This window comes from Ictidomys tridecemlineatus, chromosome 10, assembly GCF_052094955.1.
Source record: "Ictidomys tridecemlineatus isolate mIctTri1 chromosome 10, mIctTri1.hap1, whole genome shotgun sequence".
NCBI classification, from domain to species: domain Eukaryota; kingdom Metazoa; phylum Chordata; class Mammalia; order Rodentia; family Sciuridae; genus Ictidomys; species Ictidomys tridecemlineatus.
The window spans coordinates 59,688,738-59,947,455 of NC_135486.1; the positions used below are offsets into that span (position 1 = coordinate 59,688,738).

At 53.5% G+C, this 258,718-nt stretch overlaps 2 protein-coding genes, 1 long non-coding RNA gene and 1 pseudogene across 3 annotated transcripts; 2 read left to right on the plus strand and 2 right to left on the minus strand.

Annotated features, from left to right (window-relative positions):
* Positions 1-26,884: 26,884 nt before the first annotated feature.
* Galnt2 (polypeptide N-acetylgalactosaminyltransferase 2) lies at positions 26,885-122,316 on the plus strand. The gene is made up of 16 exons (XM_005320383.3): positions 26,885-27,096; positions 68,407-68,500; positions 88,899-89,052; positions 97,604-97,702; positions 97,889-97,956; positions 98,095-98,160; positions 102,243-102,364; positions 104,184-104,271; positions 105,965-106,052; positions 106,506-106,609; positions 109,769-109,895; positions 111,486-111,578; positions 111,783-111,866; positions 113,514-113,640; positions 117,290-117,409; positions 120,006-122,316. Exons 1-16 carry the CDS (start codon positions 26,980-26,982, stop codon positions 120,159-120,161), a joined length of 1,707 nt encoding a protein of 568 aa, XP_005320440.1. The 5' UTR covers positions 26,885-26,979; the 3' UTR covers positions 120,162-122,316.
* On the plus strand, positions 106,617-109,762 carry LOC120887214 (small ribosomal subunit protein uS14 pseudogene; annotated as a pseudogene).
* An 8,000-nt stretch (positions 122,317-130,316) lies between the features above and the next one.
* Positions 130,317-180,700, minus strand: Pgbd5 (piggyBac transposable element derived 5). Its single transcript, XM_078023025.1, has 7 exons — positions 180,356-180,700; positions 149,375-149,802; positions 144,567-144,701; positions 138,090-138,270; positions 136,356-136,553; positions 132,554-132,659; positions 130,317-131,746 (listed from the first exon to the last, which is right to left on the minus strand). The coding sequence occupies exons 1-7, from the start codon at positions 180,681-180,683 to the stop codon at positions 131,551-131,553; spliced, it is 1,572 nt and encodes a 523-aa protein (XP_077879151.1). The 5' UTR covers positions 180,684-180,700; the 3' UTR covers positions 130,317-131,550.
* Positions 180,701-199,968: 19,268 nt separating this feature from the next.
* LOC144367286 (uncharacterized) lies at positions 199,969-203,164 on the minus strand. Its single transcript, XR_013426606.1, has 2 exons — positions 201,699-203,164; positions 199,969-200,903 (listed from the first exon to the last, which is right to left on the minus strand). It is a non-coding gene; the product is annotated as an uncharacterized LOC144367286 (long non-coding RNA).
* Positions 203,165-258,718: the final 55,554 nt, after the last annotated feature.

The window sequence follows — 258,718 nt, forward strand, 5'->3', positions numbered from 1 at the left end:
AGGGAGTACTGAAGCACAGTGAGCAGGGAGTACTGAACGAAGCGCTGCCCTGAGAAGACAAGAGGCCACGTTCCTGTAAATCTCTGGCCATAATACTCTCAGCGGGTCAGCACAAGCCCTGTTTTGTGCGTCCCTGATAGAGGGTGCTGTATTTTGTACCACTATTGGTCCACCCTACTGTGCTCATAGCCGCGGCTCAGCGACCCATGCCTAACAGAGCGTCTCTAGCAGGCATTTTCTCCCTAAGACCCTTCTCAGCCTCCTGCCCTTGGAAGCACTAAACAGCACTAGCATGGTGCCTGGGGCCTTTTGAACAGGGAAATCTCCAACAAGAAGCATGGAAATGGAGATCACTACTGACACGGAGGGCGAAGGGAGGTGTGTTTGCAGAGTGCTGCCGGCTGGACCTCAGCACAGGGCAGTCTGGCCTTGTCCCCTGCAGGGCCTGGGAATGGCCCTAGCAGCAGGTCTGGTCTTGGGGTCAGGTGAACACTGCCCATCAGCTGGTGCAGGTCTGACGAGGATTGACTGTGCCGTTTGCTCTGGCCTCTGGGAGTGTCCTGTCTGAGCGCTGGCCTGTGGGTTTGAGCAGCCCCTGCCCTCTCTTGGGCATTACTGACAGGTTCTGTAAGCAGAAAGGCTCAGGCTGCCTGGTCCAGGCTGTTGCCCAAAGGTCACCACTGGTGGGGGAAGAATGAGTGAGTGTGGCCTTGGACCAGGGCTGAGGTCCCAACACTGTCTCAATAAGCATCACAGGAATATCAGCTCGATAGGTGGGCAGGTGCAGCGTCCAGTCACTCCTCCCCCAGGCATCTGTGAGACAGTTCAGCCCCTGTGACGCATCCATGCTGAGCTCTGGACTAGGAAACAGGCAGAGAGAAGTGCTCCACACGGGTGTCCTCTGGCCCTCTGCAGACTCCCCCAGTCAGGGGTGGACACATTCCCCACGGATGCACAGTGAGCTGCTCATTTGGGAGAAGGGGAGGCTCCTGGGGCTGTGGTGTTTGAACTTGGTGTGCAGGACTGGCTTTGTGCCAGGGACCCCAGGCCTGGGACCATTGCTAAACCACGCAGGTGTGTCCTGCCTCAGATGGGCTGGACCAGCAGGGCCAGCAGGTGCGACCCATGAGCAAGTGCTGTGGCAGAGCTTGCTTGCACCTGGCCATAGCCAGTGCCTCCTATCTAGACATGCATTTGAGGCTGCAGTCCTGGGATGGCCTGGCTCTCTATTCTTCCAGCCAGTGCCCCAAGAGGGTGTCTTGGTTTCTACTTCCAGTCTTTCCTCACGTGGCCACCACAGTGGTCTTTCGATAGGCCTCCACATGGCCAGAGAATAGCCCAGACCTCGAAGGACAAGGGACTGGCCCCTGCTTTCAGGCTGTGCCTGGGCGCTGATAGGGAGCAACCCCTCCTGGGCTGCATGGGGGGCAAGTGGCATCTGAGGAGTGGCCATCAGGGTCTCCTGAGAGCTCCAGGAGAGACGGCTGCAAAGCAGCACATCTCTGTGCACAGGACTGTCCATCCCAACTCAGACCAACGCTGGCCTGGTCTCCTTGCCCTGGTTTGCTCTCTGGAGAACGATAATTTCAAGAAGATAATTACAACTTACAATGAGTCCTTTGAAGGAAATCACAGGAAAGGCCTTCTCTGACAGGCTTCTCTACAGGGGCCATGGAGGCTGGGTCCTGGAGGACAGGGGTGTTGCCTAGGCTAGCACTGAGGTCAGCTCCAGGCTCAAGGCTCCAGGACTCAGAGGGAAGAGTGAACTCCCAGAGCCAGGGGAGGAGGCAGGGATGGAGGCATCCAGTCTTGGGGTCTCCGCAAGGGAAGGGTGAGATAGCCCAGTCAGGGCCTCCTGCCCTGGGTCCCTCTGCACTGCATTGGGGCCTCCCTGGCCTGTCCTTATGTCCCCAGAACTCTGGGCCCTGGGGTGGTGAGATGAATGGATATATGGATGAATAGATAGATGGACAGATGGATGGATGGATGGAGTTTATGGTGGGCATGGCCATGTTACCCCAGGAGGTCCCTATAGCAACCAGGTCCCTACAGCAACCAGGGCAGGTCAGGATCCAGCTCTCATTGGCCAGAGAAGAAAACTAAAGGCCCTCACAAGGAGTTGTTGTGAGATAGAACTCCCACGGTTCTCTCACCACCCCAGGGCCCAGGCTGCCTGTCAAGAACAGATGGGCATGTGATTAATTGTGTGTCAACTGGCCTGAGCCTGAGGAGGCAGAAGAGATAGCCTGAAATGCTGGGCTGAGTGCAGGGACCACCCTCACTGATGTGGGCCCCAGTAGATGGCAAGGCTGCAGAAGGGCCAACCTGCTCTCTGCTGGAGCAGGGACATCTTCTTCCTGCCCCAGACCTTGTACTCCATTGGCCTGGCTCCATTGGCGGCTAGTTTTTGGGTCCTCGCTCAGACTGTACCACAGGCTGCGGAGCTTGTGCCCTGCACACAGGGGCTTCTGGGCCTCCAGAGTCGAGGGAACCAATCCCTTAAGGCAAGTCCCTCCCAGAGCAATCCCTCTGTCCTGCTGATCTGCTTCCCTGCAAAAGCTGGCCAGGACCACATTTGGCCCTGGGATCTGACCTCTCGCAGGCCTCTCCTCCCACCTGAAGCTTCTGCCAAGCTGGTGGACTCCTGGTGGTCAAGCATAGTCTTGGTGGGCCCTGAGTGAGTGAAACTTTCCTTTCTGTAAGCTTTTGCTCTGGCAGGGAGCATCATTGAGCACCTTTACCAGTAGGTGTAATAGTAAATATGTTCTGTTCCTACCTGCATGTCCACACTATTTTGATTGCTTGCCCTGATGGCATTTAAAACTAAACTAGGCAGATGGAAGCAAAAAGAAATTGATGGGCTTTGCACACATGTGCTTAGGTTGCTCAGGTATGGAGATAGCTGGAAGCAGGAATGAAAAGATCTAAAAACAGCATTCTAAAAGAATATAAATATATAAATATGTAACTAAGATATAGCATTTTTTATATTGGCATTAGAGACTCACTCAGAAAAAAGGCTCTCTGTCCCATTCGTCTACAGACCTCTGGCCCCAGGGAGCCTAGTGCCCACATGCAAGGCTTTTCTCAGTTTGACGTTTAGACCTGTGGAGCCCACCTTCCTCTGCTAAGGGCAGCACCCCAAGACCTAAAGACCACCCAAGGGCCTCTCCTAAAGGCTCTTCACCTGCAAGGCCCTACCGGGGGCCACTCCAGATTCAGACCACGGCAAGATCCAGTTGACGCTGTTCATGGTTCATGCATAGACAGCATCCCACCTAAGCTGGAAGGCCCTCGCAGGCGCAGGGCAGGCAGCTTGTGTAAGGCGGCTCTATCGGGAACCAGGAAATAGCAGGTGTCTAGCGGCCTTCCAATGGGTGCTGGAGAGAGAGCCCCTTGTCATGTGGGTCTTTTCTGGTTGAATTTCCAAGTTTTCTCTTTAAACGGTCCTGTTTGGGGACTGTCCTCATTGCTGACATTTTGGTTTGATTATATGGCACTTGACTCCAGTGACTGCACTTGGCTGGGTCTGCTTGGGCCTTGTGCAGAGCAGTCCCCACACGTCTCACCTCCTGACCTTCCCTGGCTGGGTGCCAGATGTGTGCCAGGTGGGGCAGGTGGGAATACCAGCACCTGAGCAGTGCTGTGGGTCCCAGGCTCCAGAGAAACCTGAGTGCTGCTGGCACCTGCAGCTTCCCTGCCCAGTGCCCCACCCCCGTGGCCACTGCCTTTGGAGCCCAGCGATCCTTCTGGGGCCCCAGATACCTCTTCGAGCTGGGGGAGGAAGCTGGCATCAGAGGAGGGCGGTGTGTGGATGGCTGGGCTCCTGGAGACCCCAGGACTGAGGGGAAGGCCATGCTGGCAACCTACCCGGGCACCTTGGCCAGCCTGCTTTGTGCCATCCAGCAGTGGTTCAAGGCTGCTGCTGGAGGCTATCTTATCCTACTTCTCTGAGGTTTCCCTGCGTCTGCACTTCTGACCAGAGACAGAGCTCAGGAGTCCCCAGCAGTACTCTGGCCCTGTCGCCACCTTGAGCCACAAGACAGAGAAAACATTCCTGATGACACCAAGGAACATCCAGTGCTTGGGAAGCTTCACGTGCAGATGTGGGGCAGTTCAGATTGCACCCCAGTCATGCCCACTGTGCAGTAACGGGTGTGTACTAAGCAGGTTCTGTGCTCCAGACACACGCCCAAGCACATCCAGCCATTGTGCCTTCCATCGGCCCGACAGCCCCAGGTCCTACTGTGATGTCCACTATGTAAATGGAAACAACCAGGCCACAGAGGCGTCCAGTAACTTGCCTGAGGTGGAACAGGGGTCCTTGCAGGACAGACCTGGGCCCTAAACAGACTCCGACTCCACCCTGGGGATCTTCATCAGGGGACAGCTCCTCAGTGTAGCCTCCCTGAGCCTCTGGTGACTTGGGAGTAAGCGGGAGCACCCACAGCTCCACAGCAAGGCAGACAGGGCAGGAAGCAGACGGAACCACCAGGGGCATCAGAGAAAGGAGAGGCCGAGCCATGATAGGGAAGGAGGGTCCCTTCTCCAGCTCTATCAATAGACACCAGCCACACGGTGGGCCCCCCCAACAAGCAGGGACAAACACATCCAAAGGAACAGGCCCAGCAGCCAAGTCCTTCCAGGAGTGGGCAATGGGGGCCCAGGGTCAGTGATGGCAGAGGGAGGATAGGAGGTGACAGGCTCTGGCCCAGGACCCAGGTCCACACCAGGCTTCCTCTCTCTCTGTCCAGTTGCACAGAACATCAGTGAGAGACGGATTCAGGTGCTGCTGCCCAGGACGTGAGCACATCATGAACCCTCCGACATCAACGCCCAAGCTTATAAAACATGGTTGGCACCATGTGCCTTGGGGCACTGGGAGGACTGGAGATGGTGGGTCCAGAACCCAATGCAACGTGGTGTCCATCACACAGGCCAAGAGTGAGTGCCTGAGAGCTCTGGAGAGGGCAGGATTGCAGTTGGACTAGAAGCTCTCCATGGGGCCGAGACCCAATGAGTGTCCCGTCCTGGGCCCAGCACATGAGAACTGCAGGGCCCCATCTAGTGCTTCTCCAAGGAAAGCAGAGACGAACAAAAATGGGCATCCACCAGCATGAGTGGTTGATAAGCAAATAGAAGCCACCAGGCTTGTTAAAGATGGGATCTGGCTACATACACAGGCCACAGGTGTTGGACAGAATGCGGTACAGACACTGGCGACACCATCTGTCCCCATGATGATGGAATGCTCCCCGTGAGTATTCAGAGCAGGAGAGGAAGGCACCCACCAGTGCTCTTGGCACACACTGGGGCCTGTGTGCACAGCAGCAGGAAGCTGCAGCCGGAACAGTAAGTCCTGTGGATTCACGGTGGCCTTCATCTCCTTGGCTTCCATTTTCCAGATTTGCAGAGAGCGCCTGTGCTGCATTTCACCCAAGAACACATTTAGAATGTTCAGCTCTATTTCTGGATCTCTATTTACGTAGCTTCAACTGGTAAACATCTGGCCACAATGATAAAGCCACCAGAGTGACAGGATTTGGACACCCCTGGTCAGTGTGGCAGGTGACAAGGGTTCTATCTTGTTTTGTTTTTGCATTGTTCAATATTAGCTGAATCTTTCTTTTTTTTAGTTTTATTGATTTTATTTTTTAAAATACACGACAGTGGAATGCATTACAATTCTTATTACACATATAGAGTACGATTTTTCATATCTTTGTATATAGAGTATGTTCACGCCAATTCATGCCTTTTTACATGCACTTAGTTTTTTTGTTTTTTGGATTACAATTCTTATTACACATATATACCACAATTTTTCATATCTCTGTTTATATATAAAGTATGTTGACACCAATTCGAGTCTTCATACATGTACTTTGGATAATGATGTCCATCACATTCCACTGCCCTTATCTGGTTTTTCTTTAGAGTAAGAATTTCAGGATTTAAACAACCTGAAGTGAGTCAGATATGATGGAAATACTGAATGCTTTCCCTTGGCTGAACTTAAGAGTTGGGCTTTGGTACCTGTGGGCAGGAGGATGTGGGCATCCGGGCCATCCCTGGTGTAGGAAGTCTCCAGAAGCCTGGGTTCTGCTGCCTGGAATCTGGCAGGTAGGCTGTGCCTCCCCTCTGTGCAGAGGATCCTGGTGTTTGGGGGAAGCATAGGCCATTAAGATCCATGCCCAGGAGGCTGAGGAGAGGTGAACGCCACTACAGCCATGGGGCCCCTCTGCTCTGGGCTGCAAGGTGGGTTCACAATGTCACGCTGCTTTGACATGCAGGCAGCAGGCATGCTGCTGCTGTAGGAGGTGGTTTTTCAGGGTATGCGGGAGAAGCAAACAAAGGGAGACCCTGGAGAGAGGCCAGGGAGAAAAGAGGCCTCCAAGAACGGTCCTAAAGGGTGCGGTGGTATCAGGACTGTTTAGGAAGGGCCAGGATGGCAGATTCATGTTGTGCATTTGTGTGTATGGTGCTGGGTAAACCCAGGACCTTGAGAACGCTGGGCAAGGGTCATGCCCATTATGTACACTTTTTATTTTTTTGGTACTAGGGATTGAACCTAGAGGCGCCCTACCACTAAACGATACCTAAGCCCTTTTTATTTTTTTATTTTGAGACAGGGTCTTACTAAGTTGCTTAGGATCTCATTGAGAAGCTGAGGCTGACCTCAAACTTCGGATTCTCCAGCCTCAGCTTCCCGAGTCACTGGGATTACAGCCCTGCCACTGTGCCCAGCTGTCATGTACATTTTAACACAAAATAGTTCTTTTAATGTGGGTTCAAGTACTTCATCAGATGCATGTTTTATTGTTCCTTTTCCAGGCTGCAGCTTGCTGATCTTATCAGTGTGTTTAAACACCAACAGCTTTCCTTTTGATCAAATCCAATTCATAAAAAACATCTAAGACAGAGTCTCGCTCTGTTGCCCAGGCTGGACTTGAACCCTGGGCTCAAGCGATCCTCCTGCCTCAGACTCCTGATTAGCTGGGACTACAGATATGTGCCACCAAGTCTTCTAGAAGTTTCTTTTGTAGTTTTAGATTTAGGTTGAGGTCTAGATTGAGCTGAGTTGATTTTGTAATGGTCAGTTTATGGTACCGTGTTCCAGCTCATTTGCCAAGCAGACTGAATTCCTTGATGGCTGTCCACAAAACCAATCTACCTACACGTGTGGTCTATTTCAGGCTCTCCATTTTGGCTCTTTGGTCTAATTATTGATGCATGCAATTGTCTTTTTATAAAAAAAAATCTACTAGTGGTTTTTGTTATATCTTTTTTGTTCTTTTTATGTATACATGATAGTATACATATATTTTCATTTGTTCTAATTAGTTACACATGACAGTAGACTTCATTTTGTCACATTGTACACAAATAGAGCACAATTTCTCATTCCTCTGGCTGTACCTGGTGCAGAGTCACACCAGTCATGTAGTCATACAGGGTAATAATGTCTACTGCATTTTACCTTCCTTTCCATTCCCACTGCCCCACTCCTCCCATCACTCCCCTCTGCACAATCCAAAGTTCCTTCATTCTTCCCTACCTGCACCCCCACCACTGTGGATCAGCATCTTCTTATCAGAGAAAATATTCGGCCTTTGTTTTGGGGAGATTGGCTTATTTCACTTAGCATGATATTCTCTAGTTCCACCCATTTACCTGCAAATGTCATAATTTCATTCTTCTTTAAGGCTGAGTAATATTCTACTGTGTATATGGAATATTAGAGAGCAGAGAGGACTCACTGAGGCCACATTTTCTTTATGCATTCATCTGTTGAAGGGCATCTAGGTTGGTTCCATAATTTAGCTACTGTGAATTGAGCTGCTATAAACATTGATGTGGCTGCATCCAGTAGAGTGTATTTTGACATATCATACATACATGGAGCATAACTTCCCATTCTTGTGGTTTGTACATGATGTGGAGTTTCACTGGTCATGTATTCATATATGAACATAGGAAAGTTATGTCTGAGTTATTCTACTCTCTTTCCTATTCCCATCCTTTTCCCCATTTCCCTTTGTCTAATCCAATGAACATCTATTCTTTCCTTTCCCCCTTATAGTGAGTTAGCATCTGCATATCAGACAGAACATCTGGGCTTTGGTTTTTTGCAACTGACTTATTTCACTTAGCATAATATTCTCCAATTTCATCCATTTAAGGGCAAATGCCATAATTTCATTTTTCTTTATGGCTGAGTAATACTCCATTGTGCAACTGTGTTTTAAATTCGATGAAATAGAAAAGGATTTCAGAGAGAAGCCCTGCCTTTTGCCTGTATGTGTGCTGCCCTGGCTGTGCGCCTTTCTGCATTCCAGGAGCTCAGGCTTCTCTGCTGTGCTCCCTGTAGCCTGAAGCACTCCCTTCAGCATTTCCTGTGGGACAGGCAAGGTGGAAACAAATTCTCCTCTTTATCTGGGCATGTCTGCATTTCTCTTCCATGTCTGGAGGAGCACATTCTGGACTGCGGCCTTCCGTCCAGGTCTGAGACTTTATGCCTGCCCTTGCCCAGCTGCCGCAAGTCCTGGCCATGGTGCAGAATTCCTGGGCCCCGGGGTGCCCGCCTACTGCCTCTCTCAAGGTTTACCTTTGGTCTGACTTTCTACAGTTCGATCTTTCTCTCTGGATTAGGCTTCTTGGAATTGGTGAACTGCTTAGGCGTGTGGATAAAAGTGTTACGTCACATTTGGGGAGTCCACAGCCATGATTTCTTCAGACGTTCCTGTGGCCATTTCTCTCCTCTCTACATGGGACCCCACCATATGTGTTTGCAAACCCGAGGGTCCCAACCTGTCTCTGGGGCTCGGCCTATTTTTCCTTCTGTTCCTCAGATTGGACCATCTCAGACCACTTCCAGGCTTCCGGGCTCTCTTGCTTGCTGGAATCTGCCGTCAGGCCCTTCCAGGGATCCCAGGTCAGCTCTTTCTCTTCTCAATCCCACAGTTCACAGTTGCTTCTTTTGCTAGTAATTCCTGTCTGTTTATTGATATTTCCTCTTCTGCACGTTCTTGCCCATCTTAGCATAGTTTCCTTCAGCTGACCATATTCAGTCATGATTGACAGGCTGCTGCAGGCCAGCTGGCCTGCTGAGCCTCCCCAGGGGTCCGTCAGAGCTGCTTTCTGATCCACACATCACAGCTCCCTGAATCTGTCCACCCTTAGTTTTTACCTCTGCATCTGCCCTTGATCCCTTTCTCCTGCAAGGGTCTCCAGGACAATCTGAAGTGGGGAAGCCTGTCCCAGTCCTCAAGGGTGAGACTCTGGCCTTCCTGCTCAGTGCAGCTCAGGGGGAGGAATCCCCTCCTACCCCTGTTTCCTGGGTGTTTGGTCATAAGGGGGAGATACATTTTGTCCAACACCTTTTCTGTATCTATTGAAGCGACGGCATGGTTTTCCTTTCTAGACCTGTTAATATGGATGAACTACCTTGAGTTTTCAAGCTAGGCCAAGCTCAGGTTCCTGGTATAAATTCTATAGGGATGTATCATGGGTGGTATTGCTAGGACTGATTTGCTATTTTTTGACTAAGAATTTTATCTATATTTTGAAAGACATTGGTGTGAAATTTCTCTAATGTCTTTTTCTCTAATGGCTTTTAGGTTAAATTGGAAAAGGTCCCTCCTCTTTAGTTTCCTGAGCAGCTGGTGTAGGGTTCTTGCCTGTCTTGTCTGGTAGAGCCCATCTTGGATGCCCCCTCTGCAGGAGCTTTCTCCAGGAGGGTGGCTCTTCCAAGAAGCTTCCACCTCGGGGTGGCTTTAAAGTTGCACAGTCCAGGCTGCCCAGGTGCCACACTTGGTGCCAATGCCCCTCACCAGAGTCTTTGTTGAAATGGACACTGGGCACAACTCTGACCTGAATGGAGCCTGCTGTCCTTTCCCAGGTCCCTCTCCCCTGTCCTTCTCAGATCGAAGCCCAGGAGCTATGCTGCCTTGGCCTCTGCTCTTTTTGAGGGTCCCTTGGCTGTGCCAGGTCTCTGGTGCTCTCTGCTTTCAAAGGCCTTGACTGTTTCAAGGTGTCCTGGTCAGGTATGCAGATTGACTGCCCACTGAGTGCGCTGGACATTCCCTCAGCTCACCCTCGCATGATGGGAACTGGGGGCACGACAGAGAGAAAAGGCTGCTATGGCCATGCGTGTCCAACCGCCTGGCCTGGGCCTCGGTGCTGACCTGGGAGGTGTGGTTGCTGGTGTCTGCACTGTGGGGTTCTGGCTTTCTGCTTAGGGGCTACCTTTCCCCCATCCAGATGGGGCCTGTGGCCCTCTCAGGTGAGGTCTGTCTCTCCAGGACTTTGCCCATTCTAGGCAGATGTGGACTCAATACACCTGTCACGTTGCCCTCTGTTCTCCTTCTACATGGCCCCAGGCAGCCCTTCCCTCATCCAACCATAGCCACTGTTCCTCTGATTTTGCATTTGCCTCCTGTGATTTGCTGGACCATCTGCTGGGTGGGGTGTGTGACGTGGCCACCGACAAGGGCAGTCATGGTATCCTAGCGGTTGTCCCCGTGGTCTCCTCTTCCTCCTGACGTCACTTACCCTTTTCAGCCTGCACGTGAAGCCTGTCTTGGCCGTCAGAGCCACCTCCGCAGGGAAGGATGCCCCACACTGAGGATTCCGCCAGAGGAAATTGCTGTCTGTTTGCAACCAACGAAGTTTTGTGTGCATCTCCACCCCCACTCTCCCCACGGAAACCTTCTTGCTTTTGTTGCATCTATTTAAGGAGAAAATGTTTCACTGTTCATTACTTCCAAGATTTTCTGATTTCCTTTGTAAATTCTCCTTTGACCCATGGGAGAATTAGAAGGGTGTCATTTCATTTCCAAATATTTGGGGTAATTTTCCAGATATTTCTGGGTAATGACTCCCAGTTTAACTCTCTCTGGTCCCAGCACATCTTCTGTCTGACTTAAATCCTGCTGCGTCCACAGGGACCGGGGCTGTGATCTGGGAGGCAGTCTATTTGGCAAGCGGCTCACAGACATGTGAACTCAGTGTCTACTCTGAAGCCCAAGCTCGTGTGGCAACTTAATTACCAAGACGAGGTGTGAGGGGCTGGCCTGACGGGACCAGGAGGACGTGAGTTGTGTGCCAGGGAAGGGACGATGGACAGTCTTGAAGGGCTCTGCTCTGAACCAGCTTGCCAGGACCCTGCAGGCTCCTGATCTCCCCCGGCAAAGGTCCCTGTCTCACCTAAAACACCTCAGGACCCTTGCAGCAGGACAGCCATCACCACATGTGGCACCTCAACCTTGGATTAGGACATGGGCCAAAATGAACCTCTTTCTTCTGTCCCTTTCCAGTCTGCAGAATTGCAATCAGCACAGTTAGAAAAGCCATGCAGTGTCTGCCTGTCCAGGGGGCCACATAGTGCCCAGGCTGGGTTGCTTGGACCTCTGTTCAGTGACTGTGTATCCTCTGGTGCTCTTAGTCATGGGGAGGACTCCCACGGCCCAGGTAAGTGGTGGCAGACAGGGCAGGGGGGACTCAGTGTAACCTGAGTAGTGATGACCTGTAATACTGCCCCTGCGTAGATGGCCCATGATGCATGCCTGGGCTCCAGCACAAGGTGGAATACAGGTTGGGGTTTTGTATGGGCCTCTGCTCAGCCAGCCCCTCTGTACCCTGGGCCCCTTAGTCCTCTCCTGTGAAGCAGGTTAGGGTAGCTTTGAGTCCTGGGCAGGGCCTGGCCTCTGAGTTTGCATTCTTGCTGTAGTCAGGCCTCCTGTCCCCATGTGTCTAAGTGCAGCTGCTGGTGCTCTGCTCTACACTGCAGGCCCTGAGCCAGTGTAGGTGTGGACAGCAGCTTTTAGGAGGAACTTTCTTTCCACAGAGTCCTGGACCCTCAGGGACCTGGGTTCTCTTCCATGCAGGAGATGAGCTGGGGTCTCCTAATCCCCCTGGGGGTCGTGTCTAGAGGCCCAGCAGACCCCACGACCTCCAGCTCCTACTGGCCACTGCCTCTGCAGAAGAGCTCGGTCAGCCCTGGTGCACTGACGGCCTGCAGTTTTGCTCCCGCCCCGGGTGCCTCCTCCCCTCCACAGGGCCTTCATGCAGGTTCAGCGCTGGGCACTGTGGGAGGTGCTGGGTGTGGCTGTCCAGCAGGGGACCCTCAGCACGGCTCCTAGAGTGTGGGCAGCATCACACATGGAATCAGAAAAACCCAGTATGGAACTCAGTGTGGTGGTCCTCCAGAAGGTCTGGATAGAAGAGTCTAAAACTGGGGGTGGCTATGAGGCCTGCCGACAGGAGTCTAGTTCCACAGGGTGCTCCATGGGGGGAATGTGTCAGCCAAGTGTGTCTGAGAATCCCGGAGTCAGAGGCCTTCTCAGGGCGTTCAGTGTCCTGTAATGTTCCTGCCAGGGGATTTTGAGTCTGAAACATTTCCAGACAGATCTGATGACCAAGGCGTCACGACAGTGCTCAGGAGGTGCTCCTTGGGAGAGGCTGGTGTGTGCCTCGCCTCCCAACTCCCTGAGATTTGCAGGAAGAGCCGTGGGTGCCCCCTCCCTTCGGCTCTGCATGCCCGCTCAGGTAAGGAGGTTGCCTGGCTCTGTGCCACCCTGTCAGCTGCATGTGAGAAAGTCCAGGGAAGCATCTGGTGATGGTGGCTCTGGAACGTGCCCGCTGCCAGGCCTAGCGCTCTGTCTGACTCAAGGCACAAACTCCTCTACTCCGCCTTCTCCAGGCGGCTGGGAAACACTGTTCCTGAGCCGTGCTCGTGACTCCCTCTGAGTCCACTGGCCCACTCACTTTAAAGTGACAGCTTTCTCCTCCAATCCTTCAGCTGAGCTCTCTTTGATTAAATGTCTTAAGAAGAAAATATTCTCGATTCCCTATCAATGACCAAAGAGCGGTGCTGGTTTGGAACCCAGGGCCTCACACATGCTAGGCAAATGCTCTACCATGAGCTGTAATTCCAGCCCTTTACAGTCTTTACTTTGAGACAGGGTTTCACTATGTGGCTGAGGCTGGCCTTGAACTTTCAATCCTCCTGCCTCAGCCTCTCAAGTGGCTGGGATCACAGGTGTGCACCTAGCATCTGATAAGGTTTTCAGTAAGGAGCCTCCACCTGTTTTGACCTGCACACTCACTGACTGGAGTGCAGAGCCCCTGTCCCCCAGAGCCAGGCCTTAAGGCCCCTGCATGACCACACTCAGCGATTACCACGCAGCTCAGGAACGTGCTTCCGGGAATTGCGGTGCTAGTGGGCACTGATCCCGGACAGAAAGATCAGGGGCGGGAGAGCTGAAAACAGGGTGGTAAATATTTGGAGAAAGCTGAGACTTGGATCCTCAGCACCATGTAATCAAGTTATAAGTTCCCAGAGTTCCTGAGGAGTCCAGGCTTTGGGCACCTGGTGATGATGAGACCAGGCACTCTGAGAGGTGAGGCTATTGTCTGAAGTGTGCATGCCTCTTAGCTCTGAACTGCTGAAGGACACTGAAGTATGAGGGTGGGGCCAGGCCCTGCAAGAGCCCAGAAGCTGGGGCCAGGTGACCAGGCTGGGGTTAGTGGCCACGTGATAATACACCACCCATGTGAGCAGGCGGGCCTAACAGGAGGCCCGAGCCCAAGGCTTGGGAGCACCAGGTGTTGGTCATCACCCCCCAGTGTCTGCTTCCTCCAGCTTTTCTGCCCAAAGCCACTGTCCATCTCTTGCCAGCCCAGTCCATCTCTTGCCAGCCCAGAAACGCTGGGCTCTGAGGAAGCCAGTCACACTGCCCATCCCCTGGCCACCACACTTCATGAGAACATTCTATTAGCTCTGTTTTCTTTATGCTCGATGCTCAGACATCCAGGCCTCATGGACTGCAGAGAGATGGCCCCTCCCAGGGAGCTGAGGCCTGCCCAAGAGCTGGCCTTCCCTGTGCAAATAATGAGTCCAACACTCACAGAGTCACCTGCTCTGCCTGGCTCTAGCCAGCAGACACAACATCCTGCCTGGTCACCCCATGCCAGGCAGACAGCCAGGGAAGCCCCATCCCCACAGCCCAGAACCATCCGTGCTGGCCAGCACAAGCCTTCTGGCCTGCCAGCCTAACCCACAGGAGCCACAACAAAGGCCCAGGCTCTCCTTCTCCCCTGCTAGAGACCACCCTGGTACTCCCCTTGCCTTGAGAGCTGTGAGTGACAGACCAACTTTCTGGGCTGTCGACTCAGGATCTGTGCCCCCTCCCCACTTTTAAACAGGCGGGACCCGGGGATGAAGGAGAAGGGGGAGATGGTGGGATGAGATGGACATTGTTACCCCACGTACGGGTATGACTGCACAAGTGGTGTGACTCTACATCATGTACAACCAGAGAAATAAAAAGTTGTGCTCCATTTGTGTAAAAAATAAAATAAATTTTTTTTAAAAACCAAGCAGGACCCAAGTCAGGCATCCGATCAATCAGGAACATTCCTGGAGTCTTGCTTGGAATTACAACTGGGCTCTCTCCCTCATGTCCTGCTGAGAGCCACAGCGGAGCCTGTACGGCCCAGGGAGTGTCCCAGGGAAGAAGGCTTGTGGACCTGACCGCAGGCCTGTCCCCCGCCAGGCTAAAGGAAGTGACAGGCCTGGAATGGTCTCTGGGACAGCCCTCAGCACTTCTCTCAGAGCTGGTGAGAAAGGGGGCTGTTCCAAGCATTGACTGTGCTACCTCTGCCCAGGCCAGCAGAGTGGACATGGGCCAGCTAATCCTCACAAAGGGGACCTTAAGCCAAATGTGCACTGAGCTCAGGTGACTCAGGACTTGACGGATTTTACTACCCAGAGTCCCAAAGGCCAAGACCCACCTGGTGCCCTTCGTCTGGGAGGGTTGGTTGACCTACGTGGGCAGCTGGGTATCAGAACCTGGGGCTCTGGCAGCAGAAGAGACTGGGTCTCCACAGTGACAAAGTGGGGCTCAGACGGCAGAGGAGCAGAACGTGAGAGGCCACCAAGGAGAATCAATGACACCACCTCCAAACCAAGGCTCTTCAGCAGGGCTCTGTGGGTCCACAGGCAGCACAAGCTCCTGTTACCTGGGCAGCAAATAGCCCTCCAGGTCAGAGGCAGCACTGGACAGGAGTAAGCACCTGAAGTCCATCCTGGGATGTCCAGCTCCTCTCCCAGGACATGAGAGCTGCCACATCCCATGTTGTAGGCCTGAGACCACAGAGACCTCTGTAAATGAGGCAAAGACAGTGGGCCACACTGGCCATGGCCATTGTAGCCAGGTTGCAGGCCACTGGCTCCACTCTACCCAGTGCACATAACCATGATATTGAACTTGGTTCCTGGCGCAAAACCACAGTGAGAGAGATGCTCTGTGTAGGTGATGGGCTTCCCTCCCAACCTGCCATGGGAAGGGGAGGAAACCCTTTGTGTAGGTGAGAGGGCTTCCCTCCCAACCTGCCGTGGGAAGTGGAGCAGACCCTCTGTGTAGGTGAGAGGGCTTCCCTCCCAACCTGTCCTTGGAAGAAGAGGAGACCCTCTGTGTAGGTGAGGGGGAGTCCCTCCCATCCTGCCTTGGGAATTGGAGGAGATTCTCTCTGTAGGTGAGGAAGGGGAGGAGATCCTCTGTGTAGGTGAGGGGGCTTCGCTCCCAACCTGCTCTGGGAAGGGGAGGAGATCCTCTGTGTAGGTGAGGGGGCTTCCCTCCCACCTGCCCTGTTAAGGGGAGGAGACACTCTGTGTAAGTGAGGAGGGTTCTCTCCCAACGTGCTGTGGGAAGGGGCACTCAATGCTCTTTGTCGGTGAGGAGGGCATGAGTCCCCAGAGCTTGCTGAAAGGCCCTCTGCAACTAGACCCAGCAGCCAACATGGGTGATGCCTCCTCTTCAGTGTCCCCAACTTAGAGCTGAGTCCTCTGGCAGCTCTCGGGACCCTGCACTTTTGACTCTCTGAGTCCCTCTGACCCACCTCTAATGACTTCCTTGCAACACTGGACACGTGGGCTCACTTTCACAGGCCCCAGGCACCTGTGCTGGGCAGCTCTCTCCTTCTGAGAACCCCCTTCTGCCAGGTCCCTGCTCAGCTACTGCTCTCCACCCCTGGCTGAGCTCCATGTAACTCCTTGCTGTGGGCCGCTTGCGCACCGCACTCCTCCAGCCTCCCTTCCCACTCTGCCCCTCCTACCCAGTGCAGCTCATCTGTAAACTGCAGTTCTCTGCATAAAGCCTCCATATGCTGGAAGGAAACCCAGCAGAACAGGAACCCAGGTCTGTCTAGTACCTGTGGAACCCAAGGTCTAAGAACACAAAGTGAGTCCCTAGGAGGCACCAGCTAGATACAGAACATGTCTTGTCATGGACATCATCCCGCCATGTCCCCCACTACCTGAGTCCCTTATCTGGAGGTGTCTTAAACTGGGAGTCTCCTCACCCTGTGTGACTGCAGGTGTGTCTCCCTGCTCTCCCAGGATCCCCCGTTCAGCCCTGTTCCACCCCATACTACGGCTTGAAGCCTGGGGCTGGGTTGCCCCCTGAGAGCTGGCTCCACCTGCACAAACCCTGGCCTGGGCTTCCCAGATGGCTGTGGGCACCGACTCCCTTTGACCAAGACTTATGCTCCAGGATCTGCTCAGTCCCTACCCTGACCCTTCTCACACCCACTCCAGCCACACACCTGTGTCCCTTCTCCATGCCCCCAGTGGTATCTGACTTAAAAGCCTGACATAGTAGCGGCTTGGGACAGGAAACCTTTCTCCATTTGGAAATCCAGAAGAGATCTGGATGCCACCTGACCTGCTCTCTATCCTTGAAATCTCATTTTAAATGTGCCGTTGGCTTCGCACTATGCCTGCCTGGCTCTGCCCCTCGTGTACTGTCTTACTGTCCTTCACTGCTCATACTCTGGCTGCCACAGGGCCATCAGTCCCTCCAGAAGAAAGGCTGTTTATAAAGCGACATCCTGAAGAGAATTCCTCAGAAGTGAGGCTCGTCTTTTTAAAGTCAACAAAACATCTCCTGTGTGGAGCTGCCGGCTCACCATGGCCGTCGGAGTGCTTCAGCCTGCAGCTTCTGCCTATGCTGAGGTCAGCGGGCTCCTAGGGGAAGCTGAAGTCTGAAGTTCCACCACAGCTCCTGAGCCTCCTCAAGCTCCGTCTCCAGCCCTAGACTGTCAGGGTCCTGTGCGTCCCCTGGAGAGACGCCATCTCCAACTCCCACCTGCAGAGCTCCTGCAGATGGGTGGATATGGGGACTCTCCTTTCTCTTTTCTGATGAGTTGCAATGTTCCCCTGTGCTCTCAGACCAGGCTAGAAGGCAGAGTCTGCCCTTTGCTCTTGGCAGAGGCAGGCCCGCAAGCCAGAGAGGTGCTTGGTACAGGGGGCACTGGGTAACTACTTGTGGAAGGGTGACTCATCTTTACACTCTAGAACCTTGATCCTGCAGGGTGTGGTGGCTCCCTCCTGAAGTCCCAGGCCTGGGAAAGCTGATGGAGTAGGACGTCCTGCACCCAAGAGTTCAAGCTGGCCTGAGCAACACAGTGAGACTCCAGCCCAAAGAAACTTACCACAGAAAGGAGCCATTCCAGGCCTTTCAGGCAGATGTGCTCAGAACCCCACTAGGTCCTGGGGCTGACCTCATAGGGCCTCCCAGGCCTGCAGAATGTTCCCCAAGACCTCCTGAGAGCCTCACTCACTGCCTGTCCTGGGAGGGGCACGAGCAGAGGCAGCCCTTCTCCTGGTTCTTGCTCACCAAGCCCTGAAGCCCCTTCTTCCCAGGGCGCTCACTCTGTGCCCTCAACACTGATCTGCCTGCTGTCCTGCCCAGCTTAGGTGTCCAGCCACCATCTCATGCTGGCCCTATTGACTTCTGATGCAAGACTTTCCTCCATAAAAGCCCCTTCTTCTGGCCTTTGGGGATATGCTGGATCACTTTTCCTCCTGCCTAAGCACTTTCTTCTTGGGAATGAAGCCCACTTGGTGAAAGAGGTACAACTTTGGTTTTCTGGACTCTCCCAGGGAATCATAACCAGAACAAAAGATCTCACAGATCTGAATTAACCACCCACGGCTCAAGGACAGGCATCCCACAGTGTGCACCTCTACTTCCTTTTCACTATTTATGGAAGTTCTAGTCTCACTGCAGACTTACAATACCTGTTCAATAATTGAATGATAGGCAAACAGTGGACATGCCGGATGTTTCTGTCCAGCTACAGTGTCTGGATTTTTTTTCACTAATTTTTTTCATGAGAGTTTCCTCATTTGTCTTTTCTCTCCCAACTGTTTATTTGAAATGTTTAGCCATAGACAAAGTTGAACAAGTAGAACAAGGATCACCCATCATGCTCTCCCCAACCAGCCTCAACAATAATGTTTTTCATATTTGTTTTATATCTTTCTATATCTTGTCTACTGTATTTATAACTTTCTCTAGGAAAAGTCTTTCTGGGTCATTTGAAAGTAAGATGCAGAAATTCAACATCTCACCCATAAATACCCCAGCACACAGTCCCTAAGAATGAGGACATTCCCTCATACCCACGACAGCTCAAGAACTGATAACCATTGCAAAATGTAATGGAATCACTCTCCCTTCATTTCTTCTGCAGTTGGAGGAGTTTGCCTTTTGGTCAGACAAGAACCTTACTTCCCTAAATTGGACTCCAGGTTGGAGCCCTATGGACCCATCAGGATTTGTGAATAAGGCCAAGACCTATAGTTCAGGTGAGGTGGTTGCTCTGGTTCTGGGGTGTCACCATCTTTCAGACCCCACAGGTGGTTGCTTCTAGAACAGACCTGCTGGTCCTCCCATAAGCCTCAGAGGTTCTGCTTGGAGGCTGCTGTGGGCCCCTCCTGGAATCTGACTCAGCAAGTCTGGGATGGGAATCTCACAAACTTACGTTTTTACAAAAGCTCTCCAGAATTAGAAATGGGCAGGGGTCAGTGTGGAAAGTCCTAGTGGGCTACAGAGCTTGTGCTGCTCTTCAGCCTGTGGTCAGTGGGACACTATGTGATGCTCTAATTAGCTATGGAAGTGAGTGGTGTGGAGCATGTAGAAGGCTTTCTCAGGGCATCTGTGTGCTGCCGCCACCTGGGACTCTGCTGCTAGGGTGGGGGTCCCTGAAGCTGACTGCACCAGCTTCTCTGAACCTCAGACCCTTTTCCTCCAAGGGGCCAGTGAGGTCTCCTTCTGAGGACTCTGGGAGGGTGTGGCCATGAAGGCGCCTTGTGAACCAAACCAGGGTCTACTCAGCCCAGGCCTGGAGCCAGCTGGGGACCCTAGGGAGGGCTCACAGGAGCTGGCTACTGCAGGGCTCAGGTCCTCCTGGGAAGAAGCCCATCCTACCTGAGGGAGGTACCTATGTGCAGGAGGGGAAGACGGGGAAGGGTTTGCTGAGGTTGGGGAAGCTTCTGTCAGTGGTCAGGAGGGACCTGGGGAGAAGAGACTATAAGCCAAGAGTGTCCACAAGCCCCAGTACTGGTTGGTTTTCCTCTCTGTGGAGTGTGGACAGGGCAAGGTGCCTGCAGTCATCAATACTCCTGAGCCGGGCATCTGACTCCCAGTCCAGCTCCCAGGCTCACTCCAGCCAACCCAGGGCAGCCCAGGCCTCAGGGCCTCAGCAGCAGGCAAGTAAATGCAGGACATAGTGACTGCTGGACAGGGTCTCCAGGATCCCTGGGAGAGAGGGTGGACATGATGACAGTGGGAGGGGACAGCTCACAGCCAATATTTCCCTAGGGAGGTCAGTAGTCCTCAGTGAGGACTTGGAGGGGGCCACCACCCTCCTCAGAGCCACTGTTGGAGCTCAGAACATGATATACCAAAATGTGGTGCTTTGGATCTGGAACAGGACACAGAAGAACCTGGAAGCAAGATCTCTGGCCATCTGCTGTCCTTCCCTGCCCTGCTCCCCTAGGTGGCTAGAGAAATCCAGATTCCTCTACCCACAGTGGGTCCTAGAAATTGGAAGCCCTCCCCACAGCCAGCCACGCCACCTGGAAACCTCAGCCCAGCCCCCTTCGTGTGGGTGCTGGACATGAAGAGCCTCTGCCCCCTGGCCTCGTGGTGGATCATGAGACCCCCTCCCAGGGGCACCTGCCACACTCCAGGAGGAAGGAGCGCTGAGAGAGGTCAGGAAGAGTCCAAGCCCTCAGGCCTTGCCAGGCCCCCTGGGCCTGTGCCCACCAGGTCAGATGTTGCTGTGCAGTCCCGTCCACAGCACGGCCTGCTACATCCCATCTGAGCATGAAAACCATCTTCCTGGGTCTTTGGAGCTTCATTTCTGAAGGCGCCTGTGCCTCGTGGAGCTTTAGTGAGCAAGACCTGAGCCCTTCTCTTGCCGACCTGGCTGGGTTAGAAGGTCTTCCCTGCCCTCTTGATGGGCAAGTAGGGGTCTCTCCTCTCACCTTAGCAAAGAGCACTCCTCCACAGCTAGTGGGATATTCTCCTCCTACCAGGCCTGTGTGGCCTGTGGCACGGGATTTCAGTGGAAAACAACTCTGCAGAGAGAACCAGGGACGGCCCATCCAGCTCCCACAGAGCCTCCCATCAGCTCTGACCCAGGGAGACTCCAGAAAGGCCACAGGCAGAGTGACCAGGGGACAAAAGCCTGCTGGTCACCCTGATAGCCCAACATGCCCCTTGAATGAGGCAACGGCTACTTCCACACACCCAGAGGTTGCAGGGACCTTGCCAGCGAGGACATTCCTGGCCACCTGGTTCCAGCCACAGGGTAACTGGCCCTGGGGCACATACAGCAGGGGACGGGAGACACTGCTGCTGCAGTGGCAGGTTTCCACAGATGAATGTGGGGAACTTTTCTGGAAGCCTTAAAGTAAAAGGGCATGACAACCTTCTGTGTGTCACCAAGGAGATATGCACATGGAAAATGAGTGCGGCCCAACTGCAGAGCACACGGAGCCTACCTTCACCAACAGCCCACGTGCACACCCAGCACCAGTTCCAGCAGCAGAACGTCTCCACAGCTACACAGCCTGGCACTGAGCCTCGTTACCCAGCCCCTCCAAGGACGCACTGCAGGGGGCCTAGAGCTCACAGACAGCTCACACTCCCTGGCTCTTCCTTCCATGGAGCTGCCTTGGCAAGTGACTCCGTATCCTGTGCCTTACCATAAAACCAGAATGGCGTTCACTCCATCTGACTGTGGTGAAGCTCTCATGGATCATGGCAGAGGAGTACTGCGACGGGTGCCTGGTGGACGGCATGCTGATGAAGCAAAGTTGCCACGTGCAGGGTGGCCGAGTCCTTTCCCGCGGGTCCCACTGCCAAACATTTCCCAGTCACACCTCACATCAGGATGTCCCTGGGAAGGCTGTGGTGGGGGTCAGCACTATCCATTGCCACCAAAATTTTGAGTTGATGCCACTAACAGCTGCTTGCTGTTGTATGCCAAAATGCCCCCTCCCAGGAAAGCAGCCCACAGCAAGTCCCAAGAATGACAGAACCTGGGCAGGACTTTTCCAAATCTCCTTCTTGTAAAGTCCTTTGTACAGAAGTGTTTAGAGTTTGGGGAAGAGTTCTGATGATCGGAATCTGGTGTTTAATATCTGGCCCGATTTAAGCAGTTGTAACTTTGTTATTTAACTATCCTGACTGGGAACTTTCCCCCACTAAAATATTTTAGGAAAAGGAAACTCAGACAACCGGGCTGTGAAAAGGCCCCTCTGTAAGGACACATTGTCATCGGACTGCACAGGGCCTCTGCCATCTCCGGCACCTCTGAGGCTGATTCATGTGTTGCTACAAGCAGGGATCCTGCCACATGAACATGACATTGACATATGACAGCCACAGTGCTGTGCAGTACCCTGTGCTGACACAGGGAAAGGTGACGAGGCTCAGAGTACTCGGCCCCCAACTTCTGAAAACCATGGGGCCTGTGCATAAGCTACAGGCGTGTGTGGCTGTGTCAGGAAGTAAACATGCAGAGGGAGAGCTGGGTGCCCGCCAGCTGCTGGGGAAGCAGGACGAGCCCAGAGGCCAGGGCTGTACAGAGTGAAGAGATGATTCAGATCCTGCCTCTTTTCTACTTTACAAACTGAAACTAAACCCTAAGAGCCTACTACACCTCTTAAATACACACCGTCAAACTTGGGAAAAGTTGTAATGAACAAAACAGAGAATTCACACCTTTCACCCCGGTCCACCAATTTTTAATGTTTTGCCACACCCATTTTATCATCCTGCCTATATTCTCTCCGAGTCTTTCAGGAGAGGCTAGTTATCAGCTGGTTATCCTGGGTCTGTGGACACTCGAGTTCATGTTTCTTGAGAACAACATGGTCCTATGTAGGTCAGCACACCAGGGAGTCTTGCATTCCTGATTCACGATGCTGTGAGAGTACTGCAGACAGGGTATTTCACAGAGCACAAGAGAGTACTGCAGACAGGGTATTTCACAGAGCACAAGCTGGACGTCCAAGGCCCCAATCCAAGGTGGCGCCTCGAAGGCTGCATCCTGCTGAGGGGAGGAGGCTGTGTTTACCCTTGCGGGAGGGTGAAGGGAGAGCTGACTTGCAAACTCTCGGGGCAGTGCCTACCCCTCTGCTGGCAGAGCCCTCGTGACCTGAGCAGGTCTCGTTGGGCTCACTTCCCAGTGCTGGGCAACTGAAAGTTGAGTTTCAGCATAGGTTTGGGGGACACATTGAATCGTGGCAACAGCACACGGTCACCTGATTTTACAGTCTTCCCCTGCCCCTGCCCTGCTCATGTCCTCCATGACATTTGTACACCTGGTGTGGGAGCTTGCACTGCATTCGGTCAGGTGCCTCTTGAGGCCGCTCGTCTGAGACAGCTCTTCCCTATTTTTCACCACACTTCTGAAGAATACACACCAGTTACCTCACGAAACGTTCCTGGCTTTTTTTTTCTCCCATACATATTCATGATTAGATTCAGGTTGACACCAAGTCATGACGTCACATCCTTCTGGGGTCTCTGTAGATGCAGGATGTCCATCACTCCTCACCAGCAATGTTGGCTTTGGATGTCTTGCCAACCTGTGATCATTTCCCCACCAGTTACAAACCTCCCTGCCTCTCATAAGGATCCTGTTAAAAGGCCCTTAAAGACTGCCAATCCAGCCCTCCCCTAGTGTCACTGACCTGGTGTCTCCAGCCTCTGCTGTGGCTTTTGGCAATGGCAACCCACACTGCTACCAGCTGGCATCCATGGGAAGAAAGACTGCTGCCCCCCAACCTGGCACCTGTGCTCCCCCACCTGTGCTCAGATTGGACTCATAGGTTCCTACTGGATTAGGTTTGTTTTGAGGTGCACGTTGTCCGAGGTTTTGCAGGTCAGGGGCGTGCTTCATGAAGGCTGCTGTCGCTCTAGAGCTGCACAGGATCACTCTTTCTTCTGTCCTTCTTTACTTTCTATCGTAAGATGCTGTGGGATCATCTAGTACCTTCCAGGCCCCAGTTATGGAATCAATCATGTCTTCAGGAAATGTTCTTATGGTAGATGCGGAGTGGTCTTCAGCAAGCAGGCTCTGGGCGCAAGGTGGGCTCCCGGCTGCCTGATGTCACCATGTGGGCCCCCCCGTGGACAGATCTAGGAAATACGCACATGTGGTCTGGCCCCTGAGCCATGTGTGCACAAGCATGTGAGCATGCGTGTGTGTGTGTGTGTGTGAAATGAGTTCTGACTGTCCTCTCCAGCCCCAGGTCCAGGTAGAGATCTTGCTGGCCTTTCCCCAGTTCATGCTGTATCTGCCTCCTTCCATGGTGGAAATTCCAGTTCCCCAAAACCTTGCTCCTCTGCTTGAGTGCTCAGGACCCATTGAGTAGTTTAATTGCTATATCCATAACACTATATATATACACTGGGGAGCGGGCAGGGGAGAATTAAAAAAACCTGGGGATGAATGGCTGAAGTATTTTGATTGAAAGCACTATTTTCTTATGTTATTCATTTGCAACATGGTTGGGTTCAAGTATTTCTGTTTGGATTTGTCTTATTCCCCACCCCCACCTGTTATTTTTCTTTTTCTTTTTGAATATGTAGAACATTACATATTTGCAAAACTCAAATCCAGAAAAAAGGTTCCTCCTCCTCTTCCTATCCCTCTCTCCACCCCTGCTGGTCACCAATTATATTGTTTTCTGGTTTATCAGTACTTTGTGTGGTTCTGTGTATGTTTTTGCCCAAACAAGCAAACCCTATCAAGCATACAGACCATGTGTGCATATTGTCTTTCTGATATAAGAACAGCTTTTGATACCTGCCACAGTACTTTGCTTTCATAACTTGTGTGTTTTTTAACTCTCAGAGCATGTCCTGGAACACTCCACACTGCTCACAGAGCCGGCCTGGTCTTCACATTCTCACCCACAGTACTGGCCAAGCCTTTGGCTTTTTGCTTATTTTGGGGTGGGGTGTGTGTGGGGGGTAATCATTATCTTTTTATCTACAATGGATCCAATTAAGGCTGAATACTAAATTCTGAAGATGGACCATTGAACTTCCTATTCCTCACGACAGTCCCTTCATTCTGCAGCTGCCACTGCTGTCCACCTCCAGAGCCTTGTCCTCTTCCACCTGAAACTGTCCCCATCACATGGATTCCCCCTCCCATCCTCCAGCACCCACTCTGCTTTCTGCCTGTGAGGAGGCTGCCCGGGCACCTCACATCAGGGACATGGTGGCGTGCATCCCTATGTGTGACACAGATGCTAAGGGGGTGCATGTGCGCTGCAGCGTCAGTACACTTCCTTCTTTTCCAGGGCAGTGGCACTTACCTGGAGAACAGGGTTGTGCTGTTTACCCACCTGTCTAAGATGGTGTACAATACTACAAGGTATCTGGTTTCCTGTTTCCAATTACTTTAGCTCCCTGCTCAGCAGTGGAGTTGCTGCATCTCGTGGCAATTCCACCTTTGATTATGAGGAGCTGCCACTGGGCTATGGTCGGTGAGCACAGGGGCTGCTCTGCACCACGCTTGACTGGTTCTTCCCAATGGCTCCCTAGGAATCCTTGGAAAGCCCGTGTGTGGCACCCTCTGAATCCTGTACTGGTTCTCGCCTATTGGTCTGTGGCCTCAGTGCTTTGGGAAAGCAACTTTGGCTGGAGCCCTGCTGCTGGGCCATCCTGCTACACTGTTGCCTCATTTCCACATTGCTCTCTGATGCCAGCCTAATTTCTTATCTTCATGATCTTTCTTGCCTTTAAGGTTTAAAAGTTTCACTAAGATATGTTTTGAAGTTGATTATTCCTGACTGTTTTCCCACAATCCATGGAAGGCACTTTGGGTTTATAGATTTAAATTTTCCCCTGTTCCTGCATGATTTCCCCAGTTAATGATTCCAGTACCCACTCACTCTCAGCCTTGTGTGCCCACTTTAAGGACTCCAGTTATGTGTATCTTGGTCCTTCTTTCCTGACTTTCATTTCAACAACTTCCCTCGAATCTTTTTACTTCTTTATCTTATTTTCAATTTCTTGATTTTCTTGCCATTCTTCAAAATCCTTTTAACTATTTTCATTGAAATATATTCTCCCTTAAGTAGCTGGTAGTTATTCTTTCTTCCTGGGATAGATTTTGTCTTTATTTCCAATTTCTTTTCTGAATTTGGTCAACTCTCATGATTTCCTTCCTAGTGTTTGTCCAGTCTGTCCCTGGTTTGGAGCTCTTGTTCCGAGCTGTGTACACACAGCCACCAGTTTGGTGGGTGGAACTACCATTGCTTCCACTTCATGATTCTTGTGTGTGTGTGTGGGGGGATTTTTATCAGGCCAACCATCATGGTTCCTTTTGTCGGCATTAGAAACAGAATTAATTTTCTGTTTTCTTCTTGAGTAGCTTTTTGCCCTTGACTTGAGTTTTCCTGTTCCTGGGCATTTGGGGCAGGGTTTCCAGGTGGGGAGTGTTTTCTCCCACCTGCATACAGAAGTGCAGATTTCACACATGATGCTGGCAGCTGGGGAGGGGCAGGCTGTCTTATTTCTGCAGGGTCTTCTCACTTCCTTCTTCTCATTCACCTCCAGGCCTCCAAAGGGCCTCAGCTATGACTTTTCCTTTTCCTATGACTCTTGCAAGAAGCAAGGTTTTCTCACAGCGTCCACTTCTTGTCTCCTCTCCTTTTTTTTTTTCCTCCTGCAAACTCTCTTCCTATGATCAATAAAGTATAGACCTGTAGTGTTTCCCCTAAGTCTTTGGCTATAGTGGAGGAGCTCTGTTGGAATTTGTCTTTTCTTCCTTCTTCCATAATCTGAATCTTCCTGCTTTTGTGGAGGATGTGGGTAAATACCATCAGCAGCTGCCATTATCCTGGGACTCTGATGCTCTTGAAAAACTGGTAATGTGTCAAGTGCTGGTAACATTTCTTCCTTTCTCAGGAGCACTGGCAACGTTGGCGCTACGAGGGCATGCCAAGGTTACAGTGACGCTGTTAGGTCAGAGCTGTATCTTACTCGTCTGGAGATGCTTCCTGCAGACTGCGCTCTTCTTTCAAGAAAAAACACCATGGAAAAGAAAAGAGTTAAGAAATTCTGCCTTTTTTCCTCTCAATTTCAAGTTTGCTTAACACGACCACCTCCTAGCTATTAAGACGGTTCCACCCAGAAACGCGTCTTTGAAAACCACCTTCCCAGGCTCTGCCTTAACGCCCCACCTCTTCTTAAACAAAAAAGTGAACCTGACACTGGGGATGAGGGCGTTTTGCTGCTAGCTGAGAACGGAAGCCGAAGCGAACCGCTAGGTCTGGCCCAGGGCCGTGCCTCGCGCTCCGCCCCGCCGGCAGCCACCTGCCATTCACGCCGTGCGGCGCTCGGGGGCGGGGCGCCGCAGCCCCGGAGATACGGCCCCGCCCCGGCTCCGCCTCCCCGCGCCGATTGGTCGCCCTTTGCTCCCTGACCTCGCCGCCGGGCCGCGCTTCCTGCCGGGCGCCGAGCGCCGCCCGCCCGCGTCCCCGCGTCCCCGCGTCCCTCGCGCCGGGTCCCGCCCCGCGCCCGGTCCCGCCCCGGCCCGCCCGCGCCCTCCGCCGCCGCTGCCGGCCAGGCTGCAGTCGGCGCCGCGCCGAGTGGGAGGATGCGGCGGCGCTCGCGGATGCTGCTGTGCTTCGCCCTGCTGTGGGTGCTGGGCATCGCCTACTACATGTACTCGGGGGGCGGCTCCGCGCTGGCCGCGGGCGGCGCGGGCAGGAAGGTGAGTGGCACCGGAGGCCCGCAGATGCCTGGCCCCTGCCTATCTGGTCCCCACCCTCGGCCCCTGTCCGCTTGGTCCCCACCCCTGGCCTCTGTCCACCTGGTCCCCCTCCCCGGCCCCTGTCCACCTGGTTCCCCTCCCCGGCCTCTGTCCAACTGGTCTCCACCCCTCCCCGCCTCTGTCCACCTGGCTCTCCCCCCCCCCCGGCCCCCGCCCACTTTGTGCCCCACCTGGCTCCTGTTAACCTGGTCTCTCCGGGCCTCTGTTCTTATGCACCATCCCGACCTCTGTCCGTTTGTTTCCCCCACAGTCCCCTGTTCACCTGATTTCCCCCCACCCCCTGCACCCCTGCCCACCTGACTGGAGTCCTGTCCCCGCGCAGCTTGCGCTGCGCGGAGTGTAGGGGAGGGTGCTGGGAGCACAAAGGGGTGCGCAGCGAGCAGAAGGAGAGGCCGCCCTTCCTGCGCGGCGTGGACACTAGGAGTCAGGAGTCCAAGTTTCTTCTTGGCCCCTTGGTACAGGCGGCGGCAAACCCTCGCGCCTGCCTCTGGCCACCCTGCAGGCTGTGGTCGCTTGTCTGGCCCCCATCTGCCCTTTGGCGCGCAGGGCACAGATACTCGGAGCCACACATGCAACCGCCCCGCCCAGGCTGGCCTCCGCGGGCTCCACAACCCTGCTGTGCGGGCCCAGGTTCTCTCTGCCTAGCGTGGCAGAGTAGCCCTTGGCCTCCCGCGGCAATTGGGTCTCCTGCACTTGTATTTCCCAGCCCCACTCCCGGTCCATCTGGATGGGTGTTTTCTGCCAGCGCCAAGGGCCAAGCCATGAAGCTATGGGAAATACAGGGGCCACTGTGCGGCCAGTGGGATTTTGATATCCGAGGACTCAAAGCGCCAGAAGCCGTAAGGCCATCCTGTACCTGGCCAGCCTCTGTGCTGTTGAGCTGCCCTACTTGTCAGAGGGGTTTTTGGAGTTTTACTACCGGCTTTGAAAGCAATCTTATCTTTTCCAAAATACTGTAAACCTCATTAGTGACACCAGGAACCCAAGATAGAGGTGGAACTCCTCTGGGTAAGAGTGAGGAAATGAACTTATAGCCATTCCATGGGGACTAATGTGGCTTGAGCAGACATCTGGGGAAATCTGAGCCACCATGTTCACACAGGACTTGGTGGTCTCTAGCCATCCCTTTTAGCTTGCATTCATTCATTCCCAGCTGCAGTTCTCGACTGAGGCAGGTGGAGTGTCTGGTTTAGCTCTTGGTGAATCTCATGGGTAGCTTTATTCATAGGGGCAGTATGGGGTGGATGTCTCCATGTAAGGATGGTCAGGCTTTCAGGAGCTGACCTGGGCTCTCAGCCCTGCCTTTAAGCTGAATCTCTGCTGATTCTTGAATCCAGAGCAGGCGGCTTTGGAAGCAGTTTGGTCCTTTGAAAACCATAGAGTATTAAACTGGAATGATTTTTACAAGCTTGGCTTCCCAGTGAACTGCTCTGGCCAGTGGTATAGCCTGGCCTGCTGGTGAGACCCCTTGGCCTTGCCACTGCCATAATACAGGGGACTAGAAGGGCAGGTTGTGGGGTCAGCTTCCCAGGGCTGCTTCCTTAGCCAGGGGCTGTAGCTGGTGGGCAGGGCCTTCTTGTCCAAGCCTTGAGACACCCCTCACCTCACACCCTTCACCTGTGATTTTTAGCTTAGAGGAAAGTCCAAGGAATCTTTATGGCCAGATGAAGATCAGGGAGAAGAGTAGGGAGGTGACTTACATGTGGATTGGGGTGCTTTGGGATGCTGTTCTACCAACCAGAAAATTAAAGCCTACCCCCAGAGGGGGAGGAAGTAAATAAATGCCAGAGCTTTTGCAATTGCAGAAGACTCTTTGGCCCAGTTGGGTGGACCCTGTCATAAAGAAGGGAGGACCAAAGCTGGTTTCTGGAGACCCGACAGGACCCTGCTGTCTTGGATTCCTGACCTACAGGAGAACTGTCTTCTGTGGATTGTTTCCCTGGGTTTAAACATGGATGTCTCTTCATGATGAAAGGAAATATGTGTTTTTTTCAGCTTGTGGACATAAATAAGATAGTGGCGTATGCATGTAATAGCAGAATTTAAATACTGTACTTTTTTTTAAAGAGATAATTGGATTTATATTTTTTCTTTGTTTTCTACTGTTCATGTCTGGGATCTGATTCCACATTCATCCAATTTCTCCACATCCTGAGGTTTTTCATGGGGCACTGGGCTTCAGGATTATACCTCGGGGCTTGTCTGTGGGACATGTACGAGGGTTTCTGCTCTTTCAGCAGTGTGGCCTGGGCTCTTCACTGCGTATCCTGCCTGTTAAATAACTCATCACAGAACTATTATTCTGCATTCCGAAAACCCAGAAAGTCAGCTCATTTGGATTGCAGACTTAACAAACCAGGCAGGAGTGAGAGCTGAGAACCGACCCCCTTGCACTTGCTGTGAAACTCAGGACTCTGTGCTGAGGCTTAGGATGTGTGTTAAAGCAATCTATGTGCAGTTTCACTTAACATTTCACATGTTTGTGGTGGCCTCCCTGCCCCATATTTTGCTTTTCCCCCTACATTTATGATTTGCACTCATGAGGCCACTCCTTTGAGCATCTCAAATGCTTTAAAATTTTAATCATGTTAAATCTCCCCAGGGTCCTGGGTTGTTTGGCAGTGGGTAGAGCTGCAGAAGAGAGGAAGGCATTTCTGTTTAAATGAAGTGGCCTCTGGGTGAAGTGTGGCTGCCTTGGTGGAAAGGACAGGGCTTCCAGTGGGAGAACCATGTGCTGTGCTGGGAGAGGGCTGGGCATGTGCCTTGTCCTCTTGCTCCCATCCTTGGGGGGCCCAGGGCCTGCAGAATCACCCCTCCTGGGAGCTGGTGTGGGAGCTAAGCCTTTGTTCTGGGGGTCCCTGGGTGGAGGACTGGAGCAGCCTCTTGCAGGTGTTGTTGGGGGGAGGGGTTCCTGGCATGGGGAGGGACCTCCAGGGACTGGAGTGTGGTACTAATTAGAGGAACTTTAGGTGTGCAATTGGGAAAGGAATTCAGGGCTAAGTTGTGGAGGCTTCAGACTTGTTGGTTCTTGACTTGGCTGATTTAGGGAACCAGCAACTTTTTTGAGAGGCTAGTAGACACCCATGTGAAGGGAAAGGACACAGTCCCCACTTGTTGTCACTGAGTGAGACTTACTTTCTTCCTCTTTCTACTTAGTGTCCTTCACTAATTTACTGAAGCTGTCTGACCCTCAGTTTCTCGACTTTGCATTAGGGATAGCATTCATATCCTGTGGCCTTTTTTGAGGAGTGCATGCTATTCATGATGTGTGTTAAATAGTGAGTGGTAAATAGTGAGTGCTGAATGACTGATATCTAAAAAAAGAGACTAGAAAAAGGAAACCTTCAAAACCTCTGGAAATGGTGTAGCCAGGGTCCTAAGTCATCTGTATAAATGGGTCTCTTTATCCCTTGTCTGTGTCTCTGGAACCAATCTGGTTGGTTCCTTGACTACCATTAATGATGCCAGCTCTCACCCAGTGTGGAGCCCAGGCCAGCTCTCTACTCAGTGTGGTATCACAGAGGGTTCCCATTGGTGGGCAGTCATCAAGAACGTGGGCCCAGGTGCAGCTTGCCTTGGGCTTGCTTCTGTAGTAGGACACTGGTGGATGTTCCCTGAGTAGTGAGTCCTGGGTAGGAGGCTGACCATGCTCTCCCAGGCTCCTGCCCTGTCCCTCCTGTTGGGAGTGACAGTGGGCACAGAAGTGTGCTTGGTTTGCACTGACATGAGGCCCGCAGTTTCGCAGGTGTTTGCAGGTCCCTGGTGAGCCTGTGGGTAGATGTTGGGGACACGCACTCCCTGCTGCCTCCCCTCAGTTTGCAGTTCAGAGGCCATTCCACAGAGTTGCAGTTGGGAGGATGGCAGGGAAAGCTCTGTGGGGCAGTCCACAGAGGGCACTGTAAGATGAACTTCCTAAGGAGAGTAAGGCTCCTAGGTGAGGAGTTGTGGCTCCCTCGGAGCTGCATTCAAGCTCAGTGGAAACAGATCGAGACTGATAAAGACTGTGGAGATGCTGAGCCCTGTTCTGGGCCCTCCAGCAAGGGGGGTGCTCAGAGAGGTCAGCTTGCTCAGACTTCAGGTTGCTGTCAGGCTCTGCAGCCCGCTCCTGCTAGGTGGGCTCCTCTGCACTGTGCAATAGGAATAGGTGACCGGGAAGTGTTCAGAATAGTGGGCAGTAAGTACCTTCCTCATTGCTGCCGGTCTCAGGCCTTCTGGCACAAGAGTCACTTGGGGAAGGTGCCAATTCTGGGATCAAGTGGTGAGGCTGCTGCTCTGCTTGCCCAGAAGCAAGGTGGTAGGTACTGAGGCTGCCTGGGCAACATTGGGAACTGCTGGCTGAGGTGTGGGCAGTGGCAGGATGTTCTGAGAAAGGTCCCAGAGGCTCCTGATGGACCAGCAGCCTGCACATAGAACGTGTGGATTTGGCCAGACTCACTCCCCTGTGGCTCTGGTCCTTCCTGGTGAAACCTGTTTGGGGAGCTGTGTGTGCAAGGTGATCTGAGAAACGCAGGTCAGATGGAAACTCCGTTCAGTCAGGCCACACAGTGACCGCGAGGTCCTTCTGTGGGGTGTAAATGTGCCACCCAGCAAGCTGCCTTCCCTCTTCAGCAGTTGAGTGACTTCTGCCATGACGAGGGAGGGCTGCTGTACCCTGGTGCCCGAGATGATGGCAGGCTGAGGCCTGTACTCACAGGCCTGCTCTTGGCCTCAGGGTTGCCTTCCTCCTGCGTGGTGGCTGGTGGTCTTGGGCTCCTGAGTGGTTCTGGGATGGGCTGGGCCTGGGCATTTCCTCGGCACATGTGGGTGTGGCTCACCAGGACAATCTTTCTTCTTCTCTACGGTGCCAAGACTTCCTGACCTCTGGCCTTGCAGGTGGCTTCAGGTTTAACTCAGTGTGCAGGTGCCAGCCATGTGTAACTTGGTAAAGAAAGCCTCTTCCGCTTTCTCTCTGTAGACCATGTGCCACTTCCAAGGATACAGACCAGGCCTTGGCGCTGAGCAGTCCTTCCTGTGGGCCTACCCTTTAGCCACTGCGCCTATCTGGCTCCCTCCTCCTGTGGCTCAGGGTGACTGAGACACTGGCTTTGCACTTTCCCACTTCCACAGTGGGCCTGGGAAGCATGTGTCATTTGTACAGATGGGTTTCTTAACATGCCAAAGCGAAGACAGCAAGCAGTGATTCATCAGGGCCGGATCTGAAAAACCAACCCTGCTGCAGGGGCCTCGATCCTGGGCATGCAATGGAAGAGTGCCCAGCTGGTAGCCCTGGGAGCCCCTGTGCATGCAGGCTGGCCCTGCCTGGGGCTGGGCAGTGGTTGATCACTCCTGGCCCTGCAGGCTGCCTGCCCTTGTGAACTGCCCCTTCCTCTTCTGCTCCCAGGAGTGCTCTGTAGAGCAGGCCCTCCTCTTGGTGACCTGGCCCTATCCAAAGCAACAGTTTCCTGTCCCTAACTCTCAGGGAGGCAGAATGGTCAAAAAGGATGGGATAGAGTCCTTGGGCTTCTAGAGTCCAAACTGGGATGCACCTTTTGGTTGGGACCAGGGGGCAGTGACCGCCCTGGTTCAGGGTTCTTACCATGGTATGGTTGGTGTTGGGCTGGAGGGTGCTTTGAGAGGGGGCTGCCCTCTGTTGTAAGACATGGACAGCATCCCAGCCTCTGCCCACATTGTGCCAGAGCCCCCTCCCTACTGGCTGTGGCCGCTGGTGCCAGGTGTGTATGTGTCCAGGGGCAGAAGTGGCCATCGGTGCCAGGCATACAGTGTCCAGAGGCAGAGTGGCTGTCAGTACCAGGCATACATGTGTCTAGGGGCCAAAGTGGCCACAGGTGCCAGGCGTGCATGTGTCCAGGGGCAGAAATGATTGCCGGTTCCAGGTGTACATGTGTCCAGAGGTGGAGGTGGCTATAGTTGTGGATGTTGGTGGCCTTTTTCCCTGTGCCTTGTGCTTGGGCCTTCCAGGGAGTTTACTGGGGGTCTGGGCTGCATCCCTGCCAGGAGGACACGTAGACACACTTGGTTGGCACTCCTGTGTGCAGTGCATTCTAGGGGTTTCACACATTGAGCTCTCCTCAGAACAGCTGTCGGGCATCTCCCTTCATGCTGAAGAAGACCTGGAGTGGGGAGAGGGCAGAGACTTTCCCACAATCTCAGGGCTGGTGGGGCTCTTGGGCTCCCAGGCCCTTCCTCCCTTCTTCTTCCTAGCTTTGGCAGTGCCCGTCCTGGTGCACCTGTGCATCTGTGCCTGCTGAAGGCCTCCTGGGCCAAGCCCCCCACAGTGCTCAGAAGGCAGTGTCAATTCCTTCATTAATCTTTTGCTCCACCAAATCTGCGTGCCCCAGTGCCTGGGCAGGGCCTGGGGTGACCACAGGCTTCATTCCTTTCACTCTCTTACTGAGAATCTTTGAGACCTATTGTGTGCAGGCATGGCTTGGTGCTGAGGATATGAGAGGAGCATAGTGGGTGCAGGGTCCTTGTGCTTGGAGTGTTGGGGAACAGTGCAACCAGGTCACCTTCCCTGTGGACACACTAGGTGCAGTGGGCACAGAGTAGTACGAGAGGCTTGGGTGTCAGTGGGGCCGGTTCCTGCGTGTGTGGGTTCATGGACAGGTGGTCCTGGTCTCAGCTGTGCCCAGCCTCTTTCTAGGGTCTCTGCTCCTTGGCTTCTTTTTTTTTTTTTTTAAATATTTATTCTTCAGTTATAAGTGGACACAATATCTTTACTTTGCTTCATGTGGTGATGAGGAGCGAAGTCAGTGCCCCATGTATGCGAGGGGAGCGCTCCACCACTGAGCTACAACCCCAGCCCCTCCTTGGCTTCTTGTGCTCACTAAAAGAGCCAGTTCCCAAGGGTTGTGTCTCCTCCACCATATGGTGTGGGGATTTCTGCTTTTGCTCCGCTGGCTCTTGGCACACGTGGCTGCTCACTACCCGCCATGGCCCTTCTGGACCTGTGTAGGCCTTTGTGGCCTGTATTTTGAGCTTTTTGAATTCTAAGCTGACCTCTGCACAGGGCCAGGTGAGCTGGGTTGTGACTCAGGGTGCAAGGACAGGGCACATATGCAGACTCCACACATCAGCCTCATGAGCTGCAGCCCAGATTCTCCACTGCCACGTAGTTGCCAGAGTGGTGTGGGTGGGGTCACCCATGCATGTTATCAGGAAGCCAGAGGCAGCCCTGCCCAGTGTCCCCAGCTTTGGGGAGGCTTTTGCAGTGTGAATGACATCAAGGTCCTGTGATCTATAGTATTGTGGAGAATAAAGTGGAAATGTGACTTCATTGCCTATGGCTACTTAGGGAGTGGGCCTCCGGTGGCGTATCCAGCTGCTGTTCCCAGAGGCTGTCTGCTTGTTCCAGGAGTCATCATGGGCTTTGTGGGGCAGTGTGCTTCTGGAGGAGGTGGCCGGGAGCGCTGGGAGGGTCCCTGCCTCTGCCTCCAAGACCAGCTCCTTCAAGATGCTGCTCTGTAAAATGGACAGCTTTGGTTTGAAGGGCCTCTTTCTCAGCTAAATGACCCTATGGCAGCCTGAGAAGCTGATGCAGATTGAAGGCCTGATTTTGGAGCTGCCCAGAAATGCACTGTTATCAGTAAGTGCAGGTGAGTGTCAGGGCACAGTGTGGCCATCTTGGATGCCTCCTGCTCCCTGCTTCCCGTTGTTCTGGGACCTCCCAGGGTAGCCTCACCCCGCTCTCACTTGGTCTGTCCCCTGTGCCAGTGCTCGTCCCCTGGTCCTTTTTTGGTCACCACTGGTTTCTCTGGTCTAGAATGTTCCCTTTTCGCCACCTCTGAGATGCTGTTATTTGTAAAATACTCTGTTACCTTATGTAGCCCTGGGAGAGAAAAACTGCCCACTGAGCAGGGTCTCAGAGCTTCCTGTCAGCCAAGATTTTTATTTCCCACTTATTGAAAAAGCCTGTCTGACTTCATTAGAAACCAGTCTCCCAGGTATGGCTCATGCATCTGGACACAGAAATGTGAGTAGGAGGGGATGGGAATGGTGTTCCCAAACTCGGATCTAGCCACCTCTGTTGGTCACCTTGCTGTGCCACCAAGAATGTGGGCCTTTTCCCAGAGAGCCCCCTGAAGCACTGAGTGTCCCCGCTCTGGGCCTGAGGCTCTTATGGCAGTCGTGCAGGGCTGGCCAGCCTTCGCTCTTCGGGGAACTTTGCTGGACTCCAGCCTCCTGTCCATCTCTGCCCCACCCTGATGTGGCTCCTAGGAACACTGGTCCTGGGTTTTCTTCTAAGATGTCAACATGTTCTTCGCCAGTTTTGAGGTTTGAGCTGGTGATGATGTGACTTGACCGCTTCTTGGTCCACGGTATTTCCAGATGTCACCATGGGGACAGGAGTCCTGGCTTCAGGTGCTGAGCTGGGGAGGGCATCTGGCATGACCCAGGTATGGCCTTTCTTTTGCTTGCCCTCAGGAGAACTTGGCTGCTGTGTGTTCTGATGGAGGAAGCTGGGCCCTGTCTGACTGCACCTCTGCCTCCGTCCACTCCTGCTCCTAGCACACAGACAGAAACACTTCTGCTTTTCATTTCTGAGAGCAGCTGGCGAGCACCTGCCCACTGAGAAACCGTGTGGGCACAGCCCAGTACCCACAGGTCTTGTGGACCAGTAGAGTCCTCCCTTCTTTCAGAGGGTCACAGTCATTAAGATGAACCCACTGTGTGAAAAACAGAGGGTGGGTTGGGTAATGACCGGGGAGCAGATAAAGTCCAGCCTGGCTGCAGTGCATCCAGTGGCAGCAACTCTGGGGTCGAGCTGCTGCCTGGCTGTGGAGTGTCCAGGGGCAGCAACACTGGAGTCCAGGCCTGGCTGTGTGTGTCTAGGGGCAGCGGCTTTGGAATTAGAATTTTTATACATCCGTATCTTTTGGAGAGTAAAATCCAGTTTGTGGACACAGTGGTAGCCTACCTGGGGGAAATTTTGGGACAATTAGATTAGCCAGATGTGTTGTGGATGTTGACCGCTGGGTATGGTGTTCATTGTATTATTTCATTTTTTGTGTGTTTTTGAAAATTTCACTCAAAATATTAGAGGTGATGTTCCTGGTAGCGTGCAGCCTCAGTTGTCACGGGCATCGGGCGTGGCTGCTGGGCTGGTGTCAGGTCTGTTGCTCGACCTCCTGGAGCTCTGGCAAGTTTTCTTTAGGGAACCTGGAGGACATGCAGGACCCTATAGGGAAACCTTTCTTGTGGTTTCCATTGTTCCTGTGGGGAGGACTCGCCGCTTTGTAAATCACCCCCCTAGAGGCTATGGGGAGGTGAGGTGGCCCTGTGGTCCCTGACACCTCAGGGACTGCTTGCCACCCAGAAACGCTTGCTCTCCTCCTCTCCTGGGCGGTGGCTGCCCGGCACCCTGACGATACCTTCTCGATGGTCAGGTGCTTGTCCTTCGGCACCCCAGGTTTCCTGTGTCCTAGGTGGCTTTGCTTGCTGTTCCAACTGCCCCTTGGGAAGTGCAGGTGGAACGAGTTTAGTAAGTATGTGCTGTTCTCTTTCTGTTCCCCAGCAGGACGTGCAGGATTACCTGGGAGCCCTTGCTCCACGCTCCATTGTCAATGAGAGGCTTTGGCAGTACCTGGTGGTATGTGTTTTCTGTAAGGGAAGCTCCTGAGCCTTGTCCGTGCAACGCCTGGAGGCTATGATTGTCAGGCCCCTCTGCAAGCCTGGAAGGGAGCCCAGAGGGTGGTCTGTCTTCACAGTGCAGTTTCTGGAAGACAACCCACCTCCCTTGCCAGGCCCCCCAGGTGATGCAGTCAGTAGCAAAGCTGGGTAGAGTTGTGTTTGTCCAGGCTGCCTGGCAGTGGCTTTGGCCAGCACCAGTGCTGGCTGTCCTGGTCTTGGGGGCCGTGTCCCTGAACCATCTAGGTGCAGAGCGCAGATTCCCCTCCTGTGGTGCAGAGTGCAGCTCCAGGCTGGAAGGTGCTGATTAGAGGCCGGTGATCACCTGCCTAACCTTCTGGAAACCGCTGATGTGGAGAAGCCAGAAGCCTGGAGCCAGGAGGGGTAGTCTGGTCCGTGGGTGGTCTGAGCTCCAGGCCTGAGTGTCACTGTGGCCACCCAAGCCTCACTGACAGGCTTATGGGCAGGTGGGGCTCTGGGGGAGTGTCCCTGTGCAGAGGGGACATGCGTTCATTCGAGCTTGGTGGCTTAGAAGTTTGCATGTCTGCCTGCATCAAAGAGAAATGCAGGCCACCAGGCATTTGCCAGGAGAAACATGAATTAGGTGTGCTGTACTTGAGTTGAATCTTAGTTTTTTTGTTGTTTTTTTTCTTTTTTGGCACTGGGGATGGAACCCAGGGGCATTTTACCACTGAGATGCTGCATTTCCAGCCTTTTGTTGTTTGTTTGTTAATTTAGAGACAGGGCCTCGTTAAGTGCTTAGGGCCTTGCTAAGTTGCCTAGGCTGACCTTGAACTTGTGGTCCTCCTGCCCCAGTCTCCCCAGTTGTTAGGTTATATGCTTGGCCCATGTGCCTTACATGACTCACCTGATGTTGCTGAGTTCTACTTTAAAGAATTTTCTTCCTTAACTGGTGATGGAGAGCTCGTGGCATGTGTGCCCAGATGGCCCTGAAGCAGTGTCTCTAGTTATCTTGTTTTTCTGTTCAGCATTGGAAAACACCCGAATTGCTGCCAGGTGCGCCATAGCTGTTGGAAGCAAAGCCTGGTCCCTGAAGGTAGGTGGCCTGGGGCTGCTTTTTGGGCAGAGACTGAACGGTCAGGTCCTGAGATCCATAGATGCAGCTCTTTAATAGCGTCACTATGCCCACTTGGCTGCCAAGTCCTGGTGCCTTGGGTGAAGGCCTAGTGTCCTAGGTCAGGTCGCTCCCTGAGGCCACCACAGGGATTTGGAACCAGTTGTGCCTGTTTCCGATAGCAGGCGCTCAGAGCAAACAGGTACGGAGCCCCTAGTAATCTGCTGGCCTGGGTGTCTCTGGTCTGGAGCTGGCAGAGAAGTCGGAGTACAGGGGCCTCAGCCTGGGCCTGGAGCCAGGTGTCGGGCTGAGTTCTGGCTCTCTGGAGTCCTTGGCCTCAAGCATGCTAAGCTCTCATGCTGTGCTTCACCTTTCTGCCTCTATAGAGGCTCAGGGAGGCCCTGCATGCACACTAGGTCCTTGGTGTTGACAGTTGTGTGATGGGGGCTGATGCACCCTGCAGGCCTCAAGCCCTGTGGAGCAGCCGCCAGTCCCCTTTTGTCCTCTCCCATCCCATGCAAGGGGGTTGTTTGGGAAGGAGCTGGGGAAGGGACTCTTGAAGCCCTCACTCCTCCTGCAGGTGAGGAAACAGCCCAGAGTTGGGAGGCTGGTCAGGGTCCTGGGCAGCTATGTGGCCCAGAAGACCCTATCTGGAGCCGCTTCCCACTCTATGCTGGGTTATAAATCATTTCCCAGTTGCACCCCTTCATTGCTTGTAGCTTTCTTGGAAAATTATACCAGGATGTGGTTTTTTAGATATGTGGCTACGTAATTTGTATATATAAATTAATATATAGATTTATATTTATATTTTGGCACTGGGGATTGAACTTGAAGGCACTTGACCACTGAGCCACATCCTCAGCCCTATTTTGTATTTTATTAGAGACAAGGTCTCATTTAGCTGCTAGCACCTCACCATTACAGACGCTGGCTTTGAACTTGAGATCCTCCTGCCTTAGCCCCCTGAATCTGCGGGGATTGCAGGTGTGGCCACCACACCTGGCTGTAATTGATTTTTAAACTAATTGGTAATTGTTTTTTTTCATCCTCTTGAGCTGTTATCTGAACATGGTGTGTTATTTGAAACTCTCCCCAGGTTTTTATTGGTAAATGTTCTTTTAGTTTCAGTTGTTCAGTTTCTGGCTTACTTTGGAAACTGTTGGTGAGAAGTTGAAAACAGGTCAGTGGTAACATGTGCACAGACCCCCCTGCGTGGGCCGAGGACAAGGTCTGTGGGCCAGCCAGGTGTTGGAGTGGTTTCTGATACCGCCAATTAAGATAGCTTACAACTGCTGGAGACTCACAGATTCGCCACCCGGCCTGTGATGGCAAATGTTCTGAGGAAGCGTGTTGCTTCCAGGCAGGGCCTGGCCGTTCCTAGGCCCTCTGTCATTTTGGCAGCTCCAGGACCTGCTTGAGGAGGGCCTGTGTGAGGCAGTGAGTGGAGTTGAGGGCCCCTTTTACTTGTGTGCTCACGTGCTCAGGTTCCCTTCCTGGAGGCCTTGGGCCAGCTGAGCCAGGCTCCCCTGGCCTGGGGGAGGCGCACAGAGCAGGTGTGTTTCTGGGCTGAGGATGTAAGTCAGGTGCAGAGGCCCCAGGAGGGCAACCTCTTCCCTGTCCCCTGTCTGCCCTCCACCTGCCTAGAATCACCCTGGACCTGGGAAGGCCCCCTCCTTGTTGGAGCAGAAGTTTAGAGGTGTATGTCTGGAGGGCCATGTGGTTTCCTTCTAAGGTCCTCTAATGGGTCAGAGCCCAGTGGACATTCCTGGGCACTGCAGGGCAGAGTAGGCTTGTGGATTAACTGTGGCTTGGCTGGAGTGAACTGGGAATGGGTGCTGCGGGGTGCCCACCTTGCCATTGGGTTCCGCACAGTGGGGCCTGCCCAGGACCTCCCTGTGGGGTGCTGGTGACTGTTCTTGACCTTGGCTTCTATATGCTGAGTCTCTGAAGCCCCTCTTCCCCTGAGCAGCAGGGATTGCCCAGGGTTGCTGGGCTGGGTGGGGCCAGGCCCAGGCTCCAGGCTGTTCAGGTGGTCCCCTCCCGGCAGCCGTTTTCTGAGTGTTCCATAGAGCCTTCTCTGGCCAATTCTCTCCACGGAACCATAGTCTGGATGCACACCTGTGGGGCTGCCTTCAAGGGGTGCACTGGGTACAGGGTTGGGCCTGAGGGTCATTCCTTTGTTGCTCCAGGGGACTGTTGGAGTTCTCTCTGGTTATTTCAGTGCTACAGTCTCAGCTCATTGTTTAGAGAGCTCTATTGAAACATTGTTGACTTCTGGCTTAGACCTATAGGGCAGAGGTGGGCTATATTTGTGGAATGCCTCCAAGTTTGAGGCATACTTGGAGTCCACTGGGGTCACCCTGCATCATTGCCTTGAGGGAACTGGACCTGCTTGCAGAGGGAGCAGTGTAGTGTCAGCAGTCTGCAGAGGTGTTGCAGCTGGCCCACATGTTGAGGTGCAAGGATGTGCTGAAGCTTCTGAGTGGGACTTGAATTGGGCTTTGATGGTCTTAGGACTCTGGAGGAGGAACCAATATAGTCTTATCTTTAGTGGCCCAGGGAATTTGTGGGAGAACAGCTGCATGAGCCCTGGGGAGAGGGTGTATGGGGAGGGTGGGTGGCACACTGGATTTTGGGGCTGGCTCAGTGTTCATGCTGTGGCCAGCTGGCAGGGCAAGGAGGTGTGCGGTGGAGATGCTGGAGTCTGGGCAGAGGCAGGCCCCGTGGGGAGGATTTACTGTAGCAGGACCAACCCAGTGTCGGAGACTAGGACTTCCTGTTACTGGGGTTCTTGTGGGCCCGGCTGTGAAAGGAGCACTTTCCTTCTTGCTCTTCGTCACTTCTTGGGTACACCCCTTTAGGACATACCTTTTGCAAAAGTGGAGAGTCGGTACAGATTGACCCCAGGGTGAGGTCTCTTGGAGCAGCTGATGGCTTGTGAAAGCATCAGACCCCTGCACTCCTGCTCAGCACTGTGACTGCCTCTGTGCCTTTGGGAGCGCCCTGGGGAGGTAGGTGGGCAGCCTGGAGCTGCCTGGCTCAGGTGTCAGCCCTGCCACTCACTGTGTGTCCCAGACAGGTACCCTTCTAGGTCTCAGCTGTGCCCTTGGTTAAATGTGGGTCATCTGGGGTTACTGTGTGGAGTTGCTGGGAGGATTCATGGGATCAGGTGAGCACCTGCCCTGAGCCCAGACTCCTAGGGGGAGAGTGCCTAGTAAGCGTGTGAGGTCTCTCTTCTGGGGTGATGTCTTTCACCTGGAAGTTGCCTGCAGGGGAGACGGAGGTCCCGGCCAGAGCTGACTCCTGACCCTTCTCCATGCAGCAGGCACTAGCCCAGCGTCCGCCCGGCTTGCCCAGACCAGTGTACTCCTCAGAGGGAACAGGCAGCCTGCTGGGGCATGCCAGGTGTGCGTGTTTTAGGAGCTGCCTCATCCAGTGCCCAGTACTAATTATCAAGTTCCACAAATGAAATACGTTCAGGGTGAAGTTGCTGCATTAGAACTAACCCTCAGGCCTGGGGAGCCTGCGGCCCCTTCCTGCTGCCTCTAGCCCCTTCCTGCTTCCTCTAACCTGCCTCTCCTCTTGAGTTCGTTTCCTTGCTTCCACATCTCTGCCCTTTGCCTTCTGCTGCAGCCTGCTGTGGTTCCACCTTAGGGACGCTGGGCAGATACAGAAGCCAGGACCCACCCCACCCAGTTCAGGGCAGGCTTCGGGGCCCACGTGTAGGCTTCTCACCACCCAGGCAGGGGCTGGCTGGTGGGAGACACTGTCGAGGTTCCACCTTTGGGTGGCAGTGCTCAGGATTGTGGGGCCATCTCCTTGACCTCCAGCTTGGGTCATCTCTATTTTGGAAGACTCAGTGTTGGCATTTACACTCAGGGAAACGTGGACGGTCTTTGGCAAGGTTCTGCTGGCTTGCTGCTGACGACTTGGCTGATGAGGAAGGCCTAGGCCTATTGTTTGCCATGAAGGCCGTGCGGAGGCCATGCGGAAGCCCTGTGGAAGCCGTGCGAAGGCCATGCAGAGGCCATGTGGAGGCCACACGGAGGCCATGTGGAGGAAGGCCATGCTGTCTGCCACATGGGAGCAGGACAGGGTGGGGTCTCTCAGCCGTCGGCTGTGTTTCCATATCATTGCTCCCTGTGGTTTTGCCAGAGGTGCTTTAACTGTGTTGAACAAGTTTTTGTGGGAGAAAAACAGCAGTTTGTGGCTTGCTGATGTAGGTGTGAGGTTCTAGCGTCCTGTGTATTCTCACCAGAGTTTGGTGAACTGGTCTATCTAGCAGATCTGCAGCCATTAAGCAGTGGTGCTTCTCCCTCCCCACTGTGCTTGTGCTCCCATGCCTTAGGGAGCATCCTGGGGAGGTAGGTGGGCGGCTTGGAGCTATCTGGCTCCAGCTGACTTTTCTGTAGGCTTATATCTTTCTGAACTCACCATGTGGGTCCCTTGGGGACATGAGCTCGAAGCATCCCTGACTTTTGTGTCTCCCAGCACAGTGTCTGAGTGGCTTGCAGACGTGTTGTGATGGGACTCTCCGCTGCAGGCTGAATGCACCTGATGGGTGTCCTGGCGTGGCGGGAGCAGCACATTGAACATGTGTGGAGCCTATCAGGATGCTGTGCTTCATTCTCAGGTCTGTGGCCAGTGGCTGCTGACCCTGGTGCCCGTTTCTGCCACCTGAGGAGCGCCCGCTGTCCCCACACAGGCTGCCACAGCAGACAGGCTCCCACCTCTTTGCCAGCTCTCGTGCTGCCTGAGTTTCTCGGCAGCCATCCCTGTGAGTGTGAAGCCATGGCTCATCATGTTTTCCCAGTTTTTCTCTGGATTTTCCTGGGAGGGTTTGGTCCCACATGCTGGGGTCTGTTGTCAGGATGTGTGGGTTTGAATACCTCCCAGGTCCTCCTCAGGGGTACCTGCCTGCTGAGTGGAGGAACGGGAGCCGCCTTGTGATCCAGGACACTGACGTCGGGGTCCCCATGCTGAGTGGTCTCCCTTCCGTGCCATGTGCAGAGCGTGGGCCTGCAGGGAGGCTGTGGCAAAGCTGGCATTTGCACCCCTGCCACCCTTGGTGGTGGGAAGAGCAGGGATGTACATGTGGAGCTTCTGAGGGCCCTGAGGTTCTTGGCCCAGGATGCCCCTTGGCTGGGAACAGGCCAGAACTTAGGAGGTAGGAGATGAAATTCTGTGTCCCTGTCCCTCTTCCCTGCTATGAGTGGCATGCTGGCAGAGTTAGTGGGGGCTCAGAAGACCTGCTCTCTCTCCAGTGTGTCTGCCACGTGTGACCAGACGTGCAGTCAAGCCAGGTGACATCTCACTGCCTCAGGCTGAGCCTGGAGACATAGACCCGTGTTTGGGGTCTTAGTTGAATAGGCTTGGAAACTCAGCTATCACTTCTCCTTGGGTTGTCAGCCAGGACTGGGGTTTGCATGTTGGTGTCTGAGACTGGAAGTCTGATGGGGTGAGAACGTGCCCAAGGGGCTGTCTGCTGGTGTATGTCCTCAGCTGACTTTTCTGTAGGTTATGTCCTTCTGTCTGTCTGGAGGCTCTATGGCAGTTCTGTAGCCTGGGGAGTTTGTGCGTGTAGAAGCAGCGCCTCCTCTCTGGATGAAGGGTTGGTCCTCTATTGGCCTCCCATGGCCTTGGAGGTGCCAGCACCAGCCCAGCAGTGCCCACCTCGGGGCACGGCCTGGACTATAGAGGCACTGTAAGTCCAGCCTCCTCCTTTTGTTCCCTAGTTTACAGGGAGTCGCCTGCTGCAGCTGCTGCTCCCCAAAGTCTTACCCAGCTACCGAGGCTACTAGGTAACCACGCACGTTATAGCCCCTCCTTGGAAAGCGTGGGAGCTTTGTGTCCCAGGGGTCTTGCTGGAGCCCTCAGTCCGTGGTTAGCAAAACAGCCTTATGGTTAATTGGCTCTTGTTCCCTGGTGCCTGTGGGGTGTGCTCAGGCGCCTGCCAGGGCCAGCTGGTTTCCCTCTGGGATGATCTCATCAGCTCCGTCCCTAAGGTGTCAGCAAGGTTGAGTCCTTCCTCAGGAGGCCCTGCACATGGCTACTGCTGTTGGTTCTGTTGATTCTTTGGCTGTTTTTAGAGGGTAAGGTTTCTGGCCTCTCCTGTCCCTGCTTGGGGAGACTCTGGGACGCCTCTGTGGATGGTGTTGTGTTTGAGCTGCATTTCTCAGAGGCTGCTCACAGCTCACTAGAAAAAGCAGCCTAGTGTGAACCAAGTTCCACGGATGAAAGCTTGGCAGTGTGGGGCCACATCAGTGGGGTTAGGCAGAGGACAGGATGGGGAAGCAGAGCGGAGGAGGTCAGCATCTCCTGGCTGACCCTGCTCAGGGCTTTCCCCTGTGCAAGAGCCACCCACATGTCTCAGGAACCCATGGGGTCCAGGCCCACTTGCTTCCACATGTCAGCCGACGCTGGCTGAGGTGGCTCCTCTGGAGTGCACAGTGGGGCCCTGGGAGTAGCAGCAGGAAGGGGCATATTGGTCACCACGGTTCTCATTTTCTGAGAAGAGATTGTCACAGCCTCCAAGATGATTAGAGGCTGTTGGTGCCAACTCAGAGGTCACGGAACACAGTGGTGGCTGCACGGTGGATGACCTCAGCTGAGCGGGCAGCACAGGGCATCTGTTCGAACCTCTGCCTGGAACTTATACAGTGCGTACCCTGCATGGGGTGGGGCACAGAGGCTCTGGGCTAGCACTCCTTGTGCTGCAGAACAGGGCTGGATGGCAGGACTTGGCGAGGGCTGTGAACCTGCCCTGGACTCTGCCAGCCTGTGAACTCGGGAAAGCTGCCGCCTGTGTCTCAGTCTCAAGGTTGGGGGTTATAAGGTAAGGGCAATGACGTTTGGTGACTCTGCACTTGGATGTGTGTGCTTGCCTGACAAACCTGGGTGGCTGGCGTTGGAAGGCCTATTGCAGCAGAGGTTTAAGGAAGAACAGTGGGATGGACAGCCCTGGGAGGCAGGCACTGCAGATGGGGGTGGTGGGGGTGAGCTCTGACCTCATGGCAGGTCTGCTGGGCCAGTGCCACCCCCTCCACAGACGGGATGCACTTTCTGGTCTTCACCTGCCATGTCAGGAGTGCTTGCGACTCCTTGTGCATAGCGGGATCAGGAGTAGAGCTGGGGGGCTATGGTGCAGGGAGCTCATGGCCTTGGCTGCCCCTGGCAGTGCAGGCTGGCCCTTCTGCCCGGCGGAGAACACAGCCTCACACTGTTGCTACCCGTCCCTTACCATGTCGGTTGAGCTGGACTGACTGCCATCAGGGGTCAGGGAGCCCAGAGACTAGTATCCTTCACACACTAGGTGAGTGAGAACTGGCACGGAATTGGGCAGTGGTCGCCCACCATGGGTCTGTGCCTCTGTCCTTTCTGGGCTTAGGGGGACTTCCTGTGGCCCTTTGAATGTGTGAACCCTATTAAAGCCCCTAGGAGGCATGCTTAGTAACCCCATTTACAGCTGAAGAAACTGCCTCAGGCCACAGCAGAGTGGTGAGTGGGGCCAGACCCACCGCTGCTGCTTTCTCTGCACACCACCTTGGAGTCAGCGCCTTGCATGAGTCGAGGGACCTGGAGGGTGGTGACCCCAATGTCCTGAATTACTCCTTGCTGTCCCCACCTGTGAGTCTGGGCTAAACAGCTGATGTAGATGTGGCCTGGGGGCCTCCAGCCTGGCATCCCTGCTTCCTCCTGGAGCCCAGCTGCTCTGCTGTGGGGTGTCTAGGCTGTTCTGGAGAAGGAAGCCCTGTGAAGGTCCCTGGAGGCAGCATGGAGGAGGGAGAGGCCACATGCAAAAGACCAGGGCCTCAGGGCCAGACACTTGTGTTCTCCATGGTGTGGCCTTGAGGGTCCCTAGTGGAGAGAGCTTAAGACTTGAGACTCGTGGTTTCGTGGCCAGTGCTGTGGGCCAGACTATAAGGCGAGCAGCTTGCCTGGCCATCTGTCTGCAGGAATGGGCCACAAGTCCTCCCCCCGAACTGGCCAGCCAGCCTTGCCTGGGGCTTTTGGTTCTAAGAAGGCTGAAACCCAGGGCTGTCTTTCTAGTACCTGCCAGATTGGTTGAGCCCTGAGAGGAACTTTTCCCTTCTAAGAAGACTCTAGCACTGAGCTGGAGACCCAGGTGCGTGTCTGTCCCTCGCCTGGGTGACCTGGATGTGCATGGGTCCTGAGGGAAGCAGCAGAGGCTACCTCTGCCTGTGGCTGCTGTGTCTTCAGCACCCCTGCCAGCACCTCTAGGGCTCTGTCTTTCTGGAGGGGTTCCTTTTCGGTTGGTCCGGCTGGTTCCTCGTTTATGATCACTTTGGGTTTCCCATCCCCCCAGCCTTGGCAGCTGGATGCCGGTGGGAACTGCTGTCCTCGTTGGATCTCCTTGATGTCTTTCCATCCATCTCTCTTCAAAGGCAGGACAAGTTCAGTGGTTTGATGTGGTTGACTTTCATACAACCAGAGGACCCGAGACCTGCAACCTGCGGGTCACACTTTCTTTTTAGGCTTAATTTGTGGGAGGTTAACCCGCCCAGCTAGCACACCAGCACACAGGAATGGCTCCTGGAGTGAGCAGTCTCTGAGCTCATGGGGACGCAGGTGGGTGGGAGAGAAAGGAGCTTGTTTGCAGAGTTCCAGGCCAGGGCCTGGAGGGCCTGGGCAGGCCATGGGCCAACCCCTAGGGATAGCTGTGGTCTAGCCATTGAGCCACTGTGCTGTGCACAGGAGAACCTCTCTTGCCGCCCTGAGATTAGCAACTGGTGGCTTCCCTCTGTTCTTTTGTGTGCAATCTGGTTATGTGGTGGCATTCACAAATGTTCATTCTCCTTTATGTAAAATACATTTGTATGTATTAACTCATTTTGGTCCCTGAAGCTGAAGGGGAGCTAGCTGTAGAAACATCCCCAAGTTGTGGCCCAACATGGGGAACATAGAATCTGTCTTCTTAACTGTGCCTAAGTGTGCAGTCTGAGCGTTGAGTGTGTGTCTGTAGAGCATCCGTTTACCTACTCCAAAACCCTCTCCTCCTCCAGGCTGGCTGTCCCGACAGTGACTCCCCGTGGCCCCAGAGGCTTCTACTCTGCTGTCGTGCTCAGCTTGTGTACCTGGAGTCACACAGGTCCCTGGTGCTGGTCCTCAGGATCTGTGCATGGCAGGGGCCTGAGTGCTCCTCCTCCTGAGGCTGAGCTGCTCTGTGTCTTGTGCATGGATGGCGTCGTGTTTGGTCCTCGCCCAGAGCAAGTGCTTGGGTCTTGCACTGTTCTTCCTTACATTTTAACATTAAAACAAAGCTTCGCACCTTGTCCTCCACATCCTGGGAGAAGAGGGTGCCCTCTCGTGGTGGAGCGCTGTAGGACCTGCCCTGTCCCCCTTCCAGCTACAGAGTCTTCAGGTTATCCTCTGCCAGGCCACAGCTGGTTCTGCTTCGGTTTCAGCAGCCAAAAGAGTCAACGTGTAGGAGCACACTCTGGAAGGAGTGCAAGTGCTCTAGTCGGAGCCCGACAGCCAGTTAGTTCTGAGTGTTCATACCAGATGGTAAGTTCTCCAGTAGCGACTTGGCAGGACTTGATTCTAGAAGCTTCAGATTCGTTATCCTTACTCTTCTTGGCCAGAATTACGCTAGATAGGGCTGTGTGTAGCTCTTTGGTCAAAGCCTGGCCTGGGGCCGCCAGATTCCCTGGCCTGGGTGGAGGAGGGGAGCCATGGACTCTGCTGCCTTGGACACTTCCTCCTCCTCCTTGGGCTCTCTTGTGAAGTGAGAGGTCCATCTTGAGGGACAACATTATTTTTAGGCCACATGCTCCTGAGTCGCAGCATGTAGGTTTGTCTGTCTGTTCCCAGGGTATACTTGCTAAGGCCTGACAGTATGTCTGGGGTTCACCAAGATGTGTGCTGGTCACGAGGTGGTTTACCTGAGGTGGACCTGATGGGCCAACAGACTCAAGCAGGCCAGACCGTGTCTGGTAGAGGTGCTCCCGCTCTTGAGTCCCTGAGAGGAGGAGACTGGAGCGCCAGCAGCCTAGTGTGGCCATGGCTTTCACCTTCTGAGCAGAGGCCTTCAGCTCCTGTAGCTCCTGCTCCTCCCTGGGGCTCCAGCCCCTGCCCATGTATCTGCTGGCTAAAGTGCCTCGTCTGCCTGCACAGGCCTGCTTCCTCAAGGGCCACCATCTTGCCCGTAGCCACTCAAGGACATGAGCCACTCTGCTTCTTCCTTCATGGTCTGGGACTCCAGACCCTGACATGAAGGCATGGGATGGCAGGAGCACACTGGGGTCAGCAGAGTCTGGCACATGCTGTGCTGCAGTGTCTTGAGACCTTCATTTGCTGGTGAAGTGCTTCCCCAGGCCCTGGCATCCACAGCCCTGCTGCTCTGCCTGCAGACCTCCACTCCGGGAAGCCCTCCACACATCTAGGTTGGTTCCTAAGAGTCCTGCGGGGATTTGGCCTCTCAGTGTTTTGCCTGAGAAGGTCCATTTTGCATCAGCTGTGATCACTTCAGTTCCTAGAGGGGTATCTTCCACGTGGTGATGCCTGCCAGGCATGCTGTCAGTCATGTTAGGGGCTGACATGGGCAGTGTCCCTCTCTGCAACAGTCTACTGAACCCAGAGGGTTCAGGGCCCTTTGAGCCTGGAGCCCTCAGGAAGGGTCAGCCTCTTCCCATGACAGCCTGTGGGATATCCTGGGGCCTAGGGTCAGGTCTGCCCAGGAGAGTACTTGGTTACTGGCACCCTGTCCACCACCGTCCTGGCCCCTCCACACTGCATTACCAGTTCCTCGCCATGTGCAGCATGAAACCGGAGTCAATAGATTGTCCAGTGAGTGAGTGATGAAGGACCAGGTCCTATGGCGATGTTAATTTTCTGTGACTCCAGGGAACTTGCCCAAATACTGTTTTCTGAATTTGAAGGCATGTTTAGGGATTTCTCAAATGGGTATAAAGGCCATGGGTGACTGCACTGGCCACAAACCTGGCCCTATGGACATGAGGACATCAGGGTGGCGCTCCATCCTCTCGGCAGTCCTGGAGGTATGGGTGTCTTTCAGCTGATGCTGCAGAAGAGCAGGCATCAAGAGAATCCATGAGTCACAGAGACCTCAGGTTAGAGCAGCATACTGGAAATGCAGGGCGTCCATCCAGAGCTTGTGTGTGTGCATGTGCACGCATTTATGTTCACGCCAGTGCACACGCGTGTGCAGACATGTGTGCCTTTGTAGGGAGTGTGGGAGGCATGCTCATGCACACACCTGTGTTGTGCTCACTCCTAAAGTTGGGGCGAGCAGGATTGTGAAACTCCTCTGCAGGTGATGCAGACAGACTGTCCATCAGAGGAACTGATCTTGGGCCAGTGGGCTTTAGGGACTGAGAAGACTCAAAAGAAGCACTATTTCCTTGAAACACAGGCTGAATCTTCCTTCTGAAGGTGGGAAAGAGGATGCTGGATGAAGTCCCTGAGAGCAGGTGGACATGCTTACTGTGGGGTCTCCAGCGCCACCTGGCTGCCCAGGATTCCCAGGCTGGAGAGGAGCAGCCCAGGAAGTGCCTGCCCAAAACAGCTGCAGCTTCCAACAAATGCAGCTGTTAAGCCTCAGGAGTGAAGCTGTGTATTGGAAATGTTTTGCCTCCCAGCCTTAGCACTGGGCTTATTTCCTGGGAGAGCTCTCAATGGAAGGCTCGCTCCTCAGGGTTCCATCTCGGAGTCCTTGAAGGACCATTGTTTGCTAAGGTAGATGGACATCGAGCCTACACCTCCAGGGGCTACACAGGCCTACTGGGACAGGTGTGGCCTTGGCATGGCAATTCATCAGAGGGAATTGGGCTTTCATGGTTGTTGAAGGGCACAGACTCTGGGGAGTGACAACATTGGTGGTGGACAGTGCAGCTGCTTAGGGGCAGTGAGTGATTGGGCCAGAGGATGAGTCGGGTATCCTCAGAAGATAGCTTGGAAAAGGTGGCCTCACTCTCCTGGCCTGGGAGGAGTGACGTTTTTCCCTGTTGTGGCAGTGATAGTAGGAGGTGGTGATTTCCTGAGACTGTTTAGAGCAGCGCTGTGGAACAGGCTTCACCATCTCATCGGGCTGCACCTGGAGGCCGGTGCCTCCTCTTCCTGCTTTGCAAGGCTGCCCAGGAAAACCTTAGGAGGAACTGTTTGCAGAGGGGAGCCAACTGCGTCCTTCTTTGATTTGGTAATCACTCCTTGGATTGCAGAGGCTGGATGGAGTCTCCTTGTAGATCTCAGTCACACTCTGGGTCTTACCTTGCACATCAGAGGACCTTTGTGCCTTTCCATCCCCAGGCACCCCAGCACAGTGGGGACAGTGCCCGGCTTCCCATCCAGGGAAATTGGCCATGAGCTTCAGCATCCTGCCTTCCCTTCCTGTAGCGTCCCTTTAATCCCTAGGAAAGGTGACCTTGAGCTGGTTTCCATCTTCAGACTCAGACTGGGGAGAAAAACCAATCACCTGCCTGGTTGACTGTGGACAGACATGGGCAGCTGCAGAGTGGCTGCAGCGGCGCTGTGGGTGGGGGTCTTCTCCCACGAGTTAGCTCTATGCAGTTTTGTGTGTGGCTGTGAGGAGTTGCTGCTGGCCAGGCAGGAGCAGCTCTGGAGTGATGAGTGGAGCAGGGATCAGAGGCACCTCACCTCCAGTAGGCCATCTGAACCTGCCCCAGCGTGCTCTCTGATTGAGGCTAACTGCACTTGGACATGATGATAATTGTGGGCTTTTTCTTTTCTTTTTTTTTTTTAATGCCATCTACAAGCCTTCCTGTAGCTACACACAAACCCTATAGGAGTTGGTTCCCTCTGGGGTATGGTGACAGGTGAGCTTCCTTTGGAGGTCGTGTGAGTGGAGGGCCTGGCCTTTCTCTACTTAGGGTCTGGGCCTGCCTGCACCCATGTGGCCATGGCAGGTCTAAGTCCCCATGGTATGTGCAGGTGCCGACAGAGGAATACTGAAAGGTGTGGCTGAGTGTGCCATAGATGGCGTGCTGGTCCTGGAAGCGCAGAGGAGGAGGCGGCTGCCACCAGGAGCACAGACCCTGTGGAGTGATGAGACAGGTGTGTCTTGGTAGTGGAGTGAGAAGGATGTCTCCAGGGGAGAGGCCAGGGTGCAGTGCTGTGTGCAGCCTGCCTGTGCAGAGCCGAGACGCTTCTCTGCCCTGCTCCACTGCTGCAGACCCCATGACCTTCCTGGCTAGGTGTTCACTGCTTATTCTCTACCTTGGCCATCTGTGAGGCGAGGGCAGTCCTCTTTCTTTAGTGAATTGGCGAAGGTGGGTGTTTGAAGGTGCAGCTTTTCAGGATGGGCATCACGCCCACTTGCTTTGCCCAGGCCCCTGCCCTCTCTGGCTCCTCCTGCTCTTTACTATACTTCACACTTGGCAGGGAGCGGACTCCTTGGATTCTCTCTGGGCGTAGACAGACCTCTTGCTTCATATTTTTGTCCACAGCTTGGGCCCCTCTGCACAGTCTGACAGGCCCTGCAGCCAGGTAGGCGGTGTCGCTGATCTGAACCCTTGGCTGCAGTGGGGCTATGGGGAGGTTGGTGGGGGCTGGCTCCTCACAGCCTTCCTCTGCAGACAGTGGTCCTCCTGCTTGGTGGCTGGACGTGGGAGTCTGACCTGCCTGGCTTCCAGCTGGGTACCTCTCTAGTGGGCACCCTTGCAGCTGAGCCTCAGTCTTGTTTGGGAAGAGAAGTGACAGGTGGGCCATGTGGGGTGCCCCTGAGGCTGTGCCTGGTGCCTGTGCTGGCACCGTGAGTGCAAGTTGCTCTTCTTGTCACCACATGGACCTGCAACCCCCAGAATCCTGGGCCCTGAGAGCCCAGGGGACAGCTGGAGGACCCTGCTTGCAGGTGACCTCCTGTCCCAGATCATGCTGTCATGCAGAGGTTGTAGTTCACGCTAGGTGCATTTGATGTGTGTCCGGGGCTGCATGAATGTGCTAGGCTGGGTCCTGCCCTACTCCTTACTGTGGGTAGGGGCCAGGCTCACTGTGGGAAGCCTTCAGACTCTGCCTGTCCCCACTGGCCCACCCGCCTCATCCTTTCTGCCGCTGGCCTGTGATTGTCTCCACAGGGCTGGCTTTTCCTGCAGCATAGCCCAGAACCTGCTATGTTTACTGGTGGCCGTTCAGGCCTGGTCCTCATGGTGGCAGTCAGTTAGGGTTGCTGTGACTTTGTACCTCAGGAACAACTGTCTCCTTAGTGCTGCCTGATGGCCTGCTATGGGTCGCTCTCCTGCTGGGGGGCTTCTGTCGGGGGCCGTGTGGGCTGTCCCAAGTCTGGGCAGCATAGCCATGGTCCCTTCAGTGTCACTTGCAGCATCCGAGTCACGGTGAGCCAGTCTCTTTTGCCAGAGCCTGAGGGCCTAGTGTAGTGACCCTGCGTAGTGACATGGTACTGGCCTTGCCACTCTAGCCTTGGCCCTCCAATGTTTCAAGATCTAAACTGAAGGTCTCACCTCCCAGGGTCACTCTGAGGATCAAGCAACAGACCTGGAAAGTCGGCACGGTTCCTGGCATGAGGCTGGTGGCAGCTGCGTGACAGCTTGGCCTTGCACCTAGGGATAGGTGAACAGCAGACGCATGTAGAGGGACAGTCATCATCATCTAGAGGACCAGTGGACACAGTGTCACATCTGCTATCCCAACAACTCAGGAGTCTAAGGCAGCAGGATCCCAAGTTTGAGGACAATGTGAAAAAACTAAAATAAAAAATTTGAACAATATTTCACAACATTAGAGCCCTCATTTATTGCTTTTTAAGTATGATTTATGGTACTACAGGTTAAGAGATACACACAAAAATATTTACAGATAAAATAACAGGATTTCTGGGTCCACAGATGGCAAGACAGCCTTAGGCTAATGGGGCTGGAGCATGCTGCAGGGTGTGGGTCACACCACCACGTGGCTTGCTTGGAACTTCTCCACCAGGGTATCTCTATTGGCCAGCCCTCCCAGAACCACATCTGTGGTGAGGCCCAGGAGGAGTGCCACCAGCCCACAGTGGTGTGGAAGGAGAGTGAGCTGTGGGTGGCCACCCAATGGGCAGAGGGCAGCAGGGCTGTGGTGGGAACACGGTTATCCTGATCCCAGGGCTGCCCTTAGCTCCCGAGTGAGTGGTGGACTCTGAAAGCAGGTGCACCTCCTGGGCGTGTTAGTGGGCGAGGGGCCAGCTGCCCGCCCTTCCCCTAGGAAGGCTTTCTCCTTGGATTGAGGCTAAGGACGAACCCCAGGTCCGAGGCCTGCCTCTCTTGGCTGGTCTCTCTGCCACATGAAGGGACGAATTTCAGGAAGTCTGGTGCTTTTCCTGATTCTTAGCTGTGCCTTTTAACAGTTCTCCTCTGCAGTGTGGGGTCAACCCAGGTACCCGTTGGTGTGCAGGAGCGTGTAAGGGCACCTATGGGTGTCCTTGCAGAGCGTTGGAAGGCCCTGGCAACACTGATTCTGTCATCTGGACATGGTGGTTGGGGATGAGCTGTGGATTTGGTATGTGTGTTTGCACATGTGTGTAGTCCATACCACTGTCTGCACATACCCCTGGCATTGGAATCCGCCAAGGCTGGCTGGCATCTTGGTGAGGGTTGTGGCTCATTGAACTCTTGGTGGGCTGTGAAAAGGCCTGTGTCTCCTCGTTGGTAACTCCTTTGGGCTCAGGTGGAGGTGGACTGTGCGGTGGCTACTTGTGGGGAGGTGGCTGTGAGGGTGTGCGTTTCTGCAGAGATGGCGCCCTCCCATGGCTGTTGGTTTTGGCGGGAGCTGCAGGGTGTGCAGTGTGCCCAGAACCCTGCTGCCTGGCCGTGCTGCTCGGAGCCTCTGCGTTTCTAACCAAGGATGAAGTCACCAAGCACGGCCACCTGCAATGTCCATGCTTTAGGCTGAGACTGGTTGCTGCCCATTTTCAAAAACAGGAGCTCGCCGATCAGCCCAGTGCCTTGGGGCCTGTTGTGGAGGCCCCTGCAGCCACTCGGCGACAGCTTCACAGTAGGCAACTCCCAGGACTGGGTGGCAGCAGCATATGCTGATTGCTTGCGTCTTTGCGAGAGTCTGGAGTTCAAAGGTTCTGACCTCTACCATTGGTCTGCATGTGTGGCCAGTGCAGTGTGGTCATCCATCCAGTTCTGCCTCCCGTCTCCCCGCAGTCCTGTCTTAGCCGTCTTGCCAAGGCCACGTCAAGGCAGGCCTTCACTGCGCTCCTGGAGGTTTGTTCCACTTGCAGGCTGTCTGCATTGTTAACTGAGGCCCCACTGGGGTCTGGGGTGGGTGTTGGTGTCTGGGCTTGTTTGTGGTCCTGAGCTAGAGAAGGGCCTTATTAGAGGACCCTGGAGGTCATCCTTTCTCTCCAGTATGTGCCCCAAAGTGTCAGAGGAGCCCAAGTCATGATGGGTGGAAGCCTCTTTCTTCCTGGCCCTTTGTCCCCAGCCTCTTTGCTCTGGAAGTCCCTTTTTTCTCTCAGAATGGCCATCCTGAGCCTCAGTCTTCCACACCTGGGCCAGTTCCCTCAGCCCCAGCAGGGACCACATATGCCTCAGAGTTGGTCAGAGTTGTCTGGCCTGCTCTGGACACTGGGTCGACGGAGAGCTCTGGTGTCAGTGGTGTTCCTCAGCCCCTCCCACAGGTGCTGTTCTTAGTCCCTCAGGTCCCCTGTGGGTGCTGGTCTCAATTGGGTTTCCTGTCAACTTGTTCTGGGTTCATGTGGCTAGTTGTGACACCTTTTTTGGAGGGATGGGGTACCAGGGATTGAACTCAGGGGCACTTGACCACTGAGCCACATCCCCAACCCTATTTTGTATTTTATTAGAGATAGGGTCTCACTGAGTTGCTTAGCTCCTTGCTTTTGCTGAGGCTGGCTTTGAACCCGTGATCTCTTGTCTCAGCCTCCCGAGCCACTGGGGTTTCAGGTGTGCACCACCACACCCAGCTAGTTGTGACACTTTTGCTGATGTTTCCACCAGACTTGTTTAAGCAGGGAGTGTGAACTCACATGGTCAGATACCCACAGTTCCTGAGTTTTCCATCGCCTCATGGCTAGGAGAGCCCTCCCCACGTGGAGGTCAGATGGTAGTGAGTGTTCATGTGTCCTTGTGGGCTTAGCTGGCTTGCCCTTCATCCTCCTGAATTTGTTTGGCATTTGGAGTGGAGATCACCATTGTCCCCCTTCTGTGCTGGTCCAGGCACAACGGCTATTTGAAGGCTTTGAGCGGCCAACCCGGTGCTGGGCTGGGGGGATGGCGGTCGGGGTGGGACTGGCTCCTCTTGAGGCTGAGGACTGGCTCTTTCCAGACCTTCTCCCCTGTGGTGCTTAGGACGTCTCACTTGTCTTCCCTGCCCTGTGACAGAAAGCATCTCTGCTGGTGGCCTGCACTTCAGTACTGGGCTCTTCCCACAGGTCCAGTGCTGGAGGGCCCAGGTCTGGTCCAGACTCCTGGACACACCTCTGGCTTTGTTTGCACTGGAGTGTGAGCCCTGGGAGCTGGGACTGCCCACCTCCCTATTGTGGGGGTCACATGGGCCAGCTCTCTGAGGATGTTGAATGTCTTCTTGAGGGCGGTTCCAAAGCCAGGGGATGTCACTGTGCACCCAAGTGCTCAGAGCTGAAAGATGAGCTGTCATTTTACCTCCAGGGAGAATCAGTGGCAGCCTGTCCTGCGCTGATACTAGGGTTCCTGCGCCTCTCTGAGCAATTGACAGGGGCCAGCACCTTGGCTTACTGGCACTGGCGTCTGGTCCTGATGCTCGTGTGGGTGTGCCATGGGGCACAGGCTCTGGGGTGTGGAGGACAGTCCCTAACACCCACGTTCTGTTCTCTGATGCATGGTGTCTTCATATTGCAGACTCCTGAGCTGCGCTGTCTCTGTGACTGCTCTGGGCCCATCGCAGGCAGGACCTGTGCTCCCTCTTCTGTCTCCACTCTTCTTGTGCAGGAGTGTAGACCCTGCTGAGCAGGTTCTTGGGCCAGAGCCACGGAAGCTGCCATACCTGGTTTCCAGGTGGAGCTTGTTCCAGGGGCTGGAGGCTCAAAGCCCTGTGGTCCATGCTTCTGCCCCCGGGACAGATGGGGCTCTTGCCTGTGGCAGGCTTGGCTGTATTGCTGCAGACCTGAGGCTCAGCCTTGGTGTCCTCTTCTGTCAGTCAGAGTGAGAAGACACCCCACTGTCATGTGTTCACTTCCTCTTGCCTTCAGTAAGCCCAGCTGTCCTGTGCCCCGAAAGTGCTGGACGGCTGGCCCAGGCAGGGGGCTACAGGAGTGTGGCTGAGCCTCACTGGAGCTGTGGACTTGTGCTCCTAGGCATGGAACCTGGTGTTTCAGAATTCCTTGGTCCAGAAGATTGTCTGCCATCAGCTCCTGATGGGAGCTCCAGCAGGCATGTGACCACCGCCTCCTAGACCCACAGCCTTCACCTTAGAGGTCACACCACTGCCTTGCCAATGAGCTGTGTTCTGGAGCCTTCGGAACTAGGGTGTGGCAGCCCCTTGAGGCGTGTGTGGGCACAGTCACTACCCACAGTCACCATCATGGCCTCCACAGCAGAGTGAGTGGCACTCGCTGGACCAAGGCCATTGGCAAGAGCCGCTGACCTGCTTCACAGAGCAAGAGAAGACAGGCCGCACCTCCACCTGCGTCACACCCTCTGCTCGGGGAGCCCGATGGCGCTCAGTGAGAATCAGCAGGCCTCAGCCTTGCCTGCCTTGCTCCCCTGTGTTCTGTCACAGGCCTCAGGAAGGCTGTATCTGCTCTGCAGGGCAGGGAGCCACCAGAGGGCAGACACTCACTGTGGGCAGGCCAGCAGCCCTGGCTGGCGGAGGGCCTGCCACAGGATGCAGCTGGGGGTTGTTGGCAGGGTGACCTCCAGGGCGGCAAATCACTGGATGGTGCGGGAGCCACTGCCTTCTCTTGGATTCTCCTGGCTCCTCCCACAGAGCAGCAGGACCCCATGTGGACAGACCCCTGGGGTCTCGCCTGGGCCTGGGCCTGGGCTGGATCTGCATCGCAGTGAATCAGATCATGTACTGAGATGAAGGAAGTGGGGAGAAGAGCTCAGTTTTCCTTTCCCTTCATTAATAAAAATCGATTCTCCTCTGGCTTCTGTATTGTCTGTAGCCCAGGAGGAAGTCCTTGCTGCTGCTCCCTAGAGCCTTAGTTTTGATCTGGCAGCAGTTAACATCTCATACTGATGCCTCCTGAGTCCTTTCTCCCTTTATCTGCTGGATTGATTTGGTGATCATGTAGGAGGGCAACACCCCATTTTTGTATGCCGTACTCTGCTTGCATGCCTTGTCCTGCTGGGGATACTGGGTGCAGAGCCCAGCTGCATGTCTCCTGAGACCTGCAGCACTCACTGGCCACACCCCACTTCTGGAGCAGGTGGAGGACCCTGTCTTGGAGTCACATATTCAGGTGAGCAGGTTTGGGTGAGAACTAGGGTCAATGCCAGCTGAAGGTCTCAATCTAGGTGCTGAAGTAGTTGCCCTCCATGTGTGTCCCTTGTGACGAAGTGTTCACCTGTCTGGTTCACTACCAGCCTCTGCCACTCAGGCCATGCTGTGACTGCGTGGCGTGGCCTGGACTTGCGAGTCCTGACCTCCCTGTTGACAGCCTTGAGTCATGCTGGCCCTGGGCCTGGTGGTGTGGACACAGGTGTGGAGGCCTTTCTTTCCCAAGTGTGGCAAACTGGGGCAAAGCAGAACTGAACAGCCCAGATCCAGTGTGTGGGGACCCCTCTTGTCAAGCCTGGTGCCTGAGTGACAGCAGCTGCAGGTGATGTGCTCTTGAGTGTGGGCAGAGGGTGGTTGTGGAGGCCAGCCCCTGAGGGCCCATGGATACAGCCCAGGTGTGTTGGCAGCTCTTCCTCCTCCTCAGATTCCCAGTTTCTTGGGAATGGCATGGTGCTGGGCACCTCTGCTGGGACTGGTCCTGTGACTGGTGCTGCACTCACCCACCGTGGGCTGCTGCCTGGTATGGCTGAGGCTGGCTCAGCCTTTGCTTTCTGTTCTATGCTGCTGGACTCTCGGTTGCTTGTACTGCCACCAACAGTGAAGTGGCATTGGCCTTCCACCAACAGTGAAGTGGCAGGATTGTGGCTAGTGCAGAGGGCAAGGGAGACAGGGCTTTTCCTGTGCGTAGCATTCCAGGGGCTACACACAGGGCAGCGAGCCTGAAGGTGGGCAGTGTAGGGCCTGTTAAGGGAGGCCAGTCTCCATCTTCTTGCCTCTGCCTTGTGACCTGACAACCACGGCCTTCTGGAGATGTGCTTGTTGGGTTGCTGTGGAAATGCCTGCTGGCATGAGGTTGGTGATGGCTGTGGCCTCCCAGGTCCACAGAGCTGCAGAGTGCTGCAGTGCCCAGAAGATGAAGTGGTCCACCTGAATTTAGGCACCGGGCAGCCACCCAGGCCAGAGTTGGTGCCCAGCTGCCATGTCCACACAGCCAGACAAGAATCTTCTGCTGGTCATGCTGCCTGCAGCTTCTCTGCTCCCCAGTCTCCCTTTCCTTGCCCAGGGGCGAGCTTCCTAACTGCCAGCTCATCTCTGTCCCCAAGGAGCGGGGCTGGCCTCTGGTCTGCAGCAGGCAGGGGCAGTGTGAAGGGGCGGCTGGTGCTCAGGAGATAGGTCATCCTGCCAACTGTGCTTCCTAGTTGGATGGTCTCTGCTGGGGTGTGTGTGTAAACGAACAGTAATGTGGCTGGGAGGTCTGGCCAGGGACTTGTCCTGCCTGGCTGTACTCCTGTGTGCACCACCCCCTGCCTCTGAACAGAGTGTCCTGATGGCCATGACTGCCCTCCAGAGGGGATGGGACCCAGTGGCTGTGACCGCCTGTGTGAAGCTGCCACCTGTTGCTCTGGAAATTCAGCACCAGGTCTGGAAGTGCATGAGTGTGCCTGGGAGAAGCCCCGCTCCTCTGCCTGGATCTGCTGAGTGGCATGCTTCTGCAGGTGTGCCGGGCATTCTGTCTCCTGTGTCCTGCTGCTCTCCTGCCTGAGGACAGGGAGGGACCTGTCTGCCCAGTGTCAGTGAGTGCTTGAAGTTCAGCAGGAAAGCAATTCCAATGTGGGTGCCTCTCCATGCCAGTCACTAGGGGTAAGCGTGTGTGAAAGGTCCCTTGCTCATCACCCAGCGATGCTGTTGAAAGCAGACTCTGTTTTCCTGGCCCTTCCTGGTGGCTCTGAAGAGCTGCATCCTTCCAGCTCTGGATTGGTGCTAGTGTTGAGAACATCTCACAGCCATGGTGAATGCATGTGTTGGAGCAGCCCACAGAGACCTGGAGCACGCGAGATTGCTGGTGGTGACTCCAGGGTATGCGCACCCTCGCTGTGCTCCTTTCTTTCTTACAATGGTGAGGTGCACGGACTGTAACATTTGCCACTAGGCTCTCTGAGGGCTGCTGCAGCTTGCACAGCCAAAGCCTATGGCCCCATCACTTTCCATAGGTGGGGCGGGTCCTGTGCCTTCACTTCCTTCCTGAGACACTATTCACCATTTTGCTTCCTCCTCCTGTCCTTGCTGGTCAGCTGCTGCTTGTCCTCCTGCCTCTCCTGGGGCCTACAGGGAAGGCCAGGTTTCCCTGACTGCCCACGAATGGTGTAGTTTGTGTTCATCTTAGCACCAGCGTTCTCTTCCAAGTGGCTGTGCACCAGGAGAAAGTGCCCTCCAGTGGAGTTCAGGCCTGCCCAGGAGACCCTAGTTCCTTGCCCCAGCTGCTCTTGGAGCAGCAGCCTATCTCAAGTAGCTGGTGAAGAGCACACTGCTAGCTTGGCTTGGCTTCCAGGGCCTTGGGACCCTGAGTCTGAAACCAGAGCCTACTTGTCCCTTCCTGGCAGAGGCCTCTGGGTGCTGGGGGACAGGCACTGTCTCCCCATCCGTGACGAGCAAGGCTTGGGCCTTCCTATCTCTGGCTTTGTCTCTGCATCTGAAAAATGAGGACAGAGAACCTGTGGTTTCCCTGGATAAGCATTATTACTTGGAGTATTGCAGGGGACAGATGAAGCAAGACACCAAGTAAGAACAGGAAGCAGGTTTGTTTGGCTATAGCCAGGTTCAGAGGGCAAAGCTTTCACTGTAATCATTCAATCCCCCTGAACCTGGAGTTCAGGGAGTTTCAGAACTTTATACCCAGCATGTAAGGGGAGGGGCTCAGAAGTTCACAGTCTGCAGAAGTTCACATAAAAGCAGCTTTTCTTTCATTGTTCTAGGCAAGTTAACCCTTCAAGGACAACATCTGAGAAGGGGAGAGCTGCTTCTTCCCTTCCCTTCATCTCCCTGCCAGCTGTTACCATGGAGCCCAGTTGGTAACTTCTCTTAGAAATGTAGACATCTCTGTGAAGCCCAGCTCAAGGCCAGAGGATCTTTTTTTTTTTTTTTTTTTTTTTAAATCACACTTTTCATTTGCAAACACACTCTGAGACCTATACTGGATAAATGTTTGTGAAAATCTAGTCAAGGGGTGGTTAGCTCATGGAGTGCTAATCTCTTCCAGGCTAGTGGCCAAGTAATAGAGCAACAGGAAAATAGGAAGTTTACCTACATTGAGCTCTTTTGTAGAGACTCTTTTGCTGATAGTCCTAAAATCAATTATGGTAAAGGTTTGTGGAGAAGCTTGGTCAAGATTTTCCATGGAGGAAGGGGTGCTACTACAGGAGAAACTGGTTGTGTAGCAGCGTCAGGAAGCAGCTCAGGATGGCCACCTGCAGTAGCAGCAGGCATGGTGTGTGCAGCTGTCCCGTCCCCATGTCCCATATCTGGTTTCTTTACAGAGGCAGGTGCTGTGGGCTGAGGAGAAGGTGTTGGTTTCCAGCACTGGCTCCTCTGGGCTTGGGCAGCACATTGTCCTCACAGCCTTCTAAGTGTCCGCCCCATACACTGTTGATGGGTGTGGCCTCCCCAGACCCCAATTGTTGCTCTGCTCACCCCAAGTATTTGTGCCACACATGAGAGTGATGCTGGAATGTCCTGCTGTGCCCAGCACCACTGCTATTTCAGGACTCGCCTGCAGAAGGCTATTCTTCATCCTGGGCTATTCTTCATCCAGTGTGTGAGTTGAACTTTACTTTCAGTGACGCCATTGCCAACCTTGAATCTGCTCCTTTAAACAGCCCCTTGTGAGAGGCAGAGCTGCACCTCAATGTCTGGAGGGTGCTCATCCATTGGTGCAGTGGGTGGTTAGGACTGGGCAGGCCACAGGAGCGAGTGTGGACAGGGTCAGCACTTCTCCACCTTGGGGCTGCTGGAGTAAGGTTGGGGAGGAACTGCTGCCTTGTGCTGGTTTCTGAGAGCTGGACCTGATGGCTCCTTCCTTGTACCTAGAGTAACTGTGACTTATGGTTCAGGAAAGGCTGTTTTTGAAAGCAGAAGAAGGTGTCCTGATGGTCCATGGGGATGGTAGTTACCACAGCTGGGTCTTGGCTCATCCCTGTGAACAAAACTGGAGGACACAACTCCTCTCACCAGTGTATACAGATGCAGTGCGACCTGTATACTTGTGGCCAAAGCTGAGGATGGTCGGCTTCTGAGTGGGTGACTCTGGTCCTCGCTACATGGGGGTGTATGTGTGTCATGCTGCAGAGGTGCCCCTGGGAGTGTGTTCTGCCATTCCAGTGCTATGCAGGTCCTTTGCCCAGCATGCTTTTCTGGGAGGGGGCTGGCATACTTTAAAGCAAACCCAGGCGTCGTTTTCTTGCTTTGCCTCAAAGAGAGTGCCACTAGCCTGTGTGGTATTCCCGTGCAGGGCAGGGAGAAGGCAGCAGTCAGACAGGGGGCTTAGGGCACTGTCCTGAGGAGCAGGGGAGCTTGGGAGCAGCCAGCTAACATGCTGGGGGCGTGGGGTTAGTGGGAGGAGGGGCTGGTGTCACCAGGGCATTTCCTCTAGAGGAGGGTTCCTGAGGGTGTTGGGGTTTGTAGCAGGTGGTGGCATCCCAGGGCCATGGGATTCCCAAAGTGGGGGTCCTGAGGGCAGCCTCTGAACCTGCTGTGGGTTCTGAACCTTTGGCCTGCAAGCATGTCCTTGACAGCCGATGATCTTCCTAGGTCTCGAGGGAGATGGCCTAGTGCTGTCGTCCCCGTGTGCGTGTAGGCCCAGGCCCAGGCAAGATGTGCTTGTGGACAGGGCCTGAGCATGTGGCCATCTGTCCTGCTGCCATCTGCACTGCCTCCTGTTGCACCTGGAGCACCCCCACCTTGTCCTCCCATTCTGGGACAGCACCCTTGCACTGTCTCAGGTCCCTGGGGCAGATCACATCTTCCCTGGTCCAGGCCACTGCAATGCCTAGTGGTTGCTGCTGACCTGTGGGCTGTGGCTCGGTACTCCCGCGGGGCTGTTTTTCTCTGCCACTCTGCAAGCTTATGTTCTGTCTGGGCTGGAAATGGCATTTTCTCTTCCTCCTCCTGACCAGGAGGCAAAAGGGGTCTTTGTGCTTCTTATGTGTGGAGGTGGGTGGAAAGCTAGGGGTTGCTTCCCAAGCAGGGGACCTGCCTCCTTGTGGGCAGAGCACGTGCAGCTTCCCCCTCTAGGACTTTTTGTCAGCTGACCTCATGTTTCCAGCGTCCCCTTAGTGTCCACAGCATTTTTGTCTCCTGAGGAGGTGTCGTGGGAGGCTGTTGCGCTCTCCATGACTAGGCTGGGCCAGGGTGTACATGGCCTCCCCACGCTCAGCCAGCCTCCTAAGCACACGTCACAAGGGTCCTCGCGGACACCGGCACCCTGCTGCCAGAGAGCTGCCGGGTTCCAGGAGAGGAAAGGCGCAGAACATGCGCTGTGTGGCGTGTGGCCAGGACCTGCCCCCAGTGGCCTGTGTTCCTTGGTGGTGACGTGTAGCCTGTTTTTGTTGGAGGTGATGCCTGGCCCATGTTCCTTGGAGAGGACGTGTGACAGGTGTTGTGGGTCACAAGTGGCTCTGGCCCTGTCTGAAGCAGTGCTGTCTCCTTAAGGAGCAGGAAGGCCCTGCACACCTTTCCCCGAGGTGCCCCTGGAAGACCCTGCTTCTCCCATACTCGCCTCATGGCCTGTGGGAGGGACAAGAAGCCCTGTTTGGTGCTGCTGAGGCTCTTTGCTTCTCTAGGTCAAGTGCCAGATGCCAAAGCCAAGCCAGGGGAAGTTCTTCAAGTTCTGAGTCATGACCCAGTTTTAAGCAGAGCCAAAAACCAATTTTGGAGGTTGGTATCAGTATTCAAACAAACAAACAAAAATTCCAGAGCACATCACATTTGTAAAAGCCTTGGGAACTTATGCCGTGCACTTGGGTCATGTGACTGTGTCTGTGTCAGACTCGCCTTCCACTGTGAGTTTTGGCAAAATGTCCGGAAGCTGTTGGGTCTCCCGCATAGCTGGGAGGGGACTGGTACTCATGTCTGACCAGTGAGGGTGGCCCTAAGCCCCCTTTCCCATCATGGGCAGCTGCTATCTCTCCCTCTCTTGGACTCTGAGGTACTCCTGTGGTGGTGACGGCAGAGTGTGAGCACCTCTGGTCTTCCTACGCCTAGGTGAGGGACATGACTCAGGGACAAAGTGTCCCTGGGTTCAATCCTTAGCGCCTGCTCCCTCCCTGAGGCTTCCTGCCCGGGCAGAAGAGCCTCCGGAACCTCAGGAGGCCCATTCCCCTGTGTTGGAGAAGGAACCCACCTGGGCTGCTTCCTACCAGAGGCGGGCCCTGGGCACTTGGGTGTCCTTTTGAGTCAACAGCTTCATCTGAGGACACAGTCTGAGCTCCAGGCCTCCCAACCCTGCTTGCTTTCAGACTCCAGCTGGGATCTCTGCTGTGGGGATCCTTTGTCAAACTTAAGTGAGCTCAGTCTGGTGGAACTGATAAGGGTGGCTGGTGCCCATCCCTCTGAGACCTGCAGGGGCACCACATGGGACTGCCGCCAGGTGGCTCCAGAGTGGTTTCTCCACCACCCATTGTTTGGGGAGATTAACAGGCTCTTCTGTCAGAGAGCTGCTGGGAACTCTGAGGCCAAGAGTGCACCCTGTCCTGCTGCCGTGGACGCGCTGTGCTTTTGAGTCCTTGGTTTTGTTTTGTTTGGTGCTAAGGATTGAACCCAGGAACACTTTGTTCCTGAGCCGTGTCCCCAGTTACGTGGTCCTGTTGAAATGAGGTGTATTGCCCAGTGTGTGGAACAGCAACTTCAGTCATGCACCCTGTCCTCCATGTGGGACCTCCATGTCCACCAGTGCCTCAGGTTTCCTGGAGGGATGGCTGGGAACAGAGGGGAGCTTTGCCCAGGTTTCCTGGTCCTCGTTTGGATCCTGCTTTGCGTCTCCATGGTCTAGAGACGCTGAGGACCAAAGGCCAGTCAGTTCCAGGAGGGCTCCGCTCTTCTCGGGGGACAAGGTTGCTTTGAAGACCACACCCAGCATTGGGAGGTGTGGGGGCAAGTATGACCTCAGGGTGCCACACTGCCTCGCGCCAGGCAGGCTGCCTGTGGTGAGGGTCAAGGGGGCAAGTGTGTGTCTATGGAGGAGACCCAGTCCACCTGCCACCTGTGGATAGGCTGACTTCTTCTAAAGGATTTCTCATTCTGCCTCCTGTGTCTGCATCTCCTTTTGTGGGCGGAGCCATTCTGCGACTTGGGAAGGCCAGGCGGGATCATGGGTGGGACTGACAGGAGCTTCTGGCCTCACTCAACCCACCATAGTCCTACTTCTCTGGCCTTGCCACACCTTCTGTTGGAGGAGCACCCACCTGCTGGGGCTCAGCTGGTGCTGCTGAGGCCCTGGCTCCAGCCTCCTCAGCCACCTGCACTTGGTCCATTCCCTGTTCAGACAGCAGCTGCTGGTGGTCTGGAGTCTCGGGAGGGCTGGGACGAGGGCAAAGCCGTGAAGCCACAGCAGGTAGGCCGGGCATGTTTAGCTGTGTTTGTCACTGAGCAGCATCCGAGCTGCCAGCCGCAGGTGGTGCCAGTTATGCAGGAGGAGGAGATGGCCCTTGGGCCATAGAGGCCATCTATGGGTGAAGAGGCACCAACTGTGAAAGGTTACCAGTACAAGCCGCACTCACCTCCCACTGGGAGGGCTGGGCAGAGGCCCGGGTGCCAGCCCAGTACTAGTTTGGGGTCAGGTGGTGCCCTGAGGCCTGGCTGGAGCAGGTTCCTCCTGCACCATGTATGCAGCCTCTGCTTGACCCAGCAATGGCCTCCTGTGCCCTGCTCATGCCCCTCCTGCTGCCTTGGGCTGTACCTGGGCACCTCCAGTGTAGAATCTGAAGCCTGGGCCCTGTCCCTGGCCCTCCTCCTTCCTAGCAGCCAACCTGCTCCTCTGCCTTGGTCTTGGCCCAGCTGGTCTCCTCCCTGTACCATGTGCCACCTGGCTGCCTGGAGTCTCCCCCATGCCCTCTGGCTTGTTCCCACCCTGAAGGCAAAGTGACGTTTCTGGATCACAACCTCAGACTGCCTAGCTGTGACCCGACTGCCTGCCTCTGCCTGTGCACCCAGCCGCGCCTGTGCACCCAGCCGCGCCTGTGCCCTGTTCTGCCTCCCACAAGGGCCCGCCTGCAGAAGCTGATGTGGCCACACCATGCCCCTAGACAGGCAGTCAGTGGTCACTTCCCCTTAGCCTGGCTCTTCAGGAGGGAGAGGGAGCTCCCACGTAGAGGCCGTTGGCTCCAGCTCAGCGACACCCAGGGCCTCAGCTCTCTTCTGTGAAGTGAGGCTGTGGTAGTGATGCCGGAAGAGGAGGCTTAGGGTGCTCTTGGATAGGTCTGTGTGTGTGTGTGTGTGTGTGTGTGTGTGTGTGTGTGTGTGTGTGTGTGTGCAGCAGCCCCGTGGGGTCACTCCTCCTCCTCCTACAGGGCTGATGGGAATGGTTCTGACTGCGAGGCAGGATCAGACAGTCCTTGGGGAACGCTCCCTTAGAAATGTAGTCTTAGATTTTTTTTCCTTTTTCTTTTGTATCAGAGGATACCCAGTGGCTCTTAACCACTGAGCCACATCCCCAGCCCTTTTATTTTTATTATGAGACAAGGTCTTGCTAAGTTGCTTAGGGCTTTGTCAAGTTGCTGAGGCTATCCTTGAACTTGCAGGCTTCCTGCTTTAGCCTCCTGAGTCACTGCAATTACACATGTATGCCAACGTGCCAAGCTATTCTTGGGTTTTTGTGACATGTTCAGAATCTGTATCCTGTGACTTGGCTTCACTTGAGCACTGCATCATCCCATTCTGACTTAAGAGGGGCCTAGCTTCAGCTTATCACCAGCTGTGCAACCTGGACAGATTGCCTGACCTCTCTGGTTTCACAAATTCTCACTACAAGACCAGAACTGTGCTACCGCTGGGTCTGTCAGAAGAGAGACTCCCACGTGGGGAAGAAGAAAATGTTTACTGTTTGAGGAAACAGAGATGGTTGAAGTAAAAATGTTGATTTGGAGATTGCCACAGATAATGACTTAATTCTAGAGTGACAGAGCAGTGTTGACTTTAGATTTTATTCCATACAAGGTTAGGTGGTTTGATCCAGTAGCCAGTGTTAGAGAAGGACTGATGGGGGGGGGCATTATTAGCCACAAAATGCTACAAGCAACCACAAAATAAAAATGAGCACTTGATTACAAGTTTGTAGAGGACCCTGGCAGCGCTACACCTGGCAGATTGAGTGTTGCAAAGCCCACAGGGACCAGTGTTCACTGCTGAGGGTGTTGGCTCCTGTGTGTTTGCCTACATTGTTGCAAAATCATTGCCAGGAGTCAGTTTCAAGCTTATAACCAAATCTCACTAGTATTATTTTCTGGAATCTTTGCAGCAAGGAAAAAAAATTTCAGTTGTAACACAGACACATTTTAACATGTTTGTTACCACCTGGGAAGACCACCTAACTGCTAGGCACCTGGGGACTGAAAGGCTGTGTGCAGGAGGGGACACCCCACCCTGTGTGCTCCACCCGCCTTCCCAGGGCTGGGCAGTGAGAGACTTTATGCTTTGCTCAGCTTTGGAAGCCAGGGAAGGATAGGCTACCTGAGGTGGGGGGCTGCAGTCAGCTTCCCTTCAGTCACTGCACCCCTCAAGCAGGAAGCAGGTTATCAGCAGGGAAGTTGCACTTGGAGTTGGAGTCTGCTGGCCCAGACCCCAGGAATTACCCTTCTTGCCGATCTCCCTGTATACCATGAAAAGCCAGCAGTCTGTGCTGGCCCATGGTGCCCGAAGCAGGGCAGGAGTGGCTGGGCCGCAGGGATGGGTCCTGCCACACAGCATCCTCTGTGTGGACAGCAGGGGCTCAGGGGCTTCTGCCTGGGTCGCGTGAGACCCTTCTCCCTTGGTGCACAGAAGTCAGGTTGAAGAGTTATGTGGTCATGGAGCTCTCCCTTGGCGTGACTCAGTGCTGACCAGTGACAGCATGTTGTTGGCCCAGATGAGTGGGATAAGTCTGCTGGAACTGAGTCCTGCTCAGCCTTCACACTCGGTGTTTAACCTCAGCTCTACTCCATAGTTGTCCCTAGATAGGCCCAGGCCCTTCCATAGCTACAACCCAGCCAGCCCCAGGTTTCTGCTACATTGTTGTCCCCAGCAAACCCCCGGTCCCTACTCCATGACCATAGCCCAGCCAACCTCAGGGCCCTGCTCTGTGGCTGTCCTCTGGCAAGCCCCAGGGCTCTGCTCCCTGGTAATGGCCTGGCCAGCCTAGGCCCCTACTCCATGGCCATGGCCATGCTCCGTGGCTCTCCCCTGGCCAGAACCAGACTCCTGCTCCATGGCCTGGCCAGCTTCAGGCCCCTGCTACATGGCTGTCCCCAGCCAGTCCCAGACCCCTGCCCCATGGCCATGCCCCAGGCAGCCCCAGACCCTTGCCCCATGGCCATGGCCCAGCCAGCCCCAGACTCCTGCCCCATGGCCATTCCCAGCCAGCCCCAGACCCCTGCCCCATGGCCATGGCCCAGCCAGCCCCAGGCCCCTGCTCCATGGCCATCCCCAGCCAGCCCCAGACCCCTGCCCCATGGCCATCCCCAGCAAGTTACAAGACCCTGCTACATGGTCATCTGCAGCATGCCCTAAGCCCCTACTCCGTGGCCATCCCCCAGCCAGGCCTAGGCTTCTGTCCGTGGCCATGCCTCAGCCAACCCCAGGCCCCTGCTCCATGGCTGTCCCCAGCAAGCTCCAGGCCCATGCTACATGGCCATCCCCAGAAAGTCAGGCCTCTGCTTTATGGCCATGCCCCAGCCAACCCTAGCCCCCTGCTCTATGGCCATGCCCGGACAGCCCCAGGCCCCTGCCCCATGGCTGTCCCCTGGCCAGCCCTAGGACCTTTCCCAGGCGTCAGTAGGGTTAACATGGGTCGTGTGACTGCTGGAAGGGTTCCAGGCCCTTCAGGGAGGTGCCCACAAATTACTGGGATGTCTGAGCCACCTTCGCCTCGTGGCCGTGATCCTCTGCCTGTCCCATGCACCCTCAGAGTTGTCCTGTGGGGTGTGACCAGGTGCGGGCCTCCCTGGCCTTGGGCCATCCGCAGGCTGTCAGAAGGGCCCTTAGAGCTCTCCTTGCTGACCGCTGTGACCTGGGTTCTGCGGGTGTCACAAGGCATGGCATGGGGAACGGACGGCCGGAGGCATGCTCACTTGGTGTCTTTGTTCCCTTAGGAGGACTGGAATGAAATCGACCCCATTAAAAAGAAAGACCTTCACCACATCAATGGCGAGGAGAAAGCACAGAGCGCGGAGACCCTCCCTCCAGGTACTGTGCCAGGCCAGGCTGAGGGCTGGGCTTTGTCACTGGGGTGGGGAGTGGAGCTCCTGAGCCAGCTGGACCCTGCCCAGAGCTCTGCTTTCCTGCTCCAGCCAGGCCACTGGCAGGGCCCCCAGCAGGGCCACAGCAGCTGGTTTCATTGGAAGTTTACCAGGGGTGACTGAAATTTCCTGAAAGAGAAAGTGGAATGAAGTAGAAAATGCGATGGTGTGTGTCAATTCGTGGAAGTTTAGAAAGTAGGCTTTTTAGAGTATTTTTAGTGCGCCCACACAGGGCGCAGTACAGAGCTCCTGTGTGCTTGAGCCCCATGCACACACACTTCCCTGTGTGCTGGCCGGGCTGGAGTGGGCGTCTGTGCCACCATGATCTGCGTGAACCTCTCTCTGGCCTCCGCCTGCCATTGGGCCTTCTGTGGGTTTGACCCGCCTAGTGGCATGCCACCATCTCTGTAATCTTGAAGACCAGCCTCACTGCCTGAGAGTCCCCTGTGCTTTGCCTGTTCCTCCTCCCTGGAGCCCAACTCTGCTGCTCTCTCCCCAGTTCTGCCTTTCCCAGGGCGTCACAGCTGGGGTTGCACAGGCTGCAGGGGCTTCTTGCACTGGTGCTGTGTGTGAGGTCCCTCCGTGCCTCTCCTAGCTCAGTGCAGGCTGAGGACTCCTGGTGGCAGTTATTAGGAAGCTGCTGTAGATGTCCTGAGACTGGTTCTGTGCAGCATAAGCTTTAGCTCGCTTCAGCCCTGCTGCTCAGACATGTGGGAGGAACATGTCCTGTCTTGTGAAAAACTGCCAGACTGTCCTTCATGGTGCCTGGGGAAGGACAGCTGTTGCCGTGTGTCAGGGCCTCAGCAGCATTTGCATCAGTGTTCAGGAATCTGGCTCCTAGCAGGTGTGCAGTGGTGCTCCCCTGTTCTAAGTCGTGGTTCCCTAATGTCGGACAGTGGGGAGCGCCTTTCCATGTGTATTTATCATCTGTGAATCTTCTTTGGTAAGGTGTTCTTGTCTTGTGCTCACTTTCAAATTTTTTTCATTTTCTTCCTACACTTTAAGAGTGCTTTGTGTATGCTTTCTCCTGTTTTCCCTAACCGTTGGTCTCCCTGTCTGTGGCTTACCTTCTCACCCTCTGAAGGTCTTTCCCAGAGCACAGTTTGGGGGAGTCTCTCTCTACCAGATTCCCTCTGCACCTCATCCAGGACCTTTGGCTGCATTTGCCTGTGCATTGCCTGCTGCCTGCTCAGTAAAGCTCAGGTGCTGTCTGTTCTCTTGCTAGCACCACACTGTCTTAGCCACGGTGACTTTAGTCCTCTTTTTGATCTGTGTTTTTTGCTGTTCCATGTGAACTTTTAAACCTGTATGTTGATATTCACAAAATAACTTGCTGAGATCTTGATTGAGGCTGCATTGAACTATAGGTGAAGCTGGGAAAAACAGACATCTAACAATATTGTGTCTTTAAATCCGTGAGAATGGGGTATTTCTGCATTTATTTAGTTCTGTCTTACCTCAGAGTTTTATAGTTTTCTTCTTACATATTTTATTAGACTTAAGCCTAAGTATTTGATTTCTTGAGGTGCTAATATAAATGGCATTGTGTGTTTAATTTCAACGTCTGCTTGCTCATTGCTGATATAAAGTGATAAACTTTGGCTTTTCACTTAGTGTCTCACAATCTTGGTGTGATCACTTACACGAGGTTTTTTGATTCAGACTTTCTGCATAGACAACCATGTCATCTGTTGGCAAAGACAGTTTTATTTCTTCCTTCTCAGTCTTTACACCCTGTATTTTTCCTGCCTTATTGACTAGAACTGCAGTACCATGCTGAAAAGGAGCGGTCAGAGCAGACACACCCTCGTTCATGCACTTGCCGTCCAGGAAAAGCTGGCAGCTGCGAGTTGGCTGTAGGTGTTCTTTATCAAGCTGTGGAAGTTCCTTCTCCATTCTTAGTTTTCCCAGAGTTTCTGTCATGAATGATGTTGGGTTTTGTCGAATGCTTTTTTTTGTATCTGCTGATATGATCATGGGATTGTATTTTTAGCTATTTGATATGGTGGATTACATTAATGCATTTCATTTGTCCAGCCAACCTTGCATGACTAGGGTAAATTCCATTAGACTGTGGTACACAGTTGTTTCCATACATTGTTGGGTTTGATTCAGTAGAATTTAATGAAAGATTTTTGCTTATGTTTGTGAAAGATGTTATTCTGTAGTTTTCTTGTAATGTCTTCCTCTGCTTTTGGTATTAGAGACATTTTGGCCTCATGGGATGAGTTGGGGCATATTCTCTTCTGCTTCCATCTTTTGAAGATCATTGTAGCAAATTGCTAGAATTTCTTCATTGAATGTTTTGTGGAATACACCAGTGAAAATGGTGCTGTTCTGGAAAGTCGTTGAGGATGGGTCCAATCTCTGTAACAGACACAGGCCTCTTCAGATTGCCTGTTTCTTATCCGAATTGTGATAATTTGTCTTTCAGAGATTGGTCAGTTTCATGTAGGTTATCAGATTTGTGGGCAGTAAATTATTTGGACTATTCCTTTCATTGTCTGTGGGACCTGTGCTGATGTCCCTCTTCCATTTCAGATGTGGACCATTGCATCTTCTGTCTTTTTCCCTTAGTTTGGCGAGATTTTTGATTCATTGATTTTTCTCTTGTCAATTTCCTCAGATCGCTTGAATTGATTTCTGTACTAATTCTTATTATTTCTTTTCTTCTGCTTATCTTGGACTTAAACTTCATCTTCTTGTTCCAGTTTTTGAAGGTGAAATCTTGGGTTTTGACTATTTCTTTTCTAATACAGGAGTCAATGCTGTCGTTTTTGCCAACGTTTCTTTCATTGCACCCAAAAAATATGGATAAGTGGAATTTTCATTTTCATTTGAAAAAGTCTTTAATTTTTTTCTCAATTTTCTTCAATGTACATGTTATTTATGTATGTATTGTTTAATCTCATTAGTGTTTGGGAATTTTCCAACTGTCTTTTTGCTGTTGATTCCTAGTTTAGTTTCTCTGTGATCTGAGACCTGACATTTGGTAGTTTCTGTCCTCAACTTGTTAAGGTGAGTTCCATGTCCCAGAGCATCTCCTGTTTTGGAGAAGTTTGCATGTGAGCCTGAGGAGTGTACTCTTTGGTGTTGCATGAAGCAGGCTGGGGGTGTCAGCTGTACCCTGCTAGTGTTGCTGCTGTTGCCAGCTGCTGGGCCTGCCATGTGTGCTGGAGGTTTTTCAGGTTCCCAGAGATCACATGAACTCTTCCCCGCTGCTTCCAGGTTGTGGGTGTTGGCTCACATCTGAAGCTCTGTTGCTGGTACTGCTATGTCCTGGAGTATTGGCCCCTTTGATATAGGACATCTCTCTTTGTCCCTGACCTCTCCTGTCTCTAAAGTCTGTGTGCCATTGCAGTGGTGCACACCCTCTTCAGTTGTGACGTGGCAGATTCTGCTCCCTCTTGGTATTCTCTATCTCAGGTGTCTTCGTATTTAAAGTGGGTTTCTCTTCATGTCAGTTAGGCTTGGTGGAAACACCAGCAAGCCGCCACTGATCAGTTTCTCCTGAGGCAGCATGTTAAGGGCAGTGCTGTAGCATACGTCACAGTGGCTCCTCCTTTCCCTGCCAGAGCACAAGGGCTTTTGCTCCCACTCTTACTATCAGGAACTACGAGGGTTTCTGTACCGCAGTCTGGCTGGGCACAAATCATGAGCCACTCAAGCAGGAACAAACTTTATTTCCGAACTCCCCCGAACACCACCCATGCAGGCCTTCCAGGGACACCACACCAACCAGAACTCCCTCCACCAGAACTTCACCAACCAACACGAAATCCCCAGGAATCCCTACAAGAACTCCAAAGTAGCGGGCGCCCGAGGCGGACAGCAGGGGTCTATATACAACTGAATACACAGCTTAACTTAACCATCATCATTTCAATGGCTCGCTGGTATCACCACTCAACCACTCTCTTCTGGCAAAATGCATGCATGATTCCGACTCGGCTGTGGCTCTCAGCATCTCCCCCCTTCTGTTTAATTAAACACCAAGCTTGTGGCTTTGGGACTGTGCCTGTCTTAGATTGTCCAGTACTACATATGATCCTTACCCATCATCGGATGAACTGACTTCAAGGCGTCAGCCTCCTGTCTTAGGTTGGTACCATTGCAGTTGGATCTTACCCATCATTGACTACCGGTCCAGCATACAGCCATACTTGTGGATAGGCCTTTGCACCAGTGGGGGGGTGAGGTTTTTTGCCTCACCTCTGTTGGCCCCCAAATTTTAGCTAACGACATCACAAGCAGAAGGTAGGAGAATACAGAAATGCCACGACACCAAGCCAATTGACAGCTCCTTTGGAAAAATTGTACCACCGATGACACCATCAGCAAAGATACTCCAGCACTACCACAATTCGCTGCACCAACCGATCGATAGTTCACAATGCATATAAGTAATGCATAGTCCAGGCAAGTTCTGTAAGCAGTTCAAAGCAGAGGAATCTATTAATATGTTCATTTCCTCCCAAAGTAAATTGACTCCTTGATTGAGCATCACTTTTTGAGTTATGTTATTCATTGATGCATCAGTTTATATAGTTTGTTGTGATAGCTATCGCAGAAGCTGTAGTTTGGTTTTATCTTTGTCTTCACTGGCACTAGGATGAAGATAGGAATTCTGGCAATGATGGCTAAAAGAAAATTATGTAACATTCCAGCAGGCACTAAAAAAACAATTTTCTGAACAATTTACATTATCCTGAACAGAATTATTAAATATAATGAAAAGGAAAGGTGAAAGTAAACAAACAGATCTGTTAACCTTCTTTTTTGTTCACATATTAAAACAATCCTCAACAGCTGTTTACCCAATTTAAATTAAACCATTTAAATGACGTGAATAAAAAAAAATTTGGATACATTTTTTCATGAGCGCCCCTCATATATGATATATGGACATACGCACATACAGACATACAACACAAAACACAAGTGTGCACATATAACATACAACACGTAAGACAATAGTAAAGGCCTTGTAGCTTTTCACAGGTGAAATCTCCATTGCGGTGTTTAAATACTCCACAGTCAAAAAATAGAACTTATCAGAAAAACATTAACCTAGGTCTGTATGAGCTCAAAAAATAAAATAGAACTTCATGATGTGGGAAAGGGCAATAATAAAATAGATATTGAAAAAAGGCATCCTGGTTACCACCTAGGTTTGACTCTTCTTTTGATATTCCATCCTTCTTTCTGTAACTTGCATAATGGGTCTGAAGGTATTCCCACAAGCAAACCCCAAGGTTTTTTTACATTTGAAATAGGCTTTAATGGTGTTCATTATTCATCAGCTTCCAGGTGTGGGAGAACCACTATTGCAGATGTAAGGATATCAGCTGTAATGGATTTGAGCCAAGTCATCTTCTTTTTGGTCTGTAGAAATTGCTTTAGTTAATTTCTCTGGAATCCAAATCGGCTGCTATTCTCCCTGTGGAAACACACAGACCTCCAACTCCAGACAATCACTGGGTCAGGACCTTTCCATTGTCCTGTTAGAATATCCTTCCAAAGTACCTTAGGCTTATGTACATTTTTTGGACACATATGTCTTTCCACAGCACTAAGCCCTGATGAATCCAAATTTTAAAAGTTTAGAGTAAAAAGGGTTATTTTAAGTTTATCTTTGGGGGATATATACCCCTTCCCAATTCCGTCTTTTTGCTTTAATAAGTACATTTTAATAGTTTGATGAGCTCTTTCAACTATGCCTTGTCCCTGTGGATTGTATGGGATTCCTGTTATATGAGTAATGCCAAATGATGAGCAAAATTGTTTAAAAGAGGTAGAAGTATAACCAGGACTATTATCTGTTTTTAACTGTTTTGGAATACCCACAGTGGCAAAATTTTGTAAGCAATGAACTATAATATCTTTAGTTTTTTCTCCAGCATGAAGGGAATCCATCAAAAATCTGGAAGAATTATCAACTGTAACATGCAAATATTTTAATTTTCCAAATTCTGGCAAGTGTGTGACATCCATCTGCCAAATATGGTTAGGTATCAGTCCTCTAGGATTGACTCCAGGATTAACTTGTGGTAAAAAGGTCACACAATTTTGACATTGTTCTATTATTTGTCTAGCTTATTCCTTAGTTATTTTAAAATGCTTTTGTAAAGTATTAGCATTGACATTGAACCTTTTATGAAAATTTGTAGCTTCTTCTAGTGTAGAGAAAATGTGTATGTCATGTGTAGTTTTATCTGCTAAATCATTGCCCAAAGTAAGGGCTCCAGGCAATCCTGTATGTGTCCTGATATGTCCTATAAAGAATGGATCTTTTCTGTCCCAGATTAGACTTTGTATAGTGGAAAGCAAAGAGAAAACAGTAGAGGAAGGGGAAATCCTACCAGCATCTTCAAGGGATACTATAGCATTAACTATATACTGACTATCAGAAATAAATTAAATACAGAATCTTTAAACATCACAAAAGCTTGTAATACTGCATTAAGCTCTATCTTTTGAACTGATTGTTTGGGTACTAAAAATGTAAAAGTTTGATCAGGGTAACTACTGCTGCTGTACCATTATTTGACCTATCAGTGAATATATTTGGAGCATTCATGATAGGTGTTTTTCTTGTCATTTTTGGAAAAACTACAGGATGCTTAGACCAAAAAGACAACAAAGGATTAGATGGTAAATGATTATCAAATGAAACATTAGATTTACACATGATTATTGCCCAAGTATTTAATTAGCTAACCCATCAATTTGATCCATTGTATATGGAGTAATAATTTTACTGGGAGAAATTCCAAACACTCCCTTTGCTGCTTTTATTCCTTTGAGTATCAATTGTCCTACAGCCTCAGGATACCTAGTAAGAATAGTGTTAGGAGAATAAGATATATGTATCCACAATAATGGACCTTCTTGCCAAAATACTCCTGTAGGAATATTTTTTGTTGGTAGTACAATAAATAATAAAGGCAAACTTATATCAATTCTATCCAAATGCATATTTTCCATATATGTTTCAATGATTTTTAATGTCTTTCTTCCTTCAGGCATTAACATGCGGGGTGAATTTGGATCTGATGGGCCTTTTAGGATATCAAATAAAGGTCCCAACTCTCCTGTTGGTAGGCCTAGATAAGGCCTTATCCAATTTATGTCTCCTAATAACTTTTGAAAGTCGTTAAGTGATTTGAGTTGATCTACTCGTATTTGAATTTTTGGTGGACGGACCATGGTTGAGGATAATAGAACTCCTAAATAATTAATTGGAAACTTAATTTTACTTTATCTGTTGCTATCTCTAGATTGTAATTTTTTAATAAGTTTGTAAGTGTGGCATAACATTCTAGCAATGTGTTTTTATCTTTGTGTGCTAATAATACATCATCCATATAGTGAAATATTTGTAGTTCAGGATTTTGATTTCTAAGTGACTGGATTGCTTTGTTAACATAAATTTGACACATAGTTGGGCTGTTAGCCATCCCTTGAGGGAGTACTTTCCATTCATATCTCTGATCAGGACCTTCATGATTCAGTGCAGGTATAGTAAATGCAAAACATGGATTGATGAATTGGATGAATTGGAATTGAAAAAAAAATCTTTAATATCTATAGCTAAAACATACAGGTTTTTGGCAAAGCAGCAATTGGGGAATCCCTGATTGAGCATGTCCCATAATAACTATCTCATTATTAATGGCCCTTAAATCTTGCAATAATCTCCATTTACCAGATTTCTTTTTGATGACAAAAATGTGAGTATTATGGGGAGATATGGAAGGTTGTATATGTCCCTCCGCTAATTGTTGTTTGACCAGGTCATGGGCTGCTTGTATCTCTTCTTTTAGTCAGGGGCCACTGAGGAACCCATACTGGACTTTCTGATTTCCAAGTAATTTTTATTGTCTCAGTGACCCCTTCTGAAAATCCAACCCATGTCTGTCTGTTCCTTGATGTATTTGTATTGGTGCTTCTATACCTTGTTCTTGTTCTCCTAATCTTTCCTTTCCTAAAACCTCGTTTAGCTATAATAGTGGGCACATTTGGATTGATGTTATTTGTTAATGTCAAACCTAATTGATCTAGGACATCTCATCCCCATAAATTTATAGGAAGATGATCCAATACACATGGCTGTATAGTTCCTTCACATCCTTCAGGATCCTTCCAATCTAATACCATTGCACTCCTATGGGGATTAGTTGCCATTTCTAGGCCTCGAAGTGTTTGAGTGGCTTGTTGAAATGGCCAATGTTTTGGACATTCTTGATGAGAGATGATGCTAAGGTGTGCACCTGTGTCCAGTAGCCCAATAAATTCATGTCCTTGAATATTTAGTTTTAGCATTGCGTGAGAATCTAAATTTAAAGAAAGCATGGCCCAATCTACACCTGTGGAGCCTAATCCCCTGGAACCTCTTGTACTACTGGAAAATTTATCATGCAGGCTGGGTATTATTAATAACTGTGCTATTCTATCTCCTGGTGAAATTACTGATGTACCCCTTGGAGAACTGGCTATAATTTTTTTTTCACCTTCATAATTGGGATCAATTACCCCAGGACTTATCATAAGTCCTTTTAGAGTAGAAGAACTGCATCCCAATAATAAGCCTACTGTTCCTTGGGGAAGAGGTCCTTTTACCCCTGTGGGAATGATTTGAACTCCCATCTCTGGAGTTAGTACTGCTCTGGTGGAGGCACAGATGTCCAACCCTGCGCTCCCTGTTATTTGTCTGATGAGGGATCTAATGGATAATATGTCCTGGGCACTACCTTGATGGTATTGCTAGGTTCCTCCATTGCCCCGTATATTTGTGGTTGTGGGTCCTGGAGCATTGGGCCCCCCTGTCCGTTTTTTGGCAATGGAGCCTGATGCTTTTCTCCATGATATCGTGGGTAAACATCTGGTCTTTGTCCGTTTTTTGATAATGGAGTACCCTCTATGGTGGTTTGAGAATGGCATTCATTAGCCCAATGTCTCCCTCTATGGCACTGTGGGCAAATACCCGGTATTCTACCCCTTTGATACCTAGTTTTGTTAAACCCTCCTCCTATGGGGCAACGCCTTTTAAAACGTCTTGTTTGTTCACAGTTGTAGCATGTTTTTGGCCTGGCATCTAAAGCCTGTTGTACTGCAGCTGCCAAGACTTGCCCTTGTTCATTAATGTCTCTACGTAATTTAATATATGTGTTTAAATCTTCATGTTTCCATGGTCTAATGGTCTCCTTGCACCAACAATTTGCTTGTTCAAAGGCTAGCTGTTTAATTAATGGCATTGCTTGTTCTGTATCCCCAAAAACTCTGGTAGCTGTTTGAATAAGTCTATCTACAAATTCAGCGTAAGGTTCTTTAGCTCCTTGTATTACCTTAGATAATTGACCTTGTAAATCTCCATGTCCTTGTAAAGTCTTCCATGCCCTAACTGCATCTGCAGCAATTTGTGAGTATATAGTAGGATCATATGCAATTTGTTGCCGCTGACCCTCATAAGGTCCTTTTTCTAACAACATATCTAGATTTCTCTGAGGATAACCGGCTGCTGCATTTCGCCTAGCCATCTCCATGCAAAATTCCTCATTGGCAACCTTCCATAACAGGTATTGTCCTCCATTTAGCACAGCTTTACACATACTTGTCCAATCTGCTGGCATCATGTTCAAGTTGGTAATGGATTTGACCATGCTTATAGTGAAGGGTGCTTGAGGACCATAGGTTGTTACAGCCTCTTTTAGCTGCTTCACTGTTTTGAAATCTATAACATGGTGATTTCGCTGCCCTCCTGCCGCCTCAAATACAGGGCATGCTAATCTTTGAGATTCTGTCTCAGGATCCCATCTATCAACTATGGGGTGGAGCTGTTGGTTGGACAGATACTAACACCTGGTGATAGAAAGGTGGTAGTAGCAGCCTCCTGTTGTAACTTTTCCCCTGATAGCCTTCCTCCTCTAAACCTTTTTCCTTTGTCTGACTAACTCGAGAGACTTCCTTTTTTACTTGATGTAAGATGTCTTCTCCTAGACTAAGCACATAAGATTGTACCAAGGTCCATAATGGTAATGTGCCAACTGGCAGAGTTCCTGGGCTTTCCTTTTGTAGCTTTTTTAGATCTTCACCATTGTGGTTCCATTGTGATATATTTAACAACCCCTCTTTAATGAACCATGGGCTACACTTTTGTATCGTCTTAACGTATGCCCTAACTGTTCTTGATTTTACTGAGATGCCTCCTTCCTCTAGCACTTTACTTAACGCCCTTTCGGTTTTGTTCTTATTAATTTTTAATTGCATATTTCCATGACGAAGATACCCCTCACTAAGATAATGCAAAACAAAACCGAGACAAAATGAAACAAAAATGGAACAAAAATTCATTATATCAGCCTTTCTATCCTCCTGAAATGTCCATCCGTCCCTTCTCCCTGTCTGTTCCTCAGATGCAAATAGTTTTTCCTCAAAACGAAGAATCTTTAAATGTTTACCCATCCTCTCGCACTGCCCTCAGGAGCTAGCAGTTTACCTTATCACTTACCCTCAGGCATTCCCCACACGGGCCACCAATTGCCGAAGTCTAGCTGGGCACAAATCACGAGCCATTCAAGCAGGAACAAACTTTATTTCCGAACTCCCCCAAATGCCACTAAGCGGGCCTTCCAGGGACACCACACCAACCGGAACTCCTTCCACTGAAACTTCACCAACCAACTCGAACTCCCCAGGAATCCCCGGGAGAACTTCAAAGTAGTGGTCAGCAGGGGTCTATATACAACTGAATACACAGCTTAACTTAACCACTATCATCTCAATGGCTTGCTGGCAGGCCCCTCTCAACCACTCCCTTCTGGCAAAATGCCATGCATCATTCCGACTGGGCTGTGGCTCTCAGCATTTCTGAGTGACCCTGGCTGGGTTCCCTGGGGTTCCCATGTCTATAGATGGTTCACACTGAGCTTTCAGTACCTCATCAGGTGTGGGGCAGGTTCCTGTTAATGGGTGTGTGCTCCTGTCTGTTCTCACTCTAGCCTTGCGATCTCCCTGTGCTGTCCCAGAAGCCCAGTGTCTTCATGGGGGGGATTTATGTGGTGAATTCATATTCCCTTCTGTGGTGGGGAAAGCACCACCCTAAGAATACAGGCCCTTCCTTTATGTGCCCTCCTCATTCATTATCCCAGCCACAGCACACATAAGGACTGTCACCACCTCCTTCCAGGCTCTGGGTGCCCCTGCTCACCAGACACAGGAGCCTCACCATGGATTTCCAGGGCTCCCCTGCACCTGTGCACCAGACACAGGCACTTCACCATGGATTTCCAGGGCTCCCCTGCACCTGTGCGCCAGGTGCCTCACTGTAGATTTCCAGGCTCCAGGTGCCCCTGCTCACCAGACACAGGCACCTCACCATGGATTTCCAGGGCTCCCCTGCACCTGTGCACCAGGTGCCTCATTGTGGATTTCCAGAGCTCCCCCGCACCTGTGTACTAAGTGCCTCACTGTGGATTTCCAGGCTCCGGGTACCCCTCTTCACCAGGCACAAGCACCTCACTGTGGATTTCCAGGGCTCCCCTGCACCTTTGCAACAGGCATCTCACCGTGGATTTCCAGGCCCCAGGTGCAACTGCTCACCAGACACAGGTGCCTCACTGTGGATTTCCAGGGCTCCCTTGCACCTGCGCACCAGGTGCCTCACCATGGATTTCTAGGCTCCAGATGCACCTGCTCACCAGACACAGTTGCCTCACTGTGGATTTCCAGGCTCCCTTGCACCTGCTCACCAGACACAGGTACTTCACCATGGATATCCAGGCTCCAGGTTCACCTGCTCACCAGACACAGGTGCCTCACCATGGATTTCCAGGCTCCCCTGCATCTGTGCACCAGGTGCCTCATTGTGGATTTCCAGGGCTCCCCTGTACCTGTGCACCAGACACAGGCACCTCACCATGGATTTCCAGAGCTTGCCTGCACCTGTGCATCAGGTGCCTCACCATGGATTTCCAAGCTCTGGGTGCACCTTCTCACCAGACACAGGTGCCTCACCATGGATTCCAGGCTCCTGTGCACCTGTGCACCAGGTGTCTCACTGGATTTCCAGGGCTCCCCTACACCTGTGCACCAGGTGCCTCACTGTGGATTTCTAGGTTCTGGGTGCCCCTGCTCACCAGATGCAGGAGCCTCACATTGGATTTCCAGGAATCCCCTGCACCTGTGCACCAGGTGCTCACTATGGATTTCCAGGGCTCCGGTGCACGTGCACACCACATAGGAATGCCACCTTCTTCTTCTGCTCTGTGAGTGCTGGTGCTCAGGTCCTCCCTGCCCTCCTCTACATGTGCAGGGTCAGGAGGCCTGTGCCAGAGCTCCTTCACAGGTAGAACAGGCGTCACTTGCACAGGGTAGCACGGGGTTGAACAGTTAGCTGTGAGTACCTCTTTGGTTACAGCGCAAGGCTGTGCTATGCTTTTGCAGGAGCGATGAGAGCCTAGGGGCAGGGGTTGCTCTCAACTCAGAAAACCCTGCTCCTGTGGGTCTTGAGGCAGATGGAGGAGGAGAGAGCACCTACAGGGCACATTCCAGGTATGACACTGGGTCCTACTCTGTTACAGTCAGTTCAGAATGTGCTTCGACATAATTTCATAATCCCAGTTGTTGTTGTTTGTTTGTTTGAAAATATTTATTACTTTTTAGTTGTAGTTGGACACAATACCTTTATTTCACTTATTTATTTTTATGTGGTGCTGAGGATCGAATCCAGGGTCTCGCATGTGAGCGCTCTACCGAGCCACAACTCCAGCCCTTTCCCAGTTGTTGTTGATGGTGGCTTTCTTTCCAAGAGACAGGAGGCTCTGGTCTGCCTCTTTGGCTGGTTAGCAGTGGTTTTGATGAGTGCACTCTGTCCTCTTTGCAAAAGGGTTTTATTTTCCCTTTTTTGTTGAAGGAGTTTTTTTTTTTTTTTTAAATTAGCACACATAGTTTTTTTTTCTTTAGAAGTTATTGTATGATTAAGAAACCCATTTTCCCCAGGACAGTGGACATGGTCAGCACCTTGTGGTCTTTGGGGACTGTTGGTGACTTGGGCTTGGAGGGCGCTGCTCGTGAGGCTCAGTGGCCTCCCTGTGCTGAGCTGAGGGTACTGTGTCCATGAAACCCACAACAGCCTTAGGAGCCAGGTGTCACAGGACAGGGGCTCCAGCTTCTTATACCCCAGTGGGCAGACGTGGCTGTGGACCCCACCCCACACATTTGTGCTCATTCATGAATTGTCACATGCACCTGCCTATGTGTTCTAAATGTCATTGGAAGTAAGCTGCTGTAAGGGCAGGGAGAATTCTCAAACATGTCCTCGTCCCTCTATGCTCTTTGAGACTCTGATGTGGCCCCAGTTTGGAAACTGCACACCCCCAGGGCTTCCATGGCTACAGCCTGGGTTATTGTTCTCACTGTATTTCTTTTCCCTGTGTGCCCAGTTTTGGGGTGGAATTTGAAATTGGGGACCAGTATGCCAGCAATTGGCCATTCCTGCTGGGAATCAGGGACTCCTGGGGATAGGAGTGATGGTCTGGAAGCCAGGAGTCAAGCAGATCCTGGAGCCACACTGCAGACCCTTGGCCTTGGCACAGGAGAGAGGTCCCAGGACTAAGTCCATTGTCTGTGGCTCTCCACCTCTCTCCCTCCCTCTGGTCCTGGATTAATGGCCCCTCCCCATTCCTGGTCCACTGCCCAGGGCCAGTGTTCAGCCCTGCAGTGGTAGTACTCCCCTTGAGCCCCCCGTTGCCTGGAGCACCTCCTCAGCTGCCTCAGCCCAGCGTCCAGGTGTGGTCTTAGCAACCTTCTGCAGCCCGGTGACAGAGAGGAATCTCATCTTTTTTCATTGGTGTGGAAAAGGTTCTTTGATGGGAAACAAGTTGCCCCCAGGATGGTCCCTCTTCTGCGCCTCTGAGTCTGACCTTGCCACCAGCCCAGGCTCTGCCGATGCCAAGAAGGCGGGCAGGGAAGGCTGTGGAGAGGCCGCGTCCTCTGGAGGCCTGGGGTTGAGGTTCTCCTTGGGGCTCTTATCCTTCGTCAGCATGGCCCTTTGGAGCAAGCTTTCTTTTGGCCCTTAGGAAGCTATACTGCCAGACCAGGGTTCACTGCTGGTTGAGGGCGAGGAGCAGGGGATGGTGTGTAGTTGAGTCTTAGGCCCCCACTGCTGGTGCCCAGGTGAGGGTGGGGGTTTGGGTGGTGTAGCGGCAAGGGGCCGAAGCCAGAGTGTGTCACCTCCCATCTTATTGGATACGGTCAGCTCTTCTGCCTCCCGCCTGCCAAAGGAGTGGATCCCAGTGAACCGAGTATCTGTTTATTCAGCATGGCTGCGTCTCTTCCTGGGGGTTCACAGGCTCTGGGTGGTGTCTTCAGAACTGTGGCACAACAGGCATGCAAAAAAGTATCACTGCAGTCACTGTTGAGCTGCGGCTTGACACCCACACGTGAAGGCACGTTCCAGCCATGGAAGAGGCAGCTCCTGTGGTGCAGCCTTGCCCTGTGGGCCTCCCGAGCAGCATCTCCCACGCTCCCTGCGCCCATACCCTCTGTGGGTCTGACTGCTGTTGGAGCCCCACGCTCCCTGTGCCTGGGCCCTCTGAGTCTGAGGTTCTGAGGGCCTCACACCAGCAGGGCCATTCACTGCTTGGACCTCCGCACCCAGCTGTTTCACCAAGTGCCATCCTCAGTTCCCTGTGTCATCCCTCCTGTCTCTGAACCTTGTCCTGTGAGGTAAGCTGTGAGCAGAGTGGGAGAGCACATAGCTCTGATATCCTCAGGGTCATGTGACCAGGCAAGTAGTGTTAGGACATGGGGACACTGAAGAAGCTGGGACAAACAGAAATTAGTACAGCATTCACACAACTGCTGCCAGGCCTGTGGCATCCACAGCAGGTCCCGGAGGATGAGGTTGCATGCCCCCTGGGACAGTGAGTCCCAGGTGCCTGTGGCCTCTGGATCTGTGGGCAGTTTCTGGAAGCAGCTTCTGGGGCTTTGGCCCCACTGCCCACAGGTTCTGGTCCTCCCTTACATTTGGAGTTCAGGCTTGCCATGGATTCCTACAGGACTTGTCATTTCTAGAACTCTTGGGTTACCTGTGCCGGCCCTAGGACCTCAGGGCAGCCTCCAGCTCTGGCTTCCTGGGGAGGAGCCTTGCCCTCCCCTCGAAGGCTCTTCTGCAGCAACCCCACCAACCACCAGGCTTTCAGACTCACCTGTGGTGCCCTGCATTCCTCCACCCAGCGTGGGCCTCAGGGCTTCTTTGTGGCCACAGACACCTCCTGTGTTGACACACCTCTGTGGTGACAGCAAGCAGTATCAGCTGCCCACTGCTCCTGTGCTTAGGACGTGGCGTTCCAGCATTGGGGCCTAGGGGATGCACCTCTGCTGTACTTGCTGATTGTGTGCCTCACAGGGCAGTTATAGGGCAGTCGCAGGGCAGTTGCTGTGTGTGTGTTGTCATGTCGTCGGTCACTGACGTTTTGTCTTCCCTGGGGCCTGCTCCTTTGACCCTGCCAGCATTAGGAAAAACAGACCTCCATGGCCCTCCCTGCCAGCAGGTCAGAGAACGGAGACTGAGGCTCAGACCAGCAGCCAGAGTGTGGTGAGGCTGTTGAGGACCAGCCTTTAGTTGTCAATGGACTTTTATTTTATTTACTTATATGCAGTGCAGAGAATGGAACCCAGTGCTTCGCACATGCTAGGCAGGCGGTCTGCCACAGAGCAACCACCCCAGCCCTCATTTTTTTTTTTTTTTAAGAAAGAATGAGAGAGAGGGAGAGAGAGAGAATTTTTTAATATTTATTTTTTTTTAGTATTTGGCGGACACAACATCTTTGTATGTGGTGCTGAGGATCGAACTTGGGCCGCATGCATGCCAGGAGAGCGTGCTACCGCTTGAGCCACATCCCCAGCCCCCCAGCCCTCATTTTTAATGGTGGACACAGTGCACTCTCTGCAGGGAGGTCCTCCCCCGAGGGGTGGCTGACACCTGAGGTGTCTCCTCTGGCAAGTTGGTTTTGGTCCAGTGACAGTGACACAGATGGCAAGGGCTGGGAGCAGAGTCTAGGCAGGTACTTATGAAATCGAATTGTGGCGTCCAGATGCCAAAAGGCCACGGTACCCAAGTGGCAGGAGCTTTTCCCAGACCCCAGCGGGTAGAAGTGGTAGGGATAAGCTGTGCTGGCCGGAGGCGTCTGGGGAAGGCACCCAGGAGCGAGGCCTCACAGGTGGAGCCTTGGCTGGACTTCGCTCCAGCAGTTGCAGGAGGTTCCAGCCATGGAGGCATGTGCCCAGGCCTTCTGCCTCGAACTGCAGAGGGGAGCACGTGCGCTCGGCAGCTCAGGGCCCGGAGGCCAGGCCAGGAAGGGTGCTGGGCACTGTCCTGCCAGGTGTGGTGCTCTTGGTGCTTCACTTTGATATTGCTCAAAATGAGTGTCAGGCAGGGCTGAAGGCGCAGGGAGACCTGGGCATGAGGTCCGTCCAAGTCTAACAGCTCGCGTCCTGCTGTGTGGGTTTGATTTCTGGGACTCGTCCTCCTATTCTGAACCGGAAGCAGCCCTCAGGCTGTGAGTCTGGGTAGCAGTGGGTGTGAATTCTCTGCGGCAGACGCCCTTCCACACCTGGAGCACTGTGGAGTGAAGGTGCAGTTGGCAGAATGTGGACAGGAAGCTGCTCAGAGGAAGTGAATCCTATCAGGACAGTCAAGGAGAGTCGGCATGCTGGCTTCTGTCCTCGCTGGGCATGAGGACTGTTTCAGGGTGTTAGGCTTTAGCTCTTGTATGGACGCTGATAATTTAAAATTGATGAAGAATTGATCCTATCAAGTCTGATATTTTCTTTGGTTTACTTTTTATAAATATTTTTAAAATATTTGTTTTAATTGTAGGTGGACACAGTAACCTTTATTTTATCTCTATATAGTGCTGAGGATCAAACCCAGTGCCTCATGCATGCTGGGCGAGCACTCTACCACTGAGCCACAGCCCCACCGCTGTTAACTTTTCATCACTTCTTTGAATGTCTTGTTTTCATCCTTAAAACAATGAATAGTTTAGGATCCTATTTCAGGAGATGGTTTTCCATGGTGAAGGAAATTCCCTTTCTTGCCAGGAGTCCATTTGGGGCCTTTGTCATTGAAATAGATTGTTGTCTGCAGCCAGCCTTGCCTGGTCTTCCCTTTTGTGGTGTGGCCTTAGGACCTAGGAAGAACTGTACTTTCTACCTTTAAAGTGAATAAAATGGCATTGGTGTGCCTTGCCTAGGAGAGTACCTCAAGCCTGGGGACCTGGGGCATGGCCATCTCCAGGAGGAGGGCTCTGTTGGGGGTGGGCCCCGCCTTTACCAGGCTCCCTCCAGGAGGGTGGTGCACACCAGCTGTGTATGCCCAGCATGTAGCACCCCCCTGTGTCTTCTGCTGGGCTTCTCCTGGCACCCCTGGGACATACCTGTCCCATTTTGGTGTGGTGATTCAGCCCGTGGATTTTGACCTGTCACTAGATTGAGAGCCAGTTAGGTCCCCCCACATAAGAGAGCAGACCACCTCCAGCCCTTCCAATGGTGGGATGTGGTATGTGGCGCATGTGTGGTGACATCCAGAGTGTTACGTGGAGTATCCTAGATGTGCCTGCCAGGGTCCCAGCACACTGCCAGCTCTCATGGAGAAAAGGTCCATCTCAGATCTGTCTCTGGTGCCGCAGTTTGTGCCCTGGGAGGCCCTTTGTTGGCCCACCAGAGTCCAGCTGGAAGTGTCCCTGGGTCAGAGGGCTTGTGGGACACCGTGGGGTGGGCTCCTCAGTCTTGGCAGCCACAGAGGCATCTCCTGGCTCACTGAGGAGTGTCCAGACCTTAGCTAAAATGGCCATCTCTGCTCTTGTTGGACTCCACATCACCTTCTGCACCAGGCTTGTGGGTACAGCTGTTTAAGTGAGCACTAAGGGCGCGTCTTATGGGCCTTTGCTGGCTGGTGCCTGTTGGGTCCAGCCTGAGGCCCACCCCACTGCTTGGTCTAGTTCCCCTGCTGTCACCTGGGGTCAGATGTCTCACAGACCCTGCTGCAGTCCTGCCTGACTCCAGAGGGGTTCCAGCCAGCAAAAAGGTGGACGCATAAAGAACCCTACGGAGGCTGAAGAGATCCATCCTGTCCTCAGCAGACCCTCCCAGCTGAGTGCTCAGAGCCAGTGGTTACCTGAGGGCACATCGAGTGGCATCTCTTCCTGGGCAGGCCTGACCCTCATGAGTCCATAGTCTCTTTATGGGTAAGAGTACCTTGACACAAGGACTAGCTCAGGCCCCTCCATGGTTCAAGCCAGCTTATTTGTCATCAGCCACTGGTGCTTGACTGGACAGTGGTCAGAGGACTAGGGGGTCCCTGTGCTCTCTGGCACAGAGGGTAAAAACGTTTGAGGGTAAATTGGCGAGATGGAGAGGGTGGATGGGCAGCATCTCTAGGGCACTCTGTGTGGAAGACACTTCCCTGAATGTCACAGAAGTGCTGTGTTTAGGGGAAGAAAGTTCTAGTGCTGGCCAGGCCACAACCACGGCTACGAGGCTCGTGGGCAAGAGGCCAGGCCTCTGATGCCCAGTGTCACGAGCCTGTGGCCATAAGAGCCAGCTGCAGAAGAAGCAGTGGGCTTTGAGGGGGACGACTCACCTTCTGCCCTGAGCCAGCTGCGGACCCCCGTCCACTGTGGAGCAGAGCAGCACCACACTCTGCAGCACCTGGGCTGGGTACCCGTGAACCCCTGCTGTCCTGTTGCCCCACACTGGTGTGTGGCTGGTGCACCCCTGCTTTCCTGTTGCCCCTGGTGGCTCCGAGGCCAGCATCTGGCTGTCGTCACAGGCCCCCACTCCTTGGAAGTATGTGCCACCCCAGGACCCTCCTTGCCCTCTGCAGATGTCGCTGGGTCGTGCTGCTGGGATGGTGTGGGGCTGTGCGGGAACGCCTGCCTGAGCAGCTGGGCTTCCCCCCTGTCCTCCTGTCTTTCTGCGCAATGCCGGGCTCTAACCAGCTCCTTGTGTGGCTGTGCCCGGACAGCTTTGCTTCTCCACAACCTCACAGCCTCCGTGGGTTCTGTGGAGTCCACTGGGTAAGGCCATTGTCCCCACTGCCCCCTACCTTCCTCCCCTGCAGAGCTGGACCACGGTCCCCCATGGAGTCCTTATGAAACACGAGTTTTTGTTGCTGGCTAGGCTGATGTGTAGGGATATATGGTTTCTAAGCCAGTGCTGCATTCCTGCCTGGCAGGTGGCAATGTGGCAGTGCTGCGTTCCTGGCCTGGCAGGTGGCTGTGCAGCAGAGATTGCAGACAGGGTTGCCCAGGCCAGTTCTCTGCTTCTGTGCCCTCCTCCCCTCCTGCTCACCCTGCTCTGCTTGGTTGGGCCTGCGACCAGCAAAGGCTTGCCCAGGAGCCCTTGTCCCTAGCACCAGCCCTGCCCCAAGCTTCCGAAGAACCTCGTCCAGTGCTGGCTTCTGATACATGGTCAGTGTCCAGGTGGGCCACTTTGGCTTCCTCACAGAAAGAGACCTAGGTGGGAATAGAGGTCCCCACCGTGCCTGTGGGCATCTGGGAATTGCACCCTGTGCTTTCTCCATGGGGTCAGTTGGGCCACACTACAAGGGTGTCCCCAAGGAGTCCTAGGGTCTTGGATATTCAGTTCTTGGAGTGAGATATTTCTGTATCACAGGGACAGAGGAAGAGTCCATCCCCCCACCTGGCGTTCAGCCAAGGAGTCTCCTGAAACAAGCTGAGAGTGGACATGTAAACAGGAGAAAGGTGGACAGTTGTGTCCTGGGCACTGAGGAGGGAAGGGGGCACCCTGGTGCATGTGCACTGCCAGTGCTGGTCTCCCTGCGCAGTCACCACCTCTGGTTGGCTGGGTGCCTGGGGATGGGACCCACGGTGGATGGCTATCTCCGGGAGGACTACTGCAGACATGGGCCCTTCTGAGCCCACCTGCCCGGACCCACTCTCCCTGCACAGCACTGGAGAGTCATCTTGAGCCCACAGCACCATCCTTGCCTTTGTTGCCTGGGCCATGGGACAAGAGGCTGACTGGCTGGACCTGGAAAGGTGGGCAAGCAGGTCTCTGCCTCTGGAGCAGGGTGCCACCCTGACACTGTCCTGGCCCTTGGCTTCCCTCTGCTGTCCCGAGGGATCCTGAGGTGCAGGCCTGGCCTTCACCCTGTGGACTGTGGGCATGTGATCTCCTGCCGCCATCTGCTCCTGGCCCACGGCTCTGGCCCTGCTGGGTGCTGATGGAGAGTGTCGCCTGGGGCTGGGGTCTGGTAGGAGTCAGCCCTGCCTGGAGCCTGAGTGAGCCTCACCACGCTTCTGCTCTGCTCTTTCCAGGGAAAGTGCGGTGGCCAGACTTCAACCAGGAGGCCTACGTGGGCGGGACGATGGTGCGCTCTGGGCAGGACCCCTACGCCCGCAACAAGTTCAACCAGGTGGAGAGCGACAGGCTACGCATGGACAGAGCCATCCCAGACACGCGGCACGACCAGTGAGTCCCCAGCTGGCACCCGTGGCAGGCTCGCCCTGCTGTGCCATGGGGTCTCCCCTCCCAGTGACGTCAGGCTAGGAGAAGCCAGGACTGCCCTGCGGCAGCGTGCAGAGGCAGAGTCAGAGGGAGAAGTGGAGGAATTGACTCTGTGGCTGAGCACTTGTTATTTTGAGGATCCAGTCACAAAACACATTTTCCACTATTGTCAACCTTAGAGGGAAGAAACTTTAGATCCTCGATTACTGGGATGGCTTAAGTCAAAATGTGGAAACTTGGAGGAGGAAGTCGGCCTCCCAGCAGGGTCAATGCTAAATGGAGCAGAAACATGGGCACAGGAGGGGTGTGTCATCTTGTTACCCAAAGTTTGATCCTTGTCCCAATGCCAGTCCAGTAATGAGCACATTTTTTTTGAGAAAGGAAAAAGAAGGCTTATTGCTTTGCTAGCAGAAGAGAAGCCAGGGGACTCCTGTCCCAGAGGCTGTGCTTCTGCCTATCAGCAGGAGCAGGGGCTGTTTAAAGAGGTGGCTCAAAGGCAATGCTCCAGGTGTTCTCTGTTGCAGCTGTAATTCACTTGTTAATTTGGGAGGTCTTTTGCTGCCACCCCCAGAGTCTGGATTACCCCATTCCTGTGGTGGTTGTGTGCTCCGGGACAGATAGCTCTGCCTGCATGGGGGAAAGGTCATCCTGTGATTAGGGAGGGACAGGTTAGGGAGGAGCAGGGAGGGAGGAAAGAAAGAATCAGGTCCACTTTTAAACTCAATCGCTGTGACCGACAGCGAGGGCTAATTTCAGAACACAAATGGACCCTGCTGCGACCACTCTGTGCACCTGGATCCTGGCTTTACTTCTTCGGGGGCCTGGGGTGGGTGTCCGGGCACCCAGGCTCCAGCTTCGTGCAGGGTACCCCCTGTATGGTCCAGCTGTTGTCACCCTGCCTGGTAAGCCTTGCTGTGAGAACACATGGACAAGGGCACTCGGAGTCCCTAAGGCACTGGTCTTGGTTTGGATCACCCAGGAACTGTAGCCCCACCCCAAGGCCACTTGCTTCCTTGAGGGTCGGTGGGCCCTCTCGCCTGTGCAGTTGTGTTTGGAGTTCTGGGTGGTGTCGGTAGCCTGGGGAGGATCACACGTCTACCATGTTGGGCCCTCTGCAGGGACACGGGAGTGCCTGTTGGAGGCCCAACCGTGCACATGGGTTGCAGCCTGGGGCTTTGTCATCGTCACCCAATGTGTCTCTTAGACTGAGACTTCCAGGATAAGAGATAGAGCTGGGCTGGGCTTTCAGGGACTGCAGAGGAAAGCAGTGTGGGAGGCCAAGTCCCTTCCCTGCCCTGGGGACTTCGGATGGTAGGGACCGGTCACCTCAGGGCTGCCCTTAGCTTGGTGTCCCAGGCAGCTCTGAGCACCACAATGGTGTGCGCGTGACGTGCTGTATAACACGTGTCACGTCACCGACCTCGCCACTCATGTCCCACCCCAGATCGCTGCCACGCAGGGTTCCTATCCCCACGGGTCCTTCTCGAGGCCTTGCACTGGGCCCCAGTGCTATGCTGCTGGCTACATCGGCTTGGTCAACTCTTGAACACTCAGTGGACCTGTTTGCAGTAGGGGCCCTGGCCTGGGGTCGGACCCAGGGAGTCGCGTTTGAAGCTGTATGTGTCCGTCGCAGGCGTAGACATGCACGTCTCCAGGGAGTCCGTGGCACTTTCCAGATGGCCCCAGGGGTTCGTCTCCACTGCCTGGCTTGCAGGCTCCCCCAGGCCACTTGGGATCCTCATGTGCTGTGATGCAGACGTGGGTGGTCTCCTGGTGCAGGGAGGAAGCCACAGCACCCAGGTTGTTGGAAACTTGCCCAGTGACTTAGAGCTTTGAAGAGGGCTTGGCCTGAGCCAGGGCTCTAGCAGAGCCTCACGTGGACAGCCTGGGGTACCATCTGCACAGGAGATGGGCCTCCAATCACGGTGGCTTCAGAGCTGGTTTTCCCAAGACTCGTGTACCTTTCCCTTGGGCTGAGGGTGGCCCTTCCTGGCGCCCATCTGTAAAGTTCTGGCAATACGTCGGAGAGGGAGACCACCCAAGAGACTGACTCCATGCAATTGGCAAAAGGGGATATTTATTGGGGATCCATTCTAGCGCGCTGGGGCTCCGTGCTCACTCAAGAAGGGAGAGCAGCCCAGAGCCCAGAGCAGAGTTCAAGCGGAGCTTAAGTATACTTTTCGGAGAGGGTGGGGGGCTTTGCATACATCAGAACAAATCATCATGAGGCGCGGGAAAATTGAACAACAACCCTGATTCAGGATTAGTGTATACATTGGCGGGTACAATCAGGGCAGGAGTGATTGGTGCTCCTAGGTGGGGTACACATTCAAACTGATTGGTTTGGACCCTGAATATCTACGTGACAAACTGCACAGGGTCTTGAATGCTTACGTGAGGAGTTGCACAGGACCCCAGTCCATAAATCACTAAATGGCCAGTAGGGCCTTGTCCTAACTGCCTCAGGAATTTAACCCATGCTTTGCAGTTTTAGAATCAGGTTTACAAGCCTGGTCCTTTACACTTTAACTCAGGCTCTGCGGCTTAGAATCAGCTTGGAAATTTTACCTTTACACATCCACACACAGGCCAAGCTCCTCTGCTGCCCACTGCAGGGTCCTTCCGCAGCCTCCATGTATGTGCACTTGTGTCGCCAACATATCCGGAGTGGGAGCTTGCCAAGCGGGTGTACAGGTGTCACCGTGTGGGCGTTCTCAGGTTGCTTTCCGTTCTGGCCACTGGATGTGTCAGGTGCATGTTAGAGCAGCAGCTAGGAGCCTTCCACCATCACTGGACTTTGGCTGAATTAAGTTCTGTTCAGAGCCAACCTGGAGCCTGATCTGGAGGCAGCTCGATATCCTCAGAGTGAGGTCTGGGAGGACTGAGCTTGTGGGCGCTACCTGGGAAGGCCGGCCTCTCTTCCTTCACATGACCACCGGAGCATGTTGAAGAAGGTGGCCTCTGAGAACGAACTTGGTGCCCTACAAACCTGGCATGAATCCCAGACCTCCCATTCTTCTGTGGCCTTTGTCCCCTATGACGTGGCACACGGCCCCGTCTGACCTGTGAGGGTCAGGCAGTGTTGGCAAGGCCGTCCCTCCTTAGGACATAGCTCTGGAGCCACTGTGGCAGCCCCTGCTCTCCCAGAGCCCACCTGCTGCCCAAGGGCTCCCCGCAGGTCTGTCACCACTGACGTGCCGGCCTTTGCCTTTATTCTCTTCCTGCCTTGGCTCTTTGGAATGGTGGCTTGTTACCTGAACACGTCCTGGCATCAGGACGCCCAGTGGTATTGAGAGGGACACTTGGCATAACCTGCCCACCTGTTAAATTCTGTGGATCATTGATGGCATCAGGAGTCACAGAAGCATGGCCAGCAAGAGGCAGGAGCATGGGCAGCCAGGAGAAGTCTCACTGACCCCTCACAGCCTCCAGGGCAGGCACAATGAGCCAGGGTCCCGAGGGCAGCAGACAGGCAGCCCCACGCCAGGTTTTGTTCAGCTCCACAAGTGCATAAAAACAGTGCTAGAGAGCTTGTCTGGGATCGGCACGCCCAGCTGGGCGAGTGCACAGAAGTGCCCAGGACACGAGGCTCCTGACAGGCGGAAGGCCACGCCACCACCTGCCTCGCCTAGGTTGACCATGGAGACCTGGAAGCACTTGCTGTCCAGAAAGGCTGCTGCTGCTGTCCAGGTGGGCTGCTGAGGGAGGTGGCCCTGGAGGCAGCTGACCCTGGAGGCACCAAGACTGGTGTGGACTGGAGCTGGCTGCGAGGTTTGTGGAGAGCAGAGGCAGCTCAAGGCTGTGGCTGTGCCCTCCCCTCCCTGGCTTTGGCCTGTGGTTTGCAGACAGTTGAGATGGACTCAAGACCCTGCCAGAGCTGGCATCTAGCAGACTCCTGCCTGGGTGCAGGAGAGCTGGCCAGCTGCCCTCCCCATTTGCTGCTGGGAAGCAGTCCTGTGGGATTCCACCTGGAGTCGGGAGTGACCGTCAGAGCCACGTCTTAGCAATCTCTGGGTCCAGTTCTGGCCTCCCAGCCCTGTGAAGGGTTTGGCTTGATTCTGGCCTGCAAGGCCTTCCCTCTGCTCAGCTCAGTCAGCCTCTCTGACCCTGGCTCAAGGGCTATGCCATGTGCTGGCCCAGCTCTCCAGGTACTGTCCTCCTCTGGGTCACCAGCCCACCCCAAACCTGGCCACCTCTCAGTCCTTCCAGGAGATTCTTTGAGGCATCTTATCTAAAATGGCCTAATAATTAGTAGCAGCATGATGATGTGTTTTGTAAACCTCTCCATCATGGCTACTTCCCTGATTTTCTAAAAAATTTGATATAAAATCTGCAACAAGTATGCACTAAAATGTGGTTTTAAAGAAAAATGTAATTGCAAATTTTTTAAATGATATAAATATAAATTTTTCTCAATAATATAAATAAATAAATAAAATATAAATAATAAGAATAAATACCATCAAAAGAAACTTCTCCACTAAAAAATTTGCCTTCTCGAAATTCCCTGCTCACCTAGGTCTGCAGGAGATGCTGTTTCCCTCTGTGCACCCTCGTGCGGAGCTGGAGGAGGTCGTCACACCTGGCGTTGTGCGTCCAGGAGACCTGGCCAGCTGCTGGCCCAGCACAGCACTGTGTCTCAACTAGGGCCACCAGGTGTATCCTAGGAGTACAGGGTGGCAAATGCCAGTGACTCCCGAGGAACAGCACACGCACGTCAGGACCGTAATCATGGTTGGCTCAAAGGGGAGAGCTGATGGATGTAGGAAGGGACAGTTGCGCTCAGTGTCCTGACCTATGCTCAAGGGCACGTGAGGAGCCCAGCAAGTGCCAAGCTCAGTGGTGACCAGTGTGCTCACAAAAGGTGAGGCCCTCTGCTGCTCATGCAGTTGCATGCCATGTGTGGCATCGTTGGCACAAGCTGACACAGGACTGTCCCGGTGTTAGGGGAGAGGCAGGCAGATGGCTAGCTGGAGGAAACCTATTGCCCACTGGCAGGGCTGTGGGGCTCCTGGAGGCCTCTGCAGACAGCACCTCACAATCCAGCAGTGATGATAGCCTGAGAGGAAGGGCAGCCACAGAGCCCTTGCTGGGCTCCAGGCCCTGTGGGAGGAGGGCTGTACGAGACGCAGGGCCTCCCGGGAAACAGCAGGGCGCAGTCCAAGGATGTTTAAAGCTCTGTTACTAAGACAGTGAGTGTCATCTTCAGACCAGGCTGTGGTGTCCAAGCAGTGTCAGGAACCCACCTGAAGCTCATGAGGAAAACCCAGAGGCCCAGGTGGCCACGTGCCTGAGGAGCACACCGGGGAAGCTGCCCCTCTGACCCACCGCAGGCCTGCGGCCATGCGAGTCTTGCAGTAGGAGGCAGCAGAGGCAGACGCGCACCTGGCTCCAGCAACCTTGGAGACCAAGGAGCCTGGCCTGCTGTCTTGCTCTGGGCTGTCCAGCAGAAGAGGTGGGCAGTGTGTACCCACAGGGCAGCATGCAAGGGGTGTGGCCCGAGTTGGGCTCTGTCAGAGGTAAAGCTGGACAGAGTGTACGCCACATGGATGACCTTGGGCACAGAGCCACTTTCTCACCTCCTCTGGGTCCAGAGTTGAAGAACCAGAACTTGAGGGTCAGTATGTTCAACCAGCTGAGAGTGTGTACCGCCATCTCAGGGCTTTCCCGTATGTGTCGCTGGTGCCCGTGCCCACACTTGCCCTTCTGCCACACTGGTACAGTATACAACACAAAGCCCTCACCTGCTGCTGCCCTGCGCTGGGACTTCCAGACTCCGTGCCCCCATGAACGCCTGGTCTGCAGTCTTGGACAAGGCACTGCCCACGGAGACCACTTGGCCTTGCCCTTGCAGACCTGAGTTCTACCGGCATTTCAGGAGGATGGAGCCTTTCCCATCTCCTCTGCCATTTCAGAGCAGGTGCGGTCTTGCAGCTGGCCATGCCCCTCCCCAGCCTCTTGGTGTCCTGAGCCCACATGCACACTCCTGGGGTCTCTGGCCACCCTGCCTCCCCCACCCTAAGCTCTTCCTGCAGGCTGGGTGCCCTCCTCCCTGTGGCTAGGCGCACCTCCCCCAGGCCCTGCTGGGCCTCAGCCCGTCTCCTGACTCCATCCTGGCCTCTGTACACAGGTAGCCTCCACCCACACACGCTGCCCGTGTGACTGTCCCCTGTTCCTGACAGTGGCCTTCTGGTTCTCGATGTCCACTCTCATGGCTATATTCCTTCAATAACCTGAAGGCTGGTGCAGAGGAGTGAAGCACATGCCTCAGCACACAGCTGGTGTCCAGGGCTAGCAGGAGCAAAGCACTAGCCCAGCGGAGCACCAGGGGCCATGAGTCAGGTGGGGCGAGGAGATGCTTCAGCCCCTTCCCACTGCAGACCTGGCCCTCCCTGGTGCGGCACAGAAGCCTTTAGTTTTCCCATCAGAGTCATTGCCACCCAGAGTCACCTGCATCACAAGCCAGAGCTCATCTGTTTGCAGCCACTTGAGTTCCAGATACTGATTCCAGCAGCTCTGAGCCATGTGAGCCCAGATTGGTGTTTTTCAAGTCTTTGTGAGTCTGGTTTCCAAGTCTCCATTTTACTGGACCAGAAGATTCCGGAACCCTGGGAGCAAGTGAACCGGGACCCAGAGTCGCCCAAGGCCCTGCCTCTTCTCAGCACCGTCCTGCTTCTAGAGGACAATTCTCTGCTCTTCCTGCTGCTGACCTCAGACCAGCTCTGCTGGCTCCTGGATACAACCAGCCCTGCCATGGCTGTTGGAGAGCTGGCAGAGAGACGGCCCTCAGACAGAACGCATTCCATTACTCCTGACTTCTGTAGCTCCTGCTCCCGTGGTTTCAGCATGGACCCGGGCACACGCCTGCACATTCTGCCCTTAGGGCAGGAGGGCTCGCAGACTGGTTGCTCCTGCTTCTGCCTGGAGGTTGGCAGCCCTAGTCAGCCCCGTGCCTCACATTGAGGTGGAGGCATGGGAGGTGCCACCCCCGACCCTGGCCTTCATTGGCACCACTTGCCAGTAGCCATCTTGGGACTGGTGCTGTCCAGCAAAGCATTCCCAGTTGAAGCTTTGCACGTGTCTCAGTTCCTTGATCTGACCAGCTGCCAATTCTAGATACCAGTCTGCTTATCAGTAAAGGCTCAGAGGTAACGAGGTTCCGTGTCAGTCACAGAATGCATTTGCCTCAAACAGCAGGGACTGTTTTGTGGTTCTTTCATGACTAATTAAAACAGACCAACTGTGATGACTCAAGTGAAGCAGGGAAGTCCCTCTTGTGATCCCACCTGACTGCTCTGTGGTTGTACTGTTTCTCACTCGTGTTTGAGATTGTCTTCCCATCTGACAGGAAAAGGTGGCGAGGCTGCCAAGTCCCTCAGCCCACACCATGCACTGTGTGTAGTTGTCCAGCAGCTGCCAGGGTCCACATGCATCTCACTGATGGATGTTTTGGCCACAGCCACCTCTGCCCAGTGCGGGCTGTCTCAGCTTGGCGGGGACCACACTAGCTGAGGAGTGAGCCTGACCTCACGGCCTGCAGGTTCCTGGGGGTGTTGCCTGTTGGCTGTAGTGGCAGAGTGCTTGATTCCAGGGTCGCAGGACAACCTTGCAGGTGACAGTGACAGCGTGGAAGAGCTTGTGGGCAAACCATTGGCCCAGCCAGCTGAGGGCCAGGCCTCGCCCTCACCACTGCCTGGTTGGTATGACTGTTCAGAACTGATTCTGAGCCAGGCTTGCAGCATGAGCAGCTCTATTCACACTCAGGGACTCTGACTCTGGCTCCTGGCGCAGGCCTGGCACCACACTTGAGCCTCCTGCAGCCACGTAGGCAGTGCCCTCCTGGGTACTGTTCCCTCAGGATGTGCAGCCCTGCCCCGAGCAGCACCAGGAGTCCACAGGCCTGCCTGGCTCTCTGTTCTGCGATGCTTGGGCATTTTAGCCTGGAGCTGAGGACTCTTGTCATGTAGGTAGCACTTGGTACCCCTGCAGTTCTATCTCTGGAGTACACACACTCAGAAAGTGCTGTGTGGAATCTGCCCACCTCTGGAGGCCTGGTCTCAGGTTCTGCTGAGAAGTGGCCCCAGAGCTCTGCTAACTGCTCAGGAGAAGCAGTGCCCTTGTGCTCCATTCCACCGGCTGCAGGCACCACCCTCACTCTGGTTGCTTGGAAACGGCCTCACTCTGGTTGCTTAGACACAGTTGTGGGGCACCTGACATCCAGGTGGAGGGGAGTTGCCATGGGCCCTGGCTGCTCGTGCCGAGTAGAGGGGAAAGTACAGGTAGGGCAGTGGGCACAGTGGCCTGCCCTGGGAACTGCAGTTGCTGTTAGAGTGCCAGAGCTACGTCTGCAGCAGGCTGGGGTGGCCCTAGGCGGTCCTAGTCCGGTGTGTTCTCAATGTGCTGGTCCCTGTGGTCACGTCCTGAGGGAGCTTTGTCTCCCAGCAGGCCAGTGGCTCCCAGCTGCACAGTGCAGCAGCCATGCCACACTGTACAAACGGACCTTCTCTTCCCTCAGGTGTCAGCGGAAGCAGTGGCGTGTGGACCTGCCAGCCACTAGCGTGGTGATCACGTTCCACAACGAAGCCAGGTCGGCCCTGCTGAGGACCGTGGTCAGGTGAGGCCAGGACACCAGCTGTGGCCCAGTTAGCCGGGTCAACATGGCCAGCGGGGCCGTGGATGGGCCACCTGGTAGCTCTGTCCCTGGGCAGCTGATAGCCCCTCCAGCCTAGGCAGGGCCAAGAGAGGACACCCGCCCGGTTGCCTGCACCTGGCCACGGCCTTGTCCTCTGTTTCTCCTCAGTGTGCTTAAGAGAAGCCCTCCGCACCTCATCAAAGAGATCATCCTGGTCGACGACTACAGCAATGACCGTGAGTGCTGGTCCTTCCCCAGCAGGCTGTGGGCGAGGGTGCCGGGCAGGCCACGGCCAGAGGGAAGGGCTTCTCCCGGCCCAGGGGCAGCGCCCACCTAGCCACAGGGACTCATGCTCCCTCTCCTCTCTCCCTAAGCTGAGGACGGGGCCCTCTTGGGGAAGATCGAGAAAGTGCGGGTCCTCAGGAACGATCGGCGGGAAGGTAAGTCTCTCTCCCCAGCCTGGTGGCGACTGGGCAGTGCTCTGGCTATGAAAGTGGGCAGTGCTCTGGCTACAAAAGCAGTCAGGTCTCTGGTCCCTCTCTGTGCCCTGTCCTGTCCCAGAACACACAGGGAGGACGTCAGACACCTAATCCATCAGAGCTGTGTGTCCTGGGTCTGTTCACACATGAGAAGCTCTGTTCACACTTAGGGACTCTGACCCATCCCTGAAGAGCTTCAGTGCTCCTGGCTGCAATGTCTGACCAAAGAGCAGATCCACGGCCGGCAGCTACCGCAGGGGGCTATCCAGGACGGTGACACGCTGCCCTCGGTGCTCACACCCCTGCTAGTCTATCTCCCCATGGGCTTCCTGTCACTGGACAGGGCTGAGCCCCAGGAGCAGGCCGTGGCAGGAGGGCTTCCCAGGGATGTGCGTGTTGGGGAGCTCAGGTTGGTGTGGCTGGTGTCCTGGTACCAGAGTGTGGAGAGAGGCCCCTCTTGGGGTCGGAGTCTCTCAGTTTCTCCAACTGCAGAGCCATGGCACCCGTGCTGCTCCCAGGGATTCAGGAGTAGCAATGCTTCCCAGCCAGGGCACAGCCCTCCTCCTTGTCCTCACATGGCCACTGTGCTGGAGGAAGAGGGTGTCTGAGCAGGAAACTGCCCCGTCAGCCCAGCAGCCCTCGGATGGGAGCAGTGCCTTGGGCACCTGTCCTCACCAGTGCAGCCGGTAGCCTGCTCTTCAAGGCGCTCCCCTGGCCTATCTTCAAGTCCACAGTGCCTGTCTTCAAGGCACTGTGGCCTTGCTGGGCTGGTACCATCCCCAGACCTGACCACCTGCTGCATTCCTTATGTCCCCTGAGTGACAAGGCAACGGTGAAGTCTCTACTGAGTGTCCTCACTCCCTTGCCTAAGAAAGGGGAAGCTGGCCCAGGACACAGGAGGGGAGGAGAGAGGTGGGGAGAGGGAGAGGAAGCAAGTGGCTGTTGTGTCGCAGTTTGTAACTGGCCTGTCCCTTGCTGGCCTTATGGGGGGTGCCCATGAGCTGCTTATAAACTGGCCATGTGTCTGCATATTGACTCTGGACCTCTGGACTTGGTGCTCATGTGGGGGAGGAACTGTGTCACTGCTAGGTTTAGCAGGGGTGAGGGGCATCCTGTGGGAGCAACTGGCAGGCAGGCCTGGACAGCTCGAGTGGGCAGCAGCTGTGAGATGCGGCCATACCTGTCTTGAACCCTAGGCAGGTGCTCCTGCAGTGCTGTCCAGCTGCAGGGAGCAAGGTGGGCCAAGAAGGAGCCTGGCTGGCTGCTCAGGCACAGCTAAAGACAAGGCAGAGGAGGTGGGCAAAAAGCCCCTGTCCACAGCTCAGCCGCCTGTCCCAGGGCCACTGCGGCACTGTCTCCTCTGCCTGCCTCTCAACCCCACAGTGAGGTTGCCTCGCTTCAGGGATTGAGAACCTCCTCAGGAGGTCGGCAGGGAGTAGGAAGGCCCTGGACCTGCCTCCTCTTCAATTCCAGAGCCTCTAGCTCTTCCTGCCCAGAGTCCTCCGCTGGGGCCGTCTCCTCCACCCCAGGCGCTCTCTTGATTTTCCCTCACCAGTGGCAGCATCTGGGCCTCTGTCCTGAAGAACCTCCTCCTTGTCCCAGAGGGAATTTCTGACTGGAATTCTGAGCTGGCCTTGGATGCTTTTCAGCATGTTAGAAGTGTTGCTGCGGGTTGTCCTTGCCTGGCCTGCGCTTTTCTGCCAGGACCACAGGCCTGCTTGTGCCGTCCCTTGGGCCTCGGCACCTCCTGGCTGCACATAGCCCTCATCACAGGTGTCCTGGTTCACTGCCCTGGGCCTGAGTCCCCTTTACATTTAGGCTGCTTTGCTTCCGGGAGGTGTGAAGTGTCATTTTCCACCAGACTTGGGAATTGCTGGCCGTTTGCATCTCCAGCGCTGTCCTGCTTTCCCCTCGACGTCTTTCCTCTCTGTTTTTCAGGAGGGCCTGTGTCCCTGGCCTATCTTCAAGTCCACAGGTCCCTCTGCCAGCTCCATTCTGTGATTCAGACAGGTCAGGGAGCTGCTCGTCTCCCATCACTTCCTTTTCCCAGCTCTCGAGTATCCCCCTGCATCTGCCGGACAGGCTCCAGTGCTCTGATGAGGTCCCTGTCTGTTCACTTCCCATGAGCTCTTGAACATAGTCATAAAAGCCATTCTAAATCCTTCTGCTGATCCAGTGTCTGAGTCATCTTGGGATGATGAGTTTTTCTTGTTGAGTTTTTCTTGTGGAGACGGACCATACTCTGCAATTTCTCAAGTCTAGTTAGTTTTTATTTTACAATAGATGTTGTGGATGGTGGAGACACTAGGTTATATTCTCTCTCTGAAGGATCTTGATCTCTTTTAAGCAAGACAGTGAAGTGACTGGTGGTGACTCTGCTCTGGTAGGCGGACAGGTGCTTGGCTGGGATGGGGATGACCTGGATGAGTCTCTTGTTTCTGAGATAGTAGTCTGCATTTCTGAATGTGATCCTTTGGGTTTCCATAGAACTGAAGTGTTCTCCAAACTTCTCTAACTTGACAAGACTTGAATTCCAAACCTTGTGTCCACAGGGATTGATAGCAGCTGAATTTTCAGCTGTGTCCACTACAACAGGAAGCAGATGAACTCAGCTTTCTGGTTGGTCTTCCAGGGCTTCTTGGAGTACAGGCCTGGGAAGTTAGCTCAGCAGTTAGCCAGGCATGATCACTGGCCCTTTTCAGGGTCTCCTCCTCTAGTACCAGCCAATCTACAAGTCCTACACTTTCTCCTCTGGCACCTTAAACTAGAAGGGCAACATTGCAGGGTGGGGTGCCTTGGGAAGCATCCCCTGAATGTAGCCTTGGGCCAGGTGGGCCTACTCTCAGGAGTTGATACCCTGTCTTCTGTTCCTCTGGCTCTGCCACACAATTGGCTTTATATCTTACTTGGAGTTCATACCAGATTTCCAGGCTGGGTTTTGCCCAGTCACAGCGGCTCTGCAGTCAACCGGTCACTCTGTCCTTTGCCCCTGGGGGCAGGCAATTACGTAGGGTCACCATTGGCTCTCCTCAAACTGCATAAAGAGGAACGTAGAGCCCTCATCTTCCCTGGGTATGAGCCTCTCGTCCAGTCCATACACAGAGCCCCCAAGCACAGCATCTGTCGCATTCCTCACGACTAAGACACTCAGGGTCACCCAGGGGAACTAGGCTGCATAAAATAACCACACAGAGACAGAGATACCTTTTTCTTTGGGTCCTGACGCCTCCTCTGACCTTAGGGGTCCTCTGACCTTAGAGGTCCGTGGAAAGAGAGTGAGCAGGTGCTGAATCCTTTTATTGTGGAGAAGCCATTCAAATGAGGCAAGGGGTCAGGTTTCAAGGCATTGAGTCTAGCTTTGTGATGTCTGCTGTCAGCAGGTTGACTGATAGCTAGGACGGCCACACTCAAGGGCAGAGCAAGAGAAGGGGACACACAAAGGGAGCTTCCATGGAACATTCTATCCCAAACAGGGCAAAGGGGTAGGGTTACAAAAGAACAGGGAGTGTAGCTCAACCCCAATGTAGCTCAACACCTGAAAACACACCTTCGATTTCCTGTGCTGGGACAATGCCCAAGTCACCACAAAATGTAGTGATAGGTCACAGCCTCTCGCTTCAGGATGGAAGGCATGGGTCATCCAGAGTGGCTCCCCACAAGCATCCAAGACAGTCAGATCTGTGTCTCGAAGAGCAAGTGTGTGTGGCCAGCAGGTTGCAGGCATTGAAGCTGGCCCAGCAGCACCACTGGGTCTCTGGCTCTGATAGGTCTCAGAAGATAGAGACATCTGCAGCAGGCTGGGGGGTTATGACCAGGTCCCAAGGTATGGAGCTGACGTCTTCCAGGGTCCAGCCAGTCGGGAAGCTGTGGCTGAGCCAGAGAGAAGTCCTTCTGAAGGTCTAGCTTCCCTGCTAGATACAGGCTTTGTTATGCCAAGGTCTTTCTGGTCGGGTGGCTCTAGGGGGTGGCCTTCCCAGGCAACAGTTAACTGCAGAGAAGCTTGGGTTCTCACTTCCCTGATGCACTTCTGCCTTCCTTTTCAGGCCTGATGCGCTCCAGGGTCCGGGGTGCCGATGCTGCCCAGGCCAAGGTCCTGACCTTCCTGGACAGCCACTGCGAGTGTAACGAGCACTGGCTGGAGCCGCTGCTGGAGCGGGTGGCTGAGGTGAGGCCCAGGGCCAGGGCGGGGCACATGGGCGCAAGGCCTGTGGTTGTGGGCTGGCCATGGGTGCCCCTGGTGCGGGGAGGAAGTCAGTGCCTCTAGGGGTTCATTCATAGTGCTTTGGGCTGTTGGGGTCCCTGTGCAAGGAGGCGGCAGGCTCGGCAGAGGCTGGGAGGTGGCTGGTGAAGGCAGCTTTGGCTCAAGCTGCTTCCTCGCCTTAGCTCTGAGGGCGTGAAGGGACCTGGGACTTCAGGCTGGGGCAGTGCCAGCCTCGGCTCCCACTGAGGACCAGCCCATCATGCCAGGCTCAGGGAGAAGCACATGCTGGTTGTCACTCAGTGCCTGGGGCCCCCTCGGGCACCACCTCCTGCGAGGGGCATCATCATAGAGCTGGGTGACCTCCTTAGTTCTGGCCGCCTTCATTGACTTTCTGTCCTTCCTGCTGTGACTCTTCATTTGACAGGGAGGGCAAACATGACGAGAGGAGGTAGAAAAAGGTAGAAGTGCTGGCTCCAGCATGGAGGGGAAGCTGGGCTAGGAAGACGCAGACACAGACATCCCAGGCCGTAGTGTGGAGGGTCAGCTGGGCCCAGGGAGACGCAGACATCCCAGGCTGCAGCATAGACAGCTGGGCTCAGGGAGATGCAAATGGCTTATGCTGTAGTACAGAGGAACAGATGAGAGCCAGTTACTTGTGAAATATTGCATGGCCAAAGCTGGTAATAGTCATGACACTTCACTGCCTGCTTTGGGTTTGTTGAACGACATGGTAGATGCTGCTTATGTACTGTCTCTAATGCAGGTTTTGCCTCCTCCTAGATTTTTGAGGAAATGGTATAAGGGTTGTTGGCCGTCGTTGATGGGCAAAATGGCAGGTAGCAGGATTTCAAAGCAGATTCTGCTGAGCCCCAGGGTTTGTCCCGGAGCCCTCACCTGCCTACTGCTGTCCGCTCTGCCAGGCCATCTCCTGAAAAGCCAGGCCAGAATCAACTTGTGTTGGCCAGTGCACAGGCCTCTGCCTCGTGGCAGGACCAGCAGAGCTGCCTCATGCCCATTCGAGTTAAGGCAAGAAGCACTGAGGTGATGAGTTTTCACACGTCCTCATCTTTCCAAAAGAAACAGAGGTGTCCTGTTGACTTCCACAGCCAGAGGGGAGGGAGCCAGGCTGGGGCCACCGCACTTGGTCTTCCATTTGCACATGGTGGCGCTGGAGGCCCCTGGTGCTCTGTGGCCTGTCTTTCCTTAGCTCCTTTGATTCCCTTGTCTGATGGTTTTCCCCTCTTTCCTGGCCAATAGGGCTGCACGAGCCTTTGTCCCAGTCTCTGACCAGAGTCTGACAGTGGACACAAGGAGGGGCACAGCCAGAGCTTTGCTGTGGGAGCATGGGGAGGCCCTGCGGACCCCTTGCTTTCTGCTGGTGGGACCTGGGCGTGCTCCTCACCCTTCACACCCCCTTGTCCAGAGAAGCCCAGCCCAGTCTGAAGTCTGCTTTGCCTTAGGGTGCAGGGCCAACTTGCTGCACATCGAGCTAGGACTCACCAGAATCCTGTGGCGAGACTGTGAGGTGGACCAGCCCCTGTCATGGTCCTTACCTTAGCTGGGTGAACAGATGGCCAGAGCGTCCCAGGCCTCCACTGACCCCCTCTCATGCAGGCAGCCCCTCTGCCTGCCCCATTGCAATTGGGTCCCGAGTTGGGGGAGGTCCTAAGGGCCCAAGTAGAGGGGTAAAAGCAGTTAAGGCTGCCTGGTGACCCCAACAGGGCTCTGGGAGCTGTGTGCTGGTTTGGGATGTTGACAGCTTCTCTGTTATCTGCATATGCAGGACAGGACCCGGGTCGTCTCACCTATCATCGATGTCATTAACATGGATAATTTCCAGTACGTGGGGGCCTCCGCAGACCTGAAGGGCGGTAGGTGTTCATCCTTGCGCATCTGCCTACTCATCCTGTGCCTAGTGTCTGAGGGGCAGTGACACGGTCCACGCTGCTGTGTGTGCCCATAGGAAGCCCTCTGCATACTACCAGGGCTGTCAGGAAGGGGCCATGGCCCTGCTTCCCACCCCTCCTCTTCCAGCCATGTGGCTCAGTGTGGCTATGTTGTCATTTCTAACCAGAGGTGCCAGGCCCCCGCTGACCAGCAGGGCTACAGCTCCTTAGAACTGAGGTTTTGTGGAGCTGGGGGCCATGGCCTCTCTGCACTGCTCATGCCCAGGGATCACCATGTCCTGCTGACCCTGCCTCTTGCATGTATCTTGGTCACTGATCCCTCTGCCTTGGCCCAGCCACCTTGTCCTGCTCCCTGCCAGGCAGCATTTGTCTGGGGGACCATACTGGCTCTTATAAGCCTGACAGCACAAGTGACCTGCAAGTCCATCCCCCGCGTACCAGCCACAACATATGTAAGACCCTCCTGAGAATGAGCAAAGGCCTGGAGCTTCCACTGCCAGGGGCTGGCTTAGATCTTGAAGCCAGGGTATAACTAAGCCTGGGGTGAAGCAGGACATGGGCCTGGTTGCCCGTCAGCCTCTGGCCACTGAATTCCCCCTTCACTTCTGAGGTCTGGATCAGAGGCATAGTGCCCACACCGAAGGGCCTTGTGGGTATAGCCCCGTAAGGGAGCATTGCTTGGGCGTTCATGTAGGAACTCAGCTGGGATCCTGAGGGGAGGGGCTACCCGGTGGCTGGAGAGCTGTCAGTGTCCTCTGGTGCTCTTCTCATTGGCTTGTCAGGAAGCCCATGGGCCCACCCCAGGGCAGCCCTGTGCAGCTGGTCAGCCTCTACATTCCCACGTGGAATTGAACATCTGTCCTACCACCTAATGTTTTTAGCAGATTGGAAGAAAATATCCTATTCCAGACAATCCACGGGCCAAGGGTCCACTACTGTTAGGACCTCCAGAGAGAAGACAGTGCAGTAGAGGACCAGGCCCCAGCCTCTGATGGATGGCAGGCACTAGGAGGCCCCAGTACCTTGCCCTCCTGCGGGGCATTGACTTTGCCCCCACCCCACGGGCCCACTGCCCTGGGTGGGCTGGTTGCCTCTGCCCTCAGCATCCTCATCCAAGATGCAGGTGGCCACCTTCCTCTAGTTCACTCTCAGGTGGCAGTTTTCACGTCCCCACCCTGTCCCCACTGCTGAATAGCCTCAGGTGGAATCAGAGACACCAAGGGGGCCTAGTTGGTAGGCCCAGGAGCATGCCCCTCCCCTGTGTCCCTGTCCCAGGGGGCACGGAGCAGTGGCCAGGGTGCTTGATCTTCCCTCCTCGCCTCTCGTGGCTCTTGGATGTGCAGACCCAGTGTGCCTCAGGTTCCACACTCTCACCAGCTCGCCTCTCAGTGCTGGGAGCAGGACCCCCACTGGGCTGCACCGCCCTCCTGCTCACTGCAGTGTTGGGAAGCCTGGCCTGAGTGTCTTTCTGGGTCAGGGCCGCAGTGCTGCTCCTGCCCTCCCTGCTAGCGCTACCGCCCCCAGTCGCTCCTTCCATGCACGCCTTTGGTCTGGCTTGGTTTTATGTGAGTCAGTCCACAGGCCAGCTGTCTCTCTGCTGGAGTCGGGCCAGAGCGCGTGCATACGCATCCCAGCACTGCTCACTTTCTCGCCACAGGCTTTGATTGGAACCTGGTGTTCAAGTGGGATTACATGACACCGGAGCAGAGAAGGTCCCGGCAGGGGAACCCAGTTGCCCCCATAAAGTAAGTGCAGAGTATCCTGCAGGCCAGAGCCCAGCCCCTGCAGGCCGCCCTGCGCCTCCTCCCCTCCCCACAGCTCCCTCCCACGGGTACTCGTGAGGCCACTCCACGAGTCCTGGGCTGCCTGTCTGCAGCATGGCGCTGCCATGAGCAGAGTGGGAGCCTTAGGCCATGGCTCCGTGTCACTCTGAACCTTACGACAACTCTGTAAGGAGAGCAGGGCCCAGAAGGGCCAAGGACCTCAACCAGTCAGCGAGTGTCCACCAGCAATCTGTCCCTCGCAGGGAGGCTCGGCACAGCCTGGGCAGGGGCTGGGGAGGCATCTGGAGGCAGCGGTGGGACATGAGATCAGGAGGACCGTACTGCTTGAAGGCCAGTGTGTGGCCAGGGAGCCTAGGCAGGGTGTGACAGGGGTGCCGGCAGCTCACCTTGACCTTGGCCTCTCCACCTCTGCAGGACCCCCATGATTGCTGGTGGGCTGTTTGTGATGGACAAGCTCTACTTTGAAGAGCTGGGGAAGTATGACATGATGATGGACGTGTGGGGCGGAGAGAACCTGGGTATGTATGAGACTTATGGGGCGATGCGCTTGCCAAGGCAGGGGCCTCCTTGATGGTTCAGCCCCACCAGCCCTGAGCCCACCTCGTACCCCCCACCCCCGACTGCTCAGGGTGCTGGGGAACACATCCTGTTAGAGCTGAGGCCAGAATTCAGGGGTCCTTGAATGGAAGCATAGGCTCCATTTGCTGTTTGGCCGGGGGTTTGGAAGCCACCTTCCAAAAGGGGAAGCAGCCCCTCCCTACCCTGCGGGTGGGCCCCCTGCACTGTCCTGGAAGCGGGGCCCTCTGATCCCTCTGAGAGCCAGGCCGTGGTCTGGCTGCTCTGAGGGTGTTGTGAGCGGCCGTGGGAGCTGTTGGTACTTGGGCAGGGCAGCCAGGCCCTGGGTGCTGGTTGCCGTGGTCACCAGCAAGACTGCGCATGCTCACCTGGGCTTTGGTGCTCTCCTCGCTGGCCTCACCCAGCCCGTCCTCAGGGCTGCTGCATGTCAGGTCCCGCTGGTGCTTGGACAGGTATGCCCAGGAGGACAGCCAGGGACTGGCACTGCTCTGCTGAGGGTTTTACTCTGACAGATTCAGGTGGTTTTTGTTAGTTTGAAAGCCCAGTCTCGCTTATCTTTTCCCATCACGTTAATGTGTCATTGGTGAAAACGCCTCATCTCTGAGGACCTTTTGTGCTTTAATGTTGAAAGCTGCTCTTTCTCAGCCTGTGCTGCACGGAGAGGGACGGAAGGGCCTCAAGTTGGTCTCCATTCCTGGAATTTTAAGGATACCTTGACCTTAGATGGGGCTCCGGTAGAGTCTTGGGGCCGAAGGCTCCAGTCACTGACCTCTGAAGAGGATCCAGAGTCTCGCTTGCTCCCCAGGCTCCCGTGGCAGGGCCCCCGATGGAGCAGTGTGGGGCTCAGGTGGCTCCTTCTGGGCATGTACGGGTGGCACACATGGTGATGGGTGCCAGCCGGGCTCCTATCTGAGGAGGCTGAAACTTAGTCTTCGTCCCTGATGCCAATCCATTAACGAGAACGTGGTTTTGAGAAAAAAGGAAAAGAAGGTTCATTGCTTTGCTAGCAAAGGATAAACACAGGGGACTCCTGTCCCAGAGGCTGTGATTCTGCCCATTGGCAGGAATAGGGGTTTTCATAGAGGTGACTCAGAGAAAATGAGATTAGGGAGAAGGTTAGGGAAAAGAAAAGAAGCCTTTTGTCTCGTTGCACCTTTGAAATCAAGATGGGTCACCAACAACTCTATTGGAGCCAACTGCAAAAATTTGGCCAGGGTTCTTCCTCTTGCCACCTGTATTCAAACCGGCACGGTGTGATCCAGAAACACGGCCTCAACTTGTGCCAGCAGTGTGTCTGTCAGTAGGCAGAGAAAATGGGCTTCATTAGGTTGGACTAAGTGATTTTCCCCGAGTGGATTGCCCAAGACAGCCACCCAATGGCAGAGAACATGCTAGTGCTTCGTACATAAAATAAACTTCTAAAAAACTTAAAAATAAATAAATAAATAAATAAAGATTAGAAAAAGAAAAAACATGTGCATTTCAAAGCCACAAGGCATATAGAGCGTAGGGTGAACCCTCAATTAGGAGCAGGTGTGCTGTCACTGTCACCAGCTTTCACCTTGTATCTGGGTAGGGCCCTGGGGTCAGCTAGGTCCCCAAGTCCTGGGATTCTTCCCCTCCCTGGCTGGCTCTGCAGGACCCTTGGCCACAAGCTGAGCTGCACAGTGTCTGCGGAGAGACTGCCCTGAGCATGGCTCCGACTTCTTATTCTGGGCACTGAGTACCTTGCCCACAGTCATCACCCAGTGGCCTTTGTGGGTGGGGGGAAGTGGGGTGCAGATGTGCCCAAGGAGAGTCCAGCCCCCATGGTCCTGGTCAGCGGTGAGTCCTTATGTAGTCAGAACTCCCGCTAAGGAAGAGGATAGGGGCCTTGAGCCCCGACAAGCTGAGGCCTCGTCCTGAAGGAAGGACTCTTCTAGGCCCTCCAGGGCCCAGGGGCAGACACCAAGGGCCTCGCTCTCCAGGTGGGAGGCAGCTGCAGGGTTCAGCCATAACCTGCCCCAGGCCTCCCTGCAACCCTCCCAGCTCAGCACACCCCAGGCAAAAGCTTAAGTTCAGATCTCCAGTGAAGCAAAGGGATATTTAGATTTTACCTCCTGAAATTCTGGGCACTTCCTGCTCGGGTCTGTGGGACACTTGAAGGGTAGGAGAGCTTTCGCTGAGGTGGCTGGGGTGGGGTCAGCCCAGGGCCTGGCATGGCCAGTATTTCTCCACTGAGTCCCATCCCAGCCCTGATAACCCAGGGACAATTATCAGGGTCCCACTCTGCTGGTGAGTGACCATCTTCCCACGACCTGGCTTTACCAGGCAGTCTGTGCTGCTACATGGTGGGGTGCTCAGCTGGAGGGCTCCAGCAGGTAGCAGTGCTGGCTCGGGTCACCTGCCCGCATTCTCAGGGCCCTTACGCAGCCTCTCCAGGACTCTCTGAAAGGATATCCTGACCTTTCAGAATGGTTCATCTGAATTTCTATCCAACCTGGGTCCCTTGCTTTTGGGGTGCTGGTTAGAAGAGGTGCCTGGCTGATGTCCCCTGGTACAGAAGACTGTGCTGAGCAGTTGTGTTCCACAGCCCTGCAGGATGAGCTCCCAGGACCATGTAGTGCCTGGCCCTGCCGTCTGACTCTCAGGCTGACTCTCTGGATGTGGCCTTCATGGGGATCATCCTGCCTGGGCAGTGGGTACTGTGATGTGCCATGGGTCTCTCCACTGTCCTCAGCCACTGCCGTGGGTGGTCTGAGAGGCCAGTATAGTTCGAGGCCTGAGAACACGGTGTTTGTGGTTTGGAGAAGGGTCTCTTTGTGGGGCCCAGCTGCATGAAGAGCCCGTGGCACGCACGGTCACCAGCCAAGAACCACCCTCGTCTCCAGATTTTTAGTCCAAATCTGAGCTGTTCCCCACAAGTGTGCCCTCTTGAGGGCCCTGCAGAGTCTGACTGTCCAGGGTGTGTTATATGTGTCCACTTGGAATGTTCTGGACTGTCCTAAAGGAAGGCGCTGCTCCTTGGGGCTCCTTCAGCGGGTAGAACAGGCTGGGGATGGACGTGGGCAACTGTGCACCTGGGGTGTCTCTGTTGGTCACCGAGTCTCATTCCCACCCAGAGATCTCCTTCCGCGTGTGGCAGTGTGGCGGCAGCCTGGAGATCATCCCCTGCAGTCGCGTGGGACATGTGTTCCGGAAGCAGCACCCTTACACCTTCCCAGGCGGCAGTGGCACTGTCTTTGCCCGGTAAGTACTGGAAGATGGAGGCTGAGGGGGCCAGCATGCCACTGTCCACTGTGGAGCTGGGTGTAGCCCTGAGGGCCAGGGTCTTTAAGGTGGGCATGGCCCTGGGGCCCCTCTCAATGGGCTTCCTGCAGCTCCAGGTTCTTGGCTTCCTGTGACGCACAACACTGACATGCGAGCGCTTACTGTCTGAGTGCGCTAAACCATGCAGGGCTGGGTCACAGTGGCCTCCCTGGACCTGATGCCGGGAAGACTTGGGCATGGTAGGTTCCAGATAAACGTCTGAGCAGCTGGATGAATGGACAAAATTGGTGCAGTTGCGGTAAGGCTCATCCCGTGGGCTCCCCAGATGTCATGGAGTAGACTGAGAGGGCAGCTTTGCTTTCAGGAATTGAATGACTTAGTCTCTTAAGAACTCAAGGGAGCTGAGCACCCTATAGAGCCACTAGGGCAGAAAGGGTCAGGGCATCGTGAATCTGATCCTGTCAGGCCCACTGGGGGTGCGCATTGCGTTGCAGATGCCTGTGCAGAGGGGAGGTGGGCAGCACCATCTCCTCACCTGCGAGCTCTGCCACACTCACACCTGCTGTGTGGGCCTCGGCCGTCTCCCCTCTGCCATGCCCCTTCTCCTTCCCCACACACCTTGTGACCCCTCCAGCTCCTGCCCACAGGCGAGGTGCCCCCAGGGCCTCCTGGCATCTCCCATGCTCTGCCCTCTGCGCACCTTCTCCCTGCCTTCTCAGTCCTGGTGATCTCCTGGTATGGAGCAGGCCAGGTGGATGCCTTCTCGTCCTGTGTCCCTCAGTGGTGTTGCTGGCTCCTGATGGTGGCTTGTTCTCCCTGCACTCAGGGAAGACAGACGCAGGTAGTTTAAGTGGCAACGTTGCCTCCCTGCTGAGCAGGATGCTGTCCAAGGTACCTAGTGAGAGTTAGCTGCCACTGTAGCTGGAGCTCGAGGAAGAGTCCAAGATATGGGGGCTGAGAGGGTGCCATGCCACCCCTGGGAGTGAACATGCTGCCAGGCTGCACTCAAGTGGGCTTTGTATACCACACAGCCAAGAGCAGCTTGTCCCAGGACCTTCTCTGCCACGAAGCACGGCTCACTCCATGGTGGAGTCCCGCCTGCAGCTTCCCCTTCCTGAGAACCTGTGAGCCCAAGCACGGGCCAGCCGGGACCCCAACATGGCCCACACTGCATCTCCACGTGACGGTCTCTCTGTCAGGCCTGTGGAGGCGGTGACACTGACTGCTGCTCCTGCCCACCTTTGCTTTCCCCAGAGCTGTAGAGGCGGGAACCCCTCCTGGTCCCTGGCCCTGCCTTCTTTGTAGGACATGTGGGATGCATGAGGGTCATGCTGGTCTGTCCTTGGTACATCACAGGCCCTTCTTTAAAAATAGATGCCTCCTCTGCTCCCACGGTGGCCTCTGCTCTGGAAGACCTGTGCCCTCTGTAAGACCAGGGGGAGCTCCATGGGCCTGGCCGGCCAGAGCTGCCCCACACCCAGGGAGCTCACCCAGCCACATGCCTGGCAGAGGGGCACAGCGTTGTGGTGCCAATAGAAGCACCCTCAGGAAAGTCGATTTTGTTTCTAGCAACACCCGCCGGGCGGCCGAGGTCTGGATGGACGAGTACAAGAACTTCTACTATGCAGCAGTGCCTTCTGCCAGGAACGTCCCCTATGGCAAGTGAGTGTTCCTCACCTCCTGTGTGGCTGGGGGTCCTAAGGGATACCTGTCCACAGGAGCCTTTGCTCAGGGCCTACAGGCCTGGTGGAGGCAGGTGGGGCTGCACCCAGAGCCTAGACAGCCCGGCTCGCTGGCAGGTGTCTGTTCTATGCAGATAGCTATCCTCCTGCGGTGTGTGAAGGGGTCTGTTTCTCTCTCCTCCAGTATCCAGAGCAGACTGGAGCTCAGGAACAAACTGAACTGCAGACCCTTCAAGTGGTACCTCGAAAACGTCTACCCAGAGCTGAGGTGAGTGCCCAGGGCCTGTGTTTCTCTGTGAGGTCTCGGTAGCAAAGATAGTCAGGAAGGCTGCAGGAGGTGACAGTCACACTGAGCAAGAGACCAGAGGCAGGGATGTCCTCTGTGCTCAAGCTGCCTGCTGCAGCCTCACGTCTCCTGCGGAGTTATCCCCACTCTGCGTAGACCTGGAGCAGTCCCAAGGTGTCACCTCATTCTGACATGCGGCCTATGGGCAGCAGACGGGTCAGTGGTGAGAGGGCCCTGTCTCTTCAGAGCAGCAGCTGGGGCTGCACACAGGGCTATTGCTCCCTTCCCATCGCAGCTTCTCCTGCCCTCAGCCCTGTAGGCTGGAGAGGAGAGGTGAAGCCAGCCAGCAAGGGATGGCACCACAGTGACTCAGACAGCGGCCTGCCTCACTCCTGGGAACAGCAGTCCTGTGCCCTGCGTCCTGTCGGGTGGCCAGTGAAGGCAGAGTACTCTTCTGAGCTTCATTTTCACCTCTGGCCTCTGTCTGTGCTGAGCTCCAGAAACTCTTCAGGTTCCGGGAGCCACTGCACTTGAGATGGAAGGGTTTGTCAGGCCATGGCAGTGTGGACCTTCCTATCTTCCTTATTCCCAAACAGCAGCTCACAGACCCCGGCACAGGGACGAGGAGCACTGGCTCCACTTTTTGTGGCTGGGACGGCTTCTCCAGAGTCTCCTGCTACAGGTGACTCTCGGGAGCTTTTGCTCTGCATTTAGGTGGCACTGGAGTTGGCAGGTGGAGAAGGGGAGAGGACCCAGTGTCATCCATGGATGCCGCTACCAAGGACCATCTGGCTGCTCACAGGCTGTGCCAGCAGGGCCCCAGTCCTTATCTCTCACCACCACAGGGTTTCACAGCAGGGACTTTGCCCAAGTGGCACGTGCTGCCCTTGTTGTCCTGGTGGCCTATGATGTGTGGGTGACGATGCCATGAGGTGACACGAGAAATGCTGTTTTTTGCTAGGGTTACTTGTGGCTGGGGGACATGGGCCCTGTGTGCCCTGCAGATCTGGTTCAGGCGTTGGGTGCCTTACCAGCTGGTGGGCCTGGAGGCACCGACTACCTGTTGTGACTTGTCTGTGATGTTGCCGCCATGCCCTGCTTCCCGTGGCAGGTGCTGGGCCCAGGCCAGTGGCAGATCTCCATCACATTGCAGTGGAAACCCATCTAGTTGGTTCTGAATGGGATATGAGCTGAGGCTTGGAGAGCATGGTCTTCACTGACAGCCTCGCAGCCAACACAGCCATGCAGTGGGGCTGACATCCAGTCTCATTCCAGAGCTAGTGGCCCTTGCCTATGGGGCCCTCCCACACTGTGGGGGTTGACCACTGGCAGATCCCAGGTCCCCTGCTAGGCTCAGGTCCCAGCCTCTGGAAGGTCCAACCAGCCAACTTGTTTATGTGGCATCCACAGGCCAACTTCAGTGTGGGGATGTTTCCTTCCCAGAAGGACTTCCAGTACAGAGGAAAAGGGGATATTGCTCCCACTCACCGCCTGATGGCGCTGGAGCCTAGAGCAAAGATTGGCCATGGGAATGCGGACCAGCCTAGTGGCCTCCCTCTTGTACCTGCTGCTGTGCTGAGGTCACTGGTGGTCCTAAAGGACTGATCAGCTTCTCATGTTGCATTTCAGGGTCCCAGACCACCAGGACATAGCTTTTGGGGCTTTGCAGCAGGGAACCAACTGCCTTGACACTTTGGGACATTTTGCTGATGGCGTCGTTGGAATTTATGAGTGTCACAATGCTGGGGGAAATCAGGTAGGTGTGTGGGTGAGCTGGACTGTGCCAGCCTGGAAGGAACGGGCTGGGGTCCTGGGTTAGCAGACCTGGTTGCAACCTTCCCTATGTGGACACTACTGTTCCTACAGGGCACAGCCTCTGTGGCAGCCAGATCAGGGTCAGGTGGCTGTGCAGGCCTTGGTGGACCTCCAGGTGCCTAACAGGTATGCTGCCAGCCATTAGGTGGCTATAGCATAAAATGCAAAATACAAACCATTGCTGCTTTGGTGTGAGCCTGTGCGCCTTTCCCCTAGCGACATAACACCCACCACTGTGAGAGAAACGTGCAAAGGCTGCTGGGTCCAGCACGTGTGCAGTTGGAGCAGTGCCGGGCGCCCTTAACTCCTCAAACAGCTGCCTGACTCTGTGGGCCCAAGAGCTAAGGAGGGCAGTTAGTTCACTTCACACGTCATGGACGTGTCAATCTCAGGCCCTCGTTAGATGAAACACTCTTGAGGGCGGGTGGTGTTTCATGTGTCCCACTTGGAATGCAGTCTCAGAGGCTGCTTGGCATGGCCTGGACATCTTGAATAAGATGGGCGTAGCACAGGGTCTCTCCTGGCCATTGCAGTCCCCATCAATTAGGGCAGGCGTTGGAGCTGGCCCAGCCTCTCCCTTGCACACTCAGGCCATTCCCAGGCCTCTGGACCCTGAGGATGCTCCAGGACAAGGCTCCCCACTCCAGGCTTTGGGCGTGGCTGCATCTCTCAGTTTCAGGTGTCTATCTCTGTGGCAGGTGGTTCCCATTTGTACTCTTGTCTCAGGTTCCTCTAGTATTGAGAGTTCCTGGAAGGAGGCAGAGGGGAGAGGGGCGGAGGTGGAGGAGGAGAAGAGCAGCTGTACTCTCTGTGGGCAGGGCGGAGGAAGGGGCCGCGCTCACCATGGGCCGTGTCCTGGCGGCTCTGCAGCCCTGGTGCTGATGTAGATTGGCTCTTGCTGTGGCCTCCAGGCTGGAGCCACCTGTGGAATCTGCTGTGAGTGGCAAAGCTGGGCCCCAGCATGGGTTGGCCGCTGTCCTTCTGGTTCAAGCCTGGCGGCCCTGTCCCCCACTGCAGCCCCGTGTTGATGGGGGATGGCAGCAGCACAGGTGCTTATGTTTCCATGTGCACGTTAGGGCCCTGAGGAGGCCCACACGGCCACGCTGGGAGCCAGGGCAGTCCAAGGCAGAGAGGCCCAGTAGTCCCTCAGACCTCGCCAGCCTGGCTCAGGGCAGCTGAGGCTCCCCTGTGGCCTGTGGCCTGCACGGCTATGCCTGAGGCTGAGTTGCCCTCAGCTAAAAAGCACCGAGGGCCAATCCTTGCATCCCGGAGGCCCTCTGGGAGGTGCTTCCTGACCGGGCTTTCCAGGCAGCAGGCATCGAGGCCTTCCTGGCCCTGTGTTGGCCGTCACTACCCTCCCGTGCTCTGAGTCCAGTCCCAGCCTCCCAGACCTGTACAACATGGCTCCCTGGGCAGCAACATCCCCTTCTCCCAGGCCCTCACCAACGCATGGCCGTCACCAGATCTTATTATAACTGCTCCTCCTCAGTCCCAAAGGCGATGGCTTGGGCAGTATACTGCATTCGCTGTGGCCAGGTGTGGAGCCCTCTGCTAACAGGCTTGGTGATGCCTGTCCATGGTCAGAGCACCTGGAGCCTGAGGCTCCTGGCTGGTAGTAAACAGGTGGCAAGGTAGAAGGGCCTGCAGCGGACACAGGCTGGGGCGGCACCACGAGGACCTGCCATGGATGTGCGGGGTTTAGCAACAAGACACCGCACACCCGACCCCACCTTGGGACTGTCTGCTGCAGAGGCCACCTGCCTGTCAACATTGCCGTGGGGTCAGGTCTGCACTGGCACCTTGGCCGCCGCACGTGGATGTAGCTCATGCGTATGAAGTTTGTGTGGCCTTACTGAACTGAAATCTAGAGCGCAAATCTGGAGACACTGCCACTGCCCATGTGCCCCCTTGAAGACCCACCACCACGAGTCCTCTGAACTGATGGTAAAGTGCCACACAAGAGAGGAGGGGCACACGGGAGCTGAGGACCTCTTGGTGTGCTCCTCAGTGGCAGCGCAGGGAGCATGGCCTACACTCCCAGGTCACTGAAGGGCAGGACAGAGCTGCCCACACTGCTCACACCAGGTTGGTTTTGCTGGAACCGTTGTGATGTCGGGGAGGATGCAGGTTTTTTCACTGACCGGCTGCAAGCCCAAGGCCTCCAGGTGCCTGCTGGCAGGACAGTGTGAGCCCCAACAGGACCTAGTCATTCCCAAAGATTGGAGGTATAAGGGGCACCCACCATGAAGGCCTCCGGAGATGTCTGTGCAGACAGGAGGACTTCCCAGAGCCACGAGGGCCCTGTAGGAATTTTCTGCAGGACAACGTGGCAGGGATACCTTTGCAAACCTGCTTGACCTCGATCTTGTTTTTCATAGAATTCCTGACAGTAAGGTTGAGGAAACATCAATCAAAAGCAGACAGGATTGAGGCCCAGCGTGCAGGACACATGCCCTATCTCACACCATGCAGAGGCCCAGGTGTCCACTGTCCCTGGCTGCCCCGCACGCCCTCTCCAAGGGAGAGGAGACGGACACTGTTCCCACATGGTGGTTGGGCAGCAGGCGTGAGGCTCCGGCAGTCCTGGCCGTGCTCATGGACCGAAGAAGGACAAGCTATGCCGCAGCCCTTGACCCTCCTAACAGCATGCCTGCGCCTCATCCACCTTCCCACAAGGAGGCTGTCCTGGCACTGACAGAGCTCTGAGTCAGACGGGTGCAAGGGATGTGGCACTGTCACATGGGAGTGGAGGACTGTGAGGGAGGAACTTGTCGCAAGAGCCTGCTGGGCTCAGGGGAAGGGGAGAAGGGGCCAGGGCAGCGAGGGCGTCCCTACACACTCGGCCAGGAGCCTCACCGTTCAGTTCAGAAGGATCCCCTTGACAGGATTCCTACCATCAGAGACTTGGGAAGCCCACCTTGCCGCCCAGCATGGCCCTGCCTAGGGTGGCATGTCACTGCTCCTAGTGGTAGCTCGCCTGGCCGTCTTAGCCCTGACTTGCGTGGCAGTGTTCTGAAGCTCAGGCAAGGATATTTAAACATCTCAGGCTCAGTTTTCTTGTCTGTGAGAAGAATAGCAGCCCCCGAGGATTTTGGGCACAGAAGACACACCATAGAGCTGGGCACCTAGTGGCAGATCGGCCATGCATACATGCAGTACATGAACTGTCCTTTGGTGTCTAAGGACTCTAGGAGCTTGGGTGGATCAGGCAGCCTCTATCTTGAGGACACTCGTTCCTGCCTAAACTTGCAGGAACTCACACTTGCTTTTTCAGTGTTCAGTCCGGTGCCCCAGCCTGTCTTCAGACCAACCCTGTGTGGGCAGGACCATTGGCGAGCGCCTGCCAAGGGCCCAGGCCAAGGCCACAGGCTTTGCAGCTCATGGTACCTACAGCAACAGTGACAGGTGCCTGGCTGATGCCATCAGCCTTGGCAACCGTGCTGCATGGAGCAGTTTTTGCCCAGCAGCAGATAAGTCAGGCCAGCACAGCACCACCCAGCCGCTGGTTGGTCTTGAGCGGGTCCCCAGCTGACGCTGGCCCCTTCTGGTCTCACCTGGACTCCTGCCTCTGACTGGGCCTTATTTTCCAGGAGTGGGCCTTGACGAAGGAGAAGTCGGTGAAACACATGGACCTCTGCCTCACCGTGGTGGACCGGGCACCCGGCTCGCTCATCAAGCTGCAGGGCTGCCGAGAGAATGACAGCAGACAGGTAGGCCCTTGGGCACTGCGGTGCCATGCAGGTAGCAGCATGTGCTCGCAGGTGACTGCACCACACTGGTGACATTGGCCGCCTGCCGGAGCTCAGCAGAGCAGTGACGTGGCACAGAGCATTTTACCGAGAGACTACTTTGGTTTATTCGTTATTTTTTCCTGTTGAAATTTGCACCTATTCTGGATGGCTCACGTTCACACGGCGGGGACTGGATGCATGGCCCATGTCCAGCTGGGGATGAAACAGCCATGCCAAAGCCACACTCCAGTGTCACTGTGGATCTTTCCCCGGGCTGGCTAGCAGGGACTAGCAGGGCTCCTTGGGATGTGGCCACCAGGTCACTGCATGCTGCGCTCCCTGGGAGCTGGGCTTGTCTGACATGTTCCCTGGTAGAAGCTTAGAAGGCCTGAGGTACAGCTCCGGGATAATAGGAACGTGGCCCAGGGCACCTCCCAGGGTGCCGCGTGTAGAATGCCGCCTGTCCTCCTGTAGGTACAGGTGAGGTGTTGAGAGAGTGAGGCACAGAACCTATTGTGGCCAAGGCCAGGGGCTGGCGCCCCTCCCAGCATCACCTGGGAGGACTGAGGCCCACACAGGACTCAGCTGGATTCCCGGGGTTGGCAAGTACTTGCAAAGGGCCTCTCTCGGCTCCTTGACCCAGTCTGGGTGCTCTACCCTCCTGTCCTCTGCTGAACCCTGCCCATCTTGGCAGTGGGTCCCTCTCTGGGGCTCTGCTTGCTGCCTGATTTGCTGTTGGTGCAGTTTCAGGACCTGTGTGGACCCCCAGTAAGAAAGTGGCTATCAAACTTGGGAAGGGGCCACCAGCATGACCCAGCCACAGAATTCAACCAGGCTGCCAGAGGGGATGGCCCCCGATCAGGCCAAAGTGGCATTTCCTTTAGGAACTGGCAGGCAGGGTGTTTTTTATATAAAGCTGTGGTAAAGTGATGTTCTTGGCTAGTCCTCAAAGCCTTTTTAAAACAAAGGGCTGCTATAATCTCTCGATTGAAGTTGCTAGTTGTTCTCTCCAGTCCTGTTCTCAGGCCGTAACTGATGTCCTCAAAGGCTCTGTGGTCTCCAGAGGGCACTTAGTGAGTGGGATCTGCAAGGTTATAGCTGAACCCAGATTTGGGAGAGGGTGCCCACACCACCGTGGTCATCAGAAGGGCAGAGACCACTGGCCGACCAGCACCCCTCCTAGGGCAAGATTGTTGTCTTCCCCTTGCTTGAGGAACAGCTGTCCTGCTGCAGCCAGTGCCGGATGACCAGGCACCTCCCACATTCCTGTTTTGTGAGCCTTGAAGAAGGAGATGGCACTGGGGAAGTCGGAACACCCGATTCTGGGGGACCATAGAAGCACCTCCAGGAGGTCCCTGGTGCACTGCATGACGGGCAGAAGCGCCTCCAGGGGTCCCTGGAGCACTACTTGAGGGGCAGAGGTACCTCAGGGTCCCTGGTGAACTGAATGAGGAAGAAAGCTTCCCCTGGTGCACTGCATGGGGGCCAGAGGTGCCTCAGGGGTCCCTGGTGAACTGAGTGAGGGGATAGAGGTGCCCCAGAGCTCTCTGGTGCACTGCGTGGGGGGGCAGAGGTGCCCCAGGGGTCTCTGGTACACTGAGTGAGGGGATAGAGGTGCCCCAGAGCTCCCTGGTGCACTATGTGGGGGAGAGGCACCCCCAGGGGTCCCTGGTGCACTGCATGAGAGGCAGAGGTGCCCCCCAGGGGTCCCTGGTGACTGAGTGAGGGACAGAGGTGCCCCCAGGGGTCTCTGGTACACTGCATGGGGGAGGCAGAGGCACCCCAGGGGTCCCTGGTGACTGAGTGAGGGACAGAGGTGCCCCCAGGGGTCTCTGGTACACTGCCTGGGGGGCAGAGGCACCCCCAGGGGTCCCTGGTGCACTGAGTGAGGGACAGAGGTGCCCCCAGGGGTCTCTGGTGCACTGCGTGGGGGGCATCAGGGCTCAGCCTCTGCTAATGGGGAGAAATGTTGGGGAGTAGAGTCAGAACTGCAGAGATTTTTAAACGGGGCTGTTTCTGGCACTGGCTCAGCAGCAGGCCAGGCTGATCCTCAGATGCCCTGCAGACTCTCATAGACCCTGGCTTCTGCTGTGGGTTGCAGGCCACCTGGCTGTAGTGTGGAGGCCTGTTGTGAGCCCGAGTACCCTGGTGGCTCCCTGTGCCCTGGGGCAAGCCTGGAGCTCCACAGAGGGCAAAAAGGCGCAAGGTGGGATGGCTACCTGTACCCGTGTCCTTCCTCACCAGGTCTCCTGACTGCTAGTTGGCCTGAGTAGGTCTTTAGCAGGGGCTCCACAGCTAGGTGCCTGTGGCCTCACTGGACACTGGCCAATCCCTGTGTTCAAGTGTTGTTTTGATGCTGGGGCCTCAGGAAGGCAAGGGGAAGATGGGCCACTGGTCAAGCTGTGGGTTTCAGCAGGGCGGAGGTGTATTGCCTGCCACCCTCACCAGCACAGGCACCTCTGGTCCTTGAGGCCAGGGAGGGAGCCCGTTTGCCCACGGGGGTTACCCTTGAGGGTTGCCACTGGAAGACCTCTGGGCTGCTGTGCTCACGCCTTCTCATGCTCTTCTCTTGCAGAAGTGGGAGCAGATCGAGGGCAATTCCAAGCTACGGCACGTAGGCAGCAATCTGTGCCTGGACAGCCGCACAGCCAAGAACGGGGGCCTGAGCGTGGAGGTGTGCGGCCCGGCCCTCTCGCAGCAGTGGAAGTTCTCGCTCAACCTGCAGCCGTAGGGCCAGCGCTGCCATCCTGCCTCCTGCACCACCGGCCAAGTTTGGTGATCACATTATTGATTATGTTTCTTAAACTTTCCACGAAACTATATACCTCAGTATTCCATCATGGTCTGAAAGTCGGAGGACCCAGCAAGGTGTGGGCCGTGCCCACGTGGCAGCAGGAAAGGAGAGCTGTGTCCCCCGGGGCCAGCCGCCCACTCCCGCCCAACGTGCTCCCCACTTGCTGGGCAGCTGAGGAAAACAGCTGAGGCTGAGGACAGGAGGAGCAGTTGATTGGTGTGCTCTCTGAGGACAGGAAGGGAGGGTGCAATGCGCGGGGAGGACTCTGCATTGGCACCTGTCCCACCGGCCGCATGGTGTCCGCAGAGCCGACTCCAGCGGCAGGCTTTGTGGCCGTGCCCACCCCGCCTCCCTTCTTCACTGACGTGCTTGCTGTATCTGAACATGAACTTTCCGTGGTGGGACACTAAATATAACATACATGAGAAAGAGTGTGCGGCCGGCTCCCTGTAGTCTCCCTGGGTCGTCATCTGGTCACCCACAGGAGGGCCGACGCTCCTGGAAGGAGCAGGTGGCCGCCTTTGTCCCCTGGAACTTCATCAGCTCATAGGTGCTCTGGTGGCCCACGGAGCTCCCAGTTCCTATCCTAGGGCCCCTCGGGTGGCCTCCAGTTGGGGACTCAGCGTGTTGGGAACCTGCTTTTCATCTGTCGGTGTCTGTGAATCTGGACAGGTTACTTATTTTGGCAAGTATGCTTTGGGTTTTTTTAATTAAATTTTTTTTTTCTTTAAGGGGAAAAACAGCCCAATTCCGTGTCTCCCAGTGTGAGCCAGCAGTATCCCCTCCACATGGCAGGCAGGTCAGAGACGCTGGACAGCTCTGTGCACCAGCTCTGGGTTCCTACTGACTCGAGGCCTCAGGGCTTCCTGAGCTGCACCCTCAGCCTGCAGATGAACCTGGAGCCCTGGTGTGCCCGCTGCACCCAGTGCCCCACACGTTCCCCGCAGCATGGCTGCCTCGGGCCCTTGGGTGGGGTTGGGTGGACTCAAAACCAAGCCACGCTACACACTTGGGAGGCTTGGGTAAGTGGCAGGGGCTTGTGTCCTGTGCGGTCTCCAAGGCTGGTGCCATAGTGGGGAGGGGAGAACACCGGGCCTCTGCCTCTCACTCAGAAACACTGCCTGGAGCCCCGCTGCCTCCTGTGCCCCAGTTTTGACAGCCCGTCCCCTGTGGGTATGGCCACTGCCTGTCTCCCCTGCCCTCCCACACGGGTACCTTGGCTCCTTTTGCCTCATGTGCACATATCAGGCCCCTCTGGGGCCCGTGGAGGCCGAGAGCTGAGGTGCTAAAGGCTGCCAGTGCACACCCGAGCTGTAGGAAAGGAAGCCCTGCTGGGCGCCGCCTCAGGAGCCTGCAGTGTGCACGGTGCCCAGGCTTCATGAGGGCTGGGCCAAGTGGCTGCTGCGTCTCCTTCCCTCCAGGTAGATGGTGTCCATGTGCCAGGTGACTCTGCACCTCTCAATCCTTTGGTGTAGGGCTGAGGGGAGCCGTTCCTAGGCGCAGATGTGAGGCTGCTGAGCAGAACCCCAGCAGAGTCCAGGACCCAGCCTGCCCGGCACCGCCTTCCTCACCAGGTTCTGCTCTCACCCTGTTGCTGCAGCCCCTTTGGTCAGAGGACAGGCCATGGATGTGGGATAGATTGGGTTTGTCAGAGATGCCTGCACCCACGCCATGCTGATCACCTGTGCACCATGCTGCCTGGCCCATCTGGGCCACTAGGAGCAGAGGCGGCTGAGCCGGCCCTCCAGAGGAGCCGTGTTTACATGACGCAGTGTGCCAAAGTGACTTCCTGGGCGCGCCCTCTTCCCACTCCTCTTTATCCACCACCCCCATCCCCCCCCCACCCCCCCACCCCCCCACCCCCGCCCTTAGGAAGGGCGAGGCGGCGTCTCCGCTGCGGTGGTCCTTGTGCCATGCTGAAGCGATGGTGTCTGTGAGTCTGTTTTGCAAATTCAGAATATAGTTTGGTAATTTTTTTCCAGTTGATTTTTAAAAAGAACTGCTGTACAGAGCTTGTACTTTGTCCATTTTATAGATGGAAACCATCCTTGAGATTGTTTAACTTAAATAAAGAGAAGATACTTTATAGATACCGCTGTCTGTGGCGTCGCCATCTCTGGCCTTGCCAGGGCACGTATGTGGTGTGAGGGCAGTGCTGTGGCTTTTGCTATCATAGTCGCACACCCAGCATTAGCTGCTGTGCCCTTCTGCTGTTGAGCCACCTGCTCCTGGGACCCAGCTGCTCAGGCCTCTGTGGGGTGCACCTGGGGCCTGGTGCTGAGTGCCCACAGGGTGGCAGCCAGCTGGGGCCCCACCAAGGTTCCCTGGGTGTCTTCAAGCTGCTTGGGCTGAGTGCACCCCACAGGCTCTTCGGGGCACCCGAGGCTGGCCACTTGTTTAGCAGCTGGGTTGAAGGTGTGGGGGACCCTGGAGGGATGCCTGTCATGCACACAATGTGTCTTTCTTCCCACTGTGGAGACCAGATGTTGGCCCTGCTCCCGCCCAAGGGACAGAAGCCTTCACTGTGTCTGGGGTATGCTCTAGGCCCTCCGTGACTGCGTGCATGTCCTGCTCAGGCAGTACAAGAGGCTGTGCATTATGCATGGGACCCGGAGGCTGTGGGCCCAGAGCCACTCAGCAGCCTGCTGCGTGGACAGGCGGTGGTGCTGTGCACATGGGCACCCACCCTTGGGACACAGAGAAAGCCATCTGATGGGACAGGAGAGGCAGGGCAGGAGGGGGTCAGAGGAGGCACTGGGGAGCCCAGGAACAGTGGGTTCTGGGACTGTGGGCAGGGAGCAGTGGGAGCTGGTGCCTGGACCATAGGCCAGATCTACTTCTAGCCAAACTCAGCTATTTGCTATTGACTTCGCATTTCAGAAAATAATGAACCAGAAAAATAAAATCTCCATCTCCTGTCTATGGACGTGCCTTAAAAAGACAATTCTTCCTGATCAGTGTGTCTGTCCCAGCTTGCTCCCCAGCAGGTGGCCCTTCTGGGAGGTGGTGGGTTCTCTGGGTACTTGTCACGGTGATGATGTCAAATACTCACTCCATGTATGTATATTCAACAGTATTGTACGTGTCATGTTTCTAAAGATCTTGCATCCCTCAGGTCCAGAAGGAAAGAGGAATCTGCTACTTGAGCATCCAGGCTAGGGTGCTAGAGTTGGAGGCTGCGGCAAAGCACCCCTAGTCCTCACCTGCTCAAAAAGGCCCTGTAGGAGAGTTGGATGTAAGCCTTTAACTGCAGTCCCAGCAGCTCTGTGCAGCGTCCCTACAGGGCGAGTCCCACTCAGAGTGAAGACTGAGTTTCAGAAAGGCACTGGTTTGCAGAAGGTCATGTCAAGACCCTGAGGGTCTCCGTCAGTGGCATGATACACAATCCAGCAGTGGCTGAGGTAGTTCCTGGGCGTTGACTTTCAGCGCTGGGGCTTCTGTCTGAGCCTTCAGTTCTGCTTGCCAAGAAAGCCCCCAGCCATAGCTCAAGTGAGAGACGTCCATTCTCTCAGACGACAAGATCTGAAGACAACAGGATTCCAGGGGCGAGACACCTGAAGCATGCTTCCTGCCTGGCCCTGTGACCCCTCCCACCATGGCACAGGAGCAGGGGCACTCCTGAAAGTGGGCCACCTCCTGTACTTTCCCAGTGCTGACCATCACACCTGAGGCTTCCCAGGTCCTGGGGCTCAGATACTTGGGAAGCTGAGAAGCCACAACTTCCATGTGGTCCCTGCCAGGGACTGGGTTCTTTTGGCCAGGAGGACAGGGGAGGGGTGACTGCTCTCCACCACATAGGCCGGCCCCACTTGCCATCACTGGGAGGACTCCAGCAGCACTGATGAGCAGCCAGAAGTGTACTTCCCACAATGCCAGGGCCGTGGGGCCCTTGCCCTGCTCAGGGACTTCTCTTGAGGTCTGCTGGTGGCTCAGCCTGTCCTTAAGGAGGCTGCAAGTGAATAAGACACTGCCTGAGTTTACGAAGACCACCAGTCATACCAAGATACCATCGTCCCCTTTGCCGTGCATGCCCAGGCTGCCACCTCAGCTGCAAGAACTATGCACTTACATGACACTTTGAAACACCTGCAGAGTAATTAATGTGACAAGGATGCCATGGCTGGGCTGGGCTCAGTGGCAGAGCGTGTGCCTAGCATGTGAGAGGTATTGGGCTCCCTCCCCAGCACCACATGAAGAGTTAAAGATATGGTGCCCGTCTACAACTAAAAATACTTTTTAAAAAATGCCCATGATGGTTTCATCAAGGACAACTCCCAAAGTGTCGGCCACGTTCATAGTAGCAGGGATGCCAGGCATCAGAGGGCCATGGTATAGGGTCATCATTGCCCTGGAAGCACCTGGACCCAAGTTTGCCCTCACCACAGGTGAGTGTGGCTTCCTGGAGCTTCAGTGACGTGTTGGTTAGTTGTGGATGTCACTGGGAGGCCCAGGGTTGCCTAGAACAGTGTCCAAGCTGTGTCCCAAGGAGGCTGGTCTATTGGGTAGCATGGTGAAGGGGATGTGTGGGCAGCACCATCCAGTGTACCAGGACCCCTGGGAGGACAAAAGACCATATCCTTTCCTGGAGCTGAGGGCTACTCACTCTCTTGCCCCTGAACATCAGAACTCTAGGCCTCTGACCTCTGGATGCCAGGACTTACCAGCAGCCCAGTTCCCAGGCCTTTGGACTTGGACAGAGCCACAGCCAGCATCCTGGGGTCTCTGACTTACAGACTGGGCCTCCAAAGTCAGGTGACCAGTTCTCCTGTCCCCACTATTTATCTGTGGGTCAGTCTCTGCTGAACCCTGACTAACATGAGTGGTTTTGTCTTCCTTCTGCTACAATGTCAAGTGAAAGGGCCAAGACAATGCCAGAGACAGGTGTCCTTGGGGCACAGCCAGGAGACTGCTCAGGATCCAGCTGCTGTGACACTGCTCCTGAGCTCTAACACTGACTCTGAGGAAGAACAGATCACCCTTGAGGCTCAAGCAGGCACTTGACGGACATCACTGGGAAGAGCAGCTGGCGGGGGCCTGGGCATGTGGAAGCCAAGCCGAAGGGGCTTCTGGGAGGCTCCTGCGTGGAGCACTGGTTGATGTGGCCCGAGGTGGCTGGCCACCTCCTCTTTACGATGAGCTGCCTGGGAGGTAAAATGGGCAGACTATCGGGTCCCCAGAAGAAAGGCAAGGGCCTCCCAAATGCACCTCCTCACCCAGAGGGCTGGGATGTGTCTGACTGCTGGGAATGTTAGCTTATCCATGGAGCAACCATCTTGGAGTCAACTTGGCCTGGACCCAGCTCTGGATACACAGGGCACAAGCTGCCTGCTGCTTCCGAACTCCCTCGGTGTGTGCAAGGCCTCTAAGAGGCTGAAGGGAGGGAAGGACCTGGTCTCGGGCAGAATCAGCAAACTAGGGCCCACCTCCAGCAGGGAGGAACCCTGAGCGGAAGGGGCAAGTGGAGGGCCCCCTGGGGAGGTGGCTGGCAGACTGCCTGCTACCCCCATGGACACAAGGGAGCTTGGGGAGAGGTGCTAGTTTTGGAGATGTGGGACTTGGATGCTGTGGGGCTGAGACTGGGCTTGCTGAGGTGTGTTGTGCTTGTAGGATGAGTCAGGGTGCACTCTGGCAGGCTGTGGACAGCCCACCCAGAGGGGGCTGGGCAGGTAGAGGCCGAGCCAAGGGGCCTAGTTCCTGGAGCACCTAAGTGTAGTGGCCAGCAGAGGGAGGCTCAGTGGTCCCATGGTGGGCTCCAGGGGTGGACCCTGACGACAGGGTCCCCTCCACCCCACGCACGGCCTGGAGAACACTGCTATGGGTGCTTGCCAGTGCCTCCCTGTGACCTCTGAAAAAGCAGGTCTTCCTCAGGAGACCAGGAGCCCGGACTCCATGCTTCCGTGATTGCTGGAGCTCGCGCATGCACCATGACGTCCTGGGTATGTGGCCGTGGGTCTGCCCTACTCCTTCAATTGCAGGAGAGCACTGGAACCTTCTGCGGGCCTCCTTGAATCCCTCTACATAGACACACACACCTGAATAGGACACTTACAGGCTATGTTTTTGCACAGGTCAATTGTGGGGGGCCCTGCACACCCCTTCAGGCGCTCAGCCCTTCGTGACCCCATCCTGAGCTCCCTGGCATCTCTTGTTGGAGGCAGTGAGGGTCCATGTGGGGAACACCTGTGTGACAGGCTGTTCTGCTGCCTCTGTAGCCCGCAGTGCCTGCAGGCAGAGGAGGTGAGCCCTCCGAGGTCCAGCTGCACCTTGCCCCCCAGCTGCTTTCTGCCACTTAGGTAACTCCCAGGCTCTCAGCCAGCAGCAGGGGGCTCTGTGGCTGGTGGGTTTTCCAGGTGAGGGAGTGACTGCTGGCCTGGGCAGGGGCTGCTGCTGCCGCTGAGCACTTGATCTTGCATTGGAGCAGCCCTGAGGGGCGCTCACCAGCCACCTGTCTGACACCACCCTTCCTGTGGACAGAGGGTGGTGTGGGCACCCTCAGGAGGTGGTGACGACCACAACCTGACTGCAGACTCAGATCCTGCATGGGCTGGAGCACTGTTGCTCTGCGTCACAGCAGGGCGGGCCAGCCTGCCGTGCCCTGGCTGCTGGCCGGCTCCTCCCTACTTGCTCCCATGCATCCCTGGACTGACTTGCCGTGTTGCCACCCACTTCCCAGTGGCATGCCCACCCTCCTGGCTGGTCATGTGTTCCTCTCCACTGCCAGATGTGTGTTTCTGGGGCAGCAACCACTGGGGAATGTCCACAGAGGTGCCCCAAGACGAGTATGGAGTTCTGCAGCCCCTTTCCACAGCCCTGCCGCTGGCCCCATGGCTCGATGGCTTGCCCTGGGACCCTCAGCCGGGCCCTACCTGCCTCCCTGTCTCCATCTTGACAGCAGCTGGAGACATGCATGGCTGCCCTCTGCTGGCCAGGCTGGGCAAGGCCTCTCTCCAAGGAGGGGCAGCATTGATTGGGAAGCGCTACAGGTGAGGCCAGCTGTGAATGCCTATGTGGCAGGCTGTCCTGCTGCCTCTGTGGCCTGTGGTGCCTGCAGGCGGAGAAGTTGAGCCCTCCAAGGTCCGGCTGCACCTTGCCCCCCAGCTGCCTTCTGCCACTTAGGTGACTCCCAGGCTCTCGGCCAGCAGCAGGGGGGCCCTGTGGCCAGTGGGTTTTCCAGGTGAGGGAGGAACTGCTGGCCTAGGCAGGGGCTACTGCTGCAGCTGAGCACTTGGCCTTGCATCTGAGCAGCCCTAAGGGGCGCTCACTTGTTCCAACTCCGCAGGAATGCTGCCCGGCCCACCCTGCCCCCTCAGCCCCACTGTTGCTCCTGGAGCATGGTTACCTTGTTTGGTTCCTGCTGTGGCCAGGGCTTGCCTCCTCTTGGGCTCCCCTAGACACACCTGGATGGACATAGCCAGGGGTAGGCGACCAGTGGGGTTCTGGAGACGGAATGTGTCTTTCTAGTCCTTTTGGGGGGCTGGTGGAGAGGGATGCCGCCCCGAAGCCACGACCTCCTGGCCAGCAGTGCTGTCGGTCACCTCTGCCTCCCGAGGCCAGAACCTGCCTATCCTGACATCTCTCCTGTAGGCAGAAGTGTGGACCCTGCCTTCCCTCCCTGCAACCTCCAGGCAGGATTACTGGGCTCCTGCCCCGTGACCCTAGTGGCAGATGTTCACCAGCAGTGTCATGGGTTCCCTCCAGCACACATCCTTGTCCAGGAAACCTCACCCCCACTTTCCGGGCCATGTGGGTCCCACGGCAGCTCCCTGAAGTGTCTATCCAGAGGCAGGGCCTGGCTCAGCCAGTCCCACATGTGGCTTTGCTGTTAGTGCTTTGGCCACGTGAGACACTGGATTCTGCTGTATAGGGGAAGGTCCCCAGGCTTGAGCACCTGCCTTCGGTAAAAGTTGCTGTGGTGTGTGGGAGGGAGGGTGCCCAGAGGGAAGGTCTGGGGATGTGGGGAGCAGGGAGGGTCCTCCAGGAGGTGAAGGCAACTGTGCAGAGGACAGTGGGTGGGGCAGTCTTGGCTCACAGGAGGGCCTAGAGCACCTCATGTCTTGCTAAGGCAGAGAAGCACGTGTCCCAACCCCTGTTCCCCACAAGGAGGGGGGCAGCCTGGGGAAGAGGTCAGCCACCTCACTTTACACAGGAATCCTTGGGTCACAGAAGATGGCTACACAGTCTTACCTCTGAGGACTCTTCCTGGGCTGAGAGGACAGCTGTGGCCACAGCGGTGCTCCCAGCAAGGGCGTTGGCTCCTGCATCAGTGTCCCCCTGGCCCTCACCCCTCGCCCACCCCGCCTGCCCCTTCATTTGCCAAGAGCCCTGAGGATTCCCAGGTGTGGCCATCTCAGACCCCGGTGCTTCCCTTGGGTACCCTTCCCCACATTGCTACCACAAAGGACCACAAGAGGCCACAGCAACGTCCTCGACGGCACCTCAGAGTTGAGACCAACCCAACCTGGTTGTGACCAACCTGGCTGGAGCAACAGCCACACAGTGAGGTGCCTGGCTGCATCACAGCCGGCAGGAGCCACGCTCCGCACGCGGCTCAAGCACACCAAGTTTGTGAGGTCTGTGGCCAGAGTGGCCAGCATGAGAGCCCAGATGTGCTGAGATGCACAGCCCAGGGAGGTGGATGTTTCCCAAGGGTATCAGCTGGGCTTTGGAGGGCAACCTGGGGAAAAGAAGCAGCAGTGCAGGTGGGAGCCCCAGAGGAGCGCTGTCCAAGTCCTGGCCTGGCCCTTAGTTAGTGGGACCCTCCCCTAAGGAGGGAAGGGGGCCTGGGGCAGGGTCACTGGAGAGTCCTGTGCTCCTAGAGTCCCACCTCCCCTGAGGAGGGAATTCGGGCCTGGGGCGAAGTTCCTGGAGGGTCCTGGGCTCCTGATGTCCCACCTCCCCTGAGGGGGAAAGGGGGCCTGGGGGCGGGGTCCCTGAAGGTCCCTGTGCTCCTGGTGTCCCACCTCCCCTGAGGAGGGAAGGGGGCCTAGGGCAGGGTCCCTGGAGGGTCCTGGGCTCCTGGTGTCCCACCTCCCCTGAGGAGGGAATGCGGGCCTAGGGCAGGGTCCCTGGATGGTCCCTGCTCTCCTGGTGTCCCACCTCCCCTGAGGAGGGAAGGGGGCCTAGGGCAGGGTCCCTGGAAGGTCCTGTGCTTCTGGTGTCCCACCTCCCCTGAAGAGGGAAGGGGGGTCTGGGGGCGGGGTCCCTGGAGGGTCCTGAGCTCCTGGTGTTGCACCTCTCCTGAGGAGGGAAGGGGGGCCTGGGGCAGGGTCCCTGGAGGGTCTTGGGCTCCTGGTGTCCCACTTCCCCTGAGGAGGGAAAGAGGGCCTGGGGCAGGGTCCCTGAGACCCTGGTGTCCCACCTCCCCTGAGGAGGGAAGGGGGTCCTGAGGCGGGGTCCCTGGAGGGTCCTGTGCTCCTGGTGTGCAATCTGCCAGGAGCTGAGTCAGGACTCAGCTTCATCCCCTGGGGAGTTGAGGTCTCCCCAAGGAGAGGATAGGCAGTAGCCAGGCAGGCCATCCTCCGACCCAGAGCCTCTGCTTACACTAGAGGGGCACATGCTCTTTCTGACAGGGTCCCCAGGGAGGTGCTAGGTGAGGTCAGAAAGCAGGTCTGGACGAGAGTCTGGAAACCTACCTCTGTGGGTCTCAGGAGGAACAGACACAGGACCTGCCCACACCAGACCACTGTAGGCCACGGCCACTGGCCCCTCATCCAGTGCTATGCTCCAGGACCCCAGTGGATACCTGGTAGCACGTGGCACAGTCCCTGTGCCCCTGTGGTGAGTGCATTCATGCTGGACACAGTTGGGGCTGGCAAGACGCAGCAGCTGCCCAGCGATGGTCTAGAGCTCAGGAACTGATCTTCATGGAATTTTCTACCTAGTGCCTTGGGATGGTGCTTGATCACAGGTAGTGGGACATCAGGCGAGGGACCCCTGCACTTAGGGGCCACAGACATCTGTAGCAGTTGAAACTCAGCTGGATTTCATCCATGAGCTGCTCAGGGGTCCAGGATACCAGGACACAGGCCAGTCCATACAGTGGGCAAGCTGTGTATCCTGACCTTTGAAACAAATCCATGTATTTACAAAGAATCAACATCTAAATAGACTTTATTTTTTTTTTTTACTTGTTTGGACAGAAAAGGAAATTCATCGCTTTCATCCGTCTCCCTAAGTGTCGGAAACACGTCAACTCGAAACAGTGGGCCCCGTAGAAAAGCAACACAGATTAAAAATATATTTCTCCACGTGGTAAAAGTGCTTCCAGTCCACCCCAAGGGCAGGCAGAGGTGTCGGAGATGGTCTAGGATTTGGCCTACGGTCCGTGGCATCGAATTCAAACCACAGGTGAGGTGGCCACCGCAACTAGGGTGCAGAGGTGACGTGGGCTTAGAGCATGCTGGGGCACGCCTGCTCACCTGGGTGAAGGAGGCGGAGTGTCCCCAGCCTGAAAAGCTCTGCTGGATAGAGGGCCACCTGTCCCCGGGTGAGGCCACCCTGGAGAAGCCCCAGATCTTGAGCATGGCCAGGAAGGCAGCCCTGTGTCAAATCACGCCCCACCCAGCTTGTCCCCATGGTCCCAGTCAGGGATCACCAGAGCAGCGAACATCATGACCAGGAGGAAGGGCAGCCAGCAAGGATCCGCGTGGCAAGCAAGGATCCACAGCAGGGCATTTGCCTCACTGGCATTACACTTCTTTACAGAATAAGTAATTCTGTCAGTGACGGTGACAGACTCTGCAGCCACAGGCTGCCTGACCCTTGTTGGCCTGCAGCCAGTGTCCTGGGAGCCAGCGGCCTTCCCGCCTGTCACGGGCACAGACACAGAACTGATCATGCAAGGGGGTGCATGGGAACGAAGGGCACCCCTTTACAGTAGACCTTAAGCAACAGTAAGAAAATAACCTGAAGAGAGATTTAAATAAAAACAGCATCACGCTCGGCTGCAGCCTCTGGGGGCACCGTGGCCCAGCCCCACGGGGCCTGGGCAGCAACACCACCCTGCTCTGCGTCTGGTGGCATCACGCTGCTCACAGAAGGCAGACGCTGGGATGCCCACCTGCTCAGGCCTCGACTAGGCTCCCGTACTGACCAGGCCGATGCCCGTGCTTGCTGTTGCCACTGTCCTCTCTGCCTGTCAGGCTCCTGATCAGCCCACGAGCAACAGGCACTGTGCACACAGCCTCACAGGCTCCAGGGCATCAGGAGGACAGGACAGCCAAGATTGTGGCGCCACCCTGGGGGGACTCGCGCCTCTCTGGATGCTAACCTCACCAGGGTCCCTGAAGGGCAGGCTCCCCTCCTCCTGCCATGCCTGGGGCTGGCCTCAGTGGGCGGGCGACATGTCCTCCAGGCCCAGCAGCTCCCTCACCAGTCTCTCTCCAAACTGCGCCCGGCTGTACCTCTTCACGTGGTAGGCGTCGGACATCTTGTACAGGATGTAGGCGTTGTTGACGGCGATGCTGATGGCAAACCAGAACACCTGCTGCCAGGTCTTGCTGGGCTTGTGGGAGATGAAGTACCTGAGGCAGAGAGCGAGCAGGCTGAGTGGGGCCAGGCGCCGAGCCCCAAGCCCGGCCGGCCCGCTGCCACTCCACAGGACACTAGTGCCTGCAGCCAGCCGCTGCCCACACCAGCAGGCCCCACCTTGCTGCCCTCAGGGAAGCCACTGGCCCTGGGCTCACCCTGAGGACACGACTCCTCCCAGCCACCTCTGCTCCCACCCTGCTGTCCTGTGTGTTCCACCTGTGAGAGCGCAGGGAAGATGCGCTTAAGATGCTGGCCACAATCTCCTGTGCAGAGTGCCCAGCTCCCTGCAGCCCAGGACTGGCCTGGTTCTGAGGTTTCTGCACCTGGTTCTGAGGTATCTGAGCCTGGTGTTGGGCAGGCAGCCTCGGCTGGACGAACGTCAACATCACACACAGGCGAGGAGCACAGCCTAGCGCCAGGTGTGCAGCCTGGGAGCCACAGTCCTTCTGAGGACTGTGGGGGTGGGCAGACTCCTCAGATGGCAGGGTTGGAGAACAAGGCCACGAAGATGGGAGCTGCCCCAGGAGGGCTCAGCAGATGTCCACCACCAGCCTGGCCAGTCGAGCCTATTCTGGGTTGTAGGTCCACCCTGGGGCTAAAGACCATATGCAGGCCCAGCAGCTGCCCTTTCTGGATCTCGGGACACTCAAGGTGTCACACACGAGCATCCCATCTCTGGCTTGCGTCCCAACGGGCACCCTCACCAGTGACCTCAGGCTGCCTGTGCAGGGGCGCAGGAGGACAGGCCGGCCTCTGACGGGTGGAGGAGGCTCTCGCCCGCTGCTGCTCCTCACACTCACCGGCTGTACTTGTCGTCGTATCTGCAGATGTAGCTGAGGTGAGCAGCGAAGGCCTCCACGGCCAGGGGGCAGGGCACCTCCCCACTCCTCCTCTTGATGATGACCCCTGCAGGGAGGATGCGCTCAGTGCCAGCCACAAACCTCCTGGGCAGGATGCCCAGCTCCCTCCAGCTCAGGCCTGACCACTGAGCTGCCCAGGACTCCAAGGGCCTGGAGAAGGGATGGAGTGGCGGCCGCTGCTGCTCAGATATGGCCACACACGCCCCCCACACTCTCCTGTGTGGATGCAGCTGGGATACACCAGGCTATTGACACATCACCGCAGGATCACAGGCCCCACCAGCAAGGCCTGAGACCCACCGAGGCCCACTTCTTCCTCATCTTGCTGCCCAAGACGCTGCCAGACTACCCACGCCCCAGGTCTGCTGGTGGCCAAGCCGCACCCAGGCCTCCAGGCAGGCTTCCTGGCAGCGCCAGGCTTCCCGGCAGCACAGGAGGTCCTGGCATGAGGGGGTCACAGCACGGAGGGTCACGGCATGGGGGTCATGGCACAGGCCCTTTCTAGTGGCTGTTTAAGGACTGAGTTCAGAGGACTGAAATCGCAGCAGCATGGAGCAGACCAAGTCCTAGCGAAAGTGGCGTGTTCCTGTGGGACGATGGGCTCCAACTGAGCCAGCAGCTCCTGCCCAGTGGGGAGAAGAGGCGCATGGCTGGGCTAGGCTCTCCTCCCAGCACCGGTGCTCAAGGAAGGACACCGGGAGCCCTGGGAGGACGTGGGAGCATGGCCCTGTCTCCCTGCTGCATGTCTGTCTCTGCAGGTCCACATGGCCCTGCAAGAGCCCATGTCCTCTGCCCAGGGCCGAGGGACTGGCAGATGTGGCTCCCTCACTGGCCTTGATAAAGCTTGGTCTCAAATGGGAACCGACACTCATGGGGAGCAGGAGACACGAAGCAAGAGGCTGGGAGGGTCCAGGGCTCCTAGAGCCAGGAGGAAAGGATTCCTGGAATGCTCGGGCCGAGATGCATCTTCTGAAGCCAGAACGAGAAGGCTGAGAAGCAGCCTCAGCACACGGGAGGCTTCAGCTCCCCATCTGGGCCACCAAGAGAACAGGAAGGGGGCCTTCTCCAGTGCTCCATGGCCACATGACCCCATGCAGCCACCCCAGCCTGCACAAAGGTAAAGCCTCTGAGGCTCGCCTCAGCAGAGGGGGCGACCACCATCCGGGGTGGGCAGCTGGCAGCAGGTCTGCCTCTGAGAAATAAAAACCCTTTAGAGCACGAGATAAAAAAACCAAAGGGGAAAGTGCAGAGAGAGATTCTGCTTTCAGGTCAATGAGAAAGAGGCAAACTTGTCACCAGAAACATTCATAGGAAGAGTCTGCAGGCCGCCGAGAGTTGTGGAGACACGCGGCCTTACCGGCAGCCCTGGCGCCGTGCAGATTAAAAAGAAGAGGTGCAAGAGAAGCTGGAAGAACATGGGTCCCTGTGGGGTCCCTGTGGCTCAGCCAGTGATCAAGTCCAGCCTGTGGCCACTGTCATCAGGGCCAGGGAGGCACTTCTGTCCCAGCACTCAGCAGCTGGGAGGGACATTGGGAGCCCAGAGTGAAGGCCCCACACAAGCTTCCAGATCTTCCTGAGGAAATGATCCCAGAGTGTGGGAGCCACATCGAGTGACCACATCTTCCAGTCCTGATTCACCAGGGGATCTGAAAGACCACTATGGTCTGGCGCAGTAGTGCCATGACTCGGGACTCAGTCTTTTCCCCGCTTGGATAGCAAGGCCAGTCTTCTGAGTGGGCATATCCCTGGAGTTGAGCTACACTCAACCCCATTTTGCCCTGTTTGGGATAGAATGTTCCATGGAATGCCCTTTGTATGTCCCCTTCTCTTGCTCTGCTCCTGCATGAGGCCTTCCTAGCTGTCAGTCAACCTGCTGACAGCAGACATCATGAAGCCAGACTCAATCCCCAAAACCTGACCCCTGCCTCATTTGAATGGCTTCTCTCCAATAAAAGGGTTCAGCACCTGCTCTCTCTCTCTCTCTTTCCACAGACCCCTAAGGTCAGAGGAGCTGCCACAGGACCCAAAGAAAAAGGCATCTCTTGTCTCTGTGTGGTTATTTCGTGCAGCCCAGTCCCCCTGGAGTGACCCTGCGTGTTTTAGTCATGGAACACAACACCAGAGGACCAAAGGCTCTGTCTGAAGCCCCTGACCTCACTGTCACACACAGCCCGAGTGGCTCAGGGACTGACACGTTGCACAGGGCATGGGAGGACTGGAGGATGGGCACTTTTAAAATTGTTTTTAAGTAGACCAAGAAAACCTCCTGTTCCTTAAACAAAAGTACCCTAAGGTGTGGACAGAACACCACTCCCAGCCACCTAGCCCACCTGCCCTTTCTTCTCGGGGCCTTCAGGGCCTGGAGCCTGGCCTGCCCACAGTGGCGGCAGCCCTATACCTTGGTATGCTACAGCACGTTGAGGCTTAGGGACTGGATGTCAAAACAGCTGAGAACTGTCACCAGGCTGCACACAAACATTTCATCCCAACTCTTAGAGTCGCCTACCGGCTCCTCCTGCCCCACACCCCTGTGCTCCCACTAGGCCCTCTGTCTGATGAGAGGGTCCCTCCCCAGGTTGCCCCCAGGCTCCTAGAGCATGCTCTCCTGAGCACCCTTGGGGACAGTGGAAGCAGCTGCCAGGCTCCACCCCAAGCCCAGTGCCTCCCTCCAATGCCAGACGCAGCCTGGAGCAGCTTCCTGCGCCCCTGTACCACAGGGAACAAAGCCCCTGCGCTGAGTCCCCAGACCACCGTCCCCACCCAGGGTGCAGTGGAGGGCAGGGACATGAATGGCACATAGACCACGTGAGGAGCGCCTCACCGGTGCATAGTGCCCTTCCTGTGAAGGGCCTGCTCTTCCCCAGGCTCTTCCCAGGAGCTTCGCAGTGACACCATGCAGCCTCTGGCCAGCAGAGGCCCTTGCTAGAGGTAGACAGACTCCCAAGGGGACACCTGGAAGGCCGAGCAGTCACAAATGCCAATGACACAATGATCCTGTAAATGCCTCACAGATGTGGCTAGCCACACGTCCTGTGCACAGTGGGGTGAAACCCGTGTCCCAGCTGGCCAGGCTGAGCTCATGCTCAGGAAGCGCCCTCCATGCCCGCCTCCTGACACCACAGCCGCAGTTAGGCCCGTGGCCCAGCCCTGCATCCTGGGGCCACACGATGGGCGGCAGAGCCACTGAGGGCTATCTGGGTGCACTCCACACATCACTGCTGCCACCACCAGGTACCCCACCACAAAGACCCACCCCAATCAAGCTTCTCCAGGGATCCCCACCATAATTAAGCTTCTTGTCAGCAAGATTTTACAAAGAGTGTCAACAGGACTTCACAGGGTTTCTGTAGAGAGCTCAATGTGGTCTGAAGCTTCCTCTTAATGCCAGGTTTTCTGACAAAAGGTGTCATGGGCTCTGTCTCCAGAGAGCTCGATGTGCAAAAGTTATTGCTTGTTTTCTTGGAAGAACTTGTGAAACCTCTCTCTGACCTAAGAGTATAGGACAAAGAGTGACGGCTCTATGACCAGTGCCTGGTGTAAGCCCCCACTGAGCATGAGCCGAACCCATTCCAGACCAGGGGCCCAAGGATGTTAGGCATCAGACCCTCTGGACCACTGCAGAAATAAATAAGCCTGCTTCCTGGAAATTCCTCTGGTGGCCAGCCTCATCTGTCCTACACCACCAAGACCTGCAGAGGGCCAGCCACGCCCTCGCCCCCAGCACCCGCATGGCTGGGCTCACCTTGCTGCACTGGGGAGTAGGCATTGGTCAAGAATCGAAAGTGCCCCTTGTTGTACCAGCAGATCAGGGACATGTTCCCCTTCATCTTGATCTGGTGCTGGCCGCGGGCTGGCGGTGTGGCTGGGTTAGTCAGCATGGATGGCGGGAGTCCCGTGCAGTCACTCTTCCGGGAGCTGAGCAGGCCACAGCAGTAGATCTCTGGTGGGAGAGACGCAGGTCACATAGGCACCCACTTGCTGAGACCAGCTGGGGCCTTGCCCTCTGGGGCCTTCCCGAAGCCTCTGGAGGACATCTGCTAGACTGCAGGGAAGGCCTGCATGCACTGGACAGTGCCTTTGTCCACGGAGCTCTGGGGCCTGGCACAGTGCCAAGCATGTGCCCTGTCTGCCTCCAGAAGCTTCTGCACTTGTGTTACCCCAGTGTGTCAGGACAGAAGGCGCCACCCGGCCTCCAGACCAAGGCCCCTGTCACAGCTGGTAGGGCAAAGATGGGTGTGACCCATGGGGATGGGTGTGACCCATGGGGAGGGGTGCGGCCCAGAATACTGCAGCCAGGTCTGGGGCTGACACCACCCGGCAACCCCAGTGTGCACCTGGCCCCAGTGTGCAGCACTGCCCCTGCTGTAGAGAACACACACGGCAGCCCCTGCAAAGTGCTTCTAAGGGGGCAGTGAGATCCAAGTACGCGTCGCCTAGCCTCCTGCACACCTCCCAACTCCACATCTACTCTCCTACAGCTGGGAGGTTTCCATCCATCCTGCTGCCTTCCTGAGCTGGGAGCACTCTGGGACTCCCAGGAGGGCACACCCAGCTCCTGAAGCAGCAGCCCAATGGCCAGGGATACGCTCCACACCCCAGACTGCCTGCAGAGTCTCCCTCTGCCCAGCACCAGTTCCACCCCAGCACACAGGCCACGCTGTCTGAGCCAGCCCCACATCTCTCAGCGCAGGCAGAGGTGAGCCAGGGAGTGGCACTGTCACTCACATGCTGAGGGCTACACCACCACTCATGGATACTTGGAGGACATGTAGGGTAGCACCAGCTGTGGCCCTCCCTGAACAGTAGCACCACACTCTCCCAAAGTGGCTGCCTCTCAGGGCCAATCTCCTGCCACTCTCCCCTTCTCCATGGCACTCATACTTACAATGGAGCCCAGCAGAGTGGCCAGCCTGTGAGGAGCAGAGGCCTGGCAGCTCCTGCACCTCACTGGCAGCAGAAGCCCAGGATGCAAGCTGTCTGCCCACCAGACTCACAGGGTCCAGTTTTAAAGCCAGACATCTGTGCTGTGGCTGAGCCACAGTGATTGTAGGAGCCACTATGCACAGGTGGGCACCTTTCATGCTTCCCCTGAGCTACCTGGGTCCACCCTCCACCCTACCCTGGTCCAGTTTTCCTCTTCCTGCAGTCCTGCCTCTGCCTGAGCCAGGGTAGCCTGGCCCAGTCTGTGTAGGGGCCTAGGACACAGAGGCCCAGCGGATGTCCCATCTGCACAGTGCTCATCTGTCTGCCGGGAAGGGCCACCTAGAGACGGTGGGTGAGCTCAAGAATCTCCAGACCCCACACCCAGGACACATACACCTGGAGGTCATCAGTGCCCCCACAGGGTCCAGGCTCACAGGGCGGAGAGAGGAACGGATTCCCCCCACCTGGCAGCCTGTGGTCTGCACCCTCCACCCGACCCACGCATCTGCCTGGAAGGGAGGTGGGTCTTGCTGGGACCACCCGCTGAACAAACCTTGCTTCTCGAACTCTTCAAACAGGGTGAGGCTGGTGATGCTGGGCCCCGTGAAGATGATGTAGTTCTTGCCGGCCGCGCTGCGGCACAGGCTCCTGGCCACCATGCCGTGTAGCTGAGGCTTGTTCTTCAGGGCGTCCAGGCTATCTGGACCTCCGCCTTCCTTCAGGTGGACGTAAATCTGTAACAGACACCAGAGGCCCATGCGTTCAGGGTGCCGTCAGGAGAGACCCCAAAGCTGCAGGAAAAGTGGGTCTCCTCTGGGCTGGAGCTGGGGGCAACCCCTACCCCAAGTCTTCTCCACCACGGTGGCCCTGTGTCACTCAAGGTTGCCTGCAGCCCCAGCGGCTGGTGACTCAGCCTAATGTTTCAGGTAGGGGCCAGGGTGGCAAAGGTCCAGCAGTTACAGCTCTGACCCTGAGGCTAAGGTAGACACAAGCACTATCCCATCCTGAAGCATGGGTTGGCCAGTGTTTACCAGGAACGAGAGTAAAGGCCACCTCTTTGGTCAGGAGATGGGACGGGGCCTGCCAAGGCCCAGGACCAGCAGAGAGGACAAGCAGGTGGAGGGTGAAATCAGCAGTGTCCATGCTCCTTCCACGTGCAGCCCGAAGGATCAGCTCGGGGAAGAGCAGCTTGGAGAACCTCCCGTCCTGCCCATAGCATAGCCAGGAGAGGCTCCCCAGAGGGCTGGCAGCATCCTCACCAGGAGCTTGGGTGTCTCTGGAGCTTCCCAGGGCCTCTGGGCAGCTGTTTACCAGTCCCTACCACTGCCCTGTGCCTGCCCACCCCCGGGGGTACACTGACCTCCAACCACGGAGGGAGTGGGTGCATCAGGCAGAATCCAACCATGCCCAGAGACAGAGGGCCCAGGCAGAGCCCAGCGCCCTCTCAGGACCGACCTGTCCAGTAGCTCTGGGGCATCCCTCGCAGAATGCACGAGCCTGAGGTCCTAACAGGGGGGCAAATGAAGGTCTGATCCGCATCTGGGATGGGACGCAGGGCCCTGGCTCAGCAAGAGCATCTCAGAAAACAGTCACCACCACAACGGGAAGCGTGATGCTGGGTGAGTTAATCTCGGGATGCCACGCAGCCCAGAGGTCTTCACCTGCTGCAGGTGACCTCCACCTACGCCACAGCTGGGCACTGTTTGTCCGTCTACACTGAAGGTCAAGATGCTCTGCTGGTCCCTTTTCTTGCTGCACCAAGTTGGTGGCTGCAGATGCCAGTCTATCAGCTCACGGCTCGCAGGCCGAGGTCTGAGCCTGGTGTGGTGCCTTTCTGCTCCAGATCACATGGGGCTGAAGTCAAGGTGTCACTGGCATGTCCCATTTACAAGGTGCATTTCTGTTTTCTGTGGCTGCAGGATAGAGGCCCTGGTCCTACTGGCCATGAGGGACTGGGCTGCGTCCCCACCAACGGCAGCTCCACCCTCAGAGCCAGCAGCAGAGCCCCTTCCTCAGGTGAAGGCCTCTGGGACATCCCATTTTCTCCAGGAAAAACCTGGCCTGGCTCTGATGCCGAGTGGTTGAGGCTTCCCAGACACATGCCCTTGAGCTAGTTTAAACCTTCACAGGGGAACACCAAAGCCCTTGGCAGGGCTGCCGCAGGCCCATTGGCGTGAACGGCCAGGAGGCATGTGCGCGGGGGAAGCTCCTGTGCCTGGGAGGAGCTGGGACGCGAGGGCCTCCTGAGGCAGAGAAGAGGCTCCACACTGCTGGCTGGAGATGGCAGCAAAGCACGTCCAGGCAGATGTGAAACAAGCCTGCTGGCCCCAGCACCTCATGTGGTGAGGCCTGGACCTCAGAGCAGCCACCAAGAGGGGTCAGCAGCAGGTGAGATGACCCTGTGGTGTGTGGGTGGCAGGTGGCTTAGTCATGTGCAGAACATGCAGTAACAGAAGTGGCACCATGTCCCATAGGGGCAGCAGTGACTCGAGAGATGACTCAAGCGTGTGCACGCCTACACTGGCCACGTCCTTGGGCCACTTCTATATGACGACGTGTTTGTTGTATTCACAGACATCCGGGACTTGTGCTTGATCCTCAATAGCCAACACTTTTAACCAGAAAAAGACACTTCAGACAATGGCAGAAGAACCTGCGTGGGAGCGTTGACCACAGCATACGTGGAACGTGCAGCACCTGCAGGGCCTGCGCTGTGGCTGTGGTGAACGGCCTCCTGTGGCCTGCAGACGATGAGGCCGCAGAGTCAGGCTGGCCTCCTGCTCCATTTTGCTGAGCACCCCTGATGTGTGCCGAGGGCCTTGACCCTGGGGCAGGCGGGGCGAGGGCGTCCAGCTGCAGGAGGCTGATGGATCCCCCAGGGCAGCCCTTCTCTGCCCAAGGTTGTGGCAGAGGCCTCCTGTCTCACCAGGAAACCAGGAAGCAGCCTGCAGCCAGAGGTAGACAGCTAAACCCCAGGATGCCAGTCTGGACAGTGGTGCACACAGTGGGGTCTTCAATTAACCAGTGAGAAGCTCTGGCAGCCTCACAGGCCCTGCCCAGCACAGGACCCAGGACCTGGCATCAGTGGTGCTGGGAAGTCTGGCTACTCCATGCCCCTGCCAGACTGCGGGGCCTGGCCGTCCCGGTGGCCTCGACTGAGAATTCCAGAAGGCCCCTCAGCTGAGGAGCAGCTCCAGTGGAGTCTCATCCCCAGGACACACGCTGTGTTGGTCATATCCAGACTGGAGTCTCCTGAAGAACATGTCAGCCTCTGAGACCACAGTGTCCTTGAGGCCACACACCTTCTTCCTTGGGTGCTCTTTAAGGCAGTGAACGATGCAGCAGCAAAGCCTACAGCCTCAGGACAAGCATCTGCTGGCCTGCTTTTAAAAGAAGTGGGATCTTGCTAGGCACAGTGGTACACACCTGTGATCCCAGAACTGGGGAGGCTGAGGCAGGAGGATTGCACGTTGAAGGCTGGCTAGGTAATTGCCAATCACAGTCTGCAAGGATATTTTCCTGCCTGTGTAGAGAGTGGGCTGGAAACCTCTTCAGGGCAGGACATGTCCCTTTTGGATGTCGAGCTTTTCACTTTTCCTAGAAAAAGTTTTTCTTGCTTCTATGTCTTGTCACATGCATGCACATGGTTCTGAGAAATGAAGCCAGGATGCTCTAGCACAGAGCCTTGTCCCTAGTCCTTTTTATTTTTAAGACAGGGCTTTGCTAAGTTGCTGAGGCTGGCCTTAAACTTGTGATCCTCCTGCCTCAGCCTCCAGAGTTGCTGAGATACAGCACGGCCACCATATGGTTTAACTTTTGAAAAAATGGAATTAAAGGTGGGAAGGCTGTTATGGCTACACTGTGCCCAAGATGTTGTTGCTGATGCTGCCCATTCTATACTGACCCTGTGACAGAAGAATTGAGAGAACAAAGGCTGGGGTTTCAGCACTTCAGGGGCCACTTATGAGATGGCATTTACCTGGCCCTACTTACAAAGTGCCCCAGACCTGAGAAGCAGGACCGAGTCCTCTCTCCCTGGGGCTACAGGGAGCATTAGGGCTAGCTGCAGCTCCTGCCAGACCCCAAGGTCCAGACGCATTGGCCAACATGGCTCTGCTGTGGCTGTGGTGCCCGGGCGGCCAGGAGAGTGCCAGGGAAACCCTGCTGGCTACCTAGTCTTAACCCTGCCCTGCTTCCTGTCTTCAGAGCGGGTCAGGATCCTCCACTGTGAGTGCACAGCACATCTGGGGACACAAAACTGGTGACTCTTTCATTGCTGATGGGGCAAGGAGAAGGGGATGGCATGGGAAACCCAGCAGTGGGCAGACGGCACAACATGCACACCTCTGTCCCCTGGAAGGGCAAGGGCAGATGGAGGTGTCAGGTCACCTGGCTGCCCCTGTGACAGCCACATGAGTTCAACCAGTTTGCTGGTGGGAGAAGCTGGGGACCGCAGGCGGGACGTTGGGCCAGGCCAGGGAGCTGTCGCTGGGTCGGGTGATTGCCTGGCCGAGGCGCTTGGCTGCCGGGAGCCCTGCCTCCTTGTCTGTTGGCACACCTTGCCAGGCCATGGTCCTGCAGCAAAAGCTGGGCACGTGGGAGGGGTGCTGTGCTCAGGCACCCCTGGTCCTCAGATTCACTCCAAGACCCCCGTGGGTGCCCGAAGCCACAGGTGGTACTGCCCTGGATTTGGTCACATGCTGTAGCCATAACTTTTGCAGTTTGAGGCACAACAGCAAAACTAGAGAGCGTCGGTTCCCTTCACAATTCCACAGGCAGATTTGTTCTTACTGACGATCTCAACATGTGGGGTTTTTGTTTTTTTTTTAATTTCTTACTATGTCAAGAACTTTCCTCTTTCATTTAGAAGAAGCAGCTTCTCTGGGCAAACCTGAGCAGTCAGCACCATTACCTCACCATTATGAGGTGACTTTGGACACAGAGCTGCAACAGTCTACCTGGTGACTGAGACGACTCCTAGGGACCCACTGGTGGGTAACACATTCAGGGTGGATTCGCTGGGAAAGGGATGAGTCAGGTCTCGGGCAGCACAGACAGTGAGCTTCCTTCACATTCTCGGAACAGTGCACAAAGTCCAAAACGTGTGTTGACCATTTCTGAAATTTCCCATCTGGTGTTTTCAGACTGCAGCTGACAGCGGATGACATCCTCAGAACATGAGACAGTGCATGGGGGCCACTGGGTGGAGCTCGGCAAGGGTACTGCTCAGCCACTGCCTCTGGACATGGCACTCTTAAGCCTCTGCTCCCAGGGGCCAAGGCTCAGCCTGCAGCCTGTACATGCCTCAGGACTGCACCATGTGCTGTGAATCAGTATGCAGTCTGTCCTGCTGGAGAAGCCCCAGGCTCTACCCGTCCCTGGTGTTCAGGGTGAGCACAATGCAAACAGAAGGTGTGCGTGATCCACAAGCTGGTAGACTCCCTGCAGGAAGGAGTGGCTGTCCCTACAGAATGCACCCAGTACACCAGGCCCAGCCCACCTGAGGGTCCTTCAGCCTGCAGGAGAAAGACGGGACCCAGCCACTGATGGAGGAGATCCCCAGAGCTGGTGCCCTCCTGGGTGAGGCTCTGGAGCCGAGGTGGCCAGGAGACACCAGGCAACTCTTCCTACCAGTCCTAGCTCAGGACAGAGGGGTGAGCAGCCACCCTGCAGCTGGGCCCAGGTCTGCAGCCACGAGGCCAGCAGCCTAGTGGGAGCACACAGGCGGAACTGTTCTGGTCACCAGGGACTTAACCTTAGAGTTGCCCTCTGGTCTCCAGGCTGTTGCCCTCTCTCCGACACCACCTCCTCTGGGACAGGAACCATGTCTGCCATCAGTCCTGAAGGGCCAATAGCACGTGTGCCCCCAGTGAAGGCCAATTTCACTGGTGGGTTGGTGGCCTGTTGTGAAGATGGCCTGAGGCCCTAGTCTAAGCAAGTCCATCTTAAAACTCCACTTGGAAACCTGCAATCTTTCTAGGTGCCTATGGAGCCCTCCAATATGGCCCTCAGGCACAGCCTGAGGGAAACAAGTCACTTATCCCCACCCTGACAAACTCAGAGTGAAGTCTCTGTCATGTTGTCCTTGCCCGATAAGGGGGAGAGGCAAGAAAACCAGGGTGAGGGCCACCAGTCCAGATGCTTTAACCCCAGGGCAAATGACGTCACTGAGAAACCCAGTGGCCGCTGATAAGGATAGAAAAGGTGGTCAGAAGCCCCCGAATTTAGTATAAGTGATGGAGCAGATGAACAGATGTTCAGCCAGCCAACACTGATGCCCTCACACTGAAAGCCTGATGAGGACCTGGGCTGACATCCTAACTCTTCTCATCGTTTGCTGATCCTCTGCATCTTCCTCACTGCTCTCAAACTCTGCAGCCACATCTTGACCCTGGTGGGGCCTCTATCAGTTCCTGACCTGATCACTTTGGTCTGAGTGGGCATCTGCTGGACTTAAAGCCTAGGGCTTGAGACTTTAGACCTGGCACTTTTTTTTTTTCATTTATTTTTTAGTTTTCGGCGGACACAAAATCTTTATTTGTATGTGGTGCTGAGGATGGAACCCAGAGCCACGGGCATGCCAGGCAAGCGCACTACCACTTGAGCCACATCCCCAGCCCAAGACCTGGCACTTTAACTCAGCATGCAGAGGGAATGTCTGTCATGAGCCTGTCATGATGAAGTGTGTTTGCAGTGCTTAGGATTAACCTAGAATTGTTTGCTGTGGATTGATTATGTCTATTGCAGTGCCCAGCATTAAAGATTGTCATTTTCTCAATTAAGAACCTATATATTGAAACTGTACTGAGTGATCTGAGTGGATAAAGCATTGAAAAGGCAGAAGCATGTGGACATCTTTATTTCTCCCCCTGGACTGCACAAGTCGCACCTTTGCCCACCATGACACCTGTGCCGATGGCCAACTAGGGACTGGCAGGCATTTTTGGGGACAGTTCAGGGGGATGTGGGCGCCTCTAGAGGCTGAATGTTGAGGGAGCTGGTCCCCAGGTGGCAGGGGCCCTGTGAGCACCTGGACAATGAAGCCGGTGGACGAGCACTGCCGGACCCAGAGGCTGAACTTCCGCTTCTTCCTCTTTCGCAGCTCACGCTCTGTGCACGTGGCGACAAACACGGGGTCCTCGTCAATCAGGGGTTCGTGTAGCACCTGCCAGGGAAAAGCAGAAGTTCCCATGGAAGGCAGCGTGAGCTCGGCTCCCGTTTGCCTCTGGCTGGCTGTGTGGCCTCAGCCAGGTACCTGACTTGTCTGATGCAGTGTCCTTATCCACAAGCTGAAGCATCAGTATTTACAGTTTCCCAGGGAAGATGCAGCAAGAAAGGGGCCCTGAGCACAAACCCTGAGAGCAAACGCCATCCATGGAACTGCTATATGGGCCTGGCGTTCCCAGTCCTGACTGCTGGGGAGAGGGATCCCAGCAGTAATCCTATTGTCTCTGGCTGGACATATCCAGTGGAAGGTGCCCACCTCTGTGCCAGGACACCCTGTCCACAGTGGACAGCTCCAAGGCTGAGGAGTTCTCTCTTGCAGAGTCAAAAATGCACGAACACTTATCTTAAACCCTTGGGTCCCACTTCCACTCGTGAGAAACAAAGGAGATACAGGCTCTCTTTGTCTTTTTCATGATGAGGTGGGCAGGGGTCTCACGAGGGCTAAGCTGGGGGGTCTGCCACCTCCCTCATTAGGGTCCCAGGTCAGCTCTCCTGTCACCCGCAGCCTCCTCTGCCCAGGCCGACTGTCCCCTCTCAGCAAGCACCTCAGGTGGCCCAGTTCCCTGCCAACCCATTACAAAGTTATGTGGCTTTTCCAATAAGAGGTCAACGAAGCTGCTCCGAGGAGTCCAAGGGCCGCTTCTCCTAGCAGAAGTGTCTTGGAGGCTGCCGGTGGGTTTTAAGAACGAGCTACCCCCCAGTCGTGTTCCAAAGCTAACTGTGAACCAGAATACGTGTCTGTTCAATCTAAAGGGAGTCAGCACCGACACAGCTCCAGGAATAGTCACAGTGCTTTGGTCAGGGTCAGCAGGCCCAGCCCTGGCTGGCCCTCCCCCTGCTTTGTAAATGAAGTCCTACTGGAACTGGCTCAGCGCTTTCCTTCATGTGTCGTCTGTGGCTGTGTCTGGGCCACAGCAGCAGACCTGACCAGTCCAGTCTGAAGTACTCTGTGCCATTATAAGAACACTGTCAACAAAGGAGTCACCCAGGAAACCTGCCCACATGTGGCTCTGACCCAGCAGGTCTGAGGCAGCAACTGACACTGTTTCCCTGGGTCCCTAGTGCCGTCAGAGCACTGTCTGACCAGGAATGGAAGTGCTCACCATTGGGAACCGCATGGCGCCCTCTCCTCTCCCATCACCTGGAATTCCATTTTAATGTCTGCAGGGTCTGAGTTGGGGACGTGCCCGCTGTGCTTGCTGTGGGAAACACGGGGACATTGAGCCTGGTCCCGGCCTCTCTCAGGGTCTCATGCCTGACTGCAGCCTCCCTGGCCCTCACACCTGGCTCCTGGCATCACTGGGATGCGAGTCGTGAGGTGTTCACAGCCTGTGTGGACCCACTCAGACACGATGGGCAATGGCATGGACACGGAACTGCCCTCCTGCTCAGCAGGCCAGCAGGCACACTCCACAGCACCCGCAGCACATACCCCTTGGGCACAAATGTGTGCGACACCCTGCAGGCCCTGCAGGGGCCCCAGGCCTGACCCTCCTTTCTGTCAACAAGGGAACATGGGTCAGTATGAAGCTCGGCAGGTGCACAGGTGCCCAGCTCTGGAAATACTCATGCCACAAGTCCCCTCTCCCCCAGGGGAGGCTGCTGCCTTTGTCACAGGTGCGACTTCCAGGGCCCCTGGGCATGATGGCCTACTCTGAGTATGCTAGATGGCATATGGTGCGTAAGAATAGGACGTCCATTTGTCTATTTGCACAACCCTGAGGCATCTCTGATCACGGGCTCTGGTCTTGAAAAAGGCAGCGTGTCCCATTTTGTACTTGTCTGGATGCCACACAGGCAGGGGCACACACCCACCTGGCTACGACAGGAGGTCCTCTGGGGCTCTGCAAGCCTTCCAAAGGCTGTGGTGGGCTGGGCCTGCGGTGCTTAGGGTGGCAAGAGGGAGCAGGCACAGCACCTCCCGGGAACCGGAGCAAATCCGTCCTCATGCCTGAGCAGAGGGACAGAGTGTCCCATTTCAAAACCCGCCCTGCAGCCGCCATCCAGCTGCTGCCTGCTCAGGGCTCTGAAGGGCTACAGGGCCTCCCTCCAGCTCCCAGGCCCAGAGCTGCCTAGGGACATGTCCGTGGATCTCAGGTCCCCTCAGGGCCCTGAGGCATACCAGAGGGCATGGTGAACATCCTGAACCAGGGCACAGAGAACTGAGTCTGCAGACAGGGGTGCTCAGGCAGTCCAGGACTAGCGCACAGTAAGTATGCAACAGACATGAGCACCACCATGGCTCACCTAGACGGGGAGCCAGAGGGTCCCCAGCAACTCTGCCCTTAGACTCTGAATATCAATCAACCAACATGCTGGATGTGGGACTCCTGAGAACTGCAGGGACATGGCAGGTCTGCAATCCCCAAGATGTCTGACCCAGGATGGTCAGAGGTGGTTGTTTCTGTTCCCTGTGTGCAGCTAACACATCTCCCACCTGGGTCATTCCCAACCACACAAGTTATTCAACAACATAAAAACCACTTCCAAGCCCTGCAGGCCGAGGATGAGGCAGTGCTGTCCCCCCCAGAGACAGCACCTGTTCTTATTGGTAGGCTGGTGGAACTCGGCTGCCCTACCCATCATGGGAGGGACTCAGCATCAGGATCTGGGGAATGCAGGCACCATGGGGCCTGGACAATGGACACATTTGCCCAGCAGAGGACAGAAAGCCATCCCAAACACCTGGCCATCACGAGAGGGCCTGTCCAGCAGTTCCAGAAAGCAGGGGAGCTACTCAAGGGGTCTTCAGATCCCCACAGACCTGAAACCTGGTGACGTCTTCCCTACAAAGCCCGTGGCATCCGGTGGGGTTAGGGTGGAACAGTAGAGCTGAGAAGGGGCTCCAGAAGAGAACATCAGGGGTGGGTCAGAAGCCCGTCAAGGAAGGCACACAACACGGTCAGTAAGCCTCTGGATGCAGAAGGGAAGGAGGCGTCTTTCCACACAAAACGGCCCAAGGCAATAGGCTCATATGGGTGAGCCACACTCCACAGCCAGGCTACACCTCCCAGATGAGATGTACCCTGCTCCACCTACAGCCTTCCAATCTGCCAGACCAGGAAAGCTACTCCAAGGAGGATTCCAGAGTCTGTCTCACTGCAGATGTGATGGTCCTGGGCACAGGTGCACACCAGGTGGAGAGGTTCTGGGCCATGGGCACAGGCGCACACCAGGCAGGGAGGTTCTGAGCCATGGGCACAAGTGCACACCACGAGGGGAGGTTCTGGGCCATGGGCACAGGTGCACACTAGAAGGGGAGGTTCTGGGCCATGGGCACAGGTGCACACCAGGAGGGGAGGTTCTGGGTCAAGGGCACAGGTGCACACCAGGCAGGGAGGTTCTGAGCCATGGGCACAGGTGCACACCAGGAGGGGAGGTTCTGGGCCTCAGGCACAGGTACACACCAGGCAGGGAAGTTCTGGGGGCCACAGGCACAGGTGAACACCAGGCAGGGAGGCTGGGGGCCACAGGCACAGGTATACACCTGTGCACATCTGGGGTTTTGGGGGCCACAGGCACAGTTGTGCACCAGGCAGGGAGGTTCTGAGCCACAGGCACAGGTGCACACCTGGTGGGGAGGTTGTGGACCACACATAGGTGCCTACAAGTGGGGATATTCTGGGGGCCACGGGCACAGGTGCACACCAGGAGGGGAGGTTCTGGGCCACAGGCACAGGTGCGCATCAGGTGGGGAGGTTCTGGGGGCCACGGGCACAAGTGCACACTAGGTGGGGAGGTTCTGGGCCACGGGCACAGGTGCACACCAGGCGGGGATGTTCTGGGGGCCACAGACACAGGTGCACACCAGGAGGGGAGGTTCTGGGCCAGGGGCACAGTTGCACACCAGGTGGGAAGGCTGGGGCCACAGGCACAGGTGCTCACCAGGTGGTGAGGTTCTGGGCCATGGGCACAGGTGCTCACCAGGCAGGGAGGTTCTGGGCCATGGGCACAGGTGCACACCAGGCAGGGAGGCTAGGGGCCACGGGCACAGGTGTTCACCTGGTGGCGAGGTTCTGGGCCACGGGCACAGGTGCATACCAGGTGGGGAAGTTCTGGGCCACGGGCACAGGTGTGCACCAGTCGAGGAGGCTTGGGAGTTAAGGTTAGCCAGTGCTACCATCTCCTGCGAACGTGGGAAAGGTGACAGGGAGACACACCAGAGGGGTCCTGGGCTCTACAAAACCTTGTGCAGAGACTGGTCTCTGCAGAGTGTCCTGGCAGGCTGTTGGCACCTAAGCTGCCCCTGGGACCTGAAGGTCTACAGCTGTCCCTACTCATTTCCTGTGCTACCCAGGTGTCCAGCCCCTTTGCACCACCAGCAGGCTCGTGTCCAGAGGACATGAGGAGAAGGTGCCAGCTTGCAGAACACACTTTGTGGGAGGAAAGTTGGAAAGGTGACAGTGGCCCCTCAGGAGCAAGCCACAATTCTGGTGAGAGCTCTCCTCCCGTCATCCTCACCAATCAACACTGGCGTAGGGGTCAGCAGAACAAGGAACAGCAGAAGTGACCTGAAGGGACCTTGGGTGAGCAGGGCAGGACAGAACCCAAGTCCCACCACCAGCCAGGCACAGACGGGCACTGGGACAGCTGGCAGAAGCCCCGGCTCACCTGGGTTTGGGACGGCCTGAAGGCGGCCTCAAAGCTGCCCTGCAGGGAATCGAGAAAGGGCTGCACCTTGTAGAGCCCGTGCGTGGCCTGGCTGGAGCGGAAGGCCACAACGTGGAAGTACTTGAGGATCTTCTCAAAGCGGGCCTGGCTCATGGCCAGAGCCAGGCTGCGGTTACTGTAGAAGCCACTGCTCCAGATGCTGAGGACAGACTCACAGTGGGAGACACTGGTGGAGATCACGTAGCCCAGGAAGGCCTTCATCTCGGCCAGCGTCACCTCCACCCAGGCACCGTCGCTGCCAAATCTCTCCTGGAACTTCTTGGCATACATGTTGGTCTGTACCACCATGCTCTTGAGCACATTGTCGGGGACAAACAGCTGGAAGAAGTCCATGGCACTGGCACTGGGAGGCATCTTCCGCGTGGGACCTAAAACCCAAAGACAGGCCACGTGCTCATCCTGTGACCCCAAATGCAGGAAGAACATGCTGTTGCCCAGCCCTGGCTCTCCTCCCTCCTGGAGGAGCTGGAATTCAGTGCCCTGGGGAGGCAACGGCCCTGCTGCACCTCCTGTCCAGCCTCCAGCCCCACGGCAGCACCCATGCAGCTCCTTCCCTGAACACAGCAGCACCAGTAGCAACAGGCCCATACCCCAGGGAGGACAAAGGGGCAGGGGCGTGGCTAAGTGGCTGTCTGGCTTCCACTGTCTTGTACTTTAGGGTGGCTCTGTGGGTAAGCCACTTCCACCAAGGACCAGCTCCCTCCAGGAAAGGGCACCCTCACCAGACATGCCCAACACGGCAGCCTGAGCCCACCAGTGAGTGATCTGAGAGGACTGGTCTACAAGACGTCGCCAGTGTGCTGAGACTCCGTGACTCACAACAGGGTCAAATGCCAATAGCCCCTTCCAGGATCAAAAGCTGACCTGTAGTCCTGGGAGCAGCCGCATATAGCCCAGGCTCATGAGCTGCAACCCACGAGCTGCAGCCCAGACCTCAGGAGAAACCCACCCCACCTCACCAGCCCTGGAGAGGAGCGAGACCCACAGGTTGCTTTCCACCCAAAGACGTGACCAGCATTGCTCCATCATGAGTGGAAAAATCACAGGAGTTGAATGGCCTTCAGGGGCGTGTGTGTGCGCGCGCGCGCGCGCGCCAGCAGAGCGCAGATTTGGAAAACCCAAGCCTGGCTTCCTTCTCATGGCAGCAACTTCTAATAAAAGCTGGTGCCCATCAGAATCCTGGTCCCTCACATCTGCCCTTCCTTTACCACCAGCTTACACGTCTCCGAAAGACAAGGTCTCCACAGCACAACTAAGGTGATGCGGACAAGACGGTCGACTGCAGAGTGGGTGGGCAAGTGCAGGCAGCCACCCGCACGGTGGGGCGTTCTCGATCGTTCTTTGCCCTAGCTTTTGCACTGTACGACGGGCACCAGAGTCCCTGCTGCGAAATGCTGTCATGCAGAGTGAAGTAAGAGCTGACAGTGACAGGCCAGCACAACACACATGCCCTGGGCCAGGTGCTGGAGGTGGGTGACTCTGCGATGGCACCGCAGAAGCCCACCGATGGCCAGGGCAGCACTGTCCTAGGCAGACTCCAACTGTCCTTGCCTACAGAGGAGCAGATGTCCGCAGAGCCACGTGGCCACCTCGCTGACTCCACCCACCACAGCTTGGACAGGCAGCCGCAGGCCAGTGCCCCAGCACCACGTGACAAGGGGAGGCAGCCAGGGCATGGAGGGCCTGGCTCAGGAGCCCCAACCCCAGGGAGCCAGCATCCTCCTGTGGGAGCTATGACTCCTACACAGCAGCTGGAGGAGGAACGCTGGCCGACGGGATCACTGCATCACACCGACTCTGCACCAGACTGAACCTGCACAGTGGGGTTCTCTCTTCCTACAGCCCTGTTTAAAGGGACCCTGGTTCCCGGACACTTGATGATGAATCCACACCACTGCCCCAGCCCTGCAGCAGCGGCATAAAGCGGCTCCTGTCTGTTCTCCTGGCTTGTGAGCAGCCCCCACAGCCTCATAAGGCAGCCACTGGAAGATGTGCCCTGGGGGGCTGCGAGGCCAGCACACCTGACCGCAGAGCCTCTCCAGGTGTCCCTGAGAGCCATCACCCACTTGGCGGGACAGGAAACAGCTCAGACACAACCCAAGGCTTTCCTGAGTGGCCTCAGTCCCCCGGGGCCACAGCCAGTCACCTGCTGGCCCCCACCTCCTGCCTTCTGACCTCTGCACTGCCAGACCATGAGGCCTGAAGCAGGATAGAACCTGCAGCCACCAAACTCCAGGGAAAGGACAGCATCCATGGCGGGAGACCTGGAAGGGGTGGTGCCACCTAAGCCCAGGTCTGGCAGACAGTGAGCACTAGGCAGAAGTCCAGCCCTCTGCACCCATCAGGTCCCAGGTCTGGACCTCCACCTGTTCCCCAAGGCTCACGATGCACAGTCCCCACCAGGGTCCTTCCTCCCTCTCCTCTTTTCACATAGCTACAGGGGCTCTGCTTAAAGAGGGGCTTAACACAGGGCAGTCAGGGAGCCACCACCTGGACGTATGCGCAGGACAGATGCTGGAAAGAAGGAAGAGGAAGACCACATCCTCTCCCCCAGGGTGGACTGCATAGTAAGAGGAGAAGGCAGCAGATGAGGACTTGGGCTTGGAGGGGTGCTGTGTCCACAAAAGTGACCAGAATTCAAACCTCAGGAGATGGCTCCATGGAAGGCCGTCTGAGATGGGCTCCAGAGGGGACCTGAGAAAGGTGTCAATCCTGAGGAACTGAGGCATTTCAGGCAAGAAGAACATCATATGCAAAGGCCCTGGAGCCAGAGAGCACACACTATATTTACTGCCTCTGTGAAAGGGAGAGAGGCTTTGGGACAGGGACTGGACACTGTCATGGACATGGACCAGCCTGAGCGTGTTAGGAGTCAGGGGAGGACGAGGACAAGCTGGCACACACATGCTACAGAGGGTGGCGTCTGCACCAGGTGCAGAGGATCTGGAGGCTGTGGCGGAGGTTGGGTGAGACCGGAAGGAACTGGGCCAGCTCCCTCTGCAGGCTCCCTACGGGTGTGTGGCTTGGAGTGTTCATGGCTGAGCTGTCTGAGCAGGACAGGAGGGGCACCCCATCCAGCACCCCAGAGCCCCCAACCTCTGCTCCCTTTGGGTCACCTATGGGCAGCACTGCCCTCAACCCACAGCCACCCATAAGTACATCTTTCCACCTCTCCCTCAGAATCACACCACCCACCCACTGCAGCCTCAGGGAGGCCAGATAGTGCCAGTTGCCCCAAGGGTATTGACCACTGACCACCCCAATGGCTTACAGCAAGAATGATGCTCAAACCTAACCACACACACCAACCCCTGCAGCCCACTCAAGATCCCACATGCTCCCCCAGCATCCCTCAGGAGGCCCCAGGGCCAGCGTGACCCAAGCCTGCCCCTTGGCCTGGGCCTGGGCCACTCTCTGTGGGTGTGCAGGAAGCACTGGCCGAGCCTGGCCTGAGCCCCACCTGAGCCACGGGAAGGAAGGAAACCCCTGGGCTCCAGTCCACTCAGCCCTGCCCTTTGGCTTTCCTGACTCTCAGCCATGACTAGACTCCAAAGCCAGCCTCCCATCATGGCCCTCCTGGTCATCCTCCTCGTATTCTTCCTAGTTCATGCATGGTTTGGGGTTCTGTGTGCTGGGAGGGGACCCAGGGCCCACACTTCAGGCAAGGGCTCCACCACTGAGCTGCACTCCAGCCCTTTTTATTTATTTACATATTTCTTGAGACAGGGTTTCACCAAGTTGCCCATGCTACCCTCAAAACTGTGAGCCTCCTGCCTCAGCCTCCTGCGTCACTGGGATCACAGATTATGGGTGAGCACCAGTGCACCTGGCTTCCATGCACATTTTATGATCTGCCAGAGCTTGCTGTTGACCGGCCTCTGCTGCCGCCCTGACCCCAACAGAGCATGAGTGAGGCTGAGAGCAAGGCTGTGGCGCCATCTGTGTGTCCTCACAGCCCACAGAAGGCATGCTCCTTTACAGGATGGAGATCACTGAAGAGAGGATAGCGCCTCCCCCAACAGGATCCTTCCTCAGCTCAGCAGGAATAGCTGGGTCTCTGCCTGCTGACAGCCAGGGCAGCCAGAAGACCTGCACCCTGGGAGGCCTGTGCAGAGTGTGGGACAGGACTGACAGCCTAGGCCAGTCTTGCTAGCCTGCCAGGTGCACTGGGGACCTCCTGTAAATTCAGGCCACTTCTGATAGGCAGATGTGGGAGGGTGTGCAGCCAACCTAGGGCAGCGCCGGGTCCTGCTGGTCTCTCCTCCCCACTCCCCTCCTCTCCCCTCCCAGCTGGGGAACCACTCTTGGTCCTTCTCCCTTCCCATACCCTCCCCCTTGCTGTGCTACAAGCTGCTAGCCCTGTGACCTTGGGGAGGCCACTGGCACCTCTGCGTCTCAGTTTCCTTATCTACCAAGGGGAACAGGCAGCACCAGGGTGTGAGTCATGGGACCTCACACATGGCAGCTGCTGGGCCTCCCTCACAGTGCTCGCTCAACCTCAGCCCTGGAGGCCATCTGGCACCCGAGGGGCCACCTTCACCGTGGAGAGAAGCTGCTGGTGCATCTTTAAGCTGAGGCCATTCGGAGGCTCCACACTCATTTTGGCTGAGAATGGCTTCCAGATGAGCTGGTGCTTTTTGGTAGAATGTGTCTGCAGGTTTGGGATGCAGGAAAGCATCAGTATTCTAGGTCAGGGGTTTAGGAGAACAGAATCATTCACCTCCAGGCTGCATCAAGCCAGGATGAAGCAGCTGCACCTGCATCACAACCTCTGCTTTGCAGCACTGACGACTGCACACCAGGAAGACGCCAGGAAGGCACCAGGCAGGACTGGCTGACGCCCCACCCTCCCTGGTAGCAGCAGGTCCCAGTCTGCAGCTAAGGTGACCCCACTCCCCTGCAGGCTTGCGTCTGCCCCAATGTGGGACAAGCCTGATCTGTTTGCAAGCACCTGGGTACTTGCTCACTGACAGAATTTGACTGCTGGCCACCCAGCGCCCAGATGCCCCTCCTAGTTCAACCTCTGCATGCACAACTCAGTGACTGGTTCCAAACCAACCCTGAGCTGGCTCAGGGGCTCCCAGGGGCAAGGCCCTCACTAGGCCCTGGCAGCCTGAGGGCAGCCAAAGAGCTTGGTGTGTAGTCTGACCTGCGCACACCCAGGTACCAAAACCAAGTTCAGATTATTAGTGTTGGTTCCCCAAGCAGTGTCCTCTATTGGAGGTCACAGGGCTCTGCTGACCCTGGAAAACATGCAGGGATCTTCCAAGAAGCTTCATAAGCAGCTCCAGCCTCATACACACAGCACCCTGGCTCCCGTGAGGAGCACAGCGGTTTACTGTGGGCATGTGGGTGCACACATGCACATGGAGCACTCTGTAAAGGCGCTGGCCACTAGGGAGAGCACAGCACCAGGCAGCTGAGCAGGACTAGGGCAGATGTGCACAGCACTGGGCAGCAGAGCGGGACCAGGGCAGGTGAGCGCAGCACCTGCAGGCTGGAGGGAAGCCAGTCTGTTGCCCACCAACAGGGAGCCCTAGCTTGATCAGGCTTCATGGGTCAGGCACTGGTGCGCAGAGGAAGATGTGCCCAAGTGTCCAGTGCTTAGAGTCTCACTTGGGACCCATTCCTACATGAAGCACGTGTATGCGTGTAGGGGTTTGACTTCGGTGTGATGGCCGACGCAGGCGCCTGCCCCTGCAGGTGGCCTGCTGGAAAGAATTCCGAAGGAGTGCTCTGTAGGGGAGGGCCCTGGCCATCACCAAGGGCACCATGCTGCGGTGGGGCAGCCAGAAAGCAAAGCCTGCACTGACCACCCCAGGTTGGCACCACATGGATGTGCCTGGGCAGCACCCCTGCCATGGTGTGCCACTGGCCTCCCCTGCTGCAGGTCCCACCTGTCTGCACATTGGCGCCCACGTTCCAGATCATGTGTACACATAGGCTCTGGATTTTGTCAGGGGACAGGGACCAAGTCTTGTGTGATTGTGAGGCCTTTGGGGCAGATCTGGGCCTCAGTGTGACAGTAGGATGACAAAGCAGGAGGGTTGTGAACCTCGGCCCTCACGCCACTTGGATGGGTGAGGCACTCGTCAGGTCCAGCTCCACTAGCAGGTGCTTGCACAGGGCCGGGGCTGCTGCCCCAGACTGAGTCCCCACCCAGAAGGCCAAGCTGCCCAGAGCACTCGTCCTCCCCTGCCCTGGACCAGGCCCCAGAGGCAGAGGCTTAAAAAGGTACCTCATGTAAGAAATGGAGGCAGCGTCCAAGCAAACCAACCTGGGCCAGGCTGTTGTAGTCAAAGCCACCTGGGAGTCAGGGAGGGCATGTGGGTGGGCGTGCAAGTAGACCCTTTACCGGGTCACTAGAGATGGGCTCCATGAGGCACCTACCTCATCCCACTTGACCCTCTCCCGCTCTGGAGTTGATGCCCCTGGCCCTTCCCATTACCAAGCAGGGACTGAGACTCAGAGGGCATTGGATGGCAGAGCGTTTGCCACTTCTGCAGAAACCAACGGGGGGGGGGGACGCAGTTGTGAAGAGCCTGATCCTCATGGGAGGCCCTGTCCCATGGAGACCAGTGCAACAGGCCACCAGACACTGGCCATCTCCTCCAAGATGTCACAGCTGCCCATTCCCCTACTTCCCACAGCTCCTAAAAGGGGCCCACTGTGCTTTCCATTCAGGGGAAGCTGCCTCTGCCACAGGTTCCTTCCTAGCCCCACCACCTCCTGTGACGAGCCCCAGATGAGGTCATAGCTGTCCCCAACTTGCCTAACCATATTCCACAGCAGAGCACCCTGGACTACCCTGGTCTCTCTGCCAAGAGACGCAGCAACAGAGGGGGCTGCTGGCACCCGGGGGAGCACGTGAGCCCGGATGCCATCACCGGGCTTCAGGGAGGACCTCCAAGAGCCGACTCATTCTGGGGATGCAGCTGGGCCCTGGCTGGGCTGCCAGCCTCAGTACCTGCAGACCCTCACAGAGCTGTGCCTTGCTCTGCTGGCACCAGGGAGGCTCTCCCGAGGCAGGGCTCAGGGCCACACAGGCCGGGGACAGCGTGGGGTCCACCCACCACTCATCCCAGGTGCCACAGCTCTGCGGCCACCTGAGTCTCCACACACATACTCTCTACCATGAGGACAGCTGTCAAGAAGAGGCTGAGGAGACGGCATAGGAGAGAAGGGGTTTGGGGGGAGCAGGAAAGCCAAAGCTGACCAGGAACCTGTGTGAGAGCAACATGAGCTCCTGGAAAGAAAGAGCTCTGAGGCGAAATGGCTCCTCCCTGAAGGTGACCAGCACAGTGCGAGGCCAGCAGAGCCAGGGCTCTGGCTGAGGCACGCACAGGAAATCAGGGGCATTTTTAGAGACCACTTATGGCGACTCTCAGGGAGTGCTGTGGGTGTACCTAGCCCTGGGGTGGGGACAGCCTCCACTTGCTCCTGGCACATCTGCAGGCTTCCAACTGCCTGGGCCACAGGAGGCACTCGGATGCCAGGCTGAGCATGAACTAATGGACTTGAAGGGACGGTGACAACTCTTGTGGGTCTGAAGAAGGTCAGTAGCATCCCCACTGCCCAGAGGTCAGGAGCACCATGGTTGTCACTGGGAAATGAGGAGGGGACAGGCCCCTGTGCCTGGTGAGACCAGGGCTGGGGGCGCCGCTGGGCAGCCATAGCTCAGGCAAGACCCACACGGGGTCACTAGAGATGGGGCCAGGAGCATGTGTACACACATGTGTGCAAGACATCCTGCGCACCTGGCCCAGCCCAGGATCCTGAGGCCAGATTCAGACCTTCACACTCACACACAATGAGTTGTTGAATGGCTGCGAGTGGGACATACAAAATGTGCTGTCATAACCCATCTCAGCATTTGGAAAGGAGAGCCCAAGCAGCCAACAGGTAAGGTCCATGGCAATGTGAAGCCCCTGAAGGGCAGACCTGGAGACCTGCACCAGGACCACAGCGGCCCCTTTGCAGCAAGGTCGAGGCTGCATGCTGACTTACAACCCTGAGGAGGGCAGAGATGACACAGATGAGAACAGGTTTGCAAAGGTGAGGGTCAGCATGTCCTCTGTAGCCTCCACGGGGAGGGAGAGGTGGGGGGAGAGGAAGGAGAGGGAGAGGTGGGGGGAGAGGAAGGAGAGGAAGAGGTGGGAGAGAGGAAGGAGAGGAAGAGGTGGGGGGAGAGGAAGGAGAGGGAGAGGGAGGAGAGAGGAAGGAGAGGTAGAGGTGGGGGGAGAGGAAGGAGAGGAAGAGGTGGGGGGAGAGGAAGGAGAGGGAGAGGAAGGAGAGGAAGAGGTGGGGGAGAGGAAGGAGAGGAAGAGGGAGGAGAGGAAGAGGTGGGGAGAGGAAGGAGAGGGAGAGGGAGGAGAGAGGAAGGAGAGGTAGAGGTGGGGGGAGAGGAAGGAGAGGGAGAGGTGGGGGGAGAGGAAGGAGAGGGAGAGAAAGGAGAGGGAGAGGTGGGGGAGAGGAGGGAGAAGGAGAGGGAGGAGAGAGGAAGGAGAGGTAGAGGTGGGGGGAGGAAGGAGAGGAAGAGGGAAGGGAGAGAAAGGAGAGGTAGAGGGCTGGGAGAGAAAGGAGAGGTAGAGGGCTGGGGATGTGGCTCAAGCGATAGCACGCTCGCCTGGCATGCGTGCGGCCAGGGTTCGATCCTCAGCACCACATACAAACAAAGATGTTGTGACTGCCGAGAACTAAAAAATAAACAAATATTAAAATATTCTCTCTCTCTCTCTCTCTCACTTAAAAAAAATAAAAAAATAAATGGTTAAAAAAAAGAAAGGAGAGAAAGAGGTGGGGGGAGGAAGGAGAGAAAGAGGTGGGGGAGAGGAAAGAGAGGAAGAGGTGAGGGGAGAGGTAGAGGTGGGGGAGAGATAGGAGAGGGAGAGGGAGGGGAGAGGAAGGAGAGGTAGAGGTGGGGGAGGAAGGAGAGGGAGAAGTGGGAGAGAGGAAAGAGAGGGAGAGGTGGGGGTAGAGGAAGGAGAGGGAGAGGTGAGGGGAGAGGGAAAGGTGGGGGAGAGGTAGGAGAGGGAAAGGTGGGGGAGAGGTAGGAGAGGGAGAGGTGGGGGAGAGGAAAGAGAGGGAGAGGGAGGGGAGAGGAAGGAAAGGGAGAGGTGAAGGGTGAGGGAGAGGGAGGGGAGAGGTGAAGGAAGAGGGAGAGGTGAGGGAAGAGGAAGGAGAGGAGTGTTGAGGGGTGGGGAACTTCTTCCCAGGAGGTGCAGACCTCCACGCAGCACCTGAGGTCCAATAGAGGTCCAGGGGACAGGAGGCTGCCCTGCCCAGCCATGTCACAGTGGCCTGATACCTTGTGTCACAAGCGTGACAGAGGACACACAAGGCAGACATATCCCAGTGCTGTAAGCAACAAAGAGAAAGCTGAGCTTAGTGGCAGAGGGCAGAGGACACTATTTCTCTCCAAATACCGGCCTGCTTGAGTGGCATTCCAGTGCTGTTCGGAGCTGAAGAGCAGGCTCTCTGCCTGTGGGAAGTGTCAAAGGCACAGAGTCTCTGAGACTACCACTGGCAGAATGTCAACAAGCTGCGAGGGATGAAGGCATAGCCAGAGGTGCATACGTGCTCTGTGACAGAACAGGGTCCACTGATGGAGTGTCCCCACACAGGGAGCCCATGGGACAAAGCCCGGGGTGGTCAAGGCATGCAGCTCTGGAGGTGAGGAGGGACCCTGAGAGGCACTTCCTACAGGTTGGGCTGTGGCCTGGTGGCAGCGTCTCCTGCGGGAGTTGTCATTCCAATTGTCCTTCAGAGCCAGAGTGGGATTGGGGATCTCCCTCCCAGGGCTGATGTCCTAGGCTTCCCAGCTGCCTGCCTCCGCAGAGCCTTACTCCCTGAACTGGAGGCCACAGAGTCCGCGGTCGAGAGCAGGCAGGAAGCCCCCAGCAGCCCTCTGCATTCCTGGTCTGTGTCTTCTCACAAGTTCCCAAAGGTTTCCAAAGCCTTCCTCCTTACACTCTCCCCTGCCGCGACTGAAGTTTCCAAGGAGGAGTAAGAGCACACACAAAACACCCAAACAAGTGGGGACGGAGGAGAGCACAGAGAACTCTGGAGACATTTCTAAGGAGGCTGGAAAAAAACAAAAGAATCCTAAAAATGTTGATATGGTGGTTATAAATAGTCCTATTGTCCGTCAGACAAGGGAAGGACAACAGCTGTTAGATGGTACTGAAAGGCAAGCAGGGCCAGTGGTGACCGGCAGATGTCAGGAGGGGCAGCACATGCCCAAGCCACCCACAGGCCCAGGTCTCATCGAGCTGCACTTGCTCCTGGACCCAGAACAGGCTGCCCGAGACGCTTCAAACAAACAGGGGAAATGAGCAACTCTGCCCTCCTGGTCCCTGATGCAGGTAGAAGGTCAGACAGGACTCGGGTCTTCAAGGCCTGCGCTCCCTCAGGAGGACAGTGGCCTGGCATCTCTCCTCCAGGGTCCACCCATGGTCAGCAACTACCAGCATACTTCCACAGACCACTTCCTTTTAAATCCACATTGTCCCAAAGCACGGGAGCAGCTGGAGTGCAGATCCAGTGGCCCAGTGTGAGTCAATGCCTGTCAGCTGTGTGAGGCGGGGTGTGACCTCAGTCCACCTCCCTGCAGAGCTGCCCGGGAGGTGAAGCGGAGAGGCCCGGTGGGGCCCCCTTAGGTTGTGCAGGCTGCTCATGCTGCCATCAGGACATCCCAGCTTCCAGGAGCCAGTGGGGAGTACAGCATGGGCAGGGCATCCACCCGGGGATGTACCACAGCACCTACTCTCTGAGAAGGTCGTCTCCAAGGACAGCGTTAGAGGAGGGACACCACCTGGGAGAGGACTCCAAGCAGCCAGGAGGCGGGTCCCAACCCAAAGCTGGTCTCAAGGGCCTCACAGGCCCCCTTTCAGGCCAGCACACCTTCCTGGTCTCTCCAGGGCCCAGTGTCCTACACACCAAGGTCCACCGGAAGTAGAATCACCCACATGGGCTCTGGACTCTTGTGGATGGCCTGTTCTCCGTAGCACTGCCCCTGGGGCTGTCATGGTCACCATGTGGAGGTTGTATTCAGACCACTGCAGAATTCTCATTCTGATTCAAGGATCCCTGGCACAGGCTAAAGCCTGAGCACTGTGTCTAGGGCCTGTGGACTGTGAAGGAGAGTATGGCAGGGCTGAGGGGACAAGGACAGACGAGCTCAAGTCCATATCACTGCTGATGAGCCCTGAGACGCCAGGCAAATGACTCAGTTTCCTCCTCCACAGAATAAAGTGGTTGGGCTATAATGTGGAAGGCACTCCTGGCTCCTGGACAAGCCTTACTGCCCTCTGCTGTCTATCACTGGGCCTTAGTGCTCAAGAGACTGGACCTGCAGAGTGCCCAGCACAGGGGGCAGGAAGCCATGGCCCACCTGTGCAGGAGGCTCTCACCAAGGGCACAGCTCACGCCTCCTGTGCAGTGTACATGGCCAGTCCTGTGGGTGCAAGAAGCCTCCTGATGCCTTTGCACCCATCTCTCTGATGCTGGGGTCCCGCACACGCAGGGCAAAGGGCTGTGTTTGGCTCCTTGGAAGCAAATTCTTCAAGATAAGGGGGAGGGTGGTTTCAGCCTGTACACACCTATCTCAACTCCAGTGCTTTGTGCAGTTACAGGCCAATCCCTAGGTGCCAGGCACCTGAGGACCCCACCCCAGAAGTCAGCAGGAGACCTGGATCCCACAGCCACAGCTCTGCCCACAAGTGGGTCACTCAACAGAGGAGCAATAGGCTCAGGCCCCACAGTGCCTCCAGGATACCTCTGCATGACGAGGGCATAGGTTCTTAGGCCCGATTGACCGCCTCACAGGGGCCTCAGACAGGCCATGTGGTTCCACAGGCTTCCCCATCTGTAAAGTAAGAGCTCCCACCTCCAAGAGTGGTCACAAGATAAAAACCAAACAGCTTGCTACACAGCTCAGCCCTGGCTCACACTCACCCTGGTCAGACGCCCACTCTGCTATGCCAGTGCCATCTGCCCAGCACTGGCGCCGTGGGCCCTGTCTCCCGATTCAGGCCTGGCAGCTTGAGTTGAAGAACCCTGGAGACCACCAAGGCCAGTCAAGGACACACCTCGGGCTTGACTGAGTCTGAGAAGGGGACATGACATTTACAGACCAGCAATAAGACCTGTGCTCCCCTTGAGGCCTCTTCCTGGCTTCTCCAAGGAGAGAAGGGGCTGAGCCAGAGGTGACACCAGCATTCTCGCCCTGATGTGGACAGCCAGCCACAGAGGGCACAAGGGGGACACTGTCCATGGGGGAAGTGGCAGTGGGCCACCTCTGCCCCACCTCCCTTTTACCTCTTTTGCAGGGTCCAGCACAGCTCAGGGGAAATAGCACAGCCTCTGCAGGGTCCTGATGAAGGGTCACCAGCTGGCCCCTTCATCAATAGGCTTTGCTGTCCTGAGCTGATGCCTATCCTGCTTATTCATGTCTCCCAGTACCTGAGCCATGTGGCTGTTGCCTAAGTCACCTACGTGCTGCTGGCACCCATGCTCTGGGACCCTGGAGAGGGTGCTCCAGAATGGGCAGCTGGGTATCCCCAAACATGTGGCTCTTTAGGGACCATGTCTGTGCTGTCTGCTCCACATGACACTGAAGGACAAGTACCCCTCAAAGCTCTCGGCCTGAGTACTACAAAGCCCGTCAGGATAGCCCCCAGACTGCACACCACATGGAGCTCTCTCCGCCGGGCCTTCACCTTCGTCAGGTGGGCCAACCCCAACAGCTGCCACCCAAGGTCCCCAGGTGGCATACACAAGATTGGGAGTCACCCGCCTAGAGGAACGCACTACCAGGGGAGATTTTTCCAGCCCAGAGCCCTCCTCAGGGACCAGTGGCCTTGAAGGACTCCTTGCCCACCATAGCCTGCCCTCCTGTGACTTTGACGCCCACCCTAGACCAGCTCTGTACTGAGTCAACCCCAAAACAGGATGGATCTCACTTCCCACCCCCCACTACCTGCCCGTGACCAGCTCCCCATCACCAAGCCTCCCTTCCACCACTGTCCTGGCTGCTCTGCACCAGCCTCAGCATCCCCTCGGGGACACGGCAAGGGGGATCCACCTCCCGTCCCAACCACTGACCCTGCTCCACTGCCCCCCCTGCCCTCACTGCCCAGGCAGAGAGGCAAAGCCATGTTGCATGGGCACTGCAGGGCCGTTCTACTACCCTGACAGCCACTCAGGGTCTCTCCAAGAGCCTTCCCTGCAGACTGGTCTCATGGCAGAAACAGCTGCCACCGCTGCCACCTCAGGCAGAAGTCCACACAGCAGCAGTGCCTCCCTGCTCTCCTATCTCCATGGCAAGGAAGGTGCAGCCATGTTCTCCCTGCCACGGGGCCATGGCTTCCACTCCGGGGAAAATCTTACAAGAAAATGCACACCCTGGCAAGAGGGGAGCCGCCACCCAGACCCACTCCTGAACCCAGCCACCAGGAAGCAGGCTCTGCCTCTGGGATCCCGGGTCTGAGAGCAATGGCAGGCTCGCAGGACTCTACCAGGGACTGAGCTGTGAAGAGCAAAAGCCCTGGACAGGGCGAGGGGTGCCATGCCCAGGCAGAGCCCACACAGGCCAGGATGACTTTCACACAGAGCTTGGCCTTTGCAAATGGCCACCACGGCTGCCACCATTCTGACCACCCACCTTTGACACCTATCACCTTGCCCACGCTGCCAACAAGGACACCGAGTGCTGCGAGAGCTGAGGAATCGTCAGCACCAGCTCATTTTCTGCGCCAAACCTGCTTCCTTGGCCTTGCAGGAGGTTGTGGCTCACCCGCAGGGTAGAGTCCTGGCGGCAGACGGGGCCAGCAGACTGGGCTGCCAGCAGATGCCACAAGCCTCCGCAGGGTCTGGGCAGGGCATGCCCTGTTCCTACCTGGACCTAGGGCCCTCCATGGCTAGTGGACAGCCTGCCCTGGGGGCAGCACTTCTCACACAGTCTCTGCATCTTGGTGGGGGGCAGTACTGCGTCAACCCCACACTGAGCAGCAGCCTGACCCCCTGCCACCCTCCTGCCCACTGCCTGAGCAGGCTCCCTGGCCAGTCTGCTGCGGGGCACCTAGCAGCGGAGGATGAGTCCACCACCCAATCTGCACCATCAGGGTCCTTGCTATAGGAGCAGGGGTGCCTGGGCACCCAACCCAAGCCCATCTGCTCCCAAGCCCAGGGCTCATGGCACTTCCTAAGCACTCAGGAAGCAGCAGAGCTGCTGCCCCATGGTCCCCTTGTTCCACCCTTCCTTTCATCCTCAGGGGCCGTGGATGCTGATGACCACTTGGACCACACTGAGCCTCGGGCTGAGCGTCCACACCTGCCCCCCCATGACACATGCCCAACCTCTGTAGAGCTCATGACGCTTCTCCACATCCCCTTCTTCACAGTCACCTCTTCCTTGATTCCTGAGTGTTTGCCGTCTTTCTCAGTCCACTTCCAACCATGACCTGCGCTGCGTACTTGATCACTCTGAGCCACCCATGCCCACCACACTGCAGGTTCCCAACCGGCAGGAGCCAAGCTCTCTGCACGACAGCCCTGTTCCACTGAGGAATCACCTGTGACTTTCCACCTGAGCATCTTGAGGTACTACATTTCTGAACAGGACACAGGAGCCTTGAAGCCAAGGAAGGAAATACCAGTGAACGAGTTTCAGGAACATCCATTAGAGGGCATTTCCACAGCCACATACAGGGAGTCCTGTGAATGTCAGGCCTCGTCCTGATAGGACCGACGGGCCACGCTGGCAGTGGGCTGGGGACTCTGGGCAGAGGACTCCGGGCAGGGAGCTTCTTCGGCTTTCCCACTCTGCACAGTCTGGTCATAGGAACCACTTCATCACTGCCGAGAGTCATGGAGTGACAGTGTCCAGGTCTGCACAGGACCAAGGGGCTCTTTTCTAGGACCAAGGGCCCTGTGGCTCTCACATCAGGACAACCCTGGGCAATCTGGGATGGTGGTCACAGCACGAGGAGTGTGGCCTGAGCCGGTGTCAGGGCTGTGGTCCGTGCTGCACCAGATGTCATGCTGCTCAGTGTGGGCATGGCCAAGGGCAGTAATGTCCCTCCAACTTCCCTTCCTGAGCATGACGTGGGCAGCGTGGGGACCCATGGGCAAATCTCAGCTCTGTGGTGTCCAGCCTGGTCTCTGGCCTGGCATTGACTGGCTGTGTGTGGTCTATGCTCCACCTCTATCTTCCCAAGATGAACCTACAGACGCAAGGCCACACAGGCCAGCAGAGTGGGCAGAGAAGGAGACAGAGTCCAGGGCAGGGAAACCCAGGCAACATAGACAGAGGAGGCTCGGCCTCCCCATGCTTCAGGATGAGCATGGGTGGTAGGAACCTCAGACAGAGAGCCAGGCAGTCATCTGTGCCCATGACCACAGTGAAGGGCTTCTGGTGGAAGCGAGCTGGTGTGCAGCATGGACAGGTCTAGACTTCTTTGGGTGATATTTTTTGGAAACAGGGGTCAAGGACACTGGAGAATTACTGGATCACATTTGCATTCAATCTAATATCACCAAGAATTCTGGGAGTGGTGGCGCACACTTGTTATCCTAGCTACTCGGGAGGCTGAGGCAGGAGGATCCCAAGTTCAAGGCCAGAGTCAGCAACTTAGCCAGGCCCCATCTTAAACTACAAGTAAACAGGGTTGGGGGTATAGCTGAGTGATAGAGCATGCACGAGGCCCTGGGCCTGATCCCCAATAACACAGGCATGCCCGTGTGCATGCACACATACATGTGCATGCGCGCGCACACACACACACTCTCTCTCTCTCTCTCTCTCTCTCATTGAGGAACACAAGCCTCCAGCGCAGTGGGAAGAGGAAACCCGCTCGTACCTCCTAGACTCTGATCACAGGCTTGGCTGCACTGTGGAGCAGGTCAGGGATGGCTCTCAAGGGACCTGCTTGGAAACTCAGCCAGGTGTACAGCATGGGACACTGAGGGATGTGGCCAGGTTCAAGTCCTGCAATGGCACATGGGGCCAGTGTCCTTGGCAGACATCCTCCCTGACCGCCTTCCATCTGTGACACCCACGCTGCCCGAGCGCCCCACAGACTGTGCAGCAGGCACCCTCCCCCGGCTGCCTCAGTACAGCAGGTTGTTCTGACCTCCATCTGAGAGGGAATCATCCTGGGACACTTGGGGACCCATGCTGGCCCTCGCTCGGGCGTCTGCACAGTGGCGTGGCTGCCACGACTGTAAGGAAGGGCAGGGGAGCAGCCATCTGGCTCCCTGTCCACCCTGCCTCCTCGGGCTTGCCGCTGCTCCACAGGGCCGCAGGCCACCTGGGGCTGCAGCAAGGCCCCTGGCCAAAGGACTGCCACTAAGCAAATGTTTTCAGGCACTGAATTCAACTCTGCCTCTAGCACAGGTGACCGGTGATGGTCAGCCTTGAATTCCTCCCATCTACAGCCCCATGCAACCAGCAGCTCTTTCCTCTCACACCAAACTCTGGGGTCTTGGCCCCCACACCCACAGTCCTCCAGGACCCGGAGGAGAAGCTGGACCTCTGTCCTCCTATATGCTGAGTCACGGTCTCTGGGCTCTGGGCCTTGCCGGGAACTGAGAGGTGGACACTGGGTGATGGGGAGCCTCCCTTCCTACAGCAGGGCGTTGGCATATAATCACCTTGTTTTTAAGAAGGAAATTGAAGCAGCATTTTAAAGAGTCCTGTGTGCGGTTTTCAGGTGACAGGAAGAGTGAAACTAGTGCTTCCCGCCTTCCTTCCTGATGCGCAGGGACTGGGGGCAGGAATCAGGGCTGTGACTCCTCGGGAGCACCTGGCAGGCCCCCTCCTAACAGGCCCCCACGGAGCCTCAACACCAGCAGCCAGCTGACCAGCGCGGCCCTGCACTTGCTCACCTCTCACAGGTCTGGCCCTATCTCCACTGCAGTCCGCTGGGGACTCTTCCCTTGAGGTGACTGCCATTCTGCTTCTTGATTTGGTTAAGAAACCTTTATTTATTCAGGCATCGTATCTTTGAGATGTGATACAGACAGTCCCAAGTTCAAGCATGGGCTTTGCCCAGCTCTGGACCACATTCCCAAGGTGGGAGGGACTTAAAAAGGAAGGCTGGCCGTGAGGACAGGTTCACCTACACTCCAGAACCTCACCTGAAACCCAAGCACAGGTGGGGAGCCCAGGGCGCGGACCTGCTGGCCCCAGCCACCTTGGCCCGGAGGCTACGCCACACTTGGAGGAGCCCTCCGGTGCCCGTGTCTTCAGGGCGCACAGTAGGGAGCACTTACTCTTCAACAAGCCGCAGACTAGCAGAGGCAGACAGCAGTGACGTGACGTCATTCCCTGGGTCCACACATTCTCGCCAGCAGGCAGGGACAGACAAGAGGCACCGTCCAGAACTCTCTCTACACAGCCTGACTCGCACCTTCATCTCAAAGACCCATTATTTCTAAGCCAGCGATCAATCAGGCTTCCTGAGAGAACTTTTCCTCTTGACCCTGACTCAGGGCCTCATGATGGAGTCGTTGTGGTTTAGATTTACAGTTAGAACAAAGGGCAGAATGGATGGAATAAAGACAGCCCTTGCCCCAACTTCTCATGTGCTCGCCACCTGCAGAGGGCCTGCGAGGAGGCCTTGGGTCGGCAGGCTGGACCAGGGCTGTCGGGAAGAGGCCCTTCCTTCCAGCAGGCGCCTGGCCAGTCTGCCCTTGGCAGCACTCTTGCTGGCTGCGGACTATCGGTAAGCGCAGCCCACAGGGACGACCAGGGCCAGGCAGGTCCACAGCCTGGGCCAGGTGGTCCAAGGCCCTGGGAGAGAAGTGGACATCACAGGGTCAGGTCAACTGCTCACTGTGGCAAATGAGGCTGGGCTGTCCAGCAACCTCAGCTGGGCTCCAGGTAGGCTCCAGCCTATGACTGCAGAACAGAGAGGTGAGGCCACAGCTCAAAGAATGTAGCACTCCCAAGAAGTGGCGGCACTGGGACCCTGGAAAAGAAGCTATGAGCAGGGATCTGGCACAGGGAGGGGACCGCAGCCCTTGACTTTATCCCATAGTCCAGAGAGCCAACATGAGCCACAAAGGCCATGGCTCCCTCCTGCCCACCCATAGGAGGTGACTAGTTATGGTGCCCTTTCTGTAGAGCCAGAGGCCTTGCCTGGCAGTGAGCACCAGTAATGGGCCAGCATCCCTGCCTGACCTTGGCAGAGAGCCACCAAGGGCCTGGGGAGGGACGTGCCGGAGGACACGTCTGCATCTGTGGGTCACAGATGCCAGAGGCTGCAGCATGGAGAATACCTTGGCCCAAGTGAGAGTGGACAGAGTACGCTGTTGGGAAATGAGCCACATCAGGGTCAGCTCATCCAGCACAGATGATGGCGGGGACACCAGGCCCTGCCCCTGGACACCTTTCCACCAACTCACAACAAGGACTCATTTCTTGTGTAGCGGTTTCCAGAACCCAGCCACGAAGCTGGGAGGACAGAGTCGCCTCTGGACATCCACAGCGCAGCCCTGCCCTACTGGGGTGCACAGGGGAGAAAGTGCCACTCCAGACAAGTCAGCCTCTGCCACGTAACAGCCCAGAAACATCAGAGGCTCACAGCCATCACAGCTCTAGACCCACAGTCCCCCTCCATGCTCAGCAGCACCCAGGAGGGGTGCGCAGCTGCCCAATTGGATATGCACGTGACAGTCTTACTCCTTGGATTGCCTTGCCAAGTGTCTGCCCTCTGGCACCAGCTCCCGGCCATCCCCATGCCCCAAGCTGAGGCAGAGGCGAAGGGAGCCAGCAACCACCCGGGGTAGCCTCAGCTTCTGCCTCTCAGCATCTCCTGCCTCCAACCCACAGAGTGGGAAAGAAGCTCAGAACACAGGCTCTAAGCCCAGGCCACCACCAGAGCCTGCTCTACAGAGGCTTGAATGTCACCCAATTCCAGGCAGCTCCATCCCCCTCCACAGCTCAGGTCAGAACATCCAGGGCCTTTATCTCTGGCTCTCAGGAGCCTGCCCAAGGGCAGGTGACTTTGCAACCTCAGGCTCTGCCCTCCATGCCTGCCCCACCTCCAGTGGAGCTCCCTGGAGTACCATCTACATCTCCTCCCTCCAAAACCTTTGCATTGGCAGAGTACTCTCTACATCTCCTCCCTCCAAAACCTTCGCTCCCCTGGTCTATAGGTCCACAGGTCCAGGTGTGGCCCCTGTGCCCAGCATGCGAAAGGCTCCTCCCAGCTTCTGCCCTCCCCAGGCTCCTGGGAAACACCCGAGGGTCAGCCCCCAGCCTGGGAAGCAGGGCAGAGCTGCAGAGAAGTGGGCTCATCCCAAAACAACAGCAGGAGGGGAGGCACAGGAACTGGGAACAGGAAGCCACCAGGCAGGAGGGGGAGGAAAATGCAGGGGGCCCATCTGGGTCACCGCCTCCGGCCCCTCGTGGGGTGCAGGAAGGCCTGTCACCCCAGAACATGGGGTGCTGCTCCCAGAAGTTCCAACCCACTGGGCATCTGCCACCGGGGCTTCCACATGGCTCAGGGAAAAAGACCTGTTCCTGAGGCCACCTGAGCACTCCAGGGTCCCTGCCTGACTCCACCTAATCCTGGGGTTTCTGCCTCCCTCCTGATCTCTCCTGGACCAGGCCTCAGGAAGCTGGGCTTCTGCTCTCTCCTGGAGATCATCCCACACCGCTCACCCTGGGTTTCCACAGAACATACTGTTTACCTCGGGGCCCCAAGCCTTGGTCAGCACGGAGGGCCTCTGCCCAATCACCTCCAGGACACCACTAGCTCCCAATTAAGCGACCATGGGGGCCCACCCTGGTCCGGCCCTTCCATTGCTCCAGGCTGACATGAGACCCAGCACAGGCTGCTGCCTGCAGCGTCCACTGTCCTGAGTAAACACCACGGGACACCGTGGGGAGATACCCTGCCACAGGGTAACAAATCTGTTCATAATCGCATATAAACCAAAGGACTACAACCCTCACGCACCTGAGGACTCTCTCCAGGGGTCGGAAGCCCCATGCTGGAGAGCCTGTAAGGACAGCTGGGAGGCACACGGGGGCAACTGGGGACGACTTCCACTCTGGTTTACACTCAATCCTCAACTGCCTGGTCCAGTCCTGGGGATCCCACTCCACCGAGGTCCACCCAGCCCGTTTGCACATACGTGTGCACTTGAGCACACACAGCACACACTCACCCTGCCTCCAGCTGGCCACTGGCCAAAACCTCTTCCTGCTGTCCAGCCCAGGTATCAGGGGTGCCCGCCTGGCCAGCTGAAGCAACGGAGAACCAGCTGGCTCTGCCAGCCTCCCTGTCTACACCCCGACAGAAGGCCACCAGGTGACAGGGAACAGGACTCCAAAATGGCATCTGGTGAGGAAAGCAAGCTGCATGGTCTCAAGTCCCCAGACAAGGACACTGCAGTCCAGAATCAAGCTTCCACCCTTTCCCCAGCTCACCCTGACCTCTGATCTTTGAGGTGTGATGGATACTATCATGAGGAAGGCCACATCTCTAAATGGCAAACTGATCCTAGCAACAGGGGGAGGGGTAAGAGTAGTTGTCAAGTTCATTCCCAAGAACAATGATATAAAAATAATTTTAATTACTCCAAGATGTCGCTGCCACAAAAATAGGTCTAGAATAATATTTTCTCCCCAGGAACACGTGGTGCTCAGGTATGCAGATGGGGGATGGGGCAGGCGAGCTCAGCCCTGAAGACACGGAGGTCGGACCCTTGAGCAGGAGCAGGCTTGCAGCTCTGAGCAGGGGCACACCCTCACGAGAACTGCCTCCACAGAGCTGGACCCCGGGTGCTGCCAGGAGGACCAGCTCCAGGCTGTGACCAAGCACCAGCACAGGGCAGCACCGTCTCCTTCAGCAGGCTGCTCCTCAGGAGTCACACAGTCAGCAGCACCCACAGGCCAGCTGTAATGGACTTCCTGCAAGTCCGAGGGGAAGGCAGGCACAACTGGTCTCAGCACCGCCACAGGCCCTGGAAACTGCCCCAGGGGGCAGAAGGCTGAGACCTGCCACCTGATCCCCAAAAGCATAGCAAGCAGTGTGATGACCGTCTCACCAGGTGGGGCGTCCGCTTGTTAAGGTAGCCTAACAAAGTACCACAGACTCAGAGGCTTAAACAACAGAAATTTACGTCTCCCAGTGTGCAGGCTGAGTCCAGGGTTGAGGTGCCGCAGGGCCAGGTCCTCTGAGCCCTCTCCTTGGTTTGCAGATGCTGTCATTTCCCTGTGTTTCACATAGTGGCCCCAAGGATATCTGTGTCCTGATCTCTCCCTAGAAGGACCCTAGGCAGACTGCACCCGGACCCACTGTAAGGACCTCACCTGGCCCTAATACCCTTTCCAAGGACCTGTCTCCAAGGCTATGTTCTGAGAATGGGGTTAGGACTCCACGTGTGTTCTGCCAACTCATGGCAGTGGGAAGGTGACGTTCGGTACAGTGAATGCTCAGTTTGGAACTAGAAACGGGGTATCAGGCAGAGCCTTCTCCCTGCAGGGCCCACCCTGGCCTCTGTGCTCCAAGCACTGTCCTCCTCACCTGCCAGGACTGTGTGTACAGGCTGAGGACCTTGGGCCACGGTGTACGGCTCTCTGGGCTCAGCACCACCTCCTGAGGCCTGTGTGGCCACATCCAACAGGTCCTGCCCAGCCCTGGACCAGCACGCACGCCCCAGGGCAGCCCACCCACATGAAGGCAGGGAGCATGGAGCGCTCTGCAGACGCTCAGGGCAGGCTCTGCCTTGCAGCCCAGACAGCAAGGAAAGCAGACCCAGGAGCCCACAGAACCAGCCAAATTAAACGGCTCTTTCAAAGTCAAGTTGTTACTTAGCAACCCTGACAGGTTGCCGCGGTGGCCACTGGGCTAGGCCTCAGGTGCAGCCTCCAAGAGCGCGCCAAGGCAGGACAGCTGGGCCTCCCAGTCACAACGTGGGGTGCCTTGTTGAGGTGATCCCCATGCAGGATCGGCAGTGTCTTCACAGATACGTGTGTCCATGGTGCTACCTGCCCTAAGAGACCTTTTATCTCAATCCAGATCTAACTGGGGCATCATGTTCCACTGCAGACCTCGCCCACAGGCCTCGCTGCTCACTGGCACAGCTGGCACCATCTGGGGGCAACCCCACAGCAGGCAGCTCTCCCACAGAGGGCCCAGCAGGGGGGGTTCCACAAGGAGGGTCCCTGGGAGGGAACCTGATCCTGTGCCCTGGCCCTCAGGAGCCCGCCACAGTCCAGGGCCGACATCTGCTGGCTTTGCAGGGAAATGTGTGACGCCCACCCCCATGACCCACCCCAGCCATCCTGGGCAATGCACACCAGCCCCTCTGGCCCAGTCCCAGACCGACACCTGCCACGACACCTCTAACAGGGATGCGAACAGGGACATGTGGTAGGAGAAGCAGTAGGTGACCCAAGGCTCCAGGTGGCACTGCTGCTGGCCTCCTCACTGCCCCCAGCCTCCTCACTGCCGCTGGCCACTCAATGAAGACTTGGCTGAGATGAAGCCTGCTCCCCTGCATGTGCAGCTGGAGCCCCTCCAACACAGGTCAGGTTGCGCCATCCCTCAGGGCACCCACTGGCCCTGGCCTCACAGTGTCCAGAAGCCAAACACCTCCAGCCACCTCCCCCCGCTTCTGGCTCACACCCCAGCACTCCTCTGAGGGTCCCACTAGTGCCACAGCACCTCCAGAAGCTCCATCGGGCACGAGACTCTTTGCTAAATGTGCCACATCACACTCATAGTACGAGCCACGTCCTTCCAACAGCTTCCGAGGCCCCCACACCCGCCACTGCCCTCAGCCCCTGACGTTCCTCCAGCTCCAGGGCTGCCCCTCACCTCCTGTGGGCACACAGCACAAGCTGTGCCTTGTCCAAGTGCAGGTGCCCGCCTCCTCTGGGAGCAAGTGGTCAGCTCCTCGCCTCCTGGAAGCCCTGCTTCTCAGTGAGGCCTGTGCATGCTGATCCTACAAGGGACCCTCCCTGCTCCATTGCGCCAGAGCCCCTCACTTGCTGCCTCCCATGCTGTGAGCTTCTACCCCGCCACCTCTGCCTGGTGAGCAGCGCTTGTCCACCCCAGGTCTGCATCAGGGAAACCGCATCACCAGGGCACCCCAGTCCTTAGGTCTGGGTGAAAAAAAGCCACCTTCAGGGAGCCCAGCAGGGGCTGGCCAGGAAGGACGGGCTGAGGGGGTGTACCTCCCGGAACAGCGGCGGGGAAAACCACACCACTGCCAGTGGAGACGCTGCCCGCCCTGCACAGCGCCACCCGCCCTCAATCTCTGGCCTGAACACTTCCGGGCTGTTTCCTAAGTACAGCTGCAGATGGTATTCTTAACCTGGAGGTTCATTCGGCGATTGGTGCCGGTCCTGACTTAAGCAGACTCGGAGCCATTTGGACAAAAGGCAGATTTGGGTATCTGGTGTATGGGGGTGACGGGAGCATCAGAGGACCATGCCAAATCCTGGCACTGTGGAGGCAGAGGCTCCCGGTGGAAAGCCTTGTCTGCGGAGTCCTAGCTGGGGACTTGCTTTCCAATGATCACAGAGAAACATGCATTTAATTATGAGGGAAGAAGGGAAGGGGCAAAATGTTAAAATGGGAAATAGAACACAGTAGGTGGACTTTGAACAGGGATGGAATGAAACCCAAGGGAAAAAGAATGGGCTTTTCAAAATGATGCTTAACCACCCAACATCCACTCTAAAAAGGAAGTTGGTGCCTTCCTCAGATCCCACACAGCACTAACTCAGAAGGCTGGCTGAGAACACACAGCAAGGCTCCTGGGAAGAGAAAGGCCTCAGCTGCCCTGAACCCCGTGGTAGGACCTGAGCCTGTGCGTCTGCAGGGCAGTTCCAAGAGCGAAGAGACACCCACCACCTGTGTGCAGGTCAACAAGGCCTCTCTGGTCATGTTAAAAGCACAATTCCATATGTATGCTGCACAAGAAGCAGCAAGCCAGAGGCCATGGTGCACCCTGGCTGGCCTTATCTCAGCCAACCAGGAGGCCAAGGCAGGAGGATCCCAAGCTCAAGGCCAGCAGGGATAACTTAGCAAGATCCCATCTCAAAATAAAATAAAATGGGTTGGGTTCTTATTACATTTCTATGAATATGAAAATATTTCCAAATAAAATGTTTTTAAAATATTTCATAAATAAAGGTGAATAGAAAATAAAAGGGCTAGGGATGTAGCTGAGAGGTAGAGCGCACATCTGGTGTGTGTGAGACCCTAATTTCCATCCCCAGCACTGCCAAGGAAGAACAGAAAGAAGCATAGAAAAGAAACTTAAAGAAAAAGCAGGTTGAAAAATAATGCACAGCCAGGGACATGCAGATGGGACAAAGTGGGAATGGCCAGACCAAGCACAGCCAGTCGGGCTGAAGACGGAGGCATAGCAGGACGCTGAAGCCATCCAAGGCCCCACGCCGCAGAGAAAATGAACCCTAACTACGTGTGTGCCCAACAACACAGCCCCTAAAGATTCTTCAGGAGGCAAGAACTTGTAAAACTTGAGATCTGCAAATCAGACCACCTACCTCCTTGGAAGGAGATGGAACAAAAGAACAGGCAGACAGATACTCCCGCCCCAGGTGTGCTTTCTTAACACCAGTGCCACACAGATCAACTGCATATTTGGCAACAAAGTAACCCTACACACTTTTCAAATGAGACGGTTCAAGACCACTGCTCTCCTTGCAACCCAGAAAGAATTCCAAGGGCTCAAGCCCTGGAAACTAAGCAGCACACTCAGACAGAAGCAGCAATGGCCGAGGGCTGACGGTCGGGCAGAGGCCACGGGAGGCGGCTCTGCACCAGGGATGGGCAGCACCCAGTGTAAGCCTGCGGGTCTCAGCATGGCAGCATCAGATGGCTGTTGTAACACACAGATTTCTTGCGTCTTCCACAAATGCTTCTCCAGGGGTCTCACCTTGTCCAAATTCTCATCTCCCACCAAACTTCCAAACCCTCCTGGGGCTACATCCCCAGGAAAACCTGTATTTGTGCTGAACCTGGAGATAAGGCTCCCCCACCACCCCTGCAGGCTCAGGCAGCATCCTACAGCGCCTCACAGGGAAGCGGCATAGGGAGTGGGACTGCAGTGAGCCCCAGCCACCAGAGCAGATGCCCTCTCTTGACCTGAGCTTTTTTTCAGGTCTAGCTGAGGGGTCCCTCCTCCCAGCCAAGTGGGATGACAATACACCTGGGGTCCAGAGGTATACTCTTCCCCGACTCTCCTCCAGCCGCAGGGCATACACCTCACCTACTGCCTCACCCTAGCAGGGCTCAAGGCCTTTGCTGAACCAACACCTGGCACATCCTGCACTCTTTTGGTGCGAGAGCTCAGGGCACAGGGGAAGACCACTGGGCAGCAGCTCAGGGGTCCTCCACCCAGAGATCCTGCCCCAGGAGACATGTGGAAACGTCTGCAGACATCTGCTTACAATAGAGGAGGGCACATGGGGAAAGGCCTGTACTGCTGTTAAGACCCTGCGGCACCCTCCACAAACAAGGGGCTACCTGGCCCCAAATGCCAACACACGCAAGCCAAAAGGCATTGCATTAAAGGTGAACACTCACCTGACCTAAGCCGAGCAGTCCCAGTCCTAGTACACATGCTCAGGGGAAGGTATCTGCATGTCCATAAGAATATTAAATAAGTAAATAAAACCTGGACCTTTTCAGAAGCTCTATTCATAAATGCCCCCAAATGGGCCACACATGTGATGCATACCTCTAGTCCCAGCAACTCGGGAGGCTGAGGCAGGAGGATCACAGGTACAAGGCCAGCCTCAGCAACTTAGCGAGACCCTGTCTCAAAAATAAAAACAAAAAGGGCTGGGAGTGTACCTTAGGTAAAGTGCCCCTGGGTTCAATCCACATGACAGGGAAAAAAAGCCCCCAATGTAGAAACGAGCCAAAAGTCTACAGGTAGGATAACTGCTGAACTTGCACACTGTACTGGGAGCACTGCAGGCAACGCAAAGTAAGACTGTGGCGGGATCCCACAGACTCAGAGGCAAAGCTGCTATGTGGTGACAGAGCTCAGGACTGGCTGCCTCTTGGGGTGGCGGTGCCAATACTTAGGAGAACCAGGGCGGGCCTCCAGGCCTTCTTTACCTGGACCTGGGTGGCAGCCGGATGGGGCACCCATGCAGAAGTCCCTGCCAGGCATGCGTCTCACACCCTGTCAAGGCTGGCAGGTGCGGCTCTCCTGTGAGCTCATCCCACCCCCTAGAAGCACAGGCCGGCTCATGAACAAGCCGTTCTCGAGGACACACTGGCTCACTGCTGGCAGGAGGACAGCAGGCACGGTTCCGAAGGCTCCTCCACAACAGACACTCAAAGCCTTACCATGTGCAAACCCTTGCCTCAAAACCCAATGGGCATTGCGCGGAGGGGCGGGCAGCTGGTGTGCCAGGGCAAGGCTTCAAGTGCGGCACACGGCACAGGCTCCAGGGCCAGGGCCAGGGCCAGGCGCAGGTGGGGGCAGCACAGCCACCAGGGCAGTGCTGCAGCAAGGGCTACGCCCCTCATTTCTGAAATGGAAATGGAGAAGGTCCATCGCTCCTCATGAGGAGCTTCCACAGGTGACCTAGACACGCGCAGCATGTGTCAGCGACGATGCCCGTGGCTATCCTGGGTAATGGGAGACTGTGAGGTTTTAAATCTCTTAACCATTTTTTTTTTATTTTCTAAAAACAATAAATCAGTTGTTAATGAGAAAAAATACAATCATAGTTCTCCAAAATAAAGGTGAATCTGAGCCGCAGAACAGAGTAGGACTCAAGTGTCCCACCTCTCGGTCTCCCCAGAGGTCCCAGCCACACACAGCCAAGGTAAAACCCCAGACCCTTCCGCCTTGACCCGGGCTGACTGCACACTCCCCTCACAGGTCAGGTCTCCAGAGCGGCACCCCCACCACAAGGGCCAAGGGTGATTCCATGAGTGAATGTGAAAACAGACATCTGTCTGAAAACAGTTCCAATTCAGAATAAATAACTACAAGGCACTGCCCGTCCTGCACTGCCAAGCCCAGCTCTTCCCATCAGCCCCGCGACTGCTGGAATAGCACATCTGCTTGAGTCTACCAGCTGAGATGGCAACCTCCCTGCCAAAGTCCCTGTGAAATCAGGGGTGGCAACACATGAAAGAACAATTACAAAGGAAAAAGAGCCCCAGGTCTCCAGGCCCCATGTGCGCAGGCTCCTGGGGAAAGCACTCTCTGAGGGTCAGGGTCAGCCCCTCCCCAGTCCTGTGTGGCCGACTTGGGTACTGCCAGTGTTTCCCAGGGTGCCTCTCACAGCTCCCAAGACCCTAGGCTCCTCCACACCAGACAGATCTAAGGCCAGATGGGGGCACCAGGTAGGTGAGCGTGTAAGCCCCCTGGGGCAGAGGGTCCTCAGCTAACTCTGGCTTTCTGGGAGACTCTCCTGTTACTCAAAAAGACTTCAAACTGACAGAAAGCTCTAAAGACCAAACAATCCCAGTGTTGATTCTCAGTGCCCTGGTCCCTCTCCAGCTTCTCAAGGTCACACCAAAGGGTTAGAGGGTTGCTGGCAGGACACAGGGACCAAAAAGACAAACCTCCCTAGAAGTTCACCCTCTCACAGAGAGGGCAAACCACACAGACCCCAGCCCAGCCTGACAAAGGACCAACAAACCAGAGACAGGAGCCCTGGAGCTGTGGGCCCTCTGCCTCTTGCATGAAACTGCCTACCGGTAGGAAGAAACAGAGGGCAGCGGCCAGCACACAGATGGGCCTGGCACCACGCTCTCTCCAAGAGGGAGCTCACGGCTGCACTGGGTATTTGCACAGCAGGCCAGGAGGTTGACAGCTTGAGAGGCTATTTTGGGGGGATTTACTACAAGCCCAGTTTGGAGTGGGTCCTGTACCCCATGCTCCAGAAAGCACTTCAGCCCCCAGGATGACCCTCCAGCCACTCAGGGGTTAAGAGCCTGGCAGGCAGCCTGCAGGCAGTGTTTATATTTAAATCATCCCAAGGGGACCCACGCCTGAAGCACAGCCAAAACCTGGGGGAGGTGAGAGAGAGGAGGCAGGAGGTGACCCCACCCCAACTGCTTCAGAAAGCGGAAGATGCTGGAAAACAGAGGAAAGGGCCAGGAATTGCCCTGCACTATAGAAACACAGCTTTCCTCCCCTCCTCTCCCTACTGTGCACTCCCCCCACCAGGCCATATGGCTGTGCCTGCTGCAGTTCCAGACAGGATGGTCCTCTGTGTACCTCCTCCTGCAAAGGGACCCTCTGCAAAAGTCTGCAGGTCATCAGAGGGCTCAGGACAGCAATTACAGTCTCTAACAGAAACCCTACTCTGCTCAAACTAGCATAGCAAAGCACATTCACGTGCAATAGTTATTTACACACCTGCACATCCACATACAAGCGGGTACACCTGTTTTCACAACGGGGTCAAGGCAAAGAATCTCAGATAAGTCTAGAATCTGTGCTTTCATCATTGGATTGCAGAGCATTTCAACCGCAAATGTTCTGTTATGAAACGAGATTCCAGATCAAACTGCCTCACTCTTGCTCTCCTCCCCATCCCATTCTGCCCACCCAGGGAGACTTATTAATAGTCTGCACACCTTGGGTGAGGAGCAGGTGAGGGCTGGGGTGTCTCGGATGATGGGTGTGGATAAGACTGGAAGACTGAACCTCTCCGCTCTCAGAACACAGGGTGTAGCTCCTGGCCTCTTAATAAACACATCCTTCTCTCTGCAAGCTACCAGACGCAAAGACTTTCTCTGGCCAACCTGTACCTCAGCATCTATTTTAAGCCCCCATAAATCACATTCCATTGTTCCAGGGAAATCTCACTTCAAGGCCTCATCTTGTACCTTCTGCCCCTTACCCCAAATTTTCTTTAGAGAGAGTGTTGCAGAGAGGAAATTCTAAATTATATCTAGATTTAGAAGACAAGCTCCCGCACAGAGCAGGAAAACAACACCGGATATAAATACCAACAGAACACGTGCCTGCCTGGGAAAGGGCTCCACTGTGACTCGCAGGTCCAGGAGCAGCCCCAGGCGCAGCCCCGTCGGCATCTGCAGGAGCAGAATGTGAGTCCAACACCCAGTGACACAGGATCCTGGGCTCCAGGACCGTAATCACTGCTGCGGAAGATGACAGGGCTCTGCTTCAGAACTCCCCCATCACAGGCTACCAAGGAACGTGAGATTGCTCTAGAGCCTATTTCAGCAACCGCCCTCTGGCTCCAGCAGAATCGAGGTTTACAATCACAACAGGCTCAACTCAGTGCCATTTCACTCTTTGACCTGAGACATGCAGGGTTCTCCCAGGTCGGCTTACATCTCCAAGATCAAAAGTGACACATGCTCATAGCATAAGACCTGCCAAGCCAAGGCCCTGGTCTGGTACAATTCATATATATATATATATATATATATATATATATATACACACACACACACACACACATATATATATATATATATCTTTGTTTTATTTATTTATATTTTATTTATGTGGTGCTGAGGATTGAACTCAGTGCCTCACATGCGCCAGGCAAGCGCTCTACCACTGAGCCACAACCCCAGCCCTAGTACAATTCTTAAAGCCAATATGGAAAGCAGCTATCCAGGGCAGGAAGCCCTAAATGGCACTCTAAAAGCTGGAGGGTGGTATAAAAGGGCTATTCAGAGTGAGTGGGTCTGAAAATCTCCAAATTGTTAACTACAGCCCAAATGAGCAGGCTTTAAGACTTACCCAGCCTAAGCACTGCACAAGTCACTTGAACCCCCCAAGCCCAGCTGCTACTCAACATATTCAGGGGCTGCAGGCTGACAGAGGCTCTCAGACCACTCCCTTCAGAGTCCAGCCAGTCCAGCCAGCCCTCCCAGCCACCCAGCAAGCTGCAGCACCATGTGCAAATCCAAGCCTGGGCTCCAGCCAGAGCCCTTGGGCCTGCCCTCCCATATGCCTATTCCTGACAGGTTGAAACCCAGAGAACCACTGGAGGAGAGGGTGTGTTTAGCATGCACAAGAACCTAGGTTGGATCCCTAGCACCCCCCACCCCCCAAAAAAAGAGGAAGCCACATGAAAAGCCGCATCAGGCACAGGTCAGCCACTCCCTGGCCTTCATTATCACCCAGAGATGAACATAGTGAGAGACAACAGGGGCCTGCCAGGACAGCTGGGGAACAGCACTGAGGACAGCTAGAAGGGAGGGTCTCCATCTCTCCAGGGGCAGAGGTACTGAGCTGCTGCAAAGTAGTGATATCTTAAAGCAAGCAGGCAGCAAGAGGACCCTGAGCAGCCTCAGCTGCCAGCACTCCAGCCACCTCTCCATATATCTGAGGCTTATCCACACCCCTGAAAACACCTCTGGCCGTAGTCCACACACCCTAGCACTTTAAAGTGGAAATCGTGCTTCCCTCCCACGTTCTTAGCAAGAAACTGGATGGCAGGACAGGGAAGTTTCCCAGATTAACAGAAAACTAGCTCAGCCTGTAAAGACGCTGTGGGTGGCCTCTTCGCTCCCACGGGATCAGGCTCCAGCTGCGACCTGCCTCACCTCTGGCACCTGGGTCCTTCTTACCATCAGCAAAATGACACCCTTGCCCAGCCCAAGCCATGGCAACCTTTCAGCCTCCCCTCAATAGGAAAGCTCAGTTTCACCAAGCCCAGAGGGCCGAGCCCACAGGTGTGATCCGAGGCAAATGAGGGGCAGCCCCTCTAGGACTGCCACTGGCAAAGTGCAGGCGTGGCATCCACCCAACAGGAGAGCGCAGCAAGAGGACCCTGAGGACTTTACATCCTAGCTCCTGCAACCTCCTGAAACGCACAGGGGCCGGGTGAGGCCCACCACGCTCGTCTAGGACCCACCCGCCCTGCCCTGCACTGCCCGGGCAGCGCCCCTGCACCCCGCGGCCACTCCTCACCGCCGGTGTCCTCGAAGCGCGGGGGCGGGCGGTCCCGCAGCACGGCGCTCCAGCCCGCGCTGGCCTCGTCCTCCTCCGAGTCCTGCGAGTCGGGGAAGCCGGGCGGCTGGGCGGTCCCCGGGGGCGCGGGGCGCTCGTGCTCGTCGTCGGAGGAGGCTGCCGAGGAGGAGCGCGAAGCAGCCGAGGTGCTGTAGAAGGGGTTCCCGCCGCTGTCCGGGCCCGATTCGCCAAACACGTCGTCCGAGATGTGCAGGCTCTCATAGCGCGCGCGGGCCGCCTCCAGCAGCGCGGGTGCCCTCCTCCGCGCGCCCCCGCCGCCCTCGGCCATAGCCCCGGCCGCCCGCGCGCCCGCCCCCCAGAGCGCCTCCCAACCGCACGCGCCAGGCCCGGGGCCCGCGCCGCGGCCCGCCGCCCCCCACCAGCGCAGCCCGCAGCAGAGCGCCCGCCGCCCCGCGCCCGGCCGGCCCGCCGTCTTGGCCGCTCGGGCCGCGCCCGGGGTGCGCCTGGGAGCTTGAGCACGGCAGGCCGCAGCCGCGGCAAGAAGGGGCTTAGCCGGTTCCAGCGCCGCCGCCGCCCCCGCCCGCTGTGCCTCCGCCCGCGGTGCCTCCGCCGCGCCCGGCTGTCGCGTCCCCACACGCCCGCCCCGCGGCACCCGCGCTGCGCCGCCGACCTTCCCGGGCGCGAGCCGCCTGGCGGGCCCGCCTCCCGCACCTCCGGCCGCCGGCCAATGGGGAGCCCGGCCCGCGCGGGGGCGGGGAGAGCCGGGCGGGCCTCGCCGCGACGCTCCACCTCCCCGGTAGCGGGCGGGGCGCGCGGCCAGGGCCCCTGCGGTCGCCTGCTGCGGGGCCTCCGCCCGCAGGCCCCGTGGCCGGCGCGGGTGGGCAAGGCGGGGCCGTGGAGCCGGGCAGCGGCTGGTCCTGCCTGCGTCTAGCGGACTCCCGCCCCGCTCGCTGTCAGGTGCGCAGCCGCGCCCTGCGCCGGGGTGCTGTCCGCCCGCGGGTTCTGAACTCGCCGGATCGCGCCGCGCCGCGCCGCGCGCTCCTGTAAGCACCAGGCTGCCGCGCGTCCGGGAACCTCTCCCGGATCGGGAGCGCCTCCGGCGTTTCTGCGGTCAAATGCTAGCCCGGCCTCCTCCAGGCCTCGGTGACTTGTGGCTGGCAGCGCTGGGGTAGGCAGTCGCCCTCACCATCTTTGAAGTTCCATACCTCTGAGCTCAAAATACTCGTTACTTCCAAAATATCAACGCCTCTTCTTCTGAATTCTAACATCTCCTTGCCCACGCTTGGGACACGCTCATCTGTTAAAATAAGGCAAGATCGCCAGACTGCGGCGCTCTGCTGACAGTTTGTTGACAGACTGTGACCCCACTTCCTGGGTGGAGTGTGTGGTGGTCTCCCCCCTTGATGGCAGTACTTGATATCTGACTGTCTTGCCTCCCCCCCCCACGGAGTGCATTAAGTCACATTAATGGTCATTGGGTCATAAAGTCACTTTCACTCTAAAATAAAATAAATCCACAGAGGTATGAAGGGTTTATCAATCCCACTGGGAACAATCAAACGACAATTACACAAAACCGAAAGACATGGTGCTGTTTTTTTTTTTTTCTCTTGGGATTGAACCTAGAGGCACTTAACCACTGAGTCACATCCCAGCCCCCACCCCTAAGGTCTCACTAGGATACTTAGGGCCTTGCTAAGTTGCTGAGGCTGGTTTTGAACTTGCAATACTCCTGCCTCAGCCTCCCCAGCCACTGGGGTTACAGGCATGTGCCACCACACCTGGCCATGTTGCTATTTCTAAGAGCATAGGGAACAACATGTTGAGACTGATCTGCCACCAAGTGAGGTGGGTTTAGCTGGCAGCAGCTCATGTTCTCCCCTCCACAGCCTCTGCATTTCCTCCTCCACACCAGGTGACTATGGAGGCATGAACTCACGATAAGCACTGGGACATCTTATAAGAAGGAAGGGATTCTGTAGCCTTCTTGCTGTATGCTGGGCTGATGAATGAGAACATGTCTGACACAGGAAAGGGCTGGTTTCCAGCTGACCTGTGTGCTGTGCTGGACAGCTCAGTGATTGTGAAGCAGGTACGAGTCATCAGACTTTGTCAGAGTGGTCATGGCAAATTCCATGTTGAAGAGGCCAGAAGCAGAATGAGACCCCACAGCTCAGGCACAAATTCTTTAACTAGGAGTCATTTGGACCCCCAGATTTCCTATCACCTAGAAAACATACTGAAAGGGAAAAAAGAACTGGATGGAGTCAGAGAAGTAGAATCTACAGGAAAGTCCCTCCTTCCCCAGGGAGCCTACAAGAAGGTCAGTAGCTACAGCTGCGGGAGGACACGTTGCTCCCCAGAGGAAACCAGAACAGAGCATAGCCTCCCTGAAGAGGAGACTCCCCACTGCCTTTGATCTGCATCTGTGTGGATGCAGATCCTAAGAAGTGGTGGGGCCTTGGCCATGTCACTCTTACAGCATCCACACTGGGAAGAGGATTATGTGATCACACAGGAAGCAGACCCAGAAGTCAGGTCTTCACCCCAACACTTGTCAAATAGAAACCAGGCGACCATTCCAGCTTAGATGAAGAGTTTAGCAGGTTATTGTGTTTAAGCACACGTTTCTCAACAAGAAAAGCAGGAATAGTACAACCTGTAGTGATTACTTCTCACTGTGTTCCCTTCTGCCTGGTGTCCTCCTCCATCACTAACTTCTAGAAGCAGCTTCGGTTCTGAGGATAATTATAGAATTGGTATTACACTGATATCATTTAGCTTGGAGTCATTTGAAAACATCCTCCAAGTTATTTTTTTAATATTGAAACATAATTCAATAGGGGCTGGGAATTATAGCTTAGCCATAGAGCACTTGCCTTGCACATGTGAGGCACTGGGTTCCCTCCTCAGCACCATATAAAAATAAATTATTGAATTAAAGATATTGTGTCTATCTTTAAAAAACAAGCATAATAATGTGTTTTTAGTTTACAGTTTTCCTGAGGAGCTCCGGGTGGTCAAAGTCAGCTCCTTATGTGACAGACTCCTTGAGTTTTCTTAGAACCAGGTTCACGCTTTCATGTGACTGGACTGATTGCCACCTTTTCCTTAAGTCTAAGCCTCCTTGTTACACAAGACCCTGGGCAAAAGCCCCTGGCCTGGTGGTCCCAACAGACCAGAGTTAGCCACTGTTCCGATACTCCAAAGAGAGGAGAGGTGGCGAGGGTAGGACAGGCGCTGTGATCAATGTGGCCAAGTCTGGGAGAGCTGCGGGGGGTTGGGGGGCAGAGATTAGTCTCCAAGAGACTGACCAAAACCATGAGGTGTTATAGAGAAGGACACAGAGAGGGCTGGGGTGTGGATGGCTGTGGGGTGCATGGCTGGCAGGGTGGCCGTCCTGGGCAGGCCATGGTCTGGTTGGTCCTTAGCACTGTTCTGAGAAGCTCTGGAAAGGCCAAAGCACTTAGGGGGGATTCAGTTCCCAATGTGGGGGGACTGCTCCTGCTGGGGGACTGCTCCCATTCTGGGGGAGCTCATCAGGCTTGATCTGTTCTGCGAAGTTCACTGCTACTCAGGGGTGAAGATGCTCATCAGCCAGGCTTGAAGTTCCTGAGTCCAAGGTAATGGCAGAAAGAAACAGCTCAGAGAAAAAAGCTCAGAGAGGCAAATGGAGTCAGGAGGCATGCAGTGGAGGGGTCTGGCCAGTGCTGGGCCCTCCTTCATCCTCTTCATGGTATCATGAGCCCTTGTTTTATGTATATGTATCACAAAGAAGAAATGCTGCTATCAAAAGCCAACACTAGGATTTCTTTTCACTTCAATTGTAATTTAAGCTTATTGGAAAAGCTCTTTGACAATTATTTGGCTTTTTAATCACCTATCACTCCAGTGCATGCATAAAGATAAACATTCCAGTGAAAGAAATGGGCTACAGTTTTCTGAGTGGCAGAGTCTCAGTCTCCTTCTTGTACTTTCTTCTTTTTTTTTTTTTTAAGTATTTTTGGTTACAGATGAACACAACACCTTTATTTAGTTAATTATTTTTTAATATGGTGCTCAGACTCTAACCCAGTGCCTCACACATGCCAGGCAAGCACTCTGCCACTGAGCCACAACCCCAGCCCTCCTTCTCGTACTTTCTAAACTGCAGTTGAAGATGGGGGCCTCTCCCACACTATGCTTCCTGGAGCCACCCAGGGCCAGGTGCTCATGAACCTCCACTTGCACTGAAGCTGACACCCGCTCTGCATGGCTGGATTCTGGCATCTGTTGGCCAGTTTGGTTTTATGTGATCCATTTTCCTTCTTCAAACACTCCTTAAAAGTCCTTAGGACCACAAGGCCAAGCAGGCCCGAGGAATGGTGACAGAGTGGCAGGGACTCAGGCTGTGGCAACTGCATGGTGACTTCCATTACCCAGCACAGACTAGTTAGCTATAGATGGGCAGGAAGGGAAGAGGGCACGGGAGAGGGGAGCAACTGACCAGTAACTGAACAGAGTACAAGTCTCTAGAAGGCACAGCATAGGCTCTGCAGACCTTCCAGCACACAACGAGTTCCCGAGGCCAGGCATGCACTGCGAGCTGCTCTGGTCAGTGGACTGCAATTCAACCTCTGTCAGTGGGCAAAGTGACCCAAATGAGCAGTACATGCCCTAGATTCCATAAGGGCAGGCATTTGACAGGCATCAGCCAGATCCAGACAGGCAAGGCTGCAGCCACTCCCAGATCCCCTGCCATGGCACGCCCCGCCCCCTTGGGCACACTACCAGGAGCTAAGCATCCAGGGGTGTTCCAAGTGCTGCACTTTTCCTAGTTTCTGGAAAGTAGACTGGCAAGGAGGAGAACCAGCTGGGACACCACTACAGTGGTCTGGGCCATGGAAGAGCCCGTTTGGTTTGGGACCAGCTTGTGAGGAGAGCTGGCGCAGGCTGGCTGGGTCAGAGCACATGTAGCTTTCGAGAGAACTGAAGATGGCTGTGAGAGAAAGAGGAGCCAAGCACAGCTCCATAGCTTCTTTCTTGAGCTACTGCAGGAGCCACAGGATTAGAGGGGGGGACCAGGAGGCTGGTTTGGGACAGGTTGGGTGTGGTTTAACCGAGAGGGTCTGGAGAGCAGGCCTTGGATACGGGAATCTGGAATGTAGGGACCAGCCAAGTGCCAATAGCAGGTGGGTGGGAGGTTGGTGATGGATGAAGCCCTCCAGGGCTGGGGAAGAGAACAGCGAGCCCAACAGATGGGAGGACTGACCCAGTGCCAATGCTGATCTTAAAGAGGCTTTCTAGCCAGGGGCGGATCTGTCAGAGAGCGAAGGAGGTACCACATTGGGGACCGGCTGTGATCACAGTGGGCTCAGAGGATAGGAAGGTGACCAAGCAGGGTATTTGTTGTGTTGAGGCTAAGGAAACAGCACCCAGACTTACCTGCCCACCATAGCGGGGCAGGCTGAGGACTTGGAGTGGAAAGACACAGAAGAGCCCAGAAGCAAGGTCTCTGGCCGTCTGCTGTCCTTCCCTGCCCTGCTCCCCAGGGTGGCCCGAGAAATCCAGATTCCTCTACCCACAGTGGGTCCTAGAAACTGGAAGCCTCCCCATAGCCAGTCATGCCACCTGGAAACATCAGCCCAGCCTCTTCGTGTGGGTGCTTGACATGAAGAGCCTCTGCTCCATGGTCTCCTGGTGGATCATGAGTCCCTCTCCCAGGGGGGCCTGCCACACCCCAGGAGGAAGGAGCGCTGAGAGAGGTCAGGAAGAGTCCAAGCCCTCAGGCCTTGCCAGGCCCCCTGGGCCTGTGCCCACCAGGTCAGACGTTGCTGTGCAGTCCCGTCCACAGTACTACCTGCTACATCCCATCTGAGCATGAAAACCATCTTCTTGGGTCTTTGGGGCTTCACTTCTGAAGGCGCCTGTGCCTCGTGGAGCTTTGGTGAGCAGGATCTGAGCCCTTCTCTTGCTGACCTGGCTGGGTTAGAAGGTCTGCCCTGCTCTCGCGATGGGCGAGGAGGGGGTCTCTCCTTCTTGCTTGAGTGGCTGGGACTGGCTGCAGAAGTGGAGAGCTTAGGCTTCTCTGGTGGAGCAGTGCTGGAAGACCCATGTGGGCACACTCCAGGCCTCAGAGGGCAGCTGCGATTTCCTTCCTGACTCCCAGGGCTTCTCAGTGACAGGATATCAGGGCAACGGCTGCACCTGGGGAGGGTTGAGGCCCTCAGCGTTAGAATACCCTGGAGAGTAGGAAGAGCACCCTCACATCTACACCAACTAGGGCAGGCTCTTGGGGGGTGGGATGGGACTCTGGTGGCTTCAGGGGTGTTCAGGAAATTCAAAGTGTGGAGTCGAGGCTCCCTGGGCAGGAGTTTGAGAGAGTTTGTGGCTGACTGGAGAGATGTACTTGGGTCTATGGCTGAAGATTTAGTGTGAAATGTGCCAGGATGGCTTTTCTCTGCCCAGGATCAGCTGCAGGGGTAGACACAAGGTCAACAGAGGGATGCCATTGCCAAAGTGGGATTTTTCCGTGTGCGTTTGGCAGGAGGAAAGAGAACAGGAGAGTGATGATAAGCATGGGCTTGAAATCCATGCACGGTTGAGGGAACGTGTTAGAGACGTCCTGAGTTTAATCTCAAGGCTGGAGGACAAGGCTTATCAGCTGCAATGTGACATTCCAGCAACTTGAAACCCCAGCGTCACCAGCACCCAGAGGCACCAGCATGTCCTGCTCACAGCCCCACTTTCAAGAGGCCATGGGCCCTGCACCACCTCTTACCCACACTGCCCCTTCCCCTGGTCCTGCCACCCTACCTGCAGCCATGGAAGCCCAATGCCAACATGAGCTGTGCTTCCCTCCCAAGATGCTATCAAAGAATGCCCAGCCCTGGGTCCAGCAGGCACTCCCGACCTCTGCCAGCCCTGCTACAGGCACGGAGGACTTGTCCCAGGCCTAAGCCTCCTCTGGCTCCATCCACATCTGCTCAATAAGCCCTTTGACCTCAGACATCCCTCACCTAAGAGTTTTGGTTCAACACCACAAAGGAGGCTAGCCAAGGCCAGGAAGGACACTGGTAGCTGCAGAGGTCCTGCCCCAGAAGCAGCTGGCTGATGTTCTCCTGCTCTGGCCTTGAGGGTCTCAGTGGTTTCCTCTCTGAGCCTACGTCTGTGAGTCAGCTATTGGGAAGGGAGTGTGCATGTGTGCAGAGCAGGCCAGGAGCTGCACATCAGGCCTGCCCTGCCACCTGCGGGAGTCCAGCTATACAGTCTGGGACTCACACAGCAGCAGCCCATCCTCAGGGTCCTGGAGACTGGCAGTCCAGGCCCAGGTGTGGCGGAGCCAGTTCCTCCTGTGGCCTCTTTCCTTGGCTCCCTGTGTCTGCTGCCAGACACCAGGGTCTCTGGGCTCAACGATCACAGAAATGAACGGAGCTGAGTGGTGGGCATGCAGGTGAGGTTTTCCTCAGGGTCCCACAACAAGAGGTTGCTGGTTCCCAGAGTAGAACCCAGCCACCTGCAGGGGCAGGCTGATCGCTGGCCCCGGGAACACCAGGTCAAGACTCCGCCCTGTGCCACAGAGCTGACACCGAAGCTGCTCAGGACAGCACAGCACCTTGATCCCACAAAGCAGAGCTGACACGGCTGGTGGTGGTCCCATCAGGCCCTCCACGGTGCTCTCAGCCACAAGCCTAGGCCCTTCGTATCCAGAGCAGGCCCTGCCTCACATCCTCACCTGGTCACCCCATGTCTGTGTCTGAGTGTCCTCCTCCCGCAAGGACTCCAGTCCGACTGGATCAGGGCCACTGCAGGGACCACTTCTGCAAATTCCATCTCTCTGCAAAGACCCTACCTGCAGGCAGCCACACCTGAGGTCCTGGGGTCGGGCTTCAACATCTGGATTTTGGCTGCAGTCACAGTGCCCAGTGCAGCCGGCAGACTGCTGTGACATACAGCACCTGTGAAAGGCGATCAGTATTGGACGCGGCCCTGCGGCGAGATGCCCGTCGTCATGGACCAGGACTCCCATAGACTTCTACACACCCACATGGAAACTAACCAGCGGCTGCCCGAGTTGGGATGTGGCCACCTTAGGTTCAGTAGCAGCAAAACCTTTTGTTCTGGTAGAGAGAGCCAGCAGAGGACTTGGGCGCTCAATCTCTCCTGGGGCTTGTTTTCCATTGTGCACCTCAGAGTCGTCCAGACCTGGTTCAGCTCCTGGCTGAGCAGAGCAGGGAGAAGTTGATTACAGTCACTGGCCACATCATGCCTTTTGTATTGTTGCTATTTGTGTTATTTTTAGACATAAGAGGCCGGCTTCATTTAGAATCTAAAATTGATCAAATAAAGAATATTCATCATGTGACTCCTACCGCAAGCTACTATTCGTTGACAAACTCACCAAGTCCCCCCTCTTGTGAGATCTCTGCCTCCCCTTTGTCTTCACTGGAAGTTTTTCCCTAAGGAGGACCCCAAGGGCTCAGAAGGAGCTTTGAAGGAGCCCTGGCCGGGTCCTTCTGCAGAAGAGCTGAGCCCACTCCAAAAGGCTAACGTGGCTCTGCAGATCACTGCTCCAAGGCCACCTTGGTGCCCGGGCGATTGAGTGGTAACTGTCACCGCTGGCTGCTGTGACAGCAACCTTGGCTGAAGCCAGGGTCATTCCTCAAGCCTCATCCCCGGGGAAGGCTGTCCTCACCAGCAGACAGAGGAGCCCCAGCCTGCCCCGGGGCGTCAAATGAAGGCCAGCCAGGGATTCCAGAGCCTGTGGCAGGGAGGCTGCGCTGCCTTCAGCACACAGAGCCCTGACAGGTGGACAGCAGGGAGGCTTGAGGACCCGTCACCTTGTGGTGGCCTCTATGGGTCTACTGTGCCTCTCTTCCTGAAGCCTTTGGGACACACCACCCACGTGCATACACATCCATTTACATGTGAATTAAAGACACCACTGCCCTGAATTAGGATGCCCACCATAAATGATCCACAGTAGAGCAGAATTTGGAAGGATGTCTTGAGATTAGACAGAGGCTTCTAGATCTGCCTTCCACACCCCTGGGCTATACTTCAAACCTCACTCAGGAAGACATTGTTTACAAAGAGAGCTATGGCAGGTTGTTTTTCACCATTAAGTCCTAGGATTTGTTTCCAAAGTGGAAAAATAGAGGATTTTTTGGTTTGATTTGGTTTTGATGGTGAGGATTAAACCTGGGAGTGTTCTACTACTGAGCTACATCCCCAACCCTTTTTCTTTTTTATTTTGAGACAGAGACTCACTAAGTTGCTGAAGCTGGCCTCAAGCTTGTATCATCCTGCCTCAGCCTCCCATGTTGCTGGGATTACAGGTGTGTCTGCCATGCCCAGCTCAGCAACCCACAGCTTTGAAAATGCATTTAACTCATCATCAATGGTTCCACAGCTTCCCTTAGACATTAGTGTTTCCAAAGGCAAAGCCAATGTTTGAAGGCTCCTTCCAGGTTCACAAAACAAGCTCCCAAACCGACCGGCAGCTCAGCTGCTCTGGAGGAGGCAGAGACCACCACAGCAGAGGACCCCAGCCCTTTCTGTGATCTGATCTGCTCCCCAAGAGGGCAGACATGAGTGGAGGTATGATCCACAGCAGACTCAACTGGAATCCGGCACAGTGACTTCATGGTGGACCTGGAGCGAGGACACGAGAGAGAGGTTCAGGGCATCCACCTACCCTCCAGTGGAGCTGAGTGTGGCGTAATCAGCTTGCTGCCTGGTCCATCTGCACTGCTAGAGCAAAATGCTGGACACTGGGCCTGCAAAGAAATGAACTGCATCCCCCAGTTCTGAGGCTGAAGGGGGTAAGCTCTTTATGAAACACTACATCCTGCATGGGGGCAGAGCCCTCCCCACCCACACACATCCCCAAGGCCACCTGCCTACACCACTGCATGGCCAGGTCCCAGCATGGCCACGGAGGGACCTGTTGGGACCACAGTGCAGGCCAATAAGGTTGAGGTGCCTTGGGCAGACGTCAGGACCCTTAAAGATGTCCCGGACATGGGCTTCAAGATTGTCCCCCGTTGTGGTCAGTGTCTGACCCACACCTACCATGTCAAGGCTTCATGTGAGTCAGCATTACAGCTTCCTGGAAGATGGAAACGGAGAGTCAGTGCAGCAGGTCAGTGCACAGGTCCGCCCCTGTGTGGGGTCTATCACATCAGGCGAGGCCACCCCTGTGTGGGGTCCATCCTGCACACTGGCTTCACAGTAAACAGGAGGGACGGAGCCCTCATGGGAGGCCAGGGCAGGGAGCCCTCCTGCAACCTGTGCAGGGCTGGGGGAACTCCCGCAGTTTGCAGCTGCCTCACGCAAGCTCTGAGAGGTGGCGGAGCCAGGAGAATCTGGGCTCCTACTAGTGAAGGGCTGGGCAGCAGGGGTGGAAACTGGGCCAGGGGCTGGAGCTGGGGGATTTGCTGATGGGCCTGTGGAAGCTTTTGGTTTTGAAAAACCAGCCTCTATCTCAGAGCAAAGCCTGTCCAAGGAAGGGACATGGCCTTTGTCCTTGGAAAAACCCACAGAGCACTCCTAGGCACATTCCCACCCTGCTAAGTTATTTATCTACAAATAACAGAGAGATCTGCTGTGCCAGGTGTCCCTGATTCAGTCAGGCTAGGTGGGGACCCATAGCAGCCCCCTAGCAGCCACCAATCAGCATGAGTCAGGAAAATACCTGGGATGCCAGATGACCCTCCCAGTAGTTTATGGTGGTCGATAACAAATATTGGGAAACCATGTAGTTCAGCACATACACCCCTCTTGGCTTAAACCAATCAGTTCAAACGAATACGCCTTTTGTACTGACCAATCACCCCTACCCAACTTGTTCCCGCCAGTGAATGTGCCAATCATGTTTTAGAGTTGTTATTTGATTTTCCCGCGGTGTGTGATGATTTGCTATGATGTATGTGAAGTCCCTGCCTTCTCCAAAGAACGTATAAAAATGCTGCAAACCCTGGGCTCAGGGCCTCTCAGTGTCACCAGTTGCTGTGTGTGCGCTCGGAGGACCGAGCTAGCTCGCAATAAACACCTCTTTGCTGCTGACATCGATCTTGGGTCTCTAGTGGTCTTTGGGGGTCCCGAATTTGAGCTTAACAGGTTAAAACCGTGAGAGCTGCCCCAGCCCTGCTCAAAGCCCCCACAGGAATTCTTGCTATAAAGACAGTTTCCCTCCTCGAAGGTGCCTTGGGGCAGGGAAGGACCTCTCTGCTGAGCTGCCTGTGGCAATTTCCCTCTGTACTGTGCCAGGGACCTGAAGTCCATGGATTGAGGGGTCAGCAGGGGCTTCTCTCCAGGCTGGTCGGTGAAGCATCTGCAGCTTGGTGAGTGGCATCCCTGAGACTGGCTCGCCACTAATCGCCGCTAACAAAAAGGGGCAGGTCACCTGCTGGGAGCACAAGCGGGTCACAGGTGCCCAGCCTGTGGTGGAGCCCCTCGGCTAGCATGCTCATCCAGGGCTCCATGGCCAGGACACCACCCACACTTCCCCTAGGGCAGTGGGGAGCCTCTGCTTGCCCTTCAGAACACCTAGGTGCCAGGAAGGGGCTGCCAATACCAAGTGGGAGATGTGCTCGTTATTGGACTTTGGTTACAAAATCAAACCAAGCTGGATAAAGGGAAGACCTTTGTGCCCAACAACATCCGGCATCCATGGTTTCTGGACCAAGAGCTGCTTTCCTAGCTCAGCATGGAGCATAGTGACCTCAGAACATGGCAGCTCAGCCTCACAATCTGTAGTTGGGCTTGGCTGGTGTATTCTGAGATCTGCTTGCTAAGCTAGACAGCATCTGACTTAACTGCCTCCAGGGAGGCCCCTGGGATTTCCCCGACTTAACTCTACAAGTTCTTTTATTGTGATGTGAGTCACTTTTGCAGCTGACTCTTACCTGTCATAGGCCTCCAAGTAGCTAGGTTAGAGGTCAGTGGTGCCACAGCCTTGCTGGGCCGACAGGGAGACCCCATCAGTACACGCATCGTCTCCTGGCTAGCCCTGAAGTTTTACAAATTCTGCTCAAAATGTCACAAGACACTTATAAAGACTGGATCTAGTAAGAACACTGGAGCCCTGGAACACAGCTACGCCGCGCTATGCAGGGAAAACTCGAGAGACCGAAAGAGATTTACACACTCTGGGTCAGTCTGGTCTCTTCTCCATGTTATTGACCTTTCCTTTTGAAAACATGAAAATGTGAGGTAACAAGTCTCTTCTGAACCACTTGAGAGCTGGGTGCCCCAGGGGCTTCTGCGTGTTTCCCACCCATAAAGGTGTTCTTGTCCTCAGCCTACGTGCCCCAGACCCATACTCTGTAGGGCTGGAGTGCCCAGCTGTGAGCTGGGTGTCCCAGAGAGCGTAGCTGGCCGTGTCCGGAGGCTCATGGGTTTGGGTTTGCCTGCTGCTTCCAGGTGCTACCCTGTGGCAGCAGGCAGCAGAGCTGCAACACCCTGACCTTGCTGCCTCCAGGAAGACACCTGGGATTTCCATTGTCCTGTAACTGGTGATGGCTTTGATCACTGGACTGGGGTGGCCTGCCAGCTCCACTTTAGGGTTACGCTTTTCCCTTTCAAAATGCCTAGGTATTCTTCAAGTTACTTTTACACATTCCTTACCTGAAAGGCGGGTGAGACGGAAATTTAACCAAGAGATTTTATTGGTGGGGGGCCTGCCCGAAGGGGAAGAAAAGGAGAGGCAGAGAGCAGCAGCAGCAGCAGGACCCCACAAGCTTTAGCTTAAGGAGGGTTGCTTTGGCAACATGGCGGGTGCTGATTGGCAGGGTGACTCTGTCCCGCAGGGACTGGCTGAGAAAACTTTTGACTTTGGCGCCCTTTGGCTTGGTGGCCTTCGGAGAGGACAGGGAGGGGTAAGGGATTATGGGATGTTCTTAACTTCAGTGGGGAGAAACTCCATGGGGGGAATAAAACCAAAAGGCAAGGTCTCCCACACACCCAACATTGCCCAAATTGGTCTTTTCAAATTTATTCTGTGGGTGGACCCTAGGGGCACTTAATCACCGAGCCACACCTCCAGCCCCTTTTTCCTTATGCTAAACGAAGTAAACCAATCCCAAAAAAACAAAGGCTGAATGTTTTCTCTAACAAGCAGATGCTAGTTCACAATGAGGCCTGGGGCACTAAGGAAGAATAGCATTACCTTAGATTAGGTAGAGGGAAGTGATGGGAGGGAAGAGGAGGGGATGTAGAATGAGACAGAAGTTGTTACTGTATGTATATATGTGACTGACCAATGTGATTCTGTAACATGTACACTCAGAAAAATGAGAAATCATATATCCCATCTATGTATATCAAAGTGCATTAATGCATTCTACCATCATGTATAACTAATTAAAACAAATTTAAAATTTTTTTTTTAAATTGGAGACAGGGCCTTGCTAAGTTTTTAAGGCTGGTCTCACACTTGTGATCCTCCTACCTCAGCTTCCTGAATTTCTGGGATGACAGGCATGTCCACTGCACCCAGCTATTTTTTTTTTAATATTTTATTTTTTAGTTTTCGGCAGACACAACATCTTTGTTTGTATGTGGTGCTGAGGATCGAACCCGGGCCGCACGCATTCCAGGCTACCTCTTGAGCCAATCGCCAGCCCACCCAGCTATTTTTTTATGTCTCATGAACTTACATTTTCCTGTTTGAGGTCTGTCACATCATGTTTTATTTTGACAGTTGGACCTCTGGCTTCCAAGCTGCCTTGGGTCCTTCTCACTAGCAGCCACTGCTCTTGAGATGAGGGTGGAACATAGAAGCCCATATCTGGACCTCTATCTGCTCCCAGTTGCCAGGCAGGTTCATGATTCTGAGCCCCCCAGTGACCCAGAGGCCGAGGGCTGAAGTCACAGCCACGTGGTAGGGGCTGGGTGCATGTTTCCAGGGGGCTGGCAGACCCTGGAGGAGCACTGAGACGTGGAGGTCAGCAACAGCTGCTTGCACACCCTCAGGACATGTTCAACTTTGCCAGTTTTTTTTTTTTTTTAATATGATGATGACGGTGGTCCTGGGGTGGATCCCAGGGCCTTGAGTATGCAGGGCATGTGCTCCACCCTGAGCTGCACCCCAGCCCATTTATCTTATTTAGAGTCAGGGTCTGGCCCAGGGTAGCCTTGAACATGATCCTTCTGCCTCCAGGATTATAGGTATGTGCCTCTGTGCCCAGTGCCAATATCCTTTTTCAGAATCCAAATTAATTTTGAAAAAAGTGAGGCCTAACAACATTGAGTCTAGTAGTAACCTCCATAGAATCAGCCAGCATGCCACAGGGCATTGGGGAGGTGAGTGGCGAAGCTACCCTGGCACCAGAGCCACGGGAACAGATGTGTAATTACTCTGTGGGCTACTGATATTGGGTTTCCAATTATCGTATTTCTAATTGAGTTTATAATTATTGGGATTAAAATGGGCACTTTCTACAATTTTATGTTCAATGATACAATTTGCAAACTCTATGCAGATGGACTTCACCCTGGCAGTTCTTGTCATTGAGAAACTATGGGTCTTCCCTGCAGGCACCACAGGGGCTGGGGCAACCCCGGGTACTGCCGGGCGCCTGCAGCTTCAACCGTATTGCCTCATGGGAGGGAAGGGAGGCCTCAGCCAGGAGCATCTGTACTTGACCTTGCAGTCCCAGGTGACAGTCCTCACCCTCAGCCTAGAATATCCTACCCAATACACAAACTCCATTCACAGGCCTCCCCTGAGGTTTCCCTGACGTTCAGGCTGGGTTGGGGCTCTGGCTCTGCTCCTAAGAGGCTCCATGAGCACAGAAGTGCCTCTTCCCTTGTAGCTCAGCTCTCTTTTCAAGTGAGGACTGCTGTCATCCAGGGAGGATCACTGTCCTGACTTTGTGCAAGCAGTTCACCTCAGAGAACGGGCGGAGCCATGGGGTCCAGGGCAGTTGGGTGCTGGACAGGGCAGCAGGGCCTGTGGGTCTTCATCTGGATGAGGGTGGCCATCACAGACACACAGGATAGCTGGAATCTGCCAAGTGCCCCATCCAGACCTGCCCCTGGGTGGTCAGGGTGTTTCTCAAGCTTCAAAGACCCATTTTGAAAACAGTAGCTAAGGTGAGCTGAGAATCCTGTCTTCTTTCAGAGCAGAGAGCTGTGAGGGCTGAGGAAATGGAGCCCGTTTCTAGCTGGAGGCCTTGTCACTTCTGACCCTCCTGGGAAAGCAGAGGAGCAGAACCCTAACCTGGCAGAGCTCTTGCTGCATTCAGTAGAGCAGGTGTGTCCTGTGCTCAGCCTCTGATGATCGTGAGTGCTCAGGGTGAGTAGTCCGTGAGGTTGCTTCTCTATCTCACTGTTAAAGAGGATCCTCTGTCCTTGCTGCCTTCTCCAGCTAACGGAAGGACTAGGCCATGTTTTATGCCCACTAGCAATTTTCTGAGCCTCTGCTCCCTAGATAGTTAGAGACTTAGTCGTAAGACCACACTGCTTCTGACCTTGAAGCAAAGCTAAACTGGGTCAAACTACATCAATTTAGATAATGATAAAGTTAAAAGTCACTCTGGAATGGTTCCCTGAGCCTCTGATCTGTCTCTTCTTTTCAGCATTGGTTTATGGGAGCTGCTCATTGACAAAACCTCCTAAAAACTGACATTTTGAGTCTCAAAGTAAACGTCTGCTAAGATCCTGGATTTGGCCATTGCTGTCATTTTATTATCTCAGAAAATGAAAGCAGTTAGTGCCCAGCTTTGCATTACTGATCTGCACAGGTACTTCTGTTACTCCGGGGGCAGCTGGACGGGCTCAGGAACCCCAGGGGGTTGCAGACCTGTGTCATGGCTCCCTCCATCCATTTTCCCAGGGACAGTGTTTCACATGGCCAGGTGAAGCATCAGCTCCCTGTCTCCAGCAGCAATGGCCCTGGCCCAGGGTCCGGGAGCTGTGGTCAGCTGCAGGGTCTGAAGCCTGAGGATGCCATGGGTGGAATGGGATCATCATGGCCATCTACTCACGGGCTCCTGATGCCTGGCTCTGGGGCATTGTGGAAGAGCCACAGGCATGGTGCCCCTCATGACTCCAGCCATGCTGGCTGCTGTTATTTTCAGGTGCCCCGCCCTCCTCAAGAGGTTATGCCCTGGACAGGGCAGCATCCCTCATGCATCCTCTCCCTATGGTGGGTCCAAGGGCAGCTGGGCTGGGAACTGGCAGCAGGACTCTGGAACCAGGGAGAAGCAATGAATACCAAGCTCCCAGGAAAGGAGATGTGCTTGGTGGTCCTTAGGAAGTGAGATCATCATTGACCTGTGACCTGCCTGTCCCACTGCTAGTGTCCCCACCTCGCCCCAGCCCAGGACTTGGCTGAGGAACCCCCAGGCACCACCTCTGCCCCCAGCTTCCCTGAGGCCTGGTGCTGCAGGGGACAGGGGTCAGGAAATGAAGGAAGGAGCTGTGGGAGCTTTGTGTCCCCCACAGTCCCTCCCAGAGCCTCTGTGGCCTCAGGCAAGCATCCCCCTGGGCCCTGGTTCCTTCTTTATGAAGTGGGGTAATAACACGAGCCTCCAAGAGTCTCCCTGGGCATCGTGTGAGAGACAAGCAGCCCCTGGTGCCCTGCCCTGGGAGGGGTGGTGTGCATGTGGGCATTATGGTGGCTGTGCTGCTGTGCGGGGACACACCTGCCGGGTCGGACTCTCCCATGGGTCTGCGGACACCCCGTGACGTCTTCCACAGTGTCACACTCAGCCTGGTGGGTCCTCCTGGGAGACTTTCAGAAGATGGGGCGGGGTCTGGCCACTGTGATACCTGGGGCACCCTCCTGAAGTCCTGGCTCAGTTCCCTCCTGTGATCAGCCAGCATCCGCCACTCTCCACTGCAGGGCGGGCAGGACGCGGAGCTCTGGGAACTCACCCCAGGACCAAGTCCTCAGGTGGCCCGTGCCGCACTTCATGGCTTGCGGCCTCTACACGAGGGCTGATTTCTCGAGAGGTTGAGGGTAGCAACAAGCCCAAGGCGACCCCGGCCTGGAGCTGGAAGGTTTGTGAGGAGCCTCTCTCCCCACCTAAAGTCCTCTCCATAGAGGCAGTGGGGACAGAAGGCAGATTTACTACTGAATAATCAGCCAGCTGGAAGACAGGCAGAGAACAGCCACACACGGGGAGCTCAGAACGGCCACGCCCATAGAACCGGGCCCAAACAAAGCCACGCCCATAGAGCCACACCCACATGGAGCAATGCCCACAGAGACAAACCTGCAAGCCACACCCACAAAAGTCACGCCACAGGCCACACCCACACAAAGCCACGCCTATGGGGCTCAGCTACATGGAGTCACACAACAGGGAGCCCATGCCCACAGAGCCAAGCCTGCACAGCCACACCCGCACAAAGTCACGCCCATATAGAGCCTTGCCCAGAGAGCCACATAGAGCCACGTCCACAGAGCTACGCCCACACAGCCACGCAAGCCCCCACACACACCTGTCTCAAGTCAACACACCAGTGTCCCCCGGCCTGCCTCCCGCAGCAGAGACAGGCAGCACTTCTGTGTCAGGTAGCTCCTGCCCACCCAGCCGTTGTATTGGAAGCCACCCATGCGGGCTTTATCCAGAGGAAATCTGGCCCTCCTGTGTGCACAGGAGCTGGCTCTGCAAATCAGAGCCCAGATCCCAGTAAAGTCAGGCTCTGGCCCTTCAGTGGGAACCTGCTGGCGCCCCGCCTGAGTCTCAGAAGCTCCCAGTCCTTAAGGGAGCCCCAGTGGGAGGCTGAGAGCAGCAGTTAAGCCACATAGGACAGAGCCGGCACAGTGGAAGGGAGGAAGGAGGTCTTCCTGCTCTCTTTGGACGTGCTCCAGGGTATGAGTGCCCTTCACCTCTCCAGGTAACAGACAGCCTCCCCCACGCTAGTTGTCTTAGGCCAGCGTGGTTTTGTAGGCCTAAGGAGATCCATCCACCGGACCTTTGATGTTATGTGGGAAAAGCATCCAGCCCAAAGCACTAACGGGGCATTCCCACCTCACCTCTTCTGCATGTTCACAGGAGCATGGGGCAGCAGGTTCTCAGAGTTTAGATAGCTTGCCAAGGACTCTTCAGGTCCTGCTGCCACCAGACACCAGAGGGCCACACAGAAGGGGCTGCAAGATTCAGCCCTGATGTAGATGACGAAGACAGATGTAGATATTGAAGATGTAGGTGAGGTGGACATAGATGATGTAGACGAGGTGGACATAGATGTTGTAGGTAGGTAGACATAGATGATGTAGATGTGGTGGACATAGAAGATGTAGATGAGGTGACATAGATGATGTAGATGAGGTAACATAGATAATGTAGATGAGATAGACATAGATGATGCAGATGAGGTAGACATAGATGATGTAGACGAGGTGGACATAGATGATGTAGAATAGGTGGACATAGATGATGCAGATGAGGTGGACATAGATGATGTATGAGATGGACATAGATGAAGTAGATGAGCTGGACACAGATGATGCAGATGAGGTAGACACATATGATGCAGATGAGGTGGACATAGATGATGTAGATGAGGTGACATAGATGATGTAGACGCAGGAGACATAGCTATAGATAAGATGATGAAAACAGACATGGATGACTCCAACCTCTTTCCACCAAGTTCTGGTTTCACATGAGACAGGAAGCAATGGCACAGGAAGAGATGACGGGTCAGTTTGTGTGTTAGCACCCTAAAGGCCTTGGAATCCCAAGCACCAGTGTCTGCCCAGGCAGATGCTCTGCCACACCCACCCTCAGCTTCACCCATCTTCCTTGACTCTCAGCATCCACCACCCCAATTCTTCTTCATTTCTCCAGGTAGCAGTCTGCCTCATTGCTCTTCTGGGTTCTGAGACTTTTGCCCTCCAGGCTGGACCCCAAACAGCTTCTCGCCAGCCAGTTTCCTTTCTCAGGATACATTTGGCCTCTCCTGGGCTGACCGAGAGCCTGCACCTCACCAGAGCAGGGGCAGTCTATCCTCTCCCAGGCTGACTGAGAGCCAGCATTTTACTGGAGCAGGGGCTGTCTCAGCCTCAGTTTCTCTGGGCAGCTTCTTGACCAGGGAACACGTGTGGCCAGCTGGTACCTCCCTCTCCTCCAGCCCTAATTGGTACCATACTGGCTGTGGCATGGACAGGGGCCCAGGCAACCGGATACACTCTGCTCTGAGGGACGTCACCACCTCCCTGCAGGGTAGCCCGGTGACACAGCATGTTTCCACATGTGTGTTTTCCTAGGAGCTCTGAGGCTTCTTTAAGCCTTTTAACAGACAAGTCACGCTTGTGCTACTTTGAATTTGAACTATACCTGACGTGTGCCTCTTCACACCCTTCCTGCACTTTGCTTTGAAATTTCTAGGCTTCCTGATTTTATTTAAAAACAAACAAACAAACAGTAACAACATCAAAAAAACCTTTTCCTTGGCACAGAAAAATAGAGAAATACTTGGGTGTAAATTTGACAGAATATGTATAGGACCTATGTTAGGAAAAATACAAATATCTGATGAAGGAAAGCAAAGACCTAAGTAAGGTGAGATCCTGCAATCATAGACAAGAGGTCTCTAAGCTGTCCACATGTGGACTCTCTCCCGTCAGATCCATACCCTGCAAGTCAAAGCTGAAAGGAAAGTGACCACAACACTTGGAGCCACCAAGAGAGCTTTATTGCAGCAGTGCAAAAGAGGAGAGAGAGAGAGAGAGAGAGAGAGAGAGAGAGAGAGAGAGAGAGAGAGAGAGAGAAAGAGGGGGGAGAGGAAAGAGAAGAGAAGAGGAGAGATGGAGAGGTAGAGAGCAAGAGCAAGAGAGAGAGAGAGAGAGCAAGAGAGAGGAGCCCCGCAGGAGGGAGTTTTTATAGCCAAATTCTAATGAGGTCTCTGGGTCTGCAAGCTGCCTTGTTGGCACAGGGGGGTTAAGTGTTCAGCCTTGAGCAGGGGGTTGAGTGTTCGGCCTTGAGCAGTGGGGTAAAGCGTTCAGCCTTGAATGGGGGCTTGAGCATTTAAGCTTGAAGCAAACAGGTGATAAAGAACCAGAGGGTTTGAGTGACCAGGTCATCCTGCAGCAAACTTTGCTTGACATGTCCTGCAGACACCTTATTCAGCCTGTCCTGCACCTAACATTCCTTTCCTTTTGTTTTTCTAAGTAACATGGGGGACGGCGTAAAGTCCTCTAGCTACTTCCTGCTTAACGGTGGGCAGTGTGGAACCTAGAGGGGAAAGTGGTGGAATGTTCGGGGCACAGGTCTGAGAATATCAGGGCGGCCAGAAATAACTCCAGTGGCTATAGACAACAACTTCGGTAGGGGTAAAGTCCATAAAAGTTCCTTGAAGCCACAAGTCGTCGATGGCATCAAACCAGTCCTGGATAAAGGAGATTCTTGGTGTCAGCCACTGGTCCTATAGCAGGGACTCTAGGAAGTATTGGAAGTGGCTTGGTTGAATCCAGTAATGTTAAGGGTGACAGCCTGATTGCAGCCAGTGGAAGGGCAATTGCCTTGACCCATAAATTGAGAGTGGATGGTGTCATCCTGGTGCCATGTCAATTGGATGTAGAAGCTGCATCTGTGGTTTGAGATAAAAACTTGAGAGAGAATAATGATTAGTAAAAGAAGAAGAGGGTAGGGCTGGGGATGTGGCTCAAGTGGTAGCGCGCTCGCCTAGCGTGCGTGCGGCCCGGGTTCCCGGGTTCGAGCCTCAGCACCACATACAAACGAAGATGTTGTGTCGCCGAGAACTAAGAAAAAATAAATAAATATTAAAATTCTCTCTCTCTCTGTCCCCCTCTCTCTCTCACTCTCTCTTTTTTTTTTTTTTTTTTAAAAAAAGAGGGTTGGCAAGAAATTTTGAGTTTGGTGGGTGTGGTGGAAGTCCAGGACTGGACATTTGGAACAGGTGCCTTTTTAAGGTGGGAGACATGGTACCAGGGGGAGTGGCCCAAAAGCTTGGTCACAATGGGGTAGTAAGTGTGACTGTATGGGGTCCTGTCCAGCGAGGTTCCAATGATTGAGAATGCAGTTTCTGAAGTAAGACTAAGTCACCCAGTTGAAGAGGGTCCAATTCAGTTTGTGGTTGTGCTGGGATTGAGGCAATGATGGCGCAGGAAGTCACCGGTCTGCATGTTCCCTTAGGAGTTTGTGTAGGAGTGTGAGATAGGGCAGGTAGGACACAAGGGGAGGGGGAGTGATTGGAAAGCTTTGGGTGGTTAAGAAAAGGCACCCTTAGAGTAGCTCAAAGGAGCAAAGGCCTGAGGGGGCTCTAGAGGCTGCCTGAATTCAGGTAAGGGCCAATGGCAGGAGATTGGGCCAGAAGAGCCTGAGTTCAATAGCAAGTTTAGTGAGATGAGCCTTGAGAATACTGTTAGTCCTATCAACCTTACCCAAGGATTGGTGGGGAATGTGGAGCCTCCAAGTGATGTTGAGGCCTTTGGAGACTGTTGAACAACTTGAGAAGTGAAGCCTGGACTGTTGTCTGACTAGATGGAGGCAGGAAGTTCAAACCTGGGAATGATCCCCTCAATGAGGATGGAGGCAATGGTTTCAGCAATTTCCCTGGATGTATGGAAGGCTTCTATCCAACCTGAAAAAGTATCAACCAATGTAAGTAGGTAGCAAAGCTTTTTGTGCCTAGGCATGTGAGTGAAGTTGATCTACCAGTCTTCGCCTGGCTAGTGGCTCCTCATCTGATGTGTGGGGAGTTTAGGTTTGATGCTTCCTTGTGGGGATGCTATAGAGCAGACAGAACAAGCAGAGTGGACCTGTGGAGAGTAGTTCTAATTCCTGGGAAGTGAAAGAGAGGTTGTAAAATCTGGAAAAGGGATTAGGGAGGGTTTTAGGTGGGGGCAGAGTCTCTGGAGCCACAGGAGTTGGTCATGAGTCCTAGGTCTCCGTCTTGGGCATCAGGGGCTGGTAGTCTTAAAGAAGTAGTTGATTGACTGACTGGTTGGTGAATTCATGTATCTGGTCTTGAAGGAACTTTTGTAGGCAATTTAATAGACATGGTCCTATTAGGAGAAACATAAAGAGGACTGATAGGGGTCCTGCGAGGGGGAGAAGCCAAGGCCATACTTGACTGAACATTCACCATGGAACCTGTTGGCCTACTTGATGTCTCCTCTTTTCTAGCTGTTCTTGTCCTTCATTACTCCCAGGAATGACTGTGTTTTGGCTTAACTGTTTTTGGTAGGTGTTTAAGATCAAGCTGGTCAAAATTGACTTTGTTTCTATCTATTGTTAAGAGTCAGCCGAGTTCCCATAGGGGTCACTCGTGGGGGAACTTGAGAACAGCTTCTTAGATCTGTTAGTGCCATTTGCGCTAGGATGGGTTCAGGTCTTGCTTGACCATGTGGCTTCCCTTGGGAGCATCAGGGATGTCTCCTGTCTCCAATGACCCTCTTATTCACACCAAGTGCACTGATTGGCTTTTCATTCTCCAGTGGTCTTATTAATCTCCCTGATCAGGAGGTTATGTGGCTCAGAGTTGCAAAGCTCTTTAGAGAAGTTCCCTGTTCCCTAGATTCAGATTGACACAGAGGGCCAGAGCCAAATATTGGTTTTCTTGGCCATTTTAATTTAACTTTGAGTTCTTGATCATAAATATCCAACAAAGTCAGTTTCACCTTAAATTAAGAGTACTGGGCTTTAGCTGAAGTCTGGCCTACTTTGGAGTCATTCTGACATGTAGTAAGATGGGAGGCACACCCTTATCTCAGGTAAGGCAGGGCTCTTTATAAATCTTAGGTAAAGTGTTCTAGTATTGAAGCTGATCTTTGTTTCTAAATATCATTTTATAAAGTGTACATATATTGTTGCTTGATGTCACATGAATACTAGCTAACACAATATGATATTACATTTAAATTGCACTCATGTATAGAACTTTATATTAATCTTATTGATAACAGGTCCAGTTATAGAACATTAAATGATATAATAAACCTCCAATATGTTATTTTTATAAGCCTAAAATTACCATGCAACCTTTTGGAGAACACCAGATTAATATAATGTTTTTTAAAAGCTTCTATCTTAATAACTTTTATATCTGGAAAATATGAACACATTTAATATACAAAGAAGAGTAATAGTACCACAATTACTACTGATGTTTTTATATTAATCAAGTTTAGCTCTTAAAGAAATAATATATTACAATATTGCAAAATAACAGTTGTTGTTTAACCATAGTTGTATAATCCTTAATTCCTTCAAGATTACTTGCTCAAAAAACTTACATATATAATCAACATACACAGATCTTCTTTATCACTTGCTTAAACCCTCTTATTTACTTAATCACATAGAAACACCTTTTCCTTCTATCAAATCCATACCTAGAACCTTCTAATTTCTCTTTCCCATCTGTTAACTCTTTCTTTATTCACACTTTGAAACAATCCTTGTAAATTTCTGAATTTAGGCAAATTATTCCATTTTAATAAGAGATATTTTGTTATTTGCAGTACACAATTAATCACATCTGTTTACCATTTCATGAAAACATAAACAATGTTTAAGTATATAGAATTATACTGTTGTAGGGACGGACAAGGCAAGGCACCTAAGATACCAGCAAAGATAGGGAAACAGTCTTATTTGGTTGCAGCCTTATTCAGAGGGCACAGGTTCTGCTGTAATCAATTAATCCCCTGAACCCCGAGTTCAGGTAGTTTCAGAGTTTTGCACCCAGCATGAAAGGGGAGGGGCTCAGAAGTTCACAGTCTGCAGAAGTTCACAAAAAGCAGTTTTTTTGTTTTGTTTTGTTTTGTTTTGTTTTTCTGTTCTGGGCAAGTTAACCCTTCAAGGACACCTGAGAAGGGGAGAACTTTTTCTTCCCTTTCTTTCTTCCCCCTGCCAGCTGTTATCGTGGAGCTCAGTTGGGCTTCCTTATCTTAGAAATGTAGCCATCTCTGTGAATCCCCTGCTCAAGGGAAGAGGCCTTGTTTACATATTTTTTTGAAAAACTAGTAAGGGGGTGTCCAGCACCTGGAGTGCTGATTTTTCCCAGCCAGTAGCCAAGTAAAAGAGGGCAAATGAAAAGAGGAAGTTTACCTACACTAAATTCTTTTGTAGAGTTTTTTTTTGCTGAAAATCCTAAAATCAGCCATGGTGAAGATTTCTGGAGAAGGTCAGTCAAGACTTTTCTGTGGGCCTGGGTGGGAAGGGGGAAGATGGGAAGGCAGGGCTGAGAGCAGCTAGGGTGGATCTGAGAATGAGGAAGGAGAGATGTAAAAGAATAATGGGAGGGCTGGGGATGTGGCTCAAGCGGTAGCACACTTGCCTGGCATGTGTGCAGCCCGGGTTCGATCCTCAGCACCACATCCAACAAAGATATTGTGTTTGCCGAGAACTAAAAAAAAATAAATATTAAAAAAATTCTCTCTCTCTCTCTCTCTCTCTCTCTCTCTCTCTCTCTTTAAAAAAAGAACCATATTTAAAAAAAAAAAAAGAAGAAGAATGGGAAAGGGGTTTGGGATTTCCCTAGCTAGCAAGGAAAACTTGAGCAGTGGAGCAGAGGGGAGGACGGGAATGAATATCCCAAAAAGCCTGTAAGGGACAATTCTTAGTAACCTGTTTTCAGTGATGATAAAGCAACTTTAAAAGCCATTTTCACCAGATCTCGGATAGGGGTCCAAGGACTCTCCTAAGCTTGTTTGAGCTTTAGGTTAGCTAGTAAGAGGACCTGGTGGGACCTGGTGTGGGCACTGACAGGAGAAGAGAGGAGTGAGTGGGTGGAGGGATACTTTCAGGACCTGCTACCTATGCAAAGGGGCAACAGTCTGAGGAAAGATGGTAGTGTAGGTTTTTGATCTAGTAATTGGAGGGGAGAAAGCAGGTTGTTCAGGTGGGGGTGACGTGGAGGAGCTGGGGCAGAACATTGAGGTGAAGACCTCTTTGAACCAGGTGATAGGGTGGAGGTTCCTCAGCAGGGTCAAAAGAAGTGAATGAGTCTGGAGGAGGAGAAGATTGGGGATCAGTGGTTGTGGGTGTTGGTTTTCAAGCTAGAAGAATTTGTAGGTTTGCAAGAGGTATAGAGAGCACAAGCAAGAAGAAAGCTTGGACATAGCAGCTTTTTACCCATTTTTTTGAATGCTCACAGTAGTTGTAGAGACCCCTTAGAATGGAGGGTTTCAGAGACCCAAAAGGAGGCCATTTGCTTTGATTGTCTAGAGGATAAGTGGGCCAGGCCTGGTGCTATATTTGATCATTTTTTTGGGTTTGATGTCGGGTGTCAAGGAGAGGGTTTGTGAGGTTATCCAAGAGGCATTGTAGGGAAGAGTCAACTGGCAGAGAGGACACATTACCCATGTCGCAAACATAGTATAAGGAGGAGGGAAGAGGATGCAAACGTAGTATAGTGGAGAAGGAAGGAGACGCAAATGTAGTATAAGGGAGAGGGAAGGAGATGCAAAGATAGTGTAAGAGAGAAGGAGGAAACTGATTTATTGGCAAAAGGGGCGTCCCCGCTAGAGCCAAAAATCAGGAGTGCCTTAGTGGCAGGTTTGAGCTGCAGAGATTGACAGTCGAGGCTCTTATCCTGGGTGGAGCCAGTGCCATGGGAAACCTTGACCAAGGCTTGTCAGGACCCCTCCTGGAGAGGCCAGAGACTCCCAGGGCCGGAAAAAGGGGGGAGAGAGAGACAGGGGAAGAGAGAGGAAGGGGAGGGTAAGTGTCTCTCTAGCAGCTGAGTCTTGAAGGTGCGAGGACTAGGACTTTATGAGAACCACCAAAACCGTGAAGGTCTGGGTGGGATGTGATGTTCAGTTTTCTGTTTTGTGTCCCCAGAGGTTACACAGTCCTTTGAGGGAGACCTACAAAGCCTATGCTGGTAAACTACCACCTGAGAAGGGGAAGGGGAATAATTTTGAACCCAAGAGTCTAATCTGCCCGAGAAAGGAGTCCCTGAGGGCCACCATGGCCTTGAAGGCTGTGGTGGGGTGCTTTCCTCCCCGCAGGTGGGTAAAGAGGTTTGCCGGACAATCAATGGTCAAATCCTCCAGACACCACCATTGGTGGACTCAAAGAAGGAGAAACTCACCAATCGAAGGCCAGTGGTGGATGGAATTCTGACAGTCAAGTAAAATGGGTTCAGGTTGTCCGGTGAGTGGCACTTCCAAAGGAAGAGGAACCCAAAAGTGGGTTTTAACCCTCTTCCCGGGTTTCAGCACCAATGAAAGGAAAGTGATCACAACACTCGGAGCAAACAAGAGAGCTTTATTGCAGCAGTGCAAAAGAGGAAAGAGAGAGAGAGAGAGAAAGAAAAAGAGAGGAGCGAGATGAAGAGAAGAGGAGAGATGGAGAGGGAGAGAGCAAGAGCAAAAGAGAGAGAGAAAGAGCAAGAGAGAGAGGCCCCACAGGAAGGAGTTTTTACAGCCAAATTCTAATGGGGTCTCTGGGTCTGCAAGCTGCCTCATTGGCACAAGGGGGTTAAATGTTCGGCCTTGAGCAGGGGGTTGAGTGTTCGGCCTTGAGCAGGGGGGTAAAGCATTCAGCCTTGAGCGGGGGCTTGGGCATTTAAGCTTGAAGCAAACAGGTGATAAATAACCAGACAGAGGGTTTGAGTGGTCAGGTCATCCTGCAGCTAACTTTGCTTGACATGCCCTGCAGACACCTTATTCAGCCTGTCCTGCACCTAACAAAAGCCACAGCAGTGGACAAGGGGATTCTAAATCCCACATGGAGAGAGAAAAGATCCAAGGTGAAGAAAGGAAAGAAGTCTGAGGCTGGTGCTACCCAACCTGGGGCTCCTGCAGTCACAGGAGACAAGATGACAGGTACTGGCAAGAGGCAGGTTGGTGAGCAGAGCGAGTAGAGAGCATGGGGACAGACCCATGCAGACACTGCCACAGCCTGGCAAAGGGGCAGTGGGAACATGTGTAGAAGCCCAGCTATAGCAACTGGATGCCCAGGGCTTCCAATGCAGATGCCAAGCTCACACCACACCAGTTCAAACGCCATAGGCCTAAACGTCAGCACAACTGCACCCTTCCTCCAGAATAGCTCAGGAGAAGGTCTGGGTTCCTCGGGTTTGGCTGTGGCTGTTTAGACCAAGAAGCACAAGCTTTGAAAGAAGGAAGTAGTGAGTTGTATTCATTGAGTTAAAACCTCTGGCCCTGCAAAGGGCACCACTGAGCAAGTGGGAGGCTACAACCTGGGAGGGAATATTCTCACAGCACCTCTCTGCAAAGAGTGGTATCTGAAATGCGCCACCTAACAGCAAGAAAGCTAAGACCCAATGCAAAAACCAGCACAGGATCTAACAGGCCCTGGCCTGAGTAGATTCACCAGTGGCAAATCCCGCAAGAATGCACTCCTGTCACAGGTCACACCAGGCACCACTGCTGCATCCTATAGGAGATCCTCTGGTGTCTGTCCCCACTTCCTGGCACAGAGCTCACAACCCCTTGAAGTGTCCTGAGTGGGCATGTGTCTTGGTATTCCTAGGAGTCCCCTTTGATCACAGAGTTCATGATGCCAGGAGGTGTGGGTCCACCCCAGAGGTCCCCTGAAGATCCCTTGCTGCTTCTCTGTGATAAAACTGTGGACTTGGATGGAGCTTTCCCCAGTTTCTGCCAGCCGACCTAGCAGATGGACTCAGGGAGGCCTGGGAGCCCTGATCTTTGCAGCCAGTCAGCGGATGTGCTTAGGGGCCAGGGACCTGTGGCTGGTGTCTGCAGAGAGAGTCTTGCGGACTCTCCATGGGCCCCAAGCCAGCCCCAGGCAATGGTGTCAGGTCAGGCTCACTGCACCAGGACAGGGTGTGTCTGCACCACACACCTCCTGGTGCTCCTTCCACCCTGCCTAGTATCTTCTCCCCTGCGAAACGTGCCTATGCATCTGTGCCTTCTCTCAGGTCCACGGGACCCCACCCCACCGGCAGCCACTTCAGGGTCTCCCCCTTCTTTGTCTGGAAGGCACATACATTCTCCTTCCTTCCTGAGCCACGTGGGCAGCTGCTCCGGCTGGCCCACCTTGCCGCCTACCTGTGGGGAATACCTGGCTGTTCTCAGCCGCCAGCTCTTACACCTGCTGCTGCACACAAAAGCTGTTTGCTCTTTCTACTCTTTTTAGAGCAGTTTCTAGTCTCATAAAAGCTGCCCTAGATCTTCCAGTATACTTAGCTTATAAAGACTAAAATTAGACATCTGTAAGCTCTTTTGGAACAGTACAGGCCCTTAGAAAACGAGTGACATCCGCACTCTCCAGCCTGTCTTCTGCATTGTCCTGAATTTGAACACCAGAAAGCTGGGAACCCAGGAACCTGGTGTGACTTACGCTGTTTGACACTCTGATTGTACATCTGGATTCACCTGACTGATTTCTTTGCTGCCATTCTTTCTCCTATAACATGTCTTTTATCTGCTATCATTTTGAGATTCGTTGAGTTCCTGGGATCTGAAAGTTAGTGTTTGTCATGATTCTGGGAACACTTCCTGCATTACCTTTTAGAAGATAGTCTGTTCTCCTGACTCCCACCGGCTCTCATTAGGACAAATTCCACACCCTAGCATTTTAGCCTCTGCTTCCTGTCTCCTCTTTTACTTTTTCTCTCTTTTGTTTCTCTAACCTGCATTCTGTAAAAAAAAAAAATATATATATATATATATATATTTCTTTTTTAAAATATTTTTTTTAGTTGTTGATAGATCTTTATTTATTTTTTACGTGGTGATGAGAATTGAACCCAGTGCCTCACACATGCCAGGCAAGTGCACTACCGCTGAGCCACAATCCCAGACCCTGAAAAAATATTTCTGACCTGTCTTGGAGCTCATTAAATTCCTCTTTAGCTGAATCTAATCTGCTGATCAACCCACCCACTGACTTTTTGTTTCATTTATTGCTTTTTAACCTGGCAGTCCTGCTTGTTTTCAATGTCTTTGTGCTCAGTCTATGTACTTGGTGGTTTGTGCTCATGGCATCAAGGTCTCTGAGGCTCTGATGCTCACAGGTACTACCTTGATTTGTTCTGTGATTTCTGCTGTGAGAGGCTTATTTCTCTTCATCAGTATCTGTAGAACTTTTTTGAGGCCCAGCTTGAAGCCCATTAGAAAGGATTTGCATTTGCTTCCCAGGGTGGCCTGGGACCAGCTACAGTAACATACCTATTGTGGCTTCACTGCTGCTGGACTGCAAGCTTGCTTGGTGCCTGGTCTGCAACTCTGTGTTTGCAGGGGAAAGTTTTTCTCTCCTCAGCACCATATCTAGATGGAGAGGTTTCTGGGCTGCACCTCACACATGCCAGGCAAGTGCCACCAGCTTTGTCTGGCTCACCTGACACCAGACAACAGTGACAGCGCTCTGGGCTCTTGGCCTCAGAAGGTGATTTGCCTGAGGTTCCCCGTGTGTCCCCCCGGCTCTTGTCCAGCCCCTGGATTCTGGAGCCCAGAGCTCACCCAGCTTCCATGGTTCCGGTCTTGGTTTCACCTCTGTGTGCTTCTTGGCCTGCTGCCTTTCAACAATGGAAAATGGAGAGGAAAGGGTCTGGTGTTCGTGCAACAATGGGGTTATTTCGATCCTTAGGCTAAATACCCCGAGCTGCCTTTCTGACAGCAACAGGAGTTCAGCTTTGGGTGCTAACAGAAGCACTCTGGGGGATCAATGGCAAAAGCCAACATTGGCCAGGAAAGCTTCTAACAGGCCCTCTGACAGCCAAGGCAAGTGATGGCAAAGGAGGCTGCTTCACCAGGTGACTGCCCTGGTGCATTGGAGAGGCTGCCTTGGTGACAGATGAGATTTCCAGAGCAGGACGTCTGCAGCAGCCAGGGATGAGGTGGAAGACAGCGTGTGGACTCAGTGGACCACAGTGGCACATGCAACCTTGTTCTTAACCTCCCCACGGGATAAGTGACTCTTCCCCTTTGCTAAGTATCCTGTTCTGAGTAGTTATGAATTGGGTCCTCATTTTAAGTGTCTTGGGGGAGACCAGAATACTTTATCAGCCAGCTCTGTGGTTTGACACTGTCCAACTGTTACAATGTGGCTATTGCTCTCTTAACCTGTGTTGAGGGGGTCAGTGAGGCCATGATAGAGCTGCACCATGCTGGTCCTCCAGGGCAGGAGCTCAGCTGGCTTGTGGGGAAAGCCAGTCCAGCCAGCTGCTCAGGACTGCAGAAAGGCTTGGAGAGTGGTGTGCCGGGGTAGCCATGGAAGAGCCAGGGCAGGAAAGGTGCAGAGGACTTCCCAAAGTCCCTTGGGCTCATCGTTACCACGGGGCAAATCCTCTTGTCCCCTCGGCATTGGCTAAGGCTCAGTGTGATATCTCACAATGGCACTAAGAGAAGAATCCCAGCTGCTTGTGGTTTGGAGATGGCCTCAGTCGGGTTGCGGGAGCCCAGGGTGTGACTTGGGGCTCCAGCTCCCCAGGCTGCCAGCACTGCCCAACAGTGGCACTGACCCTTATGTGAAGTGCTAACAGTCACCATGGAGTCCCTCCCTCATGGAGATGTACAGGGCCATCTCCAGTGCGAGGCAGGCTGCATCCCAAAATCTGCGTTTGTTTTCCCTCAAGGTCGGAAAGCCACTTTTGGCAAATTACTCATGTTTTCCTGGAGTGAAGGGAGATGCAGGGGTCCTCCTTTGTGTTCGCTTAAACTCTAGGCAGCACCTCCCCTGTGGTGGGTGAGAAGAAGCCGTCAAAGTGTCCAGGGCAGTGAACTCCACTGTTGTCCTGCCCCTTCACAGGTGCTGGCTGGAGCCCACACAGGACCCAATGGTGGCCCTTGATGTGGGTGGAGCAGCCAAAGTGTCGTGAGAGGATGTAGCTGTCCTGAGCCTAGGAGGTCCACCTCGGTAGCTCTGCCCACCCCAGCCTCCCTGGCTTGATGTGTGTGGTGGCAGGTAGGCTGGTGTGGACTGATGTGCAGAGATCACTGCTTCAGATCACTCACAGATCCTGCTGATGACTGAGATGTGAAGACTCCTCAGAGCTTCTGACCCCTCCCACTGATCCTCTTCCCACCCCGCTATTCCCTGGGAGCCCCTCTGTAAACCATTCGGTTCATAGCTTCTGTGCCTCTGCTCTTTGCTGTGGAAAGCCCTGGAGATGAGATACCCAAGGACATTGAGATCCTGAGAGGATGCATGGAGAGAGATTTTCATCTCTATGTCCAGCCCTTCCCTTGCATCTCAACATCCACATCAGAGCATGGAGGAGGGGACATGTGGTCCCAACACCTTGCCCAGCATATCCTAGAGGGCATGAAGGAGTAAGTGGAGATGAACCCCTGTAGCTCACAGGCCCACTTACAGAGCCCACCAGCTTCCAGCACACCTGGAGGGCAAGAGCAGCTCTCCCTGGACAGTAGACCCACTTTCTAAGGAGATCGGGGGGAGCAAAAGGTCTCAGGGGTGGGAAAGAAGAGGAAGGCCAGAATGTTCTAGAAGGAAGGTAGGGGCCAAGCGTCATGTTCAATAGAAACAGCACTCTCCCTATAACACCCATTATTATGAGAGTCACCACTCTAGGTGATCAGCTCCACAGTGACACTCCCCACCCATGTACCTTCTGGAAACTGTGAAATCCAGGATTATCTGGATTTATTATCAGCACATCAGTCTCAGTACTAGCCATCTTCCATGCAAGTTCAAGACTGCTAGAAATTCAGTGGGAGAAGGAAAACATGGCACTCTGACCAAGGTGACCTTGGAAAATCATCTCATCAGTGTGAATAGGACTGCTGTATGACCCTCATCCTATCACCGCCATCATCACTACAATCACCACCACCATCATCGCTACCATCACTATCACTGTCACCACCATCACTACTGTCATCATCTTCTTCATCATTATCCTCACCAAGAGCTTCATCATGACCATCACCATCACCACGATTATTACCATCCCAATCACCATCATCATCATGCACCACCATCCCCACCATCACTGCCACCACCATCATCACCACCACCATCACCATCACCATCACCACCATCACCACCACTGTCACCACTCTCACTATTGTCATCATCTTCTTCATCATTATCTTCACCAAGAGCTTCATCATGACCATCACCACCATTATCACCATCATCATCGTGTACCACCATCACTACCACCACCACAATCATCATCACTACCACCATCACAACCAGCATCACCATCACCACCACCACCACTATTATATACATCCCAATCACTATCATCATCATGCACCACCATCACCACCACTATCATCACCAACACCATCACCACCACCATCACCATCACCATCACCACTACTATTATATACATCCCAATCACCATTATCATCATGCATCACCATCACCACCACCATCACCACCACCATCATCACCACCACCACCACCACCACCATCATCATCATCATCACCACCACCATCACCACCACCATCACCATCACCATCATCACCACCATCATCACCACCACTGTCACCACTCTCACTATTGTCATCATCTTCTTCATCATTATCCTCACCAAGATCTTCATCATGACCATCACCACCATTATCACCATCATCATCGTGTACCACCATCACTACCACCACCACAATCATCAACACTACCACCATCACAACCAGCATCACCATCACCACCACCACCACTATTATATACATCCCAATCACTATCATCATCATGCACCACCATCACCACCACTATCATCACCAACACCATCACCACCACCATCACCATCACCATCACCACTACTATTATATACATCCCAATCACCATTATCATCATGCATCACCATCACCACCACCATCACCACCACCATCATCACCACCACCACCACCACCACCACCATCATCATCATCACCACCACCATCACCACCACCATCACCATCACCATCATCACCACCATCACCATCACACCACCACCACCGTCACTGTCACCACATCGCCATCACCACTACTATTATCACCATCCCAATCACCACCATCATCATGCACCACCATTCTATCGCTATCACCATCATCACCACTACCACCACCGCCACCCCCACTACCATCTCACTGTGAGCACCCTCACTATCCTCATCTTCTTCATCATTATCCTCACCATTATCTTCATCATGACCATCACCACCATTATCACCATCACAATCACCATCATCATCACTATGATATCATGCACCACCATTACTACCACCATCACCATCACCATTACCACCACAATCACCACCATCTCACCACCACCATCACCATCACCACCACTATTATCTTCTTCTTCATCACCACCATCTCACCATCATCATCATCATCACTATCATTCTAATTGTCACCATTGTCCTCTCTTCTGGGAAGCTTATCCCAGTGAGCAAAGAAGCCTGAAAGGGAAGGTCCCCAGCAGAGGCCTGGTCCAGAGCAGAACTGACTTGATTTGCTGGGTTGGGACAGTTCTCCTCAAGGTGCCTGCAGGACACATGTCTGCATTCATTCGTGCTTGTGTGATTCCTCTTCTTTCCTGAGTGAGCTCTCTTACAAAAAGAGCTCCATAGAATCTAAAGAACTCCGGATTCAGTGGCTTTTAGCATGTTTGAGGGTTTGCAACCATCACCAAAACCAACCTGAGAACATTTTCATCATTTAACATTCCACACCCTGTGGCCATGACTCCGCCTCCCACAGCACTGCCTTCTCTACCCACCCAGCCCCACAACTGCGCACCTACACCTGTCTCTACAGATCTGCTTGTTCTGGAATAAGCACACATGCATGTGGCCTGCACAGCTTTCTCCACGGAGCACATGTGTTCAAGTTCCTCCTTTCTAGATGCTTCCAGGAGGCCAGGGAAGACCTGAGGACAGAGGGTAGTGGGGAGCCACTCCAAATGCACGCACTTTTAAGTCCTGACGCACCACGGGGATCTGAAAGATCACTGTAGTCTGGCATGTTAGTGTCATGACTCATGACTCATGTCTTTTCCCTCGCTGAGATAACAAGGCTAATAAGGTGTGGCCCTAGGAGTAGGCGGCACCCAAAGGGGTTGAGATACACTCACCTGTTCCTTTGTAATCTACCTCTTTACCCTTTTTGGGATAGAACGTTCCATGAAACCTCCCCTTGTGTTTTCCCTATATAAGAATAAAGAATTCTGGTGGCTTGCTCTCTCTTTCCAAGATCGCTTAAGGTCACAGAGCCATCTCTGGATTATTGAAAAGGTAATTCTGTGTGGTTGCGTGCTTTCTTTGTCGTTTTCTTGAGTCATTAGAATAGTCAGATTTTGTGAACCCAGCATTAGGTCACCAGTAAGGATAGTTGGCGGCAGAGAGTGTCTTTCCATGGAGCTGAGAGGAGGGCTTGAATAGAGAGAAGGCGTGGTGGGCTGGGTATAAGAACAGGTGTCAGTGGGCAGAGACACTGGGAAATGGCGTTGAAGGGAACTGCAGGGCAGGGCCAAGCAGTTCCAGCCCAGCTGTCCTCATCGATTCAAGGCCTTCATGGGGCAGCACAAGGTGGGGATGACATGGAATCTGAGGATTTAAAGTCGAAGATCCTGAATGGGTACATTTCAATCCCAGAACCATGAGGGACCCTGCCTGGGTCCAGAAGGAGTCAAATCACCACCACACTCCCAGCGCAGCACAAGGAGCACTCTCCACCCAGCCTCCCCAACACAGAGGCCAGCAGCTCTGCCCGCCAGGGCACTGCTCTACCCCTGACCACCCCAGGCCTGGCACTGGCTGATTATGAGTGCCTACAAATGCTCTGACTCCCCCATGCAAGATAGGGCCTGTGTGCCCACCCTGGCTTTTGGATGGGCCGTGCCTGTGTCCAGCTGTGGAATGATGGAGCCTTCCGAAGCCCGGAAGCCACATGTGGGGAAGCCCAGGCGTCCCTGTCAGCAGCCCCACCCAGCAGAGCTACCAGCCCAGGTGCAGAGTGGGGACAAGCCAGCAGAAGAGATGCCAAGGACACATGCGCGCCACCACTGAGTCTCCCAGCTGGCCAACCTCGGAGCAGAGACAAGAGAAGCCCGAGCCATGCCTGCAGCCCCTACAGCCTCGGGAGCTTAGGACCTAGGGCTCAAACCAACGCTTGGGGTGGCCTGCTACGCAGCAGCCAAGGGGAGAAGGCCCGAGGGGCTGCTGGGCAGGAGTGGCAGAGGCTGGCTCTGCAGTTAGGAGGTGGACTGGGTGGTGGCGGGAAGTATTCCAGGTAAAGCAGCTGCTGAGCCTGGCCCCAGCACCCTTCTCTGCATGGCCCAGTGATCTCGGCAGGTGGGATGACTTCACCAGGGAAGAAATCCACCCCAGGCCATCTGCCGAGTTGCAGGTTCTGCTTTCCTGCTGTCTTGTATTCAGGAAGCCACCAGAGGCTTGGAGCCTGCCATGGGCACCTTCCTGAGGACACCAAAGGAAGGCACACAGGCCTCGCAGAAGCAGAGGAGCTGCGTCTCCCAGGCCTGTGCCTGCCGAGACAAGCAGTGTCACAAGTACAGAAGCTTTTGGCCCCCACCTGGTTCACCCCACTCCAGGTGTGGCCTAAGGAGGGATCAAGTTAAAATGAGGTACCCAGATTAAAGTACTCTCACCCAATCTTACTGGAGTTCTTAGAGAAGAGGAGGCGAGGGCACAGACATGCCCTGGGGACCCGCCATGTGAGGACACAGGGAGACGGTGTCTGCCAGCCCAGGAGAGGCCTGGGGAGGAGCAGTCCTCCTGCACCTTTTCCCTGGATTCCAGCCTCCAAGACATGGGACGCAAATGTCTGTTAAGTCGCTCAGTCTGTGGCACTTTGTTATGGTGCCAATGACCTAAGAAGGTGGGTATTGTGGAATGGCTCTGATCAGTCAAACTTCAATGGATGCAAGAGCCAGTGAAGCCCTGGGCCTTGCGTCCAGTATTTCCCTGATCTCACTGCCCAGGTGGACGGTCTCTCAACACTGGAAGGAGTGGTGTTCTGGGACTGTGCGGCAGCTTAGGAACCACAGGGTTAAACCCAGCAGGCTTTGGAAAGTAACGTGAGGAAGGCTACTTGCTATAATGAGCTCTTTATTATTTTTCGTTCTGAAAATCGGCAGAGCGTACGTGTGAGATTTTGCCTCTATTTAGGGCGGTGTTGCTGCGGAGGCCAGCTGCTCTCCTTGAGCTGGCGCGAGCTGTGTTCCGCCTCTTCCAGCCGTCTGCCTGCGCCTGCCTCCTGGGCTCCGTGATGCATGAGCAGCCTGTGGCGCCCCACTGCAGTCCCCTTGTGGGGAGCATGAACTTCAGACTGATATTTACCCAGCCCCTGTCCCGTCTGGGAGTGGTCCCTGTGAGCACCCTGCTGCAGCATGGTCAGAGGGTGTGGACAGGGTCCTGAGAAGCAGAGAGCAGAAGTGCCGAGCATCTTAAGGTCACTCCTACACCAAGGGTTCCAATTGTAATGACACTGTCACCACGGACGTCTATCCCAAAAATGAAGGTAGGGGAACTCTGGGAAGGAAAGGCCAGGGGACACTGGACAGGACTCATGCTGACTTGTGTTTGGTCCTCATTCTGGTTGGTGCTGATCCTGTGGCTCAGGAAGCCTGGCATTCCTTCCCAGGGTCCCTGGGGTTTGTGAGACATCACTCATTCTCCTGTCTTCACACAGGCAGGAGACAAGAGTTAGCTGGTACCCACTGTCAGCTCTGATCTGGAGAAACACCGGGGTTATGAGAGAAAAATCATATTAATATTGTGAATTTCCTGATCAAGTGGATTGAAACCTTGTCCTCCTCATTTTTTTTTTTTGGCAGTTTATCCAAAACACAAAGCTCCATTGACATCCCATCCTCCTTTGCTTTGTGCTACTGCCCAGTCACCTTCTGGTGGTGTCCCATGGATACATGAGAAAGCACAGGGAGGAGGAGCCTGCTAGCTGTCTAGGGCTAGCACAGTGAGTGGAATTTCAGGCATAGGAACTGACCCCTGCAGCCGGCATCAGCCAGGTGCCGTTCCTGACCCCTGAGGGGCTGAACTTGAGTTCCTTGGGCCACCATGAGGACATTGAGTCCTCTGGTTGCTGGCTGTCGGGTAATCAGGGCCTGTGATGGCTCTCTGCGTGTCCAGGAGGCCTACTGGGTCTCCAGTGGCCCACTAGCTCGGGTTCTCAATCCTCCATCCACCGCATCGTGAGGACTGCTTGCTGATCCATGCTGGGTGCTAGGTGGATGGCCCGGCCGTGAAGCAGAACAGGTGAGGAGACACTATGTGCCTGTTAGGACATGGCAGAGAGTTTGAGTCTGGACCTGCACACGAGGGGCCAAGCACAGAGGTGGGAGGGGACAGAGCAGCCAGGGCATTCCAAGCAAAACCAGAACAACATGGACACAAGGTTCCACCCAACCTCCACAGGGCCCTGGTCTTGCTGTGGAGCAGCTGAGACAGAATTCAGGAGACTTCTAGCCCAGGAGACCTAGGGGGAAACTGCTCCGCAGTAGTGCCCTGAAGTCCAGCCACCTGAGTGTACTGCTTGGCAGACCCGGCGGTCGCCACCAGTGCTGTCTGCATCAAAAGGTGTCTGCAGGCGAGTCCTTCCCTGTCCCTGGGGCCTGGCTGACCTGGGGCTGGGGTCACCCCTCAGGGCCAGCCAGGTGCCCATCCGGAACAGAGAAGTGGGAAAGCAGAACGTCTTCAGGATGGTCAGGAGGGCACTGGAGGAAGTGGCAGAGAGGAAAGGACGAGGCACATCCAGTGAGGTCACCAGGCTGGGCATAGGCATACAAGGCATCCAGCCCAGCTGTCCAGCATTTGTCTGTGCCTGCTGTCTAGAGGCAGAACATCACATTCCGGGCAGATGTCACGGAAGGCAAACGGGTGCTCTGGTAAGATTCCAGCCTGCTGAGACATGCAGTCCCCCTGCTGTGTCTAGGGAGCCCCTGGGCCACCGCAGCTCTGATTCTCCTGAGCTGGGAATCTGAGCACAGCAGGGGCTTCTGGGCTGGAAGGACCCTATGCGTGGTTGGTCCGCACCTGTCTTTTCGCATAGAGGGAGCCTGTCAAGTCTGGTGACTTGAACAGCAGCCTGGACCCGCCCTGCCAGCCCTGCCTGATGCCACAGGCTGGCCCCATAGATATTGCTATACTCCATTCTTCCCCACTCCCTCTGTCTGGGGCCTAGGTGAAGGCAAGGACAGCGCTTCACCCAACCAAAGTGACCCTGGCAGAGTCGTTCTCTTCAGAAGGATGGAGCAAATCTGGGTGAGTCTTTCAGCAATGCTGAGGCCAGAAATGGCTTTTAAAGTATATCACTAAAGGTTAGAGGGTTAAAGGCCACGAGAACAGAAGAGGCAGCGCCCACTCCCCACCCCCCCACACCCCCCAACCCCGCGCAGATGGGGCTGTGGACCTGAGCTCTTCGTGGGGGGCCCGTTGGGAGATTAGGCTTCCTCACAGCATGATGGCTGACCAAGGGAGCAACCCTGACACCAAGTAAGCTACTGATTCCTGCAATGTGGCCTCAGGAGACCCAGCACAGCAGGTGCACTGTCTCCTGGGGTCAAGACCAGATGCAGGGAAGTTGGACCCTGGCTCTGGGAGAAGAGCACCCACACAGGGAGGAAGGGCTTGGCCATCTCCACCATGAAGCACCTCAAAGACCAACTCATGGGAGCAGACTTGCGCCAGTCACCCCAGCTGTTCCTCTGTCCAGGGGCCCGAGGTGTCTTCTATCTTCCCCACATGGCTTGATGGGTGAATCTCACTAGAGGACATACCAGGACTTCCCCAACTCCTGAGCATCCTCATTTCTTACACTTTGTAGCCCTTTTAGTCAAGGCTTTGCAAGAGAACATGGACACACGGACCCTCCCATATTGCTGGGTACTTGCCACTCAGTATGGGACAGTGCTACAACCAGGGCTCCCACAACATCCCAGGACATGAGAAGACTTCCCAGCTTCTTTTACCACATGATGGAAAGTTGGGCCTGTATTTTCTTCTATTAGGTGCAGGGCCTCTCGTCTAACGCTTATGTTCTTGATCCACTTTGAGTTGTGTTTTGTGCAGGGTGAGAAATAGGCGTTAAGTTTCATTCTGCTGCATATGGATTTCCAGTTTTCCCAGCACCATTTGTTGAAGAGGCTATCTTTTCTCCAATGTATGTTTATGGTGCCGTTGTCTAGTATGAGATAACTGTATTCATGTGGATTTGTCTCTGGGTCTTCTATTCTGTTCCATTGATCTTCATGTCTGTTTTGGTGCTGGTAGAATGCTATTTTTGTTACTATCGCTCTATAGCAGAGTTTAAGGTCCCGTATTATTATGCTTCCTGCATTACTTTTCTCACTAAGGAAAAGCTATTCTGAGCCTCTTATTTTTCCAAATGAATTTATGACTGCTTTTTTTCTATTAAGAATGTCATTAGAATTTTATTGGGAATTGCATTAAATCTGTATAGCACTTTTGATAGTATGGCCATTTTGACAATGTTAACTCTGCCTATCCAAGAGCATGGGAGATCTTCCCATTTTTTGAAATCTTCTTTAATTTCTTTCTTTAGTGTTCTATAGTTTTCATTGTAGAGGTCTTTCACCTCTTTTGTTAGATTGATTCCCAAGTATTCTTTTTAAGGCTATTATGAATGGGATAGTTTTCCTGATTTCTCTTTCAGCTGATTTGTCATTAGTGTATAGGAACACAATTGACTTATAGGTGTTAATTTTATATCCTGTTACTTTGCTGAATTCATTTATGATTTCAAGAAGCATTTTGGTGGAGTTTTTGTGGGTCTTCAAAATATAGAATCATGTCATCGGGAAGTAGAGATAGTTTGAGGTCTTCTTTTCCTATTCATATCCCTTTAGTTTCTTTTGTCTAATTGTTCTGTATAGAGTTTCAAGGACTGTGTTGAATAGAAGTGGTGAAGGAGGGCATCCCTGTCTCATTCCAGTTTTTTTAATAGGGAATGTTTTCAATTTTTCTCCCATTTAGAATGATGTTGACCTTGGGTTTTGCATATATAGTTTTTATAATGTTGACATATGTTCCTACTATTTCTAGAGTTTCTAGTATTTTGAGCACGAATGGATGCTGTATTTTGGTAAATGCTTTTTCTGCATCTATTGAGATAATAATGAGGTTATTTTCTTTAAATCTGTTAATGTGATGAACAATGTTTATTGATTTTTGTATATTGAACCAACCTTACAACCCTGAATTGAACCCCACTTGATCATGGTGCACTATCTTTTTAATATGTTTTTGTATGCATTGTACCAGAGACCCTGAACCTGCTAGAAGAAAAAGTAGGCCCAATTCTATTGTGTCAGCCCAGGATCAGACTTCCTCAACAAGACTCCTAAAGCACAAGAAGTAAAATCAAGAATCAATAAATGGGTGGTATCAAACTAAAAAGCTTCTTCACAGCAAAGGAAAGCCTACAGAATGGGAGAAAATCTTCACTACCTGCACCTCAGATAGAGCACTAATCTCCAAGATACACAAAGAAGTCAAAAAAATTAACACCAAAAAAAAATAACCCAATCAATAAGTGGGCAAAGGAACTGAACAGGTACTTCACGGAAGAAGAAATATGAATAAGCAAAAATATATGAAAAAATGTTCAACATCTCCAGCAATTAGAGAAAAGCAAATTAAAACTACAGTGAGATTTCATGTCACTCAAGTCAGAATGGCAATTAATCAAGGATACAAGTAACAATGAATATTAGCAAGAATGTGGGGGGGAACATACACTCATACATTGCTGATGGGACTGCAAATTGGTGCAACCACTCTGGAAAGCAGTATGGAGATTTCTTAGAAAATTTGGAATGGATGGGGCTGGGGTTGTGGTTCAGAGGTACAGTGTTCACCTAGCATGCATGAGGCACTGGGTTTGATCCTCAGCACCACATAAAAATAAAGATATTGTGTCTACCTATAGCTAAAAAAAGAAATATATATATATATAACTTGAAATAAAATCACCATTTGACCCTGTTATCCTATTCCTCAACTTATACCCAAAGGACTTAAAAGCAGCATATTACAGTGACGCAGCCACATCAATGTTTTTAGCAGCTTAATTCAAATAGCTAAGCTATGAAACCAACCTTGGTGTCCTTCCAAAAATGAATGAATAAAGAAATCATGATATATATACAGAATGGAATATTACTCAGCCATAAAGAACATTTGCTGGTAAATGGATGGACTATCATGATAAGTGAAGTAAGCCAGTCCCAAAAAAACACAGGCTGAATATTCTCTTTGATATGTGAATGTTAACCATAACAAGGGAGGGTGAGGAGGGGAGTATAGAAGTTCCGTGGATTAGACAGAGGGGAATAAAGGGAAGGGAGGGAGATGGGAATAGGAAAGATAGTGGAATGAGTCAGACAGAATTTTCCTATGATCATACAAATACACGACCAGTGTAACTCCAAATCGTGTTCGACCAAAAGAATGGGATCCAAATTGGAATAAGTGGCACTCCATGTAGGATAATATGTCAAAATTTATCCCACTTGTCATATATAACTAAAAACAACAACTAAGAAATGAAGTTAAATTACCAAAAAAAAAAAAGAAAGAAAGAAAGAAAGAAACAAGTGGCGGGGCTGGGGTTGTGACTCAGCAGTAAAGCACTTGCCTAGCACCTGCCAGGCCCTGGGTTCTATCCTCAGCATCACATAAAAATAAATAAATAAAATAAAGGTATTGTGTCCAATTACAACTAAAAAAAATTTAAAAAGAAAGAGAGAGAGAGAGAAGAAACAAGTGGTGAGCTGTAAGGAAAACCAGGACTTGACCAAGACCAGGTTCAGGAGAGCAGGGAGAGGAACAGTCAGGGCTGCCTGTCTTCCTTACCTTGGGCCGCATAATAGGAACATAGCGTTCATTGGATTACAGTTCTTGCAGTACTACAGGAATGTTTGAAACAGCCTTTTAACGGAAGCTCTATTTTAAATTTTATAATTTTTAAAAATTAACAATAATTAAAATAAGAACTATTATTGGAATTACATTATTATAGGTATTATGAGACATATTTAGCATATTTTCAATTTGCCTTGCAACAAATACTCTTTTTGTCATTGTGATAACCATGGAGTTTTGAAGACTGACCAGTAATTGATGACAAAAAAAAAAAAAAAAGCAAAGACCTCTTTACCTTCTGTAATAAGAAGTCATATTAAATCCGGGACCCCCAAATAAACTTCTAATACCCCCAAGACAATGAAACATTAGAAGTTACATGTGAAAGGTGAGAAACGTTAAACTGTATAATTTCAATGACACTATGTAATAAGAGATGGCACTGAGACAGCCTGGTGGCGCCAGCCCTGGGGTGTGACAGCCAGCACCTGGTCCTCTTCGGGACACTGTTTGTTTCCATCAGTTAAATGGTTACCTGGGAAGAATGCCGGAGTTTCCTGGGCTCAGAGAATTGGAACTGAGGTGCCCAGCACTGCTGGCCCAGCAGGTGGCAGACACACAGAGGACAGAACCGCATGCTCCGAGGAGGGGAAGGCCTAGTTTTGGAGGACCTGCCTACTGCGTCTGAAAAGACTTTTTCCTCCTGAAAATGTGGTTCCATGTCTCAATGTTCCACTTTCCCAGGAACTCATTGGCTGCTCCTTTCAGAGCTGCTGTCCCCGGTCTCAACCAGTCTGAAGGCATCAGGCAGCAGAACAGGGTTAGGCCTGGGAATCCTGCATGGCTTCCACAGCTGGACTGAGATATCTGGCCCCCCAGCAGCATGAACTTGGTGTGAGGGACAGAGGGCTGCCCAGGCCAGCTCCAAAGCCAAGGGCCATGAGGAGCGGTGCTCCAATGCTCCTGAGGGACATGCTGGGCCTTCAGGGGCCTCCTGCCGGAGTGAAGGGGACCTCATAGGCCTTACCCAGCCTGGCAGGAGATGTCTATGGTTTGCAGGCCCAGCTCTCTCCCGTGGGGCCTTCTCATGGGCCCATTTGGCAGGAGACCTGCCATCTAAGGATCTCCTAGGCGGGGTTTCTGGGTGTGCAGGACCTGGTGGAACAGCCCCGGGCTTCATCGGGTTTTACCCCACTCCCCCATGTCCTGCATCAGGGTGGACTGGTGCTGGGGCCACTCCTGCTGGGCATGTGGGCTCTCTGGCCTGCTGTCCCTCCATTTCCCCTGGTCTCCAGCCAGGGCTAGGTCCTGTGCCAGACTTGATGCCTCACACACCCTGCTGAGACCAGTTGGGCTGGCTCAGCTCTGCAGCCCCTCACCTGTGCCTATGGGCTCACCTGAGATGTCCCCAAGCCCTTAGCCTCCACCACTCACCGGCCTACACCCTCCTGCTTGCACAGAGGACAAAGACCCAGGCTGAAGCCCCCAAATTCCCACTCCCCTCTAATCCACAAGGCAGCCCTGGGTGTCCATGGGCTCAACTATAGACTACACACCAGGGCAAGGGTCTCCAGGGAAGGAGCACACTCTTGTCACTCCCTGGAGCACAGCAAAGCTGTACTGTGGGAGGGGTTTGTCCTTTGGAGACCACCAGAGTGCAGGGCAGGAATGGGATATGTGAACACCAACCCATTCTATACGGGACTCATGCACCCTGGATCTTGGCATCCACTGGAGTCCTGAGTGTAATACCTCCTGGATGCCAGGACAACTGAATTTGGTTAGAAGACATCGTACACGTGTGATTTCCTTCCTCCTGTTCTGACATTTTGCATTTAACAAAATGAACCCAGAGGACCAGAACAGCACAGTCTTTATGGAGGCTGCAGTGCACATCCTAGCCACCCTGCCAGAGGAGCACACCTAAGGACGTCCTTTCCCCAAAGCAACTTGTGGCTAGGTGGTGTGGGCCGCACTGGCCTGCTCTCAAAGGGACCTTGCATTTCTCTTTTCAGTCTCTAGGACTGAGAGATATAGTGGGTCTGATCAATGCTTACTGGATATTTGTTGGCTAGATGATTGAATGCATAACCTCTAGCTAACCTGCCTTGCCACCTTACACTCATGCTCTATTCCCAGGCACGTGAAGGGCTAGAATCACTCATTTTCTAATTAAGTTTGTAGAGGCATCCCAGGATTCAACTCAACATGTTGTATTGACTTCCCAATGAAGAAAACACCAAAATAAAAATTTAGAATACAAGTGTTAAAGTATTTATGGAGGAAAGCCTCCGTTTTTGCTTTAAAGGTGGTAGGGATGCTTCAGAGTGGGGCCTCATGGCTGTGGGTGGGTGCTCCCTGGTGGGTCCCTGAAACTGTGGCCAGCAAGGAAATTGCTCCTGGTGGATCTGTGGTGCCCATCCTGCTTTGGAGGTGAGACCAGAAGGGGAGAAGCCATAGGGTCAGGACCCTGCCTCTGGCAACAGCATGGCAGAACCTCAGAAGCTCTGAGCAAAGAGGTAGGCATGAGGTTGCGTAGGGCACTGCCTCTGTACCAAGTTGAAGTTGGGACAAGTCTGCGGTGACCAGTCAGGACTGTGTGTGGAGGCCCTGCAGAGAAAAGGCAGGAGGGAGCTTTCCCAGGTGATGGACATCTGGGACAGGAGTGCGGGCCAGGGGCAACATCCGCCCAGCCATCACTCTAGAGCAGGTGAACCCTGTCTCCACAGTAGTGACAAGATGAAGGGCCAGGAGCTGTCCCTCATGACACACGCAGGCTATGTTCCTGGGCAAGCACTGAGTGCGTCTGCATACCTGAGCCCTCTAAGACAGTGGAACTTCTCAACCCTGGGGAGCCCTGCTCAATTCATATCAAGGGCCTGGGCTGTGGATTCCCTTTCCAGTCTGCAGGCTGATGTGAGGAGCTGATGTGAGGATGTGAGAGCTGATGTGAGGAGGCACTCACCTAACAGGTGGACAGACCTGCAGCCCTTGTCCTCTGGACCCTGAGTCCCTGGGGAGGTACAGACCTCCAAGTGTGGGAGGCTACCACATCATGTGACCAGCATTTTTCTTTCCTGATTGGTGAGGCTCTGTCAGTCACTTTCTGTGATTGGCCACATCAAAGTGGTGTAGACAGTGGCCCCGATCTTGAAAGTCGTAAAAATGTCGCCAAACTTGTCTTCATGCCTGGGCGTGTCTTCCTACATCCCCAGGGATCCAGTTACCTTACCTGTCCTTGTAACCCTGACCCTCCTGACCTTTTTTGGATGGAAATTTCTAACAATCAGAGTCCGCTCAATAAAAGACCACTCCCGAATGTGCTGCTCTCTCTTGACGTTCGTCACTCGTCACCAGTCAACAGCGGTAACAACAAGACAGCAGCTCCAGCTTTCTTGCAGCCCAGCTTTATAGTCCAGAAAGTTACACAAAGGGGGGTTACAGATAACAAAACTCTGATGAGCATAACACTAATGCTGGTTTAAATTTTTTGCTGGCCCCGACATCGGAATTTATGAAGGTCATTAGAGTCTCAGAGAGGGTTGTTATCTGGCCAGAGAAGGCCAAGATTTGTGAGGCTTCACTAAAGTTTCAGAGAGGGCTGCTCTCTGGTCAGAGAGCCAGGCATGGGTGAGTTCAAGGCATGGGCAGTCATTCCAAGCAAGTTCAGAATTTGCAGTAATTTATAGTAAAGCCGAAATTATCTTTTCATGGCTTTGTGGTGAGATGGCTCCCAATTTTAAGAGAACATCAGGTTGGGTCTATCACTGCATGCCAGTACATTGGAAGTAGAGTACCAGTAGTTCTGGTTGGGCCCCGCCATACCAGGAGCCCCAGAAGCCTGCCTTAGTGCTGAAGCCAGGTTTACAGATAGTAGTTAGTGTAGTTAGGTAAAGAAAACGGAGACCTTTATCAAATGGAGTCCAGGAAACCAGAGCAGCACCTGGGGAAATTGAAATGTTAATGTCCCCAAGGCCTGGAACCCATCCTAAGGAACTATTAATGAAACAGCTCCCAGCAAACAGGGAGCTGCTAATCAAACCACCACAGGCCCTTCCTGCCCAGACTAAGCCTCCCTGCCCCATCAGTCCCCCAACTCCTTTAATGCCAGATTCGTGGGACCCAATAACCTCCAGGAGCTGAATCTGATGCAATCACATAAGAGTCTTTAGCGCAAGCTCGAGCCTGGACTCACAACCGTTTCCGACGCAGCAGTCCCGAGGCAAGGTCAGAGTGGAAAATAGAAGTTTATTAAAGGACAGCAGAAAAGACTTCTCCCGGAGGAAGAAGGGGTCCCAAGAGATGGAATCCATGGAAGTGCGGTTGTTTCCCCTTTTTATAGTTCTTTCCGTGATGGAATGTAGGTGGGAAGGCCTGAGGGGTGGGATACAGGTGGGCCAAAGAAGTAATCTGGTCAGGAAGGACTTCTGAGTCAGCATCTTCAAGTTTGCTGGGGGCTGTTCATTAACACTTCTTTGGGATGGGCTCTGGGCCTTGGACTTTTCCAGGACTTCATTAACATTCCAAGAGTTCAACTTTTTCCGGGATTCATTCTAAACATGGCCTCCATTTTGGATCTTACTCGATATTAGACCTGATTTACCTAACTACACTGACTACCTAACTTTAAATCTGGCTTCATTGTTCCACGGTTTGGGGTGGGAGAGGCAGCCCGGCTGGTTGAAATAATAAGCTTGCTTTAATTTAATTTCAATTGGAGTCAGTGGTCTTTTCTTGCGTCCTGGTCTAACAGCAGGGCACTCAGGACAGGTAGACACACCGGGTGGTAATCCAGGGACGATGGGCAACACTTCAGGTCACATGGAGAACACTGGAAAAAGGATCCAGCCACTCAGCGAGAAGAATGTGGCTGATACCTTTAGGTACCGTCCCCCATGAGATGGCTTTGGTTAGGCCCTTCCCACAGTCACTCAGGAGGGCTTCTGGCCCCGCCCCCAGCCCCGCCTCCGAGTTTTGCTAACCAGTGGTGCCCTGACTGGGGCAGACACCTGGTATTGCGGAGCCCGTGCCTTATCTGTCGCTCCCCAGAGGGAAGCGCAGGCTGAGAGTTCAGACCTACCCACCAGAAAGATGGTGTTTACAGTCAGGAGTCGGCACAGGGAGCTTCTGTGCCCTCAGTAAGGCTTCCCCTTAGGCGTCCCCGCTTCTCCAGTTGTGCCCAGACTGATTGACGGCAGTGGGTTTCCATTTCAACCTTCCTTTCAGGGATTTAGAGGTAAATTTGACCAAAAATTCGTATACTTCTGATTCCTAAGTATGTAAACACAAAAAATAAATAAATATATGCGCAGTAATTCTATTTTAATTACATTACCTATGTCAGGGTTTACCTAGATGAAAGAGAATAAACTGTATCTTTATTCTTGATCTATGTCACTATATATATTTTCCACTTGCTTAAATGATCTATAATCTTTAATTAACATATGTCTATTTGCTTCTAGCCATTTTTCCTCAACAGGAAACACCTAATTTATATTTTTGTGCCTGTGTTTACCTGATGCTCTGCCTTTTACAGTTAGACATATTCAAGATAAATGTAATTTGTTATATAAATGCTTATTTCAAGAGGTACTATTTATAAGGTTGAGATGCAATCATCAAGTATCTTAGCTGCCAACTATTATTCAAGTTTTCATAAGATGCTAACAGATATGATTCTATGAACAAGCTATCAAAAAAGTTTGGCTACAGTTCCATTGAAAGATTTCTTCTTTTGAAAATATAATAATTTGTTTAGATTATAAGATTTACAGACGTTATTCCAAATTATAACCAAGAGGAAAAATTTTGACGGAGAAAAAGAAATGCTTCTACAGAAAAGAAACAAAAATTGGGAAGTTCTAAAAGAAAGAAAAAAAACATCTCTGGGTAAAAATATCTTTATGTATTCAAGACTTTAAAGATAAAAAGCTTTTCCTAAATAGAAAAATCTTTGTATAATTATCAGACAGGTGATGTAGGAAGTTAAAGTAAATGAAAAACAGATCTATGTATGACTAAGTTGGCTAAAATATGTAAAACAATCAATTTCAAAATATTTCAGGCTTTTCCCTAAGAACAGATATTATTATGCTTATATAAACCAAGATTTTTACCCATATATTGAGATGATAAAAATTTATTAGGAATTAATCTGTTTTCATTCCAATGAAATCATTACTTATGCCTAGTAATTTTTACCATTTAAACAAAGGACTCATTTTTAATAAATTAAGATTCATGCATCTTTGATTAGATGGCAAATGTTTTCAAATACCACTTTAAATTCCAATTTTGAAACTTCTCTTTGAAAGCTAAATTTGATTGATTCAAAAACATCAATAATTATGATACTAATTATTATTATGATAATAATTATTACTAATTCCTATAAAGCAATTGTATCTGTTTCCTAAATATGTAAATCTTTATAAGATTAAAGAGAACATTTTTTCAAAACTTGTGTTCTCCAAACTAAAGCTATATGTTAATTCTAAACTATAAAATAACAAATTATTAAAAGTTCATTTATATTGTGTAGAATCTTCTGACTGGGCCCATTACAATAAGAAATATTGTAAAACTTACATGCTACTCTCTACATTGGAAAGTAAACTTTGGTATTTTTAAAGGACAATTGAGAGACACTGACTTGTTTAGAGGGTAACATTATAAGACATAAAGATATTTTAAGACTTCTCTTAAGAAGGAAGTAAAAGTTTTCTTAATTTGTCCATTTTATATTCTAGATATAACATTAAAATGGATCAACTAATTTATCTTAACCAAAAAAATTACATACCAATGTTTATAAGCTGATATTCTAATGAGAAACTAAAATTAATTTCAAGATTAAAATACCTTACCTATCTTTAGCCAAAAGACCCATGGTTACAGAAATTAATGAGACATACATAAGAATCCATAGGATTCTACTGTCCCTAGTTAACTACTGTTGACATCTAATATATGGCCTTTTAAACTGTTTTCTGTACACATAAATATACATACTTTATATAAGAATAAAATCGTGTTTGCTGGGAGGCTTAACCATCCAACATCATCTGTAGGGAGCTTAAGGACACAAAGGATCTACTCCTGAGACAATTTCAGAGAGCAGCATTTACCTTATTACATAGCCAGAATAACTTTTGTAGCGTATGTGTACTAACTTACATATAACAGTCATGGTAGGCCAAGAATAGTACATTTATATCATTTTACAAAAGTCAAGACACCAAAAATCCAAAATCTGCCACCCAGACCAACCCCATACCAACAGGGAAATGATTTCTTGTCAGAGGAACAAAAAAATTGTGCTTGCCCATGCCCCAACAGCACAGACTAAAAGCAAGCTTAATTATTTGTCTGGAGGACAATAGCCAGTAGCCCATCTCAGTAAGGAGCTTAACATGATAAACTCATTCTCCAATGTAACAAAAAATAAGGTAAGCCTTACAACACCATTGATATTTTTAAAATTTGTAAAATCATTGTAAATTATACATAATTATTTGAGTTAATCTTACTACCTTAAATAAAGTTATTAAAAGATATTCATAGCAATGTATCTTTATACACAAAAATTACTTTGACATAAGTCCCTTGAGATGTCATTGCTAGGTCAATGCCATATAAAATTCTAAATTTTCCTAAATAATTCATTAGATCACTGTCCTAAACAATACTACTGACTTACTTTTACCCATCAATAATTGAGGTACTGATTTGCCATGCTTACATCAACATTAGGTTTAATATAATAAGTTTTTCATAGATTAGTAAGTAAAAAGCTATTCATTCTTCTATTTCATTCTTTTGTTATTGGTAAGAGACAAAATGTCTTTCATATGCTCATTAAACATATATTTCGTTTTCTAAAAAGGTGTCTGTTTATATCTTTCATGTCCTTGATAAAAGCCACCTTTCCTAAGTTAAAATAAATTTTAAATGTAACTTACCGTATTCACTAAAACAAAAAATACTATATATAGGGAGATCAATTCTATAAAATCATATTTTTAAATTAATAGCTATTAATAATTACATGTATTTTTATTTTGTTAATTTTATGTTGTTAATTTTATGTTTTTTATTTTTGTTAATTTTACTTTAAACACTATAGCTATTGTTTGTTAATGCCGTACACAAATACATTCTAATATATAACTTAAGTTACATTTAAAATATAAGACTATTACCTATAAAACAAACAAGTTATAAAACTAACTAAAATTAAATTAAATTTTCATTTACTATGATCTCTTTCAAACTCAATAATATTAAAGTGCCTAATCAGTAACTTTCACCAAGTTTCCTGGCCAAATAGAGATAATAAATCTCTTCTTATTATCTATATTAGGCCATGATATTCAGCTTACGACTAATGATAATCTAATTTATATCAACCTTTCCTTTAATTTTAATAAAATTTAAAAAGGGGGAAAAGAGGACCCGACATGCACACACTAATCCCCCAAAAATATTCTAAATTTTCTTTAAATTGTGATACTAAATCTTATTGCTGCTGAACAACATGGTTCAGTAAGTTAAATCAGATTTCAAAGGACATCGTGGAATCGTGGAATCGGCTGAAAAACCTGACACAGGAACGTAAATCTCCAACCACAGAGTTTACGGTCATGCAGGCTTTATGAGCTGCGAGGGAAGTAATATCTATGGAGAGACTTCTGGGGACCCATTCCCCAAGTCCACCTTTAATGTACCTTGCCAGGTGGACTAGAAAATCCAGCCCAACAGTTATTAATGATGCTCCTATGATGGGTGGTCTCAAGGATATTCACCATACCCACCCATGGAACTGGATTTAAGCATACTGGCTGCAGTAGGAACCTAACTACATGTTGGTCCCATGATGAACACACTGGTCATTAAAATGTAAGACCATATTTATATATCTGGAAGACTGTCAAAATAGAATGATTATTGAAGTAGAATTTCCCCATACAAGCCGGTTATTTACACAGACTACCACCAATGTTTTATTGCCCTAATCATTCTACAATAAAAATTGCCCTAAGTATTCTACAATAAAATTTGGCATCTTTCTGAAGTGAATGAAGTATACAAATGCTTTGCCAGTGCAATATAAAATCCCTAGAGGTGATTGATCTTCAACACAGTTATGTCAAGATGCTACTTCCTATAGAAAGTCCAAAGCCAAGAGGTCTCAGTATGGAAGCACTACCACTGCATAGTGTTCTACTTCTCAAAAGAAATTTGCAATCAACCGTGTCTTATTTGGATTCTTAATTTAACAAAAGATCTAAGAAGCTAGAGATATAATTGGGTTGTATAAAACTATTTTAGGATACAAAAATAAGATTAGATATACCCTCATTTCAACTCTTTAAAAATCCATTTGGTTTAAATTACTCCTTATTATTTAGGTATTATTTACAGCCAAATAATGAAGGCCAAATTAAAGCCTGGCAAACTAATTTATAACAGTCACTTCTTATTTGATGATAATTTGGGTCCTATATGTCTTAATGTATTCCTTTAGGTTTATAATTGTCTCCATATTCACCTTGTTTATGGACATATCCATTTTCATGATGGTGTGACCTCTGATAAGTTTCATTGATAATGTTCTAACTTTCAGGAAAGGTGATATCAAAAAGAGATCTCTGGCATTCACTTGTGGCCTCCTTTTCTCCATCCTGCAAATAGCCCCATATCTAACTTTGTGGGCAGGAACCATGAGAAGGGTTCCTGTGTGTCCTGTGAGCCTGTATTTAATCCTCTTATGTTAATTATTGGAAGCATAATAAATACTCTGTCAATTGTAAAAAATATATAATCTAATTAAGCTCATTTTCTTAATAATTTGGCTCAAAATATTTCTAAAGTCCTATAAAATTGGGTAAATATTGATAAGAGTTTGCAACTGGATTTAATACCCTAAAAGCCATTATTATAAATATCTGTGATAAGCTTTCTGTTTTCAAATTCTAACAAAGGCTCAAATGCCATACTGAAAATAGTATGCCTGTATACTGTAACCAAATTTCATGCTTCCCAATAAAATTGAGAAAAAAATAGAGATCATCTTATGAATGTTTGGCATAACAATAATAACACCTTAAATCTCATGGGTATACATAAAGCACCCAGGCAGGATACCTAAAAAAGCAGAACAATCTCATGGGCCCTGCAACCTCTAGCTGGTTGAATACTTTGTAAATTGATTGGCTCCCATCCTAAAAACATATTGATGCATTCTACGAGGTATGTTATTGAAATGATGTTTTCTACTAATTCTTTTTTTAAAATTTTTTTTAATTTGTTATACATGACAGCAGAATGCATTACAATTCACATTGCACATATAGAGCACAATTTTTCATCTCTCTGCTTGTATATAAAATATATTCACACCATTCATGTCTTCATACTCTATTAATTCTTTTTATATCATAATAGTAGAGCATGATGTCTACATATCAAGAATCCAGTGAATCCAGGAATTCACTGGGTCCTAAATTCAAATTCTTGAATTTACAGAATGCTATAGGAATGCAACACCAAGGACTGTCTGATGTGGTTTCCCCAGGAAAATAGGACTCAGTAACTGGGCCAGATGTGATTTGTGTTATATTCTGGCAAAAACCTGTGTATGTGTTTCCCATGCTTTGAGACACTGTGTTGAATTGCAGAATCATCAGTCAGAAGGAGGAAATTTCCCTTGTCCAGCATTCAGGCTTTGGAGTGGGAATTGCTGGCTGCTTCTATCCATGGAAGTTACAGCCCCTTGTTTGCATTTATAAATTAAGAAAGGGGGATGTCACTGAGCCGTCCATGGGCTGTGTGTGGAGGGTTGCGCACAGTAGCCTCCTGAGGGGATAGGCCTGGCATTGCGAACTCCCTGTGGCACCCCCTCAGGGATTGACCACCTGATGCAGGTGCGTCTTCCCTTCAAGCTCTGCCTAAGATCCCACACAAAACCTGAGACTCCACCTTTGAAACCTTATTCCTATCTTTGATGTCTCTGTTATAAACAAACTAAAACAGTCTCTCTCTCTCTCTCTCTCTCTCTCTCTCTCTCTCTCTCTCTCTCTCTCTCCTTCCAGTGTGGAAGCAGGATCTTAAGGTGGCAGAGTCGTCCTGCCCTCAATCCCAAAATTATTTCCATGTGGTGTGATTTTCCATTGTATTTTGCAACAGTTCACTACATGTAGGGGAACACAGCATATCTTGCCTGTGTGGGTCGCAGGTGAGAGACCTCCACAGAGCTCTGCAGTCACTACTCACTTGCTGCAGTGCCCAAACCATGTGACCATGCACCAGCCAAACGCAGGCAAACCTCATGACCACCCACTTAGGAAACTGAAGCATGTGGGAGAGCCAAGAGGGAGCTCTGTCTAAGCCAGGACCGGTGCAGGCTCCTCAAGATGGCACGGTTGACCCAAGACCTTGCCTGGGCCCTGGAGTCTCCTGAGGCTACCACAGGGGAGAAGAAAACAAGAGCAGAAGGGAAGGGAGGTCAGAGAGTGCTGCCCTGTGTCTCCCACTCTCCCGTGACCGGCCTCTTTCTTCCAGTCCCTGGGTCTGGAGGCTCAAATCCTGGGTTCCATTTGGGCCTGGAGCAGGAATTCATTGGGTCCTAAATTCTAATTCTTGAATTTACAGAATGCTATAGAAATGCATCACCAAGGACTGTGTTGATGTGGTTTCCACAGGAAAGTAGGACTCAGTAACTGGGCCAGATGTGATTTGTGTTACATTCTGGCAAAAACCTGTGTATGTGTTTCCCATGATTTGAGACAAGGTATAAGGGCTGTGTTGAATTGCAGAATCATCAGTCAGAAGGAGGAAATTTCCCTTGTCCAGCATGGGACATGTCTGTACGGGCCACCAAATGCCGCAGTCTGGCTGGGCACAATTCAGGAGCCACTTGTCAAAAGAAATGAACTTTATTTTTAGAACCACACGCGCCAAACAAAACAGCTCCTCAGGAAAAACCTTCAGAGCCCAACTGCCACCACCAGCTTCCCACAAGCCTCTCAACCTCCCCTACTCCTCCTGCTATTGAGGCTGATTGGCTGAGTTGCGTGGGCAGAGCCAAAAAAAGTCCCCCAATGAGCAGCTCCGTGATCCTAAAGGGCGGGGAAACAGCCCAATGAGCATCACCGCAGAGGAGCCAATCAGTTGGCAGCTAGAAGTTTGCTGGGGCCACTGTGAGCCAATCATCAACTGACAGCTGGAAGTTTGCTGGCAGCTGGAAGTTTGCTGGCAGCTGGAAGTTTGCTGGGGTCCCTTCAGCTGTGGCTCTCAACAGTCTAGCATTCAGGCTTTGGAGTGGGAATTGCTGGCTGCTTTTATCCATGTTTACCGTGAGAAATAGGAGGATCAAATAGAGCAGAAATACTTCTAAAATTGTAGTTTCCTTAGAAAATAGGAGATGTGCCAGGCACAGAGATGCATGCCCATAATCCCATTGTTCAGGAGGCTGAGGCAGGAGGATCCTAAGTTCAAAGCCAGCCTCTGTAAACATGAGGTGCTAAGCAACTCAGGAGACCCTGTCTCTAAATAAAATACAAAATAGGACTGGGGATGTGGCTCAGTGGTCGAGTGCCCCTGAGTTCAATTTCCAGTGTACCACCCCTGCCCCTGAAAAAAAGAAAATAGAAGATGTATAGTTGAGACCAAGAAGAATGTGGTTGCTGAGGAAATACAAATCATTAAAGGAAGGCATGGAGTTTGCACTAGATCTGTGATATTGTGACCTGTTACAGTGAGAAGAGGCATTAGTCAGACACCGTGACCAGGTATAGCAACCAGAGGAATTAGACAGTTATTGTGACTAGGTATGGTTAACTAGGAACAGAAACCAGACAATAGCCAAATGCCAGGACCAGTTATAGAAATCAGATACATCATCTAGGTACTCTGCTCAGGTAGATTAACCTAAGACATTAATCAGATGTGGTGACCATGTAACCAGAGAAATCAGGCAGTTGCCATGATTCGGATGGTACCCAGAGACATTAGCCAGATACCATGATCAGGTACTACACCCAGGAACATTAGGCAGATACAGTGATGAGGATAGTAACCAGTGACATCAGCCAGATGCAGGGACCAGGTGCAATAAGTAGATACATCAGGTAGAAATTGTGAACATGTGCAGTAAACAGTCAATACCCCAAATTGTGACATGGTACAGTAACCAGAATTTTGGGCCAGATGCTATCACCAAGTACAGTATGCAGAAATATGAGCCAGACTCCTTGATCAGGTACATTTACAGAACACTACATAGATACCATGACCAGATACAGTAACCAGATATTAGCTATATACTCTTAAAAATTAAGACAGAGTAACCAGAAACCTTAGATGCAGTAACCAGAAACTTGCAGATACCATGACCTTGATTGATACGCAAAGAAAAACCCAAATACTGAGACACAGTCAAGTAACTAAAGACACATTAGCCAGGTACCAGGACCAGGTACAGTATACTGAGACAATACTCAGATACCATGAGTAGGTACAGAATCCAGCAACCTTAGCTAGACACCATTATCAAATTCAGTAACCAATGACAATACCCAGGTACTGTGAGCCTATTAAATCTATCTTTGTAGATACGGATGGAACTCTGGCACCAGTACCAGCAATTAGAGATGTGAGTCAGACACCAAGAACAGGTACAGCCTCCAGAGACAATAATCTGATAGTGTATTCAAGTGAGCCACTATAGCCCATAGCCTGTTACTGTAACCAGGTGCAGAATCCAGAGACAACAGCCATAAACCATGCTGAGGTACCATACCTGGAGACATTATCCAGATTCTATGACTAGGTACAGTAACCAGAGGTACTAGTCAGATAACCTGACCATGTATAGTAAAGAAACAGCCAGATAACTTAACCAGGTGCTGTATCCAGAGATATTTTTCAGATACTGTTACCAAGTATAGTAAACAGAGACAAAACCCAGATACTGTGAGCAGATGCAATCACCAGAGACATCAGCCTGCTTCTGTAACTAGGCAAAGTAACCAGAGATAATAGCCAAATACCATGAACAGATATAGTAACTGGGGACATGGACCTGATATCTTGACCAGATAGACAAGGCCCAGATATGTGTCTGGATACAGTTAGGAGAGACATTAGACTGATATGGAAACCAGATTCAGTGACCAGGTACAGTAACCAGAGACACTAGCCTGATATTGTGAGCAGTACAGCAGTTAGACACATAACCCAGATACTATGACCAGGAACAGCAACAGGAGACATTAGCCAGATACTGCAACTGGGTTCAGTAACCAGAGATATTAGCCAGTTACTATGACCAGTTACAGCAGCCAGAGACCATAATCAGGTCTTGTGACCATAATCAGGTACAGTTAGCAGAGACATTTCCCAGATACCATGACCAGGTACTGTAGCCAGTAATGATACCCAGATATTTGACTGTATACAGTAAGCAGAGCTATTAAACCAATACTGGGACCAGAGATATTAGCCAGATACCAAGACCAGGTAAAGTAAAAACAGAGATAATACCCTATTACCATAACTTGGTTCAGTAAACAGAGACTAGCTAGATTGTGTGGGTAGGAACAGTAAGCAGAGATAATATATCATACCTCATCTATTACAATAGGCAGAGGCATCAACCAGATACCATGACCAGGGACAATAACCACAGACATTAGGCAAATACCATGACTAGGTACAGTAACCAGAGTCATTAGCTAGGTATAGTGGCAAGTTACTGCATACAAAAAAATAATCCAGACATCTTATTCAAGTACAGTACGTAGAATAATACCCAGATACCATGACCAGATACAGTAAAGAGTCATGAGCCATTTACAGTGATGAGGTACGGTAATCATAGACACTATCCAGATACCATGACTAGATTCAGCAACAAGAGACATTAACCAGATGCAGTAACCATGAACTATAACCAGAGACAACACGAAGACACCATACCCGGGTACACTACACAGAGATAATACCCACATACCATGCCCAGATGTGGTATCCAGAGACATTAGCCAGATATTGTTGTTGAAACCATACACATCAGCCAGATACCGTGACCAGGTTGAGTAACCAAAGATACTGTACTGACACAGTACAGTATCCAAAGACATGAGCCTAATACTGTGACCTGATACATAAACAGAGACAACACCCTAATACCAGTTCCAGGTACACTAAACAGACACCAAAACCCAATGCTCTGATAAGGTACAGTAAATGGAGGTTCTGTGACAAGGAACAGAAAGCAGAGACAATGCCTCAAACCCCAACCTGTTGTAATAAGAAGAGACATTTGCAAAACACCATGGTCAGGCACAGGAACCTGTGATAATTATTAGATTACAGGTGAAGATACAAAAGCAGAGATGTTAATAAGACACCAGGGCCAGATGTATCATCCAGAAACATTAACAAGATTCCATGACCAGGTTCAGTAACCAGAGACTTTAGGAAGACACTGAGAACCAATAAACAGATACTGTGACTAAGTAGAATAACCAGTGTCATTAGCCATATACCATGACAATCAAGAGACATTAGCCAGATACTAAAACCAGGTATAGTATTGATAGATGTTAGCCAGACACCATGAAAAGGTCCAGGATACAGAGACTTTAGCTAGAAATGGTGACCAGATAGAGTAACCAGAGACAAGAGCCAGATACTGTGACTAAGTATAGTCATCAGAGACAGTAGCCAGAACCTTTGACCAGGTACAGTAAACAGAGATATTATCCAGATACAATGTTCAGCTACAGTCACCATAGACATTCAGATAACATGACCAGTATACAGAGAAGTGGGTCAATCATCTTGAATAAGTACAGCTTACAGAAAAATATCTGGATACTGTGATCAGACACAGGTATTAACCATATCCTGCACTAAGATATACTAACTAGAGACATTACCCAGATACCAAGACCAGGTAGTGTAACAGGAGACATGAGCCAGATACAGTAACCAGAGACACTAGTCAGATACAGTGGCCAGGTGCAGTAACAGAGAAATTAGCCACTTTCCATGACAGGAACCAGAAAAATTAGCCAGTTACCATAACCAGGTTCAGTAGCAAGAGACATTAGCCAAATACCATGAGAAGTTCAGTAAACAGACACTGTGACCAGATACAGAAATCCTGGGCCTTAGGCAAATGCTGTGACTAGGTACAGCAACCAGAGTCATTATCCATAAAAGGTGACCAGGTACAATCAACAGAGACATTAGCCAGATGCCACAACAAGTATAAAAACCAGAGCCATGAGCAACTATGTGACAAAGCACAATGACCTGAGACTTTATTTGGCCAGACAGGGTGACCAGATACACAAACCAAAGAAATTCACCACTTATTGTGACCTGGTACATTAACCACAGACATTAGCCAGATACTGTGACCAGTAACCAGAGACATTAACCAGATGCCAAGACTAGATAGAGTAAACCCAGACCAATACTCAGATACCATGACACAGTACAGTAACCAGAACATCGGCCAGATACCAAGACCAGGTATAGTAAAGAGTCATTACCCAGATACTGTGACCAAACAGGAACCAGAGACATTATCAACTACTATGACAAGGCATCATTACCAGAGAATGAGCCTGACATTGTGACCAGGTACAGCAAACTGAGGCAATACCCAGATATAGTCATGATGAAGTGGACCACCACCAAAGGTACTTCCTCCCATATTTGTAACACATAAGCTTGTCCAGCCCCCAACCCATAACTTAGCTTCTCTTCTTATCAGATAGATTTTTACACAGGACATCAGCAAAAACTTCTGCAGAGGGCATTGTGATTTATAGCTTTCTCTTTTTTGTAAATGCCAGGTTTGCAGGGAAAAAAAAACTCATAAAACCTCAATCTAGCCTAAAAAAGGGGGAAAAAATCACTTATCATGTGAGCCTTCAAATCCCCTCCCTACTGGGTATAAAACATAAACAAAAACAAAAACTCACAGAAATAAAAATTTCCAGACTCATGGTCCAGAGAATTTTAGGCAACAGCCCCCTCTGGAACCTGCAGCTTAAAATAAACCTACTACCTGAAAATTCCTCAGGAGTCCGGCTTCTTCTGTCCTACACAATGAGGCACAGTAACCAGAGACATTAGCCAGATCCTGTGACCAGGTACCTTAACAGAGACAAGACTCTGATTCCTGATTAGGTACAGTAACCAGAGTCTTGAGTCAGATACCATGACCCGGTACAGTAACCACAGACATTAACCACATACTATGACCACATACCAGCAACCAGAGACATTAGCCACATATCATGACCACATATCAGTAACCAGAGACATTAGCCAGACACACTGACCAGTTACAATAACCAGAGACTTAATCAGGTACTCTGACCAGACCCAGTAAACAGAGTCAATACCCAGATACCGTAACAAGGAAGAGTAACCAGAGACTTCAGTCAAATACCGTGACCAGTAACAACACTTGACACTGTGGCCACATACAGCAAACAGAGACAATAACCAGACACTGTAACAAGGTATAATAACCTGAGAAATTAGTCAGATATCGTGACCAAACACAAAACAACAGAATACTACCCATAAATTATGACTAGGTACCATAACCAGAGTCGTTATGTAGATACTTGACCAGGTCCAGTAAACTGAGACATGAGCTAAATGCCATGACCAGATAGGGCACCAGAGACAATACTCAGATATGATGACCAGTACTGTAACAGTAGACCTTGGCCTAATACTATGACCAGATATATCAACCAGAGACATTTGGCAGTGTTGTCGCGGGAAACAGGTCGAGAAGCAGCAAGCAGAACTTGGAGAGGAGACTCCAAACTTTATTTGACACCAGTAGGCCCAGAGGAGAACAGACTCCAGACTCTGAGCTCTGATCCACAGTTTCTGAGAACATTTATGGGGTTTTTGGCATCATCTTAGATCCATCCTATTATGGGGGTTTTCTTCCTCTTTTTTAAAAAAATACCTAATCTATTGGACTGGAGGCCTGTGCAGGGAATTCAACATGAAGCATGCTCACAGAAACAGAGAGGAAGAAAGGGCTCTTTTCACAGGCATCTGTTAAATCTCCAGCCATGAGAACCTGGCCCAGGTGTTTACATATCAAGAGGGAGTGGTCAGACTCCTGGGCAGTTATTTACAACCCAAAAAGTAGGGACCCATGTTTAATTAGGCTTCCTGGAGAAAGGCTGAGAGAGGAGAGGGGCACTGACCCTTCGCCAGGCCTTGGTTTCTTACCATAATTTTTATAATTTCATTTCACGACCAGGTCTGGTTTTGCCATCACAGTGTGACCAGGTAAATGGGACAATATCCAGATACTGTGACAAGATATAGCAACCAGAGACATTAGCCAGATACCATTATTGGGTATGGTAAACAGTCAGTACTTACAATAAGAGACATTACTCAGATACCGTGACAAAGTACAGTAACCAACCATATTACACATTAGACAGTCACTGAGACCAGGTGTAGTAAACAGAGACAACAATTAGATACCATGACCAGATACAGTAACCTGAGACAGTAGCCATGTAACTCTGCCCAGGAACAGTGTCAAACACTGGACAGATAACATGACCAGACAACCAGTGACTCTATCCAGATTATGTGAACAGGTATTGTTCTGAGCTACCCTGAAAACTCAGCCCACCTGTGACACCCATGGGTTCGTTGGGGTTGCCTGGGACCCCAGATGTCCTGCTCTGTGCTGGGTTGCACAGGAGAGTTGCAAGAGCACTGTCCTGCTTCTCCCATGACCTTCACCTCTGCACCAGCTCTGGCCACAGTGGGTGGGGGGCAGTAGCACCTTGCACCCTCCTCGGGGCTGCCTCACCACCCAGCAACCCTTCTGGTCCCCCAGGCTTGACCTCCAGGGCCAACCCCACCCCACCGGCACTTCCTCTACCTGCTTTGTATGGGGACTCCAAGGCATCTCCAGCTACTGCAGCCGAAGCATGGCCTAAGGGGCAGCTCCACATCCACAGTGACCCCAAGGGCATGGAGACAAGGGCCACACTGCAGACAGGGTGGTCAGCAGGGACATAGGGTGGACATGGGACACCTGGCCTAGCTTCTGAGCTGGGAACTTTGGACCAAGGCTGCAGCTATGTCCAGGCTTCAGGGAGTGCGAAGCAACCCTTCAGCCTGTTCAGCCCCTCTGCACGCTGGGCTGTTGGCCACGGGCCCTAGTCATCCATCATCTGAGCACGTGGATCATCAGTGCATATGGGCATCTGAGCCAGGGGCTGGAGAAGGCAGGGCCTGAAGGGCTCACGGAAGGCGGGAGGCTGTACCCCAAGGTCCTAGACCCTGCCCCCGAGGGGGCCTTGCAGGTGCAAAAAGGCCAAGGCAGGGGGGCCAAGGCCAGTACAGGGGGGCCAATACAGGGAGACAAGGGCAGAGGGTACAGGGTGGTCCTCTGCATAGAACTTGGGCCTCCAGGACTTGCAGGGTGGTCCCAGTTAGGGTAGGGATGTCAGGGCGGCTTCATGGAGTACTAGCTTTGTTAAATCTGGCAGTTTGAGTGGGAATTCCTCAGGGGATGGAGAACAGGTCTGAGTTCCAGGCACAGGTGTGTGTGTGTGTGTGTGTGGTGCCTGATGCAGTGTGACCTTCCACCTGATGCCTGAGGTGCAGGGGATGGCACTTACTAGGCCTGTAGCACACATGTAGCTCAGCTGCCTCCATGCCCTGCTACGGGGGGTCAGGAAACCATGGCCCCAGGAGGAAGGTTTTGGACATGGGTGCATGTCAGGCACAGAATGGAGAGCCACACCTGGGCCCCTGGGTGCAGGGACCCCACCCTAGTTTTGTGAAACAGGAGGATGTGAGGGGCTAATATCCAGATCTGAGCTGGCCCAACATTCTGGGGCACTGTAAGGCGAGGACATATTCCACTTGCTGAGAGAGGGACCTGGCAAATCAGTTTCCCAGAGGACACAGCCTGGCCACCTGATGGGACCAGCGAGCAGTAGGTACCATTCTTTAGACCTGTGGGGGTGTGTGAGTCCCCTCACACCATGATGGGTGGCTTCTGTATCCACTGTCAAAAGGCAGAGTCGTATCAGGTAAGCCCAGGGAAAAGCATCAGATACCATGAACCAATACAGTAACCACAGACATTAGCCAGATACTGTGACCAGAGACACTGTCACCAGAGGCAATAACCAGATAGCCACATTGGAGCCACTGTTAGCAACAGCAGGTATGCTGCACTTCCTGGGAGTGACACTGTGCTAATGGCCTTCCCAGGGTTTCTTAGAAAGCTGGAGGAGGGCTGGTTATGCAGGCTGTGCCTCTACCTGAGCTTGAACCCTGTCTGCCCTATGTCCATGAAAGGGAAAGGTATCTCCTGACATTGCGTTTCTCTGTCTGAAATCAGCCACACCTACAAGGTCTGTCTCACAGCTAACAAGTCTGGAGCATCTTGCTGGTGTTAGGGGTGCTCTACCCCTCAGTGAACGTCAGTGATCCTTAACAGCCCCGCTACAGACGCACTCTATGGGTGAATTGACAAAGACCAGCACAGTACAGTAGACCAGCCAAGGCCACCTAGACCCAGGTGAGCCAAGCTGTGCACGGCTGTGTTCCCACTCAGCACCTGCATTCTCAGTACTTGCCCTGGGCAAAGAGCTTGGGAAAGAGCTGCCCTTCCTGTGAAGCTTAGTCCAACTCCTTCCTGCCACATGGATCAGACCCTCCTTCTTTTGTATCCGGCAGTCCTACACATCCTTTTTTCTCAACACGTCACTCGGGGGCCCTCTGTTGATTCATGGAGAGCAGGGACCAGTGAGAATGGCTGAGCTGGCTGAACCCACCCAAGCTCTAGACTTACCAGTCCGATACCTTCCCCTCTTGCTTAAGCCTATCTGGGTTGGTCTTTCCACCACTCATGAAAGATCCAGGTTCCAATCTAAGAAGCCCAGGCCTCACTGATGCCTGAGGGAGGGGCACACAGGGAACTGGAAACCTGCTTTTGAGTGGACTCAGCCAACTGACCAATGCCCCTGGGTACTGGCTTCCCCAGCAACTACTCCACTAATCATAAACAGCATTTGACCCAAATTCCATTACATGGTCCGAGGGCAGGTCATGAAATACTGTCCAATTCCTGGTGCAAACCTACCCATAGCAGAGTCATCCAGTTGGAGACAGGACAAATGCCCCCTTCTTCTCTCCTATGTGGAAGTCAGGACAGTGGATCTCATAGAAATCAGGAGTGGAGTCAAGGCTGGGGAGCAAGGACGAGGACAGGTGCTCTGCAAGGTTCAGCTGGTGCTCAGCAGAGGCTGCCTCCTTCAAAAAACCTAAGGGAGGGAAGGAGGCAGAGGTTGCCAGTAGCCAATAGTTCTCCCTTTTCTTCTGCAGACCTCTTCTGTGTCCAGGCATCTTCCACCTCCCTGCAGCTAACGTGGCAACCAGGGGCAGAAACTTGGCACACTGGCAGCTTAGGGATGGAAGCAAAGGAATTCTTACCTGGACACAGAGACTGTCTTTACCCTTCCTTCTGTCACCCAGCCCCATCCCCCAAGGCTGCACTTTAGGTCTACAGCAGGGTAACACAGCCCTAGGACTGTCCAATTCCATCCCACCTGGTAGATATATTAGTCAGATTTCTCCAGAGAAAGAGAACCTGAAAGTAGATCTATTATACTTTGTTGCCTCATGGAATTATGGAGGCCAAAAAGTCCCATGACCTGCTATCTGCCACTGTAAACCCAGAAAAGTCAAGGCACTGTTTGCAGGTTTAGGGCCCAGAGAACCGATAGTATGAATTTCACTGAGAGGGTGAGAGCCTGGGAGGCAGGAGCACTGACGGCAGGAAAAGGCTCACATCAGGGTGTGAGCACACACACAGCCTCGTGTGGCACAAGTTCTCAGGCCCTCAGTGGGTGGGCTGACGCCACCCACACAGGGCAGAGTCGAAGGCTTCTCTCAGTCCACAAGTCAAATGCTCATCTCTTGTGTGAGAATCAGACAGCCAATGGTCCATTTTCAGAACACAGCATTTAGCCCTAATCAGTATGTAAAATCTGATCAGCCATTTTAACTATAGCCCTTCCCTTTACTCTCCCCAATTTTAAAAGTAGACTGTAACCCCGAGGTCCTCCTATCAGAGCAAGGGGCAGTGCTGTGTTAGGGACAGGAACAGGTGGACTGGCTGCCCAAGTGTGCTTGCGCGCCAGGTTCGGTAGCACGCCCTTCTGCAGTAAGAGTCTGCCTTGCCGACTGCCTCTGAGCACATGTCTGACTCCTTGTGGCACCAGGTGTTTCTGACCATTCCATCACACCCTCACAGACCAACCTGGAAATGACAACAACAGCCATCTGGGCATCATGGCCCAGGCATTGTGACAGGTAAACTTAACCACAGTTGGTAAAACATGCACACACTCCCGAGAAGGCACCAATGTCTCCCTTCAGGGTAGTGCTCTTCCCTGAGCTGGACAGTGCAGAAGGGCCCTGCTGGCCCACAGAAGCAGACCAGGACTCTAGGGTGGAGCTGCACGAGATCAGCTGTGAAAAATCTAAGAGGCCGACCCGACTGCCAGTCGGTGCAGGTCACACAGCTGCCATGCAGTTTTGAAGAGCTGGTGAGCAAGGGGAGAGCCGGAAGAGCCTGGCAGGCAGCTTGGCTCTTGTGCCAAAACCCAGCTCCCACCTGCTAGTGCAGGGAGCTTTTGCTCCCCTTTTGTCCTAGGAGGCACAGAAACAAGTGGTGCTGTGAATGAGGATCTTTGATCTCTCCCCGGGCTCATAGATCTGTTAGAGTTCCCTGTTTGAAAATAGCCTGACTGTGTTACAAAGGCAATTTTATTTGTAACTGCACAAGTGATACATAAATGCACAGTTATTAAAAGGTATTCTAAAAGTCAACTGCACCAAAGACAAGATTATGTATCCACTTTGACACTCCCAACCTGCTATCTCCTCAATTTGGTATCTATTTCTCCAGATCTTTTTCAGAGCATTTTAAAACAGTCTTAGAGGTTGCAGTCCAAGGCAAAATGAACCATTGATTTGGGCCTCTGTTGAGGATGCTAGGTGGTGCTGGCAGAGAGCACATGGCAGAGCTAATTGCTTATCTCATGGCCAGGAGCAAAGGAGAGAGAGAGGAAGGAGCTCAGCCCCACATCCCACTTAGGGGTCGCACACACAATGACCTCCCCTATGCTCCATCTCCAGACGTTTCCTCCCATAGGACCACCCTGGAGATTGGCCTTTAACACACAGACCTTTGGCACATGAAGGTACAGCATCTGGTCATCATCAACAGCCTAGGGAACTCTGGGCCCCATCTGATTCATGCTTCCAGTGGCTGGAGAGAAGGGTCAGTTTATGGCTATTTGATCACTACACATCCAGAAGCTTGGCCAGGTTGTCTGAATCCACAGATGAGCCTTCTGGTTCCCTAGCAGTTCTCACCTGCCGCAGCCCCAGATGCCCTGCCCTCACCCTGCTAAACTGCCCCATGGCCTTTCCTGATGCAGCCTTGCCTTCCTCGCTGTCCTCAAGCTGCTGCAGGGGCTGAAACGATAGCTGGCTCAGCCAGTAGACCAGAGGCCCAGACAGAGAGGCAGAGCCACTCGGAAGTGCAGGGGTGTGTGTGTGTGTGTGTGTGTGTGTGTGTGTGTGTGTGTGTTTCTGTGTCTGTGTCTGTGTATGTCACAAAGCTCTGACCTTGCACAAGTGCAGGAAGGCTAAGCTGCCTCTGCAAGATCTAAAAACATCGCTGTTCTTGTTTCATGGAGCCACAGAAAGTACACCTATCCCATATCAGCACTTTATTCTGTCCACTCCTTGACCCTCTGAACTTCTGCCTAAAATCTCCTTCCTCCTACTTAGAACTCTCCCTGACTTCTCTGGAGCGGCAGACTCAGTTTTTGTTGGTTCGAGGTGCCTTTATTTAGACTTCACTCTTCAAGGGGAAACAAAGGGCTCCCTCTGTGCACGCATTCAACTCTGAGCCTGGGTGCTGGGAGTTCTGTCTGCACCAACCAGCTCTCCAGCTCTCCAGACTGCAACCTGGACTGCGACTTCGACTCTGAAACTATCTCCCAGAGATTGAGGACTGGGTCCCTCAAGACTGGCCCACCTCAGAGTCTGTCAGTTCCAGGGATCTCCTGTGTTCTGACCAGCTGGCCATGGGTGGGAGGTCCCTGCAAACCCCTACTAACTCAGCTGCTGGCCAGGACAGCACATGGGGCTCAGGGAGCACTTGTGTCCATGTCCACCAGCTATTGCCAAGGATGCAGATGAGTGGCCAGCTAAAAAGGAGCACAGGCCAGGTTTGAAAGTGTCCTGCACTCAGAACATTCCATCCCTGGGGAATCCACTTGCCACACTCAGCCTAGGGTGTAACCACCAGTCCTGGTGCTCTTGAAACCCTACCATTTGGGGATTTCACCAGGGTGTCATCACAAGGCACCCTCTGTGCTCACTCAGTATCCTGCCCTTCTGCTTTCCCGGGGTTGGGGGGTGAAAACAACACTTGGAAAGTTCCGTTGGTTTTGTCTTTCTGGTGACCAGCCACACCAGGGAATACACCAAGTGTGTTCTCATCAGAATAAGCCCTCCACCTGACTCAGGAACCCCAAGGGATTAGAGCTCTGCACTGGGAACCCAGCTCAGAGACCAGATGTCACAGCCAGCTGCTCCAGGCACTGTACGAGGGAATTAAGGTTCTGAGGTTTCTGTGCCAGGAACAGCAGGGAACACCAAAACATCTGCTTTTTAGTATAAATCATAGCAGCCCCTTGACAATCCGTTTCGGCTGCAGGGATGGGCACACACGCAGTTGCTCTCTCTCGGCACACCTCAGGTATTCTGTTGCCATCTGACTTCCCTTGCTCCTGGGAACTATTGCCCAAGCAGTTGCTCCTCTAAATCAACTGAGAGTCCTTTTGCTCAACTTGGGTAGACATCACAAAGGGGCGAAGTGCCACTCCCTGAGAGCTAGCAGCCTCCCCACAGCCCCCCTGGCAGTCAGAGCCAGCAGCTCCCCAGCTCTCCAGGGCTGGTCCTGCAACCAGAGGCAGCCCTCCACAGCTTCCCCGCTGCAGGTCACTTTCAGGGTTGTGGCCTCAGCGGTGCCAGCTCTTAGCATAGCAACGTAGCCTGCTCTGCCTGAGAGAGAGCCGGGAGAGGCGAGATGAAGAGCATTTGAAACGTTTGTTATGGTTTAGAGTGAGATGTCCTCCAGAAGCTCAAGTGGGAGATGATGCAGAGGTTGAGAGGTGAAGGGCTGGGTTACTAGAGTTCTAACCTGATGGGTGCCTTCATCCCCTGGGGATTAGCTGGTAGTAACTGCAGGCAGACGGGTGTGGCTGGAGGAGGTGGGTCACTGGAGGCGTGCCTTTGGGGTTTATATATTGTACTTGGAGAGTGGAGCTCTCTCTGCTTTCTGGTGCCATGTTCCCAACTGCTTCCCTCTACCACACTCCTGCCATGATTGTCCTTCCTCACCTCTGACCCAGAGCAATGAAGTCAGCCATCTGTGAACTGAGACCTCTGAAACAGTGAAGGCCAAATAAATTTTTCCTTCTCTAAAACTGTTCTTGTCAGGAATTTTGGTCTCAATAGCTAAAAAAACCAAAAACAAACAAACAAAAAACTGACTAAAACAAGGCTTACATTAGGTCTCAAGCTACAGAAGGAGGGGAAGCAGCGTGTCAGCTTCTCTGATGGGGAGGGGTCGGCTGCTCATAGAGAAAACCTGGGATCCCATATGCACAGGGTCCTCAGCTGACCACAGACTTTCTGCTTGATCCTGGGGAAGGAGGGGCCCTGCAGACCAGCCTGGGGACAGCTGAGGGCCGCAGAGGGGCAGGGTCATAGAATGGACCCAGCAGGAGCTGCCACAGCTGGAACTGCAGTCCTCCGGAGCAGGCATGGCCTCTGATATGACTGTGGCAGAGGGAGGTATTCAGGCAGCCACAGCTGTCCACAGTGGAAGAAAGAGAAGTCAAAAGTACTTGTTGGGGAGCATTGGACCCTCTGTTCTGCCTCATTCCTGTGTGTGGATCTAGGTCTTGAAAATTGTCAAAAAATTTCAGCCATTATCAAATGATGTCTTTGCCTCATTATCTCTTTTCTTTGCTTCTGAAAGTTTGTTAGACCAACGTTAGACTTTTTTTCCCCCTTGCTAGTGATGAAATCCAGGACTTTGTGCAGCTAAACAAGTGCTCGGCCACTGAGCTGCACCTGTCCCAAGGGTCTGAGGAGGTCCCGGGAAGAGACCTTGACTCAGGAGGAGCAGGGTTCTTGACAAAGATCACAGACAATAATTTAAGGACACTTCAGAGGCACGAGCAGGGATTTATTTAGGAGAGCTAGCATTACACACCTGAAGGGAAGAAAAGAGGGCTTTCTCAGGAGCCTGAGAAGCAGATCCCATGTTTACAGGGCACAGCAGTGGGGCTCGCTGGCAGTGAGCCGGGTGGGCTGCACAGTCCCGGCCAGTTTCCTCTGCACTTACACACTGCCCTGCACCACACCTTCTGTGAGCAAGGCCATGGGGATGGCTGGGTCGCTCAGTGGCTGGTTTTGCATCCCAGTGATCCATCGTCACTTCCTGTATTCTGACGGCTATCCCTAAATCCTGACTTCACCCCAGGAGAGACTTTCTTACTCTGTACCTCCAGCCGCACACCTGCTTTCAAGTGCTCCACGGCTTCCCCCTTTCTGTGAGGCACTCTGTATAAACTCCGAGCTGTATTCCTGTCACCAGTTCTCTTTTGCCACACCCATACTGTGGTCGGGTTTACTTATAACATTTACTTCTAAGAATTCAGCTTCACTCTTTCAAATCTCCTTGATCATGAAACTTCGTCTGTTTTTAACATAAAAAAGTCCTACTGTGTTTGGTAATCGCGGCACTGTAGGTCTTTGTGGGCTAGCTTCTATCGTCTGTTGTTTCTGCTGGCTCTCTTTTGGGGTGCCCTTGTTTCCTGGGCATTGGCTGGGCCTCCCTGTCACACCTGCTTGCCCAGGAAGTCTATTGAGGAAACTCCCTGATGTCTGTAAGGCTACCTCCTTCCTTGAGGGTGTGTCCTTACATTAGACAGCTGTCGGAGACGGCCATCTGGTTCAGCGTCCTTGACACGAGGTGTTCATCCTGAACTTGTTGCTCGCCTACGTGTCATGAGTGTGTTGCCATCGCGAGTGACCTTAGCATAGGTGGGCGTTGCCCTTGCGTCTGTGTCCGGGAGCCAGACGTCTTCTTTTGCTGTGCTGTGACATGGTGGTGGAGGGACATCAGGCATGATTCCAGGCCACACTGGCTGAGGATGAGGCCCCAGGTACCAACTCTGAAGAAGAGAGTCCCCAAGAACTTCCTGCTGGATGCCCTGTGCCTGATCTCCAGGCTCCAGCCCTCCCTGGGGCATTGACAGCTGGGGCTCCGATATGCACATTTGGTGAACACCTGGGCTGAAAGAGGACTGCTCACTCTTCTTGGTTCCACTTCCCTTGGGGTTTTCTCCTGTGTTTCTTGGTTTCTTGCCACTTCATCAGGGCTGTTAGGAAGGCTTTGTCAAACATTTTAGTTATTTTCAGCAGGAATAATGAGTTGGGCAATTAGACAGCCATATTTCCAGGAAGAGAATCCCACAGGGCTTGTTCTTGTAAAGCAAAGAGAAGAAAATGACGTTAATGAAATGCACAGGTTAGTAAATATGGTTGTGCTATTAATCTTGTCAATAGGCATTTCAATCATGTTATGTCATGTAGGGGACAAAGGGACGTTCCTTTCTTACCAGGTGGTATGAAATGTTGCCAGTCAACTACGTGCTTCTAAAGAGGAAAATGCAGGAAGAGGCTTGCAGAATTAACACAGAACACAAATGAAAACCCGAGGAAGTAGAATTAACCCTCAACTCCCTCAGATCAGCCTTGTCAAAAATAGAGCATGTATCCACTCTCTTCCTAATACAGACATAGAGGTGATCTGGATTGAACAAGAAGCCTCTTCAATCCAGACATAAATATGGGCTTCTCCTTGGGAAAGAGGCAGGGACCAAGACAAAGTTCCCTTATGGAACCTATCAGAAAACGAGCAAACTATCCCAGTGGGATTGTCCTTCACAAAGAGCTGGGTGCTCTTGCTCCTGGAGTGGACAGCCCCTTCCAGGCAACACCCGAGCTTCCTTCTTAAGGAGGGCAGTCATAGGCATCAGGAGCTGGCAGGGGAGGAGGAGGCCAGAAACCAAAGTCTCCCACAGAGGGCTCGCAGCAGACCCTGGGCCAGAGCCTGTCTGCAAAATCATGAGTTGGAGTTTCCCTCGGTTTCCTGCATGTAAGGAAAACACTCAATGGAGCCTCTGCCATCCCACCAGAACTGGCCGATCTGAAGCCCCTGTGAGTTCTGGGGGAGGCCTTGCCATACCTGGCCTCACCCATATCCCACTCCTGCCTCCTAGGCCTGCCTCAGCAGCGGTTCAGCTGGACCGCAGCCTCTGGGGTGCCTTCAAGTGCACCCATGGCAACAGGAAGAGCAGGCAACAGCAGGGCCCTGCCTGTGGGGAGCGTGGGCTTACTGTGGTTCTGAGCTGGGCAAGTGGCCAGAGAGATGAGAAAGGATGGAATCTGCCAAGTCCATGTTGATGTCCTCCCATGGGAATTAGCCCCAGCATTCACAGCGGCTCCACTCACATTGGCACTGAAGGCTCTGGTGGCTCAGTCCTCCACCCACTGCTGTTCCTCTCCTGCCCAAGTTATTCGTGCCCCCTCCCCTGGCACAGTGTTCGGCAGCTCTGTCCACAGGCGGGGACTTTCAGGCCCATTCTCAATTTACCACCTCCCCATGCCAGCATTTTGGCCATACCCAGGTCCACACCTACCCTGAGGGTGCCCTGTTGTACACAGGCACCCAGTTCTTCCTGTGATGTACAGTAGACTGTTCTGGAGCTGACTCCCATCTGAACAAGAGGTGCTCCTGATGAGCATTCAACCTGACTCAGCACATCCCAGCCTCACTGCCACCAACCATCCCCACCAGCAATCATGTCACCCTCCACTGAGTCCCACCATCATGACCTGCACCTGATTCGGGGCACAGGGAGGTCTACAAGCCCAGAAGGAGAATTGGATTAAGATGCATTGACCTATTTCTGAGCCTGGAATTGGTTGCCGATCTGCTGAGGGCTCATTTCCTCAATTCAGATAGATATCACAAGTGAGCAGAGTGGCCCTCCTTGAGGGTCATCAGCTCTGCATCTCGAGCACCAGGGGCTCAGCTCTTGGTGTGATAGACCCAGCCTGATTCCCTCTTAAAAGTGGAAGACATCTCACCACAAAGATATGAAAAGCTAATTTCAGCTTTACTATAAATTACTGCAAATTCTGAACTTGCTTGGAATGCCTGCCTGTGCCTTGAACTCACCCATGCCTGGCTTTCCCTGACCAGATAGCAGCCTTCTCTGAAACTTTAGTGAGGCCTCATAAATATTGGTGTTCCCTGGCCAAATAATGACCCTCTCTGAGGCTCTAATGACCTTCATAAATTCTGATGTCGAGGCCAGCAAAAATATAAACTAGCCTTTGTGTAATGCTCCTCTGAGTTTTGTTATCTGTAACCCCCCTTTGTGTAACTTTCTGGGCTGTAAAGCTGCAGTGCTGTCTTGTTCCCATGGTTTTTGTTGAGAGAGGCAGCCCAGCAGGTCAAAATAATAAGCTTGCTTTAATTTGATTTTAATTGGAGTCAGTGTTCTTTTCTTTGTGTCCTGGTCTAACAGGTGTTAGTAGCCCTCCTTGCTGCTCTCCTGGCAGCTCACTGGAGTTCTTTCAGGAGCAAGGGCTCGCAGGTCCCAGAAGCTCTCCATTCTGTGGCTACCCTCACGCTCACTGGCCACTGCTGCTGGCCACTTGCAGTGCTGTGCCCCTCATGTTGCCAGCTCCTAGTGCAACCAGCTCAGACTGCCCTGCCTGAGACAGGATCCATGAACATGTCAAACACAGCTCTTCAAAAGAGGGCCCACTTGGGCTGCAGGATAAGGGGAAGCAGCTCTGATGGGGAAGGGGAGCTGCTCACATAGACATGAAGGTGGACTTGCACTTGGCAGTGTCCTTGGCTGACCACAGACTTTCAGGGGAGGGAGGGGCTCCTGTGGACCTGACTGGGGGACAGCTGAGGGGCTGCAGAAGAGTAGAGTCATCCGAGAGGCCACTGAGTCACCTGGATGGACACCAGAACAAAGCCACCACAACCGAAGCAGAGATCTCCAATGGGCCTTGGGGCCACAAGGAGATGGCTGTTAAAGATAGAAACGTAGAATAAAAAGCCCCTCCTGGGGAGCAGAGGGCCCTTCTCCTCTGTCTCAGATTGGCACCCAGGGTAGATATGGTATCTCATATTCATCAGTTTCAGGTATATCTGTAGCTGTCCCAGAATAAACTGCCCCAGAATTTAGCAGCTTAAAACAATAAATATTTATATAACTATTATCTCATAGTTCCTGAGGCTGGCATCTAGGGGCCCCTTATCTGGTCCCCTCTAGGTCTCCTATGGGGCACATGGGATAGCTAGGGCTGCAAATCTGGCGGCTGCAGTGTCCCCACCCAGGTTCACAGATAAGAGTATCGGCAAGCCTCAGTTCTTTGCAGACCAGTGGGCAGCCTCGACTTCTTGTCTTGTGAGCCTCTGTAGGGCTGCCTGAGTGTGCTCAGCAGCCAGGGACCAGGCAGACGCATCCCCCACCACACACACACACACACACACACACACACACACACACACACACGGGATTGAGAAAAGGCAGAAGCACAGTTTCTTTTCAATACTTCTTGGATATAAAGTGGCCTCATTTCTGCCGTCACTGTCACAGCATGAGGAGGGCTTGTGCAAGGTAGGAGGAGGTGGGGCATTCTGGTCCTCCCAAGCCCCAGCATGCTAACCTCTCATGCCCACTGGTGGGTCCTTGTTTCATCATCATAGTCCTCTCAGCTCGGTGTGAAGTAGCCGTGTGCCTGAAGCTGTGCAGCCCTCTTCAGCAAGACACCAGGTGTATCTTCAGGCCTTGAGTGACTCCTGGCTCCCAGCTCCTGCCCGCAGGTGGATGGCCCAATGCTGCCTACCACCTGCTGCCTGAGCTCCAGGAGCACTCCACACCTCCCCAGGTTCTTATAGCTTTCCCTGGGCCCCTGTGGTGCTTGTGGTTCCGTGTCTCATGGTAACTGTGGAGTTTTCACATGTGCGTAGAACACATGCATGTAATATACACACCCTTGGTTGCTGTGTGCATTTAGAGGCCTGTTATTTTAAAGCATAATTTTTGACTCATCATAAAACAACAACACAAACCACCAAAACACCCTGCTGTCTTTGTACAAACATACGCATCAAGTGTGAGGCCACGTTGATGTGCGTGAGGCTCTTCAGGCCCCATGGGGCTGGTACTATGGTATCTGCTCACCTCCCCATGTCTCCACCTGCCTGACTCCTCATCCCATCTCCCCTCTCTCTTACCTGTCTCCTCTATCAATCATCCATCTGTCCATCTGTCAATCCATCATCCATTCACCACCTGTCTACCCATCTACTTATCTCCTTATTTATCTGTCAGTTGCCTACCTTTCTATCTCAGGAGTTGATGTGTGCTTGAGAGAAAAAAAAAAAGCAGCACATGTGTCATGGAAGTGAGGTATAGGGAGCAGGCATTATTCCATTTAGGGTTGAGTCAGAAACGTCTCTCGTCTCTAGCTTGGAAGCAAAGACCAGGAGAGGACAAGGGCTGAGCATCTACATAAAGGCAGCAGCAAACAGGGTGAGACTGTGTCTGGTGTGTCAGAGGAAAGGCTGGGTCTCCTGGGGACAAGTGAGCCTCCTGGGGAGCATGCTGGGAGGCAGGCTGGAGAGGGGTGGGGAAGAGCCACCTGTGGATTCACACACAGCCTGCCCTGTTAGTTGGTTAAGATCTTCCTCAGGCTGCATTGAATGGGATTGAGGAGCAGGGGCAGGGCAGGGAGGCCATCTGGTTGGAGATTTCTCAGCCCCAGTGCTGTGGACACTGGGGCTGGATAGCTGTCCCAGAGACGACTGTCCCGTGCCTTGGAGGATGTTCACAGCATCCCTAAAACTACTGGAGGCCAGTGGCACCCTTTCTCCAGCTACACCAACCAAAAATGTCTCCATGCTTTGTCAAAAACACAAGAGGGAACAGCAGCACCCCTCAACCCCTGCTAAGACCCTCTGATCTGAATGAGAGGTGACGCTAGCAGGGACCAGCGTGGCAGGTGTGCAGGTAATGAGATGCAGCACGAGGTTGAGTGTGTTCTGGAGGGCTTGTGGGTGGTTAAGTGCAAAGAATAAACCACGTGGAGGCTTTGGGCCTGGGCACTGCAGCAGTGCAGTGTTGACCAAGACGGAAGGATGGCCAAGGGAAAGTTCACTGGAAACCAGGACAGGATTTGGGACAGATTGAGTTTGAAATCTGCACTCATTCTGCATGGAGGCAACTATCAAGGAGTTGGATACACAAGTCTGGGGTCAGGGAATGTCCAGTGTGGGGGCATAAACTCCATCATTAGGGCTGAGAAAACCGCCAAAGCCTGGGGCCAGACACACGTTGGTAGCAGTGAGCATTGGAGAGCAGGAGCGCTGGCCACATCTAAGCAGCCTCCTAATACCTACCCCCAGCTGTGGCCTTTCAGTGGGGACCACACTCAGGACTTGCTTCTGACCAGTAGACCATCAAGTTTACTCCTGTGTTTATGTGATGCACATGGCTGGATGAGGAAGCACAGGGCCAAGCTGTCCACCACCATGGAGAAGACAGCATGGCAGGGACTACCAGTGCCTTTAGAACCTGAGGGAGGCCCCAGTCAACAGCCACGCAGGGCTGGGCCCAGTCCTGCAAGAGCAAGGAGGGAATTCTGCCAACAACCTGAGCAGGTAGAGTTGATTCGATAGTGGAAAGTTTAGGGAATTCCTGTCTAATTTGCTTTTATTTTCCCAACAGTGTCCCACCAGAGAGTGAGCAGAGAGGAGGGGTGTTTTAAGGATGGGATGTGGTGGGTGGGAAACAGGCTGGGACATATGAAATGGGCATCTCCATTTGAGGGACAGACATCAGAGTCTGTGGTGGTGCAGAGTACCATCTGGTCAACTGCTTGTGGTCAACTGTTTTAAAGTGCAATAGGTGTCTCAGGTGGGTGACTCAGCCCCAACTTTCTGGCATAAGCAGCTGGCATTTGGTGGAGCTACTTGTCCAGAAGCAGAATGTAGGAAGGCAAGCAGGTTCTTCAGCAAAGATGATGAGTTGACTTTTCAATGTGTGGAATTGGAGGTGCCACAGGACATCCAAGGGAAATGGCAGGGGACCTGGTCTGGGGGCAGGGGAAGCATGCAGTGGGCACACCAGGAGCTCTGCTGGCAGCAGGTGGAGCCAACTCCATTGGTAAGGGCGTCACATGCTGCTACCTGTGCAATCTTGCCTCTGCGCAGGTTCAGAGTTCCTCAGGGTCAGAGTCTTGCCGAAGTTTACCAGCGACGAGTCCTTGCTTCTCTGAATGCTGAAGTATAACACCAGAGAAGCTCATCGAGGCAAGCGTAGAGTGGAAAGTGGAAGGCTTTATTATAGCAGAAAAGACTTCTCCCCAGAGGAAGAAGGGGACCCAAAAGGCAGAATCCGTGAAAAGGGACAGGTCTTCCTTTTTTATATCAAAGGTATTCTTTTAGTCCTTCCACATTCCTGTCCTTTTGTTTCCCTCTATCTTGCAGTGATAGAATGCTGGTGGGAAGGCCAAAAGGTGGGAGATAGGTAGACTGATGGGGCAGGGAGGCGTAATCTGGGCTGGAAGGGCCTGCGGTGGTTTGATTAGCCCCACTAAAAAAAAATTAGTTTGCTGGGAGCTACTTCATTAACAGTTCTTTAGGATGGGTTGGGGATTTGGGGACATTAACATTTCAATTTCCCCAGATATTGTTCTGGTTTTCCAGCTCAAAAGGGACTCCATCTTCTTTACTCCATTCTTTATCATACTGAATATTAGACCCAATTTACCTAACTACACTAACTACCTATCTTTAAATCTGGCTTCAAGAGGACAGGCCTTGTGCCTCATTCACTTTAGCTTCCGATACAGTGCTGGCCACACAGAAATTCACTCCAATTTGATCTCTCTGCATGTTCACTTACTAGAATCTCATCATAGTTTATTATTTGAAATGCTGCTAAAAGGTAATTTGTTTAAATGAGGACTTTCATTCAAATGTAAGAGATGCTTGTAAAAATTTTACTTAACACACATTAAATGGCAAGGGAACCAGTAATATATTAGCATGATGCACAGAGGGAGACTCCAAGAGCTGACTCACATACAATCAGGAATCAAGTGAGAGTCGGAATGAGAATAGAGGATGGTGAACAGAGAAAATGCCCATGCAAGTTTCCAGAGCATGAGATTTCTTTGCATTTTTTAAAAGTTTTTAGTTGAAAACCTGCCCCAAATGCAGGGCCTATAGATAGGTGAGTGTGGGAAGAAAGAAATGAGACCTGTCACAATGAAAAGAGGGAACTAAGAATTTTCTAAAGATGCAAAGTCAAAAGGGGGTTAATATTTACTTAGAAATGAAGTAGCAGGTGCATGCTTTATAAAGAAAGGAGAATATGAAGGGGAAAATGGTGGAATATAGAAGAGATTTAAAGTAATAGAAAAATGTATCAAGGTTCTTCTGAAAAAAGGTATAGATCAGAGGGGAAGAAAGCCAGGGTGCAGGTGGCTTATTTTGTCTCACTGATCAGGTACTTTACATGCATATTCTGGTTCACTCCTCCTACAGACACTGTACAATAGGCGTTGTTGCTAGAGATGGTGCTCAAACACCCAACAGTAGACAAACTCCTAACAGCATAGACACTGGGCACCTGGAAGCCTGCAGGACCCTCCAGTGCTGGGTCAAAGGCTGCATATGGTCAGGGCAGCAGTAGGCACTCATCAGGCTGCAGACAGGCTGTTCGATAACCTTTGAGGAGCTGTTGTTTACCAATCTTTACTGCAGAAATGATTATGCCACCTGAATAGAGGTGCTGAGTGGATATGGGGCCATGTCCTCTGGGCAGGGTTCAGCTTCCTCTCTGTTTCCTTTGTCTTCTCTAGGGTGCTCCACCAGCAGTAAGATCTTTCCTTCTGCCCCATCTTGGTGGGCTGGGCCATGGTCATGGCCTGTGGTTGCTCCTACTGAGTCTTGAGAGGAGAGTGGGCAGCAGAGAGCCCCCATTGCATCTAGACCCCTCAGGTCTCCCAGGATTAGCACACAAGGCTGTACACATTTAAGGGCATTTGTTTGCTAAAGGCTTTGGGACTCTATCAGAAGGGAATGATGAAGACAGAAGGAGTGCAAGTTCTAGCTCACTGAAATTCCCACACAGACTTGGAGACTGAGTGTTCTCAGCACTTTACTGGGTCTTCCCTGCGTGCTGTCCCTTCCCTTGGCACTGTACAGGCTGCCTGTGTTTGCAAGTCACCTCCCACCAATAATGTGACTGTGTTAACGGGTGAGCCTCCCAGGGCCAGTCAAAATTGGTCATTAGAACTGCTGATTTTGTTAGTGATGTAGAGAGGCCCAATCCCAAGAGGCACTTTAAATTTATTTTCTACTGTGGCTGCCCCCAAACACCTCACAGCCACAGCCACAACAGACACCCCATGGTCACTGACTAGCTTTGGTTCTGGCAACTTCTGTCCAAATCTATTCCCTGTAACTATACCCACAGCTTCTCTGGGTGACTCTGTCCCTCTGCAGCCCCTTAGCTGTCCCCAATCTGACTGAGAGAAACCTATGACTAAGCAGGTCTGCGGCAGTTACAGGACACTGCTCATGTGTGAGCCGGCCTTTTTATCTGTATAAGCAGCCTCCCCTTTCCACTATGCTGCTTCCCCTTGTGCTGTACCATAAACTCCAATTAAGCTTCTTTCTTTTTTTGCCTATTTGAGATTTCTAGCTTGAGTTGAGCAGGCTGTTCTGGTTGCACTAAGAACTGGTAGCAATGAAGTGGCTGCCACCCTGGGGCTGTAGCATTGAGGGCAGCCAGCAGCTGTAACAGCTGGGAGTGATGGAGCCAGGAGCCGCTAGCTTGGGAGCTGGAAGAGCTGTCAGGAGAACAGCAAGGAGGGCTGCAAACACCCAAAGCTGAGTGCTGCTGGTGCTCAAAGTAGGGCAGCTAATACTTGGGGAGCTTCACATAGCTTCACATATCTAACTGGAGAAAAAGTCCTCTTGTAATGCCAGATTTGTGGGACCCCAGTAGACCTCCAGGAGCCAAATCTGATGCAATCACACAAGAGTCTTTATTGCAAGCTCGAGCCTAGACTCAGAATCATTCCCGAAGCATCGGTCCCAGGGAGTGAGTCCCGGGCCTTTGTTCAGTGAGAATTTTTAGGTTTTGGGGGGGATACTCTATGCTTCACAACATCACACAGCAAATCATTTCACACCACGGGGAAAGTCAAACAACTCTTAACATTGATTAGCACATTCGGTGGAGGGAACAAGTTGAGTAGGGGTGATTGGTTAGTATAAGAGGGGGATTCCTTTGAATTGATTGGTTTAGGCCGCAAGAGGTGTACCTGCTAAACTACATGGTTTCCCAACATGTTATCA

What these genes read in the sequence shown, in the direction of transcription:
- Galnt2 (XM_005320383.3), top strand. Translation starts at nt 26,980, where the DNA reads ATGCGGCGGCGCTCGCGGATGCTGCTGTGCTTCGCCCTGCTGTGGGTG. An exon ending in AGTGGCACTGTCTTTGCCCG is followed by an intron (nt 109,896 to 111,485) that starts GTAAGTACTGGA and finishes TTTTGTTTCTAG; the next exon opens with CAACACCCGCCGGGCGGCCG. An exon ending in ACAATGCTGGGGGAAATCAG is followed by an intron (nt 113,641 to 117,289) that starts GTAGGTGTGTGG and finishes CTTATTTTCCAG; the next exon opens with GAGTGGGCCTTGACGAAGGA.
- Pgbd5 (XM_078023025.1), bottom strand. Translation starts at nt 180,683, where the DNA reads ATGGCCGAGGGCGGCGGGGGCGCGCGGAGGAGGGCACCCGCGCTGCTG. An exon ending in GCGCTTCGAGGACACCGGCG is followed by an intron (nt 149,803 to 180,355) that starts GTGAGGAGTGGC and finishes TTTGGGTTTTAG; the next exon opens with GTCCCACGCGGAAGATGCCT. An exon ending in CTACTCCCCAGTGCAGCAAG is followed by an intron (nt 132,660 to 136,355) that starts GTGAGCCCAGCC and finishes TCCTCCCTGCAG; the next exon opens with GGGTCATCATCAAGAGGAGG.